General features: G+C 38.4%; 1 protein-coding gene across 1 annotated transcript; it reads right to left on the bottom strand.

Annotated features, from left to right (window-relative positions):
- Nucleotides 1–386: 386 nt before the first annotated feature.
- Nucleotides 387–170,138, bottom strand: MAN1A1 (mannosidase alpha class 1A member 1). Its single transcript, XM_020899685.2, has 13 exons — nt 170,050–170,138; nt 168,967–169,837; nt 127,927–128,023; nt 124,868–124,983; nt 109,023–109,103; nt 74,148–74,242; nt 27,827–27,950; nt 25,924–26,017; nt 18,072–18,187; nt 10,383–10,602; nt 9,167–9,339; nt 3,752–3,867; nt 387–3,071 (listed from the first exon to the last, which is right to left on the bottom strand). The coding sequence occupies exons 2-13, from the start codon at nt 169,588–169,590 to the stop codon at nt 2,945–2,947; spliced, it is 1,983 nt and encodes a 660-aa protein (XP_020755344.2). The 5' UTR covers nt 169,591–169,837; nt 170,050–170,138; the 3' UTR covers nt 387–2,944.
- Nucleotides 170,139–243,793: the final 73,655 nt, after the last annotated feature.

Raw genomic sequence — 243,793 nt, 5'->3', positions numbered from 1 at the left:
GAGTAGCTTTTGCTTGCTGCAGCTACAGAAAGTCCATGCGAGCAACGAACACCTAATGCAGCCAAAAATAAATTAAATATATAATAATCAAAAAAAAAAAAAAAAAGAAACACACTTCATGTTATTTCTGATGCCAACTCCCTGTCTCTACTCCATGGGTCTGGTGTTCAACATGTGTTAGATTCTTAACGAAAGTATCTGATTAACGAAAGGTGGTTATGCAACATTATTTGCAATCTAAAGTTTTTAATGGGAAAACTGTCCTTGTCACAATTCTCTGGGTACGGTATGGAATCACTGTTAGGATTTAATGTGTCCATTTGCCATGGTACACTGTCATCCCAAAACATCCAAAAACTTCCTTAAATGGAGAAAAACATAACAAATGAGGAGATATATCAAAAGACTTTATTTACAATAGAGAAATTTTACAAATATAGTTTTTAAAAATTATGTGTCAATCTATTATGTTTCCCATAACATTAGAGATTTATATAAAGTTGAAAATGACACAGTGGATTTAAGTACAAATCAAAAACAATGGGAATAACTACTAGTACATATGAAGGTGTCATGACAAACATCATTGAAGTTCTGTAAACTGCCATTTAACTTATATGTGTAATATTAATCATACAATGTATACCAAAACATGTGCAGAAACAAAATTAAGTGCTATTTTAATTATTCACCTTTTGGGATGTGAAAACATATGTAAACATAACTGCACAGTTTTTGCTGAAAATGAATGAAAGACAGCCTCTACCTAAGGACTTCAGTTGTTTAAAATAATTAACACAAAATATAACTTTAATTAAATTACATCACCATAATAGTAATCTCTTATTTTGCTTACATGATTGGTATTTTGGGTCCTAGGCTAAAAATATCCAAGTTCTAGAATTGAAATAACTTTGTTCTTGCTATTGGCTGAGCAAAATGTAGTACAATCTTCCTGCCTATTTATATCAGAAAGCAAAAGGTACATCATAGTACAGTCCTATGTGTTCATACAACCTGATTTTAATATCCTATCTGCTGCAGAAATACCTATCAGCTTGTGCTCTTTCAAATCATATTGAAAAGCAAAGAAAATAAATTATCTTAAATTGCTAGTTCAAAGACATTCATATGAAAGTTATAATCTAAATACATATGGCCTAATTTTGATGAGAATCTTCTATACTTTGCCTTTAAGTTTTGGAAATAGCAATCATGATGTCCTAAAGGATCTTTTCCACTTACTAATTTTACTGATTTATTTTTTGTCATATACCAATGAATAATATTGAAAAAAGGGGCAGATCATATGCCTTTCAGACAATAGAAATCTTTTGAAACAATTTCAAAAGTTGAAATAGCTAAACAACTAAGTCTGTTGAGATCTAAGAAAATAACTGTCTCAAAAATTATTAGGCTGAAGCATATAGAATTGCTGATATTGAGCAATTTTTAAACTACAAATGCCTTAATTTCATATGCTTCAACCTAATCCATGGGGTTGCACTGATCTATGTGACCGCTGTAGTTGAAAAGTACAGATGGTCAAAATCTCTGTACCTCAGTACATGCATCATCATATTAGCCCTTTCATAGGAATATATGTAAAATATGAACCAATATGATAACCAAATCTATTTCTGGGAAAATGATTCATATCTCAAAAAATGTTTTGAAAAATCACTTAATTATAATTATTTTGATCTGCTACAGGACTGTAGAGGATTGGGAGTGTCCATTCCTATGCATTACTTCTAAACAGAGATTGCTACGTTGAACTTAACCAGACAAAATATACTATATCCTAATTTGGTCTAAAAGTTTATTAGGTTTTTCCTCAATTGACCATGAATAGACACATTGCCAGAGATTCTTTGAGTTAAATCCTGCTTTCATAAACTGAAATGAATAACTAAGTTTGGGAAAAGACCCTTTTCAAACCTGAAAAACCTAAGCAAATGTAACAGTTTCTTTTTTTCAAGAAAAATACATTAAAGATGAAATGCAAACAAAAAAACCAGAGAGAAATACCCTCTCTCCAGAGAGTGAGCCCAGATTTCTTTACATATTCAGATAAAACCAAAAGCTAACACACTAAAAGTTATACAATTTCCCTTTAAAAAATATAATTCGGTAATAGCAGAGCTCTGCAAAACTGAAAAGCTCACTTTGTCGTGTGGTGGAGAATGGAAGAAATTAACCAGTACATGATCCAGAGATGACACAGGGCATTTAAAATAAAATCTGAAAACTATTTCCCAAATTAGGAAACACTAATATAATTAACCGACAAAAATATACTGTGGATCTGATGAAATGAGGTCGACAGGAGATGATCCTTTGGGGATGATATTCTAATTTGAATTACAATGTGAGTAAAGTATTCTAGAAGACATTCTATCAAATAATGATAGACCCGCATAAGGACACTGTCACAGTTATAAGATCTGTCTCTGGTGGATAGACAAACCCGATTAACATGAAATTGAAAAGGAAAAAAGCTTTTTTATTATTTAATTCATTATTATGGCTTTTTGCAACATGGCAAAACATTACAGCTTAAAGCAGACATCATCTCCTCATAGAGGAGGAAAAAGTTTTGCAGTCAAATCAAAATAGTAATTGAGAGCTCATAGGTATACCATTCTATTCAGTTTACTAAAAATGATACTACAGCTTCATAAACTCTAGAGATAACAGATGACTTAAAAGCAACAACAGAAAAAAACCTGTGATTCACTGGCTGAATAATAAAGGATACAGTAAGTAATTTAGGTTCATCTATATGTATGATAATAAACATATAAGACTGCAAAACAATTTTAAAACTTAGAATAATCACAGATCTATTAATAAAAATTCATCATGTGCCTGATCACCAGAAAAAGAATTATTAAGGTATGCAGTGAAAGGAGTGGAGGAGAGTAAAATATAAAATGTCGTTTTATTTCCCATCGTCTTCAACTTTCTTTAAATTCCTAGAGAGGACAGGGAGAAGATGTGCCTCGGTGTTGAAGATCCAATGTTCCAGAGGAAGTAGATCGTCATCAGAAAATATTAAGTACAAATATCTGGAGAGAGAAACATGGGTATGTGAGGCCTGAGGGACCCGGTTAGTCAGTGAAACCACAAAGACACAGGAAAAAAACTGTGCTTTGGTCCCGTGGACAAGAACCATACAAAGCGGTCCCAAGGGGCTTCTCTGGCGGCTCAGTAGTAAAGAATCTGCCTGCCAACGCAGGAGGCATGGTTTCAGTCCCTGATCCGGGAAGACCCCACACTTGGAACAGTAGAGCCCACGCACCACAACTGTTGCGCCTGGGAGCCGCAACTACCGAGCCCATGTGCCGCAAGGACTTAAGCCCAGGTGCCTGCGAGCTCGTGCTCTGCAACGAGAGAGGCCACCGCGATGAGAAGCCTGCTCACTGCAACCAGAGCGGAGCCCCCGCTCTCCACAACTAGAGAAAAGCCTGTGCAGCAACGAAGACCCAGCACAGCCAAAAATTAAAAAAAAATAAAAAATCAAAAAAGTAGAACATATAAAAATGTTAACTTAAAAAAAAAAGGCAGTACCAAGCCGCCGAACTTACATGATGATGAAAACACACCCACAGTTACTGCCATGCATGTAGAATGGATTTTGGAAGCAGTCATGCTTGATATTATTTGAATGTGCTCATGATAAAGACAACTGGAAAGAAGATCTGTGCAGGTATCTTGGTCACAGGCACTGAGAATAACTCTTACTTACTTTAGTGTCTCTGCCAGGAAGAAGCTCTGTTGCACATCATCGTAGCTCTCCTTGTTGAAGTAAACGTCCCTGAGGCCGGAATAGCCTCCTTTCACTCTGCAGTGTTTCTCCAGGGCCTAAACCACAAACAGGAGGGGAAAAGTGGCCACGTTTCAGGAAATTCGCTGTCACAAAGTTTTACTATTAGACTGTCACATTTAAATAAAATAAGGATTTAAACTGAATGACAGATGGCAACAGTTTCAGGTGAAAATTTAGAATATGAAAAGTTAAAGGACCTATGGACAGTATGTTTGTGCATGCTAAGTTGCTTCAGTTGTGCCCAACTGTGCAACCCTATAGACTGTAGCCCGCCAGGCTCCTCTGTCCATGGGATTCTCCAGGCAAGAATACTGGAGTGGGTTGCCATGCTCTCCTCCAGGGGACCTTCCTGACCCAGGGACAGAACCCCGGTCTCTTATGTCTATCTGCATTGGTAGGAGGTTTTTTCACCACTAGCACCACCTGGGAAGCCCATGGACAGTATATCTCACCTAACTGGAAACACTTTTACATGTAACTTTGGAATAATTTTTCAGTGTTTTTTTTTTTTTTCTTTAACCATTTCTTCTTATGGTCTAGAGCAAGATTCGTCAAACTACAGACCACAAGGTACATCCAGCCTGCTTTTTGTTTTTGTAAATACAGTATGATGGAACCACAGACACACTCATTTATGTATTGTGTATGGCTGTTTTTCACTACAGTGGCAGAGCTGAGTAAATGCTTATGGCCCCCAAGCCTAATTCTCTTTGGCTCTTAAGAAAGTTTGCTGACACCTGGTCTGGAAAGACTGCTAATGTAACTGGGATTCTAAACCACTGGTTCAGAGAGGGTGCTACTGTCATCAGAACATCTCATCTTTAAAAAATCAATAGCAGAGTACTAATGAGTGATATTGGTGACTGACAGATATAACAGGAGAAAATGAAAACCAGTGGAAAAAATCATGGCTGGCATCTATTTCTGAAATATACTTTTCTTTTAGACTGAGATGGAAGAAGATGGGATTAATCCACTGATACCTACCCAGAGAGAAACGATCCTACATTCCTACCGCTGCCTGACTACAAGTATTATAGGCAGAGATGGGAAAAGACAAGGGATGAGCAGTGTGGGAATGAAAATTTAGGTCACAAAATTTTAAAATAACTTGCCTTCCATTGTGTCAGTTACTGCTAACCTGACTGCTCTCTGTATTGGATATTTGGATATCACACTGGTTTGCCTTACTGGTTACCAGGTACAATCATCTCCAGGAAGTTTTTTTCTACTCACTACATTCTATTCATTTTAATAACTATATGGTCAAATAAAGATTCCTACTGTATACAAACTCTTATTGGAAATCTGGTTCTAATTCATAGAATGTGGACAAAAATAATAAAGTGTAAGACTAAGTCCCTTACAATGTTTAATGAGATAAAGGAAACATGAATAAGATAAAGGTATTCTTTAGGTTATTTTTCAGTTTTCTTCTACAGATCACAAACTTGTCCCTCTTAAAAAAAAATTTGTATAATTACATTGCATTTTCCTCCTATTCAGCTCAACTACCAAGAAGATATGGCATAGTTCTTGCCATATTAATTGAGAAAAATCTTCATGGGGGAGAAAAGGGTCTCGGAGGAAAGTATGGCTCTAAGAATGCAGAGCCTGGAAAAGGTGAGGTGGAGGGCAAAGGCAGGGAGCAGGAATGTGGTGGTGAGTGATCCACTTCCATCTGCAGACACTGATAATGAGGATATTGATTCCACACCCTAGGGCTGGAGGGCAGAAGGGAGACAGCATTGGTCGGGAGAAAAAGCTTTTAATTACCAGGTGAAAGAAAACCTAAGTGGCAGGCTACGTGAACACGTCTCCTAGTGTAGAACTTTTTAAAAGCCCTAAGGAACATAAGAACAATCAACTTAAAAAAAATCAGTTTCGATTATACTCTTAGTTTCAGACAAAGAACTAAATGGAGGGAAAGCCTGAAGAAAGGAACTTTCAGGCTCTATTATATTTTTCCTTCCTTCCTTTTTTGATAACTGTTCTGTTTGATAAAAAGTCAAATACCAGATACACGGAGTAGGCCAAAAATTATTTGTAAAAAAGGGCAAAAAAATAAAGATTCAGAAGAAATGTTGTTACTGAATGTAATGAAATCCTATGCCCAGACATTTCCTTAAAAGAAGATTTTATCCACAAAAATTTTTCTTCATTTGTCCCTTGAAGGTCTTTGGTAATGAGAGAAACTAAAGAGAGGGCCAGGCACGATAAACAGCTAACCTTCTTTCCTATAGAGACTTCTATGTGATAATGTGTTAGTTGCTCAGTTGTGTCCGACTCTTTGTGACCCCATGGACTATCGCCTCTCAGGCTCCTCTGTCCATAGGATTTTCCAGGCAAGAATACTGGAGTGGGTTGCCATTTCCTTCTCCAGGGGATCTTCCTGACCCAGGGACCAGAAATTTCTATAAGCTCCTTCTTTTGTTATAGAGAAAAAAGAGTTGTTTTGTGGGCAGGTGCTGCCCAAACATTTTTCATCATTCAGTTCACTTCCACTCATTCTTTTTTCTCTCCCATGCCACATGTGGTGAACCAGAGTAGTCAAGAACACAATCTGACATTTTAGAGGTAGGGGCTGATTCCCAGCTCTAGACTTCCTAACTGTGGCCTCAGTTTTCTGGATCCAGGGAGCATCCTTTTCCTCAACAGGAGGTTGTCCTGAGAACAGAACAAGATGATGACACATTATTATTAGCACCGTGCGGGCCTTTCAGAAGTTTAGAGAGGCCTGCCTGTGTGCTAGGTCGCTTTAGTCGTGTCCGACTCCTTGTGGCCCTATGACTGTATAGCCCATCAGGCTCCTCTGTCCATGGGGATTCTCCTGGCAAGAATACTGGAGTGGGTTGTCATGCCCTCCTCCAGGGGATCTTTCCAACCCGGGGAAACCACACCTCTTATGTCTCAGGCATTGGCAGGTGGGTTCTTCACCGCTAGGGCCACCGGGGAAGTTTAGAGGGGTCTTGCTACTTAAATTTTTTGAGGTTTTCGGTAAATTGAAAAGAAAAACAAGGCGGGGAGAAATGCCAAAGAGGTGTTTTTAACTTTCAAAAAGTAAAAAAGCCTTCATGTCAAGTCTAAATCTTAAGACTTCAGAGATGTGAAACTGGGGACGAACAGCTCTCCTGGGACCCCATGACAGTCACTGGCTTTACAGTTTCTCGACAGTGGAAGGGGCCACATACCCAGGACGCTTAGTCTGATCAGAGTATCATTTCACTACAGTCTTTGGGACTCAGCTTCTGGACATGGGTTCCTCCAAAAACAGAGCATGAGGCTTGGGTTGGATGCAGGGAGCTTTTTACAGTGGTGACATCAGGAAGCGATCGAGCTGGTGGGGAAAGTGAAGTAAGGAAGGGAGGAGGGCGGTGAAATACACATGGAGCAGGTCACAGCTGCGTGCCCAGCCGAGCCGGCTCCCGCCTGAAACCCTTTAAAGAGCCAAACAGAACGCCTCTCAGAATGACTCTTTGGAATAACTATTCTGGGATAGAGATGTATCAACTCCAAAACCTCAGTGGCTGAGGGCTGCACTTGGGGCTTCAGCCTCCCACACGTCCCAGGGCCCCGCCAGCTGCCTGGGAAGAGGCTCTGAGTCAGAACAGCTGAGAAGCGCATAACAGGACCAGCAGGCCAGCGTGTCGTCCACTGAAGCTGGAGCCAGGACACAGGGAGGGCTGGGGGGACGGGGCGCAGCAGAAAAGGAAAAAAGGGGCTGCCGTTCCTTCTAAGTCCATGATCCTCGCGCTTTTTCACAGAAGGCAAGAGGCCCCAGCACTCCTCCCCGCGCCGCCCCCCACTACATTTCAAGTTCTAACAGAAGTTACCATAGGCAAACACGGGGGAATTCCTGTGTTGCGACACAAGCAAACAATTTGACATCATATGCTACAGTAAAAGGAGTCAACAGATAAAAACCCTAACACATCAAACCAACCTTCACACCCTACAGACAACCCCGTCCCCAAGCAGCAAGCAAATCAAAGCTTTCTGCCCACAGGGCAAACTTCCGTCATACAATTTTTTTTCACACTTTTAACATCGCTAAAATTGGCATGTTATAATTTAATTGGTATTTCTTAATGGTATATAAAATAATGGTGTTTCTTATCAATTATAGTGTTTCATATTTGAGGAAATGTTATTACTGAAATTTTTAATTTAAACTGATCCTTGCAAGTGAGTGTTAACCTTAATTTCCTTGCTGGCCTATTGAAGACCAAAATAATTCCCAATTACCAAAGCTTAGCTGAACCTCAATTTTAATATACTTTTTATTCAGAGGAAAAAACATAAAGAAATTGGAATTACAACTGACTAACCATAATTAGAAAATTTTGCAAAAAAAAAAAAAAGAGGCCTAAAGAATTTCTATCACTTAAAATAACTGACAACTGGTGATAAGATACATACCAAATGAAAAGAGTAATAAGCAAGATTCATCAACAGCTTCCCAAGATATTATACACAAAGGCAATGCTCATTTTAGATTTCCTAAGAGAAGTTATTCCTAATGGTCTTAAAAGACAGCTAACTTTCTAACAAAGAGTGCTAGATAATAAGAGAGTGTATTGATAATTAAAGCATTTGCCTGTTCTTATCCCCTGAATTTCCTCCCACTCCTTTTGAAATAATAGCTCTTAAAATTAGACATTGTTTGATGCATATCCTAAAGTGCACCACCTCTGGCATTCAGCACACAAAGTGTTCAACAGATTAGTTTAGAAAGATGATATATCATATTTAGCAGGAAGAGATCCATGAAATGCCAAGATAATCCAAATAACACACTGGACAGATAGAAAGCTTATACATATTCCGAGGAGTCTGAGACTCATGTTGGAATATTCGTGTACAAAGTAGTTCTTCTATAGGTACTGTCTAAAAGTTAGATCTAAGTAGCTCATTTGCTCTAATTAAAAGCATATATTACCACTGTGATGCTCAAAGACTAAAAGAAACAATCATACAGTGGTTTCTTGAAACACACAATAGATAAGGGTGACTATTCCCAAGTTGCCAGATATCCTTTGTGGGATTAACTGATCAATGTTTTTATAAACATGAGAACTTAATTTTATAATAGGTCTTTCTAGATTCTCCTTCAATACCAGAGTAGGTATATTTATATACAAAAAAAGCAGAGCTGAAGGCAGGGATGTGAGATGACCTAACTGAAAACACTCATTCTTGAATGGAAAGATGGCTGGGCAAAGCTTTAAGCTTTAAGAATCATAGAAGAGTTAATATGCTAGATTGATGGGGATCACTGAACATTTTTTCCACACACACATTCCCGTAAGAAACACAAGCAAACTAAAACGTCACCTCCACAGCTTCCCAGGCCCATTTCCTGTACTTTGGATCATGAGTCAGTCGCCACATGTACATGTAAGTCTCAACAACTTCTGGCCGTAAGATGTAGTATTTCTCATTTTGCCTCGTAGCAATGGCTTCAACACCACCATCGAATCTGAAAGCTTCCGGTCCCAGTTTCACAACTAAAAGACATGCAGTGGGGGACAAGGGTTATTGTCTCTGACAATGCTTAGTGTCTATAACTTAAATGAAATTAAAAGATACTTTAAAACATTCAAGAGGGGTGCCAAAATGATCATTTTAAGGAATAGCCATAAACACTGTAAAATAAGCAATATTCAATATACATTTTTAATTTATCCACTGAAAGGAGTACACTTAAGAAAGTGGTAATAATCCTTTATTTTCTTTCATTTTACCACCATTTACTGAGTACTCACTGGGTTGGTGCAAAGCACCACCTTATTAGTGAACTAAAAAATTAGCGTTTGAGAATTCTAAGTCATTATGGCATGAATGTTATATAGTATTTGTGCATCAAACTTTTATAAGAAGGCAGCTAGACTCATCATATGGGGCTTCCCAGGTGGTGCCAGTGGAAAAGAACCTGCCTGCCAATGTGGGAGACTTAGGAGACATGAGTTTGATCCCTAAGTCGGGAAGATTCCCTGGAGGAGGGCATGGCAACCCCCTCCAGTATTCTTGCCTGGAGAATCTCATGGACAGGGGAGCCTGGTGGGTTACAGCCCATAGGGTCACAGAGTCAGATACAAATGAAGCAACTCAGCATGCATTGTATATTTCATGGAGATTCTGGGAAGATTAATAATGGTTTATAACATACCAAATTTCGTCTGTATTAGGACAGGGACTCTCACCCAATAGTATTTACATAAAGCAGGGTCAATAAGTTAGACTGGACCTTTTATGGCCTGGATTTTTGTTTATTGGTAAACTAAGGGTGGTGTGCTGCGATTCATGGGGTCGAAAAGAGTCGGACACGACTGAGCGACTGAACTGAACTGAAACTAAGGGTAAATATTTTTATGCAGAAATGCAATGCCTCTTAAAGTAAAAATGTAAATTCCTTTAAGATATTAATCATAATCATCAAATATTCATCAGGCACAGTGGATGTTCTTTTGATGGCAATAAATGGACAAAGCTACTTACTGAATGAAATAAAAAGCACAGAGATTACATATGAAGAGTAACAGGGACTCACAGGTGCGATTGTAAGATTCATGACAGGTCCGGGCAATTTCAGCCCCGAGCTGAAGGTAGTGTTGGGTCATTCCTTCAGGAGCGTCGTCTGCCCCGAGCGCAAACATGCCTCCAGCAAAGCAGGTCAGGTGGCCCATCTTGTGTTCCAGGAGGCCCCCTTTCCACTCTGCGATGTAAGTCAGGCCGTTACGGGACTTCCGGATCAAGTGAGTCTCGATAGCCTGAAAATAATACGCATTTTCAACATTTTGTAATCTTTTCTCAGATTTATACTAAAAACACATTGTGGCTCAGATGGTAAACAGTCCGTCTGCAATGCAGGAGACCAGGGTTCGATCCCTGGGTCGGGAATATCCCCTGGAGAAGGGAATGACAACCTACTCCAGTATTCTTGCCTGGAGAATCCCATGGACAGAGGAGCCTGGTGGGCTACAGTCCATGGGGTCGCCAACAGTTGGATAGGACTGAGCAACTAACACATTCACTTTCACCACCACATTATATGTGTGTGTGTGTGTGTATATATGAAAGAATAAAACCTCATTCACAATTTGAATTTGGTTCCATAAATACAATTCAACTTGAAATTTCATTTATTGCTCTTGTATATCTCCTCTAATCTATGCTTTGTTTGTTTGGTGAGTTAGAATTAATGCTGGTGGGCCAGCCCTGTAGGTTTGGCTTGGTTCCATGATCAAACACTTGTAGTCCTCAGACCAGAAAAGTTGTCTCCTTTTCAAAGACAGGCTACTGTTATAGGAGTGAGAGCTGCTTTAATGCATTTCCATTTGCAAAAATAACACAAATCACAGGCTCAGCTCTGAATAATGAACAGAGCATATTTGTGTATAAAACCCAGGCTAGTGCTATTACTCTTCCTTTTTCTCCCTCAGGCTTGAAAGGGTGGCAAAACAGAGCGGAGAAAACGGATCTGTTCTCCAGTCAGTCAGACTTTGTGTACGTATGCGCCTAGTTGCTCAGTTGTGTCTGACTCTGCGATGCCAGGGACTGTAGCACGCCAGGCTCTTCTATTCATGGAATTTTTCCAAGCAAGAATACTGGAGTGGGTTGTCATTTCCTTCTCCAGGGGATCTTCTCAGGTATCAAACCAGTGTCTCTTGCATCTCTTGTGCTGGCAGGTAGATCTTTACCACTGCTTAGTCTGGGAAGCCCCAATTGCTTGGCTTCAAATTCCAGCACTGACATTTACTATCTGTAAACTTTGTGGGTAATTTGCTTCCTGTATCTTTAAATCTCAGTATCCTTTTCCATGAAATAGGAATAGTAGTATCCATTGAGAAAACTGCAACATTATGTTTATAAAGCAGTCAGTACAGTGATCAGTTCAGTTCAGTCGCTCAGTCGTGTCCGACTCCTTGTGACCCCATGAATCGCAGCATGCCAGGCCTCCCTGTCCATCACAAACTCCCGGAGCTTACTCAAACTCACGTCCATAGAGTCGGTGATGCCATCCAGCCTTCTCATCCTCTGTCGTCCCCTTCTCCTCCTGCCCCCAATCCCTCCCAGCATCAGGGTCTTTTCCAATGAGGCAACTCTTCGCATCAGGTGGCCAAAGTATTGGAGTTTCAGCTTCAGCATCAGTCCTTCCAATGAACACCCAGGACTGATCTCCCTTAGGGTGGACTGGTTGGATCTCCTTGCAGTCCAAGGGACTCTGAAGAGTCTTCTCCAACACCACAGTTCAAAAGCATCAATTCTTCGGTGCTCAGCTTTCTTCACAGTCCAACTCTCATATCCATACATGACCACTGGAAAAACCATAGCCTTGACCAGACAGACCTTTGTTGGCAAAGTCATGTCTCTGCTTTTTAATATGCTATCTAGGTTGGTCATAACTTTTCTTCCAAGGAGTAAGCGTCTTTTAATTTCATGGCTGCAGTCACCATCTGCAGTGATTTTGGAGCCCCAAAAAATGAAGTCTGGCACTGTTTCCACTGTCTCCTCATCTATTTCCCATGAGGTGATGGGACCAGATGCCATGGTCTTAGTTTTCTGAATGTTGAGCTTTATGCCAACTTTTTCACTCTCCTCTTTCACTTTCATCAAGAGGCTTTTTAGTTCTTCTTCACTCTCTGCCATAAAGGTGGTGTCATCTGCATATCTGAGGTTATTGATATTTCTCCCAGCAATCTTGATTCCAGCTTGTGCTTCTTCCAGCTCAGCGTTTCTCATGATGTACTCTGCATATAAGTTAAATAAGCAGGGTGACAATATACAGCCTTGACGTACTCCTTTTCCTATTTGGAACCAGTCTGTTGTTCCATGTCCAGTTCTAACTCTTGCTTCCTGACCTGCATACAGGTTTCTCAAGAGGCAGGTCAGGTGGACTGATATTCCCATTTCTTTCAGAATTTTCCACAGTTTATTGTGATCCACACAGTTGAAGGCTTTGGCATAGTCAATAAAGCAGAAACATATGTTTTTCTGGAACTCTCTTGCTTTTTCATTGATCCAGTGGATATTGGCAATCTGATCTCTGGTTCCTCTGCCTTTTCTAAAACCAGCTTGAACATCTGGAAGTTCTCGGTTCACGTATTGCTGAAGCTTGGTTTGGAGAAGTTTGAGCATTACTTTACTAGTGTGTGAGATGAGTGCAATTATGCGGTAGTTTGAGCATTCTTTGGCATTGCCTTTCTTAGGGATTGGAATGAAAACTGACCTTTTCCAGTCCTGTGGACACTGCTGAGTTCTCCAAATTTGCTGGCATATTGAGTGCAGCACTTTCACAGCATCATCTTTCAGGATTTGAAATAGCTCAACTGGAATTCCATCACCTCCACTAGCTTTGTTCATAGTGATGCTTTCTAAGGCCCAGTTGACTTCACATTCCAGGATGTCTGGTTCTAGGTCAGTGATCACACCATTGTGATTATCTGGGTTGTGAAGATATTTCTTGTACAGTTCTTCTGTGTATTCTTGCCACCTCTTCTTAATATCTTCTGCTTCTGTTAGGTCCATACGATTTCGTTCCTTTATCGAACCCATCTTTGCCTGAAATGTTCCCTTGATATCTCTAATTTTCTTGAAGAGATCTCTAGTCTTTCCCATTCTGTTGTTTTCCTCTATTTGTTTGCATTGATCACTGAGGAAGGCTTTCTTATCTCTCCTGGCTATTCTTTGGAACTCTGCATTCAAATGGGTATATCTTTCATTTTCTCCTTTGCTTTTCGCTTCTCTTCTTTTCACAGCTATTTGTAAGGCCTCCTCAGACAACCATTATGCCTTTTTGCATTTCTTTTCCTTGGGGATGGTCTTGATCCCTGTCTCCTGTACAATGTCATGCCAAATTCAGACTTAAACTGAAGAAAATAGGGAAAACCACTAGACCATTCAGGTATGACCTAAATCAAATCCCTTATGACTATTCAGTGGAAGTGAGAAATAGATTTAAGGGACTAGATCTGATAGAGTACAGTGATTAGCACTTGATAAAATCCATGTATTATCATCACATCACCACTGTGGTAACACATGAATTAAATTCCTCCCTAATAATTCTATTAAAAAGGATATTAATATGTGATGAATATGTATTTTTTTTTTTTTAAAGAAAACAGGTCTTTAAATTTGGGAGAAATGATTTTACAAAAATGACTAAACATCTTTGGTTATTTCTGCCCCAGAACTGTTGATATTCTTCTGTGTATATAAAGAAAATAAGCCTTATTAGAAAAAAAACACAGTTGTAGTGTAAGGGCTTGGCATTGCTATTTTTATTACTTAAATAGGAAACATCCCCCCACACCCTCAATTATTAATACTTCTTGGAAGGAGAAGGGCTATGACTGTGCCTATAACTGTTATAGTATCATCAAAAAAGAGATTTTAGGAAGCACATTTGAGAATACAGGCATACCTTTTTTTATTGTGCTTTGCTTTATTACACTTTGCAGATACTCTATTTCCACAAACTGAAGTTTTGCTGTGACCCTGTGTTAAGAAAGTCTATCAGCATTGTTTTTCCAACAGCATTTGCTCTTTTCATGTCTCTGGGTCACATTCTGATAATTCGCAATACTTCAAACCTTTTCAATATTATTGTATTCATTATGGTGAATTGTATCTGTGATCTTTAATGTTACTATTATGACTCAGATGATGGTTAGTATTTTTAACCAGAGTGTATACATTGCTTGCTTTATACATACTGTTATCATACACTTAATAGCCTAAAGTGTAGTGTAAATATAACTTTATATGCATGGGACAACCAAAAATTTCATGTGAGTTGCTTTACTATGTTACTTGCTTTATTGCAGTGGTCTGGAACTGAACCCACAATATCTCTGAGGCATGCCTGTAGTAAATACAGACAAAATTGTGATAGAGAAGAATGAATGAAAATAAATGCATAGGTAGATAAAACCTCTTCTACCTTTATTGGAAATAAACAAATGAAACCAAGATGGTAGGAAATAAATGAACACACTACTGTGCTCATTAACTGCGGTTAAGCTAATTTTATTGATAGTCTAGTTATTACATTAATATTTCATTCTTATTTAATGCAACTGAACATCTTAGATATTTACACTTCTCATAGCACAAATTGCAATAAAGTCCTTCAAGCAGATACTTGTTCATCACCCAAGAAATTATTCTTTCTACATGGCAAGAGTAATAGCTTTGAGCATGCATTACAGAAACATTATTACCATGTTATGGATCCTGAATAAAGTACTATATTATTTTTGGCATGATTCTGACCAAGTCACTATCTCTCAAAACAAACTACAGTGAAGTTCCAAGACTTTTGAAACAATGTTTGTGTGGCAATGGGAAAATGTAAATAAATATAAAGGAGGAAAAATTAGTCTTCAGTTGTGTCAAGCCTATAGAGAATTGATTAGGGAAAAAAAAGTTGTATATTTTGTGATTTCATTCTCCTATATTTGAAAAAAATTAGTTCGATGTGCCTCTAGAATCCTAAATGCCTAATACATCATCTGTCCAGGTCAGTCCAATGGACCTTCTGGCAGCATGAGAATCTATCATCATGGATTTTTAGTATGGCTTCCAGATGAGGCCACATAGCAGCCGGCTAAAAACTCAGAAGTATCTGTTACTAACACAAACCAAAAAAACATGCCATTCTGGGATTACATGATTTTCAAAAGGCACTAGAAGCTTACACGTCCAGTAAATTAACTGTCCAGAACAACATTGCAAGGGATTCTCTACTTCATAACAATGATCTTTTAAAGTACAACCAGGTGGTGATAGTGCTAAAAAACTCGCTTGCCAATGTAGGAAATGTGAGACACAGGTTCGATCCCTGGATCGGGAAGATCTCCTGGAAGACGGCATGGCAACCCACTCCAGCATTCTTGCCTGGAGACTCCCATGGACAGAGGAGCCTGGTGGGCTTCAGTCCACAGGGCGGCAAAGAATCAGACATGACTGAAACGACTTAGCAAGCACGCAAGCAGCAAAATAAAACCAGCACAAAGAAACTTTACTATGTAAGACATGACTACTTCTTCAAATCAAAAGTGTAATTGTTCTAACTTTGCTTTCTAAGTTGAAAAACACAATATGGATTGAAAGTGTTTTTACTATTAAGAGAAAGAGGAAACACTTTGACTTCATTTGCTCTTAATGGATTTTCCTGTCAATGGTTTGTCTAAATACAATATGTTAAGAGCTGGGTGGGTATAGTTCTAGAAACCAAGGGAAAAGTATTTCAAAGAGTCTTTTAAAGTTGTATTTCCTAGAACATCAAGATCTTAGGGGGCCACTTTTAAGATTAGAATAATTAAAATGTCTGCCAGGACAGTAATTAAAAATGATATGATGGAAACCATACTGTATGGAGAACTCCCTGAGTTAAAACCTGAAACCTCATAGGAATAAAGAAAAAATAAATCTGCAAGAGGGCATATGGACCATATCCTAATCTGCTTTTAATGTTTATCAAGTGTCTTAAAGGCTGTGCGAAATGAAGGCCAGTGTTCTAACTAAGGTGTCTGGTTCCTATATTAAAGAGCTGCATCTGCTCTGTGTAGTAAAGTTCACTATTGACCTTGGAGGGAACCAGTGTAATATTAAATCTAGAGAGAGGGGATATATGTATGCATGTGGCTGATTCACTTCATCGTACAGCAGAAAGCGACACGACACAGTAAAATAATTACATTCCAATTAAAAAGTGGTGACGGGAAAACTGGACAGCTACATGCAAGAGACTCAAACTGGACTACTTTTTCACACCATATATAAACATAAATTCAAAATGGATTAAAGACTTAAGCGTAAGATCTGAAACTATAAAGCTCCTAGAAGAAAATGTTGGCAGTGCATTCTCTAATATTGGTCCTAGAACTGTATATTTATATTTATATGACTTCCTTGGTAGCTCAAATGGTAAAGAATCTGCCTGTGATGCAGGAGACCTGGGTTCAATCTGTGGGTTGGGAATATCCCCTGAGAAGCGAATGGCTATCCACTCCAGTATTCTTGCCTGGAGAATTCCATATATCATTTTTTGATCTGTCACCTTAGGGAAGGAAAATAAAATCAAACAAGGGAGACTACATCAAACTAAAGAGCTTTTGCACAGTGAAGGAAACGAACAACAACAACAAAAAAAATGAAAGGCCACCTACTAAATGGGAGAAGATATTTGAAAATATATCTGATAAAGGATTAAACAAAATCCACGAAGAACTCATACAAGTCAACAAACAACCCGATTAAAATGGACAGAAAACCTGAATAGACATTTTTCCAAAGAAGCGAGCTGACAGAGAGATGGCCAACAATCACATGAAAAGATGCTCAACATCACTCATTATCAGGGAAATGCAAGTTAAAACCACAATGAGCTATCACATCACACCTGTCAGAATGGCAATCATCAAAAAGACAACAGGTAACAAGTGTTGATGAGGATATGAAGAGAACATGGTTGATAATACTGTAATAACTTTGTATGGGGACAGATGGTTACCAGACTCACTGTGGGAGATAATTTCATAACATACACAAATGTCAAATCACTATATAGTACATTTGAGATTAATATACTATCATACATCAACTACATCTCACTTAAAAAAAAAAAACTAACACAACATTGTTAGTCAACTATACTCCAATGGAAAATAAAAACAAAAAAACTATTTAAGGAAACAAACATATTATATATTTACCTAATACACTACTTAAAACACAGTAAATCAACAAATATTTGTTCCCCCTCATTCCTCTTCTATCACAAGGACCTTTGAAAACTATTAATAATCGTCCCTTACAGATTAGTTTGGTTACTTCACATTTTTATTTCAAAGTACTGTCCATAATATGGAAGTAGCCATTAGGACTGTCTGTAATCTTGGGTAATTTTAACTTACTTAATTTTTAGAATATAAATTCAGGATTTTACAATAATTTTAACTGTGACTTTAACAGGGAACTCACACTTGTTGAAGAAAAATACCTCATTTTCAGATGTGTGAATCCATGAAAAAACTTTTAACTGCCCTATTAGAACTAAACCATATCATGTATGATTATTATTGTTGTAATTGTACTAGCACATATTGAATTCTACCTAACTGGAAATATTTTGCAACCTACTCATGTAGTATTTCATTTTTCCATTAAAGCTTGATTAATATGCAAGTTATAAGTTAGCTGAGTGCCAATAATGATTTAAATTTGTGTTTACCTTAATAGCATCAAAATACATTTTCTTAGCCTGGAGATCTGTCTTGTCAGACATTAACCATGCCTTTAGCAAATATTCATAAAAACTGTCTCCAAGTCCTCCAACTGATACATGATCTGCAAAGAGAAGAAAATGAATTTTAGAGTGATTCAGACTTTAATTCAGATAATACAGTAAAATCACATCAGTAAGTAGGATGCAAAAGCCTAAGTCAACAGCAAGTCAATGTTACATTTAAATTCCAACAAATCTCCTGTTTTCAGAAAGATATTCTGAAATGAGCAGATGTGCTGTTAATTAATGTGATATACTTTAAATAATAACCACTGTAGTTTTATAAACATGCAGATAAAAAATAACCCTAATTCTAAAATTCTCATTAGAAAAAAATACTAAATTAAAATGTTTCACTATAAATCAGAAATTTTAATTGCTTTATCTCTCAGTAAGATAATAAATCATGTCAAAGCTATGAGTATCATTATATCTTACAAAAAAAGAAAAAAAAAATCTGGCTTGAAATATAACCAGAAACTCCTCAGTTTCTTGTAATTATTATTATTTGATAGCTTTTGTAGTATTATCAATCGGAAGGGTCAAAATTCTTTAGGGGAGGCCAGTAAGAAAGAAGACAGGGCAGAAGTTTTTCTTCCTAATACAGTCACCCCTCTGCATCTGTGGGCTCCCTGTAAGTAGATCCAATCAACTGTGGATTGAATATATGGGAAAAAAATTCTAGGAAGTTCCAGAGAGCAAAACTGGAACTTGCCACACACAGCCAAATATGATTTTAATGGCATTTATACTGTATTTACATAGCATTTACACTGTATTAGGTATTAACGGTAGCGCAGTGGTAAAAAATCTGCCTGCTAGTGCAGGAGACATGGATTTGATCCCTGGGTTGGGAAGATCTCCTGCAGGAGGAACTGACAAACCACTCCAGTATTCTTGCTGGAAAACTCTTGTGGACAGAGAAGCCTGGCGGGCTAGAGTCCATGGGACCACAAAGAGGCAGACATGACTGAGCAACTAAGCATGCACATGCACACAGGTATTAAAGGTACTCTAGAGATGATTTAAAGTATCTGGAGGACATGCATAGGTTACTTGCAAATGCTATGCCATTTTATATAAGGGAATGAGCATCCATGAATTTTGGAACTGTGGAGTCCTGGAAGCTATACTCTACAGATAGGAAGGATGGATTGTACTCCATTCCTACAATACCCCTCCACCGTCATTTATTATGCTAGATCCACTACATATATTATAAACAATCTTGTAACTTGTAGGTAGGTAATCCTCTTTAAAAATGAGGTAAGAGGCTTAGAGGAGCTAAATGAGATTTTAACACTGGTAGGTGCCAAGTGACTCTCCAGCCCACACAGGGTCTCAAATTTGCAATCACGTGCTCTCCAATATATACACCAACTGTATGTATTCTTTTGCCTACTACTTGAATTAATACATTTTCCAAGCATATTTACCTATAAAAACAGAGACACACTCTCTTTGAAAGATCATTCCGAGAATTCACAGACAATTTGAGCATTAATAGGATGGTCTTATTGGGGAAATTTGCATTTGAAGTTTCAAACCTTAAAACTAATTTTATGTATCTATTAAAAAAGTATTTGTTGACTTAGTTACACAAAAGTAAACTGATTTTTATACCATTATTCAAACAATTTTCTCCTGAGTCCCACCCAACAATGAAACTTGGACATTGGGACCTAAAATTGAAGAGGTAATAAGAATGAATATATTATCTTTCCCTCCTCAACCTTATCTTAGCCTTGGTCCCTATCTCACTAAGTGGCACCATCATACTGCCAGGTCTACGTAAGTCAGACATCAGATTCTCATTCTTTACTTCTCTCCCTCACTCCCACATTCACTGAGTTACTGAACTCTACTAATTTTACCCCCAATGTATCTCTCGAGTCCATCCACTCCTTCCTGTCTTCACTAATACAATTTTGATCTGAGCTACCACTATGCCTGAGTCTGCAATGGCAAATAATCTTGTCTCCTGCATCGTGACAACATTTTGCTATTTAAACTAATTAAAAAGTCAGCTCCTCAGTCCTACTAGTGCTCAAGAGCTACATGAGGCCTTGGCTACGGCACGGGAGGGAAGATACAGCACATTTCCGGCATCACACAAGCTTCCAATGGCAGTGCCATTCCAATCTATCCTCCACGTTAATGCCAGAGCAACTCTTAACATGTCAATCAGATCATCCTTTTCTTGATGCCTTTAATGTTCAAGACTCAAATCCTGGGTCTTTGGAGACCAGGGAGGCCCTGCATGATCTCAACCTTCCCTATATCATCCATCCTGCTCTCTACCCTCTAGATATATGGCCCTTCTTTTGGTTTCTCAAAACAATCAGACTCCTTCCCACCTCAGGGTCTCTCAAGGTGCTGTTCTCTCTGCCTGGAGCGTGACTCCTCTCCCCTTCCTTCAGGAATCCTTACTCACATTTCATGTGTGCCCATTAGGCACTCTCATCATGCACTTTCTTACAGCACATGTTTGCCACATCTGCACTTTCATAAAATGGTGACTTTTGTGTGTGTGTGTCTTCTCCATGAGATTATGGTCCAGGAGGGTAGGCACTAGACCTGTTATGTTTTCCAGCCCACGTCAACCCCTAAGAAGTATCTTGCACATAGTAGGTACTCAGTAAATAACTGATGAACAAAGCCCCAAATTCTTTTAAGTTAATCTTATTAAGGACTACATCTATGAAACCTAGAAGGGATATATTTTTAAGTTAATGTGTGATTTTCTTTTGCAGAAAGCCCAGAATTACAGTTTAAGTTTTATTGTAAAATTAGTATTTTTATAATTGTAAGGCTGAATCTTAAAATAGCAGTTTGACATGACCTTTACAATTTCCTAAATAAACCACCATAGAAACCTCTGACATTTACAAACTAAACAGACTAAGTACTATCTCATCAATAAGAAGCCTTGTTGTTATAAACATGATCACAGGAGACAAATGCAAGTGATGCGTGGTAAAGCAAATCTCTGTCCAGTTACTGTCAAAATAACAGGGACTAAATGAAGTAATAGGAAATGATGGCCATGATTCAGACATGTCCTTTAGAGTTAAAGCAATAAGAGTTGAAAACTAACAGCCAGAAACAGCTTCATTTTCTTCCCCCTTGGGTTATGATTCTATAATGGAGGAAGACACAAGCTTGGGCATTTGGTGATTTTTTTTAAAAAAGGAAAAGGGTTTACATATTTGCTTTAATGCCAGTTAGTTTTCTATTTTTTTTCACCTATTAAATTTTTATATTTGGAAAGAATCAAAATAAAGGAACATAAAGGAACATAAAGGAATATGGAGGAGAAACAAGAAAAACTCTTCTTTATAATTTAGCATTTCACTCACTAAGCTCTCCCCCATGTCTGGATGACTATTTGTGTTGGCAACAAAGTCCTGTGTAAACATCTTAGTGGCTGTAAGAGAGAACATGCCTCATTTTATCAGCAGGAAAGGACTGTCTACTGGAAGGACCATATATGGTATTCTTATTCCCAAATGCTCTAAACATAATGTATATGAAAGTCACTCAAATATTATACTCTTCTATAAAAGGGGTAATTTATTCTTTTCAATAGGAATAGGTCCCAGAAAAGGATGTCTGCTACTTAAAAAGAGAAAAAAAGATCAAAAGAATCAAGACAAAAAAGGATTACTCAATATCTTAACCCTTTAATTTTATAGACTTCATCTGAATGTGAACTTCCCTTTTCAAAGCAATCTTCCAATGATGCTCGTTACACCATATTTTATACATATATATAATTACTGTGTTACTATATGTATATATAATATGGTGTTACTATACACACACACAATGTTGTCTTTATTAACTGAAGAAGGGTGACAGTTGTTCTGTTTACAGACATGGAACCCCATCTTTGGCCTTAACAGTCATGACATATTATTAGTGATCAGGACTAGATGCTGCCTCTCAACCACAATTGAGGAGCAGGAGACAAATGGTTCAGAGAGGAAAAACAGAACCATTACTAAAAGCAGAGGCAGGAGTCAGACTGGATACACACTGCATGAGTATTCACAAAATTCAAGTAAACTTCTACTAGCTGTAAGACATTACGTGATGGGTTAACAAATATGACGAAGTCACTGTCCTCAAAAGTTCTGGATGCCTAGGAAGATGGATACGTATATGAACCATTAGGAAAAGGATTGTGATAGGAAGGTACCCAAAGTGTTGGGATGGGGGAGGAAGATGGGGGCAAGCAGAAGAGGAGTGGGTGAACAATTGCCAAACAGTGTCTTGAAGAAGGCTATGTAGAAGAAAGGGTGATTGAGTTGGTTCTTGATAGGATTAGAAAAACAGGAAAATGGCTGAGGGAGAAGGCACAGAAGACAAGCCCCAGGTACGGTCAAGCAGAACTTGATTAATGAATTAAAAAAAGTGCATCTTCCTTGTGGCTGGAACACTGGATGGGGATGGGGGAAGAGAGGCAGGAGATGCATGAACCCTATTTGTTTTTCCATCAGGAAATTGGCCCATAAGCAATTCAATTACAAAGGGCCCTTTGTACCAGGAAACATGGACCAATACATAGTACACTGGTGACCCAAAAGGTGAAACTGAGATGTTCCAGAACAACTGACTCTTTCTGTCCTTCATAGTGACCTCTAAATTCTATAACACAGGAAGGAAACAGCAACTCACAGAGACTCTTCTTTAACTTTTGAAATCTTTCATGAGGAGAACTTAAAAAATACTTTTCCTTTCAGAGAATCGTATCTAGTTATCTTGAATTGAGAAAGTTACTCAAGTTCTATTTTTCCCAAATATTATGGTGGCCCTCACATTTTTGACCTCAGTATGCTTTAACACTCTTAAAAATGAATAAGCATGGTGAAGAATTCATTTATGTAATATCTATCAATATTTGGGTTTCCCAGGTGGTGCTAGTGGTAAAGAGCCCACCTGCCAATTAAGGAGACACAAGAGGCGTGGGTTCGATCCCTGGGTTGGGGTTGGGAAGATCCCCTGGAGGGCACCCCACTCCAGTGCTCTTGCCTGGAGAATCCCACGGACAGAAGAGCGTGGTGGGCTACAGTCCAAAGAGTCGAGTCGGACATGACTGGAGCACCTTAGCATGCATGCACATCAATATTTACCATATTGGAAATTTAAACAGAACTTAAAATATTTTTATTAAAGTAATAATATACCCATTATGTTAATATATAGGCTTTTCAGAAGAATATGCTATATTTTACCAAAAAAAAAAAAATAGTGGGAAGACAGACACCGTTTTACATTTTTGCAAATCTCTCTAATGTTTGCTATACTAGAAGACAATTGGATTTTCATATCTGCTCTACCTTCAATCTGCTGCTATATGTTGTACTGGCTGAAACATATGAAGAAAATGCAGCCTCACACATTTATATAGTTGGAAAGCAAAAAGTATTTTGATAGTCTTTTCAGATAATTGCAGATAATTTTTTTGGTACTAAAACAAAACTTGACAAGTGGTTAAAGTTTTTAACAGTTACAATGTGGAGTTAGAACTCACATCAATCAATTTTTGTACTATTACATTAAAATCCACTGGGCCATCTTGCACTTTAACTGCACTTTTTCTCACACATGATTTTGCAACATCATATATGGTCATTTGGGAAATACTGGTTCTCTGAATTATGCACATCTTCCAGATGATGATACATTTGACTATATAGCATCAAAAAAACCATATTTGTTATATCAACACCAATCTTAGCAGAAGAATCTTTTAGTGTTGGTGAAAGGCATTAAGCTTATGGCGCCATGTGCAAATTTTTCAAAACTCTAATTATAAGCTCAAGTTTTATCTTTGGTAGAGACATTCTTCATTTTCCTTGAAGCAATATGCTCATTTTTGTGACATTTACCAATTACCCAAGTCTGAATAATCAGTTTGTCTTCAGTACTTCTTTCAAGTAACAATGATGACTCATGAAACAACACGGCAGCTAGTTCAGCTTGCAACTCAAATCACAACACAAGTGCTTTTCTATGAGGTTTTTCATCATGCAGCAGAAGCGTTTTGTGTCTTCTTCATTTAATCATACAGAATATTACAAAGATGTGATCTACTCAGTGATTGAGATTTACTAGAATCAGTAAATGTTTTGCTTCATAAACAGCATTCATGAGTGAAAGTGGCATCTTTTATTTGTTGTGGTTATCTGTAGTGAAGGACATAACCACAGGCAAATCTCATGTTACTGCCCTTCATTTTATTGCCCTTTGCAGATACTGAGTTTGTTAGAAGTTGGAAGTTTGTGAAAACCCTGCATTCAGCAAGTCCGGTATCATGACTCCAAAACACTTGCTCACTTCCTGTCCCTGGATCATAGTTTGGTAATTTTCCAATATTTCTAAGTCTTTCACTACTATTATATTTTTTATGGTCAACTGTGATTAGTGATCTTTGATGCTACTATGACTTGTTAAAGACTCAAAATGGCTAGCACTTTTTAGCAATAAAGTATTTTTACGTTAAGATAAGTATATTGCTTTTTAGATACAATATTGTACAATATTGTACTGCATGCTTAATGGACTACAGTATAAACATGACTTTTATATGCACTGGGAAATCAAAAAAATTGTGTCACTTGCTTTATTGTGATATTTGATTTACTGCAGTGGCCTGAAACGGAACCTGCAATGTTTCTGAGGTTTGCCTATTAGTATCTGGTGTCTCTGGCATGATTCTCACCATGGCTTCAGCAGTTTTACTCACCACTGCTTTTGCAACATAACTCCAACTGTCAACATGGTGAGAAGTGTTATTATAAAGATAGCTTTGATTGTGGAGATCCCCTGAGAGGTCCAGAGAACATCTAAGGATCTAGCAGACCACGCTTAGGTTAAGTGGCAACCTTGATTGTGGAGTTATGATGTCAATGACAAGCCTTCCACAGACATGACTAATGCAGACATAGATTTCAGCACATTTTTTTCCTACTAAATTATTCTTTAAGAAAAATACTTGTAAAGTAACAGTGAGGCATACTCATCTAAGAATACCCTATTTAAATATAAAGAAAAAACTCTGGAGTAAAATCCCAAGGTGTCGCTAACATCCTTGGCAATGCTAGACATCTCACTTAGGACTCTTCATTTGCTCTCAGGTGCTGCTTAATCTGCCACTGTTTTCCCCAATCAGCCTGAGAACATGTCTTTCAGCTACTCTGAGTCTTTATATCCTTGGTCAAACTCCCTCAGGATATTAAGTGAGGGCTTCCAGCACAACACTTTCTCCTATGATAAAGGTAGCTCTCCTGGCAAGAAGCCTTTATCTGCCGCCTTAAAACTGACTAAAGAAAAGTACCCTGTTTACTCCTTCAATTTCTCAGCCCTTAAAGATTCAGGCTCCTCTTTCATCCTGGAGCCAAGCAGAAAGAGAAAATGTTACGAAACAGAATGCTGTAGCTACTCTGGGCAAACCCTGCTAGTCATCACCACCAAGAACAATTTTCTTATCTGCATAATCAGTTTGTTAGAGGCTATCATCCCCACACTACCCTAACCAGATCTTCCCTTTCTGATGAACACCTTTAAGTGTGCTTAATCAGGCTCACAGTTATGCATGAAAAATAAACAATCTAGTTCCCCTGGTAACATTTACAGTCTGCCTTACAACAGAAGCCTATTTATGAAGGGAACTTGCCCCTTTTCTAAGGATTCTCCAACAAGATTTGGGCTATTTTGGTGTTCCTTCTCTCTGTTAGTAGAACAGCGCTGGATACTATAAAAGAGTTAAAACAAGGCTTAACTCTTGACTTACACTGAGCCCACTGTCCACTATTGGGATTCAGATAGTTAGGGTAAAGTCCTTCTGGTTTCTCCAGGTTGTTCAGAACTGTTCGAATATTCATTACCTACAACAGAAAATGAAATGTTACTATGAAAAATCTAAAGAAAAAAACAAGTTTGGTGCCATTCTTCTCTTTCTTGATTACATTTTCCCCATGTTAGAATAACAGTTGATTTAAATGATGCAGTATTAGAACAAAGATAGTTGCCAACAGCTTACAAATAACAACAGTCAGTGAATATAGTCACACTGATTACCATATGCCAGACACCATATAAAGAAGTAGAATGTATCAGTGGATACACTGGATAAACAAAGTCATTACTGTTTTGGAGTTTGCATCCAGTGGAGTGAGACAGCTAAGAAACAAATAAATAGTCAAGTGGCAATAAAAGCTATAAAAAATACAAAGGGGTAATGGGACAGAGTGATGGGAGGTGGTGAGGCTGCATTCGGTTAGGGTGCTCTGGGGAGGTTACTGGGAGAGTGTTTAAGCACAAATAAGCCCTGAGAAGACAGTGGGTTTGGCAAGACCACAGAGACTGGAGGTGAGGAAGCAAAGGTAGACAGGACCCACACTGTGCAGGCCTCACAGATCATATCTTAATCTGAATAAGATGCAAAGCCATTGAAAACTTGTAATTTTACAGGATCAGTGTGACTGAGGGGTTAAGAGAGGGAGTGGTAGTCAGACAGCTGCTGCATACTCCAGGTGAGAGATGATGGGTCCCTGAACCAGGGTAATACACAGGGGATGGAGACAGAAGATTTCTTGATGGTTTGGACCTGAGGTTTATAAAAAGAGAAGAACCACGATGACTTCAAGAGTTTTGGTCTGAGCCCTTGGATAAACTGAGGCGTCTTTCCCCAGAGAGTCAAGACTAGAGTGGATGCAGGTCTGGGGGCTGAGTCTGAGGCATTTTAGGTGGGACTTGTCTGAGCGACCTCACAGTGAAGATGTTGAATAGGTACTTGGCTATAGAGCTTGGAGTTCAGGGGGCAGGTTGGGACTGGACTTACAGACGTGAAGGCAGTCAGCACACAGATAACACATAAAGTCATGAGTTGGGAGAATAATGCAGAGAGTGAAAGTAAAAAGAAGAACCCCCAGTTTGAGGGCTGGGGTTTTCCAGTGTTTAGAGGTTGGGGTGATAAGGAGGATCCAACAGAAGAGAGTGAGAAGGAAGCAACCCAGGGGAGGACTGTGTGTCTGCCTCCAGGGCCAGAGAAAGCCTCCTGGAGAAGGAAGTGATCCGGTGCATCAGCGCTGGGAGGGTGAGGAAGACGGAGAGATGAGAAGGGTCACCGGATGTGGCAACAGCGTGGCTGGGAGGAAAGCCCAGCGGGAAAGCGTTCCAGGAGGTGGAAGTCAGGCAGAGAAGACAACACACACAGACAACGCTTCCAAGGACTCTGCCGTGAAGGGGAGCTGGCAAAGCGCGGTGAAAGCTAAACAAGGGCGGGGTGGTGGGTGGTGGGTGTGTTTCCTGAAAATTAAAAATCAATTCAACTGTGACCTTGCATTTGTAAAACTGAGTTCAAAAAGTCTTTCACATATGTGGTTCACATAGTCCACAAAAACACTGTATGTTTTTTAGAAAAGGGAAAAAATTGAGAGAGGTGAAGTTACTTACTGGAGGTGAAGAGAACTGGACATGTAAGGCAGGCCCTCTTGCAATGAGTTAGAACAGTGCCATGAAATAGTGCTTTATAAGTTTGGTTACAAGCAATGCTGCATGTAACAAAACTTCATGAAGGGCTCCATTAGACTTGGCTGTTCTGTTCCATATTCCATATGCCTGAATCTCCGCAGAGAGGATATTTTTTCCTACAAGTACTCTTTTGTAATGCAGGGTCGACTGGAGAATCTCACCTTATCAGCAAAGATGGGGTTTCCTGATAAGTAGCTCAAGTGCATAAACTCCAAGTGCAGAGTTCCAAATTCTGCCAAAATACTGCTCCCTCCTGAGGCCCAGGGCCAGTTCCTTCCAATCCCACTACAGAAGAGAAGAGAGTGAAGAGTTATGGGTCAGACTAATTCCATCTTTTTGCAGCTCTAAGTAGTAGAAGCTAAAGAGACAGCTTTTGAATAACGGCATCTCAGCTAACAGATCACTTTGTATATTTTAAAATATTCACTGCTGTTTTCCTTGGCTACTGGTTTCAAGCTTTGACCCTTATCTCCAGATGGAAAATTACTTTTGACGTAAGTCAGAAAGAAGTTGTTATCTGCTTGCTGTTGATGAACAAGTATTTCAGAAGGTACAGGTGCCATATAGAGATACACATCCATTCCAACTAGAATATAAAACAAAGTCAGACCAAAATACCCCCACCATGTTCGAGATTCCACATAAAGCCTTTCAACATTTTATTTAATAAAAGTCCAGGGACTTTTACTGATTTTACATATAACATTTTCTACACAATTTTATATAAAACATTATTTTTGGATATAAGATCCAACACTCATTCCAACCCGCTTCAAACTTCCTCCCCATTTACTTGACATCCTTTCTTATGTTTCCCTTCACACAATATTACCTATTCTCTAAGGCACTCAGGTATTATTCCATGATCTAGTTAATTTATGCTAAAAAATTTCAACAAAATTATGTAATTCAAATCTGAAAGACGTCAATCAGATACACTTAAAAAATGATTGCCTTGTGGCTTATCTTAGTGAAATGCTTTTTAGAAAGAGTTAGTCCCAAACATATGCTGACACAAATACATACAAGTGACTCTTGAGACAAGGTCATACCCTTGGGTATGGTTTATTTTTGGAAGGCTATTTAAAATGTCCAACACAGGTGATAATTCAAATAAAGAATAAAGCTAATGACTCTCCTGACCAATAAATCTCCTTCCACAAGCTGAAAATCCACATTTTGGTTTTCATTCAGACTCACATTTATTGTATGCCTACTCTTTGCCAGGGACTACAGTAGGACATTGGGTTCCAAGGATTTTTATAATGAACGAATCACTCTTAACTGCCTTCTAGTATAATGGGAGAGAAAGACCTAAGCATAAATAATTCTAATCACATACGGTAAGAGCCAGGTTAAGTGTGTGAAGTGTTCTGAGTGCCTAGAGTCAGGACATGCAATCCAGCATGGTAGTGATCAAGATGGCTTCTTCAAGAAGAGTCTTGAGTTGATTCTTGAAGGGTAAGTAAGAAATAGTGAGGGAAGAATGAATAGAGAATCCAGGCAGTGAGAGACTCACAGCAGAAGGGCTAGCCTTAGGAACTGGAGGTAGCTCCAGAGATTGGTAAGTGGAGGGAGGGGAAGGCGGGAAGGAGAGAAGGCTACAAGGTTAAGTTAAAGCCAAATCTTGGAGGGTAAAGAGCCTCTTGATGAGGATGGAAGAGGACAGTGAAAAAGCTGGCTTAAAACTCAACAGTCAAAAAACTAAGATCATGGCATCTGGTCCCACCACCTCATGGCAAATAGATGGGGAAAAAGTGGAAGCAGTGACAGATTTTATTTTCTTGGGCTTCAAAACCACTGTGGACAGTGACTGCAACTATGAAATTAAAAGACAGTTTACTCCTTGGAAGGAAAGCTATGACAAGCATATTAAAAAGCAAAGACATCCCTTTCCTGACAAAGGTCCATCTAGTCAAAGCTGTGGTTTTTTCCAGTAATCATGTATGAATGTAAGAGCTGGACCATAAAGAAGGCTGGGTACTGAAGAATTGAGGCTTTCAAATTGTGGTGCTGGAGAAGACTCTTGAGAGTCTCTTGGACTGCAAGGAGATCAAACCAGTTAATCCTAAAGGAAATCAACCCTGAATACTCGTTGGAAGGACTGATACTGAAGCTGAAGCTCCAATACTTTGGCCACCTGATACAAAGAACAGACTCACTGGAAAAAACCCTGATGTTGGGAAAGATTGAGGGCAGGAGGAGAAGGGGGTGACAGAGGATGAGATGGTTGGATGGCATCACTGACTCAATGGACATGACTTTGAGCAAACTCTAGGAGATAATGAAGGACAGGGAAGCCTGGCAAGCTGCAGTCCACAGGGTCACAAAGAGTCGGACACAACTTAGCAACTGGTCAAAAACAACACCTGGACGCTTGTGGATTTCTCACTTTCCTCTCTTTCTAAGTTAGCTCCACTGACATACTGCTCTTGGTGTACCCTAGGTTTCCCACCTGCTTTGTTTTTCATCTTAGGTATTCACAACCCTGGGTAAACCCTTCTGTTCTGTCACTGCTTCTGCCGCAGGGCTTCTAAGGACACTCAGGAAAAGGAAAATAATGATGACAAATTGGTATCTGACATGGCATGCCTTCCTCTTTTTAGAAAAATCTAGGTTTTGTTTCCAAAACACAAATTTATAGTAAATGTAATAAACAGAAATAAAAGACAGAGATCTGAAAATATTTATTTTAGAAAATGCCTTACATTTACTAACTTCTGGGACTGAGAGTCAGTTTTTATTTTCATGGTTGGCTTAGGTAAAAGGAACAGCCAATCATCCAAATAGGATGAACGGCTACTTTCAAGTTTTATTAACATATGGCAAATGCATACAGTAATTGGTCATTAATTTGCTGTCATGACATATTATGTTTTTATTCTAACCGTTCCATCACTGACCAAAGTCAATAAGCCTATTCAGCAAAACTACAAATTTCCATGTTCCAGAGAATCTATAAAAAACAAAGCCACAAAACCAAGCAAGAGGGAACAACGACTTCATGCTAGAGAAGGAGGAGGATGGCACATTTCCAGATCTTCAGGGACTGATTCAAATTCAGGGTATCAGAGGGTGTGGGAGGGCACTCAGATGCAAAACAAGCAGTACAGGTACTAAATAAAATTCAAATTACTTTTGTATGCAGGTATTTGCTCTCTGCTATTAATGTGGTTAATCAAGAGAATATCAGAGACACTGAAAAATTTTCAATATGTTAAAAAATAAAGATTTTTAAAAGGGTTATACACACACACACACACAAATATGTATGTATATGTTTTCTCTTTCTCTTTGTACTCATTCGTATCAGAATGAAAACAGCACTGTATCATTAATTATATAGGAAGCAAAACATTAAAAGCACTAGCAAAGGATATGTCATATGAACAGAAAGGAAGCTGGGCTTCAAATGCATGTATTATGCTTATAAGAAAGTATAGTTTTGGTTGCCAGTCTTTCAACCTACAAAATTAATATATTTCAGTAAAATTATAAGATCAATGGTTACACTGGCTCTTAAATATAAGTCCTGAAAGGGTTTCAAGAAATCAGGTAAGGCATCATTACAAAATAAGGTCAAAATGAATTTCACTTGAGAGAGTAAGGGATTTTAAATATCTTTAACTTTAGTTCTGTTGTCACAGTATTTTAAAGGAAATGATGTTCTTTTTTAAATTTTACAAGCACTAATATTTTAGAAAAGTGCTTTAAATATAAAATAACAGTTTGTGCTCAGAAACTATAAATTCCATAAGGCAAGCATGAAAGGAAAGAATATTTAAATACTGCCAATCTTGTTATAGTGACTGCCTATTAAGCCAAAATGATGACTCAGCATATGGAAATACATACACAGAAAGGCAATTAACATGATGTGAAGAGCTGCCAAGTGTTTGGTTCAAAGAATCCTGGAGTAGAACTTCAAACTTTGGTATCATCCTAATTTCATTTATTTCTGTTTCCTTCAATCTTCAGTTCTTCCATTTTACACCGGAGTATTATTTAATACATGTATCTCAACTTTTAATTTAAAACATCATAATTCTACAAAGGTAATAATTCTTGGAAAATAAAATATCACATCAGAAAATAACTGATTTTGGCAACTGCAATTAGAAACATGTCTTTTAAAAAACTGAGTTGCTATGATTCTTTTCAAAATGTGGATTACTGTTTTGTTGCTTTAGAGACTGTAATTTGAATGTGGTTTATTAGCAGCTGTATTATACTTCCTCATTTGGCTGCACTCAAAAGCAAGAAGGCATAATTATTTACTGAACTTATAACTCTGATAAGCAATGGGCATTATGTGTTTCCTTCCCTCTCTTGGGAATAGTTAACAGCACCAAAGAAAGGAAGTGCAGTACTAATGATGCTATTCTACTCACATTTGAATCCTATGGGAGAGATGCTAACTCTTTTGCCAGAACTTATAATGAATCAAGTAGCTGGAGGATTATTCTGGATTGATGGTATATACCCCCTCAAATTAATCTTAAATCCAGGTACCTAAAGTTATATGTTATAGTTACTTTCCAGATACAATTTAGAACAAATACACCTGTTTTTCTTAATATCATCAAATGTAATAAAGAATTTATAGAACTGAACAATTCTAAAAAACTGCCAGATGAATATACAAGCAAAACATTAAATAGTTCTAAAGTCCTGCTGCAGACTTTAAATTTACTCTTCCTTGCTGCCTGCTCATCTTTAGAAAATGGAAAATGGGCCAATAAAGAAATTTCTTGAGGATTCTTGCCTGAATAATTTCTGATTAGCTGATCAGTAAACAAACTCAAGTTCACAGTCCAAAATACAGCTTATTCCTTGGGGCTATAGAGTTAACAAGTTTTGGAAGAAAAAAAATTTTCCCATGTTCTATATATCATGGTAAAATTTTACTTATGTTTGCAAATGAAGGGGCACACAGGGATATTTAATTCAAAACAGCAGATAACCCAATATTATTCCTTTTGGATTTTAGCACAAATTAGGAAAAAATAATTAGAAAGTTCACGATGATTGCTTCATTTAAACGTATTCCCAAAGCTAACTGATTTTGAGACTAAGCAATTTCAGCTTCACTTATTACAAATGCTTCCTTCCTGCAAAGGTTCACACAGTGCCAATCTTTTAAGTTTCTAGCCTAAGACACCTCATTAAGACTTGGACTACAATTCCAGGCACTAAGACTAGTCATGATCCCACAGAAATTCTGACTGAGGAGCACTGATCCCCCCGAGGGCTATCCTTCCAGGGAAAGCTGTCTTAATAAAGGGCAGTCACTAGACTGAATTAATTCATAATCCAATACTTAACTGTTTCTGAATAGTAGCATGTGGATTATATCTCTCAAGAATTTTCATACTTAAAATTTTTTAACCAAGGGCCCACACAACTTTTAAAAAATTATCCGTATCTTGTTCCATTTTTGGAGTGTTTAGTTAAGACAGAATTATAACTGAATAGTTATTATCTTAGTTTATTCTCATCCTCAATACTGCTGTCCTTGTATTTGACTATCTTGGATTGGAGGATAAGCTTAGGGCTACAAAGACTGAGATGACAAGTCCTCTCTAATTCCATAACTAATTTGCTCCTGAGATTCAGAGATGCTAAAACTGTTTTCCAGCTGCTCTTTGGGTAAGACCCCTCTGCTAACCAGACTGAAAAGAAGCTGAATGTAGTTTCTGCCCAGTTATGGGGCACACGGAATATCCTAGCATTAGGTCAGGGAACCCCACCAAAAGGCAGTACTAAAGAGAAAATATTCCAGTGACTTTAGGATGTGTGAGCATGCTCATATATTTACTTTATCACACTTAAAAAAATCATATTCTACTTGCTTGCTTTAAATATACATTACTTTTTTTTTTCACAGACATTTCCCATGTCAATCAATGTATATCACTGTCATTGTGGAGTACTGAGTGCATAGTATCTGACTGAATGGATATATTCTAATTTACTTAAATATAACCCTACTGACTCAATGGACATGAGTTTGAGCAAATTTCGGGAGATGGTGAAGGACAGGGAAGCCTGATGTACTGCAGTCTATGGGGTTGCAAAGAGTTGGACATGACGGAGCAACTGAACAACAACCACCCTTACTGATGGACACTGAAGCTAATTTATTTTTTATTTACGATTATACTGCTATAAATAATTTGCTGGTAAGCATAGACCTTTGATAAAGCTAACTTACTTTTACATAAAAAATGTTGACATCAATTCCAGCTGGAAGCTGTTAGCTTGTCTAAACTGATAATGAGGATGGGCTTGGAGGCATATATGTCCACTGTTTACAGAGATATTTCTCCTTACAAAGTGTTACATACCATCACATTTGGTAGCTTCTAGAACTCTTGGGGTAGTGCAAATCCATTTGTTATAAATCATCACATTAAGTCCTTTGAAACTGGAGTGGTGGAAGTTACAGACAAGGACTTCACATCCAGACACTTTTCTAATAAACCTCGGGGTGGAACAGAAGCATAGGATGTTGCATCTTCCAAATGGTAATTCACTAATAAAATTAATAGTTTGCCAGACATTCCCTTCCTTTGATTTTAGATATAATTATTCCACTACTGTAAGAGTTTAACATATAACATCATTCCAAGACATTACTTAAGATCTAAGACTACAGTCAGATTTGATTATGTTTGTTATAGAGTCGCCAAGTTGTGTCTGACTCTGAGACCCCTTGAACTGCAGCATGCCACGCTTCCCTATCTTTCACTATCTCATGGAGTTTGCTCAAACTTATGCCTATTAAGTTGGTGATGTCATCCAGCCGTCTCGTCCTCTGCCACCCACTCCCTCCCCCTGCCCTCAATCTTTCCCAGTATCCAGGGTCTTTTCTAATAAGACAGCTCTTCACAACAGGTGGCTGGAGCTTCAGCTCAAGCATGAGTCCTTCCAATGAATATTCAGGGTTGATATCCTTTAGGATTGACTGGTTTGATCTCCTTGCAGTCCTAGGGACTCTCAAGAGTCTTCTCCAGCACCACAGTTTGAAAGCATCAATTCTTTGGTGTTCATTCTTCTTTATGATCCAATTCTCACATCTGGTACATGACTACTGGAAAAATCATAGCTTTGACTAGACGGAACTTTGTCGGCAAAGTAATGTCTCTGCCTTTTAATATGCTGTCTAGGTTTGTCATAGCTTTTCTTCCAAGGAGCAAGTGTCTTTTAATTTCATGGCTGCAGTCATCATCTGCAGTGATTTTAGAGCCCAAGAAAATAAAGTCTGTCACTGTTTCCACTTTTTCCCCCATCTGTTTGCCATGAGGTGATGGGACCAGATGCCATGATCTTAATTTTCTTTTTTTAAAAAAAATTTTTTTCCATTTATTTTTATTAGTTGGAGGCTAATTACTTTACAACATTGCAGTGGTTTTTGTCATACACTGAAATGAATTAGCCATGGATTTACATGTATTCCCCATCCCGGTCCCCCCTCCCACCTCCCTCTCCACCCGATCCCTCTGGGTCTTCCCAGTGCACCAGGCCCGAGCTCTTGTCTCATGCATCCCACCTGGGCTGGTGATCTGTTTCACCCTAGATAATACACATGTTTCGATGCGTTCTCTTGAAACATCCCACCCTCACCTTCTCCCAGAGTCCACAAGTCTGTTCTATACATCTGAGTCTCTTTTTCTGTTTTGCATATAGGGTTATCGTTACCATCTTTCTAAATTCCATATATATGTGTCAGTATACTGTAATGGTCTTTATCTTTCTGGCTTACTTCGCTCTGTATAATGGGCTCTTAATTTTCTGAATGCTGAGTTTTAAGCCAGCTTTTCCACTTTCCTCTTTCACCTTCATCCAGAGGTTCTTTAGTTCTGCACTTTCTGCCATTAGAGTGGTATCATCTGCATATCTGAGGTTGTTGATAATTCACCCAGCAATCTTGATTCCAGCTTGTGAATCATCCAGCCTGGCATTTCACATGATGTACTCTGCATAGAACTTAAATAAGCAGGGTGACAATATACGACCTTCACATACTCCTTTTCCAATTTTGAACCAGTCTGTTGTTCCATGGCCAGTTCTAACTGTTGCGTCTTGTACTGTACCCAGGTTTCTCAGGAGACAGGTAAGCTGGTTTAGTATTCCCATCTCTTTAAGAATTTTCCACAGTTTGCTGTGATCTAGACAAAGGTTTTAGCGTAGTCAATGAAGCAGATGTTGTGTTATAATTCCCTTGCTTTTCTATGATCCAATGAATATTGGCAATTTGATCTCTGGTTCCCCTACCTTTTCTAAATCTAGCTTGTACCTCCAGAAGCTCCTGGTTCACATACTGTTGAAGCTGAGCTTGAAGGATTTTGAACATTACCTTGAGAGCATGTGAAATGAGTACAACTGTATGGTAGTTGGAACATTCTTTAGCACTGCCCTCTTTTTCTGCCTTGCACTGTATGGGTCTATGGCTCATCTGCAGATCAAGACAAATGCAATCAGTACAGACCCAAGTCCTTGATTCTCTGTATGCTATACAAAAGTCTCTTTCCATAACCAGAATGGCCAGGATTTCTCCCTTCTTGATTCTAAATCCTCAGAGAGACAGATTCTGCTTTATGCACCTGTGCAACCTCAAAGTCTAAGGCCTGCCAAGAAAGAGAGGTGCTCAATTCAAGCTTCATTTAATAAAACTGAAAAAAAAATTAGCAAAAGGATGTTTTTATTTCCTCCTCCCCCTAATTTATACCTAAATTATATAATCCTACATTAGTGTCACCATACACCTGCCCTCTTAGAGCCAACTTAAGAAAAAACATACTTGCTGGGTTAATCATATAGTTTTCTACCATAAACTTGAGGTAGTCTGAGGTTGTAATTTCTAAGAACTTAGAGGTGAAATGAGGAAAGTGTGGATAGAATGGTAAATTTTTATGAAGGCTAAATTTTATTCAATTTAATGACTTTTTAATTCTGAATCTATGTCTTTCCTATTTTTGTGATGTTAAGCTTATCTTTTTCTTCCTAAATGGAATAATGATAGGAGGCAGTTTTCCTTTTTGTTTTCTTGAGCATCTTTTTTTTTTTTTAATGAAAAAAAAAATGCTGGCAATGTAAGGCTGGTCTCTCAATAACTGGGGAAATTTTACTAGGTCCGTGAAAGCTAAAAATCTGGCACCACTAATTGTAAGATACAGTCAAAGCTACACAGCAATTACTGGAAAGCTCACTATCAGTTACACCAAAACTAATGTTAGTTTTTGGCAGAAATTCTGAGGTATAAAAGGAGCGTTAAGTGAGTTTGTCCAACAGGTTAAAAAATAAGCACTTTGGAGGTACATCCTGCTAAACTAAGAAGTCAGACTGAATTAGTCAGTCAACAGTCAGGATGCTGTGCAAAGCAAACATCAAACACTATAAAACCATATGCTAAGGTTTCTTAATAGTCAAGATAGCTTACTCTGACATTTGTGGTATCAACTGAAATTCACTGCAATTTTTGTTCAGGCACTTGAGTAGAGGTAAAACTGTTTCAGAGAATAGTTTCTGCTCTTACTAGAGGCATTCCCCAGAGGTCTTTAGTGAAAAAATCCAGTGAGTCTAATTAAATTTTTATAAAAGAAAATGAACTTTATGTCTGGTATATGAAGTACATTGGTATCTTATTTTCAAGTTCAGCAGATATTGAACATAGGTCTTATCTAGATACTAAACTGCTTGGGAGTAACTGGGAAAGAGTCATTCCCTAATGATTAACAAATTAGTTATCACTATACTTTAGGGTGGGTAATACATTGTTTTAAAGGCAGGAACAGTAAATAAGTTCTGTAGTGGAAATAAGGAACCTGTAGTGGGAAAATGTATCTAAATGCTACAGATACTATTCAAATTCCCAAAGATGAATCAGCAAGAAAGTTCCAGAAAATGGATGATATCAAGGTAATCAGGGCTAATAACTAGTGCATTCTTTTAAGTAACATTAGGTAAACTCAGATATTTTTCTTACCATCTAGTGGAAATCTAACCAGCCCAAAGAAACTAGATGGTTAGTTAAACTACTTTATCATTTGAAATGGTAGTTTTCTTAGTTTTGAATTTTTACAGAAGAAGTATCACACAAACAATGTGTGTATAGCTTGTGGGAAGAACAAACAGACTCTGGGATTACGTTGAACAGATGCTGGAGAGTAAAGCTACCAGCTATTGCATTCTCATTTTCCTGCCTTCTGCCTATACGTATGCTTCCGAGACTGTGGAAAACAGTGTTATGAAATAGTGTGGCAACTAGTAGGTTTGAAAACATAAAGATAAGGAAAAATTATGACAAAAGAATAAAGAGGACAATAGAAATAAAGAGGAAGCATAAATCATTGAGGAAGATCCAGCAATAAAGACAGGTGTCCTCAACGGAACATTACCTACTACAATGAAATCGACGTCTGTTCTAACTCTCACTGACATCCTTATATAAAATAGAATTGTGCTAAAGGATCATCTGTGTATAATTAGCTATATGCTGCCTGGTGACACCTTCTCTGTTATTTCTTTTTCCACATGCTGAAATTCATCTCTCTAACCAGAGAATAAGATCTACAGGGGGAGATAAAACTGTCTTTTTTTTTTTTTTAAACCAACACCACCACCCCTTCAAAGAGATACTAATAGTAGAGGCCATAATTTGATGTTTGATGCATTTATATATTAGGGCAACAAATCCACTTCTAATATTACTGTAATTCAAATTCTGAAATTATTCTAAGCAAGGTTCATTATAATTAAAATATTTTATATGTACTGACACTTTCAGTTTATGTTTACCTTTAATTTCCAAGTGTGGATATTTTCAGTAATTAAGATCCTTTATATTATAGGAAGAAATACTAAAAAAAGTAACTAATCTCCTAAAAACTTTCACAAAGTAAAAATAATCAAAATGGGTAAACTACATGGTCTGAACCTTTGTTAGTCTCCTACTGCTGATGTGAACATTCACAAAATGTTTTAAAATACTAAGCAAATAGTTGGTGGAACTTTGATAGTAAAACTGCCTGTTTCCCAGTAGAATATTCAAAATATGAGCACTGACACACATAACTAACTTTTAAAATCTATAATGTGTGTTAGTTCTGTAAAATGCCACGAAGAATACATAATATTTTGAGACCGTTCAGTCATATTTATTTTACCATTAAGGAAATAATCAGATAAATGAGTGCCATCACAAAAATGTAGCTTTTGATAACTTTAATGTTAGAAAACATTATAAAATGCTAAAATGAAAATATCAAAATAGCATTTTAAAATTATAAATAATAGCCACTCTCATTTTACCTATTTGTGTAGTTGCTAAGTCATGTCCAATTCTTTGCGATCCCATGAACTGTAGCCTGCCAGGCTCCCCTGTTCAAGGGATTCTCCAGGCAAGAATACTGGTTGCTGTGCCCTCTTCCAGGGGATCTTCCCAACCTAGGGATCAAACCCAGGTCTCCAACATTTCAGGCAGATTCTTTGCCATCTGAGCCACCAGGGAAGCCCAAGAATACTGGAGTGGGGAGCCTATCCCTTCTCCAGGGGATCTTCCTGACCCAGGAATGGTTAGGCTTTATATTTCATATAAGGTTCAGTGCAAACATGATGGCCCAGAGAATTTTACGTAATTAATAGGCCCCAAACACTGCTGTTTGGATCTTCCCCTGTAGCTCAGTCGGTAAAGAATCTGCCTGCAGTGCAGGAGACCCAGGTCGGGAAGATCCCCTGGAGAAGGAACTGGCAACCCACTCCAGTATTATTGCCTGGAGAATCCCATGGACAGAAGAGCCTGGCAGGCTATAGTCCATGGGGTCACAACAGTTGGACTTAGTGACTAAACCACAACCGAGCACTGCTGTTCTTAACCTACTGAGGATAGGGTTTGATGATATTATGAAAAGAATATATAAGAAACAGAAGAATCTGGAATGAAAGGGGAGAGGCAAGGCTTAGGACAATCTATATTAGACTAAGTTAAGACCAGACTTTCCAGGTAGATCTGGTCTAAAATGAGCTGTTGTGAAATAAAGCAATGAATTAGTAGGGGGATTCCAGGGTTTTATGGACTGGGGTTACTCTTGGTACAAAATAAGTCTTACAGCTTTGATGTGTCGTCTTGTTCCATGAATACCAATTTAAAAACAATCACAATGTTTATGGTCTCTTCCCTGCCTCTCTCATTCAAAATGAAAATGCTCTCCTAAGGTCCTTGGGGAAAATGTACTTTCTTGGAATTTAAGATGACCTACTTCAGTTAAGAGTAGGACTGCAATGTGGCAAATGGCACAACCATCATGTAATGTTAAGCACCAAGAAGAGAATAAAACAAGCTGATGTGACAGAGTCTGATGGGGAGCCTCTTTAGATGGGTTTTTTGGGAAGATCAGCTAAAGAGGGGATTTTCAAGTGCAGACGAGCAAGATAAAAATGAATCTGTCAGTGAGGACCTAGGAATGGTTCCTGCAAGTGCCCTAAACGGGGGACGTGACTCTGCAAAGTGTGAAAACAGAGGCTGGTTGTGTGGCTGTAGACAGGGACACTGAAGAGGTGGCAGAGGGCAGATCACCCAGGACTGGTGGGACAGAGCAGGCACTGACTTCTAAGTGCAGGTGGGAACTCATTCTAGGGTTTTAGATAGGAAGTTTGCATTGTTAAAGTTCACACTGGACACTGCGGGAAGAATGGACGATGTGAAAGCAAGACTGGAAGTAAGCGAGTGCAGGTATCCAGGCAAGATCAAGACGGTGGCCTGTTCTAGGTGCTGACAGTGGCCCTGGACAGACGCGGAGGGATTCAGGCTATGTCCGGAGGAGGAAATGGATTTGGGGATGAGAGAAGACCAGAATTAAGGCAGATTTTCTAATTGTTTGGCTTTAGCAGATGAGGGGGTATTGGTGCCACTTAAGAAGATGCAAAAGACTAATGTAGGAGCAGCCATGATAAAGTATGAGCTCTCTTTTTCAGACTCTGCTATAATAATCATTTATAATTAGAAGGACAAAGCCAAATTTGATCGGTTTAACTTTCCTTTTTTAGTTTTTTTTTATAAAGATCAATTTATGCAATTTAAGGAACTTTTACAATGCTTTTTCTCAACTTTAAAAATTATGAAAATAACATGAATATGGCAAAAAATTGAAAACATAGAAAAGAATATGTAATCAAAACAATATTTGCATCATATTCTAAGTCATAATTCTAATGGACAGAGGAGCCTGGCAGGCTGCAGTCCATGGGGTCACAGAGTCAGACACGACTGAGCAACTAACACCTTCATTTTCACTAAATCCTAAAATTATTTCTCAGAGAAAACACCATCAAGAATTTACTGAAACCTCTCCCCAAATTTCCTAATGCATGGTCACTAGACAAAATTTTTAAAAGTATAAGTGGAAGTATGCTATACATATTACTATACACTGTGTTTCATGAAAGGTTTAAGTATCTTGGTGTTCTACCATGTAACAGCTGCATAGCATTCCAGTGTGTGAGTCAACAGTGACTTATTCAATTGTTTGTCTTTGGTCTCAAGTTTTGCTATCATAAACAATGTTGCACATTCATGAGTAGGTCTAAAGAATAAAATCTTACAAATGGAATTTCCAGGTCATAAAGAATATGTCTAAAATTTAATGAACACTACCCAGTTACCATCTAACAAATTTGTCCCAATACATATTCCCTTTAAGTGTGCATGAGAACATTCTAGCTACTAATTCTGGGCTACTAACTCTATTAACTTTCAAGTTTTTGAAACTTGGTAAATTTGCTAGGTGAAAAATGACTTTAGTTATGCGTTTCTGATGTTCAATGGACAATTGCATCTTTCCCTGAGAAGCACATGTTTATGAAATAGTTTCATGTGTGGATTGGACAAAATGTTCTCCATTATCAGTTAAATGCAGCTTTTTTTCTCCTGTATTAAATGGGGAAATATTGATGAAACTACTAAATAGTTTAATAGTTTAGTTACTGCCTCTCCCATTTCTGCTTTTTATAAATTAAAAAATATACAAGTATTATATAAGAAACAATGTAAAAATGAATTGAGAAACAGTTAAATATTGAATCCCTGCGCTTAGTTGCTCAGTCCTGCCTGACTCTCTGCGGCCCCATGGACTGTAGCCCACCAGTCTCCTCTGTCCATGGGGATTCTCCAGGCAAGAATACTGGAGTGGGTTGCCATGCTCTCCTCCAGAGAATCGCCCCAACCCAGAGATTGAACCCAGGTCTCCCACACTGCAGGTGGGTTCTTTACCATCTGAGCCACCAGGCAAGCCCAAGAACACTGGAGTGGGGAGCCTAGCCCGTCTCCAGGGGATCTTCCTGATCCAGGAATCAAACCAGGATCTCCTGCACTAAAGGTAGATTCTTGACTAGCCAAGCTACCAGGAAGCCCACTGAATCCCTACCCCCTTGTAATGTTTCCCACCTGTCAATCCTGGTTAACTAGTATCTTCCAACCACATGCATACAAACATACAGATATATATATCTACATAGATATATGTCTCTCAAGGATTTGTTCTTTTCAGTAAAAAAGATTACTTTATATATACTACTTCGTGAGGTACCTGTCTTAATTAACAGCTTATCACAGACACTTTCTGGGATAATCATTTTTAACAGCTGCATAATAATACTGCATAAAACAGATAATCACATTTCATTAAGCCAGTCCTCTACTGATAAACAGGTAGAGCTCTTCAAAATTTTAAATACTGCAGTTATGCCATGTGAACCATCCATAGTCATATTCATGCTTGTAGGAATAGCTTTTCACACATTAAGAAAACTTGCTTTTTATCTAGCACGTGTTTTGCTAATTTTCCCCCAAAATTACTGTTTGTCATTTGATTTTGGCCATTTTTTTTTTTTGCTATATTATTTTTATTTGGTAAAAATTTCAATTTTTTCCCTATATATTTAATAAGTTCTCGCTTCTGTGCCCTATTTATAAAGTCTTCTCTCTTCAAAATTATGCTTTAAAAATCCTGAAAATTTGGGCAACTTTTCTTAGAAAGTTAGATTCAACAGTGAAAACCAAAGTATTATTGTATATAAGTAATACATTTTTAAGCTATAAGTACTTTTGTTTCTTAGGTCATGTAATACTTAAAACTGTATTAGGCTCACCTGTTCAATAGCTTAGCTAATTATACTGTTGAATATTTAAGTTTCTAAAGTTAAATTTTCCTCAGTATTTTTTAGACTGTACTGCAAATTTAGTGATTTATTTCTTCCCTACAGAGATTTAGTAGTTTTGTCAATATTTCCTCATTAATAAAGAGAAAAAAAGCGGCATTTAAATGATAATAGAGAATATTTTATCCAGAAAAACAACAGAGAGGCTATAGGTAAATCAGAGAATGGGCCATAAAATCTTTAAACCTATGTATTTAGAGAATTTGCTGGTGTAACCACCGCCAAGGCCCTTAAACTCTCTAAGGCAGCCATCTTTTGCTTTGTAAAACAAAGTAACACTGTGCAACCCGCCTCCTATGACTTCACTGGGATCACACAGGATAATACACATGAAAGTGCACAGAAAACATAGGGTTTAGCCCAGAAAAGTATTTTTATCTTTTGCATTAAGCAACTGACATTTAGCTAACCAAAAGAAATCTGTTTTGGGTTTTTTTCTCTTCAATTTTAGAGATATGTACTCAATAAAAATAAATTAACCAAATGTTCACTTGGAGATAGAAACTATAACACAAGTAATGAGGAAACAAAATAAGGCATTCCCAAAACTTAAAAATGTAACAAATTACAACCATTAACACCCAACTTCCTTAAAGCAATTTAATTGCTGTAAAGCTACCAAATAAGCAGCACTTTAAGAAAGCTCTTATATGTTGCAAGTCCCCTGCTGCTGCTGCTGTTAAGTCGCTTCAGTGGTGTCCGACTCTGTGCGACCCCATAGACGGCTGCCCACCAGGCTCCCCCGTCCCTGGGATTCTCCAGGCAGGAACATTGGAGTGGGTTGCCATTTCCTTCTCCAATGCATGAAAGTGAAAAGTGAAAGTGAAGTCGATCAGTCGTGTTCCACTCTTCGCGACCCCATGGACTGCAGCCCACCAGGCTCCTCCGTCCATGGGATTTTCCAGGCAAGAGTACTGGAGTGGGGTGCAAGTCCTCTAGAAAAAGGTAATTCCAAAAATATTTCCAGGAGTAAGAGACAACTGCACAGACCTATGACATATATATAAGAAAACATGAAAATCCTTGAGTGATTCCTCCACCCCCACTCCAGCCCCAGCCAAAGGTGAGAACTCTTCATTTGTTCTGGACAGGCACAGTATATCCCTTCTGCAAGTTGGATAAATAATCAATTATGAGTCTTTAAGGAATCATCATTTTAAAAATTCACATATTTATAAATATCCATATACATAGCAAATTATTAAGATTATTCTCATAAATTATCCCCTGCCAAAATAGAACTTGTACAACATCATTTTAGAATGATGTCCAAAAGGTTATCAGAAAAATCTTTCTTAGGCCCAAACTTGCTCATTATGCTAACTACTTTACTATAGTAATGTGTAATGTCTGTAAAGAGTATTATGATTTCCAGAGCTGTGGTCTAATCAACTGTGAATCAGTGGGTTAAACCCACTAGAAAGTTTAAAGCTTAATTTTAAAGGGTAAAGATTTGATAACTCAAAAGATTTTACTTGGCAAGTTTGAAGAGTCATTGGTATAAATAATTTTTTGAAGTTAACCTCAATTTTTAATTTAGTTAAACTTACTTTCATTAAACTTTAACTTTGCAAGCGAAATAGTTTAAATTTCATTCTTGTTAGAAATGTCTGTAAATAATGAAGCACTGCAATCAATGTCAAAAATAACAGTCTTTCACAGACTTTTATTTTGACATCAGTTACACTGCTTCACAGACAAATTGGTAATTCACACTTAAAAAAAAAACAAAAACAAATATATCAGGCTAGAGGTAAATTCAGAGAAGAGAGGATGGCAAAAGGAAGTGGTAATCAACTTCACCTGTGGAAAGCAGAAGAGACTCTGCTAATGCTACAATAAGTTAATTAAAATTTTATTCACAGAAAAATAAAATAATGAGGATCCTAACTCATATCCTAAAAAGCTAAATGAGGTGCTGGCTGTAAAAATTCCTTGAAAGCTTCATGTTACCAAATTGCAATTGTTCTGTTTATTCTAATTTTTAAAAAGTGGTCCTTACTTGTTTAAAAAAATAATATTACCTTACTGTTTACAGGAAACTGGTAAGATTAAGAGACTTCCCTAAGGCTTTCAGTTAAGTGGCAGGAATGGGTGGGTTTCTAAACCAGGTCTATTTCTACAGCGTGTGTTCTACTCATTTCACATAATACATCATGTCATTTTTCATGCTGCTAGAGATGGTAGGGCCATGAAAATAAGAAAATTACCTGAGTCTAGGACAGAAAAAGGAATTTATTAAGTGAAAATTGAGGAATGACCAATCAGTATTCATTTATTTAAACAAGACGATGTTTTAAAAAAGAAAATCATACAAGACTGACTCATAATATACTTTTTCTTTAAAATAAAACTCCCCAGTACAAATATGCTATAGAGATAAAGAGAAAAACCATGCTGATATCTTGTAACAAAATAAAACAAGTTCAGTTTTTTAATGACTCCAAAATAAACTCTAAATGTCCAGGTCAACAACAGTTACTAGATCTATAAGCCTAATGCTTTGCCAAAATTGAAAAAGTCCAATTCTTAACGGCAATTCAGGACATCATCTCTCTCGTTTAATGTATATTTTTGTTAGGTATAAAATGTTTCAAAATATTGAAAAGCATTAAAAATGAAAAGTTTGACTTTCAATTTGTGCCTCATCTTCTCTTTTCCTATTCTCTCTCCTCCACTGAGAATCACTCCTGTCTGTTGAATCACTTTTACAGAAATTTTTTGCATATGCTAACAAATATGAATAAATATTCATTCCTTTTAACAGAAGTAGGGCTTCCCCAGTAGCTCAGCTGGTAAACAATCTGCCTGCAATGCAGGAGACCCTGGTTTGATTCCTGGGTCAGGAAGATCCGCTGGAGAAGGGATAGGCTACCCACTCCAGTATTCTGGCCTGGGGGACACGACTGAGTGACTTTCACTTTTACTAAGACCATATTCTTGTTTCATATTTAGAATACTCACTGATCTACTTTTAAAACTTAAATTTTAACAAAAAATTTCGAATACATAGACAAGGTAAAGCAAAAGTTCAGTAAGCACCTAGATTCATCCGTATACCCACCACCTAGATTTACTACTATTAATATTCATATTGTTATATTTGCTTTACTTACCTACCTATATATAAGCATATTAGTAATCTTTTGGGGAATTATTTTAATGAAATTATAGATATCTAGCCATGAAACAGTTCAATATTCATCTCCAAAGAGTAGGGACATTTTTCTTCAAATCATGTAATGCCTAGTCATTATCCAATCTCATCAACAAACTGACCTCAACATGTAAAGAACCATTACTTTTTACAGTGCTCTTTCTGCCGGCAGTACTGCTGGCATAAGAGAAATATTACAGTCTTCATCTAATACCCAAAGTTTACAGTGTTTATTTTTCATTATGGTTGTTGTTGTCACTTTATTTTTATTAGCACTTTTCATCTCTATTAAAAAAGTACTGTCTAAACTTCACTTTGACATCGGCATAGCAAACTGTCCTCACCATATTTAGTCTTCTGCAGTTTGGCATGCACAAAATTGCCTTAAAAATGTTATTTATATAATCATAGCTCACATCCTGAGCAGCGATAGGAAGTGCAAAGGAGAAAGCCCAGTTGCTCTTGTGGCAGAATCTTCCTTCTCTCTGTTCCACAAATTCTCTGCTCATTGACCTTGCCGGGACTTTATCTTACATTCTCAATTTATTAATCAACAGGAAGAGTGATTAGTGGTGGTGAAAACCGCACAGCTCTGTGTATATATACTAAAAAACTTTGTATACTTTATATGGGTGAATTGTATGGTATGTAAATTGTATGGTATGTTCATTAAAGCAGTTTTAAAAACAGAGGGAATATATATAAAATTCATTCTAAAGTATGTTCTAAACAGAATTAATTCCTTAAAGTGAAATTTAGGATTTTTCTATGTATATTCTTAGTACTAAAAAAAGCCTAATAATTAAACTAAATGAATTAAAGTTCCTATTTATTCTACTATTTTGATTATGTAACCATATTAAAACTGTGATTCTTACAAATGTAGGCATAGTATGTGCAGACAGTTTATAAAAAAGTATTGTTGTTTAGCTGCTAAGTCGTGTCTGACCCTTTGGGACCCCATGGACTGTAGCCGGCCAGGATCCTCTGTCCATGGAACTTTCCAGGCAAGGATACTGGAGTGGGTTGCCATTTCCTTCTCCAGGGATCCTCCCCACCCAGGGACGTAACCTGAGTCTCCTGCATTGGCAGGCAGATTCTCTACTACTGAGCCACAAGGGAAGTCCATAAAAAAGTACAGTTAGAAACAATCTTTTGTCCTATAAATACCAATCAAATAATCCTTTAAGCAAACAAAAAACAAAACATAATAAATTTAAAGCTGTGTGACTTGAAGGGAAATAAGTAATCTTACTTTCACAGGTAACACTGACAATTGGTACAATCATTCTGCAGGGGTGTTTGTCAAAATATATAAAAAGAATTTATAATAGTCATACTCCCTAATAATTCCATTTCCAGAAACTTATCCTGAAGAAATAATTTTATTCAAGTATAAACACTTATACTCCCAAGTATAAATAAATGAATTGTATATTCAGGTACTATTTATACTAATGTAAGACTGAAATGAGCTTGGCTATCTAACAAGAAGAAGAAGTTTAAAAACTATAGAAGATCTTATACTATGCAGCCATGTTGTAAGAAAATGTTTAATAACATGGAGGACCTTTCTAACATTTTTTTTTTTTTTAAATGAAAGGGCTTCTGACTTCCAGTAATGATGAAGGGAGTTAGTTGGCAAATCCTCCAGTAAGTAACAATTATAAAATCATGTTACCTATCTATCTATTAAAGGCACCAGAAAGTCACCAAGCGCAGGCTTAATATAAAAGAAAAGCACTGACCACTTGAAAGACACCACTGCAATGAGCTAGGATTCAAGTTAGTGGCTTTCCCCCAGATCTCATGGGGCTTCCCAGGTGGCGCAGTGGCAAAGAATCCACCTGCCAATGCAGGAGATGTAAGAGACATGGGTTTGATTCCTGGGTCAGGAAGATCCTCTGGAGGAGGAAACGGCAACCCATTCCACTATTCTTGCCTGGAAAATTCCACGGACAGAGGAGCCTGGTGGGCTGAGTGAAAGGTTGGTAGAGCAGCTGAAAATTTGTGTGTGTGTGTGTGTGTCTGTGGGCGTGGGGGCACAGTCCATGGAAGCCATGGAAGATGTGGGACTCCTGCTGGACCACTAAATAAAATACCACTGGGTCACCAGGAAAACAGCTAACAGAAACCGGAGGAACATTTACCACTGAAAGGCAGAAATGCACTAGATGAGATCTGTGAGTTTGTGGCTTTGTCTGACTCAGGTTACTCCTGAATCTATGCCTAACTTGGGAGGCAGAAAGCTAAAGCCTTACTGATTTCAAGTGTCAGAGGACAGAGATTACTGATGGCCAACCACAGACTTTTGCCCCAAACCTTGACTGAATGCTAAATTGCACAGGTACAAGAAAGTTCCCCGGGAGGCCAGATGGAAAACAATAACATCTGGAAACCAAAAGAACTGAGCAGAAATCTCAGCTGTTGTACACTGCAGGGGAGACAGAGTTTACGGTCTGAATGCAAAGAAGCTAGCTGCTTACTAAACAACAAAATCATTCTCAGAAGGACATAAAATGTCAAAGGTCATATCCACAATATCTAGTTCTTAACCAAAATTCACTAGATATGCAAAGAAACAGGAAAATGTGATTCATACTCGAAAGAAGGATCTAGATGCTGGATTTAGCAATGACTCCAGAGCAACTATTTAAATATATTCAAAGAATTAAAGAGAAACTTGCCAAAGAAATTGTCAGAAGAAACAGAAAACTTGAAATTATTAATAAAAATGCATCTGTTGAACAGAAAGAAGACATCTACACATAAATTTCAGAGTCTGGAGGAGAACATTTAGAGGTCAAATAGAAGTGTAAAGGAGAGAAGAAAGAGTGGAAAAAATATCTGAAGAAATAATGGTTGAAAACTTCCCAACTTGTTTTGAAAAGCATGATTTGCTAATCTAAAAAATGCATTGAACACAAGCAGGATAAATACAAAGAAATCTACACCTAGCTAGGTACATTAGGGTCAAACTTATGATAGCCAAAGATAATGAGAAAAAATTAAAGGCAGTCAGAAAATAACCAGCAAATTACATAAAGGGAAACAGTGACAAGGTAATAGCTGACTTATTATCAGAATCAATGGGGGCCACAAGCTGAAGGAATGATATTCAAACTGTTAATAAGGTTTGAAAAATAAAAATTCTATATCTGATGAAGCCTTTCTCCAAAGGTAAAAGAGAAATAGGTATTATCAGATAAGAAACAGATTGTTTGTGGCCGGTAGCAAAAACAAACAAACAAAACCTAATACTAACACTCAGTGATTATGAAGGGCCATCTATACTATGCCATCTTATGTAAAGGACCTGAGCATTTCAGATTTTGGTGTCTGAGGAGGATGCCCTTGGATACCAAGAGCTGACTATGTACTGTTATAAACTTCCTATATTTCACCTGAAATAGAATATTAACTCTAGATTGTAATCCTTAGAGCAATATACATTATATCTAGATATATAGATTATATACCAATATATAAAAATATATGCTCACATATAATAATACAGGAGAGGAGAAAAAGAGGGACAGCGGACGACACGCACTTCAGAGGTACATCAGTTCCTCTGTCTTCACGCCCCACAGGGGTGACACACGGAAGCCTGAGTGGATGCTACATATGTGGTTGGCTTGTATTCCTGTCAAGGAACTTCAACCTAATAAGCATGCCTAATGTTTGCTCCAGAACAAGACATTATCTTTGCTATTCTGAGCAGCAAAAACCACAACAAAATCATACAAACAGAACTGCCCACTACCCTAGAAGACATGTTAGATACTTTATCTTATAAGGTTGTTTAAAACATCTTTGAAAACAGAGTCAGGAACAAAAACATGTATGATTCAATAATTCCATTCCAGGTATTTACCCTAAGAAAACTAAACAACGTGTCCATATAAGACTTGAACTTTCATAAAAAGCTTTACCCATGATAACCAAACACTGGAAATATCACAAATGTCCATAAACTACAGAACACACAAACCATAGTACATCCATAAGACACTATTCAGCAATCAAAAGGAACTATTATAAACAATAATATTAATGAACCTCAAATACTATGCTATATGAAAGAAACGAGACAGAAAAGAGCATTTATTGTATGATTCCTTTTGTATAAAATTCTAGAAAGGGCAAAAGTCATCTATGGTGACAACAACTTATCAGTGGTTGTTGATGGTCAGATGAAGGGGAGTGATGATTGTAAAGGTCTCAAGGAGAGTTTTATGAGTGATGAAACACTGTATACCTTGATTGTAGTAATTACAAAGTATACATAATTATTCAAATTCATTGAAATTTATACTTAAAATGGGTACATTTTTGCCTATATATTATATCTCAAAAAATAGCCAAAGCAATCTTGAGAATGAAGAATGGAACTGGAGGAATCAACCTGCCTGACTTCAGACTCTACTACAAAGCCACAGTCATCAAGACAGTATGGTACTGGCACAAAGACAGAAATATAGATCAATGGAACAGAATAGAAAGCCAAGAGATAAATCCACATACCTATGGACACCTTATCTTCAACAAAGGAGGCAAGGATATAGAATGGACAAAAGACAACCTCTTTAACAAGTGGTGCTGGGAAAACTGGTCAACCACTTGTGAAAGAATGAAACTAGAACACTTTCTAACACCATACACAAAAATAAACTCAAAATGGATTAAAGATCTAAATGTAAGACCAGAAACTATAAAACTCCTTGAGGAGAGCATAGGCAAAACACTCTCCGACATGAATCACAGCAGGATCCTCTATGACCCACATCCCAGAATATTGGAAATAAAAGCAAAAATAAACAAATGGGACCTAATGAAACTTAAAAGCTTTTGCACAACAAAGGAAACTATAAGCAAGGTGAAAAGACAGCCTTCAGAATGGGAGAAAATAATAGCAAACGAAGAAACAGACAAAGGATTAATTTAAAAAATATACAAGCAACTCCTGAAGCTCAATTCCAGAAAAATAAATGACCCAATCAAAAAATGGGCCAAAGAACTAAACAGACATTTCTCCAAAGAAGACATACAAATGGCTAACAAACACATGAAAAGATGCTCAACATCACTCATTATCAGAGAAATGCAAACCAAAACCACAATGAGGTACCATTACATGCCAGTCAGGATGGCTGCTATCCAAAAGTCTACAAGCAATAAAGGCTGGAAAGGGTGTGGAGAAAAGGGAACCCTCTTACACTGTTGGTGGGAATGCAAACTAGTACAGCCGCTATGGAAAACAGTGTGGAGATTTCTTAAAAAACTGGAATTAGAACTGCCATATGACCCAGCAATCCCACTTCTGGGCATACACACCGAGGAAACCAAATCTGAAAGAGACACATGCACCCCGATGTTCATCACAGCACTATTTATAATAGCCAGGACATGGAAGCAACCTAGATGCCCATCAGCAGACGAATGGATAAGGAAGCTGTGGTACACAGACGCCATGGAATATTACTCAGCCATTAAAAAGAATTCATTTGAATCAGCTCTAATGAGATGGATGAAACTGTATAAGCCCATTATACAGAGTGAAGTAAGCCAGAAAGATAAACACCAATACAGTATACTAACACATATATATGGACTTTAGAAAGATGGTAACGATAACCCTATATGCAAAACAGGAAAAGAGACACAGATGTACAGAACAGACTTTGGGACTCTGTGGAAGAAGGCGAGGATGGGATGATCTGAGAGAACAGCATTGAAACAATCGTACTATCAAGGGTGAAATATACCACCAGCCCAGGCTGGATGCATGAGACAAGTGCTCAGGGCTGGTGCACTGGGAAGACCCAGAGGGATGGGATGGGGAGAGGGAATAGGTATGGGGAACACGTGTGGATCCATGTCTGATTCATGTCAACGTATGGCAAAAACCACTACAATATTGTAAAGTGATTAGCCTCCAACTAATAAAAATAAATGAAAAAAAAAAAGTACATGAAAAGGAAAAAGAACAAGGGAAAAAAGTATATGATTTCAGTGTTGACTCCTTGAAAATGAGAGCTGGATGATTTTTTAAGTATTTATTTACACTGGATTGAAATTGTGAGTGATTATTTTCTTTATTTTTTCTATATTTTCTCCATTTAATATAGTTTTTTTATAATAAGAGAAAAAGAAAATATAGTTTATTAAAAACAGACTTACCAAAGATTATTTTACTAATTAAAAATTTTAAAAATATGTTATCTAGAGAGAAAGACACCTATAGTATTTCACTGCAGGTGGCACTAGTGGTAAAGAATCTGCCTGCCAATGCAGAAGACACGAGAGACACAGGTTTGATCCCTAAGTCAGGAAGATCCCCTGGAGAAGGAAATGGCACCCCATTCCAGGATTCTTGCCTGGAGAATCCCATGCACAGAGGAGCCTGGTGGCCTATAGCCAGTCCATGGGGTTGCAAAAAGTCAGACACCGCTGGGCGACTAAGCACATGATATGAAACTAATGCTTAGAAAAAAAATTTCTAAATATGCAAAAATCCTATTGGACTAAAAAAAGACAAGAAAAACAGCCTGATTTTCTCGCTCTTGGGTTAACATATTCAACTGAATGTTAAACAGTGTTGGAATGCTAAACTTGCTAGACTTGTATAAGTGACATGGTTCAGAGACACCCTTGTAATATAGCTCTGGGGTAATTACTTATTGATTGTTTGCCAGCATATTTATCCCTTGATAACTTAATTGAAGAATGTTTTATCTTTAGTTCAGAAGCAAAGAATCCTATTAACTTCCTTCTAACACTACTGGTATTTCATGTATTTACAATGAATCTAAAGCTTTGGTCAATAAAAAGGATTACACTTTGAGAATATCATGATATTGCAGTATTGACTTAGGATTTTCTTTAATATATATTGATAATTCCCAAACAATTTTTAATGATACTTAATATTTTTTTTTTCTGAGAAACTCAACCATCTTGACTGACCATTCAAAAATGAATCATGGAATAAATTATTAGCACACAAAAAGTAACCGTAATTCAGAAAAAGTGTTTCTGGAACAATATACCTTAAATTTTTCTTATAAAATAAGTCAGACTTCTTTGGGAAGCTCAGACTCTTAGAAAACTAATTGTTAAACTAATATCTTAGTCATAGGATTACTGGAAACTGAAAATAAATCTAAAGAGTTTTAAAAAACAAACATGGAGGCAATACTAAATTTTTTCTAAATAAAAATACAGCTGCCTTATCTACTTATAGATGAAAATGAAATATAGTTTGTATCAATCTTATACCTTTTAACCTCCAGTGTTCAAACCTCTCACTGAGGGCAACATACAAGCCTGTTCCTTTTTAATTAGAAAGCATCATAAATATAAGCAATAAGGCTAATTTTCTACAGTGGGTACTTTTTGGTATTAAGATTTCATATTACTAAACCCATGTTACTTTCATTAGTAGCTAATATAAATGAACAGTAATGACATTTCAATTCATTTCCAAATATATTCTGGGCACTAAGTTTATTATCCTAGAGTAATGATATAATTATCAAGATGACTATGTGAAGAACGTGTAACAACATTCATCTGAATCACTAATTTATGAAAGTGCATTCTGGAGACAGGAAATGTAGATCAGTAACAGCAATAGTTGTTCTGGATAAAAGAGGTTCCAAGTGAAAGAAGTCTGGGAAACAAAGTTATAAAAAAGCTCAAATCCTAGTTAATTTCTCTGAGAAGTTTACAGTGAGGAAGGCTGTGTAACATAGTGTTTATATTAACCTACAGAGCTGATTTCTCTTCATAGATCACCTATTAATATCTCATGGACATTTTATTCTGTGAAACACAGTTTGCTATTACTATCAATACAACTTATCAATCAATTCTGCTGTGCTGATATAAAAACATATTTCACAAATGCGGTTGAGTTGCAAGCATTTTTGATTGATAATCAACAGCACACACTTATGTTCTTTGAGGATAAGTGCTTTACCAATACCAGAAAAGAATGCTACATCTTTCATGAACCTTTTACTCATTTTTCTGCAGTCCTACTTCCTCTGTCACATTCTCAACTCATGTAATTCCCTCTTCTTTATCGATTTTAAACATATGTAAGATGAACTGATAAAGATATGCATATATACCTGCACCTTCTGAGTTTAGGCTTTTGGTAGCAGGACTCATCTTAAGCTATAGCAATTCTGAATCTGAACCCATTATGGTGGTCTCCTTCTACAAATTAAATGAACAGGTTCCTTTTTTCAGTTTTCATTTTTGACTAACTGAAACAAATAAACAGAACTGAAAAATGCTAATTCACTAGTGGTATCAAACACAGGCTTTTTCTCTCAAGTCAAGTCATTTTTGGTAGCAGTCCCTTGTAAACAATCTGATTTCACAGATTATTTCAACTGAATGGAAATCTTGGAGACTGCTGCCTGATGGCTAAACTAATGACAAAAGATCAAGTTTAAAATTGTACCCAGCATTTTGAGGACTGGCAACCTACTCCAGTATCCTTGCCTGGAGAATTCCATGGACAGAGGAGCCTGGCAGGCTACAGTTCACGGGGTTGCAAAGAGTCGGACATCACTGAGTGACTAACACACAACTGACTGTGAACTTCCACATGCAGGACTTCATAGGTTTGTGTTCTGGGGAAAAGTTAAATATGAAAGGAGAAAAATATAGAGATCCAAAACTATCAGCTCCTGAAAGTGGGTATGATTTGGTCCTATGTTTTATGGCTTTCAAGACAAGGATGAGCAGTAAATCTAACTCAGCTAAGTTCAAGCCCGATTACATAGATCATTCTGCTTAAAATCTTCAACGGCTTCCCACTGACATCAAGAGAAACATGAAACTCCCAAGAGAAGCCTGTTCTTGCTCCTTTCCAGATCCTGCTCTGGGTTCCAGGCAGCCTTGCCTTTGTTCTGCATCTCAGCCTTACCCTGCTCCTTTCTGCCACGGACATTCTCCATCATGGGCTCCACTGCCTGGATGATCCACTCTTTCCTCTTCACCTAGGTTTCATCTACACATCCCCTTGATCTCACCTTGAAAATCACTTCTGCAGGATAACTATCTCTGATCTCCCTGAAATTTGATTTTGTGATTAATTAATGCTTGTTGGTCTCAGAGACGATAAATTCTGTTCAGAGTCACCAGGAATGTGTTTGTGTTTACCAATTCATCACTGGCACCTAGCCCAGGATCTATAAGGAGGAGGACGGTCACTTGATGGTTGCTGAGTAAGTGAGCAGGTCCCTTTAACTCACTGCAATGGAAGCACAGGTCTAGTTCTAGACCACTTTCCTGGAGTAGCTTGTCTGTACCAGTGCTGCTCTGGTTGAATAGAACTATAGTGACTATGACAAATATACAACTGGACCTCAGATAACAAGCATAAGAATGTTTCTTGGACCACATGGTCCTTCTGCTGATTCTACAATTCTCTGCTTGCTCTGCACCAGCCTGCTTGCTTTCTTGTCTTGCCAAAGCATTACTGAACTTATTTTACCTGATCATTAACCCTCGAAACAGCCTATCAAAATGCTCATGAAAAGTAGTCTTACTGGATAAAGAAATAAGATGGTATTTTTGAGTCTTAATTTTTCATACGAAAGGAGTCTACCCAGAGTTTAAAAGGCAAAGGCAAGAGAAATGTTCTCCTGGACCACTGGGCACTGGGTCAGTGATTAACCGTGATTATCTGCCACATTGCACTGTGATATTCCACTTTGATCATTTCAGGTGCTCTGGGCCAAAGATTCATGCATACATATTCTTAATAGAACTTACTTTCTACCTCATCTTCTAATTAAAAATGCTTTCCCACTAAACAATTATGAAGAATGTTTTTGCAAGGTGGTCTCTCTACTTTTTCCCACAGATTTTATTATTTTCTTAGAAACTGGAATATAATTGCTTTTGCTTTACAATGTTGTATTACTTTCTGTTGTACAACATCATGAATCAGGCATATGTATACACATATCCCCTCTCTTTTGAGCTTTTAAAATCAGCCTAACTGAACCAAACATCTTCCATCCCATTCTTCTGATATCCTTGAAGTATGCAGATGTAATTTAAATCCTACCTATGAGTCTTGTTTTCTGATCATGCCAGAATAAAAGAATCTAAACATTATTTAGATAAATCACTGAACTTGGTATACCAGTTTTTAAGGTTTAGATAGTGGGGTAGCCTCAATCTCTTGTCTAGCTATGTAAAACAGGAAAAAAACCAAACAGTGAAATACCATTTTGTAAAAAGCTGCCTACACTATTTTTTTACTACATACTTAATTTCATATTTACACAATAGAGACTGACCAAAAAGACACTTCTGATAAGTATACCTCTATGCACCAATTTTTGTTTTAGGGGAGGAAAATGATCGTATTACTTCTTAGCTCACTCAGGAGCCTTTATCTCTATGCATTCAGCACCCAGGCAGAACTATTAGAAACCTCACAACTAAGTGGTATAGCTTGTATTTGTAGAAGGAAACAAAAAAGGAATGTGATTAAACTTGTCCAGGATGGGGAAGGGACAAGGTAGAAAGGAATTGGGGAAAAAAAAAAACATCTTCCACAGAACAAGAAACTTAACTGGCCCTTTAAAAACTGCAGACAGATGATCCATCAATCCCACTCTTGGGCAAATACCTAGGCAAAAGTATAATTCAAAAAGATACATGCACCTCTATGTTTATGACAGCACTGTTTACAATAGCCGAGACTTGGAAACAGCCTAAATGTCCATCAACAGATAACTGAGTAAAGAAGATGCAGTACACATATATAAAGGAGTATTATTACTCAGCCATAAAAAAGAATGAAATAATGCCGTTTGCAGCAACATGGATGGACCTAAGGGATTATTATACTAAGAGAAGTAAGTCAGAAAGAGGAACATAAATACTGTATGACAGCATTTATATGTGGAATATAAAATACAACACAAGTAAACGTATCTATGAAACAGAAACAGACTTACAGACATAGAGAATAGATGTGTCGTTGCCAAGGGGCAGGAAAAGTGGGAGGAAGGATGGATTGGGAACTTTGAGACTGGCAGATGCAAGCTAGTATATATAGAATGGATAAACAACAAGATCCTACTGTATAACACAAGGAACTATATTCAGTATCCTGTGATAGAAGTCACAACGGAAAAGAGTAAGAAAAATACACATATGTATAACTGAGTCACTTTGTTGTACAGCAGAAATTAACACAATATTGCTAATCAACAATATTTCAGTAAATTTTTTAAATGGCAGAGTTTTGCTGAGGGTAAGAGGGCCCTTTCAGGCAAAGGGGAAATATACATAAATGGGGGTTTGAAAGCACAATACTTATTTGAAGAAAAGCTCTAAAGCTCTTGAAATTAAAAGATGCTTGCTCCTTGGAAGAAAGTTATGACAAACCTAGACAGCATATTAAAAAGCAGAGACATTATTTTGCTGACAAAGGTCTGTATAGTCAAAGCTATGGTTTCTCCAGTGGTCATGTATGGATGTCAGAGTTGAACCATAAACAAAGCTGAGCACTAAAGAATTGATGCTTTTGAACTGTGGTGCTGGAGAAGGCTCTTGAGAGTCCCTTTGATAGCAAGACGATCCAACCAGTCAGTCCTAAAGGAAATCAGTCCTGAATATTCATTGGAAAGACTGATGCTGAAGCTGCAGCTCCAACACTTTGGCCACCTGATGAGATGAACTGACTCATTGGAAAAGACCCTGATGCTGGGAAAGACTGAAGGCAGGAGGAGAAGGGGATGACAGAGGATGAGAATGGTTGCATGGCATCGTTGACTTGATGGACATGAGTTTGAGCAAGCTCCGGGAGTTGGTGATGGACAGGGAAGCCTGGTGTGCTGCAGTGCATGGGGTCTCAATGAGGACTGAGTGACTGAACTGAACTGAACAGCTCTTGGGAAGCTGTTAAAGATTCTTAACTAAGGGGAGAAAGTGTGGAGAGCAGAAGGATAACAATTTGGGAAGATTACTCTAGCTATAATAGATACATGCATGCACTCTAATTGGAGGGAAGAGAAACTGGCAGCCAGGAGAGTATTTCCAAACCTATTGCTCCAGACCATAACTGAATTGACCGGTGGTTGGGTGGGTGGGGGGTGGGGGTGGGGGGCGGCGGGAATGAAATGAGAATGGGAAAGGAACCTGGCTGAGAGGAGTCAGAAATATTACAGGAATAGAGTACATAGGATCTGATGACAGACAAGCTATCAGAATAAGTATTTCAAGATGTCCTCGGGATGAACTGAGGTTACTGGTATAACAAAAGGTCAATCTGGAAGGGACGCTGGCTTAGGGAAATAAACTTAAATAACTTAATAAATAAATAAATAAATAAACTTAAATAACATTTAAGTTTAGGAGCTATCTGGCACTCAGCAGGATATAGAGATTACATTCTATAGGGAGGACTGGGCTAGAGATTTGGATGGCTACTGCCATAAAACTAGGACTTAACAATAGAATATCCAGATGTTTCTATCTAGAGAAGGCTCATAGGAAAGTATCATAACATCTCGACGGGGTGGGGAGGATAAGGTGTAAATAAGTAGGTGGTGTGAAAGATGAAGAGGAAAAGACTGATGCCTTGAAGAGTCAATATAAGAGAGGATGCAAAGACCTCCCTCACTGCACGGAGGGCCTGGACACCGTACTAAAAGAGGCAGGAAGAGACTGAGCCACAGAAAAATGCTTTCACCCTTTCTACACCCCTATGACTCTTAATGAATGCAGTTCCAAATTCTGATTATTTTGACATTATCACAAAGATGAGGAGGACATACAGAAGGAGAAGAGTAACTAAGATGGTAGAAGAGAAAAAAGCGTATTTGTAACAAAAAGGGTTTAAAAGAACTCAGGTTCAACATGAAACATTTACAAATATATTCCTGTGATTTATCAAAGTATGTATTTCAATTGATTCCACTTGCAAAATAATTTTTTTTGGGGGAAAAAAGAAAAAAAAGAATACAGATTCTTTACTCTAAAAGAGGATAAAGGGAAGATTTATATAATCCTAGCTCTTTCATCCAGATAAGAAAGATGCTATGCATATAATTTTCCATTGTAACTCTTTAGAAAGGAGATTATATTTGTTTACATTTATTTTTATCCTTAAATAGTGAAAGTGAGTTTAACAAAAGATATAGTTCTAACTGTAGGGTACTGGTGAAATTTCATTGTGGAGGTATGTGGAATTCTATCAGACCCTCATGAATACACTTTAATAGCCAGGAAGTGCTCAATGATCAATATAGCACAAATAGACAAACATGGTGATAGCCTATAATGGCAGTAAAATATCAGGACAGTTTTCTATGCCCTGTCTTTCTGAAAGCATAAAATTATTTCTTTTTTCCTAAAAAAATTATTTCTTTTTATTCCAATTGTTTCAAACTATTTAAAAAAGAAATCTGAATTACAGACTTGGATATTTATGTCTGTGCCAGACCAGATTAAATCGCATTAGTGAAAAATTTCAAACATATATCTATTTGGGACTCCTCTGTAGACTACAGAGAGTTGCAGAAGCATAAGGCATTAATATTATTTTACCTGGTGGCCTGTAGCTTGTACACTCATAATTCCTCTTGCTTCCCATCTACCCCCCATTACATCTTTTCTTTTAGGATCAACATAACAATAAATGAATTTTGTAGCACCTTTAGTTTGAAAAGAGACCCTAGGCTTTACTTACTGTCTTCGGAAAAACTTGAAAAAGCAAATGTACTTTTCTTAATCTATAAATTCCAATTTTTACAATTTCTTTTTAAAATATAAACATGAAATCATGTATCCTTATAATCCTCAGAAACTCACATGAGTGAATTCTATAATTTGAAGTCCTTTGACTCTTGTAAAAATTTTGGATATTAGCACTACATATGTTGTTCATTTAAATATACCATTCTTTCAGTATAGACTTACACCTTCAGCCATTTTGTTGCATAGCTAATCAATATTAAAGATTAATGTCCTTAAGCACTTTCTGACCTATTTCATCTTAAAACCAGTAACTCACCTAAGAAAAGCTTTTGATCTAATTAACAACTTTTTCAGGCACACTTCCATGGTTGGCCCACTTTAAAGTGGAGAAAATTAATACCACCAGATTATGTAGTCTTATAATATTTAGATCTAGTTAAAAGTAATTTAGAACTTCTCTTGAAGCCAATTTAAAAAATATTCTCAAGAGTAATCTAAACAGGATCAAAGTCCACTTAATATGTTAAGACAATATGCCCATTATAAACTGCCAAATGATAAGCCATTGGTCCAGGCTTGATAAAGGCAAATGACATTTAGATATTTATTGTTTATGGCAGTGGCCTTTGAAGCAGAATGCAAAACTCTTAATTAGTGCAGGAAGAAACTATCAAAGCTGCTGTTTCTAAATTTTTTATCTAAAAGAAAAAAGCTTTATTAAATTAAATATTCAGATATATACTGTTCCCCTCCCTTGGTGCTTATGTAAAAGGTTTCACATAAAAGATACTCAGAGGTTTCCGTAGAGATTCCACAATGAGGAGAGGTTGGCAGTTGGTCCCTCGCTTGTTCTACAGCTTTCAGGGACTGTGTATGTAGTGGGATTTATGAGCACAGAATGTCATTGATGCAGTTAATTTTAAAATTCAAGATCTTTACACAGTAGAAAAATTATAATATCATAACACTTTGTAAAAGGATGGAGAGCGACCACACAAATATTCTGCACTAAATAAGAGATTTTTTTGACTGTCTTGAGGCAAAGTATTTAATTAAGAGTCCACATTTCACAAAAGAAATGTGTCTCTATTTGCTGATGTTTTCTAGTATAAGTAGCTGTTAGTATTCGCTACCTACCACATAATTTAAAAACAGAATGAAAAATGGAAGAAAAGAAATAGAAAACATGCTTAACCCATCATTTGAAAAGTAACATTTGACATGAATAAAAAAAATCTGAATTTGAAAGAAAGTTTTTCTAAGAAAAGATCATTTTGAAATTGTATATTTATGAAAATATGTGTGACTGTGACTCACCTTTAAAATTCATCAAAAATTTATCAAATTTATACAAATTGATCAAAATTTGTGTCAAACTTGAGAATGGAATTTGCTATCCTGCTCTAGAATCTCCCAAAGGAAGAGTTCCAGAGGTTTTTCTTATTTTCTATTAGTTTGCAAGAAGAAATATCAAAAAAGACTGAAAATTTCCAGCAGTTACAAGAATATTCTTTGCATAATTAAAGAACAGGATTTAAAACAAGTATCATGTTTTAAGATCAGCCAATACCACACTTCTTTCTCTCAACAACACAACTTTTTTTTCCTGACAGTATTTATTTCTTATGTTTTATTTTCTTTTTTCTTTTTCACTTATTTTTATTAGTTGGAGACTAATTACTTTACAATATTGTAGTGGTTTTTGCCATACATTGACATGAATCAGCCATGGATTTACATGTGTTCCCATCCTTATTCCCCCTCCCACCTCCCTCCCCATCCCATCCCTCTGGGTCTTCCCAGTGCACCAGCCCACAACTTTAAATCTTTTCCATCTGGACAAAATTAAAACCAAGTTGAAATAAACACAGAACAAGATCTTTGAATCACTTACTGTATTACAAGTATTAAACTGAATTAAAAAAAAAATCATATGACTCACTAAAAATGAATAAAAATTTATTTCCTCATCTGTATCTTTTTACAATTTTATTTTTTGGAGTGTCTTAAAGTGATCATGACATATTAATACACTGGTATTTGCATATAAAACTTATAAGTAAAAATACATGCTCTGGGGTAAGTGCTCAAAAATATATTACTGATAAGAGAGCAGAAGCTTAAAAACCATGGACTTATGGTACTGACATAATTGTTCAGTACAAAATTACATGTAAATAAATGGCTAAAAGTGATATATTTATATAGCATTCACATTAATTTTTCTCATTAAGTTAAGGAACCATAAATTTTATACCTCATGATGAATGAAACTGCCACAATTTTAGCCCTTATTTTAGAGCATCCCATAACTTAAAAATAACCTTTCTTCAGCTGGGCAGTTCCACTGTGTACTTCTCTTTGTTGTCCCAGATGATGACAATTATTATGAAACCTAATAATATTTCCCTTGTTTGAAGAAAACTATGAGTTTTAAGGGGATTTCCAGGGGATGCTAGTGGTAAAGAATCTGCCTGCTAATGTAGGTGATATAAGAGACGTGGGTTAGATCTGTGAGTCAGGAAGATCCTCTGGAGGAGAACATGGCAACCCATTCCAGTATTCTTGCCTGGGAAATCCTATGGATAGAGGAGCCTGGAAGGCTACAGTCCATGGGGTTGCACAGAGTCGGACACGACTGAAGTGACTTAGCACACAGGCATGCATGAGTTCCGTGGGGAGAAGTCTCACCCATGGAGTGGATGCGCTGCCTGGGAACCTCTTCCCAATCAGAACCCCAGATGTGCTATGACACAGGACTTCCCAGAGCTGATTAAGTCTGGATGTTGGTCAAAACCCAATCTGGTGATGTACCCTCTAGCCTGTTTGATTCCTGGGTTGGGAAGATCCCCTGGAGAAGTGAAAGGCTGCCCACTCCAGTATTCCGGCCTGGAGAATTCCATGGACTGTATAATCCATGGGGTTGCAACGAGTCAGACATGACCTAGCAACCACACACACACAGATATACATATTATACACACACACATAAAGAGACATACACTCGTTTACTTGAAAATCCATTCTTCTCTCCTAACTTAAACACAGGTGATATGGACGGCTACCATAATGATGTCAGGGTTCTGAAATTCCATAATGGTCCCCTCTTTTGTATCTAAAAGACCTTCAACTTCTCAAATGTCTAAGGGCCTGTCATAAACATTATCCTTGTAAAATTGACACTATTCATTAATTGCACTTAAGAAATGAGAAAGCCAAGGCTGAGAGAAAGAAGAGATGTGATCCCATTATTTTTTAATAAAAGCTATACTCAGTAAACACAGCATCTTAAACACAGAGTTTGAAGTATTTCTGAGAAGTAAATCACACTATTAATGTAGCGGAGGTGGGACTTGTGCTCCTGTTCCTTCTGCTGCCATTTTCTTCCACACAGTCAGCCAAGCTATAGAAACTGGCAGTGTTAGATACTAAAAAATTATGGCACATATGTAATTCTTAATTCATTTATTTTCCAAAGTCCATTTGCAGAGTGCTGGCCAAAAAAATCACTACTCTGACAGCAGTCTGGGACAGAGAGAGTGGGACAGGACTCTCCAAGGAGAGTGGGTACCAACCCCAGGGTCTAGGCACAGAAAAGCAGAAGTGAGGGAACACAAGAATGTGTAATAGGTTTGTCCAAAGCATATAGAAGGTCATTTACAAAATCATATGCTTTAAGGGCAAGTAGATCAGCCCTTTGGCAAGTAGATTCACTGACCTTTGAAATAAATGCAATCATATTTTAAAAGAAAGAAACACAAAAAATCCAAGCTCTTTGTTCAGTGTACTCACACACAGCTATATGGATGATACCCACCTTAAAATAGCTTATGTAACTTTTATTGTACTTCCAGGGGACAGAATAGATTTATGCTTAAATTTCTGGAAAAACTGCTCACTGATAAAGCCATTATAGTAATTGTACTGGGTCTGTTTATTAATTTGTCACAATTAAGTCAATAAGAGCTTTACTAATGTCCTATTACTTGATTAGTTTTGAAAGTGATTATCTTAAGAACTAGACTTAATTGGAAGCCTCTCAATTTACAAGGTACATTAAACTCTCAGTAGCATCTTAAGATTATTCAACATATGCAGGTCAATTACCAGTAATCACTGTTTTGTACAAATGTTCCATAAAAACTATAGCATGACATGACAAAGAGGGAGAGTGAGATTTAATTAATAATGCCAGACTCCAATTGACATTTCCAGGATAAAAGGGCAACATGAGCATTCATATAAAGTCTTCCTGAAACTGGGCCTGTTACTAAAAATCAAATAATGGAAAGCTAGCAACTCTACACCTTACGGATGAAGATAATTTGTCATGATTGCTAAATCACCAAATTGCACTGCCTCTACTCATGCCCAGCTGCATATTAATTTCCAGATTAGTAAACTACAATTAATTCTTACTATTGCTCCATCACTTTTCCTTTTCCAGTTAATAAAAGAGAGTTCAATTAATTATTGTTCATCCCCGTTTTCAGAACAGATCAACTACAGCTATTACTGCATAAACAAGAAACCTGGAGTGGTTAATGTATCCACCGAGATTGTGAGGTCTTTAAAAATTATTGGCTGTAGCATAAATATTTTATAATGACCTTCCAATTTCGACTCAAAGATTTAATGTGGTTAGTTGAATATTTACAATGACTAACAATTATAAGGTCTAAGAAAGTACCTTGAGACCTAGGCTGATTTTCAAATACCTATTCAAACAATTTCATAACTTTAAAATTAAACTTTATTAGATATTTGAAAGGTCTGCCCCACACTAACAACATGAGCCTGGTCTTGAGATTTATCACAGGAAAATTGATTGCTGCTTCATTAAAAACCTGGGATTGTAACTCCTTGAGAAAACTATTCCACTGCTGACTTGTAAAGGCACCCTATGAATTATGTGTTCTGACTTGTTTCTAATCTAAGTTCTGTACACAGAATACATTTCAAATTGCCAAAGCTGATTTGCCACCAATTGTGTGAACACAGTGAACAAAGCTGAATCTGCAAAACACTAGTTCTGTGCATTTGAAAATCTTGAGATGAAAGGCGTTTTGAGTTTGTTGCATTCAAATAACTATAATTGCTCTTAAACAAAAATTTCCTGGTGCGTTAACCACTTAAATGGTGGGGATGCTATGGGGAAAGTCATGGTCATATTTAACCATCCAATTCCATGGATTTTGTACCAAGAATCTATCTGCCTGAAATAGAAGAGTGAGGAAAGTCTCTTAACAGACTTCCTACATATCACAAGTCATTTTTTTAAGGGTTTTAAGCAATCCTCTTAGGATAGATTGTCTCTAAATTGCCTACACATCGCCTCTGATACGTTTCTGGACTTTACGCATTTGCTGTAATTGAGCTTTAAAGGCAGGACAATATGAAAATATACAAAAAATATTTTTTCAATATCTAATCCATGTGTGCGTGCGTGCTAAATCACTTCTGCCACGCCCGACTCTTTGCGACACTAAGGACTCACAGCCTGCCAGCCTCCTCTGTCCATGGGATTCTCAGGCAAGAATATTGGAATGGGTTGCCATGTCCTTCTCCAGGGGATCTTCCCGACTGACCCAGGGGTTGAACCTGTGTCTCTTACCATGGTTGAATAAGATAGCCAGTTTATTCCATCACAGGTCATTCTTCTGTCCCTGTCCTACCAGAAGCACACAGAGGTGGTCGCAGGTGCAGATTCATGGAGAAAGAGGGTGGGTGACGTGCAAAAGTTACGAGGACTATTCAGAGACAGATTACATCTTCTTCTTCCTCCAGGGAACAAAAGACACTGAAAACCCCACTTACCTGGGCATTAACTTTAATTATGACCAGAGGAGTGGGATAAAAGGGAACAGTCTGCCTACCTTTAGGCTCTTCAAATTCCATCTGCCTCACAATGCATGACTAAGAAACAGCAAAGCATCTTTTGCTCAGGATTGCTCTTCCCTTAAGTCCCAATAAAAGAGACTATACACAAAGTACATTTAAATTAAGTGCTGCCACCCTGATTGTCTACTTGCAATAAATAAATGCCTTGAGCTTGGCCAAGCCACTGAGTATCTGGCATGGACTTAGTGATCTGAACTTGCTGAGAGGATTAAATGATTCAGAAGAAGCCCAGTTTCCCTCTTCCTCTGGTGGAAGGATAACCTTAGCCTCTCTTCATGGGTGTGGAATGTCCTCCGGTACAAGAACAGGTTGCCAGCTGCTGTTAATAAAGTTGGTTCTTTGCCTGAAGCAACAAGAATGGCTTTATGGAAATGGTTCTTCTTTTTACAGTTACCCTGAGATCCTTAATTAAAAATGCCTTTCTTTCCTCCTTCTATGCTAAAATGGCCCAAATCTTGCTTTCCAGTCTTACGGGATTAAAAAATATATATTCCAAGGGGACAAAGAAGATGCAAACTCTTTTTTGGTAACTAATGTCGGGAATTAGCTATTTTCCAGAAGAAGCAACAAACTGCTTGGGGAAAAGTGAAAACACTGGATAATTATCAACAAGAGTAAATTAATCATAGAACTACTCCCCCCACCCCCCGCCCAATCCCTCACTTTAACCGTATGGAAATTTGGAATTGGCTGCCCCTCTGAGCAGCTCTGAGATTTAAGAATTTAAACAGCTTGGATGGCTCAGTCAATTCTTCTATTAGAGTGGTCCTCAAAGTGTGGTCCTAGAACCAGAAGCATCAATTAGCCTCTGCATCAGCTGGGACCTGGTTTTGCTGTTGTTCAGTTGCCAAGTCGTGGCGACCCCGTGGACTGCAGCACGCCATGCTTCCCTGTCCCTCACCACCTCCTGGAGTCTCCCCAAGTTCATGTCCACTGCACCAGTGATGCCAATGGAAATGATCATACCTGACCGAAAGCCTGCCCAATCAGAAACTCTGTGGGTGAGGCCCAGCAACAAGAGTTTTAACAAGCCTTCTAAGCAATTCTTGAGGCTTCCCCGGTGGCTCAGTGGTAAAGAATCTGCCTGTGAATGCAGGAGACACAGGATATGTGGGTTTCTTTCCTGGGTCAGGAAAATCCCCTGGAGGAGGTAATGGCAACCCACTCCAGTTCTCCTGCCTGGAGAATCCCATGGACAGAGGAGCCTGGTGGGCTGCAGTCTATAGGACTGCCAAGAACTGGGTAAGACTGAGCATGTATGCATGCTAGGCAATTCATACATACTCTAAATGTTGAGAATTATTGCTCTATTAGAGCTAGGTGTTTTCAAATCAATTGGCTATTTATTTCAACAGTTAAATTGGCCACCAATGGGGAAGGAAAGGTCTCCAAAGGTAACTGAAAACAGAAATGAATCTATACTTAGGATAAAAATATTAGACTTCCAGCAGTGATTCTCAAACCTAGATTAATAATGGAAAGGCTGAAGAGGCTTAAAAAATGCCAGGATCTTACTCCAAGCCAACTGAAACAGAATGGAGGGCAGAAAGGTAGTGATGATATTTTAAAAATGCACAGGTTAGTCTAAAGCACAGGGAAGGCTGAGAATCACTGATAGAACATAACCACAGTAGTCAGACCCTTACTAGAAGTAGGACAGCCTAAGAACTAGAAAATAGGGCTATGTGGATGTTTCTAGAAAAAATATATATACATTTTCATAGACTCATGTCATGTTAAATAAGCACTAATTGGCATGTGGGACTTGGGAAAATAACATTACATTTTATTGGCTCACACTCTTCTTAAAGCTCATAGGTTGAACAGTTCCTCTTTCTAGAAGAGAAAATTCACCAATAAATATAATTTGAGAGAGGTATCTGGGTTTTGACCCTACAGACTGATTCTAAAATAATTTTCAAAATAATGTATGTTGGAGCATAAAGCTCTCACAATCCTACATGGACTATGGGGACACATTCTCTCCACACTTCTAGCTGGTTCTACTAATACCAGTTCCATTTCTGACCTAGAAAAATGGGACTCGAGTTTGAGAATGGATTAGAAGCACTGAATGACTTAAAAAAAGACTACCATATAAAGGCATTAAAACCAAGTCAGTTTTAGCTATGTATTATTTAATTGCTCTGTACACACACACACTATTTTATAACAAAAATTTAGAACAAGGCCATAAATTAATAATTTCAATTTATATTTATTTCACAGCACTCTGCAATGACTAATCTTCTTTTACATATTAATTCATTAGATTTTCACAAAAAATACCTTATGAGGTCATCAGGACAGATGCTATTATTGTGGCTATTTTAGTTTTACTTATGAGAAGAGAAACTCAATTAAGTGAATTATCCAAGGCCAACCTGATGCAAAGAACTGACTCATCTGAAAAGACCCTGATGCTGGGAAATATTGAAGGCAGGAGGAGAAGGGGACAACAGAGGATGAGATGATTGGATGGACATGAGTTTGAGTAAGCTCCGGGAGTTGGTGATAGACAGGGAAGCCTGGTGTGCTGCAGTCCATGGGGCTGCAGAGAGTCAGACACGACTGAGCGACTGAACTGAACTGAAGAGTTATACTGACAGTCTTAACAAGTAGCAACTTTAACTTTGATATTTTGATGTCTGATATTAGTAACTTCATGCATGTAAGTTTCAAACCTCAAAATATGGTTATTTTTATTTCCAGAAGAGTATAAATGGCCAAATAACAGATAAAAGAGGGAAACCCAATAAAATATCCAATCAGAAAAAATACAAACATAGTTTAGCATAAATACTTGGAAAGACTAACTTCTTTTTTACTTTTCTAGAGTTGGTAGGGCTTATTTTTGAATTGTTAACAGATCCATAAAACATATAAAAGATAAACTATAACATGTAGCTCTAATTTTATACTTAGGCTATATAACTGCTACAAAACATGTCTAGGATAACTAAGTACTATTTTGCTTCTTATAATATTAGCAAATCATTAAATAAGTTTGATCTCCTCAGGGCAGAAAATTTGTTTCTTGATTTTTTTTAATATTTTTATTATGATGTTAAACGATAGAATTGTATTCTGCTTCATTTTAAAACAATACACCTCTTTCAAATCTAAAACCAGATCCTTTAAAAAATGGTTAGCAAATTAAAAAAATGTAGATGTTTATATTTCAATATCAGGTAAAAATGCAGGGAGATATATGGAAAATACTTTTAAAATATTTAACCTGATTAGTCTGTCTTTCATAGTTTGTGTCTATTAAAACTATGATTTAATATTCAAGCATTTTATACCACCAAAGTATTAAGAAACCCCAAATGGGGGTTTGTTACAATACACAAACTACCTACTTCACAAAGGATAATGTTTCACTATTAGAAAACATTAGGCTATGTACTATTCTTAATTAAGTGCCCATTTCCGTTAAAGTAAAGCAATTTGCAATTTAATTATTATAATACAAGCTAAAATGTAAGTAATGACATAGTATGCATTTGCGCTGGATAGTTAGAGCAGTCAGTAAACGAAGCTTTACGAAGCAGGAAATGAAAGCAGGTGAGGGAGCTGCGGCTCCTTCATGCCTTGCTTGAGGTTCCCTGGTAGCTCAGACAGTGAAGAGTCTGCCTGCAATGCAGGAGACCCGGGTTCAATCCCCGGATCGGGAAGCGACCCTGGAGAAGGGAATGGCAATCCGCTCCAGTATTCTTGCCTGGCAAATTCCATGGACAGAGGAGCCTGGCAGGCTACAGTCCACGGGGTCACAAAGAGTTGGACACGACTGAGTGACTAACACATGTGGCCGTGCTTACTAATGAGAACTGGAGTAGAGATCAGTCACTTGCCAGCATGTTTCCTGATGTGCGCAATAAAAGCACATGCTGTAGACAGACCCGCTAACCTATTATAAGCACCTGGTAAGTGTCTGTGCTGGGAAATCCACAAAGAGAAACAACTGATGATTCAGTATCAGCTAAAACTAACTCAAAGGAAAGACAGAATAATCACTAGGAATGCCCAGCCTATATGCTCTGTGATATAAATGAGTAATGGGAATATTAACCATATTATTTTAAATTAAGAATACTCTCAGCCATTAAAAAGAATTCATTTGAATCAGTTCTAATGAGATGGATGAAACTGGAGCCCATTATACAGAGCGAAGTAAGCCAGAAAGATAAAGACCATTACAGTATACTAACACATATATATGGACTTTAGAAAGATGATAACGATAACCCTATATGCAAAACAGAAAAAGAGACTCAGATGTATAGAACAGACTTGTGGACTCTGGGAGAAGGCGAGGGTGGGATGTTTCAAAAGAACAGCACTGAAACATGTATATTATCTAGGGTGAAACAGATAACCTGCCCAGGTTGGGTACATGAGACAAGTGCTCGGGCCTGGTGCACTGGGAAGACCCAGAGGGATCGGGTGGAGAGGGAGGTGGGAGGGGGGACTGGGATGGGGAATACACGTAAATCCATGGCTAATTCATTTCAATGTATAACAAAAACTACTGTAATGATGTAAAGTAATTAGCCTCCAACTAATTAAAAAAAAAAAAAGAATACTCTTTAGAAAACTTCAAACTACTACATTTATTCTATTTAAGCTTAAATTATAACTAGAAATATGGGAATGGTGAAACATTTGATTTTACAAACCACAGAAGTGATTTTTCTTCTTCAGGTTGGAAAGAAAAAAAATGCATAGAGCCTCTTACTAGTAGTACTAACAAGATCAGACATCAAATTTTGACATTTTCACAGTAGCGAAATTGAGTTCTACCAAAATCTAATCTGTGAAAAAGGCAATGTTTTCCTTTTACCAGAGGTGTTACATAATGTAGGCATTTTCATTCTACTGTTGCCCTGGTGAAGTAAGCACGTTATTCTTATCAGGTACTATGTGTAACACCCAGGTGTTTATTTAATCAAATTACTACTTACTATCAATACATAATTTCAATTAACTTACAACTTCATATAGCAACTCTTGAATTAGGAATTTATTATAGATGTAGCAGAAAAGATAATTAAAAACCTTTCCCCCACCCCCGAGCAGATTTTGGGACAAACTTTCTAATGTAGGATATGCGTAAATTATTTAGATTCTCTGTTATTCTCAGTTTGCACAAATACTGAAATCTAATTTGGTTTATTGGTGTTTGGGCTCCAAATACACAAACCTCCCCAATTCAAAATACTGTTTGCTTTAAGTTCAAACTGCTAAAACCTGAATACTAGAGGAATATGAACACATAATACCAGTAAGTTCACATTTCTGTTAACCTATAGGTGCTGGGAAAGAGTAGCCTCCATAACTATTTTCAAAACTGAGATGGAAGAGCAGAATTATGTTACAGACAGCATACTGTGCCTCTCCCATCATAATTATTGCCAAGAGTTTCAAAGCCAGTCAACAGTGAATAAGGAGCTATTCTAAACAGCATTCTCAAACACTCTTTTTCCTCTTGAGCATCCTTCCATTGATACTCCCTAGTCTAAGAAAGTAATTAAGAAAATATAATTTTGCCAGATATATTTTTCGCCACCTCTTTTGAAACTTCATTAGTGACAGGCTTCAAAAAACTAGAAAATAAACTCCAAACCTGCTGTCCTTTGCCCTCTGGCCCATACTGCAAAAATACAGATTCGAGAAAACAGCAGATATGCACAGGGTGACATCAATAACACATCCTGAAATGTAATTATTGCAGATAAATATCAAATGCTGTTTTTGTTTCCTAGAGAGAAAATCCTTCAAGATGATAAATCAAACTGATTGGGCAAAGGGTAGGATGAATTTCAGTGGGTTGATATTACTATTAATTTTGTCATGACTTATTGTGTAAATTTGGGTAAGTCACTGCTATTTAGTAAATGAGATTGAGAGTGGATAAAAAAAACTCATACAGGTTGCCAAGAAGTTAAGAGTGTTCCTGTCAGCTGTAAAATGGTTACCTAATTTCCTCTAGTTCAACATGAAAACATCATAGAATATATAAATGATATGGCACATTATTTTTGACCCAAAATAATTTTCCTCTAATACTTAAAAATCAAACAAAAGTTATAAAGTACAATACTGTAAGATAATGTACAATACTGTAAATTTGAAAGAAGGTCTGATTAAAAAAAAAAGGTAAAGCCCCAGTTAATGAATTTTTAGTAGATATAAAGATAACAAAGGATTCAATACTGAATAGTTTTTAGAAATATTCCTTTATGTGTTGAAAAATATCTCCACTGTATACAAAGAACAGATTTAACTAAGGAAAAAATCCTCTTGGCTGTAAAAATAAATACTAAGCTAAATATGTTTTAAAACAATCTAATTTCTTATGAGTATTTCAAGAGAGGCTAGAATTAATTAAATGATATCAGCACTTTATAATAACCAACTTAACTTTTGCAAAGATGTAGGCCCATACCTCAATTAGTTTTAAGAGTCTTTATCTAATTCCATTTTCTTCCACAAAGCAATAAGAACTACCTCGATAGCATCCTGGGCTTCCTGACAACTCAATGGGCAAAGAATCTGCCTGTAATGCAGGAGACACAGGAGATGCGAGTTCGATCCCTGGGTCAGGAAGATCTTCTGGAGAAGGAAACGGCAACCTACTCCAGTATTCTTGCCTAAGAAATCCCACGGACAGAGGAGCCTGGTGGGATACAGTCCATGGGGTCGCAAAGAGTCAGACACAACTGGAGCGACTTACTATGCATGCACACACTTACAACCAGGTCTCTTGGTAAGCAATTAACTCAGTGGGTTATCATGCCCATATCATTCCTCTCAGAGGGTGGGGAAAATGTGTGTTAAATGTGCACACGGTTTTTGTACCTAGATATCATTTCAAGTCGCAGAGAAGTTTCTAGGTCTGCATATTATCTGTGTACTATCTGAATACAAAATCTGAGGATATGGAAAGTAATATAGGTGATCTACATGAGCCAAATAAAGAGCTCACAGATCTTGAACAGCAAGCTGCTCAAGCCAAGCATGTATACCCACTTCCACCTTAAGACACTGGAACATGTGCCATGATCTCCAAGCTAACAGAGAAAGCCGGAGGAACCCAAAGGGAAGAACGAATCCTGAGATACCACGTTATACAACAGAAAGCAACTTCAACTTAACATGGCCCAGGGGTGTGAACTCTGCCCGTTTCATCACCTCAACACCTTTGCCTCTGCCCCAAACACATGCACATACACATACGAGACAAACATACATACATCAAATTATAGATAGGTACAGGGTGATTCCAAGTGATAGGTATAACATACAGACAAAGCATGACATTTAGCTGATACATTAGCCAATTAATTTCATGATTTTCCATGATTAATTTCAGGAAGGAATGTCACTAAAATAAATAATTAAGGAAAAATGTTCATTAATCTTGCCAAGTCGCCCTGTGCATCCTCTTGGCTTTTTTAACATTAGAAAGCCATTTAACTTTTGCCTGTGAATCCATGCATCTGAGTACTTTGGCTCTACCATTTACACATGGCATGATGTTAGGCAAATAACTGTCTCTGTGACTCAAGTTCCTGATTAGTGAAGTGGAGGTAACAGCAGTACTGACCTTATTGGGTTGCTGTGAGGATTAAGTGTGGTCAAGTGTCTACACAAAACTTCCTATTTTATGACCAAACAGCTGTCATTATCATCATCATTGCAAAGAGATACATGCAATTAATTACTTATGGGGAAGAAGGAGTTAGAAAGAAGCTTAAGATAAAACTATTAACAAAATGCTCAGGCTATCATGAAAATTCAAACTATTAACACTTCCTGGGAGAATATGAGAAATTCTGTTTAGCCCAGGTTTTTCTTGGGGCCACATTCCTATGAACTTGGCATGCCAGGGTTCTCCACCCACATGGGATGAGAAGGATGGACAGATCGGGGTCAGTGGAGCAGTTTCCGTCCCTCCTTACAACTGTGGGTGAGCAGCCACAGACACACCCAGTCTCAGTTACACTTAGCTCTCTGCGTGGTTGTTCCACATGTTTAATCTGCTGATCTACATCTTGTTATATTGTGATTGATCTACATGTTCTATCTTGGCAATCTCTCTGACCAGCAGCTTAATTGATGGAAGTGATCTAGGAACTGGCTTCTTTTGAGAGTGAAATGTTCTGATGATAAAGGGATGCTCTTGGAATTTATAGACAGTATCATTGATGCAATGTCACCATGCAACAGTGAAAACCTTGAATCATGTCTCATGTGGATGACTCTCTTGAGGTCATTTGATCCCACAGTGGGAACCCGTAGAACACTGAAAACCAATAACTTCCAACACAAGGACATATGCCAAGACTCCCAATGGTGTCAGTCACCAATACCATTCAAGTAAATATCCAACTGGTGTCTGTGTGTTAGACCACAATCTTGACTATTTCAACTTAAAACATGTTGTTGAAAATGAAGAGTTTTACCTTTTTATATTCAGCAATGCCCAAGGTATTCCAGAGGGTGTTTGAAATGCAGGTAGCAATTTTACCCCAAGTTCCACTGCTTTCTTTCGAAATATCTGAAAAGTTAAACAGTTAAGTAAGCTACTGTTGTAAGAAAAACAAAATGTGTTATTCTACTACCCCACATTGAGTACGTTTCTGCTTAACATTTTTTTAAAAAAAGTTTCTGAAATTAATGGAATTACCCAGGAAAGTAAGAATGGTCCAGGGACTGCTGTGTGGTCCAATAAATACCAATAAATTGGTATTTATTACCAATGTTGGCTTCACATTAGACTCATGTGAGGTGACCTGAATACTACTGATGTCTTGGTAGCACTCCTGATATTCTAATTTCTATGGTTTGGGGGCTCCCAGATCAGAACTTTTTAAAGCACCACCTGTGACGTCAAGTGATTCCCATGTGCATGCCCAGGGGAGAACCACTGTTGCCAGTTAAGTCTCGGGCTGAAATCCAGAAGTTCTGGTCCTGGTTTCACTTATTTACTAGGGCACAGAGAAGGGAGAAGTTGTAAAAAGATATATTATCTTACAAATAATCTCTAAGTCCTCTTAGCCCTCTGCAGTTTTAACTTCCCCTTATGGTTAAGTGCAGGTGATACGGAAAATACAAAGTTAAAATAGATACAAATTCTGCCCAGAATTTAGTAAAGAAGGCAATGTATGAACACAGATATCTGACACACAGATAAAACGAGAGCCTGACATAAAGTCATCTGAGACTTCCGATGAGTTCAGCAAGGCCACATGGCATTTAGATGAGGATTGTATGCAGCATGTAACGGGGGGATCACAGTTCTAGAGACAGGCTGAGGAGAGGGAGCACTGTGAAGGCATCTGTGTTGAGCACTGATGCAGGCAAGTGGGGGCCTGCAGAAGAAATGGACCAGGTCCCTGTCATAGCAAGAGGGAATGCTGGTAAATGAGGTCTGATATGCACAGCACGGGCCCAAGTCACAAAGGGTCATAAATATCAGGCTAAGAATTTTATTCCATTAAAATGAAAAAAATATTGAAAGTTCTGAGCAGCCAGTTCACTTGATCAGAACTGTGCTTTAGGAAGATTAATTAAATGACATCCAGTCACAGTTTTAGGTCCAAAGAAAAGCACCGAGTTAATTTATTCACTGAAGGAAGGACCGCTACAGCATTCCCTGCTCGAGCTGTGGCAGCTAGCAGATGTCTTGTCCCTTCTCCTTGCCACGCTGTATGAGTGAGTGTGGTGGGCTGGGAACTTACTGTTTCCTCTGTCTCTTCCTCAAACAAGACAGATGTGAGAAAACCTGGGGGGACCCTGAGAAGCATGGAGCATGAGCAAAGTCCTCTTCCTGCCTGGGAAGGGGTTCATTAAAGCCATGGTCAAAGAAGCTTATGTGGCTTCTCCAGAGGCAAGGGTTCCAGTCCTTGGAACTCCTGCTGCAAGACCTAACTAAGCCCCCCACAGAGAAGTCTAGGCACTGGGGCTTACGGACTGAGAAGAATCCAGTGATATCAATATTGACGCTGCTTCTGAAACCCTACTCTTTTGGAAACTAACTCCTACTCTGTAATGAAAGTTGAGAAAATAATGAGTTTTAATGTAAGAATTTGGCTGGCAGTCAATTTAGATAAACTAGCATTCCTGGAATACAAATGAGGACAAGACATTTGTAGTATATAAGGCACTAAAAAAATAGAGATATCATTTTTCCCATAAAATATTATTATAACTCTTCGAAATGGACAATTTCCTGTTTCAACAGCTGACAGTGAATCGAAGAAGAAGAAAAAGAAAATAAGCCAAAGGTATATTCTTCCTTTCCAGTCTCTTAGTCTAAAGAATTCCAAGTTCTCTTCTGCTGTAAGGAATTATCCAATCACTGCTCAGCCATCTGCCGACTTTCTAGTTTCCACCCAACTTTTAAAACTGTTAATTAATTAACTCCTTTTAAGAAACTTACATAAGACTGGAAGTCAGACTTGTAATTAAAACACCATCATGGATATTATAGCCATATGGCTTGGGAGTTAAGGGCTCGGGCTTTGAAAACACAATGCCTGCATTGGAACCTCAGTCCTACTTATACAAATTGGCTAATCTTGGGCAAACTGCTTAATCTACCTATGCCTAAACTTCCTCATCTACAAAATGGGGCTAACCATGTCCGAGACCAACTTACCTAGCTCCATCACTGACACTACTGTTCAGCCAGTCCCTGGGGCATGAGAGAGCACACATTCTGACTTTCATCACCCTTCGGTTGTTAAACATCAACATAAAAGTTCCCAGAAACATCTCATTTACAGCTCATTCCCTTCCCGTGATGTGAACATAGTTCATATTTTCATCACCAGGCACAATGAAGGGGCATGGCGGCAAAGAAGGTCTTCCTACCTAGGCTGCCATTCTCCAGAATCCCCCTTCCTATCGCCATTAGCCTGTATTTAACATGTTTCTCTTTATACCATGTGATTTTCTTATTCAAGAAACCATCATGATTCCCTCTGCTGTGTAAAATGTCAAGTCAAAAACTAACGTACTGGCTAATCTACTGACCTCTATGAATCCGATCATCTATTATCTTCTGTTTTTACAAAGGCCATCCTGGCTCCAGCTTGAGTCTTCAGGGTCTCAAGTACTCATTCAAGTTCAGTCTACCTTAGTATCTTTAAAAAAAAAATTTTTTTTTCCTTCAGATCTAGTGAGATATAATTGACATACAACGTTGTGTAAGTTTAAGATGTAACACATAATTATTTGATACATGTAGATATTGTGAAACGATTACCACAATGAGGTCAGTTACCACTCTCATCCTCCTGTGGAACTATCTTCTGTATAAGCTTAATCTATTTATTTACACGGTTTTCTCATCCTAGTTGGCTAATCCAAACTCACCCATTCTCCAGGCTAAGATATTTACTAACACCTTCAGCGAACTTCTACTTGACAACTGGCATCACCCAGTGCAGCATTTGGAGAAGGCAATGGTGACCCACTCCAGTACTCTTGCCTGGAGAATCCCAGGGACGGGGGAGCCTGGTGGGCTGCCATCTAGGGGTCACACAGAGTCAGACACGCCTGAAGTGACTTAGCAGCAACAGTGCTGCATCTGATTACAGAAGGCAAGATCCAGATCTCTGTTTTCCTGTGTTACTCTCTTATATCCTCGAGTAACTTTCTTCTTCATAAGGAGAGAAAAAAAAAATCTGTTTTTCCTTCACTATTATACATATCCAACCCAAATTTGGTCACTTTGTATTAAATTTATTGATGTCACCACAGTATTCCTATGAGTAGTAGGTGGGAAGACATTTATAATCTTAGTTAACACGTAGGAAGGAAACAGCAACCTTCCCCATCCTGAGGTTTGTTGCCTTTGCTGTTTTCTCTGGCAGCAATGCCCATTTCCTAGCTCTTTGCATAGCTGTTTCATCCTTAACTTCAGGAATCTGCTTGAAAGTCCCCTTTTAAGAGAGGTCTTTCTTAGCAACCCCACATAAAGCTGGCCATTCTCATCATTTATCATACCACCTTATTTCCAACCCACTATCACACCCTAATCATCTTATTTTCTTGCTGGTTAGCTGACAGCCCCACTAGATGTAAACTTCACGAGGGTAGGACTTTTCCCTTGTTCCTCCTTGCTGGATGTACACACCTAGTATCCAGCAAAGTGGCTTGTCCTCAATAAATGTCCATTTAATAAATGAAAGAATCAATCACATATTAAACATATCTGGAGCACTCTAATGAGAAACCACTAATATCCTAGTGTCTGCAAAGTGTCTGTCCTATTCCATGAATTTCTATTGTCTTCAATGTCTGCAAGTAATTATATCAAGTACTCCGCAGTCTCTATGCTGGGCACAATTACAAAATAGTTTTCAGATGAAAACATTAATTAACCTATTGATACTTTAAGTGAAATCATATGTGAGCCTAAATTAATTCCAATTCTTAACGTTTGATTTGTTACCTCCTCTTGAGACATGAAGAGAGGTTAGTTACTTGGAGGAGGAATCCAGATTCTTAAAAGAGAACATCTTTCTACCCAAAATGGTGAGTAATAAAATTCCAATTTAGCTTACGAAGTTAATACTGTTAAAAGAATGAAGGAGCAATGTCACAGAGCATCCTAAAGGGCAGTTAAGTTTTAACTAGCACATCTTAGTTAACGGGCCCAAGAGTGAGAGACTGCAGAAAGCACACCAAATGGTACTTCGGTGCTCTTCCCACGGGGCAGGCATGGTGGGGGGCACACTGGACCCAGGCCAGCACCAGGTCCCAGGACGGTTTCACTGTGGTTCACGAGGAGGCCTGGGCCTGCCACTTAACCATTTTGCTCTCAGTTTCCCAAAATGGGAGAGTGGGGTTGGTAACTTCTAGTTCTACTTATTCCTGAAAAAACTAGCATCAGAAATCACAAAGCTAGTATTAAAATGAGACTGGTAAAAAAGCAAAACTATCATAATTTTTTTATAAAGATAGAAAATATTAATGTGCCACCCAATTCTTAGTCAATCTTGGTTTGTTGGTACTTACATTGGGTAGGGTGGATTTTATAAACTTAAGAGGAAAAGATGAAAAATGACAGGTAATAAAATGTAATCTGTGCTGATAATAGAAGACATACTCTTTTTTAAAAAAATGACCATTAAAACTAAATATGGCCTTGAGTAACTTGCAGCAATCAGCTTGAAACGGGCAGATATCTAATGACACAAAAGGTATCTTCAAAAAGATTCTGCATTATAGAGACTCTGATTACATTCACATCAAAAAAATCAAAACTAATAAAATTTACTAGAAGGGTGGTAAAATATTATGAAATAGCTTCTGAAATAATCTTTCAAGCATGTAACTAACAAATAGATTTAAATAAAAACATTTATGGTCTAAAGTTAAGAATTTCAAAATAACTACATCCAAATTGTATATTTTCATTATACTTAAATAACATCATCATAGTCTTATTGCAGTTTTTGATCAAAAGTTTAGAAAACTTCAGATTTTAGAATCTATCAAATAAAAACATTTATCTTTTTACTTTACTCTTACAGATAGGATTAGACAGGCTGTAAACAAGATGTATGGCTTTCTTTGCCTTTCCAGTTTGCAGATCCCTGAAGAACTGCACAAGAATATTTACACATCAGAGCAAAGAATAAGGAAAGAAGAAATGAATAACAACAGACGGCTCTAGAAAGAACCAGTTTCAGTTCAGACATGCTTCAGTTTGAAATGTACAATTAATATAAAAGCCTTTCTTTTTAAACGCTCCTGCTGAAAACTTCACTGTTTAAAGATCAAACACTAATTCCCCATTAGTACAAGCAGAGTTTACCTCTTACTCATTTTTGCTACATGAAGCTTTCAGGACAAGATGCTGTCGATCTCATAAATATCTTTGGCTTAAAATAACTGAAATAACCCACATACCATTAGCTGAGTTGATTAACGCATATAATATGGGCCAAATTTAATCACTTAACCAATAAGCTACTGTGTTGAGCTACTCTGGCTTTTCAATTTAGAGTGGAACATGGGAAGGTTTAACTATTTGAATAAAGATATAAAAATACTTAATCCAGGAGAAATTTAGAGCTAGAAGGGACATCAAAGGTCATCTAGTTACATAACCTTGGTTTACAGATGAGGAAACAGGTTCAGAGAGGCCCCATTCCCCTAATTAAATGCTTCAAAGTGGGATGGTTTGGTAAGAACTACAGCCAAGTGAATGCCACTTTTATGCCATCCCAGATACATGTAATTCATTTGATCAGGGGGGAATCACCCCTGTGAGTCCCTTACGTGTAAGTGTGTACACATCTTTCATTGCCTCCTTCTAATGTTTGCATTCTCTCTACAATTAAGCAAAACACTGAACTGAAGCTTTTCTAAATTAAACGAATTATTTGTTGTATTTGTCAAATTGCACTTTGAACTTCATTTTTAAAATTTATAAATTTAATGATTAAAATTGTTATCAACTGTTTTGTCCTTCTTCCCTGTGATTCAGTACAATTCAACTTTTAGACTCTAGGCCATTAGATGAAGAAAGTATTCTTCACTTCTTCACTTTTCTGAAAAATTAAAGCACTAACATCTTCCCAACTTGTTTACTGAAAATAACAAGGATATGCATACTAACCTACCACTATAACAGGTTATAATCACAGGTTAAAACAAAGAATAGCTCTATCTTAGACTTGAGTTTCTAATGTATGAAAGCACAAAGTCTGAGTGAAAAGAAAAATTTTCTGATAAATTAAAAAAAAAATCTAGCCATAGAATGCTCTTACTGAACAGGCATTTTAGACTTGAAAGTGAAAGTTGCTTAGTCATGTCCGACTCTCTGCGACTGTATAGTCTATGGAATTCTCCAGGCCAGAATACTGGAGTGGGTGGTTGTTGCCTTCTCCAGGGGATCTTCCCAACTCAGGGATAGAACGCAGGTCTCCCACATTGCAGGTGGATTCTTTACCAGCTGAGCCAGCTTTTAGAAGATCATTATTCTTATAAAATAATTAACAGCTAGTGAAACTTTTTAAAGTTTGCTTTTACACTATCCCCTTGTCAAAATGAAATACATGTGGATAAATCAATTAATAAAATTGCATCCTGATACTGATTTTTTCCTGAAGGTTCAATCTCATTCTCTAGCATGGAAGATTTTACAAAGTTGAGAGGGCAAGATGAAAAATGGGGAGAAATATTGAGAAGAACTTCAGGCTATTGTTCAAGGTAGACATCACTAGCATCCATGGTGGCAGAAACCAGCGCCACCTACTCATACAAGTGGTCCTGTATTTTTCTTGGGCATGAGCCACAGTCAAGGTGGTCTGGTAGCAGACATACTGAACAGGGCCGGAGTTCTAGCTCAGGGCCTACTACTTACCTATTCTGTCACAGTAAAGATGCGTTATTTCAGTTCTCTAGTTGGTTTTTTTTTTTTTTTTTCTTGTAAAATGTGGGCACTAGATAAGACACTTTCTAAGGTACTTTTCTGCTCCACAGGAAGCAGGTTTAAGACTTAAGAAGAACTTACTATATGCTTCTCAGTGTGGTAAGGGCGATAAGGGAGATACACTAGAAAAAATAAGATCCCTGATTCCAAGAAGCTTATATCCAGAAAGGCAAGTCAGTTATATAAAACTAGATAAACATAAAATATACACCAGAAAACAACCGTATGAACCAACACATAAGTAAAGAATAAACTCAGTGATATAGGGTATAACGAGGGGAATAAAAAAGAGAGACTGAGTTAGGTCATAGCGGAGAGTAAGACTGAAGATGGCGCGTCTGTGGGCGCATCTGTGTATTCATTTGGAGGTTGGTATGTACATGCTTGTGCACACTCTGGGTTAATGTCGTGGAGGATGGGAGATACAGCAGAAGGGGAGAAGAAGGCGCCTGACGAGAGACGAAGATTAACAGGGTCTAGAAAATGATAAGACAGACACAGATGAAAGAAGGCAGGCTAATGACCTTAACTGTCAGGGACAGAAGTTAAAGGGTTGGTTAAAAGAGCACATCAATTGGGTCAAGAAAGTCCCAATATTTCTGATCTTGGTTCCTCCCATTTACAAGTGGAAGGACTTCTCAGTCATCAGGGTTCTGAGAGACGGGGCAGGGAGAAAGGCGGTGGTTCTCATTGGGAACTTTTCTTAGTTGTAAGGGCAAAAATACATAAATGACAACATCAAGAAACAGTACATTGTCTGTCTGAAGGAAAGACCTTGAGAAGTAATTAGAGTCCTTTTAAAATAATGTTTTCTCAAGAAGAAAGTACATATGTGTTGTAGAGATAAATGTAGCAGGGATTGGAAAAGAGGAAATAGTGTGATAATCAAAAGGTATATGTTCTCTTCTAACACACACTCAGTATGAAAGTTAAAAATGCACAGTAAAGGAAAAGAAAATCAATGGCTAGATAGTTCTCACACTTAGAATTATTGTGACATGTACAACAGATTCTGTTATCTAGATGTTCTAACTCCTAAAGCACTGGCCCAGGAACTGTTATAAATAACAGTATAACAGTCTGAGCCATTACACAGGGCTTAAAGATAGATTTCTGAGCTGATCTTTCCAACTCAATTTAAGTTTTAAAAATGGGCACGTTGCCAACATAATGTTTTGAAAATATACAGTTTATTGTGTATTTAATATTAGGTAAGCACGTCGAATAGTTTCTAACTATTTTGCATCAAGAAAAAAAATTTTTTTAAAGAAAACATAAAGAGACAGGAAATTATGAAAACATGAACCCTATCTGGTTATTTCTAAAAGAATTTGTGTGAACCATCACACAAAGGTTGTTAACATGTGATATCATAGTGTTAAAATAGGAACTGTTTGGTTTACTATTATGTTTATAGGTAAACCTCACGAATCACTTGAAATACACAAAATCCAGGCTTAGAAACCTTTGTTCCAAAGAAAGATAAGAGAAAGAAAATGAGAGCCTCATTCAAGTAAATACATTGTGATTTTTTGGCATTTTTGAGTTATGAGGCATTCTCTGCTAGTGAATTTTTCCAGATACTGAATCTTACTTCTAAAGAGCATTGAAATATTTATAGTTTAACCTTTTTGTCTCAGTTTTATAAACATGTTTATCTGCTCTTTTGATTTAGTGCAATTACACAAATCCTGTCTTGATGACTCAGTTTCAGCATCACATGAGTTGGGGCTAGAAGATCTAACTCTTGGTCATCAGCTGACTAAGCTGTACGGTCTTGAGCAGCAGTCCCTAACCTTTTTGGCACCAGGGACTGGTTTCATGGAAGAAAATTTTTCCACAGACTGGGTGAGGGGAGAGGAGGAGGATGGTTTCAGGATAATTCAAGCCACATTATGTTTATCATGTACTTTATTTCTATGATTACATCAGCTCCACTTCAAATCATCAGGCATTAGATCCTAGAGGTTGGGACCCCTGATCTCAAGAACTCACTTAACCCCCTCTTTGCCTTAGTTTCTAAGTATGTGAATAAGGATCATTCTTGCAAATCACAAGATGATTAAATGTGATTAAATGCATAAGTGTTTTTTAAAGGGCATAATAGTTACCATTATCATGGTTCTTCGCTATAAGACACTGGTTCCTTCAGAAAAATGGAAGCATATTAGACTTTTTGTCCACACACTAAATGGTCCAAAAAACTGCTGAGCTTTTATGTCTGCTTTCTATAACCCTACTGTTTAGATATCCATTAATTACAATGAAGACTTCTCACTACAACAGACTACAACAGTAACTGTTGTAGGGTGTCTGCTTTCCCCTAAGTTGCAGACTAATTTTTGTAAACAGTTGTCTGTACCAGGGCTTACAGATAAGTCAAAGGTCTCTTTTTATGGTGCGGGGTGTAAATTTCAGGAAACATGCCCTCTTCTTTGTCAGATGACTACATTTGAACTACTAACTCTACAGGTATGAAAAAGCAATTAATTAGTATATTATTTAGGAGTAATAGTTTGCAAGTTTACAAAGTAAACTAAACACCCATATCTACATAGATTTTGTTTTGCTTTTGTTTAAAAAAAAAGTGCAAAATGGAAGCCACTCCTTTTCCATTTTATCTAAGCAAATGTAAACCTATCTGGTTGTGCATCTATTCCCATTAATCTGGTGTTTTTTGACTTCTGCATGACCTGCCTTTATTTATTATACATGGATACCTCCACAGTACCTATGGGCACAGAGTTCATAATTTCATGTCAGTGGATCGATGAACATTTTAAGTTATCAAAAGGTACAAAATTTGGAAGCAGTGCTATTTTTGTCTTATGCTTGTGTCCCCCAAAGCAAGGTGATTAATCTTTTAACCTCGGTTTCCTTGTCTACAAAATAGAGAAATATACAATTGCATTCTAGAACTCAAAAGAACTTCTTTTTCCTATTCTTTCTCCCATGCCAAAATTAAAAATTTTAATTTTCTTATCATGCAATAAAAATATTCTCATTATTGAAAAATTATAAAATTAGACAAACAAAAAATAGAGCACCAATAATCCTATCTGCAAAGAGTTGGACATGACTTAGTGACTGAACAACCACATTCCTATCCACCCAAACACAATTACCATTAACATCTTAACTATCTCTCTTCTAAATGCAATTGATTGCATTTCTTTTGAGAAATGGCATCTTTCCACATACACTATTTTGTAATGTTTTAAGTTCATCCCCAGCAACTTAATCAACATTAAATACATCATTCAACATCAGAGGTCAGCAAACATTTTCTGTAGAGGGTCAGACAGTAAGTATTTCAGGCTTTGCCAGGCACATCTCATGTCTTGATTTTTAAAAATAATCTTACAAAATGTAAAACCATTCTTAACTCTGGTAGTACAAAACAAATCTCATACTGAATTTGTGCTGTAGGTTGTTGACTTTTGTTTTATATCAATGGCTAGATTTCTGTATACAGGTGTATGGATATGTCAGAACCTAGATACAAGTCCCCTATCATTTGACACTTAGGTTTCCACTGTCTAGATATTGCAAACAGTAGTGAATAAACATCCCTGTACATACTTGTCTGTATGCATGATTATTTCCTCAGGCTAAATATTTGAACATGGAAATTCTGGTCAGAGGGCATTTGCGCCTTCATTTACTCATTAACTCTAGTTGTAGAGTCAAAGCAGCCATAGACAAAATGTAAATGAATGAGCATGTCTACAGTTTGCCAATCCCTGGATTATGCTAACTTGATTGAAAGCATCAAGCATTAAATATTTTTCATTTAAATGAAGAGATTTTAAAATATATTCATATATCCTACTTCAGGACAATACTACTGTGTTTTTAATAGATCAGTGTTATATTTTTACAATACAATAATTCAATGAAACATCTTGATTAACAATAATCAGACCAGAATACAAAATGTCACATAACTCAATACTTTTCTTATTAGAAGAGTCTTGAATATACCAATTGAAATAATTTGGGAGGCATTTCCTCTTTCAAATATGAGCATAAATAATAATACTACAAAACATAATTCATCTTGTCAATTGTGGTCACTTTTGTACTATGTGAATGTTTGTAAAAATGATTATACACACATAGACACACACACACACAGATATACACTTCAACAGAGTTTAAACTTTCTAAATTATGAGCATTCAAAAAGGAACCTGTACTATAATTTTGACCTTTTAGAGATGTCAAGTCATTTATTCAACAAACATTATTAAATGCCCATGAACTACATGTCAAGTTTCACAAGGTACTTGGAATACAAAACTAAACTAGAAAGCTGTGGCCAATGACTCAAACACCTGTTTTTGAAGAGTGACAGTTGAAAAATATTCAGAATAGTATTTTATGATATACAGGGAAGGCTAAAGTAATAACTTCTATTTCTTCTCCAAAAAGAAAATGAAGACGTATTTTTAAAGGTATTAATGGTAGAAGCTGTGCTTCAAGAATGTGAAGCAGAGTGGAAGGTGACGGTCCTGCCTCAGCAGGTCCTCCACATGTCTTTAGAAGAAAAACTTTAGCCGAAGAATAAGCTTTACCAGAGAATTATGAAAATGCAGAAAGAAAGGCCAAATAATAATAGTTTAGTCATTAAGCATAGTCAAGGACTTTTAGTATCTTCACAAAAGGCTAATAATATTCCGAGCCATATCCTGTGAGTTGTCTTGTGAAGAGACTGAAACCCCCAACAGGTGGAAGAAGTTAACTACATGATATCCAGACTGTGGCCGTGACAGAAGATGCCACCATTACGAGCACTGGCCTCAAAGATAAGGAACAAACTGACACTGGAACTGAAGATTAATTATACTTAAAACAATCAAGATGACACTGGTCAAACCAGCATCTGCATGACCAATTTTTCAAGATCACTGTTAGAGCTGACTGTACTGTTTCTACATGTAGCCCCGTCCGCCTCCATCTATAAGAGCTCTTGCCCATGACTTTTTGTTTTGTTGGTGGTGGGCTGAGGCAAGGCAGTTGGCTTTTGGGTAGGAGTCTGCCCTTCTCCCCAGTTGCTGGCATCCAAAATAAACTTTCCTTTCCAAATAAAAAAGAAAACGAAGACAAGTACAATACTGTTGTATTACTTCACAAAGTAATCAGACAAAGCCTTGCCATTAGTCTGACCATGCAAAACTGGCAGAGGTATCAGATATATGGAAAAACTACTGTACAAAACTGTAGAGAATGCTACCATTTAGTTGTTTTTGAAGATCTCAAATTCAGCTTTAGACCAAACTGAACACATACATTTGTGTGTGTGTGTGTGTGTGTGTGACTAGTCAACAACTTGAAGGTTATCATTTAGATGGGAATCACCTACAGAAGTTAAGAACTGACCTATTAGATCTGTAAAAAGAAGTAGCTTCAACAGAAAATACTGAAATAGTCTTTTATAGAGACTCATGGACAGGCAAAGACTATATATTATCTACATGTGGAATGTTACAAAGCTGAACTCATAGAAACAGAGGAAGGGGTCAGGTGGGATGATGGGAAAGTGGGAAAATGTTGATCAAAGGGCACATAAGATGAGTAAGTTCTGTAGGTCTAGTGTATGGTAAGGTGATTATGGTTAACAACACAATATTATTAATATATACTTGAAACTTGCTGAGAGAGATCGTAAAATATTCTCGCCACAAAAAAGAAATGATAATTATGGAATTAGGTGATGGAATGTAGGTGTTGGAATGTAGGTGTTAACTAACCCTACTGTAATAATCATTTTGCAATATATAAATGATATGTATATATATGATATATATATTATATATATATATATTATATATATGATATATATACATAAATGATAACTATGGAATGTAGGTGATGGAATGTAGGTGTTAACTAACCCTACTGTAGTAATCATTTTGCAATATAAAAATGATCAAATCAACACTTTGTACATCTTAAATTTACACCATGTTATATGTCAGTTATATGTCAAAGAAGCTGGAAAACCAGTGAGACTAAGTCCTGAGAAAGCACAGTGGAGAAAACACGGCAGTCAAAAGATAAGGCGGAATAAAGCAGTCCAGCTGAAGGGCCGTGCAGCAGACCCAGAGAATCGAGATGCAGAGGAAATGGAGTCAAGTTAGCCTAACATTAAACAAAAGCAGCACAAAAGAGTCAGACATGACTTAGTGACTAAACAACAACAAACAACATTGCAGTGGGTTGAAACTTGACGTGAGAATCGTAGTAGTTCAGTTGCTAAGTCGTGTCTGACTCCTCCAACCCCATGGACTGTAGCCCACCAGGCTCCTCTGTCCATGGGATTCTCCAGGCAAGAATACTGGAGTGGATTGCCATTTCCTTCTCCAGGGGATCTTCCTGACCCAGGGGTCGAATCCAGGTCTCCTGCGTCGTAGGCAGATTCTTTACCAACTGAGTTATGAGAGAAACCGGACATGAGAATGGATACATGTGTGTGTGGCCAAGTTCCTTCACTGCTCACCTGAAGTTATCACAACATGGACTACACCCCAACACAAAATAAAAAGTTCAAAAGAAAAACCAAACAAACAAAAAAACTTGACATCAGTGTCGAAAATTTCATCCGTAACAAAACAGAGGAAGAGTAGGACATTCTTAAGTCACTTACAAGGCAATACTGTTGAAGACAAAAGACAGAATCCTAGGAAAAAACAAATATCTCTTTTAAAGGGTTGGAAAACAGAAACTATTTTTTAGAGATAGACGGAAAAAAAAAAAAAAACCCACAAAAATTCTGGCCAGGTCCAACACAGATCTTGGACTTTGAGGAAATAAGATTTCAAAAGGCTCTCAAAAAATCTTCATTATAAATTAATGACAGAAATTAGTGTCACATATTCCATGGGGATTATGACAGGATTCTTCCGTTTGCTTTATTCAACTAGAGTTGCCCTTAATATAAATGAAAACCCAAACAGCTTATGCTTCCTTTGATAGGACATTCGTTAGATTTCAGGAAAAAAAAGCTTTGTTATAATTCCCAGGAAAGAAAATGTTTCTCTCAATTCTTTATCTAGCAAATTAGGACATGGCTTCCTTACCAATGGTAAAGGCCAATCTTGGATGTCTATTTTCTTAGTTGATTTTTTTAAAAAAGAGGAATCCTGTTAATTGCAAGGGGTCAAAGGTTCTCAAACCAGCAGCATTAGCATTACCTGGGAAAGGCACATTAGCAGCCCCGGACTGAGATCTACAGAATCAGAAACTCTGATAGTGGGGCCCACAAATCTGCCTTTTAATAAGGCTTCCTGGGAAATCTGATACACAGCACAGTTTAGGAAGCACTGAACTAGGTGAACTCAGGTAATTCAATAAGAATGGGAAATAAATTGATTGGAAAGAAAAATAAAAATATTTCTTGCCATGAGTATTATGCACACTGTTTCTGTAGTGAACTAAGCAGAAAAATCTTTAATAATCTTCAAGTTTAGCAAATAGAATAGGTATTAAGCCATGTGATGCTGAATCTGCAGTTTAACAGCCAACTCTCCATTTGCTGCTTGCCTGATATTTAAGAGCAAATGGGACAGCCAATTCCTAAATGAATAGCAGTCATTGCGGCATAATTTCAGTCTTATGTGCTTGCCACTGTGGTTTAGGAGCTTATTTTACTGTTAAGTCATGTCTCTAAGTCACTTAATAGCATTAGAATGGAAAGATATGGTCAAATTTATGAGGCCAAAAATGAACCTCCTGTGAGTACTTTACACCACATTGAGAATCTAATTATTGGTTAACAACACAGCATTTATTAGTTTTCTCTCTCTTCATACAGACTCTGAGGCAAATCAGCATTCAACAGTATTATTTTAAAGAGTCCTTTATATGTAAAATAGCTTTTGTATCTGTTTTTGGTAGTTCATAGGTTTAAAAAAAATACCTGTTTTAGGGTAAGACTGGTCATACAAGGTCAAACACATTAGAAAACAATAAAACAATTATTTTTCAACTGTGAGAGCTATGCCAATACCATAGATTTGAAATCACATAATTGAAAAATATTTGTAAAATGAGGCATAGTATATTAATAATGGGAAGATTTACGTTCAGCTTTCTTAAAATATATTTTGGGCTTTTTTTCATTAAAGTTCTTTTTTTTTTTTTTCCCATTTATTTTTATTAGTTGGAGGCTAATTACTTTACATCATTACAGTAGTTTTTGTCATACATTGAAATGAATTAGCCATGGATTTACATGTATTCCCCATCCCAGTCCCCCCTCCCACCTCCCTCTCCACCCGATCCCTCTGGGTCATTAAAGTTCTTAATAAGGAAATCAACAAGAAAGAAATGGAAACTAGAGGAACATATGTAAATATTTCTTGATGTCTGGATTCCTTAGAAAACTTGGAAAAATTAAATATATAAATATTTTAAAGTTTTCTAAGGCTTTTCCAAAGGCTAGGCTTTATTTATCAATGATTGGTTAGAATGTAGAATTGGGGTGAAGGGATCAAGCATATTCGTTTTGTGCTGGTTGAATAATTTCTTACATTTAAAAAATCACAATAAACATTTTTCACTAAAAAATACAAATACAGTTAAATAAAATAATCACACAGCTAATTATGATCATGGACCACATGCATCTCAGTGGACTGCAAGTCAAGTGTTTTAAGGCCACTTTTTATTCCCATGAGTTGTTTTATTTCCTCCCCTCTTTTTTTTTTTTGCCTTCTCCCTCCTTTCCTAAACATCTTCAGTTTTTATAGCTCTTGCAATAATATATACTTACACTGTGAATCGATAACATTTCACGATAAAAAGAACATAGATTTCACCCCAACCTACCTCTAACATGCTAACTGTAAGCAAATATGCAGACATAAACTATAAAATCTGAACAACATGCTTTGTTTATATTTCTGTCCTATAAGAAGTAGTTTAAATAGCATGAGAACATCTGAGAAAACACATTTAGTAAGAATTCTCAAGTTCAGGGATGCTAGGAATGAGAAAGTTTAGTAGGCTTTCAACCATATAATTTCCCAAAGACTGAACTGCATAAATGATTTTGGCCAAGTAATAAACAGCTGATGCTTATGTAGAATTCACCATATTCCAGGGACTCTTCTGAATGTCTGCACTTACTAAGTTGCTCTATCCTTCTACAAGGCTTCTGAGGTTGGAAAGGTTATCATCCCTGATTATGTTCACACAATGCCAGCAAGAAGCAGAGCAAGGATTGGAATGCCACAATCTGGTCCCAGAGTTTATGGTCTTGACCACTACTCCACACTGCTGAAACAAAGTGTTGTTAACAACTCTGAACAAAATGTAACATATGTTGTAAACTGAGAAATGAATTAATGAAAGAATTGTTCAGTGTTCTCTATATATGTTATATCATAGTGAAAGCCATCAGTCGTGTCTATTTGCGACCCCATGGACTCCATGGAACTCTCCAGGCCAGAATACCGGAGTGGGTAGCCTTTCCCTTTCCCAAGGGATCTTCCCAACCCAGAGATCAAACCCAGGTCTCCAGCATTGTAGGTGGATTCTTTACCAGCTGAGCCACAAGGGAAGCCCAAGAATACTGGAGTGGGTAACCTATCCCTTCTCCAACGAATCTTCCCAATCTAGGGATCAAACTGGGGTCTCCTGCATTGCAGGCGAATTCTTTACCAACTGAGCTATCAAGGAAGCCCTTATATCATAGTAGATCCTACTAAGCATATAGCATGTTTATGACTAGAAAATTTACTACCAAACCTAAAAGTGGTAAACGAAAAACTGTTTCAAGTTATTTGGACAATCTGTTTCATAAAGTAAAAAGATGAATGCTGTAAGACAAAGTATCCTTTCTACCAGCACTTTAAGACAAGTATTATAGAATATTTGTTGTTGTTATTTAGTAACCAAGTCATGTCTGACTCTTTGCAACCCCGTAGACTGTAGCCCACCAGGCTCCTCTGTCCATGGGATTCTCCAGGCAAGAATACTGGAGTCTGTTGCCATTTCTTTCTCCAGGGGGCTCTTCCCAACCCAGGGATTGAAGCCTTCTCCTGCATTGGCAGGAGGGTTCTTTAACACTGAGCCACCAGGGAAGCCCGTATAGAACATTTATATATACTTTACACTTAAATTATGCTTGTTTTATATGTGAAATATGATCTCTAATGTATACACATCGAGCTAATGCAAATACATTAAATATTCTTTCAAATAAAGAATATTCTTTCAAATTAGAAAGAGATCCAAAATAGATCCCAAGATCCAAAATTGATTCCATCAAGCTTTGACTGTTCTTCTGGGTAATCTCTTTTATTATTGATGTTAAAAAACATATTTAAATTCTAAAGACACACATCTTCCCACCCACAACACACATGCCTACAGAATGCATAACTAAAGACACACATCCTAATTACCATCTAGGTCAAGAAACAGGGCTCTGTCAGCCCCTCTAGAGGCCATCCATCTATCTGTGTGCCTTGTCCCAAATACTACTCCTTCCCTCTCTCCAAAAGTAACCACATCCTGGCAATTATTCTTAAAATTTCTTTATCAACCAACAGCACATCCTTAGACACTATACTCAGTCCTGCCCACTTTAAAAAAACAACTACTTAAAGGCCTCTTTTAAACCATAGGCTGCCCCCTCTCCCCTTTCTTTTAATTTATCTGGACAAATTTAAGTCTTTGCAAATCTAGGAGCCTCATTCTGCACATGTATAGTGCAGTTCAATACATTCTTCTCACAGTGTTTCTGACAAATTACAAGCTGGATCCAGAGACTTGGTTCCTTTGACAAGGTTCTAGGTGATACGTTCTTTTATCACGAGGTTTGTATGTGGTTTGCTTTCCTTTTGAGAAGTCAGCAGCTTTGATAATCATGGCCTGGATCCATTAACTCATCAGGAGTTGTAAAAATGGGTGTGCCTTCAACCTTTATCATTTCACTTTCATTTATTAACAGAAATAATTTTATTAAGACACTTGGCTTATCTACCACTTGGTTTCTTGTTATACAGTTCACATAGGAAAGGCAAGTCAATGGCTTGATTGTTTTACCAATTTTTATGGTAATAAATTGCTTTCCTTTCACTCTTTGAAGGTGACCAATTGTTTTTGATTTTTAACATCATTAAGAACTTACAAACTTAAACATATTTGGTGGGTGTTAATCTGTTACATTTCTTATTTATACTGAAACTCAAAATTTCCACCTTTTGCTGGGGGAAGTCTCTTTTAAGTTGGCCCCTGTGTCCTTTTGACATTACTCTTGTAGTCTCTGTCCATGTCTTTGTCACCTGGTTCGATGTTTCAGAATGATACTGTATATTTTTTATTTCAGCCATTTCTCAGAAGCCCTGGTTAGTAAGGAATCAGAATTCAACACCCAGTCTGGGCATACTTCACTGTTTCCAGGCCTCTTCAGGGGATACACACACATATTTATATATTTTAAGATATAGTATCTCATAAGTTCTTACTAATATTTTCAATTAAATTTCAGAGCTACAGTGTTTTTAACACTTTTATCATATAATTTACCCATTAAAGTATACATTTCAGTGGTTTTAGTATAGTCATACTAAATTGATTCCCACAACAAATTTTGGAACATTTTTTATCATCCACCCCAAAGAAACACCATGTTCATTAGCAGTCACTCCTCATTTCCTCCAACCACTTCAGTCCTATGCAACCTCTAATCTACTTTCTGTCTCTATAGATTTTCCTACTTTTGACCTTTCATAAAAATGGACTCATGATGCACGCTCTTTGGCTGTCTGAAGGTTGTTGCTTGGTATATTCATCAGTAAGGGCTCTTAGAAATAATACTCCCCAAGTTCCTGCAAGCAGATAATAGTTTGTCAGTGGGCTTTACACCTGAAAGTCAGTTTTGCTGGGTATAAATCCTTGTTTCTCATTCTTGCTACAGCTGCCAGAATTGCCTTTGAGTGTGTCATTAAAATGGTAGACCTGTGTATAATGAAAAGCAATCTGCATTTAAATTTTGCATAAGGAAGGAGTTAAGACTGTGGGTATTCATAAAGTAAAGAACCAGTGCATATTCCTCATTGCTTCTGTGTCTGTAGCAGTTTACTGTTTTCCTTGCAGAAATTCTCTAATTTTTAGCATCTCCCTTCCACCATCAACCAGCCAACTCACCTTCCATAGCACACAAGGTTTTTCCAGAACATAAAGAAGCCCAACTTTCCTATTTCTATTACACCCCCAGGTATTTACATGGACCACCTAGGGAGCACAAATCTGTATTTCACCAGAAGGAGCCACTGAATTTACACTCCAAAACAAGGTAACAAGTTGTGAGCTATGAGGAAGAAACTTCTCCCACACACCCACTCCTCCAATTTACAACATTCTGTGAACTTGAAAAATCAGTTTCATAGTTCCAGAAAACTGCATTTAGAGGATACTTAAAAGACATCTATTTCCCATTCCATAACTGCAAATTAATGGAAAAAAAAATCTGAAAGTGATAAAATGGCTTGTAATGCAGTGAGGCAACCACTCAACAGCATCTGAGAAGCCAGGATTCCAGATTCTAAGAGCAACGTTCCTTCTACTCCATATGAGCTACTTAAGCTCACTTGGTAGATGCCTCCAGAACAATGAATATTTCAAGTAGCCCCCTGTTTACAGATAGTTTACCTGTAGGCCCCAAATGTGGCAACTTTCCTAAAAATACAATTTTAACTAACGAGAACCTCAGATCATTACACAGAAGTCTACTCCTATTACAGGGCCACAGGGAGTAAGTAGCTAACCCTCATAAATGGAAGGAGAGGCAGAGTTTTAGGAAAGGCAGAGGAGAGTGTGACGTGAAAGAAGACACTTGACTTTTTCATCACATCTATAAATTCCTCCAAACATTTTTAAAAAGTAAAGTATTTCAAAATATAGAAACTGCCAGTATCTGTGTACCCATAAACAAGTTCTATTAATTCATATAGTCACATTTGCTTTGGATTTTAAAAAATGAAGGAAAATATTACAAATTTTAAATAGTTTCTAATGACTTTGGGTTTCCGTCATAAAGTGAGTCTAGCTTTTGATCTGAGAAGTCTCATGAGTGTCTGGTAGTCTACACATTCCCCTTTTTACAGTCACTTCCTTTATCTCACAGACAAGGTTTTCCTTTTTCCCTGGCTCATTACTGAATAGCTTTTCTCTTACTCTCTTCTTCAAGCATGCGTGCATGTTTCTGAGGTTTCTTAAGGATATTTACTGCTGTAACAAGAGGAAAAAGGCTCTCTGCTCTGTCTTCCCTAATACCTTCTTTCAATTAGATCCTGTAGAGAAAGACAAAGTCACAGATTGACCAAAGGCCTCAGTAGTTCCAGATTTCCTTCTATGTTAGTAATGAACACAAACTTTATTACTGAATCTATAATAATAATCACAAGTAATTCCACTCTTTTGGCTTTTAAATGATTGAGAGTGGAAAATGCAAAGAGATTTTCCATGAACGTATTTTTTTAAGAGTATGAAATACTGTACATACTATTTTGTATCACTTTAGATAGGCATGTGTAGCAAAAAATTCTTGTTACTATAATCAGCTTTTGTCTTTTTAAACTGCTCTTGAAAATATAAAGATTAAGGATTTATGACCAATCTGTTTACTTAAACTTTGTGTCACCTCCATTTCCATGTGAACTGAGGATGATACTAACATCTAATAGATGTTGCTGTAAATAAATCCACCATCTGAAATGGAAATCTATAAATTGACAATAAAGAAGGAAATTCAATTATCACTGAGTAAAGTCATTTTCTTTATGAAACAGATGTCAGAAAGGGAGAAAGGTGACTTTCAAGACTTCACAGGCTGGATTCTCACAAGAAAAGTTTAAAATATTCAAATTTTAAAAAAGGCTAGAACAACTGAATCCTGAGGAAGTCTAGGGGAAAAAGTTTGGTAAGGATTTTTTTCAAGCTTATTGTAATTTTCCTTTAATATTTTTCTGATCATAAGATTACTACTAGCTCACTCTGAAAAATCTGATAAGAAAAACAAAAGACATGGGAAAGATCATATAACAATTATAAGCAAATTTGTTTACATTTAAGAGTAATTCCCTATGTGGTTATTCCATCTTTTTGCAGCTGAAAACAAAGAAACAAACAAAAACACAGTTCACAGATATAGAAAACAGAATGGTAGTTGCCAGAAATGCATGAAGGGAATCAAAAACAATCATATACACATTAAATTTTATCTCTTGTTTTATTTATCAATATTTGTCTATGTCATCAAATGAATTAACAAGCATAAATTTTAATGGCTGCACAACATGACAATATGTGAGCATTCCATGAACTGCGCCACCATTCTTGCACTGTTGGATACTGGAGATGTCTCTTCCTATTTTACTGAGTATATAAAATATATTCATTAACTGCTTTGGCACAATACGATTACATTTTGGATTACTTCCTTTGGATAGATTCCCCAACGCTGAATAACTGGAACTAAATAAATACATTTATAGTAAGGATCTTCTATGCACAGTACTGAATTGCTTTTTGGAGCAACTAAATCTAGTTACATTTCCTTCAGCAATGTTGAGCAAATTTTTATCCTATCCTCACCAAATTGGGTATTAATGTTTTCAGTCTTTGCTAATTTGATAGAGAAGAAAAAAGGGGAGAAAGAAGTTGGAAGTGTTGCTACTTTATTGTGAGTATTTGCAAGGAGAGTCAGTGATTACTTGGCATCTGCCTGGATATGTGGGTGGGGAGAATGCATTGAACAGGTAAGCAAAACAAGAGGGAAGTGCCTGCCAGGCAGTGGTGACATGAGACTGGCAATCTCTGAAAGTGTGGCAACTACCTATTTATCTGAGTACTAGCCAGACCCCATTATTTGAAGTAGCATCTTGAAATTCCATAATAGAATGAACTCCTAGGAAAAACTGGAGAAATGTCAGGTCCCTGGATCTAATCTTAGTTTAACTCAAGGGCCCTGGTTTTGAGCCTTATCTTGTGACAACAGTTAACTTAATGGAAGGAAAGCCTACTAGAAAATGGTTCACTGCCTATCTTTAATGACTGTGAGAAATAGATATTTTAATCAATTTTTGCAGCTACTTTTATGATATATGACAATAAATATGAGCTTTCCTTCTTCTCTTTGTCTAATATAAAAAGCAAGTAGGCAACTGGATTCCAAATTTTTATTCATAGTCAGGAGAAATTTATTAAAGTCCTGTCAACCTATGGTAGATTTATGAGCTATTTCTAAGTTCTTTTTGGAATTCTCTAATTATATAAAAGCATTCCAACTGTACTGGTAAACTTTCACAATTTACGTGTTAATAAAGTCAAACTATTTTAATTTCATTTGAAATGACAAGGTACTACCTTTCCCCTTTATATTTCATTATCAAAAAATATGATTCAAAACTTGAAAGTAATTATTCTTTTTTCTAAATTGTATACGAGTACATCATTCAGTGCTCTCAATTACTATGGCTCTCAAAATATATTTTATTCTGAGGAAGAGGGTGAGAGAATGAAGGATAAAACCACAGAGAAGGAAATGAGAACACTTGCAACTCAAAGAACTATTTGGAAAAATTCCAGGAAAAGTTTGTTTTGGAAAAAGACATGAATATGATGAATACATAATTTCAAATATGATTGGAATAATAAAAATCTGTTATAAACTCTTAAGTGTTACTGTATCATAGCTAAGTTTTCATACATCAATTATTCCTTGTTGCTCAGAAAAGTGGAAGATTTCATGGGTTTCAGAAGATTGCAGCTGGCTCATTACAGTGTGAACTGATAAGCAAGTAAATAAGAAAGGAAGACTGTGGTAACTTTGGATTTGGGAATAATTTGTGGATAGGGTCACTGTGCAGACAGAGCAGGGTCTGCATAGTCACTTACTATATGACTCAGCAATCAGTCAGACCTTCAGTGTAGCTACAATATGGGGTTTATGAAATCTCTCCAGTATCAACACTGTATGCCTGGCATGCAATACCCTAAGATAATGGTCTTACTACCACCATTATCATCACTACCACTGTCTTCCTCCTCTTCTCTGTTCCAAAGAAAAGAGAGAAATCTACTATAAACTCTGAATTCTGAGGTTCTTCTGTTTAGAAAGTTATTTTCTCCCAATCTTCAATGGTGTCATTCCAATCTGAGCTCCATTTCCTGCTAAAGCAGTCCTTCTTGACCCATCCATCTCTGTCACTCTTTATCCCACGATTGAACTATATTTTCTTCATAGCACTTACTGTTACCTGACATTATACTGTTAACTTATTTAATATTTTATCTCACTAGAATGCACGTTTCACGAGATCAGGGACTTTGTCTAATTTGTGCATCACTGAATCTTCCAGATATAAGAACAGTTTGGCACATAATAGATGCTCAAAATTATCAGAGCTCACACATAGTATTTGCTGAATAAAGATGTGAATCATAAGCAACTAAACATGTTAATAACTGCAAGCCTGACAAGATGAAAGAGCTTTAAAGTTCACTATATCTAATTCTTCAGAGTTAAACTCCAGGTTAATATTATTCTAGGCTTCCCCAGTGGCTCAGATGGTAACAAAAAGTCCAGTCATATAGCATTATATGGTTATAAAGACTAGATAGCAGAAACTCAACACACTCACTATGGTTGTTATTTGAATTAATAGTTAAGTCTAAATTGAATAATATGTGTACTTTCTACCTGACCAGGGGAAGTTCATGAGACACTGGTTTAAAAAAAACAATATTTAATAATTTTAATACCAAGTTAGCTGTAAGAATTGAAACACAGAAGTTAGTAGCAATTTATACATTAGCATAATTGTGGTTATTATATCAAGAACTTAAATATGTTAAAATAATATTAAACAAATAAATACATTAACCAAACAGAACTTAGAAGACGAGGTGACAATCTCTTTGGCTTATCTATTCTAACCCTAACTGTCTACCTAATGGCATGAATGAAAAATAAAAGTGTTAATAACAAAGAGCTGTGAGAAAATCCCTGGGTTCTCTGCCCCTATCGCTAAATTGCTTAGATTTCCTTACTTTGCAGGACCCTGGAATTAGTCACCATTCGTACTGCTTTAGAAGAATTGGATAACTCAAATTAAAATAAAGATCAATTATTAAGTTAAAAACAAACACTACCCTCAAGGCTTAGGTTCTCTTTATTATCAATGGAAAAGAATTTTCAGCTAAATTATAATAAGATGAACTTCCAAATGCAAAATTAATGGTAGTATATCCAGATAAAGGCTTCTCAAGTGGCAATAGTGGTAAAGAACCCATCTGCCAAAGCAGGAGACACAAGAGATGTGGGTTTGATCCCTGGGTTGGGATATATGAGCAGATCTCTCTAGGGAAACACTTCATGATGTCGCAGAAATGGCTGCAGTTACTAGGATAGTTAACTCTAAAATTTGTCAATGAACTATCTTCTAAAGTGCTTTAAAGAAAAAATTTTAAAGAAACAGATAAAACTATACATCTGCATCATAAAGTGGTAACACAAGAAAGCTTTTTAAATGAAATCTTCAGAAGACTTACTTTAAAACGCACTTGCTATACACTGAATGTTTCCTCTCCTCCCAAAACTCATGCGTGCAATCCTAATCCCTAATGCTATGATAATTTGGAGACAGGTGGACGCTTTTGGAGGTGGTTTAGGTCTTGAGAGTAGAGCCCCCTTAGATGAGATTAGTGCCTTTATAAAAGATACCCTAAAGAGCTCTCTCAACCCTTCTGCCATGTGACGATGCATAGAGAAGATGGCATCTATGAAACAAGAAGCTGACCATCATGAGACACCAGAATCTTCTGGCACCTTGATCTTGGATTTCCCAGCCACCATAAATATGAGAATAAGTGTTTGTTGTTTATAAGCCACCTAGTTTATGATATTCTACCATACCATTATAGCAGTGTGAATGGACTAAAGGAAATTCAAAACAAATTCACATCACTACAATTAAATTTACTACAGTTATCCCAGGCAAAATTTCACCTAGTTATAGCTGAAAAGAAACAGCTTTGTACAGGTACATAGTTGCATTAAATCTAACTAACTGGTTAATATGCATTTGTTTACATTTCTACTGCCAACTCCAATCATCTGTACTAACTTAAGGCTCTATGGTCATGAATGTTTGCCCAACAATCATACATTTAAATTTCATACTGCATGAATATTCTTCTCCTTTTTGTTGAAGTAGTGACCTTTGTTCAGCACATACTTCCTTATGGATTTATAAGTATTATGTAAAGTGTGTATATCTTAGGAAATTTAAAAATAAGTTCACTGATGCTTGGAAGGTTTTTTTCTTTTTAAGACCAGTTATGTTTTTCAATTAAAATACATTGCACAGGAAGCCATGCAGATAGTTTCTTGCAAAATCTCCTTAGTCACTCATCCTTATGATGTCATCCTGGATTATGACATCACTCAAAACTGCCCTATTTTTTTATATCTCTTATTTATACATTCCACTATGCAGCCTTAACTTCCAGAATGTCTAGTTATTTGCTAAATTACTGCTACTACTGCTATCCTACTTCAACTAAACAGGCAATTTAACCAGTTGATTTTCTCTCTTGTCACCTGATTTTTTTCATACTGTCTTATACTTGTTCTTGGACTTCATGGTCTATAATTTAATACTTTTTTTGATAATACCATATAAAGTCCATACCTTTTTTGGTGTCTCTGTCTCATCCATCTAGCAAAACTCAAAACAAACCAGTTACCTTGTCCATGCTAGTATCTGCACTCCTGAGCACTGCTGGAGAAAGAAGTATCACATACCCGAGGACTGATGCCACCATGAATTCATGGTCTCCCGCCAAGATGCTGTCCAGAAACTCTACCATGCTTCTCTAGCCAGCCCTCTCTAGGATGACAATTTCAAAGTATACAGTCATCTGAAATGTCTATTCTCTCCTCATGAACCTCAGCAAACACCCTGTCTGATAATTCTTCGCACAGTTAACAGGGACCATTGGATAATAAACATCTCATATGTTTGCCACCAAATCTGCCAAGGCACTCACATGTACACCTATTTTCTCCTCTATTCTCTCATACTGCAATGGAGGAGGAAACACTATAAAGTTGTCTGTCCTCTGAATCCTCCCCTCCCCTACCTTCTTAAAGATCTCCTCTTCAATCAAAATCAAAAACTGGATTATATGCTATTACTCTACCACAAGTACTTTCAGTAGAGTTATCCATGACCTCGATATAGCTATGTCCAAAGATACTTTTCAGTCCTCAGACATCCTGCCCTAGCAGCAACCTTTGACACAACTGAATATTTCCTCATTTTTCAAAATACATTTTACCCTTTGCTTCTGTGATAATCACATTTTATCGATTTTCCTCTTACTTCTGGGATTACAACTTCAACTTCTTAGTGTCCTTTTCTAGCTCCTTTCTCTCACTAATGCCTACATGTTTAGGCTATCTCTTTTCAATCTATATATATTCTTAGCAGCCCCATTCCCTTCTATCCATTCAATTATCATTTAGCTGTTGATGACTCATAAGTCTGGGCTTCCCAGGTGGCGCAGTGATAAAGAACCCGCTTGCTGATGCAGGAGATGCAGGAGAAGTGGGTTCGTTCCCTGGGTCAGGAAGATCCCCTGGAATAGGAAATGGTAACCCACTCCAGTATTCTTGCCTGGAAAATTCCATCCATGGTCAGAGGAGCCTGGAGGGTTATAGCTCTAGGGTCGCAGAGTCAGACATGACTGAGCACTCATAAATTCAAGCCGAGAGCCCACTTCTAGCTCCTAAGTTTGAGAACCCTAATGTTTGGTCGCTACTTGGTATCCTAAAGCTACACTGTCCAACTCTGAAAGCCAGCTCTGCTATTTTGTATGCCCTTGGGTAAGTTACCTAACTCTCAGTGCTATGTTTCTTCCTATATAAAATGAGGATAGAAACAATATCCACTCTTCCTTTATAGGGCTGTTATAACATCTAGATTAATATTTGTCAACGGAGACTACTTCCCCTGTTCACTGTTTCTGCAGCACCAAGTGCAGTGCCTCAAAGCAGGTATTCAATAAGCATATGCTGATTCACTCAATACATGAACTTAACAGATGGTAAATTATCCCAGTTCTCAGAAATTTTCTACCCGTCCCATTAAATTTAAGATTCTTTGCTATAGCTACCTCATGATACCTTTCTAAAAGACATCACAGTAATATCAAAGAAAAAACATATACAGAAATATTCCTGGAAAAATATAGCATTTGTTTACATCACACACATATATACACATACAAATTTAGTATTAGAAATCCATGTCAATATAATTCAGGCAATAAAAATGATTTGAAGCATTGGTTTTAACAGGTATTGTAAATTATGAAATGATTCAACATAAGTCTAAATGTAAACATATTACCTCATCTTTTACATTAGGTTTTGCAAAACAAGAAGTGCCTGGCCTTATGAAACACTTTAACTGAAGAGAATAGTGGCTAGACAAAAAACACCAGGTCTACAAGGAGGGTTCAGCACAGCAGGGTGATGCCAAAAACAACAATCAGCTTGCCTTCCAGACAACTCAGGGCTGGTGGCAGGTGTCACTGTTCTATAAAGTAGTTTATCTCTGTTTCTCAACTTGGCTGTTTGAAATTTGGAAACTTAGAGGAGACGTCTAGAATGCAGATGTTTCTTGGAGAAACAGTTGCTGCTGCTAAGTCGCTTCAGTCGTGTCCGACTCTGTGCCACCCCATAGACGGCAGCCCACCAGGCTCCGCCATCCCTGGGATTCTCCAGGCAAGAACACTGGAGTGGGTTGCCATTTCCTTCTCCAATGCATGAAAGTGAAAAGTGAAAGTGAAGTCGCTCAGTTGTGTCCAACTCTTCATGATCCCATGGACTGCAGCCCACCAGGCTCCTCCGTCCATGGGATTTTCCAGGCAAGAGTACTGGAGTGGGGTGCCACTGCTTTCTCCGTGGAGAAACAGAGAAACAGAATTTTTGCAGACATGTGCTAGAAGAGTAGCCTTTTACTTGAAAAGTTAGTGAAGATATGTATTCCTATCCCACGATGATTCCCATTCCTGTCCCTATCTCTTCTTATTACTCTAGGGCCACAGGATGGAAGTCTTTTCCTTGTGGTGCAGGCTAATTCCAGTTTGGGAACTCATCAAAAAGGTCTCCTTCTCACAAATTCCTATCTTCTGCTTCTCTTGGCAGTTGAGAAGGCTACACAGTTTAACCCAAGTCACTGGCCCCTGGGGTGGTCACTATTTACTCCCAGGCATGTGGTGGAACACTGCATTCCCTCCCCCAACCCTTTAAGTTACAGTGACCAAGTGACTTGCTTCGGCCAATGAGAAGAGAGCTGAAGTAACAGGTGTTTTTCCAACCGCTGCATTAAAAGCCAGTGTGATTTTCTAGGTTTTCTTTTGCTACCTCCCCACCCTCCAACACCCTGACTCCTGTCTTGGCAAATGCAAATGACTCAGATGGCAGCTGGTCCATCTGTGTCTGAGCTCCGGAGGGAGGCTGACGAGAAGCAGAGTCGTGGGCAGATCATGTGGCAGGCACAGGACAGAAAGTGGGTATAGCATATTCTTTTAAACCACTAGGATTTTTGAGGCTGTTATTGTATCATGCTAGTTTCTTCTAACTGATGTGAATTTGCAGTCCTATTTCATAAAGAAGCAAGTTAATTTTCTCTTTCCCTCTCCTTTAGGTGCCAAGCCCTCTTGTTTGGTCTATCATTTTTATCAATCAGATGCAAATCTATACCAGCTTCGGGCATTTATATATTAGCCATGAATAAGTTTTGGAGCTGAAATTATCAGCACACTGTAGAACTGCTTTCATGAATTACTGAGATAAAGTTCTCATAGCTACTAAAACTTCTGTGCTTTCAAAAACAATCATAAATACAGGATAGAGCTTTGTACAGAGTGAGACATAGAGCAAACCTGAGTTAGGCAGTAGGGATGATTTCTGTAACTCAATGTAGGACAAAAAAAAAAAGTAGTATTTTCGCTTGACTAAAGTGTACATTATTTTAGAATCAATTCCACGTACTCCTAGATCCCTTTTAAAGTATAAAATAAACTTCCAATCTTAATAAAATATTCAACATGAAACAATTTAACTCATTAACCATGGAAAAAATGACACATTTAAGCAAAATTACTGTCATCTAGTATCATTTTGCTAAGTTGAACATTTTTAAAAGCAAATATTACTTACTCAGTTTATCACACTCTTTTATAAAAGTTTCAATAGTAAATTAATATCTAAAGTATATGGAAGGACCATCACTAAATAAACTCTACAAAATTGATGTCTAGCCCCTGTAAGCACCCCAAATGCCTGAATCCATTATGAGGGGGAAAAAAAAAGATTTTTCTACCACTATACTCACATTCTGAATCTTATTTCCCTCCTCCCCACTGCACAATCCTTCCCCCTTCCTTTAGGTTTACCCCCTTGATATTCTTAAAATTAGTGATATTAGCTACTTCTCTTTTTCAGGAAGTTCTTCAGCAATCTTTCCTACTGGTATGTCTGGAGCAGTGGGTTTCTTTGGTTAATTTGGGAAAACATTCTTTTGCTGCCTTCAAAATGAAGGCTATCTTGGCGGAGTAAAGTGATCTAATGTAAAAATCCAGTATACATCTTTCCCCAGTCTTGGAGCAGATGCCCTTGTTTCTTCTATTCACTGGAAGCACATTCAATCTTTTTAGCTTTGATGAGTTGACTTTTTGTTTTTCTACTTCACATACTTAAACCGTATTAACTGACTGTTTCCTCTGAGAACTAAATACCTAGTCAGTACTAAATGTTCTCTCTCAATTTACAGTTTTTCAAATTAGGAAAAGCTTTCCTAAGTATTTTATTAAATTATCAGTTTCCATAGAGCTTGTGTATTTCCTCTGATCCACCATAGTGAAATTATGTCCTTTTTTTTTTTTAAACTCCCAAACAGTTTTTCTTCATACCCTTCCAATAGAGCCTCAATTTCCTGTTTAGAAATTATCTATATTTGGTCTTCATGGGATACTGAATTCAAGCCACACGGAAGACTCCTATCATATCCTCTCTTTCATTTCCCAAGACCATCACAGGGCCAAATTAACTAAGACAACAACTGACCTTTCTGATAGGGCTTTGCATCTTGATAAGGGTAGAAAAAAATCAGTGCATATTTATTATTTCTAGGATATCCCAGAGTGACTGTTCAGCTATAAAGATCCTCTCTGGCACCTTGAGAGTGTTAGTTTCAATTTGTTCTTCAGACTTTTTCTACATGTCTGTGACATGACTGTATCCCATTAACTTAACTTTCTGCTCAACACAACCACTGATTTCTGTGGTAAAACAATAATATTTGATATAGTCATACATGCTATTTTCTACATGTATCATTGTCTCTTGAAATGGCTTGTTTTGCATTTGCCGATTTTCAATGTCACTTTTGCTTTGGTTACTCTTAATCAACATTTCCCAAAATTTGTTCTGGGAAACAATGTTTGTAACTCAGTGCTAGCAGATGTTACATTAAAAAAAAAAAAAAGAGTTTGTAGTTAAGTATGGCAAACACAAAGATAAATAAAATTAGTTTCTTCTGTGACTTGTGAATTTCTAAGAAAAAATATAGGATGTAGTTTTTCCTAATTTATTTTTAGAATGTATACAGATACAGATTTATCCTGCCATATCTAAGGAAACTGGTGATCTGCAGAACATAATTTGGGGAGTGATATTCTAGATGCTGCTATTTACTATCTCCAATAAAGACTTTAGTTTCCCTTGAACTTGTAATAATACAGAAATGCTACTGCTTTTATTTTTAATACTATTTAGTGTTTGGTATTCATCTTATTCTTATCCCATTGGTTTGTACTTTTTGTGGTTATCTGTATTTCTTATATGCACTCTGGAAATCCTGTGACTTGGTTTTAAAAAAAATACTACAACATATTTTAACTGAGCTAGGGCATTTTAAGTTTTGAAAATGTACTTCACGTGTCTATTGTTCTTTTGGTAGGTTTAGAAATTTACTGACATACTCCATTATTGCTCAGTGTTTCTAACTGTGATTTTCCTGAGGTATGTAACCCAAAGCAGTGGTTCCTCTTCTGTTTTTGCAGCATAAATTTAAGAATCTTAAGCTTTATCAATGTAGGCTTATATACTTCTGATGGTGATTTGTAAGATGTTCTCAGAATACGCCTGAACCCCAGCGATGAAATGAGAATGTTAAATTATGGTGATTTAGCAGTCCTTCTACGAGATAATTTAGGAAGACGAATTTTCCTAGACTATCTTAGTAATACCTTATCTACATAAAAGTGTGTAGCATAGAACTTTATCAACAATCAAAAACCAACCGATTCATAGTGTGGCCATGCTGATGTTTTCTATTAAATGAATGCCTAATTTTTCATTTTGATATGGAGACAAATAGATCAAGCTCAGGCTTAGGGTAAATAGTTTTTCCTTGATCCTATTCCTGACAGCCAATTCTCCTGACTGCATTGGTCAAATGACAGGTAACTTCAGTGATGAGGTAACTGGAAGGAAAAAACAGGAGATGATGGTAAAACAATCTAATACTAATTGTTTCTCATCTGGCAATCCCACTTTAAAGAATAAATATATTTAATGGTTGATTATAGCCACATTATTCAAACTATAGGAATACTGAAAACAACCCAACTATCCAACATTTAGGGAACAGTTAGTGAAAACTGTGGTGAGAAGATGAATCTTTAAGAACTAAAATTAAAAATATATTCTATATAAACATAGAAAAGTATATAAGAAAAGAAATTAAGTTAATTTTTACCATAAAATTAAAATACAGAAAATATAGATAAAATTAACACAATGTTTTGCACATGGATAAGGACAAAGCATATATACTAAAAGAATAATTATTTTCAATGGAAGTGTTCTTTATGGTCTTTTGCTTACTATAGCTAGCTAAACATAGAATTTTAAAATACTCTTACAAGGTCTTAGGCAAATGATTTTATCCAGGCAAACTGCATCTGTGGGTATTATATTTTTAGCAGCAAATAAATATATGTCTCTAATAAGAATGCACATATATAGAAACAAACCCAGGTATATAAACTTAAGACACTGTTATGAGTGAAAAAGTATCCCAATTTACATGATAAATATTTAGAAGAAAAACAACTGCTTCTCTTTGCATGCTCTATTACCCTATCTGAGTCCAGATACAATGAAGTAGTCCTATTTCCTCCAAATTGTCTCACCCCCATAGAAATGATGACGAGAGTTAAAACCAAGTATGTCACATCAAAAGTAATGAGAATATGCAGACACTGTGTACTCAAAGACACAAATGCTAAAAGCAGAAATTTGTTCAGTAAAAAACCAGTAGCTAATTTTAAGTTGGAGTTTTTAAAATTATGGATTCCCTTGCTTAGTGTTTAGAAAGTCCTAAACCAAAATGAACAACTGAAGTTATCTGGGACTGGACAAAGGGAAGAAGAGGGATAACGAAGAACAGGATTTAACACAAAGAGGACAGATTAAGAGGAATACAGAAGCCACCTATATACTTTGAAAACCTCTATGGTAGAATAAAATCTACAGTGAATGACAAGTTGTTTCCCTATTACTAGGAAAGTATCTGAGAGACAGAAACAAAGGCACGAAGCCTTTCTCATTAAACGTTTATTGCTTTGCTTAAGCTTGTTTGAAGGAGCACAGAAACACATGAACTAGTATACTAGGTAAGATCCACTCTTGTCCCAGCCAGACTGCTGAGACTGACACAAATCTGATTGATATTCAAATGAAGTATGTGACTGTTTTTCCTTGATGTCAGCTTCTAACACTGTTGACATTAAAAGTGACATCCACTAATGACTCTGAGTGGACATTTAGGTTGTTATTCATAAAGTTGCCCAAAGCCTTTTGAGGAAAAAGCATCTATGCCCTTCATGAGCATGATACAAAAATCTTTTCTTAATCTACTGATAAAAAGCAGCTAAAAATGAAAAATTTCTTCTTTGCTCTGAGCAGCAGATAATCAAAGAAGCCTAACCTAGGAACAGCTGCAAAACACTTTACAAGGACTTACTGGCCTACAGGACTTCTAACTGGGAAGGAGAATATCTCACTCATTTTCTGAAATACTAATTTTTATATCTCACTTGCCAAGCTTTCTTTATTTCAAATTTTTTTTTTATTAAGCTAACATTATACTAACATCTCTGATGACTCAGTAGGTGAAGAATCTGCCTGAAATGCAGGAGACATAGGAGACAGGGGTTCGATCCCCAGGCTGGGAAGATCCCCTGGAGGAGGAAATGGTGATCCACTCCAGCATTCTTGCCTGGAGGATCCCATGGACAGAGGAGCCTGGCAGGCTACAGTCCATGGGGTCACAAAGAGTCAGACATGACTCAGTGACAGGGATATATACTAACATTAAAATAATTTTTAAAGAAAGAAATCCACAAACTTGCTACTCTATTAAACCTCATGACTTTGTCCATAGGCATATATAATTTGTAGTTTTAATCACATGATACGTAACCTAATGGAGCCAGGCTTTTTAAAAGGCACTGTTTAACATTTTTTGACATGCATGTTCTGCTGAACTTTCCCAGTGTGCTCACTCAATTAGTACATTATAAAAGAAATTCAAGATTTTGGATCATTTTTATTATCATTATTCTAAATTCTTTTTCAGGTAGATTCCCTATTTCCTCCTCTTTTGTTTGACTTGGTGGGCTTTTTTCATGTTCCTTTAGCTGTTGGGTATTTCTCTGCCTTTTCATCATGTTTAGATTGCTGTGTCTGGAGTGGGCTTTCTGTATTCTTGTGGTTTGAGGTTCCTTTTTATTGTGGAGGTTTCACCCAGTGGGTGGGGTTGGACGATTGGTTTGTCAAGGTTTCCTGGTTAGGGAAGCTTGTGTCAGCGTTCTGGTGCGTGGAATTGGATTTCTTCTCTCTGGAGTGCAATGGAGTGTCCAGTAATGAGCTTTGCGATGGGTCTCTGTGTTAGGTGTAGTTTTTGTTATACATTGATATGAATTAGCCCTGGATTTACATGGATTCCCCATCCCAGTCCCCCCTCCCACCTCCCTCTCCACCCGATCCCTCTGGGTCTTCCCAGTGCACCAGGCCCGAGCACTTGTCTCATGTACCCAACCTGAGCTGGTTATCCGTTTCACCCTAGATAATATACATGTTTCAATGCTGTTCTCCTGAAACATCCCACCCTCTCCTTCTCCCAGAGTCCACAAGTCTGTTCCATACATCTGAGTCTCTTTTTCTGTTTTGCATATAGGGTTATCGTTACCATCTTTCTAAAGTCCATATATATGTGTTAGTATATTGTAATGGTCTTTATCTTTCTGGCTTACTTCGCTCTGTATAATGGGCTCCAGTTTCATCCATCTCATTAGAACTGATTCAAATGAATTCTTTTTAATGGCTGAGTAGTATTCCATGGTGTATATGTACCACAGCTTCCTCATCCATTCGTCTGCTGATGGGCATCTGGGTTGCTTCCATGTCCTGGCTATTATAAACAGTGCTGCGATGAACATTGGGGTGCACGTGTCTCTTTCAGATCTGGTTTCCTTGGTGTGTATGCCCAGAAGTGGGATTGCTGGGTCATATGGCAAAACTACTGTAATGATGTAAAGTAATTAGCCTCCAACTAATAAAAATTAAAAAATATATATATATATATAAAAAAAAAAAAAAAAAAAAAGAAATTCAGTATATGCTAGAGGCCAATCAAAATGTGAAAATTTAATGGATACCACAAAAGTCATACAGAAAATATGATTTTAAGACACTTCATAATTCCTATTTATAAGTCACTTTCCATCTTACCTCTGCTCCAGACAGATAGTAGGCTGAGATTAGTCCACCAACAAAGCGTATATTTACTTCAAAAACAGAAACTTCAGCATTCTGTGGGAAACAGAATAAAGGTCATGTATAAGTGGTGGGATACAACTGAGAAAAATATCACCATGAAAAGTGCATGAAATATTTAAATTTTGTTCAATCTTAGATGCTTCCTTAGAGAACTTTATACACAAGAGGAAAAAGCTTTGTCTTTTAACTGTGTCAAATATATGTAAATATTATAGATAATTTTGACTCTTAAAATAACAATTATGAAAATATTTATAAAATGAAGCTATTTCCTCCCTCTATTCAGTAGAGGTTAAGTTCAGTTCAGTCACTCAGTCGCGTCCAACTCTGCGATCCCATGGACTGCAGCACACCAGGCCTCCCTGTCCATCACCAACTCCCGGAGTTTACCCAAACTCATGTCCACTGAGTCGGTGATGCCATCCAACCATCTCATCCTCTGTCATCCCCTTCTCCTCCTGCCTTCCATCTTTCCCAGCATCAGGGTCTTTTCAAATGAGTCAGCTCTTTTCATCAGGTGGCCAAAGTATTGGAGTTTCAGCTTCAACATCAGTCCTTCCAATGAACACTCAGGACTGATTTCCTTTAGGAAGGACTGGTTGGATCTCCTTGCAGTCCAAGGGACTCTCAAGAGTCTTCTCCAACACCACAGTTCAAAAGCATTGATTTTTTCGGTGCTCAGCTTTCTTCACAGTCCAACTCTCACATCCATACATGACCACTGGAAAAACCATAGCCTTGACCAGACAGACCTTTGTTGGCAAAGTAATGTCTGCTTTTTCATACGCTGTCTAGGTTGGTCATAATTTTTCTTCCAAGGAGCAAGCGTCTTTTAATTTCATGGCTGCAGTCACCATCTGCAGTGATTTTGGAGCCCCTCAAATAGTCAGCCACTATTTCCACTGCTTCCCCACCTATTTGCCATGAAGTGATGGGACCGGATGTCATGATCTTAGTTTTCTGAATGTTGAGCTTTAGGCCAACTTTTTCACTCTCCTCTTTTACCTTCATTAAGAGGCTCTTTAGTAGAGGTTACAATACTCAATATTCTCTGTGCAGATGTGACAGGCTCAGGATATTCTATTATTCTGATCTGTGTTCTTTTATTTTACTCATTTGACTGTTTGGCCATAAGGACTTTATACATTGGCAGGTAGTTCAACATTACTCTATAACTCTTCCCGCATCATTTTAGAATATTAATAGCACAGCTAGAATGTAAATAGGATCTGAAGTTGGAGCAGCGTGGGTTCTAGTGCTGGATCTCAAATATCCTGCTTTTGGTCTGGGATGGTCATATTTCTTTGAGAATAAGTTTCATCTCTAAGTAAAGGATTATGTGTTGGACTTCACAGGTGACTCAGTGGTAAAGAAGCCTCCTGTCAGTGCAGGAGATGTGGGTTCTATCCCTGGATTGGGATGATGCCTTTGAGTAGGAAACGGCAACCCATTCCAATATTCTTGCATGAAAAGTCCCATGGACAGAGAAGCCTGGTGGGCTATACAGTTCATAAGATTGCAAAGAGTCAGACACAACTTAGTGACTGAGTGCTGAGCAATAATATATGTTGAACCTTGTTAAATTAGCTCTTATATACATCAATAATAGCTTGCTTTTATTATTATTTACAAAGTACTATATCATGCATTATAGAGTCATATAGTCTCTTTATATGACTAAGTCTTTTAATCCTCATACCAACTGTATGAAATAACTGCTATTCTTTTGTCCATTTTACAAATGGAAAAACAAAATTATAGTGGTTATTGTGACTATTTTAAGGTCAGGCAATTAATAAGTGGTTGAATCAGGATTTAAACTTGAGTACTCTGATTCATGGTCTAGGGCTCTATTATCCTCATTCCTGTGACACCTCACATGATAATGCATCAGGTATCTTTATTTATTAATGGTCATATAATTCTGGCATATAATTAGTAATTATTGCCAATAATTGTTTTATAATATTTGACTACTACATTGATCTGTCCAACATTCTATTATAGATAATTTAGCACAGCTAACCTACAATAGAAGTTAGACGTACTTTGTTATCGAACCAAACTTTGGGTCTGCTTGCCCACACAACATAGCCAATCTACTGACACTGGATTGCAGTGAAGGAAAGTACAGTGTTTACTGCACGATGCTAATGAGAACAAGGGCAGTTCAGGCTCAAAAGACCTAAACTCTTGATGGCTCTGAGGGAAGGGGTTTTAAAGGCAGTGTGAGGGACGGGACTGTAGGGTGCATGATCAGCTCATGCACCATTCTCAGGATTGGCTGGCATCAAGGTAAAATTTCAAGCATCATCAATATTCTGTTTTCAACTAGACTAGGGTCTGTGTGCTTACAGTCAGCAGCTTTCATCTGGGGTGGGTCTGTTTCCTGTAAAAATAACACAGGAATGTGTGCCAGGCCTTTATCTATATCTTTCAGGGAACTGGGAGTTCAGTGATTATGCTATGTGGCATATTTATAATCTAAATTGCTACCAGGTCCCAGGCCCAAAAGCTATTTTTTGTTTCTACATTTCCACATTTCCTAATCATTAACTCTTGAGCCAGCCTTTTGAGACTCAAGAGAGGCCTGGAAGACTAAAGTAAAAGTCTTTTCCTTCAAAGGATGGGGACACAGGGCTTGTATATTGTTTCAACGCCAAGCTTTTGTTAAGCTTCTTTTCATGGTCACTGGGCCTACACGATAATTGTTCACTTTTGCCTGACATCAAATCATTCACTGAAATCACAGAGGCTAATAGCAAACTAATATATGGAGTCAATATCCAGCAGATGAGCTTAGTCACAATTTTCAGAGAAATTATTTCCTTTAACAAACATTTATTAAGCAACTACTATGTGCCAGGCACTGTCCTGGGTTCCAGGGACACAGCAATGAACACTCAGGTCCTCAACTTATGGAGTCTACATTTTAGTGGAAGAAAATAATTTCAGGAAAAAAAGGATATGTATTTTCATTTAATTTCCACATGTTATCTCTCAAAAGGTGTAAGGATCTCACAAAATAAAGCTAAGTAATTGCTTAAGTTACAACTTTGTTTTTCAAAAAATTTCTTGCAAAAGGAAAATCATGAAAATTACTTATAAGAGACAATGCCTAGGTTAGAGTTAGGGAAAACCATCATAATATATGACTCTCTGGTGAGTTCGTTTAGTTGTATTCCCTAATTTGTAATATGTACCTAATACCTAATATAATTTGATTAGAGAACTTTACATAGTAATAATTTATCTGTGATGTGTATCACGCTGAATGAGTATCATATAAATATTGGTAGAAGCTTTAATATTCAACAAAATTACTGATAAGGAAAAAGGAAGGAAATTATTTATTTTTGCTCACACAGCCATTATTCTTATGTCTAAAACCCTCAAATCTTATCACTCTCAATTTGTACTTGTGGTTTTTAGTTTTTAAACCTAAGAACAGTCCTCCACATTTCTGCCTATTGAAGCATGTTGATTTTATATTCTTATTCTAGCTTTGGGTTCATTTGCTATACATTCTCTTTTCCTCCTATGAAAACTTTGGATAACTGGGACTTTCATATAAATATCTGATAAATATTATTGCAAAGTAGAGGACAGAGCCATGTCAAACACCATCATAAATATATCTTCAGCAAGACATCAGTCACTTACAGGGTACAGCTGTTCAACCACTTATTGATCCAGCAATGTGTTCTAGAACCTAAATTCTATTTATCTTTCTCTGTCCGAAGATATTGAGAGATGGTTTTGCAAAGTGCCCTGCTCAAGGTCAGTGCTTTGTCTTCTGAATTTATCAGATCTAATAGTTTGGTGAAGCCCGTCCAAGAAGCAAATCTGGCTTGTTAGTGAATCCACGCAGGTTCCTAGTTCCTTGTGTTCCTGTCTTTAAAGATCTCACTCAGGAATGTCAAATCACCATTAGTCACACACAACAGTCAGCATATTTACCTTCTTCTGAAAGCCAAAACTACATCTGAATTCCCAATATATAATTTTTTATTCCCCCCTCCCCACAAAGTTAAATCCAACTTATTTGAAACCTAAGTTTGAGAGCTTTTAACATTTGGGGTTATACTATGTTTTAGGTAAGAAGATTGAAATTTATATACTTTAGGTCACTCTTTACAGATCTGTAGATGAAAAGGACTAAGAAGATAAAAACATAACATCTTGCTTGGCTATAGTGGGGGCAGAAGACTATAAAAACACTGCTCTAGAGGCAGAAAGACCTGGTATTGAAGGTTGGTTCAGGAGACAGCTAAACGTGAGATCCCAGGCAAACCACATATTCTGAGTCTTGGTTTTCCCATTTGTAAAAAGGAACCATGCACTTTTTACAGGGCACTATGAGTCCGTGCATTGCACACAATGCCTGGTACAGGTAAAAGTACCCAGTAAAGAGTTGCTGACATTACACTGCACAAACCTCAGCTGAAGTAAACCAATAAGGCCTAGCTTCCTCAGGGGTGAATAGCAAACCAGAAATTGCAGAATCATAATCTTCTAAATACTAGAATGCAAACTGATCCTTTTGGGAGTCATGTGCCATACCCTTATAAGTGAGTTATGTTTCAAATCCTCTTTTTGAAATATAGTATCCTGACCAAACTTCCTTTTGTGCTTAAAGTACTTTGTACGATATCTGGATTTTCCAAAGTGAACTTCTACAATCTGTGGGTTTGAGGCCAATTTTATAAATGTCTGATTCTAATTTACATGAAAATAAACTTATTAAATTTGAATGAAGATACGCATCCTATTAATATTAATGCAGAATCTTTTCAGATGCTCTGAAACTTCTCCAGTGATTCACCCTAATGACAGAAGAGGGGTCCGGGCAGGGAGAGAACAGTATGTGAAGGATGGGAGCCCCAAACAGCCTGCAACACTAAAATTTTGTGTGATTTATCTTAACAGTGTAGATTTTGTAATCTCCTTCAATCCGTGTTGTTTTTTTTACATATATAATCTTTAAAAAATTAAAAAATGGGAGTATAAGTGCTTTAAATGTTGTGCTCATTTCTTCTGTACAACATCATGAATCAACTACATGTAACCATATATCCCCCTCCCTCTTGAGCCTTCCTCCCATCTCCCGACCCCATCCCACCTCTCCACATCATCCCAGAGCATCAAGCTGAGCTCCTGTGCTATACAGTAGCTTGAGTTTACTTTAAATGAGGTTAAATTCCTTAAATCTTTAAGTAAGGTCACATTTCAGGAACATGCCCTATGTATTCTATGGTGTCTAGTACACAGTGAGAGTTCACACATGAGTGCCAGTTTGAGAAGTAGATCCAGTCTTTGTTTAAACTGCATGCACAATGGATGAGAAAGGGGAAGGTGGACATTTTTGGCTTAAAGCCTACCCCCAAAACTATGTAGGCTGGAAAAACTGCTCTTTCACTTTGACTTTCCTCTACCAATAGCTTTTGAATCAAAGAACACACTTAACCAGAATCACACATAAATTTAATAAAATATAAAGTTCTCAACTAAAATCAAGAGGTGAAATCACGAAAAAACTAGGCGTCCTTACTAATGTCTCTTATTGCTCAGGGTGTCTTAGACTGGTAATTTCCACATTAAGTTAACCCTTTCCTTAGTATTGCTGTCCTCTGGCATATTAAGTGTGTGTATATGTGCTCATGATATACAAATATATATAAAGTGAAAGTCACTCAGTCGTGTCTGACTCTTTGCAACCCCATGGACTATATAGTCCATACAATTCTCCAGGCCAGAATACTGGAGTGGGTAGCCTTTCCCTTCTCCAGGGGGTCTTCCCAACCCAGGGATCGAACCCAGGTCTCCCGCATTGCAGGCGGATTCTTTACCAGCTGAGCTACAAGGGAAGCCCTGCAGCTTAAGAGAAAGAAAAAATGTCTGACATTTGCAGCCTATTTTCTCCGTTTGGGGGCCCCTAGCCTTCCTGCTGTTACCCTCTCATTCTCCCCTTTTCTTTTAGGAGAATTATGTTGCCAAAGGAGAGGAGTGTTGTTCTCCTTCTGTAACTGCTTCTGAGCTGATAAAGGGTGTCGTACCTAAATTGGTGAGGCAACATATTCTAACCCTCATATTGAGGGTCTCTAATACAAACATATATCAAACTTCTCCTACTAGAGAGGATGGTATTTTAAATAACTCAAATAAATTTATTAGGTTGCATTTTTTATAAGCAACTTATTCACTTATATAAGCAAATTATAAGATGATAAATTTTAAAGTGAAATAACAGGCTTGACCATTTGTATAACAAACTAAGGTTGTAGAACAGATTCAGCTATGGGTTTTGACTGAGGAATTATAGAGGCGCAAACTTTCCTTGATAGATACATTGCACCTTTGCACCTTCAGGCTTTAAGATAATTATCTAGAATCAAACCTGCATCAAGTTTAAGGAACTCTCCTTGATTCTTAACTTATGTTCCATACAGCAGGACAGATCAGATTGCTTTAAACTGAAAAAGACTTCTTAGAAAAGAATTTTTATTTCCAGAAATATCTTAATTTTAAATATCTTAATCCTATTTTCTATTCCAATTATTAGAGTTTTTTTTTTTTTAAGACTAATTCTCTGAGCCCTAAAATCAGAGAATACTTCTCTGCTAGCTATTCCTCTAAACTCCCTGTCAGTTTTCTACTCAATGAACTATAAGCAAGGAACAAGCAAGTATTAATAACAGCTGTCCCACTACAAACCAATGCCATAACTGTTTAATAAAAACTGCTCCACTACCAACAGGTGGAGGTGTCTAGGTGATAACCTAGACAGCATATTAAAAAGCAGAGACATCATTTTGCTGACACATTTCCATATAATCAAAACCATGGTTTTTCCAGTAGTCATGTATGGAGTCATGCATGTGAGAGCTGGACCACAAAGAAGGCTGAATGCTGAGGAATTGATGCTTTCGAACTGCGGTGTTACAGAAGACTCTTGAGAGTCCTCTGGACATCAAGGAGATTAAACCAGTCAATCCTAAAGGAAATCAACCCTGAATATTCATTGGAAGGACTGATGCTGAAGCTGAAGCTCCAGTACTTTGGCCACCTGATGCGAAGAGCTAACTCACTAGAAAAGTCACTGATGCTAAAAAATATTGAGGAGAGGAGGAAAAGGGGGCAACAGAGGATGAGATGGTTGGATGGCATCACTGACTCCAATGGGTATGAGTTTGAACAAACTCATGAAGATAGTGAAGGACAGAGATGCCTGGCATGCTGCAGTCCATGGGGTCGCAAAGAATCAGACTTGACTGAGCAACTGAACAACTATATGCTTTATCTTACTGAGAACCAGTGGAAACAGCATTAGACTTTTCAAGACAGGTAACTACCTATAAGTCTTGTCTATGTTTGGGCTTAGCATACACATTCACTTGTATGTGGAACTTCAAAGTGTGTATTGCAGTAACATCTTGAGGACTGCATCTCCTCTTAATAAATTAAATTATAATATTAAACAGTATAGCTTAGTATAATATGTGTTTGAGCAGCTCTTAACTTCATGTTTAAGTAACATGATAAACCTCTTAAGATGAACAAAGTTCTTTGGGCAACAAAGATAGGCAAATCACCTTCTTCTCTCTGTTAATAGGTTAGTTTTACCAAGCAGGTCCAGAAAGACCCTCAAGTAGCAGTCCAATCTATCGCTGATTACTGTCAGAGGGATCATAGCTCAATATCCTTATAGCCAAAACCCAAATCATTTCCTTTGGCAGACACTGATTAGCATTCAGAGAGAAAACACTGAATAGCTCCATTTGACAGGATAATTAACTTAGTTATCTACACCATCAGGATGTTAAGGCTGCTTGAAAACAGAGCTTTTATAAAAGCAATACTAAGGCAAAGGTCACTTCTCCTATACTCCATGGTATGGAGCTCTGGACCTAAGCCAAGAACTCATTCAGGCACTTGAAGAGATCCCAACTTGCATCTTAAGGTTATTTAACAACCTTCAAATAGAGAACCCTACAGCTTATTTTCTAAAAAGTAGGACGGCATTCCAATTGGGTAACAGAATAATCTGAATCTTTAAAAAATACAGTCACTGTTGCTACCAATACCTCTGCTATCTAAAACATATGGTGTTCATTACAATTAAAAAGCACAATTCAAGTGCTTGCCAAAGATCAGTCTCATTGTGTTGCTAGTTAGAGTCTGGAACAAGCTAATCATCTAGCCTTTGTCATTCTTAAAGCTCATCCTCTCATACAGAGATATCATTTTACCTCAATGCAGAAAAAGGCTTTTTAATATAATTTTAAAATAGTTTTGATTTTTACTGAGGGTTTATATAAGAAATTGTTATCTGGAGAAAATGTCTATGACATAAAACTCATTATGGAAGGCAGTTTTCAATATTCCTCATGGAAAGATCTAGGTGATCAATACTTCTTTAAAGGCATAGTAGAGAGAAGGAAGTTCAGAAGTGAATTTGCAAGGCCTAAATATGAAACTCCTGATTACTGTTCTTAGGTTAATGATCTTCCTGCATCAGGAGCTACCAAAAACTTGTTCTGGAAGTAGGTTAGGTAAAAACAAGCACATCAGCTGCACCTGAACTGCAGATCATTTCTAATTTAAAAATACGACATAGTGCAGCTACCCATGTTCCATGCCAGCTTCTCTACTAGCTGAGTCTAGCACAGTTTGTCAGGAAGTAGGACAAGATAACAACGTCTCATCATTTCATTAATCTTCAGTGAATACCTATGGAATGACGTATCCTAATGAGTACTGAGATATCAAGATTACATGCCTACTTTTGAGGGACTCAAATTCTTTGGCTGCCTATGTATTTCTCAACTCTTGGCATTTCCTCTCCACTAAAAACAGGGTCACTGAGTTAGGCAGATCTTATAAAAAAATCACAGCTCTTATCTGATGCATGATTTGGGGCAGATTAATTAGTTAACTTTTCATCTATAAAAATAGGGAAAACACCACTTACCTCCGGGTAATGTGTCACAAAGACTAAATCAGGTAATCTATGAAAAAAATCACCTAGTATTAATACTCTGTATGTCTCAGTACTCTTTAAATAGTAATTTCCTTTGTACTTTCTTCATTTCCTAAAAAACCTGGCCCGAGCTAGGTAATTTGACTATTATTCCTGCTAGACTATAAGCTTCATTAGGATAAGAACTTGACAATTAAAAGGCAATTACTATAGCTATATTTAAAAAGGGTAACTAAAAAGAACCTACTGTATAGCACATGGAACTCTGTTAAATGTTATGTAGCAGCCTGGATGGGAGGGAAGTTTCGGGAAGAATGTATACATGTGTATGTAAGGCTGAATGCCTTTCGGGGTTCACCTGAAAATATCACAACATTGTTAATGAGCTATTCTCCAATACAAACTAAAAAGTTAAAAGGTAATGAGTACATAATTAATATATGCATGAATTAATGAATGAGTAATGAGTAGCCAAGGATCTGCTTTAGATTCCTTGTCCCAGGACTACTTCAAATTAAAACCAGAAAACTCAGTCACCAGAGTCTACCCTTACAGTTTTCTGCCCAGACCTACGTGCCTTTAGAGACTTGGAATAAATACAAAGCTCTACCTGAAGCCCCTGCTCCTACAGATTATCTCAGTGATTTAAGTCAGTTGTTAAAAGTCATTTGAACTTTGTACTACCAAGTATGCAAACTCAATCAACTTGCTATGTCTTAATTAAAAGAAAATGAGTTTTGGTTAATGACAGTATAAACCAATAAAAAAACATGTACTTTATATCTCTAAGTGACACAAATCAAATATTTCACATATAAACAAATCTATTCTTGACTGTAAGATTTATTTATACTCAGGAGCACCACAAGATAAAACAACTCTCAATAACAGTGATTCTATTTCAGTTTCATTCTTATTTTTCCCTTGCAATAAATTTGGATGCATTAACTTTTTTCTTGCATTACCTTCATACTGTCAATTAAAATACCTTATCAGGAAAAAGCATTAATTTGAAAACAAGCAACAATTTATCCAGGCTGGAATGATACTACACGTTATCCATAAAAATAAGTTTTCTGTCTCTGTTTAAGCTTTTCCAATTTCTCCTTCCTTTACATAAATGCAACAATGTTTTCAGCAAGAAAAATATAATTGTTGACACAACTGCCAGAATCTCTGGGTAGAACGAGTGAGTACAGGACAGATTCTTTTATGGGACATAATAAAACCAACTAGAAGACTGTAAGCTGAAGCACTTTAAATCAATATAGTTGTCCTGAATTTATATGTTATTAATTTTAATATGGGAAATATTATCAGTTTGATGTTACTGATAAACTTTTGTATTTTTAAAGAAAAATATAGCAATACCCAAAGTTGTTGATGTTCAGTCGCTCAATTGTGTCCAACTCTTTGCAACCCCCTGGATTGAATACTCAAGACAGAACTGCAAAAAATACATTTCAAGACCTCTCACATTAGGACCAGTAAAATAAACTGAAATTTGAGACCCGTGACTATGGTTTTTGAAAGTCTGTTTTGAAGGGTACAGCCCAAGATTATCAATAACAGTTCTAAAATGATATTTTATATAAAAAGTCTGAGAAGTCACTGAATAAAATCTTACAGAAATACAAAAATACAATTTTAAAGAAACAAAGTGCAGTATCTGAGGCATCACTCAGCTGATCGTCTAATTCCTTTACCTGACAAGTAAGGAAGTCAAAGAATTTGCTCTTCAGAACTTCTAAATAGCCTGATACCCCCTATTAGATTCCCTCTGCCTCTTCACAGGCCCCTACGGTCCACGGAACACATTCATGTCACCTGGTCATGGTCTGAGGCCAGCCAACTGCCTTCTGTCACCCTGATGATTACTGTGCGAGGCTAGGCTTTTGTGCTTCATCCTTTTAAATAAATGATTCCAGGGTTTCTCAGACTACCACTGGACATGAAAAGCAAAGAACTGCTGCAGTGTTCAGGGAAGCTTTGGGGCAGCAACGGCATAAGAGCCGAACAAGGGACCTGGATACTCTTTAGGCCTGTGTCACTGAAGTCTACGCTCCTGTCTTCCATCATTAGACTCTGGAAGAATCTAGTTCTCATTCTCCTCCTCCTCCTTTTCTGGAAGAGAGGATGGGGAGGGAATACATTCTCCATTCTCTCCTCCATATATAGTTGAAGACGTTCCATAATTCTTTACCAGTAGGTAGCTGAGTTTACTCAGAAATAACATGGCAGGGCAAAAGTACTCTTAAGAAAGAGCTGCTGTTGTTGTTCAGTTGCTAGGTTGTATCCGACTCTTTGCAACCCCATGGACTGAAGCACAGTAGGCTTCCTTGTCCTTCACCATCTCCTTGAGTTTGCTCAAAGTCATGTCCATTGAGTCAGGTGATGCCATAGAACTATCTCATCCTCTGTCACCCCCTTCTCCTCCTGCCTTCAATCTTTTCCAGCATCAGGGTCTTTTCCAGTGAGTCAGCTCTTAGCATCAGGTGGCCAAAGTATTGGAGCTTTAGCATGTCCTTCCAATGATTATTCAGGGTTGATCTCTTTTAGGATTGATTGATTTGATCTCCTTGCTGTCCAAGGGACTCTCAAGAGTCTTCTCTAGCACCACAGTTTGAAAGCATCAATTCTTTCATGCTCAGCTTTCTTCATGGTCCAACTCTCACATTCATATAGGACTAATGGAAAAATCCTCAGAAAGAAACCTTTTTGTTCACTGCCTTAATTTTTCACACTCAGGTCTATTGGTTATATTTGAGCTACCACAGGTCATATCCAACCAAAAAGGCATAGAACCTTACAAAATCACTCAATCCTTGAGCCTGTTTTTTTTTACCATATTTAAAATAAAAAGGAAAAAAATAAAATAAAATAAAAAGGAAAAGAAGAAGTGAAACTCTCACTGTTTGCAGATGACATGATCCTCTACATAGAAAACCCTAAAGACTCTACCAGAAAATTACTAGAGCTAATCAATGAATATAGTAAAGTTGCAGGATATAAAATTAACACACAGAAATCTCTTGCATTCCTATACACTAACAATGAGAAAACAGAAAGAGAAATTAAGGAAACAATACCATTCACCATTGCAACAAAAAGAATAAAATACTTAGGAGTATATCTACTGAAGGAAACAAAAGACCTATACATAGAAAACTATAAAACACTGATGAAAGAAATCAAAGAGGACACAAACAGATGGAGAAATATACCGTGTTCATGGATTGGAAGAATCAATATTGTCAAAATGACTATACTACCCAAAGCAATCTATAGATTCAATGCAATCCCTATCAAGCTACCAACAGTATTCTTCACAGAACTAGAACAAATAATTTCACAATTTGTATGGAAATACAAAAAAAACCTCGAATAGCCAAAGCAATCTTGAGAAAGAAGAATGGAACTGGAGGAATCAAGCTGCCTGACTTCAGACTATACTGCAAAGCCAGTCATCAAGAGTGTATGGTACTGGCACAAAGACAGAAATATAGATCAATGGAACAAAATAGAAAGCCCAGAGATAAATCCACGTACCTATGGACACCTTATCTTTGACAAAGGAGGCAAGAATATACAATGGAAAAAAGACAGCATCTTTAACAAGTGGTGCTGGGAAAACTGGTCAACTACTTGTGAAAGAATGAAACTAGAACACTTTCTAACACCATACACAAAAATAAACTCAAAATGGATTAAAGATCTAAATGTAAGACCAAAAACTATAAAACTCCTCGAGGAGAACATAGGCAAAACACTCCCCGACATAAATCACAGCAGGATCCTCTGTGACCCACCTCCCAGAATATTGGAAATAAAAGCAAAAATAAACAAATGGGACCTAATGAAACTTAAAAGCTTTTGCACAACAAAGGAAATTATAAGTTCAAAACTGAACCAGGAAGAAACAGAAGATCTTAACAGACCTAAACAAGCAAGGAAATCGAAACTGCAATCAGAAATCTTCCAGCAAACAAAAGCCCAGGACCAGATGGCTTCACAGCTGAACTCTACCAAAAATTTAGAGAAGAGCTAACACCTATCTTACTCAAACTCTTCCAGAAAATTGCAGAAGGTAAACTTCCAAACTCATTCTATGAGGCCACCATCACCCTAATTCCAAAACCAGACAAAGATGCCACAAAAAAAGAAAACTACAGGCCAATATCACTGATGAACATAGATACAAAAATCCTTAACAAAATTCTAGCAAACGGAATCCAACAACATATTAAAAAAATCATACAGCATGACCAAGTGGGCTTTATCCCAGGAATGCAAAGATTCTTTAATATCTGCAAATCAATCAATGTAATACACCACGTTAACAAATTGAAAGATAAAAACCATATGATTATCTCAGTAGATGCAGAAAAAGCCTTTGACAAAATTCAACATCCATTTATGATTAAAACTCTCCAGAAAGCAGGAATAGAAGGAACATACCTCAACATAACAAAAGCTACACATGACAAACCCACAGCAAGCATTACCCTCAATGGTGAAAAATTGAAAGCATTTCCCTTAAAATCAGGAATAAGACAAGGGTGCCCACTCTCACCACTACTATTCAACATAGTTTTGGAAGTTTTGGCACCAGCAATCAGAGCAGAAAAAGAAATAAAAGGAATCCAGATAGGAAAAGAAGAATTGAAACTCTCTGTTTGCAGATGACATGATCCTTTACATAAAATAAAAAGACAGAACATGTCAATTTCCACAGGTCCCTTTATGTTGGAAAACTGTGTCTTTTATATTCTAAATTCAGCTATAGGCAGGCTAAACACAGGCTCATCTGATTCTTCTTTAACTCAGTGATTTCCAAAGTGGGGTATTTATGGCAATTAATTAGAGGAATAGGAATATGTTTTTAATTCAAAGAGGTAGGAACAGGACTCAGTGTTACGCCGCTGCCTTTAATACTCTGGATGGTGCTGGTGAGAAGAGCTCCACAATGCAGAGGGGTCAGCAGGGAGACGCCCTTTCTCTGTCCATTCTCAACATACAGCATGGTACTTGTGCCTGGTTATGGGGATTTACAAATATTAGCAAACGCTTAGCAGACAGAAAGAGGCTTACAAGAATTTCTGCAAAGTAATCTCAGATTAAAAATAATACAGTGAAGTAAGTCAAATACCACATGATATCATTTATAGGTGGAATCTAAAAAAATGATACAAATGAACTTATGAATCAGAAACAGACTCACAGACATAGAAGACAAACTTCTGGTTATCAAAGGTGAAAGGGGGAGGGATAAACTAGGAATTTGGGATTAAGAGACACATACTATTGTATATAAAATAAACAACAAGGACCTACTATATAAACTCAGGGAACTCTGTTTAGTATTTTGTAATAAACTATAATGAAAAAGAATCTGGAAAAAAGTATGTGTGTGGCTATGTGTATGTAACTCAACTTAAAAAAAAATACCGACGATACCAGGGCCAACTTTTCCTGTTCTAAAACCAAGTTCTTTGTTAATCTCATTACGAGGTAAAGCAATGACTGTGGAATTAGATTTGCTCTGACAGGATGTAGTCCTAAACTATCAAGAAATGTTCACTACCCATAATTATGAACCTGTTCCTTGATGTACAGTGGGTACTGAGGTTTGTTAAAAATGATAGCATGTGTACAAAGTTTTAAAAATATTTCATATAGAAATTGACAAAAGTTTATATTGGGAATTCCCTGGCCATCCAGTGACTAGGACCCCGTGCTTCCACTGCAGTGGGCACAGGTTCGATCCCTGGTCTGGGAACTAAGATCCTGCAAGCTGCGTGATACAGCCAAAAAAAATAGTTTATACTGATAAGGGTCTACAATCAATAAAGTTTAAAACCTTATTCATGGGAAAGTGGATGCAGCTGCTGCTGGATGCATGTGGCGTGGTCAGATAAGCTACTTTATGGTATTACTGACTCGGCATCCATTTTGTTTGGCCAAGTGGCTGGCAGGGACTTTAAATGAACACTAGTCCCTCAGGCAAGGTTGTGCCCTTGATAACAGCCCCAGGGTCACAAGCAAATGCCAGTTCCTGGTAGGACTCCCTCTTGTGATCATGTTTCCCCCACCCCCAGGGCCCACTCTCTGTGCACCCTTCAGAAAAGACCTTACTGGAACCTACTAAATTGGTTTGAATTGACCAATTTGGCCTTACCTTCGGAACCCTGAAGCACTCCACCCACCTACCGTCATAAAGGCATATGCCCCGGGGCCTGTCTGTCTGTACTCTGCCTCGACCTCCCTGTGTGGCCCCTGGAGGCGAGTCATGTACCTTTTCAGGACTTGTTAAGTAATAAGCCTCTCTATTTCAGTTTCTCTTGTGGTCTTTCACTGAACTGCAGCTTACCATATAACACCCTGGGTTCTAGCTAACAAAGGTTCACCTAACAAAGTTGTAATATTGCACCATGGAACAGTGCAGAAGCACAAGGCTTTTGTGAGGCTCAGAGCTCTGACATACAACTATCTGTAATGTCTAGATAAGCCCTGAGGCTCTGATTTCTAATCTGTAAAGGTGTGAAAATAATACTTATTTCCTGGGGCTGCTGTGGGACTTGAACAAGAATATTTGGCATGTGTAGGTCTTAATAAACATTAATTTCTTCATTCTTACTCTTAATTTGCCAAAAAAAAAAACAAAGACATGTATTTGTGTAGTAAGGTAGGGAAAGTTAAGAATATAGTATGATACTATTTAAAATTGCATTATTTGTTTCTGCTAGGCTACAATCTGCCCCACAGGGGAATTTATCCATGTTAACTGAGATTTAAGAGCAGCTTTTGTTTAACTTACCACATTAAAATTTAGATTTTCTTCAACCCATGCTTGAGCCTCTTCAAATTCATCTTTCATATTCATAATAAAAAGTGTATCCAGGGCATCTACTATTGTTGCTCCTTGGATATTACCTGAAAATATCAGAAAAATATTTATTCAATAAAAGACCTTTGACAGATCCATACATCCACACTGAGCATACCTTGGAGAGGAAGTGAGTAATAACTGAATTTATTAGTAAACAAGAATATTGAACACAGTCTAAAGTTCTTTCAGTGAAAGAAAATTTAAAAGTTGAATCAAACCAAACTAAAATTTATCACAGGCTATAGATTGGTACACTAATTTTTAAAGTCTTTTCTGAGTTGCAGAAAATAAATCTCTTAGAAATTTCATTTGTGATCACATTCTCTAGCAAGAAAAAAAAAAAGACCTGAAACCAAGGAGCAACACACATATTAATTTTAATGTAATTATATCAAAGTGCACCTGCACAAAACTGTTTTAATTATAATTAGATCTAAAATTGTTTAGTGATAGCTCTAAGAATCCATTACTCAAAAATGGAATTCTACCCCCTCTCTGCAGCTCTGACCGACCCTAACCTCTCCTCCCGTGTCCTAGCCAGGACTGACTCTCATTCATTTCCTTTCAACTCCCCCAACAGGAAGACTTTACATTGCTCTTTCACTCATGACTTTCTATCTCCCATCATAACTATATATATGCATCTCCTTTTAGCCTGTGAAGTTTCTCAAAATAGAGAAGTCATGTCTTATTCACCTCCACATTCCATGCTAAAAGACTTGGTATGTTTTTAAAGGCTTAAGAATAAATTTAAAAATCATCACTGTATTAACAGAGAACTAAGGAATCTCTTCAATAAAGATTATGGCAAATTTACAACTAAATGCTTTCTTAATGGTATGAACAACTTTCATAGAGATAAAAGCAAAACTGGAATTATTTTTTTTTTAAAGTTATAGTAAGCAATAAAAAAATTAAGAACTCTGAGTCTGCAAGAAGTGTCTGGGTTTCTCTCTTCATTTACCATCACGCATGTTAACTGGTCACCACGTCCTCAAAACATACTTTAGAATTATCTGAAGCCACGTGTACTGCTACCACTCCAGGTCTGACTCTCTTCACTTCTAAAGTGAGTCGCTGTGATGGACCAGCCAGCCCTCCCTAACTGTTCCTGCAATGTCCTTCTCCCTACCACAGAGTCTACTGTTTTTCAGAACTTCCAATGATTATCTACTGAATCCACCCAGTCCAGTTCAATTGCTCAGTCGTGTCTGAATCTTTGCAACCCCATGGACTGCAGCACACCAGGCCTCCCTGTCGTCCATCACTAACTCCCAGGCCTCCCTGTCATCCATCACTAACTCCTGGAGTTTTCTCAAACTTGTGTCCATTGAGTTGGTGATGCCATCCAACTGTCTCATCCTCTGTTGTCCCCTTCTCCTCCTGCCTTCAATCTTTCCCAGCATCAGGGCCTTTTCAAAATGAGTCAGTTCTTCGGCTCAGGTGGCCAAAGTATTGGAGTTTCAGCTTTAGCATCAGTCTTTCTGATGAATATTCAGGACTGATTTCCCTTAGGATGGTCTGGTTGGATCTCCTTGCAGTCCAAGGGACTCTCAAGCGTCTTCTCCATCACCACAGTTCAAAGAATCCACCCGGTCCTTCGGTAATTCACTATCTGTACATATGTCTTCTGCACTAGGTCATAAACTTTGCAAAGATTTGTGTTTATTAATCACAGAGCTGGGAAGGGAGCCAAACACATGGAAGGTCCTAAATAAATGGAAAAGTACAGTGGGGTGATGAGGAGCAGACTCTGACCTTAGCCAGTCACACGTGGGTTCAAGTACCAATTCAGCCAGTTAGTAGGTGGCTAGCACTGGGCAAGCTGTTCTCTCAGTTTCATATTTCTCATCTATAAAATGCACATAGTAACAGGGATTAAATGAGAAGATGCACAAATGGCATTGTGGCATATAGGGTCAGCTGATACTGTTACTTGTTACAGAATGTGATCTGTTTAACAGGGGGCTTCCCAGGTGGCGCTAGTGGTAAAGAACCTGCCTGCCAATGCAGGTGATGTGAGAGATTCAGGTCTAATCCCTGGGTCAGAAAGATCACTTGGAGGAGGGCATGGCAACCCACTCCAGTATCCTCGCCTGGAGACTCCCATGGACAGAGGAGCCTGGGGGGCTACAGTCCACAAGGTGGTAAAGAGTCGGACACAACCCAAATGACTTAGCACACACTATCTAACAGCTTCAGTTAAAAGACAGGACATCAGCTTTTCCATGGTGATTTCAGAAGCATCAGGCCAAGATTCACATCCTCCCCCCGCCCTTCATCCTGTTACTTATAGACGAAATTGTGAGAACTGAAGAGGAATGGACCTCAGGGAGAAGGGCACTGGGGAGCTCTGCGACCCAAGGAATCCATCTAACGCTTCTGTTACTTAGCTTCTGCACCTCCACAATGTCAATGTTATTAATACATGAAGAAGGTATTAATCACAGAAGCAGGCTGTGAGGACCCAAAGCAATAAAATGATGCCAAAGTGGATAAATGGAAGTTCATATAACAGTCGACTCCATCCTCACTTGCTCTCACAAACAAGAGAAATTCAGAGCCAAAGCTGGGAGTCACCGAGACACAGCGAAGGTCACCACGGCTGGCTGCCTTGGCCAGCTTATTGATAAAGACACAGCTTTTATCCGACAGGAAGCAGTTAATGCAGCCAACAAATACTCCTCTGCTATGTACCACATGGGAGCTAAAAATCAGGATACTGTGCCCATATCCATTAAATAAGGATCTTTGGAAGTGTGCCCCAGGCATCAGTATTTTTTCAAGGGACGCAGGTGGTTGCAAAGTGCAGTCAGTGCTATGTCTGAAGGACACACTACACACAACCTCTGCAGACAACTCATCAGGTGTGCAAGTCTCCTGGCAACACAAGCTGGAGGGGGACACAGACTTTCTCCACCACCCACAAGTTCAGCCGATTGGAGAGAAGTTACTGTCAGGAATGAGCCAAAGCACATTCTACTCACCAAACAAACTGCTTGAATGGCCTCCTTTTGACACAGGCTTCAGTTCGTTTTTACCCCAGGCATAACGTTTATAATTTTTCCAAGCATGTTTCATCATCTGAGAAAAGAAATAAAAATGGGATTATAATTTGAATTTGAGATGTTTTTGCTTCAAGACAGATCATACATCGATGATCTAAAGGTTAAAACACTAAAACTCACTGCTCAGTTAAAAGGATGATGATAATTAAAAGGGGGACAATGGTATGAATAAGCTGGAACACACACATAACATACAAATCCACATCATCCCTTTATGTCTACAAATGGAGACTTTTTTAATCCATTTAATCTTATTTTGTATATTAACACACAACATTTTCAAAAGTCAGTTCCCAGCAACAGAAACTTAACATAAAAGGATGAAATCATTCTTAATAGATAAGTCTAAGTAGATAAATCATTCATTTATCTATTTCATCCTCATAATGCATTAAATCTATAAGGACTGTATACTTAAGATTCCCCCTTTTTTGCATAAAGTTCTCTGTACTTCATATACAAATATCCAAAGTTATTACTTTAAACACTGATGTATCTTGACCAAGACTATATGGAGAAGTATTTTTGAATGAATATAGGAAATGAAAAAAACAAGCTAATTCTATATATTCCCAACCTAGATGTCTTGTACCAGGACTGTTTTTAAAGTCCAAAACTCTCTGTCATAAATTAGTTGTATACATTTTTCATTTTTAAATTTTATTAATTTTAACAAAATTAGTTTACTTACATATAATGAAAATCAATCAATTTCTTCTGGCTTAGAGACTAAGTTCTGACCTATTGTGCTAGATATTAACTCTAGCACAAAATGAATAATAATCAAGGAAAGAAATTATTCTCTAAGAGCCTATCAAAATAGTTGTGTAACTATTACATAATTACACAGATGTTTCTAATGACTCCAAGAATATACTTCACCTACTTATTTTTGTATACATTTTTTAAAAAGAGTTGAGGACTCCTCACCTGTCCAGAATTTATTCATGCCACTATCCCCAGTCCATTAGCAACAGTAACTAAAATAGGAACATAATGGGGAAATATTCTAATCTGGCTCCATATTTTAAAATATCTTAAAAAGCATCAGTAAAGTTATACATACTATATATAGGCTGTTTATCACTAAAAATCTTCAGTGAGATCAGTAAAATTTTATTAGTAAAAAAGTCTTCCTACGTCCCCCCAAATAACAATGCACATCTGTCTTCAATCACTCTGTTTCAGTATAGGATCTTCCTAACTCACCACTACTGTTAGTAATAACAGCTACCAAAAAATCTGTACTATCTGCTCGGTACTCCACTAAATGCTCTATCTTCAGTACTGTATTCAATTCTCATTACCACTCTATGAATAATGTTGTATTGTCACTGTTTGGTAGATGAAAAATTCGAGACTTTGAGAAGTTACAACACAAACATGTTTACTCAAAGTCATGACATTTCTCCACAGCTGTGGAGCCGGGGTTCATCCCTGTGTTGGCCTGACTTCAAAGCCATTGGCATTAATCATACACTGCATAAACTTCCTTTGATGAGTCAGCAACAGACCCTTCCTTTGATGAACCAGACTGTTGATCTTCTAACCAGCAACAGAATGCGTATACAGTAGTGTTTTAGAGATTTTCTCCTTATAAATTAATTTTGTTGAAAAGTGTTCTAGGTTTGAAGGTGAAATAACTTGATTTATAATGACCACCAATCAGTCACACAATCATGGATGAATCAGGCTTTCTTTATGTGAAAATCTGGCGTGATTTCTCACAGGTCGTGCATCACAGGATGCATGTAAGGATTACATGAGCACGACCTGTGTGGTGGTGCCCTGTGCAGACAGTGAATAATCACACACCTACTGAATTTAAGCCTATATTGAGACCAAACTAAACTCATGTCACACAAATAGAAACCAACGAGCCTCTGAAAAGACCGGGTACATGAACTCTAGGTACAAAAACACCTTGAGATTACATCTCAGTTTGATTTGGTTTTCCCATTAAATGTACTGTATTTGGTAAACTCTTTATTCCTGTTTCAAAGATACTTTATAAATCCAAAAGCTTTTGGAATACACCTAACACAAGAACAGAAAAAAAAAAAATTACGATGATTTGTTTCCATTCCAAGTCTGAATGGAAATCTGTGCCATGTACTACTAATGACTCCAAGACAGCATAAAGCTTTCCTATAGAAGACTGTTGTTTAGTCAAACATGATCATTTTACACAATGCACCACTGGTATAGAACTTCACTGAGTTACTACTGTAGTATACATTAACTTTCCTTATCTTTTATCCCCAAGGGAAAACTGGACACTAATTGCTTATCTGCCTGTATTTCAAAAGCTGCTGTGACCCGTTTCTCAAAATGGGTTCCTCACCCCACGGGATTTTCTATGTGTTACAGTTAGAAAAGAAAAAGAAAACAAATGTGGTCAAAGTGCCCTGTATGGAGCTCTAATATTGGTTTCTCCAGGAATCTGTGAAAGAAAGAGGAAGACCCGTCCTGTTAAAGGACTCCAGTGGTTGGTCACCTGGGGTGATGCCATGAGAGAGCTGGAAGGCAAGGAGAGAGAGACCGGGAAGCAGGCAGGGGTGGTCAGTTATCGGCATGGCGCCCAGGTGGAATCATGTCGGGTTTGTAGAGCTGCTACAGAACTGCAAAGGATGCTGCTGGGTGCTCAATGTTGATGAATTATCTTCCTCTCCTCCATGAGGCACGGCTCTTTTCCTGCTGAGACTGTTTACTTACTGCCCAGTGGTATGTCCTCATAGAAAAATCCTTTTGTTCATTGAGGAGGAATGTATAAGAGCAGGTCACAGGTACAAGCATCTTAAAAAATGGGTTCATATCCGAGATCTGCCATCACTGGTGTGACTCCAAGTGAGGCAATTAATCTGAGTCCACTTTCCACATCCATTAAATGCAAACAAATAAATGCACCAATTCAGTAGACAGCAAGGAGATCACACCAGTCAATCTTAAAGGAAGTCAACCCTGAGAACTCACTGGAAGGACTGAAGCTCCAGGATTTTGGTCACCTGATGGGAACAGCTGACTCATTGGAAAAGTCCCTGATGCTGGGAAAGATTGAGGGCAGAAGGAGAAAAGGGTGTCAGAAGATGAGATGGCTGGATGGCATCACTGATGCAATGGACATGAACTTGGGCAAACTCTGGGAGATGGTGAGGGACAGGGAGGCCTGACGTGCTACAGTCCGTGGGGTTGCAGAGTCGGACGCGACTGAATAACCAGTTCAGTGACACTAACATTCCAGCTGCTCCATAGGACAGGGAGGGCTCCATTTGCTTTGGTTGAGGACTAGAGGGGAAAGAGGGAGGGAGCTGAATCTATTGCCCTGATAAAGTGGAAACTGGTGGCCTTCACTCTTAAAATTATATTTACTATCGATGCTTTGAACAAACTGATTTTAAAAGCCTGTCAGTAATTTCCACCAAACTTTGACATTACTTGTCACATGAAAGTAACTTCTGAAACGTCCAGATAAAAATCTCAACTGAAAACATTTTTAGGATCACTCTATCAGGCTTCTTTACTTTAATCTCTGGTGGAACGGGGACATGGCAGAAGGGAAACAAGATAAAAAGTGAAACTTCAGGAAATCAAATCACAGCTTGGCCAAACTCTCCTCATCCACTGGAAAACAATGTCTGGATTCGTGACCATGAGACAACAATCTAGCTGCCCCTGCCTCTCACCTGGGGCAGCCCCGCTCCCTACATTTCCCTGTGGGAAGAAGGCTGAGAGGATGAGGAGCCCCGAGCCCCCAGGAGACCCTGTGCTGTGGATGCCATCACAGGGAGCAAGGCAGGCGGGCTTCAGCTGGGGGAGCTGGAAACCCGCTAAGATCGGATCTCTCAGACCCTCAGTTTCTCATCTTTAAAAACAACAACCGAAGGAAACAAACGTCCCACCGCAGTGCAGGATGTTAACTGTGCGGGAGGACCGGGTTGTGCTAGGGCAGGGATCTATGGGAATACGCCATACTTTCCACTCACTTTTGCCGTGAACCTAAAGCTGCTCTAAAAATTACCGTCTACATGAAAAAATAAATGAAGAGCACTATCTTCCTCACATCATGGTCAGGAGATCAGATCTGATAACATCCGGCTGCAGGCAGACATCTAAAGAGTGTCCCTGGCTTTCATTCCCACCTCCACCTCACTGCCCCACCTGGTGCAGGAGTTAAACACAGATAAGCAAGAACAGCGCAAAGGAAAGCGGACACGGAGCTACGCTCTCGGTGGACAGGGCAATTCAGCGGGAGGGAAATTCACAGGGGAGGGAAGAGGTCAATGTCAACGAGAGGTGACAGAACGCAGAGCTCGGTATGACTCGGCACTCATAGACACTGCAGGCCTGGAGTCTACCACAATTACTTGCATTTGTCACCCTGTTACCCTAAATGGAATCAGGATGCTGCCTAAGACAGTCTTGGGAAGATTCTCCACTTAAGACAGCATATGGGCAAGGTCCGAGTCCACCCACCTTCTATCTGTCCTTGCTCTGCACAGAGAAGAACTCTCCCAGTCATGAGAGCTTCCAACTTTACCGCGTATCAGACTAAAACACTCATTCAGCACCTTGCTCAATTTCTCTCTTTCCAAAACTGAAACACATCAGTTCTCTCTCCCTTTCCATCGGACAGTCAAGAATCCACCTGCAATGCAGGAGACCTGGGTTTAATCCCTGGGTCAGGAAGATCCCCTGGAGAAGGAAATGGCAACCCACTCCAGGATTCTTGCCTGGAGAATCCCCATGGACAGAGGAGCCTGGCAGGCTACAGTCCATGGGGTAGCAAAGAGCTGGACACGACTGAGCGACTAACACTTGCTTTCTGCCTTTCCACAAGGCTGTTTGTGTGCCTGTGCTCAGTTGGATCCATCTGACTCCTTGTGACTCTATGGACTGAAGCCCACTCCAAATTCAACAGAGTTCTGTGCTCTGGACCCCAGAGTCCAGCAGCCCCTGGACAGAGGGACAGAACACATTCAGTCATTGGTTCTGGGTCCAGGGCCAGCTCCCTGGCTTGTGCCCTGCTCCGCTTTGGGCTCAGAAGAGGAATTGAAAATTCAAGGGCCAGACAGAAATAGGAGAGGAATTGAAAATTCAAGGGCCAGACAGAAATAGAATGGCCAGGTTGAGGGCAACTGGAAATGATGGGGAATTTAGCCAAACAAGAGTGAAGGCCCTGGCTAACGCAATTTAAAGAAATACTCTTAAAAAAAAATACAAAGCTTGCTTTCAAGGTTTGAGCCAGGATTTCCAGGGGTCTGGAATAAAAACAGTATACTAGTGAAGGGGAAAAAATATCCGAGAGCCACAGATGGCCCACAGACCAGCGGTCTGCACTGCAAGCCCTGCTGTAAGAGCACATGTCTAGCCCTGACCGCTCTGTTCCCAGGCCTGTGGGCAGCACGCGTCCCTCCAGGCTGCGCCCCCAGCTCAGTGAGCGGTGCCTGGCCCACTTCCAGCCCAGGTTGCCTCAGTGCCTGCTCTTGACCGTTCAGGGCCCGTCAGGACATCAGTGTTGACTCTGCCTAGAGTTAGTGAGTTCTTGAGACCTGAGATGTATAAAGCATTATGCACATGCCTCTCAGCCATTCTCTTCCTGCTGAATGAGTGGTAAGCTCCCATTTCAGAAAGCATTTGTAATTCTAAATCCTACACCGTTCTACACATGCAAGTGTAGAAGCTGTAAAGAAGAAAGTGACTTAACTTTGCCCCACACCTACAAGGCACTGGGAGAGGAACCTGGTAACGCTCTGCCACACACTTAATCCTCCTTAATGCCTCTGGGGTACTATCAACCCCATTTTACAGAGTAGGAAGCAGAGACCCAGCACAGCACAGAGAAGAGCAAGGCTGTGAGCTCTCCCATTCTGATTCTTTCCTCTGCATCACTTAGGATGCCGTGACTTTTTGCTGCTTGCAAACTGTAAGACTGAGCTCCCCTGCTGCTCCAGGCACAGGGGGCAGCCCTACCTGGGGTCCAAAGGGACACGGCCGGGTCCGGCGGCAGAAGGGCGCACACCAAGCTGGACTCGTAAGCTGGCTCCAGGACGGGTCCTAGCAGCACGTTTTTCTCATCTGCATTGTATCCTTCAACCCTCAGGACCTTCGTTCCCTCTGCGTCAGCTCCTTCTGCAGCTCTGAATCCCAACTCTTCTCCTCCCGCTGTGTAGGCTACTTGGGCGGACAAGAAGGCTCTGCCCTCCTCCGACCCTGCCTGTCCCTGGATTTATGGAGAACCGTGGACTCTTCTTCAGCACACTGATCCGCCAACTGTGCTGACACCTGATCTCTTCAGCTGCAGTATTTCCTGAGCTTCATCACCACCTCCAGGGCTAACGGTGGACACTCTTCTCTCCTCTTCTCCACTAGCCTACTACTTGTCCTGGTGTGTGCAATTAGTCACCAGGCACCCCAGGCTGCCTTATAACCAAGGAGTGGACAGATGTGTGATCATATTTTCTTAAGATTCAGATGTCCTGAATTCTCCCACAGCCGATTTAATATACTTTTTTTTTAAAGACAGCAGGAGATACATAAAGGAGGAGTAATTAATGCTATTATTCTATGAACCCTAATGGGCTACTAAACATTAATTCCTTCAACTCAAAGAGCAGTTAGAGCGGCAATCTCTTCTGAAAAAGACTCAGAAAGCCTGATAAAGTCAGTTCTAAAAAATGAGAAGTCCAGTTAATCACCACTTATAGAGGACAGATTGTCCTGTTTCTAAGAAGCATCTCATACCCTAAGAAAAACCCAGTTTTCTATGTCTGGTCCAGAGAATTGGGTTATAAGCTATTTAATTGTTCTTTCTTTGTGACCAAATTCTGACACTCTTTTATAAAATGTCTGTGCTATTACCGAATGGGAGAGGGTAGAGGACACCCTCCTCAAGCCCCCCAAACTTGACTGCAATAAAAATATATAGCTCTAAAATATTCTATTTCACATCTGAAAAGTTAGCTGTTAGAAAAAGATTTGTTCATATACAACTAGTAAATTCCTTTTTTTGGAGAGAAGTATTCACTAGTGAGAGTGTTTTCTTTACACAGACAAGCTCTGGGTCTATGGCTCTGGGTCTATCAGCCGAGTTATTCCCTTCTCAAAAATATCTGTCTTGTGGTTAGAGACTGTGGTCTCTTCCCATAGAGTTCAAACATTCAGCATCAGACTTCTTGGTTTTTCTTTGGTTGATTTTAAATTGATCTAAATCTGCCTTCATTAGATTATCCTTGCTAAGTAAGACCTCTGTGGTCAATGGGAGGCTAGCAAGTGGCCCTTTGCAGGCCAGATGCCAACTGATCTGCCCTGCCCAGCTCCCAGGCAAAGACCTAGTAGTGCTTTTCCAAACCTGGGAATCATCAGTGACTACAGAGCTTTTAGCAGTCAAGAGAAAATGATACCCCCTGCTGGGATACCACGAACCTTCCTTTTATTCTAAGAAGGTCTCAAAAAAAGTATCTTCATAGGGAACAAATACTATTCTCAGTGAATCTCCTCTCTCAAAAGACTTTTTTTTTTTTTTTTTTTTAGTTTTAATATTTGTAATAAAATAAGCTTCTCCGGTGGCTCAGTAGTAAAGAACCCACCTGCCAATGCAGGAGATGTGGGTTCAATCCCTGGATCGGGAAAATCCCTTGCAGGAGGAAACGGCAACCAACTCTAGTACTCTTGCCTGGGAAATGCCATGGAGAGAGGAACCTGGAGGGCTGCAGTCCACGGTGTCGCAAAAGAGTCGGACTCGACTTAGCAAATGACTAAACAACAACAACAAAGCAAGTCCAACATTCTTTTAACTCATGCATGTCACTCTGTAGCTTCAAATTTTCACTCCATTTATCTTTCTGTAGTAGTGACACAATGTTTTAGAACAAATATGCTCTTTAAGGGATCTGTTTATAAGATTTGTCAAGTTCTTGAAGATTAATAAACTTTTTATTGGTTCTTTTAATATTCCTTTTTTAAAATTACAAATACTATGAAGCTAGAATATAATTAATGAGAAAGAATATATAAATAATGAAAAAAGAACAAGCAACATTTTTCTAAAAATGAGCAAAAGTTAGAGATATCTGCCTTTTAAAATTTACATTCTTTTCCTCTTATTTTCTTAAGCAAGCAGAGTAGTCTGAGAGAGTCCTGTTCTGCTTCAGTTATCAAGAGGAGAGTTGCAGGACACAGCATTTCTTGTTTTTCTTTTATATGTATGTGCTTTTAATAGACAATTTTTTTTCAGAGCAGTTTTCAGTTCACAGCAAAATTAAAAGGACAGTATAGATTTTCCATATACTCCCTACCCACACACTGTAGTAATACTAATAATATTGTTTCTGAATGATTCATTTGTTACATTAGTGAGCCTACACTGACACGTCACCATCACCAGAAGTTCACAGTTTACATTAAGGTTCACTTTGGTTATTGCACATTCTATGAGTTTTGGAAAATGTATAGTGACTTTGTATCCATCATTATATTATACAGAATAGTTTCATTGCCCCCCAAATCCTCTGGGCTCCATTATTTTTCCCTCTCCTCCACCCCATCCTACAACCACTGATATTTTTACTATCTCCATAATTTTGCACTATCCAGAATGTCATATAGCTGAAATCATATAGTATATAGTCTTTCAGACTGACTTCTTTCACTTGATAAATATATACTTAAGGTTCCTCTATGTCTGAATTTTTATGACTTAGTAACTCATTTCTTTCTTTTCCATTTAAATATACTTTAAAATTTTTACAATGTTGTGTTATTTCAGCCATACAACCACGCAAATCAGCCATAATTATACATACAGCCCTTCCCTCTCTAGCCTCCCTCCCCTCCCCCAACCCCAACCCTCCCAGTGAATAGCACTCCAGTGACTGCATGTGTTGGTTTATCTGTTCACCTTCTGGGGAGAAGGCAATGGCACCCCACTCCAGTCCTCTTGCGGAGAAGGCAATGGCACCCCACTCCAGTGTTCTTGCAGAGAAGGCAATGGCAACCCACTCCAGTGTTCTTGCCTGGAGAATCCCAGGGACAGGGGCGCCTGGTGGGCTGCCGTCTTTGGGGTCGCACAGAGTCGGACACGACTGAAGCGACTTAGCAGCAGCAGCAGCATTCACCTTCTGAAGGACATCTTGGTTGTTTCCAAGTTTTGACAATTATGAATAAAGCTGTTATCAGTAGGAGAATTGCAGGGCACAACTGTTCCCTTTTCAAATTAAAACTAGAAATCACTATCTTCTTAACTAAAGGATTATAAATTATTGATATAATTTTGTAAGTTATTACTTCTTGAAGGTAGAATTCACACTATATTACTTATAAAATGTCATATAGGGAAATATTTTTTAAAAACTTCTGAAATAATTACCCTTAAGATTGTCCATTGTTAATAAATAGTTGGGATACTCCTTGTCATTTGAGATTCTATAATATTATGAAAGTAATCCTTTGTATACTGCAGATAACCACTTTAAACATTAGTATCTAGTATACCAATAAAAATGTTCTAGAAAAGGTACTATTTTAAAAATTACCTATGAACTGTCAGCTATATATATTAAATATCAAAAATGCTGGTTCCTAAGTATAATCTTGAAGTAGCAGCTAGTGCTTCTGCAAGACGTAAAATTCATAATTGATGTGTCACAAAAAGGTATTTTCTTATCATCCTTAATAATAGAAAGGGCCAGCATTCATTGAACACTTAATGTCAGGAAATATGTGAAACATTTACATATTCTCTCAGTCCTTCACAACAATTCTACAAGGAAAGTAGTCTCTCTGCTGAGAGTCCCATCAACACAGATGAAGAAATCAAGAGGTTAAGTAATTTTTTCAAGGTCAGCCCTCCATCAGAGTGGAGGCTCTGAATTCAGACTGACTCTGAAGCCTGTACAGTGTCCTGATTTAAACATGTGACCCATGAAATCTGGGGAATATGCCTTACAAATAAGTTTCCAAACAAACTGTTAACGCGTGTGTTATTGATACATATAATGCATGCTTTCTATTATTTATTTAATTATCCTGGATAAATTCAACTTCCAGTAGTGAGACTTCAGAAACAGGCTCTGCAAAACCATCTTCCAATTTTTCCATTTTTAAAAACCTTGCTGACACAGGAGAGCAACATTAAATATATTGGTAGATTGAGAAACTAGAATAAAAATGAGAATATCTCCTGCTTTTGATGCCCTGTGGGAAAAGATATCTTACATACACTGAGAAAGACTTTGCCTTACATATATTTTAATATCTAAAATTTCCTTCCAGTGAAAGATATTAGTTTATTTCCTTCTGAGCAAACTATGGTGTTAGATCATGATCTTTATTCTTGGTTTCATAGTATACAACATTTCATCACCCAAAAAAACCCTAGTAATTTTGTTTATTGAGAATTGAAAAAACATATTTTGCTCAAAGTGAGTTTAAATGTCAATATCATTCTATAAATTTCCCATAAATTGGAAACATCAGGTTTTTCCCCAAACACCTACCAAAAAAGTATAGCAATACTGATTATTTTTCCAATGCTCTATTACAGGTTTATTTAGACTTCGACTATGTTTTTAATACTGAATATGGTAAACAATGATTTTGGACTATATGTGTTACCACTGTTAAGGCAAGCACTAACATATAATACAGTTGTATCCTTACCATCCAATAAGCCATATTTTCTATGGGTTGAAGATCATCTGTGATGTTCTGTAAGAGATGGCAGATATTTCCCTGGACTTGAAGATGCATTACTCTAACCATTCTGTTAGAACTCTAAATTCTGATAAGGCTAGATTTTTTTTTTTTTTTTTTTGGAAGAAGGAGATAATCATCATTCATTCTACAGTTGCTGGATGGCAAGTGCCCAGTATTAAATGTACACCAGATTCAGTGACCTGTTAAAGTAGATGGCATTACTTAGTATTAGCTTTGGGTACAAAGACTTCCAACTTTGTTCAGCTATTTCATGGTTTAAAAAATTGGGCAAAGACCTTCATAGATTTAAGAAGGAAAAAAAACCAGTGCCAAGTTTATCAGCAGAGGTCAACATACTTCACTATTCACAAAACCACAAAACACTAATAAAACAGGAAGATGATGAACATATATTCTTCCTGTTGCAGACTGAGTCACCCCACACCCCAATCTCCTTCTCCCTGCTTGTCCCTGGAACAGAAGCTACAGAAGCTGAATGTGTGTTTTCCTAATCTCTCTACAGCTAGAGAGGGCTATGTGACAAAGCTCAGGCCAATGAGATGCGTGTCAAGGCCGACCAGCCGCCCTGCTGTTCCCCTTCTTTCTGTCTTGAATGGAGGTGCGATGCAGGCAGACATGCTGTCACTGTGGCTATTCTGCCACCATAAATGAGTGTAAATCCGGTACTACAGGGCATCGTCCTGATGAGACGGCGATAGTCTGCCTCAGTATGTTTTATTCATTTTTAAAATAATCAATTTTATTTTTGGCTGTGCTGGGTCTTCATGGCTGAACGCAGGCTCTCTCTAGTTGTGGCAAGCAGGGGCTACTCTCTAGTTGGGCTGGGTGGGTTTCTCATCGTGGTGGGTTCTCTTGTGGAGCACAGGCTCAGAAGCTTCAGCTCGAGGGCTCCACAGTACAGGCTCAGAAGTTGTGCTACACGGGCTGAGCTGCCTTGTGGCATATGGAATCCTCCTGGACCAGGGATCGAACCTGTGTCCCGTGAATTGGCAGGTGGATTCTTCACCAGTGGACCACTAGGGAAGTCCCCCGTTATGTTTCAAATTCAAACTGAGGCTATTTTGTCACTTAACTCACTGATTACCAATCACTGATGAATTTAATGTGTGCGTAACTACCATTTTAAAAACCTGAGTGATCAGATCAAAATTGGACTTTTATGATACCCTCAATCTGGGGAAATAGGAAGTTTTTCTCTGCATTATTTCTTTTCATAATATTGTTTCATAGCTGAAACTATTCTGAAGGTTTGTTCAGAAAAGTTGTATAATAATAAATAGTATAATTTGTCAAAGAAATTATGGGACTTGAGTCCTTTGTTCAAGGCTTAAAGGACCAGTAGGGGGACATGCATAAATAATTTAAAAAAGAAAAATTATGTAGTCAGGATTCCTGGATTTACCCAGAAGACAATAACTTCAAGAGGCAATCTGAGTTGTTTTCATCCACCTTCCTTGAAAAAAAAAAAAATTTGTTCAAAATGGGGTAAACTCTTCAAGTAAATATTGTTATCAAAGAAGAAGATTATATTTTGGATGAAAATCCCAAATATTAGTTCAGGCATCTTCTATAAAAGAATTTATCCACAGTATGGTAAAGACTGAATTACCTTAATAGTTGCATCACATTCTTGTCTTGAAAAGGGCTCTGGTTAATACATAATATAGTATTTTCACTAAATATTGTGCTTCTGTGAGTAACAATACTAGTTGAAATGTTTAATTTTTATCTACTTTTATGGAGCATCATAGCTGAGTTACACTCTCTTTCTCTCAAATGTAAAATTTATCTTATTGCCCTCAAATATATGTGTGTGTATATGAAAGAATACAGCCTTTTCCTATGTATTATAACTACACCAAATCTTGTTTAAAATAGGTCAGTGTATTTGTGATCTTCAACTATCAATTTCCATATAAACCAACTGTTTTATACTGTGTATTTTCTTCTCATTGTTTGAACAATATTAGAATTCCATATCCTTCATTTCTGGAAACAAGACTGTTGTTCCAAATAGAGAAGTATGACCTTCTACTGTCGACAGAAAATACCTTCCTAGCACTGAATATAAAACATTGTCCTTGGCTCAGGACTCTCTACCATGATTTAGAATATCCTTGTTTAAAATGCGTCTCAGAACCAGGAGACTATTCTGCCTTCTCCCAGGATGCTCTGTCAGGACTTGTGAGGGATGTGTCCCTCCTGCCTGCTTCCTCAGCCCTGTCTTAGAAGGATGCCCTCCTAGGAACTAACTACTCACTTTAAAATTTTACTGGCAAAGATCTGAGGTCTTGAAATGAAGAGGTCAAACACATAACCGGTAAACATGTACCCTGGGCAATAGTGAGGGCGATGCAGTGGTCTTAGCCTCAGCAAGCTAGCCGCTAGCTGGCTCCTGTAGGACGTGCTCACACAGAAGGAAGCAAACCAAACCCCTATCAGCCAGGCAGAGGGCAAATTCCAGAAGAGATACGGTGGGGCAGCGGGGTGCAACCACTCCCATATAAGACTCTCTGGACGCCAAGTCCCAACTTCATTCCCACCTGTTTCCTTAGAGACAGGCTGAACTGTTCATTCCTTTCATGAGCATCTGTGTGCCTATAGCTACATGACCAGTGCTGCGCTCACTTCCTGTCCACAAGGGGCTAACCAGTACACAGCTGTCTGTCGTGTTGTAAGTCTTATCAGTGTTAGTAAGTGCTGGAATTCTGGTCCTGCTGTTTTCTCCTCTGACTTGGACTTCTGGGTCCCAAGCTCTGCTCAGCTTAGACCCAGATGACTAGGATATGTCTTGCTGCTGGCATTCTTTGAAACCCGGATTCACAGCTTAGCTCCACCCTTGGGACTACCTGTAACCAGTTCTTGAACTGCCTTTCTAGCACAATCTCTATCTTCAGTCCAGTCCCCTCAAGCCACTGGCCTGGTCCATCACAATAAGATGTCATTCTCCACACTACACAGGCAAGAGGCACAGTCCTTGTGACGTCTGCTGCTGAGCCAAGCCTGTTTACCAGTCCTTTCCGTAGAAGAACGGAAATGCTGATTCATTGTAATCCAAGGTCTCCCTCCCCCAGATCAACTAATTCTCCAGGGAGAAACTTAAGCATTTCCCTATTACCAGTTTCACTGGTAAAGCTGCTGAAGAGTTTTTCCAAAATGTCTTCATCACAAGGCTCTAAATTATAAAGTGGCAAAATTAAGATTCAGGTAACAGTCATCTCAAAACTGAAGGAAGGCCTTCATTCGTTTTCAACTGCTGTGTAGTTTGATCTTTTAAGATTCAAAGAAGCAGCTAAGTCCATAGTGAGGTGGCCACTGACAGATAAGCTTCTCCATTCTAACAGTCTGAGATCACAGAAATGATCCAAACTCTTGAAGAATGCCAGTTACTCCTAAAGCTAATCCCTCTTCAACACTAAGTCTGTGAAGAATTAGTTATCACAGTCCTACCACTTCTAAAGAGTGTCATAAAAACAAAGTTTTAAAGTTTAACAAAAGACCACATTAAAAAGTGTAATTCTGCTGTAAATGGCTTTTCCCAGTTTCTGGCCCTGAAGACAAAATATGGCTGACACGGTTGTGTATTCAAAAACGTTTTGTTTGTTCATTTTAAACAAAGTGTCTGGGTGTTTCTCTTTGAACCTCTACAGGTACATAATACATAATATGAAAATGTTAGTCACATAGTTGTGTCCAACTCTTTGGGACCCATGGACTGTATAGCCTGCATGGAATTCTCCAGCCAAGAATACTGGAGTGGGTAACCATTTCCTTCTCCGAGGGAATCTTCTCGACCCAGGGATTGAATTGAAGTCTCCTGCACTGCAGGCAGATTCTTTACTGTTTGAGCCTCCGGGGAAGCCTAATACATAATGACCCGAAAAGGACAGAGCGGACGTCATCCTCACTGCAAGGAACACTCCTTTTGCTGGTATTTATGAGCCAAGAATTTGTTAATTACAACAGGAAAAATCTATTTCTATTACTTACAATCACAAGTTTTACCAATACTTAGCACGTGCATCAGGCAGTCACGTATTTCTGAGCACCTACTAGGTGCCCAGCGTGACCATGATGATTCACAGCTACAGGCTGCTGTGTGTCTGTCCTGTGGGTCTCGGTTTCCTCAGGCAGACGACGGAGAGGAAGCTAAGGGAACGCACCCAGATTCTTTGCTCTCCCTCCTGGAGGTCAGCTCCCGTAGCTCTCTGGACCCTAGCTGCAGCGCAGGTGTTGAAGACTAACTGACCCAGTCATCAAAAGGACAAATTCTGTGAGAAGGGAGAATGGATAAATATAGTCTTGGATAGTGAGAAAGATGGCTTAAGTAGCTAAACTTGAGCGGGAGGTAACAAGGGTGAAGGGCAACGGAGGGAAAGGACTCGTTGAAGAATATTCTAAATCATCCGATACATGTGAGAGGGAGGTGGGGAGAGAAGACAGCACACAAGCTTTATACAACAGTCAGAAGTAAAAACGACACTGGCACAAATGTTTCTGGACTTTCTAGACCACATACTACAATGTAGGTAAATTCTAAATCGGTAACTATAATGGGTGTTTATCTTGTTTGTACTCTGTTTCAACATACATAGTAACAGCAAATATCCAAATTCAAGTCAAATTCAAGTAATTTCTTTCCTGTGATCTCCAGAAGAAAGCTCACTGGAAAATTTGTTAATTAGGAAAATTAGAAATTCTGTCAATTTCTTCACAAGAATAAAGTATGTCTAACACCTAATTGTGTATTCAGAGGTTAAGCACATTCTTGTAAACTTTGTGTTACATATAAAAATAGACAAGTAGATAAAGTAAGATCTTTTTTAAATACTAGAAAAATAATATTACTATTATTATTATTTTATTGTAGAATTCAGAGCTCCATGGCTGTCAAGGATGAATATATTCAGTGTTAAAAGTCACTAATGAAACATGACTATCTCATTTGCAAATGAGGGTGTTATTAAAACCACATAAGGTCACTGGTTTAAAACAGGGTTTCAGCCGCAGTTTTACTGACATTTTGGGTAGACAGAGCTCTATGTTGCAGGAGGCTTTTCTGGGCATTGCAGGATCTTTCTAGCAGGATCCCTGGCCTCTATCCACTAGATGCCTGGAGCACATAATCCCACTGTGACAGCCACTGTCTGGGGGAGAGGACAAAATGGGATATTTTGATTGAGAAGCAATGATTAAACCAAACTGTTTGATTAGGATAATAATCCTAATACTTACACAGCACAGGTACTAGGCACCACTCCATCTGACCATCAATGACAATTCTATAAAGAGGGCTTATTTTACAGATGAGGAAACCAAGAGGTTAAGTTAGTTTCCCAAGGTCACTGGACACATAACGGGCAAACAAGGAAGTCAAGCCCAAGGAGGCTGGTTCCAGAGTTTGTCCTCCTAACATGTATACTACACTTGCGATGACATATGGAGAACAGACACAAATTGGAAATATTTTTCACTCAGGATTCTAAAGTCTATAACATTGGGTACTGTACATATCTAAGTTCAGAATACTCATTTGTAAAATAAAAATGATAATGAAATTAAAATAAGGTACTTTATCAAAGGCTTCAAAAACAGCTCTAAGAATAAAGAGTAGAATATTTTTCTTATTTACCAGTCCTCTTTTGCATGTGGTTATAACTCTGGTTTCTTTTTCCTGTTTATCTGCATACAGCAATTAGAGCTGGGTATAACTGGTGGCTCAGCAGTCAAGACTCTGACTACAATGCAGGAGACATGGGCAGGAGATGTGGATTTGACCCCTGGGTCAGGAAGATCCCCTGGAGAAGGAAATGGCAACCCACTCCAGTAATCTTGCCTGGAGAATCCCATGGACAGAGGAGCCTGGCAGGCTTTACAGTCCATGCGGTTGCAAAGAGTGGAACATGACTTAGTGACGAAACAACAGCAACATACACAAATGAACTACTATAAAACCTGGTTTCTTTTGGTTTGCTTTCCCCTACCCATAACCTGAGGCACAAAATACCTCTGAGGTAACAGCATGGTTGATCACAAACCACAGCAACAGGCCACAACTCACCAGTGGCTGTGAGTAACTTCTGTATGTAAAGAGCTGCACTGCAGTTAGTACCATATACAGGATCACACATAATACCCACGGGTGGTTAGAAGAAATCCCCCAAAGAGGCCCATTCCCCTGACCTGTAGATATGTTGTTTCACAGGGCAAAAAGAAAGTCTGCAGATGTAATGATAGTTACTCAAGGATAACTAAGACAACTTTAAAATACAGAGATGAGCAACCTTAAAATACACAGTATTTGGCCACACCTAATCTAGTCACAGAAGCAGAAAACATTTTTGAGCTGGAGACTGAGGAGATACAGCAAAGGGCCAAGTCAGAGGTTCAAGTGAGAGGTTAACCACACTCAATGTGATATCGCCAGTTTGAAGATGGAGAGGTTATCTCAACGTGGTAGCTCAATGCCAGCCTCTAATAGCTGAGAGGCTCCTGGCTGAAAATGGGGAGCTCAGCTCTATAGTTACAAGGAACTGAATTTTGCAACAAATTTGAATGAAACTCAGAAAGGCTCCTCCTCCAAAGCCTGCAGATAAGACCCTGGTGCCTTGAATTTTGGCCTTATGAGACCCAGTGCAGAGAAACCCAAAAACAAGCCCACTCAGGCTCTGTGAGATATTGATTTGTATTGTTTTAAGTTGCTATGTTTGTGATAATTTGTTGCAGAGCTACAAGAAGCCTAACAGCATAGGATACGCCTCAGACAAGAAAGAACAGTAATTCACTCACTGCTATGCCACAAATTGCCAAGTGGTAGACAGGGGTTTCAGAAACCTGGTTCTTCAACCTCCAAACTATTTCCTTAAATAATCAATATCTACATCATAGTGGAGGCAAATAGTTTTTCATCCACTCATCACTGGCTCCTAACAGCCAAGGAAGGCAGGCATTATCCTCCATTTTACAGACGAGAAAGGCTCACAGAGTTGTGCACTTAGCAGAGGGTAAGGCTGTCCGTAAGTGACACAGCCATGAGCTCCTTCATCTCGCTCTCTTGCATGTGCTGGCTCTAACAGTGAAACTGTAATAAACATGGTAAAGAGGATTAAACAAAGCAGGCCACAGGAGCACAGGAACACAAGTGATTTTCTGCTGAAGGGGGATAGGAACAGGTTAGAATTTGTGGAACTGATAACATTTAAGTTGTATTTTGATGGGCAGGTAGGATTTCAAAAGAAGATGACTGTTAGGACTTTTTGTTGTTAGTGTAAACTTGGAATCAATGCAGCAATATGGTAGGCTATTAAATAATGAACATCTCAGGGAAGGTTTGGCTCATGAACCGGTATTCTTCAGGCCGGTTTATATCACAGTTACTGGAACAATATGAAGATACTAACACTTGTGTGTGTGCTCAGTTTCTAAGTCCTGTCTGACTCTTTGCGACCCTGTCAACTGTAGCCTGGCCAGGCTCCTCTGTCCATGGTATTTCTTGGGCAAGAATACTGGGAGTGGGTTGCCATTTGCTCCTCCAGGGGATCTTCCTGATTCAGGGATTGAACCCGTGTCACTTGCATCTCCAGCATTGCTGGTGGATTCTTTACTGCTGAACCACTGGGGAAGACCCCGGTGATACTAATACTGGTGAACTGCAATTTCATGATGATAGAACTTTCCGTGGTGAATATACAGCAGAAACCCAATCTGCCTCTAATAAGCAGTCCCACAATGGAGAAACTTCCAACAAGAAAAATGCAGCTGGGTGCAGCAGAGATGATGGAGACCTCCCTGTAGCCAGGCAACCCTCTTCTCCCCAACACTCAGGAGGTTCTGCACCCTGGCTGTGCTGGGGCTAAAAACAAATTCTCCACCCCTTGGCCACAGCTGATTATAGACATCTAAACTACAGCTAGATCAGATTCTCTGTTCTGGAAATTTGAAACTGAATCTCTGAGATGCTTTTTAGAACTTCTTATCAGTCCTTAAACCCACTGGTCATGTAAATTTGTTTGCAGAGGAAAAAATAAAGCAGGTATGTCTGCAAACGATCAAGCAGCCCAGGAGGAATAACAGACTTGGTTTCAAGTGTCCTGCAGATTCATAATTCCAGGCCCTCTGAGGTTCTGGTGCACCGCCTGACCTGGATCCATGAGATTAACTCCCCTTATCTTTATAATATATATCTCTCCTTATTTTCTCTAACCTAAGTTGAGTGAATTTATATCCTTACATACATATGAGTTTCTAACGGATTCTCCAAAACAGCACTTGAGACCATGTATCTTCTGTTTCAGACACTTAGGGAAACCCCAAGACTAGGTCAATCTATTTTGTCCACCTTCTCCAAATATGGCAGAGTGGCTGAATCCTGCTAAAGAAAAAAAAAAAAAAAATCAAACAGATGAGCAGATGGGGCCACAACAAATCCATGGCCACTGGCCCCACATGTGTGATCAGCAGGGCCCAGCAGACTATTTTGTTTCTCTCCTCAGTCTTCCCATTGCCCCTTGTCATCTCGCAGCTACCATCCCATCTCTCTAGTCCTGCTCACAGCAGCCTTCCTGTCTCTGTCCTTCTTTACCTCCATTACAACAAGGCTCCTACCCCAAATAGTCCACTGTGGATGCTCCAGCCTTCTACCTGCTTGTCATCAAACCCAAATTCTCAGCCCTCTTGCCTTTCAGCAACATTTGACACTGCTGAGATTCACCACTTAAAACAGAAAATATCCAAAAATGCTCCAGGGTGTCATACTCTAGTTTATGACTAAGGTTTTCTGTTGCCTCTTTCTCTCTGCATCCCTTAAATGTTGGTGTTCTTCAGACTTTAGGCCCTGAACTCTAACAGGACTCCATACCCTCAAAGGAACTTATTTACTTCCCTGGCTTGATGATCTTCAGATTGATAACTCTAGTTTACTCCTCTCTTTGCAGGGCTTACTGTGTGCTTCCAATCGCCTGTAAGAGACCTTCTCCACATGGGTATCTGTCACATTTGATGCAGAACACCCGAAATCAAATCCACCACACCTCCCCACTTCTCTGCTTCACTTGGGTCTCCACTGTCACCAAAACTCTTGTGCAAGCCAGGAACCTGAGAACCATTTTTGATTCCGTTCCCCACCCACCTCAATATAAATACACTGTTCTGTAAATGTTTTTTAAAAATATCTCAAGGATCTGTTCACTTTATCCTCACTACTTTTGTGCGTTTAGGTCATTATTACCTCACCGAGATTACTGTAGAGTCTTCTAACACTTGCCCCTGACTCCAGTCTAATCCAAAAATGCAAATTTGATATTATTTCCCTAACTTAAAACTTCCCATGGCTCCCAGTGATCTCAGGATGAAGTCTGAACACCCTGCAAGAGCCATTCTCTGTTTTACTTCTCTGGCCCACTTCTTAGCATTCTCTTCTCAACTGCCATGTCCCAGGTTCAGCTCCTTGGCCAGACCTAATAGTTATTTTCTACAAGGAAATGGCCCTTCAGAGGGCTAGATCCTACTCATGTTCAGGTTTCTCTAATCCTTTACTACTTTTAGAAAGTATTCCTGAACCCCCCCAAACCTGAGCTAACTGTCCCTATCAGATGCCCCCACCACACTCTGCCATTTCCCCACCAAAGCATTTATCCTTGCTCTTTATCCCTCTGGATTCCAGACACGCAGTGGTTCCATCTGTCCTGCTAACTGCTGTTTCTCTAATGCCTTGCACAGCATGGTACTCCTAAATAGTTCTATGAGGACATTGTTGGCTAACATTTCTTAGTTTATTAAAGGAAAATGATATTAAGGTTATTTTTTAAAAAAACATTCACATGTGTATGATTACTGCATTGCCCCACTTGCATATACTTTTAGAAAGAGTTCAGGATCTGGTGTATCATCACAGGACCAATTAAACAAGTCTTTGCGATCATTCCTATATAAAACCTGAGTGACAAGTTAGTAATGATGTGTTGTGTTACTCTGACTCACAGATCTGTTTTGGCAATAAACCTCATTATGAATTTAAAATTCACATCTCATTTCATATGGTCACACTTAATGGAAAGTCTCACTTGAAAAGTAAGTTATTGCAAGAATTATTCATTCTAAAATTTAAGATTTGTCTGGTGGTCCAGTGGTTAAGAATATGCCTTGCAATGCAGGGGACACAGGTTTGATCCCTGGTCTGGGAAGATTCCACATGCTGTGGTGCAACTAAACCTGTGTGCCGCAACTACTAAGCCTGAGCTCTAGAGCCCACGAGCCCCAACTGCCCCGCCCACAGAGCAACTAAGTCCGTGAGCCGCAACTACTAAGTCCAAGCACCACAACTACTGAAGCCCATGTGCCTACAGGTCATGCTCTGCAAAAAGAGAAGCCACTGCAATGAGATACCCTCCCACCCCAGCTAGAGAGTAGCCCCCACTCACTGCAACTAGAGAAAGCCTGCATGCTACAATGAAGATCCAGGGCAGCCATAATAAACATAAATAAAGAAACGACCATATCATCATCACATCCAAAAAAAACTTAAAAGAAATAAACTACAGGAGTCATAATTGCCCCAAGTTGAGGGTGAGGAAGGAAGCAAGTTCAGCTTTCTTTCAGGGACCACTTTTCCTCTCCGCTTTGATTTAAACAACTTTCCAGAACTCCCAATTCCTTTCATTAGTGTGTCAAGTATTATTTAGATAATTATATACATACACATACATAATCATGTATTTATATATATTATGCATATACATATTATTAACATCTATGCAGACATTAATACATACTAATAAACTTATGCTTAATGTTGGACATAATATTACTCTTAAGAAAAGCATTTCCAAATGAACTGATCATGGGTTTTACTTTGAGAATTAAGTATAAAAAACCCAAACAAAAAAAATCCCCCGAACCCCAGCATGCTTTTTGCCACAAGCTGAGATGGAAACAGTGTCAAGCTTCACACTCCTGCCTCCCCTTCCATCCTTCTCAGGCAGAGGAGTGACTCTGTCACAGGGGTTCCAGGGCTTCAGTCCCGGTGGGTAAGATCCTCAAGGGTCTCGAGGTATAGGGGCTGGGGTGGGGAGGCTGAGAGGCATTGACTGGGGCGAGCGCGGTGAGTGGGACGCGTGCCAGGATGGCCAGATGAGCCCATGTCCAATGCCAGGTAAGGACCCAGGAGCTCTGCAACCCTGGGCAACCTGCTTGATCTTGTCTCCCTCAACTTCCTGTATCTAAACCTGGGAAAATAATACTGAACGCACAGGGCTGTTCTGAGAATCAAATGAGTTTATGCATGTAAAGTGGTTAGCACTGTGCCTAACAAGAAGCAAATACTCCACAAATGGTATCATGTAATTTACTTTCATACATCTCACCACTCTAGAATTAAAATTGCAGATAAAGGAGAGACAATCTACACAAAGATGAAGACTGTAAAAATCTAGTTAGGGTTGTTTTAATTATATATAGATCAAGCTACACAGAAAATCACTTAAGGAGAGACTGTTCTCAGAACAAGGAAAGTTAACACATGCACTCTATTGGGAGAAAGAAGGGAGCATCTTTTGGAGTATAACTGAGAAGCTGTATTTTTTATTAAATATTTAGTCTTGACTGCCATTACAATTTTAACTCTAGAAAAAAAGTGAAAATTATCAGGTATGTTACAGTTGTTGTTGCTATTCATAAGGAAAACATACCTTTTCAAACTCTTTAGTTTTACACATCAGAGTCTTACTTAGAAAAGACCCTGATGCTGGGAAAGATTGAGGCAGGAGGAGAAGGGGATGACAGAGGATGAGATGGTTGGATGGCATCACCGACTCAATGGACATGAGTTTGAGCAAGCTCTGGGAGATGGTGAAGGACAGGGAAGCCTAGTGTGCCGAAGTCCATGGGGTCACAAAGAGTCGGACATGACGGAGTGACCGAACAGTAACAGCAACAAAAACATATCTGCAAACTAATAGTTAAGGTTTGAGTCAACTAAGCAATTAAAAAAAAATCTCATTTTAAACATTAAGGCAAAGTGTTAGCCACTCAGTCGTGTCTGACTCTTTGCGGCCCCATGGACTTTTTGTAGCTCTCCAGGCTCCTCTGTCCATGGAATTTTCCAGGCAAGAATACTGGAGTGGGTTGCCATTTCCTCCTCCAGGATTAAGGCAAAATTTGGTTTAATAAAGAAAGAGCTAACTTGGGGTCTTGTTATGTGAGGGCAGAAAACTAGAGTGCATTATATACAGACATTCTCTTTTAGAATCACTGATGTGTGCTGTGCCCCTGGGGTCTGTGAAGACAGGATACTCCAGGTGAGGTCCAGGTACTGTAATCTCACCTGGAAGTAGAGGAAGAATCTTCCCTCCATGCCAGTTTAGTTTACCACCTTCACATCAGCTCCTGAAAGTGCTGTCTGCAAAAATCCTCCAGTGTTTTGGAAAATTCGAGCAACACTATGATGATGCCTGAGATTTCAAATCAATCAAAGGCATTCCTTCCTGAGACAGCTTCCAAGCAATTCCATTGAGAGTCGAAGACCCACAAATATGCTAACCAATCATATAACTGGACAGCTTTCTCCCTCAGGAATTCTAAAACTTAGCAGCGAGCGCCGGCAGGTCAGGGAAAAGGTGATCTGTCTGTGTGCAGTGCTAATGTCTGGAATCCACTTCTTAAGGTTCCAGGAAGCCAGAGTGCTCCTTGGACCTGGCTGATAAGCACAGTCACTTCCGGATTGTTAAGGACACAAGTAATGTGACGTGTAATATGTATAATCCTATTTGTGCTACCCTCTGCTTCTGCGTCATCAGCACCACCTCGCCAAGAGAAAACAAAAAAGGATGGATGACAACAGCACAGGTAAAAAGAATGACAGAAAAACACAGCTATGTTAAGCTCAATTAAGACAGCTAAAACGAATACCTGAGTACTTGTGTATTTAGCCCTAAAATCCTAAAACTATTACCACATCAAGTCAAAGTAGGGATTGAGGTCAAAACCTTCACTTATCAAAACACATACGTGCAGAGAGTAGTTTTCCTGCTAAGGACTCTGCGACTAGTTAACTCATCCTGGTATTACAGTTTATCAAACATCTTCCTAGTCCCCACACAAGTCCCTTCTAAATGTCCAAATTCTAGTGCCTGTACCTTACAAAAAACTAGAGTGTAATTCTCCAGATCGCAGGTGGGTGGAGAACTACAACCACAGAAACACATACACAGAAACCCAGATCTACAGGCACATTCTAGTGAAACTGTATTAAAAAAGCATTAAGAAAGAAAGAGATGAATAGCGTTATCTCTTCCCTACCCCACTAAGGGCAGCTGTTCTTAAACTTCTGTATTTAAGCTTATCATACTATGTTATATCTTGGAATAGGACTCTTTCTTATTTATAAAATTAGGATTATCTATTGGTTTTCAATTTTAGAAGCATTTGACAAGGCATGGGCAATGCAAATACCTTTTGATTTTAACTTTTCCTATTTTCCTTTCTACCAATGGCAAACAGGTTTAAATTCTAAGATATGGAAAAACAGATGGGCTAGGGAGTGGGGGTGGCATGAAAAAAGGACAGCTAGAAAAAAAAAGTAAATAAATTCATGACAAACAAGCATACCTTTACTTCTTGGTTTTTATTAAACAAATTCTGCTTTGAAAATCTAACATTAAAAAACTTATAGATATCATAGATCAAAAGTTTTCTATTGTTTTAGGTTGAATCATTAGAACTTAGACATCACCGCTTATGTTAAAACTAAATTCAGCCAAAACACTTTTAAGAAAGCCTTTAATATAATGTTCCAATAAAAAAAAGTAAACTTTAAGAACACTAGCTGGTGTTCTGTTTCTAATCTAATCCTCCAGGCATAAACTACAAAGTTAATAAAGAGCAGATTAAAACTAACCAGGAACAAGTTATTAATTCCGTTTTCCATTTCACTCTGCAATTCTTGTTTTAAATGCTCTAGGAATCTCTGCTGCTGATGTAGTTAAAGCTGCAGCAGTTCTAATAATCAACGAATCTTATCACATAGGGTGTAGATACTTTCTAAATGAAAGCACCATATGCCTAATTATTGAGCTAAATTTATACCCATAGCTATCTCTGAATGAAACATTTTCAGCTTCTTCGGCTCACAAAACATTTCTTTCTATGCCCTTAAGGCATTTTAGATTTCATTCTTCTCCTCCACCTTTTTTCCTCCCTGCAAATCTGGGTGTTTGTGAGACACCAGACCAGGAAACCACAGGTAACTGGCCACTGATGAAGGGACGCCCTCTCTCTGGTTTTCCTAAGCATGAGTACCACTCTTCTGTGAGATAACAATTGAAAAGAGGAAAAGAATGCTTTCTTTCTCACCACAGGAAGCAAGGATTTTGGCAATAACATCCAAGAAGGGAGGTAACAACAGAAAATACAAGCTATGGGTTAACACGGCAATACTGCAGTTCAAGCTTCCTTTTCTTTCCTGGAAGTAACATCTCAAAACCAGTTCTCACTAACAACCTCTTTTCTCAACCTATTCCTTGAATCAATCACTGGTTGCCAGTAAATACTATTATTGACTAATGTTATGTACCAGGAATCATATAGAGATTCATCATCTACTTTAATTCTTAGAAGAAATCTGCAAAAGGGAACAACCGGCCATTTCCATTTCACAGGTGGAAAGGGAAGCTCAGAAGGGTTTCTACTTTGCCATCATGCCTCACCATCTGAGTAGATTGTAAAGAATTTTGGTGATAGACTTGTTTCTCATTTTGGTTATATTTAGGACACACTGTCTTCCACTGTTAAATTCTGGGCCATGAACCTATGCAATAAAAAAAGGTGTCTCCATACAGAGGAGGAGTTTAGACTCTAGCTGGAAGATAACCAAGCCCATGAAATTAGCAACACACAGGTCAATGACAGAAACAATCAAAGCCATGTGATTCTGGAGACAGCAGAGACCAGTAAAAGTTGGGAATGTGAGAGAGCTTCATGGTGGCATAGAATTTGAGAAAATGAAAAGACACTCCATTTGAGAAGAATAAAATAAGGTGTGGTTTGGAGACAGTAACTATGCAAGTTTTGCTTTTCAGCACACACAGAATCCTTCCTAATTTAAGTGATGTGACTCCAGCAAACGGAGCTAGATTTGTAGGAGATAATGAATGCCAGCTAGAACAATGTTTTTTAAACTTTAGTCAAGGGACCAGAAGTATCAGCATCACCCACAGGAATACGTTAAAAATGCAAATTCTGTGTGGCCCACCCAGATCTAGTGAATTAAAAATTTTGCAAGCACCAATTTGCAATCTGAGTGTGAATGCGCTTTCCAGGTGACTTTAAGCTGGCTAAAGTTTGAATCAGTGCTTCATAGGAAATGAACCCCACTAAAACCTCTAAGTTGGGCAACATGAGAGAAGGGGTATTTTTGGAAGATGAATCTAATATGCAGAATGAATTGGAAAAGCGACCATGTGCAAATTCATGAAATTCACAAAGCCTCTACCATGCAATTATTTACATGAGATAACACTTTTTAGGAGATATAACATTAACTGGGAAACAGAAGAGTAAGGTTTTCTCTAAATACTACAACTCTTACAAAGTTTTATTAAATTCTAACTTCTCTAGAGGAAATAATATCTAACCCATGACTTTTCATTTCAATGTGATACTGTAAGCACTATTTATAAAAACACCATTGTCTCTCAAAATTTTTTGCAGGGATAGGGAAAAAAAAAATCCACACCAAATTTAATTAGGGTGTACCAATGTATAAAATTGAAATGTAAGAAAAGACAGCTCTTATTAAATGTAGTCCACAACTTTAGATAATAAAGAACACAAATGAATAAGGATTACCTAATTTAAAAATCACAGACCTGAAAAATGCTGGGTTCTAAATATAAAGTAGATTTAACTTTTAAGCAAAAGAGAACTTTTTATATTCAAGTGTTGACCTTCAAAAGAATCTTATGAGTATCCACATTTATTTCAGTGATGTTACATCTGCTTAAAAGATTTTTTTATGAACCTCCTCACAGCCAGTTACAAGTCACATGAGAAAATGAATATAGCTTTTTACTTTATAAATCAATCTAGAAACAACTTTAAAACTAGAAAAGGTGTTTCCCATATTGATGAATCTCTTTATTTACTAGACCTGCTTCTGTATGACTTTTGACTGTTATTAAAAAATCACGTCTCCCCTCCAGACAATGGCCTGTAGCCCCTGAGAACAGGTAGCAAAGGTCCCAAAGATGCAAGGATACCACTTTTGGAATACATGGCTAAACGGGGTCGGGTGTCACACTTAACCTAAGTAACCCCTCTTGGTGGTTCTGGTTTAGTCACTAAGTCGTGTCCGACTCTCTGGGACCCTGTGGGCTCTAGCCCACCAGGCTCCTTTGTCCATGGGATTCCCCAGGCAAGAATACTGGAGTGAGTTGTCATTTCCTACTCCAGGGGATGCTCCTGACCCAGGGATCAAACCTGCATCTCCTTCGCTGGCAGATGGCTTCTTAACCAGGGAGCCACTAGGGAAGCAACTCCTCCTGGAACGCTTGTTTAAAAAGGTGTTATTCATTCAACACACATTTACTGGTTCTATTATGGGTGAGGCCCAGGGCTAGCTGCTCAGGTGGATGAATTCAGGGAAGCACTTTGTCCTGCTCTCAACATGACAGTCCTGCTGCAGATTCATGACAATCAAGAGCCAACATCACAAAGATTCTGCACTCTCAGACTAAGTGAAAACAGGAGTATTTCCAACCTCTGCGGTATCTTATTACTAATAGAACACTTAATAAATCATAATTTTTATTCACCCTAACTGCTAAGGCAGCTTTTCTACAGTAGTTAATAAATCATCTTCATTTCTTTATGCTCCTCCAATTGCACCCGTCCCACCCCACCTGCTTTTTTTTCTTCATCACACATTCTAAGTTAAGCGAGCCCTGTGTGTGTGCGTGCTCGGTTGCTCAGCCGTATCCAGCTCTTTGTGACCCCATGGACTGTAGCCTGCCAGGCTCCTCTGTCCATGGGAGTTTCCATGCAAGAATACTGGAGTAGGTTGCAATTTCCTACTCCAAAGGATCTTTCTGACCCAGGGATAGAACCTGTGTTTCCTGCATTGGCAGGCGGATTCTTTACCACTGTGCCACCTTGGAAGCCTAACTAAGCCATAGGAGAATTAAATAATGAAGAATAGCCAAACACTTAATATGAGTGAACATATACAACATATTAAATACATGTCAATTATAAACTACATTTTTTACTACATAAACTTACTAAGAATGCCTTACAGAATTGCTGACTCAGGCTAACTCTTGAAATCACAACATGGACTGCTCAAGCACTTCTAATCATGAGATGAAAACTTGTAGTTCTAATCATGAGATGAAAACCTGTAGTTCTAATCATGAGATGAAAACTTGGAGTTGACTAGATACATTATAACATTCCACACTGCTAGTTGACTACAAAAATAACACGTCTTAGAGAACAGCATCCTAAACAGTCTAAAATTACTATCATCTCAAATCACAATTTATAAAAATAATACAGTACGTTTATGTCCATCGTTATTCACCATGTTAACTCAAAGCGAAATTTAAACAGTTCTGGCATTTGGAAGACTTTTATGAACTAATCAAGGTTAGAATATAAATACATTTTGAGATGTGCAGCTCCTCACTATATCAAAAAAGCACGGCTAAAAACACATTTATTTGAAGAAATTGGCCAAAAAAAAGAAAGAAAGAAAGCCAAAGCCTACACTTCATAAACAAATCATGCTCTGCTTTTATTCTAAAATAAAATACCTTAGACAAAATGCAGATTTATCCTACTTAAGTCACCAAAGGCCTCTAATATATAAAAGATCAGCCTGCTCCTTCAAACATAAAAATCTATGTTGCTTTGAAATTTTATCAACAATTTTCCTTTGGTTAATTTTTCTTCTGTAAGAATTCAGCTTTGTAAGACTTGCCATCTTCTGGAACCACTTTGGGGGGGGGTGCGGGAAGTCACTTCTGAAATTCTATCTGGATTATTTTTGAGCTTCAATTATGATCTTAAAATATTAGGAAGCCATCCTAATGAATTCTAAAAAAGAGGATTCCCTCCCTCTTTCCCCAGCATCTTCCTCAAATATCTGATGCAAAAACCCAATGATAACAATGAAAATGAGCCAATGGGAGTTGGCTGGCTGGGTCTTGGCTGACCGAAAGTGGGCTGTTCTAGTGTGCTTGGCAGATACTCGTATCAGTAAAGAGAGTACTTATAATTCTAGGGATCCAGCCCAGGAAAGAAGCATATTTTGTTGTTGTTTTTCTAAATAAAATGCTGACTGTTGCCTTTCAGGACTGTGCCACCTTCAGGAGCCCATATGTCTCTAGCCAGCTGGTTAGATCCATCTTCTCTGATGTCCCACTTCTTAGGTCTCCAAGCTCTGTCTTCACTCCCAACTCTGCTCCTTTAAAAACTTCCTTGTCCTGTACATTGTGCAATGAGGAAATCCAACTAGTCAACCAACACAGGGAAAAGTGCTGCTCAAAGAAGGGTAAATTAAATACACGCGATACTGTTTCATCACCCATGAAAATCAGACAGAGTCAAGACTAGGTTCATTACATTACAAGTGGAAGTATAAGAAAAATCACCCCTCAAAATGTTCTACGATTCTTTGACCTATTCATGTCCCCTATTAGAAATTTAAGATTAGAAATCCTACTTATGGGGTGAGGGCAATGAAAAATCAGCCGGAATCTTAATGGACAAAGATGTTTATCTCAGCCTAAGATAAAAACAAAAAACTGGAAATAATCTAAATGTTTAGGTCCCAGGGGAGAGTTAAATAAACTATGATGCTTCTATTTCCTATATTATGCTATCATAAAATGATACTTTAAAAGAACAATTTTTAAAAATATGTATCCATAGTGTGGTTTTAATTGTGAGAAAAAATAACCAATATGTTGGGGTGGGAAGTGTTGACACTGCTTGTGACTGAGTAGTTGAACTATGAAGAATTTTTTTCCCCCCTTTTTTCTAGTCCTGTGTACTTTCAAAATGTTCTTTCCTAAGCTAGTATTACTCTACAACGAAATAACACAGTGGAAGATCCTTGCTTGTTTTACAAACCCATTCTCACCCTTGCTAAGATAAATCTCAAAGAAGAATAATTTCTGCTGGGCAAATTTAGTGATATCGTTTTAACAGGAGCCTTTAAGAAGTAATACATGATTGAAAGGGAGGCAATGATGGTGAAATTTCAGGCAGCTGGGAATGAGATTTTTGAGACCAGGTATACACCCTATGCTGCCTTCATCATTCCACAGGTCTAGCCGTTTGTGGCCCAACAGACAGACAGATAGTGAGGAAACGCAATCTTGCAGCGGTTGCAGCACATATTCTTGTGAAAGAGGAACTAGAGTTAATCTTGCCCCGAACATCAGCTCAGAGAAGGTGGACGTGGCCATCCCGAGTGTGGGCCACAAGTCCTGGCCTCCTATGTCTGAATCCTCTCATCCCTTAGAAGAAACAAGGGAAAAAAACTGGGGAAAAAAAAATTTTTTTTAAAAGAAACAAGTGCTCTTCATAGGACTTTACAAAGATCTTTCCATGAAGAAGGATTTGACAGGTACGAAGATCCCAGCTACAGCTCATGGTCTCTGGATGGCCCAACTTCATGTCTCAAACACAGTTACTCACCAGTCCATCATTATTACTGCTGCACCTTCTCTCATAAACTCCCGGCCTAGGCAAACAGGTATCCCCACTAGCATTGCAACAAAGGTTGTTTTAGGGTGTAGTGTGCTGTATTACTGAGCTTCCTTGGTGGCTCAGATGGTAAAGAATCTGCCTGCAATGCAGGAGATCAGGTTTGATACCTGGGTTGGGAAGATCCCCTGGAGAAGGGAATGGTGACCCACTCCAGTACTCTTGCCCGAAGAATTTCATGGACAGAGGATCCCTGCAGAGCTTGGCGCCCTTGACCACGTTTTTATCCCCTCCCTTTACAGGCCCCCTCTCATACTAAGCACCTTCATACTAGAGACTGGAGACCGGACAATTGAATGGGAGACAGACTAATAATTACATGAAAAATGCAAATAAAAGTTAATACAGTATGCCTGAGTATCACTGTATGGAAGGATGCAGAACAAGGGGAACCAGAGTGTATCAGAGCAAATGAGGGACCAGGTTGCTGCTAAGCTTAAGAGGGAGGGAGACTAAGAGACTAACAGTTTTTAAAAAGGAAGTGAGGGCAGCATTTTACTGATAGTTACAAAAGTCAAGCAAATTCAAAGGCTACATGGGCTTTTTAATTTCATTATCTCTAGTCTGGATTATCTGCAGGTCTGCTGGGCTCTAACGTGCCTAAAGCAACTGCCAGAGTATTCATGACAGAAATGAGGGCTGTGACTTCTAAATGCTCTTAAGCCTTAATCTCATTTGGTTTTCTTTCAAGTATCTAATGATCACAGAAGTCTTTATCAGGACTCAGTGGGGGTGGGGCAGCGCCTCTGCTTTCTGCAGACCAAAAGAACTAGCCAGGATTGCTTTCTCAGGCAATACCTCACCAAGCAAAGATCTTCCATCTCCTTCTAGGATACTCTCGGCGGGGTTTCTAGCTGCTGGCCTGCTATTCAGGGTTGAAGAGGAGGGAGGGCCGGGCCAGCCAGCCTCCAGAGCATATGTTCTCATTAGAGTCAAGATATCACAGGCAGAGCCGGCCTGAGAACTAAGAGGCAGCTCCCAGCTCTATAGTAAATGCACTTGGGGAAGGAATCTCAGGAGCTCAAGGCTCACAGAACCCTATTTTTCATATGTAAAGTGAGTATGGGCTTCAGGATCTCCGAAGTCCTTCTGGGCCAGATACCTTAGCTCTCAAAAAGGCCACGATCTGTGAGTTACAAACTAGAGCTGATTTAAGTAAATTTTGACTACCAGATAACACACTGAGTTTTGATTATAGAATTGATCATAATTACATACATTTGTGCTAAACCTAAAATAATTTTCTTTTCACTTCTTAAAAATATTCCTCCAAAGACAAAACAGGTTAAAATGCATTTTACTTAATCCCTCTTCTCTACCTTGGAGAACAATTTCAAGGCTTAAGGAGGCAACTCAAGAACTGTGCTCATTCTGAGAAGATGGTACTTCAGGAAGAAGCACATGAGACTGTGAGAAAGAGACAAATGAATTCTTTCACACATATTTTGAAGTACAGAAGCTGAAAAAGTATGCAATTTTTAAGGACACTGAAAGTTTTTTGGACTTGGCAGGAACGTGAGAAAATCAGAGTTGACAGCAGCACAGTAAAATCATAGCTGTCTGGAAAGATCATCCTGAACTGGAAATGTACCCTTTAAGCAAACCTACTTTGAACTGTTTTTGATAACTTTTTGAAACATCATTACCCACTTTCCTGATGCATTAAACAGTATCTGAAACAATGTAATATTGGCTTGATGGCTTCAGGTAGCAACTGCTAACAGTAATAACAGCAGGCACCACTGATTATACATGCTTTATAATAATGTGTGCTAAGTCACTTCAGTCATGTCTGATGCTTCGTAACCCCATGGACTCTCCAGGCTCTGCTGTTCATGGGGCTTCCCACTCAAGAATACTAGAGTGGGTTGCCATTTCCTACTCCAGGGGATCTTCCTGACCCAGGGATCGAACCCGAGTCTCTAATGTCTCCTGCACTGGCAGGTGAGTTCTTTACCACTGGTGCCACCTTGGCAAAACCCATGTATAATAATAATACCATTTTAAGTGCTTTGTGTGGATGCTCACATTTAAGCTTTCTGATCCAAGAAAGCACGTACTTAATTATTACTGCCATTTTACAAATAAGAAAACTGAAGCTCTGACAGATTAAGCAACTTGCTTAAGGTCACAACAACTAGTACACGATAAAAGCCAGATTCAGGCCCAACTTGTCTGACTCCAAAACTAGCCCTTCTCACCATACCATGTTGCTACAAATGAATGTAGCAGGGGCAGGTAAAAGCATCCAGAGACTCTCCAGGACCTTCTTGGGTGAAGAGAATTGTGTGCTCCTATAACAAAGAGACCCCAGATTGGTGCTTTTTAAATGTATGTCTACTTTTGTTTTTTTAAGGTAAGTATAGTTAATGTGCAAAATTATATAAGTTACAAGTGAACAATATAGTGATTCACAATTTTTAAAGGTTATACTCCATGTATTGTTATTATAAAATGTTGGTTATATACCTCATGTTGCACAATATCTCCTTGCAGCTTATTTCATACCTAATAGTTTGCATCTCTTAATTCCCTATCCCTAGATTTCCCCCTCCCCTTCCCTCTCATCACTGGTAACCACTAGTTTGTTCTCTCTACCTGCGAGCCTGCTTCATTTTTGTCATACTCATGAATTCCACAGATAAGTGCTACTATTAAATATATGTCTACTTTTAAAAGTATATACTCCTTCAGGGAATGGCATGATAAATTGAAAGCAATGAAAGGGAAGAACCTACAACCAAGAATACTCTACCCAGCAAGACTCTGATTCAGATCTGATGGAGAAATCAAAAGCTTTTACAGACAAGCGAAAGCCAAGAGAATCCAGCATCACCAAACCAGCTTCACAATGAATGCTAAAGGGACTTCTCTAGGCAGGAAACACAGAGAAGAAAAAGACCTACAGAAAATAAACCCCAAACAATTAATAAAATGCTAACAGGATCATACATATTGATAATTACCTTAAATGTAAATGGATTAAATGTACCAACCAAAAGACACAGACTGGCTGGGTGGATGAACCCCACAAATTGTATGAAATTATTTTATATTGTTAGGTTAATCACGTTTCCATTATGGCTTGCAACTGAAATTATCTTTTTTTTTTTTTTGGTCTGGTTATTGATTGTGAAAACTGATAAACATCTTTTACTACTGTGATGACGAAACTATTATTCGTTTAATACCACTGTATCATGACCGTGTGCTCAGCTGCTCCCTCACGGCCCACTTTTTGTGACTCTATGAACTGCAGCCTGCCAGCCTCCTCTGTCCATGGAATTTTCCAGGCAAGAACACTGGAGCAAGTTGCCATTTCCTCCTCCAGGAGGTCTTCCTGACTCAGGGATCGAACCCACATCTCTTGCATCTTCTGCACTGGCAGGCAGATTCCTTATCACCAGCAACACCCAGGAAGCCCATATCAACAGAAAACAGTAAAATTCTGTATCACCAAAATTACCACTGAAGAGAAAAACATGTAATTGCTTTTTAAATCCAGATGCACATTAGAATTATCTTGGAATATTTTGAAAAATACAAATGCACAGGTATTCTTTTTTCTTCAAAGCTCCAGACCTGATTCTAATGAGCAGTCATGTTTAAAACTACAGGACTATATGATTATCTTTTAGTTCTATCTAGTTTGTTTCATTTTTTTCTATTTCACATTCAGTGCTCCTATTTTATGTTTTCCAATTTCTCCAGCTCTTTTTTTTTGTTCTTTCTCAAGCCTTTATCAAGTGTAACAGAAAAGCTTTTGTATACATATATGTATATAAATAGCATGTACAATATATTTATTTTAGAAAACTATGAATTTTTGCCGTGCGAAAAAATTTACATTTTGATTCTACTTGTTTGACTATGAACAGACTGCTAGATTTCTAATTTATATTCTTTGATATAGTTCCATTTATTCTGGCAGCTAGTATTACTGCTAAAAGTCTAGAAAGCTTATTATCTTGGTGATTTAAAAAAAAAATTTTCTGAATAAGGCTTGAAAGTTCTAATCCAATTCTGAGACTATAAATACTATGTTGCAAAAAGAAAAAAACCAGGAAAGTAACATGTGATATAGTATTATCGTATCATATTGTATTATAAAGTGAAGATTTTGTTCAAATTTAAAAAATTTTATGTTAGCGTCCATTATTTATTTTCATACCTTATACAAGATTTCATATTGCATTTAGTTTCATTGAGCAGCTTCAGCTGCATACAACAAATTCTGATAACTTCTCTTTTCATTTTTATTCTGTCACAAATATTTTCTAATTTCCCTTGTTATGGTTTCTTTGATACACTTATTTAAAAATAGACATTTAATTTCCAAATACATGGGGTTTTAAAGTATTTCTTATATTAATTTCTCATTTAAATCCTTTTTCTCTGCCATTACCGTCTTCATTTTTTTCAATCTTATAACTTTGTTGAAGCTTTCAATGGCTAAGTAAAGATCACTTTTGGTAACTATCACATTGCACATGAAAATAGGTGGGTTATTTTCAAATATCTTTTGATATTGATTTCTAACATAATTCCACAGTGATAAGAGAACAGACTATATGATTTCAATATCTTTAGACCATGAAATTTTTGCATCTTGTTTTATGTCCCTGGATATGTCTCCAGGTTTATAGTCTATGGGAACTAGAATAGAATTTGTACCCTGTTGTGTGAAAATTATATAAATCTTAATTACATTGAATTGATTCATAGTGCTTTTTCAGGTCTACTATATCCCTCTAATTTTCTGTCTATCCATTCTATTAATTTTTGAGAGTTTGATACTGAAACTCCAACTAAAAATCTTAATTTATCTATTTTTAAAAATAATTATAATATAGTGGAACTATATATAATTGCTATTTTCCAAGTCTCCTGTAAATGTGTTATCATACTTTCACAATTTAGAAAAGAAAAAATATACTTCTTCAGGTTAACTTTCAATTCTTCTGTTATACATTGTGCAATGTCAAAAGAGCACCTACACTTACGGTTTGAAAGAACTCTCCCACGCTGGTAGACCCCTTTCCTCTTTTTTTAAAATTTCTCCCCCAGCTCTCTTTGTAAAGAATGCCCAATTGAGTAATTATTAATGCCTCTGTTCCCCTGCAGGTATCTTCATAAGGAGAAAAAGATGTCATCAAATTTCCCAAGGTGGCTTAAAAGGAAGAGGCCTTCTTAACCATGCCCCTAGTAAGATCTTTTTTTAAATTACAATAGTTTATGTAATTCATATGAGACTAAAGTTATAATACTGCAGGATTGTACATGTTTTGCAGTTACTTGACATTACTGTCTGCAAATAATGAATATGAGAGTCAATTTATACACCTCCTTGATATTTTACTTAGGAGGCAAGTCATGTCCGGATAATGAGCAACATTCACCCAGGATTGGACTTCCATGCTCAACTCTACCACTAACTAGCAAAATTATTTTCAGGGCAATCTTTGTATCTCGGCTGCCTTTATTGAAGCTATCTCTAAAGTCTCATTCAGATAGAATATTTTATGGCTTAGAGCACATGGGAAAGATTGAACGCAGGAGGAGAAGGGCATGACAGAAGATGGGATGGTTGGATGGCATCACTGACTCGATGGACATGAGTTTGAGCAAGTCTCCGGGAGTTGGTGATGGACAGGGAAGCCTGGCGTGCTGCAGTCCATGGGATTGCAAAGAGTCTGATACAACTGAATGACTGAATTGAACTGCATGTTTACTTTTAAAAATCAAGAGTTATTTTTATAGCATTTTTTGGTAATAGGAAAAAATTTGGCAGACTTGTTTAAAGATGTTTAAACATATTTAGTAGTAAAGGGTGGGGGACTAAAGGTTGCTCAATTATTTAATACTACACAAGACATTAGACAAAGAACATTGAGGGAAAAGTCAAGACTTAGTTTCCCCAAAGAATCTCCTTCTTAAAATACCAAACACTGGCTTGTCCTTTATCATTTCTGTCTCCTTAGGGTAAATGCAAGTCATGGTATCCATGGAGCCTAGCAAAGGGGCTACTCCTATTGTGACCAACCAAAACTCACCTTTGACAAACACATTTTTGTGGTTTTGTAGGTTATAAAGGACTTAAAAGGCCACAGGTTCTCTACTGGGTTATGAGATACAAGGCTCCTATGCAGTGCTGATCTACTCATGTATATATAACCCTCATCACTCACACTGACCTGTTGGGTTTCCTCCTGTCTGACCTTTAGACCCATGCTTTAAACTCACCCTGATAATGGATTTGTATTACCATAGCTTATTATATAATTTAATACAAATAAGTTAACTAAGTTGCTGAAGTCCAACAAATTCACTCATCCAAAGACACTTTTTACAAATGTGAATCATCAGCACAAATTTCTCAAAGTGGTTTATTAGCTCACCTAAGAAATAAAGATGCATTTACTTGAAAATGCATTTTTTAACCTCTTTTCCACAGAATTAACTAGGTTCTAGATCGTATATAGAGCTCCTTTATATGAATGTTAAGTTACCCAGTAAGAGAAAAATACTCCTCCCAAACAAATTATCAATAGCTTACAGAAAATTAAGCTGAGCATAACTGATTATCCATTAACAATCTTTTCCTGCTTTTGTACACATATTAATGTTCAACACTCAGCACCTATTCTAATACTTACACGGCTGAAATCTTAATTTATTCATTTACTTGTTAAAAGAAATTTTTACAAATGCTCCATGACCTACCTGCTCTGAGGAAGGTTCTAAGAGTGGGGAAATCTTGCATTTGTTCTTGTTTAATGTCTGGTGTGTTTCAGAACTTGGTGAGTTGAACAGGCAAGGTAACCCAAGGGCATCCAAGCTCCTTCAGAGTCAGGTCTTCAAATTGTGGCCTTTATTAACTTGCAAGTATTATTTTCCACACTACTACTCATACAAATAAGTTTCCAAATAAAAATGTCTTGTTTTAATATGTCAAGGTAGATTATTCCTATGTCTGAATTTTAATAAAAGTTAATTGTCAGTAGTTAACATAAATTATAGACTCATGAACAACCTAAGACTAGTTTGTCAGGCATAAAAATATATCTTCACCATTAGCTATCAATATGAAAATTTTCTTTCAACTTCTAATTATGTAACAGTTCTGGAATTAAAAACTAAGGCCTGTTTTGAGAAACCTAGAGAAGAAAACTGTGACCCAACAGTTAACTTGTCCTAAAACCATACTTGATAGACCCAAATCTGGCTGTCAGCCTCCCCACTCCCATCCCATTTAGACTGGTGGGGGTTCCAATCTAAGAAGCGAGGGATCACATTGATAGTTTGACCGTCTTCAGGCCCTATTACTCAGAGACCCTCCCCATAATTACACAAAACTGGGGGGGAAAAGTTCATACTCTAAATTAGGATTAAGGCTCTAATTCTAAAGGACAGTGTAGATGCTTTGGGTAGACTCTCCCTAAAAGCTTCCTGATTTTTTAAAAAATGTTGGGGTAGAAAAAGAAATTACTATTTTTCTAAAAATTCCATGGTGCTCTTTCATTTCTGTGCTTCATTTGCTTTTTAAAGTTAAGGGCAACTTGAGCACAATTTTAAAAAGATCAGCCTTGTGGGAATACATACTATGTGTGTATTATAAATTTCACAGAAGTCCCAAAGTTGATTTATTTATGAAGCTTTCATTGGGTGGGAGGCTGTCTTAATTTCAATTTTAAGTTTTATGACAAATATTTACTATCCATCCAGTCAGTATTCTAGAAAGCATGTAGCTAGCACCTTTTGTGAAGGGTGCTAGGCAATGAACATCCTATTTGAAATTAAAGACTGTTTCCTCTTAACACAAATTTTTAAAAAATTTACCACAATACCAGTAAAACAACTGTGTTGGCAATATAAGAAAAGACCACTGGCTGTTTTTAAACCAAATTTACAAAATGAAAGTTTGGCTCAGAAATTATAGTCCAAACTCCCAATATGTTAGAAGACTTGCTTATATCAATATTTTCTAAATTTTACCTATAACACTGTTAGTACCTCCAGGTGTGATAGAGAACCTAAGTAAATAAAAAGAACTAGAAAAAACAGGAACAATAAAAATCAAGATCAAGGCAAAGATCCATTGGTTCATGACAAGGCATACATGGTACCTGAAACTGAATCTGAACGTATCAAGCTGAAGTCCATTCATAATGGGCAACCACTCTTCCCTCTCTAAAACTGAACGTTTACAGCATGGTTTTATAATAGCATGAGTTAACTTTTTTTTTTGGTTTACAAAGGAACACATCTGCCTGAACTAATCTGATGAAAAACCATAATCCATTTCTTCCTATTAGACTAAACAATGAAGCTAATCATGCTGGCTTTCTACCCCCACCCCACACCCACCCGCCTTGGTTCTCACCACAACATGAAATTTTAAAGAATCCATTTAGTTCCACCACTTTATGCAAGACTGGGCAGTTTCAAAACATGTAGGTACAAAGATGTTAGTATCACACTGATACAGAAGGCTCTATAAATTTCCTTTACATGGTTAATTAAGACCTTTTGATCTACAACAAAGATAACGGTCGATCTAATAGCAGCAGATTCATGACAAACACATACTGTTAATATTCTGTCCTCAAGTGACTGCTACTGTCCCAGTGCTTCTGGTCTAAATGCACTTTTACTCAGTCCTAACCTGTACCAATAGCTTTTTCACATCCATGGATCTATAATATTTAAAATAATATCCTGGGACAATTGTGATCTGCACTAACTGTCAGTTCACAGGAATTCAGAGGCATGAAACATGAATTACACTGCTTCAAACTCAAGGAAAACATAAGCAGATACAGATTTGGGGCTAATCTATCAACGGGTTTTGGTGGGATATTTTCAAGGAGGCTGAGAGATGAAAAGGAGAGGGAGATGATTGGTGAAAGCAGAGCTTTTTTCCACCTTCCTGGAGAGTGGGAGAAGAGTTTCATGGAGAAGAAAAACTGCTAGACAGAAGTTGTCACAGGGAATACAATCCACTTCCCCAAGTCTGGGAAGGTTCTATGCCTGAGGCAGGGTCTCATAGTACAAAGGCTGATGGGCTACGGTGCAGGAGGGATGACTGAAGCCACTCTGCCTAGCGTAAACTGAAAGGACCCAAATCCACCTTAACTTGCTCAATTACAGCTTAACCAAATTCACCTGGTCATCATATTAAAATCACAAATTCTACAATGATCAAGCTACCTCCAATCTGCAGCCACTTAGCTAAGTACTCTTCAAAACCTCAAAACTCTTTTTATGCTCTGAAAATGGGGTGGGGGGGGGAATCAGGAAGCTTCCTTTCCTGAGTACCTGGTCCAATGTCAAAACACAGCATTTATTTTCAAACACTGTGAAACTTAAAAAAAAAAGAAAATTTATCGTGTATTTCAGAAATTCAAAATTTGGGATAACATGCTTTTAACATGGTTCCTACAGTTGTTGCATTGTGCAAAAATCCAGAATGGTAGTTTCACAGGGAAGAGTAGCTGAGAAAGGAGGCTTGTCCATAGACAGCCTGGTGACAAGAAGTCTGGGCTTCAAGTTCTGACTCAGTCACTAACTGATTCTGGGGCTCTGGGCCCTTCAACGTTCATTTTTAAAACGATAGTCTGAAATGATTTTGAAGATCCCCTTCAGCTTCAAGCTAAGCACAAACTGACCATATGTCTCAAGTTCCAACTGAAAATTACAGGAAAGAAATTATGAAAGACTTAACAAAGTCCATGTTTGCCCGAGATTAAGTCTGTCATCATTGAGCTGCTGTGGAGGAAAACCTGTTGCATCACATGGAATACTCTTTTTCTAGCTACACGAGAAATTAAAAAAGCAGTAGGCTGGCTTTTTGCATTTTTTTTTTCATTTTGTGAAAAGTAAACAACCGTGTGCTCCCTACGATGACAAGTTCTCAAGTTTCACCTTTATAGTCTGTAAGTACACACAGGATGCCACCTGGCGGAATGGGGCCACGTGACTGAACGCGGGCTGGGCTGGCTTGCTGTTGAAACATTTCTGTGATGCGTGATTGATGCTTTGCGTTTACATTCAAGCTTCATTCCAAACCCACCTCCAAGCTTTAGTAGAAGGCTGTTTGGGACCTTCACTGTTGCTGTTTTCAGGGACGATTAACCACGTACTGGCCAGTGGAAGAGGAAGACTGCACAGGATCTGCCCATGTATTTAATACCTACTTCGTGTGGCTTATGCTCACTGGAGCATGCAAGTTAAAAACAACGGGATTCAACCTCAGATCCTAATTGGTCACATCTACTTTGACAATAAAAGGGAAGTCAGAGAGCCTCTGACACTGCATCTGGTGTAAGTGGAAAACCTCCCTGTCTCCCCACACTAATGTCACAGACCTGCCCTCCCCCGCCCCCAACACTGTAATATCACACGGTTAAGAGTTTCAAAGGTCTGTCGTTTTTCCCAGAAAAACACCGCGGGTCTGGAGGGATTCTAGCTGGGTGCACTCACCTCTTTGATCTTTTCCCTTTTCTCGCGGATGGCGGCGTCGGCGGGTTCCCGGTCAATCGCCCCGATTGTATTCAGGGGTGCTAAGTACACGGGGGGCAGCCTTCTGAACCCCGCCCTGTTACTCAGCTGGTCCTGGGCCACCTTCTCCTTCTCCATCAGGATGTCTCTCTGGATCTCCTCGGGCAGCTTCTGCAGGGTCTCCTTGGCTTCCCTCAGAGCCCGCTCGTGGTTTTCGCGGATCCTAGCCAAGTTGTCCTCTAGGGAGGCCGCGGGGTCCCCCGGAGCGTTCTCCTCGCCGCGCCGGGCGCGCCCCTCCGCCGCGTCCTCGGCGCGCGCCCCGGGTCCGGGCTTGTGGTCGGCGGCCGGCTGCAGGGCGGGGCTGGAGTGGAACAGGACCCCGCTGAGCAGCTTGGAAGAGTCGGGCAGGAAGAAGATCGCCCCGAAGCAGAGCGTGATGAAGGCGCTGAACACCAACAGCAGCACGAACTTCTCCGTCAGGCGGAAGGCGGCGGGGCCCGACCCCTTCCTGCCGCTGCTGCCGCCGCCGCCGCCGCCTCCGAGCCCCCCGCCCAGGCCGCCGCCCGCCGGACTACTAAAGAGCGGCAACAGGCCCCCCACGGGCATCGCGCCCGCCGCCCCGGCCGCCGGGTCGCCCGCTGTCCAGTGGCCTCGCGCCGTGCCGCTCAGCAGCCAAACTTCGCCGCCGCCGGGCGTCAGCGGCCGCGGGGCTGCGTCCTGGGCATCCAGGCCGCCTAAACCCCCCGCTCGGGCTGCAGGTATCCCCCGGGGAGACAACTCCCCTCAGGGTCTTCTCCCCGAGGCGGCTCCTTTGGCAAACGACGCGCGCGCGACAGACCTCTCGCTGCAGCCCCTGCGGGGAGAGAAACAGTAAAAACACAGAAATTAACCAGGATGGTGATAAAGTTTCCACCGGTCTCCACCCTCCGACGACCGCGAGAGCCGCCAGGACAGCTCCCCCGGCACGGAGTCCGGAGTCCGGCTGCCGGCACCGCCCTCGGAACCCACGCTTTGGACTTAGGGGTGAAGTTGGCGGGTCTCGGGGGTGGGGTGTCCCGCGCGCACCTGGAGCGGGGCCGTGTGCGGTCACCTCCTTGCAGAGGGCAGCGCGGGAGAGGCGCCGCAGGGGTGGCGATGGGGGGTTCGTCAACTTCGCCCGCTCCTCATCCCGAAGCTGGGACCAGCTGTCTCTCCGCTTCCCAGGTGGCGTCTGAGCGTGCCTCCCCGCAGCCCCGAGCACCGCGCGACTGGGCTAGCGCGCCGACCCGCGGGCGAGCTGGAGCGAGCAGGGCAGCGCGACACCCTCCGCCGCGGCCCCGCGAGCACTACCACCACTGCCGGTCTCGGGGCGGTCGGAAACGAGGGCGGTGACGCGGCCGGAGAGTGACTGCGCGGCCGGGCCAATCGCGCGCCGCTCAGGGCCCCCCGGGGGCGGGACCGAGGCAGGGAGGGGGGCCGTGCCGGGAGGGGAGTTTACGGGAAGCGCAGCCTCGTGGGGGCCCGGCCGGGGGCAGGGAGGTAGCTGGGGCCCCTGAGGCACGAGGCGGGCGGGAGAGGCGGCGGGAAGCCTGGCTGTCTGACCCTCCGTGGAGGCCAGGGGCCGGAGGCGGCGGGCGGGACCCGGGGTCCGGGACTTTATCCTGGTCCGGCCTCGGGCCTGGGTCCCAGAGGGTGGCTGGTCTTGAGTTGCGGGGGAGGCGCCTGGGCTGATGCAGGACCTCGCTGCTACCCCCTCGGACCTGCGCCTGGCCGTGCGGGGCCCGCTCCAGGAGCGTCGAGAAGGACGGGGTCTTGCCGAGAATCGCCAGATCTCTATGAAGCGTGGTTACTCTTCTTTACCCAAAGCAGGGATTCCCCCTGTGCTCGGTAGCAGTTAACACAAAAGTCCCTTGAGGAGAGGCTGTGATTTGGAGAGCTCTTGAGCTCAGCTTTTGAGCTCTTTGGTCGAACATCCTTTCACCTAAGAGGCTCAATGGTTTTGTGGTTGCTCCGAAGTCTTCGACTGAATCCTCTCCCTCTTAAAAAAAAAAAAAAAAAAAAGTGGTGTAGCTCCCCCACCCACTCCCACTTTCAAAATTCACCTACCTCATACAAGTTGGTCATATTTTCCACTTAAAGAAGTTTTATGCTGCCATAACTTCAAGTAATAAATTTCAACATTGTTGAAATTGACTTGGATTTGACTACTTCCAGGGAAATAAGGACTTGGTCCAACAGAGATTGTCTTCTAGACAGCATTATTTTGCAAAATGTGTTTGTAATTCCCCTGTTGCTCTGCAAATAAAGGATTGTCAGAGAGGAGAAAGTTGACTGACTTCCCATTTCCCACTTCTGAAAGCTGGTTTATAGCGGGCTTACCTTCTATCCTGCATGCTTCTCTAGAAAGGTGATTTTAGATCTATTTCTGCTTGTTGTCTTTAGAAAAGAGGAAACAGCTGACACCTTTCAGAAAGGTGTCCACAGCATAGTTGTTCTCAGGATTTAGACTGTGTGAGAAAATCTAAAATTAAATTTAAAAACCCTTATTACAGGTTTTATTTTAGTATTCATTTTAACCATTACAGTATTTGTTTTGTGTAAAATGAATCATACACCCAAAGTTTTTGTTAATGGGAAATTATTGTTCGATAAAGCCAACTGTATGGCTTTTTTTTTTTTTTGATAACTGCTCTGAAATTCTATGCCCAGAAGAGTGCAGCATATCCAAACAGGGTAACAAAGTTTAGAAGGACTGAAACAGAAAACAATAATTTTTAATAATGGAAGGGTAATTTTTGTTTCAAACTACAACTTGTAGATAGGTTGGAAAGTTTAAATCATTGGGAATTAAGGTCTGTCTCTTTATCATCATCTTTTATGGAATGCTTTATTTCAACTATTGAATTATTTCTTGTAACCACAAACTATTTAGTAACATTACAATTAATGTTACTAAGTATTCCAGAGAAGCAATAAAATCTACTTTTAAGTGCATGTTGAAGTGATGAAGAAAGGAAGTTATAAATCTAATGCTATTTCTTTAATTTTGATATCAAACCAATTTGAGTTTAATTCATATCCTGTAATGGAAACATTTAAAATTTAGCATATGGACTTAAAGATGATTTTTTTCCCCTAAACACCTTAAATTTTATTTATCTATATTGTGTTTAGGGCTTCCCCAGTGGCCCAGTGGTAAAGAATTTGCCTGCAATGCAGGAGATGCAGAAGAGGTGGGTTCAATCCTTGGGTGGGGAAGATTCCCCTGGAGGAGAAAATGACAACCCACTCCAGTATTCTTGCCTGGAGAATCCCATGGACAGAGAAACTTGGTGGGTTACAGTCCATAGGGTCGCAAAAAGTCAGACTTGACTAAGCAGTATTGTGTTTAAATCTTTTACAGTGATTATTATATTTATTTGTGTTTACCTTTATGTAGCTTATTTTAAGACTGCTTTCTTACTATATGTTTTTCTTATGAAACAGATTTATTAAGAGTGAAGCCTGCTTTTAATGACTGGTTAAACCAAGAAATTAGCATGGGTGGTTGATTATGGGATATATATTAAAGGGTGCCAGTCTGCGTTAGGTAGGATGAAAAACATGTGGGAATGCTCACATTTGGGCTAAAGCAAGTTTAAAAAAAGGTCACAGAGAAGGTATTTGAAGAGACATACCAACTAAATCAACCACATTAAAACCCTGAAAACCAACAGTGTGTATTCATGGTAAGGAAGAAGGACAGAATGTTCAATAAGTAAAAATGTACATTTTGTAAAAGTGAAATATAAGACTTTGCCCTGATTTCAAAACCATACATACCCTACAGTTGGAATCACAATACTGTGTATCCTCACATATAGCAAAAATAAAGGAAACTGTTCTGGTCTCCAAATAATAAAACTTCCTGTAAATTCAGACTCCCTGCCTTGCCTACCTGAAGACATCTGATCTTTGTGAATGCAATGATTGTGACAAAGTTGCTGTTTTCTCATGAATAGTCTAATGTAAACTTAGCAACCTTAGTAATTTTGTGCAGTTTTTCTGTTCAGGTATTTGCCGTGTTTTCTTATGTGGCCAGCTAGTCCTGAAGTGACACCCTTGTACTTCTTGTGAGTTTGCTTGCAAACTTAATTCTTAATTTTTCCTTTTCTAGAGCTTATATCTGTATACCTTCGACAATTTGTAAAATATTTGTTTCAAGATAAAATCTTTAGCATCAAGTAATTTTTTAAACTTGATTTTGGTTAGAGACATCCCGCCAAATTACAAAAAATCTCCAATTTATTTGACTGCTTGAATTTCTCTGTTTCTAAAATAACATTTGTAGCAAAGGGTAGATTTAACTTTTACATACATGTGCTAAAATTAAATATAATGATAATTATAAACAGGATTACAAAGGAAAAGGGACAATATTTTTATGAAAACTGTGGTGAATAAGTATTTTTGTAAAGCTATAAGTTCTCAAAAATTAAATTGCAAAAAATTTTTCTGACTAGGAAGTTTCTGGAAGGTGCTTCTTGGTTTATGAAAAAATCTTTTTGACATTCTTTGTTCTTTAATTTAAAAATATAATGTAAACTAATGAAAGAATTTAACATATGTATAATAATTAATAATAAGATGTTTCAACAAGTTAAATTTTTAGTAAAAACAAATCTTCCTATAGCTGATTTTCTAATTGTCTTCAAATTCCAGTTCAGAATAAGTTTTTACTTTTATTTTTAAAAAACCAAAGCATAAATATGAAAAAAATTGTTCATTGTGAACATTAATCTTGAAATTTCAATAATTCAATGGGCAATGCTGAATTTTACATGAAATGCATTATGATGAGAATAAACCAAAGTCTAAAATAAGCTATCAATAATATTCTTAATTATTTGAGGAGTTGCAGTCATATATCTGGTCCTTTTTTTTCTCCTCCTCAGATTACTTTGGAACAGCTTCAGTAGTAGATTATTTTTACAGAACTTCAATCACTTTGTGTGTGTTTTGGGCCAAGGTTAGGTGAGGGGTGGGCAGGAGTAAGAGGCTGAATCAAGGAGCCCCCTCTGTCCCTGCGTGCTCCTGTTCAAAGATGTTATTGTTTTGAAAACTCATTTCATCAATATTAGCAGTTTCCAACTTAAAAACATTGTGTTCCACGAAGTATTTGGGCATAGCCCTTGGAAATTTTAGAGCATTTCTCTCCATAGAAATAAAGTTCTAAATGGTGCTTTGGTGCTAGTCTGCTCTATAAAGATCTGAAACCCTAGGGGACAATAAAACATTGGAAAAAATAATGTTGCAATGCTAGTAATCAAAGTAGGATTAAATTAGAAAGTGTTTTATTTATCATGATTGTTGGAGCCTCAGGACAAATTTATCTGGAAGAAGAAGCAATATAATGATTGTTTCAGGAAGATTCTAAACTAACTTGCAAGGTTGTAAGGTTTGTGGAAGTTCTTAGGTATAGTTTTCCTCCAAGTAGATTTCTTTCCATTTCAAGTGTATCACTAGTGCTACCTTTAGGGTGTTTTGTTTCTGTTTTCTTTTGATTTGATTAACAAAGGAACTGAAAGAGATAAACAAGTTCCTGGAGAGGTTTTCCTGAGGTAATTGAGCAAGAGTTTGAATGAGAGAGTGATTTATTATAGAAGACATGCATGTCCTTGGCTGTGTGACCATGGGTGATAAGTCACCCATCTTCTGTATCTCTCATTCTTCATCTATAACATTGTTGTGGCTCTTAGATTAAGTGATATAACTAATGTGTCTGGCACAACAGCGTTCAAGAAATTTAATTCAGTTTCTCACCTCTCCTAAAAAGGGAACTAATGAGTTTGGGTAAATTCCAGGAGTTGGTGATGGACAGGGAGGCCTGGCATGCTGAGGTTCATGGGGTCGCAAAGAGTCGGACACGACTGAGCGATTGAACTGACTGAATGTCACTAGTGGCAAAAGAACAGTGTCTATAGGATTCTCCTAAGCAAGAACCAGAAAAGGGTGGCGGAAGAAATTTTGGATTATGTGGTTCTTCACATGGTTGTCACTTTTAAACCTTTATTTTCTATTTAAATAATATCCACTGGACTTGTGGACATGATGGGAGAAGGACAGGGTGGGATGAATTGAGAGAGTATCATTGGCATATATACACTACCAAAGAAGAAAAGGAAAGATATACCCATTTGAATGCAGAGTTCCAAAGAATAGCAAGGAGAGCTAAGAAAGCCTTCCTCAGCGATCAATGCAAACAAATAGAGGGAAACAGTAGAATGGGAAAGTCTAGAGATCTCTTCAAGAAAACTAGATATACCAAGGGAACATTTCATGCAGGGATGGGCACAATAAAGGAAAGAAATGGTATGAACCTAACAGAAGCAAAAGATATTAAGAAAAGGTGGTAAGAATACACAGAAGTGCTATACAAAAAAGATCTTCACGACCCGATAATCATGATGCTGTGATCACTCACCAAGAGCCAGACATCCTGGAATACGAAGTCAAGTGGGCCTTCGGAAACTTCACTACAAGGTAGTAGAGGTGATGAAATTCCAGTTGCACTATTTGAAATCTTAAAAGATGATGCTGTACACTGTTTATAATAGCCAGGACATGGAAGCAACCTAGATGCCCATCAGCAGACGAATGGATAAGGAAGCTATGGTACATATACACAAAGGACTATTACTCAACCATTAAAAAGAATTCATTTGAATCAGTTCTAATGAGATGGATGAAACTGGAGCCCATTATACAGAGTGAAGTAAGCCAGAAAGATGAATACCAATACAGTATACTAACGCATGTATATGGAATTTAGAAAGATGGTAACGATAACCCTATATGTAAAACAGAAAAAGAGACACAGATGTACAGAACAGACTTTTGGACTCTGTGGGAGAAGGCAAGGGTGGGATGTTTTGAGAGAACAGATTCCAAACATGTATATTATCAAGGGTGAAACAGATCACCAGCCCAGGTTGGATGCATGAGACAAGTGCTCAGGGCTGGTGCACTGGGAAGACCCAGAGGGATGGGGTGGGGAGGGAGGCGGGAGGAGGGATCGGGATTGGAGATACATGTAAATCCATGGCTGATTCATGTCAATGTATGGCAAAAACCACTACACTATTGTAAAGTAATTAGCCTCCAACTAATAAAAATAAATGGGGGAAAAAAAAGATGATGCTGTGAAAGTGCTGCATTCAATATGCCAGCAAATTTGGAAAACTCAGCAGTGGCCATAGGACCGGAAAAGGTCAGTTTTCATCCCAATTCCAAAGAAAGGCAATCCCAAAGAATGCTCAAACTACTGCACAATTGCACTCATCTAACACGCTAGTAAAGTAATGCTCAAAATTCTCCAAGCCAGGCTTCAACAGTACGAGAACTGTGAACTTGCAGATGTTCAAACTGGATTTAGAAAAGGCAGAGGAACCAGAGATCAAATTGCCAACATCTGCTGGATCATCGAAAAAGCAAGAGAGTTCCAGAAAAACATCTATTTCTGCTTTATTGACTATGCCAAAGCCTTTGACTGTGTGGACCTCAACAAACTCTGGAAATTTCTTAAAGAGATGAGAATACCAGACCACCTGACCTGCCTCTTGAGAAATCTGTATGCAGCTTAGGAAGCAACAGTTACAACTGGATATGGAACAAGAGACTGGTTCCAAATAGGGAAAGAAATACGTCAAGACTATATATTGTCACCCTGCTTATTTAACTTATATGCAGAGTACATCATGAGAAACACTGGACTGGATGAAGCACAAGCTGGAATCAAGATTGCTGTGAGAAATATCAATAACCTCAGATATGCAGATGACACTACACTTATGGCAGAAAGTGAAGAACTAAAGAGCATCTTGGTGAAAGTCAAAGAGGAGAGTGAAAAAGTTGGCCTAAAACTCAACATTGAGAAAACTAAGATCATGGCATCTGGTCCCATCACTTCATGCTGAATAGATGGGGAAACAGTGGAAACAGTGACAGACTTTATTTTTGGGGGCTCCAAAATCACTGCAGTTGGTGACTGCAGCCATGAAATTAGAAGATGCTTGCTCCTTGGAAGGAAAGTTATGACCAACCTAGACAGCATATTAAAAAGCAGAGACATTACTTTGCCAACAAAGGTCCGTCTCATCAAGGCTATGGTTTTTTCAGCAGTCATGTATAGATGTGAGAGTTGGGCTATAAAGAAAGCTGAGCACTGAAGAATTGATGCTTTTGAACTGTGGTGTTGGAGAAGACTCTTGAGAGTCCCTTGGACTGCAAGGCAATCCAACTAGTCCATCCTAAAGGAAATCAGTCCTGAATATTCATTGGAAGGACTGTTGTTGAAGCTGAAACTCTAATACTGTGGCCACGTGATGCGAAAAACTAACTCTTCGGGAAAGACCCTGATGCTGGGGAAGATTGAAGGCAGGAGGAGAAGGGGACGACAGAGATGAGATGGTTGGATGGCATCATCGACTCAATGGACATGAGTTTGAGTAAACTCCGGAAGTTGGTGATGGACAGGGAAGCCTGGCATGCTGCAGTCCATGGGGTTTCAAAGAGTCACACATGACTTAGTGACTGAACTGAACTGAACTGACACTCAGTTCAGTTCAGTCACTCAGTTGTGTCCAACTCTTTGTGACCCCATGAATCGCAGCACGCCAGGCCTCCCTGTCTGTCACCAACTCCCAGAGTTTACTCAAACTTATGTCCATTGAGTCAGTGATGCCATCCAACCATCTCATCCTCTGTTGTCCCCTTCTCCTCCTGCCCCCAATCCCTCCCAGCATCAGGGTCTTTTCCAATGAGTCAACTCTTCGCATGAGGTGGCCAAAGTATTGGAGTTTCAGCTTCAGCATCAGTCCTTCCAATGAACACCCAGGACTGATCTTTAGGATGCACTGGTTGGATTGCCTTGCAGTCCAAGGGACTCTTGAGTCTTCTCCAACACCACAGTTCAAAAGCATCAATTTTTCGGCACTCAGCTTTCTTCACAGTCCAACTCTCACATCCATACATGACCACTAGAAAAACCATAGCCTTGACTAGACGGACCTTTGTTGGCAAAGTAATGTCTCTGCTTTTTAATATGCTGTCTAGGTTGGTCATAACTTTCCTTCCAAGGAGTATGCGTCTTTTAATTTCATGACTGCAATCACCATCTGCAGTGATTTTGGAGCTGCCAAAAATAAAGTCTGACACTGTTTCCCCTGTTTCCCCATCTATTTCCCATAAAGTGATGGGACCAGATGCCATGATCTTAGTTTTCTGAATGTTGAGCTTTAAGCCAATTTTTTCACTCTCCTCTTTCACTTTCATCAAGAGGCTTTTTAGTTCCTCTTCACTTTCTGCCCTAAGGGTGGTGTCATCTGCATATCTGAGGTTATAGATATTTCTCCCGGCAATCTTGATTCCACCTTGTGCAGCCCGGTGTTTCTCATGATGTACTCTGCATATAAGTTAAATAAGCAGGGTGACAATATATAGTCTTGGCGTACTCCCTTTCCTATTTGGAACCAGTCTGTTGTTCCATGTCCAGTTCCAACTGTTGCTTCCTGACCTACATATAGGTTTCTCAAGAGGCAGGTCAGGTGGTCTGGTATCCTCATCTCTTTAAGAATTTTCCACAGTTTATTGTGATCCACATAGTCAAAGGCTTTGGCATAGTCAGTAAAGCAGAAATAGATGTTTTTCTGGAACTTTCTTGCTTTTTCGATGATCCAGCGGATGTTGGCAATTTGATCTCTGGTTCCTCTGCCTTTTCTAAAACCAGCTTGAACATCTGGAAGTTCATGGTTCACGTATTGCTGGAGCCTGGCTTGGAGAATTTTGAGCATTACTTTATTAGCGTGGGAGATGAGTGCAATTGTGCAGTAGTTTGAGCATTCTTTGGGATTGCCTTTCTTAGGGATTGGAATGAAAACTGACCTTTTCCAGTCCTGTGGCCACTGCTGAGTTTTCCAAATTTGCTGGCATATTGAATGCAGCACTTTCACAGCATCATCTTTCAGGATTTAAACTAGCCCAACTGGAATACCATCACCTCCACTAGCTTTGTTTGTAGTGATGCTTTCTAAGGCCCACTTGACTTCACATTCCAGAATGTCTGACTCTAGGTGAATGATCACACCATTGTGATTATCTGGGTCGTGAAGATCTTTTTTGTACAGTTCTGTGTATTCTTGCCACCTCTTAATATCTTCTGCTTGTTAGGTCCCTACCATTTCCTTTCTTTATTGAGCCCATCTTTGTATGAAATATTCCCTTGGTATGTCTAATACAGCACCATGTGTAAAATGGAACACTAGTGGGAATCTTCTGTATAGCAGAGGGAGCTCACTCGGGTGCTCTGTGATGACCTGTACCGGTGGGATGGGGGTGTGGGGGTGGGAGGAAGGCTTCAGGGGGGAGGACTATATGTATACATATAGCTGATTCACATTGTTGTGCAGCAGAAACACAATGTTGTAAATCAGCTATATTCCAATTTAAAAAAATAAAATGGGTACCAATAATAATATCCACCAGAGGAAAAGTGGGGGAAAGAGCCCCAGGTTTTGTAGGGAGAGAGTCCTACAGTGTCTCCCCAATCTGTATAAACAGGACCAAAAGGTTTATGGAAGAATCAACTTTATATTTCTTAAACTTGAGAAAATATGAGTGATGGCAGAGTCTGAATGTAAGGAAAGTGTTATTACTGCTCAGTGCTTGAAGAATCAGGAAAAGAACAATTCAGGCAGAAAGCTTGGCTAGAGAAGGCCAACAATGACCTTTCAGATCTCTGGTATATATTTGTTTGAATTTTATGAGTTGAAGAGATAACTCTTTTTTTTAAATTTTTATTATTTTAGAAGAGTACTCTTGACTGAGTGAAACTGAAGGAAAAAAGTTTTTTTCCTATGACTAGAGAAAGAGTTTTTCTTAGTTTTAAATTCATTACATACATTAAAAAAAATAGCTTTTTATTTTTTTAAAAAAATAGTATTTTTTCTTTCCATTCTATATTCTGTAAAGATCACACGCTTCTCCAGAAAAATCAAACTCAGAAAATGAGAAAAATTATGATATGTTATTCTGTCCAAGTGAAAATTTTTTCATGAAATAAAGCAAAATGAAACCATATGTGCTTGTTCCTATTTTGGAGAAACTCTCTACGACTATGACATGATAGCACTTGCCTTCCCAATTTTATTGCAAAATAAATGTGCTCTTTGCACTACATATTTGGTCTTTCATATTGCCCTTCAGGGCAGAACTTTTCCTTAGCCCTCGGTCTCTATAAATGAATAGGAATTCACTTGTGGTTCTCTGTCCATAGAACAAAATTCACTTGAAGCACTCTCCTGCAGCATATAGTTTCATCTAGGGGCTAAAGTAAAAGCAGATTTGTTGCAGAGAGTACCTGAACAAATTATATCTATTGAGTGTGTGACTGGTAGTCTGATTGTTTGGTATAATTAATAGTGGTCTAGACTGTGGGAATGGGAGGGATGTATTGAAATTAACATAGGAGAAGAGAAGGCAAGAATTGCAAACCACTGACTCATGTATCAGTTAGACTCAATGGTCTGAAACTGACTGGGTCTCATATAGGGTTTCTACAAATTACTGGGCCTAAAATGTGTTGAGCTTGAGATATGCAATCTGGCTGTGAGATTATAAACAGATTTTGAACATCCACTGAGATTGTTTGATTCTCCAGTTTCTCCCAAATATTAAATGGGTATAATGCATTTGACTATTAAGATATATTATATCCTGAAGAGCAACCAACAAACAATGAAAATATCAAATTCCTAAACATGCCATTCCTTTAAAAAAATTCTTAGTATCAAAGCCCATCTCTCTGTCTATCTATATCTATATATACCAAGAAATTAATTTCAGTGTTTTTAAAAGTAAGAATTTAGTTTACTTAAGAAGTAGTTGATTGCCTTAGTCTGGGGTCCTGAGAGAATGAAAGGTCAATGCTGAAGGATATGTGGTTCCTTTTAGGGGTATGATTGCCGTGATAGTTGCATGACTCTTAGTATACTACCATTGTACACACTAAATGGGTGGCTTTTATGGTATGTGAACTATATTTGAATAAATTTATTATAAAAAAAGTTTTCCTTTCAGAACTCATTTATAAGAATCTTTCTTGAGAACAATGGAATACCTTAAGCAAAAAAAAAAAAAGTAAAAATAAAAGGATGAAGTTGACATTGTACAAAATAGTATTAAACATTTGAAAAGTAGTAAGTAGAGAGTATAAAAGTCAAAAAAGATTTTCAAGAACATAGAGGAAAATGCTATAAATTCTCAGCTTGAGAAGTATATGTTTTTACTGAGTAGTCAAACCAAAGTAATGTTTTAAAATTCTGAATGACTTCTACACTCTATACTCTTTCCTATTAAGTAAAACATGGACAAGTAATATCATTCATATTTTTTGTATACATGGAAAATTGCTATTAAATTAACTGTACTTCACAGCACTGTAGAGACTAAAATGTTTCCAGAAGCTAACTGCTTAGAGGAGCACTTTATACTAAGTAAAATGATGCAGGGGCAAGAGAGCTGGATTAGGAATCAGAAGACCTGTCTTTAAAACTAGCTCTGATTTCTGTGGATTTTTAAACACTCAGCTTCCATTTTTTTTCCTGTAAAATAATGGGGACTCCTAATTGAAAGAGTTGTTATGGTTAAATTAGATACTGTTTGTCTATCAGAGAATGTTCTACAATTATAAGGTATTATAACAGCTATTAATAATATTAATTATTAACACAGTGACATATATTAATATTAGATAATAATAATTATTATTAATCACTTGGAGAATCATCTAGCATCAGAATTCCAACACAATGTCATTAAGAAGACTAAAAGGGTAAAATTTGTATCTATAGTATCATTTCTTTCTTTCTTCCTTCCTTTCTTTCCCCATCATCTATCTTTAAGATCTTTAACTCAAAAAGCTGAAATATTTTGAAGAATTGACTACTATTATAATTTTTTTAAAAACTCACAAGTATTTAATAGGATGTATTATAAAATTTGTAGCAGAATCTGTCTCTGACTCTTCTATGTTTAGTTAATTCTACCAAAATAGAAAACAGTATTTTATATGCCTTCAAAAAAAAAATAAAACCCAGACATTCTGAGAAATTTTCTATTTTTCTGCTTTCATATACTATTCATACAACCTTATGTCTTCTACTCAAATTGTTTTTACCTTTTGCATTTTTATAGTTTTATAAGCTTATCACCAGTATAATGCATGTGTTATAGATAATTTAGGATATGTGGCCAACAAAAAAAAAAAATTAAAAATTTTACCACAATGACACCTTTGTACATATCTTATGTAGAGAAGGAAGACTTTTCCCTTTTCCTTTCTGGGTTCTTTGGCAGGTTTAATAATTAAATTGACATGAGATAGATTAAGAGGAGAAAAACAAATTTAATTTCATATTTATAGGAGCTCATAAAAATATGAGACTGAAAGAAATAACCAGTGCAAGCAACTTTTATACTTTTTAGATAAACTATTATTGGTGAAGATTTGACAAAATGAAGGGGTTTGGGCTTGGGGTAGCAATTTAATAAAGAAGTAATAAGCTTTTTTTATACATCCTTCTCAGCCTTGAATTTCCTATCTCTGGTGATAAAAATGCCTCCTACCTTCCTGGTATAGGGCAGAGACCGTCACATGGGACATTTATTTCTGGCATTCAAAGAGACAAAGAGAGTCAGAGTGTTCTTCTTATACTGGCTATTTCTTGAATAATTTTAATTAAAAATAATAACATGCCAAAGTGGCATATTTTGATGTACCCTATTTTGTTCACCTTCAATCCTGCCTTTGAAACTTTCCCAAGAAGTTTCACTCTCACAAGTTGTGTTGGTAGATAGTTCCATCTCATTGAACTAGTCTTCTATTCCTAACAATAGGTTGGTTCAGATAAATTCATTTCAGGAATTGGTGATGCAGCACATGTATGCATGCTCAGTAGTGTCTGACTCTTTGCGATCCCATGGACTGTAGCTCGCCAGGCTCCACCATCCATGGAATTTTCTAGGCAAGGATACTAGAGTGGGTTGCTATTTCCTACTCTGGGGAATTTTCCCAACCCAGAACTTGAACCTGCATCTCTTGCATCTCCTGCAATGGGAGCCCCAAATTAGACCTATATTGTGCTAGCTCTCAGGCATTTAATAGAAGGCATGTCTACGGAAACAAAAGAAAAACAATGATTAATGACTGAAGTAGATCATACATCTGGTTTCTAAGTTCTGCAGAAAACCAATAAAGAAGATTTCTAGATATCAAGCTCGAAGCATTTTCAGATAGATGAGGACAAGTAGTGGCAATTTGATAACTTTTCCTGGCATGTGGATTGAATATCTGTGATGATCTGAATGGTTCACAAATCAGTAGGTGCAAAGACTGTCCATATATGAGCTGTTGTGGTGATTTCTCTGAAGTTTTTATCAAGTTGTCCTACCTGAGCTTGCATGGCTTTAGGAAAAAGGGCAGTTTTAGTTTTCAAAGATTTCAAGTCAGAAAGGTGGGGGGAAAATTTGGAAGTAATAGTTTGGAGAGTTGTAGGCAGATATTGGAGAAAACTAAAATTCAGGATTCAGTCTAGTTTACAGGTAGAAAACAAAACCTCAAAGACAATTAATAGCACTGATCTTTGGTATCCACAAAGATGTAGTACTGAAACATAATTTTTCTCCCTATCATCACTCCATTTCTATCAAAGAGAACCACAATAAGACTAATTTGCTTGCAAATAATTCTAGTTTAATAAACATGACCTGCTTGTTTACATATGTGTAGCAAAAATGGTGAATGACCATATAGGCTCTTTGAAATATGCTGGAACTTTTCATAAAAAGACTCATGTTGAACTCTAAAAAGCCTCTTGAGGCTAAGGGCCAAACCAAGAACTTGCCACCAGACTTTGCCTGCAGTACCTATAGATATGGGTACATTCCTCTCTTCTTCAGTTCTGTTCAGTTCAGTTCAGTAGCTCAGTCGTGTCCACCTCTTTGCGACCCCACGAATCGCAGCACGCCAGGCCTCCCGGTCCATCACCAACTCCCGGAGTTCGCTCAAACTCATATTCATCGAGTCAGTGATGCCATCCAGCCATCTCATCCTCTGTCGGCCCCTTCTCCTCCTGCCGCCAATCCCTCCCAGCATTAGGGTCTTTTTCAATGAGTCAGCTCTTCGCATGAGGTGGCCAAAGTACCAGAGTTTCAGCTTCAGCCTCTCTTCTTAAGGTCCCCCAAATCCTGAGCTTCCTGAAACTGTCAGGAAGTGACCTTCCTTCCTTACCTGATAAGGCTCTAGGAACCCTGTAGGCAAGATATCAGGTTGTTTTTCCAAGTGACTTTATTGACTTCATTAATTCAGTCTAGTTTCTTAAAGCTGTCTGGTCAAACTTTAAGTATGCACATCTCTCTTAAACGTGACGTTCTGGTCAAAGCTTTGATAATATGACTAATGTTTTCAATTGTGTCCTGTTACAAAGAGAAGAGATTCTTAAGTGGGCTTATGTAAATAATTATATTGCCATGAAAATAAGAATGCTCATTGAGAGTTTTCAAATTCTAGAGTGATCAGGTAGAGAGAAAAAGTAATTGCTTTATCTTTGTTCACAGCTTTATCAAGCTGCTTTAAGTTAGGCATAGCTTGAGAGAAAACAGAGAAATGTTTTCTTAAATCTGGAAAAAAACAAAACAAAAACACCAAGGAACCAATAACTTTTCAAACAAAAATTCATGAAAATTATAATCATCCTAGTCACTTCATTCAGTCCCATATAATTATTTCTTGTCGATCTTGATCTTTTGTTAGCAGTTTTATGAAGCCATTAGTTTCTCCATCAGAGTTTTGTAAATTCTTACCCAATTCAGTGGTATGATCTATAAGTTATCAGTATTCTACACTACTTGTCAGAGTCCTTTCCATGAATCTCTCTGAAGATGAAACACTTTTGCAAAATCATCAGAGTAAAATAGTAAATGCAGAAGACTTTAAAATGCCCACGATTAAAGGTCTGATGAAAGTTCATTACTAGGTTCTTGTCAAGGAAATTTTAGTTATTTCTGTGACATACATTTTAAGATAGTAATTAGAGTTATAAGTGATAACATCATGCTAGGACATATTGGATTTGGAAGTATTTTGTACTATTTCTGGAACACTTACGACATATGCCTATACAAATACTACATAAAGAAAGCCTAGTACTATTCTCTCCTTTGACAAAATAAAAATTGTATGTCTGCATTATGCTTAATAATTCTGAAGACATGTCTATTTTAATGAAATCAACTTAAATTAGCTTCTCTTTACCAAAGATTATCCCAGATCATATAAACTTGAAACACATTTTTGTTATTTTCTCTATTTCTGAGTTTTAGGTACGTTTAGTTTATAAACACTTAATTTAAGCCAATGAAATAGAGTTCTTTTACAAATTAATTGGCAATATCATCTGGAAAATAGAGAAAAACACCATATCTGTAACGTACATGCATAAACATGTGGGCACAGAGATCTAAATGTTTATTCTAGGAACTCCCCAGTGGTCCAGTGGTTAAGAATCCATCTGCTAATGCAGGGGACAAGTGTTCAATCGCTGGCCTGGGAAGAGTCCACAGAACATGGGGCAACTAAGTCGGCATGCCACAGCTATTGAACCTATGCACTACAGCTCATCAGCCACAATTCTTGATCCCACCAGCCACAACTCCTGAGATCTCCTACACAATCCTGAGCCCTTGCGCCCAAGAGCCCAGGCTCTGCAACAAGAAAAGTCACTGGGATGAGAGGCCCACACACTGCAACTAGAGAGAAAGGCTGCTCCCAGCAATGAAGACCCAACACAGCCAAACAAATAAATAATAAATAAACTTTATAAAAAGAAAGAAAATGTTTTAAAAAATAACTTTTATTCTAAAATTTTAGCCATGAATCAAATATAACAATGTAAAACTTGCTAGTTTATAAATAACAGTTGAATTCAAGTTATATCTCTGCTGGACAGAATAAATTAAGGTTACCTCGCTGAGATGGCTAAAGCTTTTTATTAACATTCATGGAGAAGGTTTTTAAGATTTATATTTGCCCTTGACAAGTGATCTTATGGAGGCTGTGGACTAGATTTTGGGCAGGGGAGTTTCTAGAGCAGTCTGTATTTTAAAAAGCCTCCCCTCTTTGTTTCAGTCCCTGATAAGTGGGGGCTGTGTTTTATTTATTTCCTGAGGTGTTACTATTTCAAAGACTTGGTAAGATTTATAACTTCAGGGGATAGGGAAAGAATGTAAGCTCTTTCTTAGGAGTTTAGGAGTATATTTATCTATTATCAAAAGTCTAGGGCAATTGCTATTTACATTTTTTCTTTTTTTTTTTTTCTGTGCAGGACAATTGCACTGTCATTGTCTGGATTTTTTACACCTGCAAATGTCTGACGGCAAGTAGGAAGGGATATGAGTGCATTTTGAGTTGCTCCCAGAGTTGCACTTTTGTTTCTCTAAAGATTCAAGTTGCAAATCAAGAATTACTGACTTGGACTCTTCCTTTTTCTGTAATCTATCTTTAAAGAATTGGGGAGCTGCTTTTATCATAATGCTCAGAGGTTAGTTAATCTACCGAACCACACTATTTGAATTTGTCATTTTGTATCAGGGAGAAAATTTTCTACCAAGGTGGAAATGAGAGGATTTTTATGTTCTAGAGCTTGAGGGTTTAGTGCAATGTGGCTTTGAAAAGTTTGTACAAAGCATTCAACAAAGGTGTTTGTATGTGCTTCTGTTTGAGCGCACAGTTTAACCTCAAACCAACTTACCTTCGAGGAAAAAAACCTCTGCTTGTGTTTCTATTTGTCCCTGAATATCAGCTTCCAGTTAAGCCATTTCCTGATCATTTGCAGAAGGGCCTGGGAGAATTTTTGGCCATCTGTTTCCTCTGAGAGGAGGGTTTTTTTCCAGGGGGCCATCTGGCTTGTCTGATAACTACAGTATAATCATGGGTGGGGAGAACACCCCTTAGCAGCCAAACAAGGTTTTTGTGAGTAGGGTTGTAAATGGCCATTAATCTTTTCAATTCCTCTTTAAATTTGGTAGGGTCTTCTGAAAGTGGAGGTAAAAGGGTCTTATAATTCAAAAGACTTGTGGTTTAGGTAACATGAACTGTTTGGTGCTGGTGGTGGCGGTGGGTGTGTGGTCTAGGTCATATCTGCAAAGGACATTTGCTTAAGAAGACCTGAAGCTGGCAGAGCCTGGAAAGCAGGAGGAGTTTTTAAGGGGCAGCAAAGCAAGTTTTACTGTCTGTCTTGGGTGCTTCTGCTAAACTCATTTACTGGCTTTTAACATTTACCTGGGTAACATGTATACCCCGGGCTTCGAGACTGGAGGCACTCGGGTGACGAGTGCTCCGGGAGAAGGAAAGTTAAAATACGTATCTGGATGTTTAAGGAATTTTCTGTGGAAGCCAGAGGATTTGAGCAGTTAAGGGATTCGTTGAGGAAATGGGGGAGTTTACATCATATGTGGACTTTAATTTTGTTTTAATTTCTATTATTTCATCTTGTTAAAGGAATCCCTCAGGCTAGTGTTATATTCCTTTGTATTCACTTTTCAACTTGGTCTTTCTACAGGGATCTTTAAGACAATTGTTTAGGACAGAGAGCCCTAAAATTCTTTTTTTCTCCTTTAAGTATAATCAATTAAAAGAATCCATCATTTGGCCAGTGACAAAAGGATCTTCTGTTAATCTTAATGCTATGCTGTGCTTAGTTGCTAAGTTGTGTCGACCCCATGGACCATTGCCGGCCAGGTTCCTCTGTGCATGGGGATTCTCCAGGCCAGAATACTGGAGTGAGTAGCCGTTCCCTTCTCCAGGGGATCTTCCCATCCCAGGAATCAAACTCAGGTCTCCTGCATTGCAGGCAGATTCTTTACCATCTGAGCACGAGGGAAGCCCCAATCTCAATAGCAACTCAAACTAATAAGCCTATTAATAGCTTTACCAAGGATGCGAGAGGTGCCCCCCAAAGAGGGTGCAAAACACCCTTATAGCATCCAGAAAATTCACTCTTAGAGTTAGCCTAAGAAAGCAAAGACCTTTGCTGTCATAAGCAGTAGGACTTGTGTAGTGAAAACAGTGACTCTGGTCTGTCATGGGATGGGAAACACCTCTAGTTCCACACTGGCTAGTCTTTGACACTAGGCAGGTGCTAGTAGGATGAGACTTTCCCAATACTAACAAAGCCACAAAGGTTGAGATGACAAAGGCCTCTTATGGACATGGATCCCTTATGAGTAACTCCCCTGAGAGCTAGCACAATCAGACAAAGAGAATGCTGCTTGTGACTGAGTCTATTCAACCAGCCACCAGAGACACACTGGTACATGACCTTCTGAATGCTGGAGACCAGAGGAAATATTCTCACTGGTTACAGAGCTACACTCTCAGCACTTAGAACAAGATGAAAGGAAAACCTCCGCTGTTTTTTATATAGGGGACCCATAGCAAAGTCCACACTAGTCTGCTGAGAACCATGAACTCACAAGTCTTTGAGCCCTGCTCAAATAGGCTTATAGACCTATTGCCTTAGATGGCAATACTGGTACTCTTCAGCGGTGGTTTTTATGTTCTGGCCGGATCATTCCTTCTGTTTATGGTCTTTTGTGGTTCTAAGAGCTCGAGAGTGACTTCAGTTCTTATCTATTTTCCAATCCTGATTAGTCAAGAGAAGTAAGGATTGCTTCTGAGGACAAAGGTGCATTTAGGGGAGGTCCCCCAACAGGATCCAAATTTTTTGATACCACTTGCAACAATCAACTCTTACTTTCATGTGAGAACTGAATAGATGGACATTGAAAAGTAGCAACTCCCAAATAATTCATGTTGGGAATGGTGAAAGTCTGATTTTGGCTTAGGTTTCGCCAGAGATGAGAGATTCTGTTAGTCAGACTGGAATAGTCACTTCTGGAATAGTCACTGGAATTTCCTAGGTTTTAATTCATACTGTGACCAAAGCTTTAGGTATTTGTATTTAATCATCTTTCTTTAAGATTTCTAATGCTGTCAAAAGCACTATTTTGCACTCACAGTCACTGAATTTGATGAATAATTCACTGGTGCTGGCAGCATTGTCCCCCAGATCTGTACCCCTATTGGGTAATACTTGATGCACGTGACCAAAGATGATAGTTTATTACTTTTTGGTCACTGTATACCATAGATTTCTGGGTTATCTTCTTATAATATGATAAAGGTGTTCATGGGTTTTCTGTTTTCTACTTCCTGGTTCCAAATTCTTTTATTAGTTAAGATGCTTTTGATTGCAGATAACAGAAAGTAATACTGGTTTCCTTCAGCCAACAATAAATTAAAGTGAAGGGATTTATCAGAGGATGCAGAGGATTCATAAAATCAACAGGTGACTGTTTAGTCGCTAAGTCGTGTCTGACTCTCTGTGACCTCATGGACTGTAGCCCGCCTGGCTCCTCTGTCCATGGGATTTCCCAGGCAAGAATACTGGAGTGGGTTGCCATTTCCTTCTCCACTTCTCTAGGGGATCTTCTGGACCCAGGGATTGAACCTGGGATCAAACTCCTGCATTGCAGGCAGATTCTTTACCACTAAGCCACCAGGGAAACCACAATGTGTGACTACTAGGCCCTTAAATGAGGCAGTAATGCTGCTAGTGGGAGCTAGAATTATTTGCAGACTTGTATCCAGAGTTAAAACCCAGAAAGCCCCAGGGCACCAGTTATAAAAGTGAAATCTGGAAGGAGAAGGCTTAGACATCAAAAGATTGTGAGACTTGATCAATTTACTTCAGCAGTCATTTGCAAAACATATGGAAGAATAGAAATTTAAGGTATAGAACCGAAGATGGAGAACCATAATTTTAGACTGAATTTATTGATATGAGTTCACTTGTCAGAGATTCCTGATGGCATGTGAAGGTAAAGAACTGGACTGGTGAGCACTACCCTAGACTTACAAATGAACAGAGATGTCAGACATGTCTTAGAATAAGGTAAAGAAAATAATTCAAAGAATTGGGAGATTGGAATACTGGATTTGATTTATTATAGATGTCTTGTCCACTCATCCAATAAATATGTTCCTCCAGCAGGCCCTGAAGACATTCTATTCACTAGGACTTTGAGACATACATTGTGATTGAATCTCTGGCTTATTACAAAAGTGGTGTAGTAATTGTTCTCTGGTGTGTGTGGGAGAAGCTGAAATAGAAATGAATTTCCTGATTTCAGTAGGAACAGTGAGTCCTTAGGGTGGCAGAACCCATACAGGTCACTTACCACTGGAGGACTGGTGGGTCTGGTTACTGTAATGGCAGCAGGGAATGAAATGGGCTGACTGCAACGGGATTATTGCCAGTGGTCATGGAATCCTTGGGGCTGAAATAGAAAAACAATCCTTGAAGGTCACATTTTATTTCTCTAGCCCCAAACTGCAGGTCTGGTGGAGTTCTTTCCTCTATGCTTTATTCTAGAGTATAATATGTATGGCTTATTATAAAATAGTAGCCATTTCCTTACCCAGGGGATCTTCCCGACCCAGGGATCAAACTCAGGTCTCCTACATTGTAGGCAGATTCTTACCATCTGAGCTACCAGGGAAGCTCCATTATAAAATAATAGTGGTTAACTCTAAAATTTACTTTTGAGGTTAAGAAGATCAAACCAGTCAATCCTAAAGAAAATCAAGCCTGAATATTCATTGGAGGGACTGATGCTAAAGCTGAAGCTCCAATACTTTGGCTACCTGATGTGAAGAGTGAAAAAGACCCTGATGCTGGGAAAGATTGAAGGCAGGAGGAGAGGGGGATGACAGAGGATGAGATGGTTGGATGGCATCACTGGCTCAATGGACATGAGTTTGAGCAAATTTCTGGAGATTGTGATGGACAGGGAAGCCTGGTGTGCTGCCCAGGGTCTCAAAGAGTTGGACACAACTGAGTGGCTGAAAAACAGAATACATATCACAATGAAACTAGAGGAGGAAGGGACATTACCCAGAGTTTGTAGACTTGTGATTTTACAGAGTAACTGATGAGATTTCGGACAGTCTTCATTTGGAAAAGGAGTGTGTTTTTATGGTACAAGTAATAAATTGTATTAGGAAGAACAATTCTGGGGGAAGTGTGATTTTAGGAAGAAGGATATGGATAAATGTCTGCCAAAGGTGTGGACCGTACATTTTTCATTTTATTTCTGACTGTCTAGTATCTAACCATATTTCTATTTGGGGAATTCCTCAGTGAATATTCTCTTGGACAGTATAAGTGCTTCACCTCCCTCTACTGACATTAAAGATGTCAGCTCCTCTCTTTGTTTGCCCTTGGAAGACAGGCTTGATCATATAACTAGCCAATTAGACACTGATACCTCGTACTGTAAGTTTTAATATGGAACATATACATAAAGATAGGATGAGGTTTCAACTTTGGTAGTATAATGGAATAATTCTTGCAGTGTCAGGGTGTTCTGGTCAGATGATTCTTGTTAAAAGATACTTCTTATGACCCCTGATTCTTCCACTTCTGGACCTACTTTGATTCCTGCCTGGTTACAAGGGCTTGTGATTCAGAATTTTTTGATTTGGTGAGCTCTTGATAGCATTTATTCTCCATTTTCTTGCACTTAAATAGTCAGAATTCATTTGCATTACTTGTATATGATGCTGTGCTGTGCTCAATCACTTCAGTTGTGTCCAACTTATTGCACCAGGATCTTCAAACCATGGGATCGTGAAAGCAAGAATACTGGAGTGGGTTGCCACGCCCTCCTTCAGGGGATCTTCCTGACATGGGGATCAAACCCGAATCTCTTGTGTCTCCTGCATTGCAGGTAGATTCTTTACCACTGAGCCACCAGGAAGGCCCCACTTGTGTGTGTTATTTGCATTCTAGTAGACTCAGAATTTAAAGGGAAGGTTCTTTTCTCCATGATCCTGGATCTCTTCTATTATCTCTTCTCAATAAATGATACCATCATTTATCTAGTTGAACAAGCCAATAGCCAGCCTTGACAATCCTCATCTAATCCATCATTAAGTTTTATTGATTTTTCCTCCTAAATATCCATTGAGTCTATCCACCACTCCATAGCTCTATCCCCCATCAATATCAATACTCTAGTCTAAGCCACTGTCATATTTCACCTGGACTACAATAATCTCTTTGGTCTACTTGCTTTTTGTTCTCCTCTAATCCATTCTAAATGTAAAATCTGATCATGTTACACACTGTTTCTGGTGAGGGCCTGCTTCCTAGCTTTCAGACAGCTGACTTTTCATTGTGTTCTTACATGGCCTTTCCTGAGTGCATAGGCCTCAAGTTATATGAGGTCAAGGGATCTCTTCCTCTTCTTATAAAACCATTCATCAGATTAGGGCCCCACTCTTAGAACCTTGGTTAGCCCTAATTACCTCTTCACCTTATCCTCAAACACAGTCACTCTGACTGACATCAACAGATGAATTTGGGGGGATACAATTCAGTGCATACCATTCTGCCCCTGGTATCCCCAAATTAATGTCCTTATTGCATGCAACACACATTTATTTTATCCTAACAGCCGCCGAAGTCTTAACTGATTCCAGCATCAACTCTATAAAGCCTGAAGTTTCATCTAAAATCAGATATGAGTGAGACTAGCAGTATGATTCATCCTAAGGCAAAATTCCTCTCTAGCTGTGAGTGAACCTCTGAAATCAGACAAGCTAGGTGTTTCCAAAATACAATGATGGGACAGGCATAAGATAGACATTGCTACACCAAAAGGGAGAGATGGGAAAGGAAAAAGGGATGATGGATCCCAAGCAAGTTCAAAACCTCACAAGGCAAATACCATTAGAGCTGAAAGCTTGAGAACAATCCTCTTTGGTTTGATGCCCTGCCTTCTGGACCTACTAGGTGGTGGCCCTGTCTTGCGGGCCCTTAGGCGGGGTCACAACCTCAAGTTAGGCAGAGGCCATTAGGCCTGTTGAAACTGAGTTGGTAACCCTGATGATCTCTGAATGACCTTTGGGGTCATTCTTCCCTTTTCTTGAAGGGTAAAGCATGTGCACAGCCAAAAAATTCTATGATTCCATCCTGTAGAATCCAACCAAGGTGACAGCTTCCTTCATTCTGTCCCACTTTCTCAGCCCCTCCTTTGGTCCAAACTGGTAGTGTCACCACAGATATAATTGCATCTCTATTCCAAGCCTCTGCTGAGATGGTTGATTGCAATCCATGAGTCACATCCTTTACCAGAAATTGTTCAGCCATACCTCTAGTGTTGTCTTTAGGACAAGCCTCCCCCGCCGTCTCTCTCTCTTTTTTTTTTTTCTTTTTTGGCAGCATGGTTAGGCTTAGCATGTTCCAAATCATCAAGTTCCGGTTCCTTTATGCTTACCAATTGCTTTTTTAATTCAACTTTGCCCTCTCACTTTTTACTAAAGCAGTAAGGAGGACCCAAGCTGCCCCTTTAGTACTTTGCTTGAAAATCTCCTCTGCTAAGATCCAAATTCATTGCTTGAAAGTTCTACCTTCCACAAAACACTAGGGCACAATTCAGCAAGTTCTCTGTCACTTTATAAGAAGGACCTTTCTTTCAGTTTCTAAAACCCTCTTCCTCATTTTTGTCTGAGACCTCAGCAGTTTGGGTGGAGTAGGGTTTGAAAATTTACACTTTTACCTTTGAACATCATTTGTATAAGCTAGCAAAAGGCCTCTCAAACTTTAAAATACATACTAATTCCTAGTCATTTTGTTAAATGTGGATTCTGATTCTGTAGGTCTGGGGATTTCTGCAGTTCTAACAAGCTAATAGGTGAGTAGCAAACTGACCCGAGGTCAGTTGTACTTGTTAGAAATAGAAAATGTCAGTCTGATCCCCAGGGGTCCAAACTGGAATCTGCGATTAGCAATGCAATTTAACATGCTCTGTGTCAATCAGTATTGGAGAAACACTATTCCATGTACTTTGAATCATCAGAAAATTAGGAAGGAAACTTCCATGGAGGCTACAACAGACTCACAGAAAACTTGTGGATAGATGCTTTGCTCATGGTGGATGATATTTAGTTAGACAGTCCACTCACTTTGGATACTTTTACAGCTTATAACCACTTCAAAAATATAAAACTTTTTTTTTATCTTGACAGAAACAGTGTTGTATAGGTAGGGCAAGTATTTCTAGTTCCATTTTATAGTTGAGAAACTAAAAATTAGTGTAGATAAACCACTTATTTAAGGGCACACAACTAATGCATATCAGGTCTTTAGTTTGAACCAAGTACTCTGCCTCAAGTCAAATTTTTTTTTTTCACTAAACTATACTTCCAGATCCTTCTTTCTATTAAAAAATGACTGGTTTGGAAATAACTCTCAAGTAATAACTTGAGAGGGAACTGGTCTTTCCAATCAAATCATTTTCACAAGATGTGTTAGCCTGTCCCTTCAAATTCTCCAAACAAAAGACTTCATCCTGACTGTCATCATCCATGTTTTTCTAAGGTGTTCTTTTCTGTATAATTTACTTTTTCAATGTTTGGAACATGGCTGGAAGTCAGGAAATAAAGAGAGCTCTACACAACCAAGGTGGGAACAAGATCAAAAATGCTAAAGCTTATGTAGTTTGCTCGCAGGTCTCTTTTGTAGAAAAGCTCCCAGAGTCCTCCCCTAGAGTCGGAGTACTCTGGTTCAGGTCCTAGAAATATGGAAATTTCTGTCATTCTCCCTCCTGTCTCCAACCCAAATCTAAAGCATATAACAAGAAGCATTTGGAAGAAGAAGAGTTCCTGTCACAGGTAGATACAGTGACAGAGGGGAAAAAATATTGGATTTTTTTTTTTTTTACAGTAGAAAGGATACAGTTAGCATAAAAAATGAAGGAGAAAGCAAAGAAGAAGGAGGAGGGGAGGGGGAGGAAGATGAAAAGCGAAGAAGAGAACTCAGAAAGCTCAACCTTACAGTCTTGTGCACCACAGTAGGTCATGCATTCATCACTGCAATACACTAGAGTGGAATTTTATTTTAAAATAACAGTGATTGTACATCATCCAAGAAAAGGTTAAGTTATATTTAGAGTACCTTTTGAAGAAAGCAGTAAAATATGCAATGCAATTCAGAAAGATTTCTACAAAGAGATTTAAGTGAGCAAATCTCCAACATTTCAGAGTGACACATCCTCTAAGGATTCCTGATAGATGAGACTTTATTGTATTTTCTTTCTTTTGTCTCCCTTTCTATTATAGTGTTTTAGAGTTTGGAGAAGACTTATCACACTTGCATCTTACACCTGACTTTATATATATATATAAATGTATATATCCAGAACAAAAAAAAAGGAAAAAAGGAAAGAAAAGGAAGAAAAAAATCACGGTGGCATTTCCACCAGCCATTCCATCAGTGAGCGCATATTTTCCAGGGCTTGGGATGGAGGACAGGCCTTTGCTCTTATTTCAGTCTTGGTTATTCTTGGGGCTCTCATGACGCCTGCTTCTTCCTTGTGATTGTAGTGTCTGAAAGCATGTATTTTTGTGCTCTATTACCAGATATATGTTTTATCTGTTGAACAATTGAGAAAAAAGATTAAAATCTTCAAATGCTAACAAAATGTGATTTGTTGTTCAGTCGCTCAGTCGTGTCCCACTCTTTGCGCTTCCATGGACTGCAGCATGTCAGGCTTCCCTGTCCTGCACTATCTCCTGGAGCTTGCTCAAACTCGTGTCCATTGGACTGTACTTATTGAGAGATGCTGAGTTGGTTTCTAGTGTTCCATGTCAAATGAAAAACAAATCCAGACTTAGTAAGGAGAGACTTTATTTGAAAGGTTTAAGATGAGGGAAGGGCAAGCATCTCAAGAGTGAAGGAAAAGGAATTGATTTTATTTTATGGAGAGGAGTCATCAAGGCTAGAAGGAACCAGGTTGGGAGAAGTGAAACGAAATAATAGTATGATTGGAGAGTAGTTCAGAGGATGTTTTATTCTGAGACCTATCTGTTTAGGTGGGTTGTGTGTTGGCTCTGGCTGAGGGTGAGCCAAAGTTCAGGACCTTGGGGGAAAGAGAAAAGTTACTAAAGTTTGGTTAAGAAGCATTTTGTTCACATTGATCAGTGGGGATGAGCCTTTTCTCTAATCATTTATGAAAGCTGATTCACTTTGCTGTGCAGTAGAAACTAACCCAACATTGTAAAGCCACTAAACTCCAATAAAAAGAATCATTTATGAAAAGAATGGGAATTTGGAGGGTCTATGTTTGGTCTCATCATAGGTAACTAGGGGGTGTGAAAGGATTTCAGTCTAAAATGAAACTGAAGAGGGAATTTCCAGGTGGTCAAGGGGTTAGGACTCTGCTTTTACTGTCATTCTGGGTTCAGTGCTTTTACATTCTACTGATTTTACTGGATTCAATCCCTGGGGGGAACTAAGATCCTGCAAGCTGAATGCAAAGCCAAAAAAAAAACAAAAACAAAAACAAAAAAAAACCCCACAAACATTAAAAAGAAAAATAGATAAAGTAAAATGGAATTGGAGACTATGAAATGCAGAATCTCATGCATGTGTCCTTACAAGCATGGAACTTAAGAACTGAGAGGCCGATTTTCCCCAAAGGCCTGGTTTATAGAAGAAGGAGACCTATCTCCTGACCAATGACTATTTGCATAGAATTCCGCCCCATCCGCAAGCCAAAGAACTTACTGTTGGGACCCTGGCTGGACTTCCGCATCATTGTACTCCTTGCCTCCAAGCCCTCAAGACTTGCCTATAACTTTGCTACAGCATGTGTTTCCCAAGTTGCAATTCCTCTGCTATTCCTGAACAAGCTCAACTTCTGGTAATTTGAGCTTGTCTCAGTTTACTTCTTTATTTAGGTTGACAGAGGGTATCATTCTTATCTAAGGGTCATTTTTTATAATGATTTACAAAAATGTGTGCGTGTGTGTGTGGGAATTTCTTAAACTTTTTTCCAATAGCACAGGGTACAGTTAAAATTCAGCATTGACAATAGTATATAAATATTAGCACATATACTGAATTTGGGGGGGTAGTTTAATGAATTTCCAAAAGTAATTTTAACTACATACAATAATCAGGTGATAACTGCAGAATCTAACTCCTGCTTAAAATGACTTCATAACCACATATGAAAGTTTGAAATTTCATTTCCCAGGATTTCAAAATCTCTAATGAATGAGATCTTATATATATATCAATAAAATGAAAAGTAATCTCACTTCCTCAAAAAAGTCTTTCTTGACTAAAATCATCTTTAGTTTAGGGATTTGTTATTTGCTTGCATTTTTAATAGTCTTCATATTTGTAAGTCATGTATTTAATACTTCTCTTTCATGACAGTTTGTAAGCTCAATGGGAGCAGGGAGCCTTCTCTGTTTTTGCTGCTATCTTCCAGCACCTGACTCATAATGGAGGCCCAAATCACATTTGCTGGTTGAATAAGAGCTGTTTCTATCATTATCTCATTGTAAAAGAAGTTGAGAAAAATCATCAAATTATTGTTGTTTCTAAAAAAATATTACTTCACCCTATGTCCTCCAGCACATGTAGTTTTGGCTATAGATTTCTTGTAATTCAGGTTTGTGAAAACCAGGAGTGTCTTGAGAATCATTTTACAGTTTTTGGATAAGTCTATGTAAATGTAATACCATCACTTATCAGTCAATACAAACTAATATTTATTAATGTTTATTATATGTCAAATGCTTCATATAAATTACTTTTTAATCTTTGAAATAATCTTATGAGAAAAATGTGGACTGTGGGTTATATAGAAATGGTTTTAGACAATTTATATATATGTAAAAGACCAGGGTAGTCAAAATATCTAACTCTTATTGTAGTCATGGATTACTGGGACATAGAAAAGAATGGATCCTTGGTGAAGTGGTATTTTTATTTCTTGCATTTATTTTGCATAATACTCCTAAAATATATAAATTATGATAACATGGTATAATAAAAGGAGTTTGGGAGATAATTCTTACTTATGGAACCTCATCCAAAATTTACTACCATAACAGTTTATAATTATTTCTTCTCAGATTATAAGTATGGATATTTTTATGGATGAAAAACATAAAATATGCAATTATTTGCATTCAATGGAATTTATGTAGCATAAATTCACCTCCATAAGTCACAGGAAATGATGACTAAGTATGGTGTAAACCAAAATTAATTAGGGTATAAATTAGGGACCAATATTAATAATATAGTTCCAAGAGGTTCCCCTATGGCTCCATGGATAAAGAATTCACCTGAAATGCAGGAGACACAGAAGATGCAGGTTCAATCCCTGGGTCAGGAAGATCCCCTGGGGCAGGAAATGGCATCCCACTCCAGTATTCTTGCCTGAAAAGTCCAATGGACAAAGGAGTTGTGTGGGCTACAGTCCACAGGGTGGCAAAGAGTCGGACATGACTAAGCAACTAACCACACACGCAGTGTAATTCCAAGTGAGATCCTTTAGTCCTAGCAAGGTGCAGAAAAGATGAGCAGAGAACCCATGGACAGAGGAACTTGCTGCTGGGTTCCTTGGTTGCCTCCAACAGTACAGGCTTCTGACCATCACTCAATTTCTAGTCAATTGAGTGAATAAAATAATTGAACAAGCTACTCAAAGGTGGAACAGCTTCACAGATTTATCTGCTTCCAAAGTCTTGGACTCTAAAACCTGTTTGGACCTGTTAGGTTATGATGGTGGGAGGAGTGGTGGGCAGCTCCTTCCATCTCCCAAGGAGGTTTAGCACTTCATCCTCCTCTCCCTTTCCTCCTTCCTCATGCCTCTGTGTACTCAGTAAATGTGGGGGTTTAGGGAGGATGAAGGATAATTAAGAAGGAAAAAAGCTTCTCTTGTCCTTTGTTCTTTCTCTCTATTGCCCTGAGGCAGAATCCTAATTATAGCTTTGAAATTAAAAGCTAGCTAATTTAGATTAATAGAAAAGAAACTCCAAATTCAAGATTGCCAAACTTGTGGATTATTTTTGAATTCTTTCCAGAATCCAGCCTTCCTGCTTTTCAGTATTTGTTTCATACAGAATGATCGTGATTATCAAAATTAACTCAGGTAGTTATTGGAAAGCAATTTTCTTTCTAGGCCAGTTCTATATGCCTGATGCCACTGTCAAAGTGCTGGAGATACATGGGTGAATAAAACAAAGTACTTGCCATCATAAAGCTTAATTCTAATGATGGAGACAAGTGATAATCAACGAAAGCAATATGATTTCAAGTAACATTAAGAACTTTGAAAAGAAAGTAAGATAAAGCATATGAAATGAAGTGTATATGTGTCCTTTCTGAAGAGGTGATGTTGGAGGAAAGATTTTCATAAAATGAGGGGGACAAGTGATAATTTGGGCAAAGAGCTGTGTGAGGAAAGGGTAGAACAAGTACAAGAGCTTTAAGGGGAGCATGTGTTTGGTCGGACGCCAGTGTGGCTGGGGAAGAATTAAGATAAGAGTGGGAGGAGACATTAAATCAGAAAGGTAACTTAGGATCAGATCAGATAGAATGTAACAGATCATGGGTTAGGATTTTGGATTTTATATTAAGTGTGATTGGAATTCATTAGAGAGTTTTTGTGGAGGAGTGACATTATCAGATTTACATTTGTAAAAGAAGATCTTCTGGCAAAAGAAAAATTATAGCAGATGGAAATTTGAATCTATACAGAAAATTACAGAGCACTGGAAATGGTAACTATGTGCTACATATAAAATACTTTATTTTCCTTGCATTTAAATGTCTCAAAAAGACAATTGATTCTTTAAAAAAAAAGAGTTTATAATACATAGAGGCAAATTGTATGTCAACAATGGCACAAAGATAGGGAGAAGAAAAATAAAAGTATACAGTTATAGAATTATTATATTACATGTGAAATGCTAAAATATTAGTTGAAGGTAAAGTGACAATTAAAGATGTATAATATAAACTATAAAAATCACTAAAATAACAAAACAAAAAAGTATAGATAATAAGCCAGCAAAGGAGAAACAATGGAACCATAACACAATTAATTCAAAAGAGAGAGAAGGAAACAAACAACAGATGTGAAAAATAGAAAACAAATAGCAATATGGTAGATTTAAACCCACCCTCATCAATAATCATTAAATGTAAATGATCTAAATATCCAATTAAAAGCAGATGACCAGATTAAAAAGACCCAATTATATGTGGCTTACAAAACACTTTTTGCATTTGGCCATGCTGCATGGGTTTCAGGATCCCCAACCAGGGATTGAACCCCGGCTTTTGACAGTGAAAACATTGAGGCCTAATCAATGGACCACCAGGGAATTCCCACAAAACCCATTTTAAACATAAAGACAGAAATGGGTTGAATGGAGAAGGATGGAAAGATAAAACATGAAAATTACTACTCAAAAGAAATCTGAACTAGCTATATTATTTCAGATAAAGTAGATTCAGAGCAAGAAATATTATGAAGGATAAAGAAGATCATTTCCCAAAGATAAAGTGTCGATTTACCAAGAGGATACAAGAAACTCAAATGCTTGTGTATATGATTACAAAACCTTAAAATACATTAAAAAGAAAAAAATTGATAGTACTACAAAAAGTAGACAAATCTACAATTATAGACAGATATCTTAACTCCTCTTTCAATAATTGATAGAACAAAGTAGAGAATTAGAAAATATATAAAAGTCTAGAACAACACTTAATCAATCTGATCTACTTACTTACATAACACTTCAATCCACAACAGAACACATATTCTTTTTAAGTGCATATAGAATACTTACCAACACTGAGTTCTGAGTCATAAAACAACTCTCCATAAATTTAAAAGCGTTAGAGTCATACAAAGCTTGTTTTATGGCCACAATAGAGTTAAAAAAGAAATAGAAACAGAAAGATACTCAGGGAAATCTCTGAATATTTGGAAAGTAAATAACACCCTTCTATATCACCTTGGACCAAAGGAGAAACAAAAAAAAAGGAAACAGAAAGTATCTTGAACTGAATAAAATAATAATATCAAATAAAAAGTTGTGGGATACAGCTAATATATATGGAGAGAAATTTCTAGCACAAAATATTTATACTAGATAAAAAATAAGGTCTCAAATCAATGACCTCAGCTAAGAGTAAATGAAACACATATATAATGGGATAAAGAAAATAAAAAGATTAGAGATTAGAAACATTAGAAATCAATGAATTAGAAAATAGGTAAAAGAGAGAAAATCAATGGTATCATAAGTTAGACTGATCAAATTAAGAGTCATGTCCGACTCTTTGTGACCCCATGGACTGTAGCCTACCAGGCCCCTCCATCCATGGAATTTTCCAGGCAAGAGTACTGGAGTGGGGTGGCATTTCCTTCTCCAGGGGATCTTCCTGACCCAGGAATCAAGCCCGGGTCTCCCACATTGTAGACAGACGCTTTACCATCTGAGCCACCAGGAAAGTCCTTCAAAATTATTAAGAGAAGATATAAACTCTAGGGAAGTAAGAATTAATATTAGTATAGATTCCACAGGTAGAAGTTTGTGGCAATACAGTTGACCATCTAGATGAACTGTTCAAATTTCTTGAGAGATACAACTACCAAACTTCATTCAAGAGTAGAAAACCTGAAAAACTCCTAAATCCATTTTTAAAATGAATTTGTAGTTTAAAACTTTCCAAAACAAAAATTCTTGCCTGGCTCAGACATCTTCACAGATGCATTCCACCATACATTTAGAGAAGGAATAATACAAACCCCATTACAAATTCTTCCAGAAAACTGGAGGGGAATTCCCAGCTCATCCTGAGGATAATACTATTCTGAAACCCAAAGCAGGCAAATCTATAACAAGAGAAGAAAACTGTAATATTCATCATAAACACAGATGAAAATATTCTTAGCAAAATTTCAGCCAATTGAATCAAACAATATATAAAAATGATAACACATCATGCCCAACTGGTATTTATCCCAGGAGTGCAAGAGTTAAACCAACCTTAATTTTGAAAAATTAATGAACTTGTGACTTCCCTGGTCGTCCAGTGGTTAGGGCTCCACATTTCCAGTGCAGGGGGTGTGGGTTTGATCCCTGGTTGGGGAACTAATATCCCACATGTTGAATGGCATGACCAACAAAAACAAACAGATTTTTTTAAAAATCCAATTAAAAACATTTTTAAAAAATTAATGAAGTCAATTCAGCATGTTGCTGCTGCTGCCGCTGGCATGTTAATCGACTGTTATTAGTCAGCTTGTGTCGCCCTAACAGAGTAGCTTAGACTGGGTGGCTTAAATAACAGAATTTTATTTCTCACAGTTCTGGAGTCTGGGAATGCAGGATCAAGGTGCCAACTCATTAGGTTTCTGATGAGGGCCTTTTTCTTGGCTTGCAGACAATTTCCATTTCTATGTGTTCTGAGGTGGCAGAGACAGGTCTGGGTCCCTTTCTCTTCTTAGAAAAGCACTAACCCCATCAGATTAGGGCCTTATCCTTATGACCTCATTTTAAGCTTTCTTATCTCCCTAGAGGTTCTGTCTCCAAATACAGTCACATGGGGGTTTAGGGCCTCAACACATAAATTTTGGGGACACATTTAGTCCATAATACAGACTAAAAAGAAAAAACCCCACCTGAATAGCAGTTACAGGATATTTTCATGTACATGCATAAATGGAAAAATCCTAAAAACAATATTAGCAAACAAAATCAGCTATATATAAACACACATACATATATATATATGACTAAATATTATATATAGGTATATAATATATAGGTATATAATATTTAGCCATATATATATATATATATATATATATATATATATAGCTGATTTTGTTTGCTAATATTGTTTTTGGAAGGAAAGTTATGACCAACCTAGATAGCATATTAAAAAGCAGAGACATTACTTTGCCAACAAAGGTCCGTCTAGTTAAGGCTATGGTTTTTCCAGTGGTCATGTATGGATATGAGAGTTGGACTGTGAAGAAAGCTGAGTGCCGAAAAATTGATGTTTTTGAACTGTAGTGTTGAAGAAGACTCTTGAGAGTCCCTTGGACTGCAAGGAGATCCAACCAGTCCATCCTAAAGGAGATCAGTCCTGGGTGTTCATTGGAAGGACTGATGCTGAAGCTGAAACTCCAATACTTTGGCCACCTCATGCAAAGAGTTGACTCATTGGAAAAGACCCTGATGCTGGGAGGGATTGGGGGCAGGAGGAGAAAGGGACGACAGAGGATGAGATGGTTGGATGGCATCACCAACTCGATGGGCATGAGTTTGAGTAAACTCCGGGAGTTGGTGATAGACAGGGAGGCCTGGCATGCTGTGATTCATGGGGTCGCAAAGAGTCAGACATGACTGAGCGACTGAACTGAACCGAACTGATATATAAAAAGTAATATGTGTGTGTGTGTGTGTGTGTGTGTGTGTGTGTGTGGCAGGCTTCCCAGGTGGCACTAGTGATAGGCAGTTAGACCTAAGAGACACAGATTCAATCCCTGGGTTGGGAAGATCCCCTGGAGGAGGGCATGACAACCCACTCCAGTATTCTTGCCTGGAGAATAGGAGGAAACTGATAGGCTGCAGTCCATAGGGTTGCACAGTCGGAGACGACTGAAGTGACTTAGCACACACACATATAAATATGTATAAAAGAGGGAGTATGTTTTGACCCCTTTCTATTGGCTAGGTCAGGAGAGCTTCCCCTGTGTTGGAATAAGTCTGCAGTTCTCCAGTCTCTAAGGTTTTCATAAACACTGGTGAAGAAGGCAGTCCAGACCCCTCTACTTTGCTCTCTGCTCTCCTAAGCTCAGCCTCATCTCTCCACCTAGAGCTCATCAGAGTCAATTTTATTATGTCCAATCTCCCTCTCTATTCTTGTTTCACAAAAAACCCCCCATTCCCAGATCTACCTCATCTCCAACCCTCTTCCCCCATATATCTGAACATTCTCCTCTTCTTCCTAACACCTGAAAACTTTCCACTGGATCTTCTGGAATTGACATTCAATCTCTTGCAAAACTCCTTTTATTCTCATCGTTTTATCTGAAGACTTTTCTTCACTTTCTCACTTCAGTGGAAACCTGGCTTTCTCCGGAGGGCATTGCTCCCCATCCAGCCTTCTTAAGTGGTGGCTGTTTTTCCTTCCACACTTTTCCATACCCCCAGAAATGGACCTCGAGACTCACTTCTGTTCCAGGTCAATCTTCCTCTCTTTCTCCTAACTCTCTACCTAAGCTTTTCACTTCAAATTATCGGTCTGCATAATCCCTTCTTTTTGCAGTCATTTAATGAGACCTGGATCATTTACCTTCAGTCCCTAAAATTTTGGCTCCTGGCTTACACTCACTCTCTCCAACCTTATTGCTATCATAATGTTTGAAGATTTTAATGCTCACACAGGTAATCACTTTGAGACCTTGCCCTCTCAGTCCTTGACCTCCTCTTTTTTAATGATCATGTTCCTTACCTAACCTCAGTAACTTAATTAAGAAAGCATACCTCAGTCCTTTTCAGAATCTCTTGTTAATACTTACAGAATTCTCAGTTTCAAGCATCCCAGTTTCTTGTTGCTGTTTTGTCTTTTACAGTTTTCTCTCTATAGTACTCTTTTTTTTTTTTTCATTTATTTTTATTAGCTGGAGGCTAATTACTTCACTACATTGCAGTGGGTTTTGTCATACATTGACATGAATCAGCCATGGAGTTCTTGTATTCCCCATCCCAATCCCCCCTCCCACCTCCCTCTCCACCCGATTCCTCTGGGTCTTCCCAGTGCACCAGGCCCGAGCACTTGTCTCGTGCATCCCACCTGGGATCTGTTTCACTATAGATAATATACATGCTGTTCTCTTGAAACATCCCACCCTCGGCTTCTCCCACAGAGTCCCAAAGTCTGTTCTGTACATCTGTGTCTCTTTTTCTGTTTTGCATATAGGGTTATCATTACCATCTTTCTAAATTCCATATATATGTGTTACTATGCTGTAATGTTCTTTATCTTTCTGGCTTACTTCACTCTGTATAATGGGCTCCAGTTTCATCCATCTCATTAGAACTGATTCAAATGAATTCTTTTTAACGGCTGAGTAATAGTCCATGGTGTATATGTACCACAGCTTCCTTATCCATTCATCTGCTGATGGGCATCTAGGTTGCTTCCATGTCCTGGCTATTATAAACAGTGCTGCGATGAACATTGGGGTGCACGTGTCTCTTTCAGATCTGGTTTCCTCAGTGTGTATGCCCAGAAGTGGGATTGCTGGGTCATATGGCAGTTCTATTTCCAGTTTTTTAAGAAATCTCCACACTGTTCTCCATAGTGGCTGTACTAGTTTGCATTCCCACCAACAGTGTAAGAGGGTTCCCTTTTCTCCACACCCTCTCCAGCATTTATTGCTTGTAGACTTTTGGATAGCAGCCATCCTGACTGGCGTGTAATGGTACCTCATTGTGGTTTTGATTTGCATTTCTCTGATAATGAGTGATGTTGAGCATCTTTTCATGTGTTTGTTAGCCATCTGTATGTCTTCTTTGGAGAAATGTCTGTTTAATTCTTTGGCCCATTTTTTGATTGGGTCATTTATTTTTCTGGAATTGAGCTTCAGGAGTTGCTCGTGTATTTTGAGATTAATCCTTTGTCTGTTGCTTCATTTGCTATTATTTTCTCCCAATCTGAGGGCTGTCTTTTCACCTTACTTATAGTTTCCTTTGTTGTGCAAAAGCTTTTAAGTTTCATTAGGTCCCATTTGTTTATTTTGCTTTTATTTCCAGTATTCTGGGAGGTGGGTCATAGAGGATCCTGCTGTGATTCATGTCGGAGAGTGTATTGCCTATGTTCTCCTCTAGGAGTTTTATAGTTTCTGGTCTTACATTTAGATCTTTAATCCATTTTGAGTTTATGTGTATGGTGTTAAAAAGTGTTCTAGTTTCATTCTTTTACAAGTGGTTGACCAGTTTTCCCAGCACCACTTGTTAAAGAGGTTGTCTTTTTTCCATTGTATATCCTTGCCTCCTTTGTCGAAGATAAGGTGTCCATAGGTTCGTGGATTTATCTCTTGGCTTTCTATTCTGTTCCATTGATCTATATTTCTTTCTTTGTGCCAGTACCATACTCTCTTGATGACTGTGGCTTTGTAATAGAGTCTGAAGTCAGGCAGGTTGATTCCTCCAGTTCCATTCTTCTTTCTCAAGATTACTATGGCTATTCGAGGTTTTTTGTATTTCCATACAAATTGTGAAATTATTTGTTCTAGTTCTGTGGAAATACCGTTGGTAGCTTGATAGGGATTGCATTGAATCTATAGATTGCTTTGGGTAGTATAGCCATTTTGACAATATTGATTCTTCCAATCCATGAACACGGTATGTTTCTCCATCTGTTTCTGTCCTCTTTGATTTCTTTCATCAGTGTTTTATAGTTTTCTATGTATAGGTGTTTTGTTTCTTTAGGTAGATATACTCCTAAGTATTTTATTCTTTTTGTTGCAGTGGTGAATGGTATTGTTTCCTTAATTTCTCTTTCTGTTTTCTCATTGTTAGTGTATAGGAATGCAAGGGATTTCTGCATGTTAATTTTATATCCTGCAACTTTACTATATTCATTAATTAGCTCTAGTAATTTTCTGGTAGAGTCTCTAGGGTTTTCTATGTAGAGGATCATGTCATCTGTAAACAGCGAGAGTTTCACTTCTTCTTTTCCTATCTGGATTCCTTTTACTTCTTTTTCTGCTCTGATTGCTGTGGCCAAAACTATGTTGAATAGTAATGGTGAGAGTGGGCACTCTTGTCTTGTTCCTGATTTCAGGGGAAATGCTTTCAATTTTTCACCTTTGAGGGTAATGCTTGCTGTGGGTTTGTCATATGTAGCTTTTATTATGTTGAGGTATGTTCCTTCTATTCTGCTTTCTGGAGAGTTTTAATCATAAATGGGTGTTGAATTTTGTCAAAGGCTTTCTCTGCATCTATTGAGATAATCATATGGTTTTTATCTTTCAATTTGTTAATGTGGTGTATTACATTGATTGATTTGTGGATATTAAAGAATCCTTGCATTCCTGGGATAAAGCCCACTTGGTCATGATGTATGCTTTTTTTAATATGCTGTTGGATTCTGTTTGCTAGAATTTTGTTAAGGATTTTTACATCTATGTTCATCAGTGATACTGGCCTGTAGTTTTCTTTTTTTGTGGCATCTTTGTCTGGTTTTGGAATTAGGGTGATGGTGGCCTCATAGAATGAGTTTGGAAGTTTACCTTCTTTTGCAATTTTCTGGAAGAGTTTGAGTAAGATAGGTGTTAGCTCTTCTCTAAATTTTTGGTAGAATTCAGCTGTGAAGCCATCTGGTCTGGGCTTTTGTTTGCTGGAAGATTTCTGATTACAGTTTCGATTTCCTTGCTTGTGATGGCTCTGTTAAGATCTTCTATTTCTTCCTGGTTCAGTTTTGGAAAGTTATACTTTTCTAAGAATTTGTCCATTTCTTCCAAGTTGTCCATTCTATTGTCATAGAGCTGCTGGTAGTAGTCTCTTATGATCCTTTGTATTTCAGTGTTGTCTGTTGTGACCTCTCCATTTTCATTTCTAATTTTGTTAATTTGGTTCTTCTCTGTTTCTTAATGAGTCTTGCTAATGGTTTGTCAATTTTGTTTATTTTTTCAAAAAACCAGCTTTTAGCTTTGTTGATTTTTGCTATGGTCTCTTTAGTTTCTTTTGCATTTATTTCTGCCCTAATTTTTAAGATTTCTTTCCTTCTACTAACCCTGGGGTTCTTCATTTCTTCCTTCTCTAATTGCTCTAGGTGTAGAGTTAGGTTATTTATTTGACTCTTTTCTTGTTTCTTGAGGTAGGCCTGTAATGCTATGACCCTTCCCTTTAGCACTGCTTTTACAGTGTCCCATAGGTTTGGGGTTGTTGTGTTTTCATTTTTATTCATTTCTATGCATATTTTGATTTCTTCTATGATTTGTTGGTTATTCAGAAGCGTGTTATTTAGCCTCCATATGTTTTAATTTTTAACAATTTTTTTTCCTGTAATTGAGATCTAATCTTACTGCACTGTGGTCAGAAAAGATGACTGGAATGATTTCAATTTTTTTGAATTTTCCAAGACTAGATTTATGGCCCAGGATGTGATCTATTCTGGAGAAGGTTCTGTGTGCACTTGAGAAAAAGGTGAAGTTGATTGTTTTGGGGTGAAATGTCCTATAGATATCAATTAGGTCTAGCTGGTCCATTGTGTCATTTAAGCTTTGTGTTTCCTTGTTAATTTTCTGTTTAGTTGATCTATCCATAGTTGTGAGTGGGGTATTAAAGTCTCCTACTATTATTGTGTTACTATTAATTTCCTCTTTCATACTCATTGGCGTTTGCCGTACATATTGCAGTGCTCCTATGTTGGGTGCATATATATTTATAATTGTTATATCTTCTTCTTGGATTGATCCTTTGATCATTATGTAGTGTCCTTTGTCTCTTTTCACATCCTTTATTTGAAAGCCTATTTTATCTGATATGAGTATTGCGACTCCTGCTTTCTTTTGTCCTCCGTTTGCGTGAAATATTTTTTTCCAGCCCTTCACTTTTAGTCTGTACGTGTCTCTTGTTTTGAGGTGGGTGTCTTGTAGACAGCATATATAGGGGTCTTGTTTTTGTATCCATTCAGCCAATCTTTGTCTTTTGGTTGGGGCATTCAACCCATTTACATTTAAGGTAATTATTGATAGGTGTGGTCCCATTGCCATTTACTTTGTTGTTTTGGGTTCACATTTACACAACCTTTCTGCATTTCCTGTCTAGGGAAGATCCTTTAGCATTTGTTGAAGAGATGGTTTGGTGGTGCTGAATTCTCTCAGCTTTTGCTTGTCTGTAAAGCTTTTGAATTCTCCTTTATATCTGAATGAGATCCTTGCTGGGTACAGTAATCTAGGTTGTAGGTTATTCTCTTTCATTACTTTAAGTATGTCCTGCCATTCCCTTCTGGCCTGGAGGGTTTCTATTGATAGATCAGCTATTATGCTTATGGGAATCCCTTTGTGTGTTATTTGTTGTTTCTCCCTTGCTGCTTTTAATATTTGTTCTTTGTGTTTGATCTTTGTTAATTTGATTAATATGTTTCTTGGGGTGTTTCACTTTGGGTTTATCCTGTTTGGGACTCTCTGGGTTTCTTGGACTTGGGTGGCTATTTCCTTCCCCATTTTAGGGACGTTTTCAGCTATTATCTCCTCGAGTATCTTCTCATGGCCTTTCTTTTTGTCTTCTTCTTCTGGGACTCCTATGATTCGAATGTTGGGGCGTTTCACATTGTCCCAGAGGTTCTTGAGGTTGTCTTCATTTCTTTTGATTCTTCTTTCTTTTTTCCTCTCTGCTTCATTTATTTCCACCATTTTATCTTCTACCTCACTTGTCCTATCTTCTGTCTCTGTTATTCTACTCTTGGTTCCCTCCAGAGTGTTTTTGATCTCATTTATTGCATTATTCATTTTTAATTGACTCCTTTTTTATTTCTTCTAGGTCCTTATTAAACATTTCTTGCATCTTCTCAATCTTTGTCTCCAGGCTATTTATCTGTAACTCCATTTTGTTTTCAAGATTTTGGATCTTTTTTATTATCATTATTCTAAATTCTTTTTCAGGTAGATTCCCTATCTCCTCCTCTTTTGTTTGACTTGGTGGCATTTTTCATGTTCCTTTACCTGTTGGGTATTTCTCTGCCTTTTCATCTTGTTTAGATTGCTGTGTCTGGAGTGGGCTTTCTGTATTCTGGAGGTCTGTGGTTCCTTTTTATTGTGGAGGTTTTACCCAGTGGGTGGGGTTAGACGATTGGCTTGTCAAGGTTTCCTGTTTAGGGAAGCTTGTGTTGGTGTTCTGGTGCATGGAACTAGATTTCTTCTCTCTGGAGTGCAATGGAGTGCCCAGTAATGAGTTTTGAGATGGGTCTATGTGTTAGGTGTGACCTTGGGCAGCCTGTATGTTGACATTCAGGGCTATGTTCCTGCATTGCTGGAGAATTTGCGTGGTATGTTTTGCTCTGAAACTTACTGGCTTTGGGGTGGTGGTTGGTTTCAGTGTAGGTATGGAGCCTTTTGGATGGTCTCTTATTACTTAATGTTCTGTGTAGTCAGGAGTTTTCTGGTGTTCTCAGGTTTTGGGCTTAAGTCTCCTGCCTCTGGATTTCAGTTTTATTCTTCCAGTAGTCTCAAGACTTCTCCAACTATACAGCACTGATAATAAAACTAGGTTAATGGTGAAAAGATTCTCCCCTGTGAGGGACACCCAGAGAGGTTCACAGAGTTACATGAAGAAGAGGAGAGGGAGGAGGGAGATAGAGATGAGCAGGAGGAGAAAAAGGGGGACTCAAGAGGAGAGAGAGATCTACGCACTTGTCTGTTCCCAGAGTGTTCTCCGTAGCCCAGACACCCACAAAGATTCACAGAATTGGATTGGGAAGATAAGGGGAAAGGAGGAAATAGAGGTGTTCTGAGGTAGAAAATGGAGAGTCAAGATTGGGAGAGAGTAATCAACACACTCCTGAATGAAAATGGGAACTGAATATTGGATTCTTAAATGTCCACAATTTATATCACATGCTGAAAAACAAAGCTTAAAAATCTAGATAGAGGTTAGACTCTTAAAAATACAATATTAAAAGCAAAAACCAAAACACAAAAAAATTTTAGAAATATATATGAAGTTTGGTTTAAAAATAGGGCTTCTCTCTCTCTTTTTTTTTGCAAGGTTATAGTGTAGTGAAAATGAAAATTAAGGAGTAGTAGAGGAGTAATAGAGGACTTTGAAAGGAAATAAGAGAAAAAGAAAAATAGAAAAAAGAAGAGAAAAAGGACAAAAACAACAAAGAAATTTTTTTCCTAATTAAAAAAATGATAAAAATCTATGAAAATGAAAGTTAAGGAGTAATGGGGGAATAACAGGGAATTTTAAAAGAAAAGAGAAAAAATAAAAAAGAAAAAATATTTTTTTAATTAAAAAAATAGTAAAAATATATCTAGGAATTTCTCTGGAGCTGTTGCGGTCAGTGTGGGTTTGGTTCAGTTTCAGATAGCTCCTCGTTCCAGCTTACACTTCTCGATATCTACAGGCCCCTTCCGGTGTAGTTGGTGTTATCTACAGGGATTTTAATCTGTTGCACTGGTCCCTTCTGAAGTGGTTCCCTTTGTTTATTTGGCTTCTGTTTCCTGGTCTCTTCAGTGCCTAATTTCTGCCCTGACACAGGCGGGCGGAGGTGGACTCTTGTTCAGGTTGCTAGTTCCGTCACGCTGCGGGGAGGGACGGGCGCTGCTTTCCCCGTCTATGCTGCTCAGGCTCCCCGCTGCGCGCGGTTCCAGCCCTCAGGTGTTCCACAAAAGCGCGGAACAAAAGGCTGCGCCTGCATTTTGTGCCTTCCCCGTCCAAGCGGCTCAGGCAGCCAGGAGCTTGACGGGCGCACTCTCCACAGGTGCGGCACACCTTCTCCCCTCCACGTGCCCAGCCCCAGTCTCCGCCCGCGCCGGTCAGGTGCCTGCGCCCTGTGTCTCGCCGCGACCCTCCCAGCGGATGTCGACCATCCAGAATCTCAGGAGGTCTTTGATTAGAAACTGGAGGCCTGTTTGCAGTGCAGTAGGGGATGCGGTCCTTGGGGCCAAGCCTCCCCCCTTTCCCTCCCCGTGCTTCCTGCCTCTGGCGGGGCTGGGCCGGTCCGCAGCCTGCGAGCTCTTCTCTGGACTTGCTCGGTCCCTTTGTTCTGCGAATGGCCGGGGGTGTGTTTGGGCCGGTTAATTTTCTCTCTATCTTTTGCTGTCCCACAGTTTAAGTTGGTAACTCACAAAAGCTCCCTCCGATTGTCCTCAGGGCACTCAGGCCAGGTCCTTTCCCTAAGCAATGCCGCCCGCTCCTCTCCGTTCCGCCCCCACTTGCTGGTGGCGGATGCGGGCGTCTGGAGTACTTTTCTTCTGGGAGTTGCTTTTAGGCACGTAATCTGTGGGTTTTATTTATTCTTCCCCTCCCAGTCAGGTTGCCCTCCGAGATTCAAAAACTTCCCCCAGACCCACCAGTGCAAGGGTTTCCTGGTGTTTGGAAACTTCCTCTATTAAGACTCCCTTCCCAGGACGCATCTCTGTCCCTAGCTCTTTTGTCTCTCTTTTTATCTTTTATATTTTGCCCTACCTCCTTTTGAAGACAATGGGCTGCTTTTCTGGGCGCCTGATGACCTCAGCTAGTGATCAGAAGTTGTTTTGTGAAGTTTGCTCTGCGTTCAATTGTTCTTTCGATGAATTTGTAGTAGCGAAAGTGGTCTCCCGGTCCTATTCCTCTGCCATCTTCTGCATTCTTTTCTCTATAGTACTCTTATAAGGTTATTTATATAATGTCCAGAATAGCCCCTGGCAAATTGGGAGTAAAGTGTATACTTGAGGAATGAATGAATAATCAACTTGGATTTATCCCAGGAATGACAACTTTGTGTAAAAATAGAAAGTCAGTTAATGTAATTTAACTGACTCATAGATTAGAGGAGGGAACCATGTGATGACTTCAATAGGTACAGAACAGGATGTGATCAAATCAACTCTCATTCAAAGCTTAGATAAAATCAAAATCTTTTCTACCAGCAACAGAATGAACTTTCTTAACATGATAAGAGATATCTGTTTAAAAAAAGAAAACGAACTGCAGAAAATATTTTTTAATGTTTTTAATCTTAAAATATTTTTAATAGAATTTTAAAAGTTTTTCCTTTGAGATTGGAAATAAAGATGCCCCCTGTTTTTATTTCTACTCATTATGATTATGAAGAGCCTAACCAGTACAAAGGGAAAGGGAATGGCAAGCCATTCCAGTATTCTTGCCTAGAAAATCTCATGGACAGAGGAGTCTGGCTAACCACAATTTATGGAGTCACAAAGAGTCAGACACGACTGACTGACTAACAGGCAAACAGTACAAAAACTCAAGGAAAAAAAGGCATGCATATTACAAAGTGGAAAATAAGTTGTCATCATTTTCAGAAAATTAATTGTGAAGAAAATCACAAATAATGTACTAAAAATTTATTGGAGTTAATATACTCATTTAGCAAGATTTCTAGATCTAAATATCAATATAAAATGTTAGTTGAATTTTGGCACAACAAGGAAAAAGTTTATAAAATGAACTTTTACAAATGACACTGTCAATAACATCATTAAAACATACACTATAAAGGGATAAACATAATCATGTATGCGTATCACCTTCACAAAGAAAAATAAAAAGAAGAGATACACCATATTAATTATTTGGAAGACAATATTTTTAAAGGTGTCAGTTCTTCCCCTATTGATCTGTGACTTTAATGAAAGTTCAACACATTTCTGAGTAGGGTTTCTGTTTGGAGATGGGGGAGGTTGTTATAAATGTACCAAGTTGATTCTAAATTTTATGTAGGAATGCCAAAAGCTGAGAATGATTAACATACTTCATATAAGATCATCAAGGGTATTTGTTCTACTTAATATCCAGATTTCATTATAAAGCTATAGTTATTAATACAGTGAGATACAGGTTCAATGTCAAGTGGGTAAATGGTACAGAATAGGGGACCTAAAAACAGACCATGCAGATAAGGATGTTTGGTATATGATAGAGGTTTTATTAATGATAAGTGGGAAAAGTGATTTTTTTCAATAAATTATTTGGGATTAATTGGATGGCATCCCTAACTCAAAGGACATGAGTTTGGGTGAACTCTGGGAGTTGGTGATGGACAGGGAGGCCTGGTGTGCTGCGGTTCACGGGGTCACAAAGAGTCGGACACAACTGAACGACTGAACTGAACTAAACTGATGTCAATATGGAAAAAAATTGAGATCTTACTTTTTACTTAGCCCCAAATTCAATTTCAGTTGCAGTACAGATCTAAATGTGAAATGCAACATTTTCAACTTTTGGAAGAGTACTTTTGAGAATATCTTTATGAACCAGTGTTGGGGAGAATTTCTAAACAAAAAACAAAAACACAAAACAAATGGAAAACGCTGATAAATGTGTACATTAAAATTAAGCAGTTCTTTTTCATTTAAGAAAAATAGTGAAAGACAGGTAATAAAGGAGGAGAAGATTTTGCAATATATCTGACAAAGGACTAGTAATTAGAATATATAAGGAACTCCTTGTTAATAAGGAAAAGAAATGATCTAACTGAAAAAAAAATCAGGTAAACAAGCTCTTTCTAGAAAAGGAAAATAGCCAATTAGTATTAAAAGGTGAAACAAGCTATTGAAAAGGCTTTTAGGATGTCCTGATACATTATGACAAGGCAGAAAAGTTACTCTCTATGTCACAAGGATGATAGCAATACCTTCCTTCAAATCCCATAGCATAGCCTGCAGAGCTAATGGGGAACATGTCTGGGTCAGAAACCAACGTCAGAGCAAACGCTCTGCAGTCTCAGCTAAGGACCTGCTTGTTCTCATTGAGCTCAGAGCTTACCTGAGGTTTGAATGCTCTAAGTGCCTGCCTAGCTATTGCTCCTTTTGAGGATCATTATTATTATTTTTTTATTAATAGGTGTAATTTTATATATTTATTTTTTTCCATTTATTTTTATTAGTTGGAGGCTAATTATTTTACAATATTGTAGTGGTTTTTGCCATACATTGACATGAATCAGCCATGGATTTACATGTATTCCCCATCCTGAACCCCCCTCCCACCTCTCTCCCCATCCTTGCAGGTGATTCCTCATGCTTTGTCCAACAGTTACCTGGACAAAGGGTTGACCTGAAGGCGCCATCCATAGGCCAGTCCACGACCCTGTGTGGGCCTGGCATGAGAACTCTGTCTCATAGGAATGCACTTTCTGGATTGTGTCTGCCTAACCCCTGAAGTCTCTCTGTTTCTCAATAGTTTGAATGCAGAATGCCAGCGTAGGTACACACAGTTTGGAACACATGTGCAACCAGAAGAGAGGAAGTAGAAGCTATGAGGCACTAAAGGCTAATAAAAAAAGGAGAGTCACAGATCACAGAGAAAAAAGCTATAGAAGCAGAGACAGAGAGAGAAGCCGGTAGAGGAACTAAAATTCTGGACTCGAGGGAGCAGGGGTGCTCACTTTTGAGGGGGTTGGGTGCTCTCCATTCAGGAGGCCTGGTGCTGTGGCTTTTGAGACAGAAGCAACAAGAATGTGCATCCTTTCCCCTTGCAAATGGAAAGAATTGAATGCATATATTATTTAATTAATCCTAATGATCCCAAAAGGTGATTCCTATTTTATTGATGAGATAGAAGTTCAGAAAAATTACTTGGCTTGATCATAGTTTTATGAAAAACCCAAATACTTCCTTCTAATGAATGGTAGAAAGGTAGAAATTTTGAAACCTATATTTAAGTGGAATAACGTGAGATTTTTTTTTCTTTTCTTCCTATTGTAATTCCGTTTTCTGTCCACATTCTGATGGAACTCTGATGCTTTATTCTCTACTTTCTTCCATTTGCCACTCCCTCTCTTTTGGTCTCATTAATTTGAATCACCAATAGGATCTTTCAACTATGTATTATTTGATACCATGTTTTGAGGACTTGTCTTGATAAACCCAAGTTGGGATGTTTTATTTTGACACAATTTATAAAATGAAATAATCTGGAAATGCTCAACCTAGGCCAACTTGATTTAACTAACAGTGTAGCAGAGATTATGTGTAACTTGTGACTTGGGAAACAAATTCCCTAATTAGGAACTGAGGGCATGTTACAGTCTGTGGGGTCCATTTTGGTTTAATATGTTTACTTATAATTCTTCAGGGTTGTTTCCTTTTAACTCAGTGTATTAGAATATAAACTGTTTGAGAATTCATCGCAATATGTATAACTGAGAAGGTCTTATTTAATTACCATTTCCTCTTCAAGATAATGCAGATTTTTAAATCTATCTATACCTACCTACCAACCAAGCTGTCTTCCTCATCCTAGGACTGATGTCCAATTCTGAGTCCTGGCCAGAGTCCTCTTTGTTTTCCTCTGATCCTTATCTACTCTTCTACTGGCACAGAATTTCACTTTTTTCCTAAAGGTTTATCCTTAATGATTGGGTTCGTGTGATAATTTACCGCATTGCCTCAATAAATTCACTACTGCTGGTGTGACTACATTCTGTTCAGAGCTCTTGGACTCTGTGTTGCAATCCTTGTGCTAGATTTGGTTTCCCTCATGCTCATTTTGCGCTGAGCTGCATGACCTAAGTACACAAATTCTCCGTGGCCTCCTGACCTTTGTAAGCAAATCTGAGGTCTCCTCGGTTCGGTTGCCAGGCACTGTCATTTTTACTCCACTGTTACCTTTTCGTCCGGTGACTCACCTAGATTTTCCTCTTACCATGAAGGGAGGCGTCATTATCCTGTGCCTGGGTTTTGGGTGGGGAGGAAATGCCTCCAGGCAGGAAGGCCCTGGACAGAGTCCTGGAGGACAGTGGACATCCTGGCCCACAGCAGTTTTCTGGCTGATGGGATTTACAACCATGCTGGGGCTCATGGCCCAGCCTGTGTACAACTGAAGAAAAGCCTCCTGCCATACTGTTCTTTACATTCTCTGGGTCTCTTCACGCTTCTTAGTGATGTCACCAATAAGACAGAACTATAGACGAGCCATCAAAGAGAAAATGAAAACAAACAGATTTGGCCCCCGACTGGGCTATTGACATTTGGCTCTTTTTTGAATTTTCCAAAAACTGGATTTAGAAGGAATTGTTCGGTTCTAGAAGAAGGTCCTAAGACATCATTCTTCAAGGATTTCCGAGAAAGAGAAGTCATTTTTGGTTGGCCCTTCTGGGCTAATGCCTGATTTTCAGTGGAATGGGGTAGGTTCTTTCAGTCCCTAGGGTCTTTGGAGACATGTAGGGCTGTCTGGCTTCAACTCCACTTGGAACAGTGTTTATCAACTGCCCAGCAGGGCCAGCTTCATGTATGTGTGGGCTACAGAGTCACACAGGGGCCCACACTTAGAAGGGCCTGGCTTTTGGTTTAACGCTGCTGTTGTCATCTTGAAATTCCTGATTATTTTTGATCAAGGTGCACTGAGCTCCACAAATTATGTAGCTTGTCCTGCTTCCCAGACTGTTTGCCTCAGGATCACCTGGTGGATGCAGATAAATCAGATTCCTACTGTATCAGAACTTTCTCTCAGGCCCAATGTTCTGAATCAGCATTTTAATCAACATCCAATTAATTCTTTCGCAAAGTTTGCAAAGCCAGAGAACCACAGGGATAGAGAGTCAAGCTATTAGGTTCTCAAGCAGCTTTGCTGGTTGAAAGAGAATTCTTGGCTTTGATTTCAAGTATGGGTGGGGGAAACAAGCATCCATAATTAAAAATGTTTTATGTAAATTATATTAGGTGGTTTTATCTTATAGGCAAGATAAATATCTGGAAATAGGCCTAAATTCTCACATTCTCTGTTCAGTCCAGCCCTGTTTATTTATTTATGTGTATTTCTATTTCTCTCCCATTAGGTCAGGAAAATGCACTCCCATTTGTTAACTAATTAGATCTGTTAAAAGGGAGTAATATTGCCCTTGATAATTAGTCTCAAAAAAATCTCCTCCAATCCCCTTAAGAAAGTGAAAGTGAAATTCACTCAGTCGTATCCGACTCTTTGTGACTCCATGGAGTGTATAGTACATGGAATTCTCCAGGCCAGAATGCTGGAGTGGGTAGCCTTTCCCTTCTCCAGGGGATCTTCCCAACCCAGGCATTGAGCCCAGATCTCCTGCATTGCAGGTGGATTCTTTACCAGCTGAGCCACCAATCCCCTTAATACACTCACAAATCAGAAAATGAGCCCTCATGCAAGACTCATATATTTTTGAGGAGTGCTAGTTGACAGTCTTGCGGGCATATATATTTAATTTTTATTCCAAACTGATTTCAAGACAGGAAACATCAACTTCCTAGAGGACTTCAGTGACAGATGTTAACTTGACTCTGGGAGGCAAGGCCCTGGACTTAGGAGGACTGGGGACTCTTGTCTTTTTGTGGATCTTTTTTGGGACTGTAAACTCGAAATTAATCAGTATTAGTTGTGCTAAGATTGTAGCATTAAATATTTAATCTAGGTTAAATCACCATAGAGCCATTAGAAGGAAACAGCTTTTCATTACAGTGTACAGAGCACAGTTTAACCAGCCTGCTTGTGATGAGAAGGTCCACCTGACACCAGAAAGTGACTGATTCATCTCACTGCAACACTGTTTGATGTCTAGGCTTGACATTTCATTTTTTCTGACCACATCAAGCTCAATCTGTGAACATGAAGTATTTTTCTAAACCATGTTCTTAAATGTTGGGTCAATACACTGTTTTGACTGATTTTCCGTGCATTTTTAAAATAATATTTTATTAAAATTATGCTTTTTCTTCTCATGAAAAGGAAAGAATTTCATAGCAGAAAATTTGGAGGAAAATCTATATATTGTTGGACAAACATGTTGATGCCTTTTGAAGTTTCATTTTATTGAATCATTTTACTCAATAGAATTATTTATAATACATCATTATCATCTTTTGATTCAAATCTATGAATAAGAATTTTTAGAAGTTAACTAGCAATATGATTAATTTAGACCTTTTACCATTACTGATTTTATCTCATTGTATGTTTTAAAAACTAAAATCTTTTGGAATGATGTTCACTCTTTTTTTGAATAAACTCTTTTAACCTGGACTTTCTACTGTTCCTTTGATAAGTAAGTTCTTTAGAGAAGAATGAGAACATAAGTCACACTGCACAAGTCAGACCCCAAAGACAAATAGTATAAATGATTTCCTGAAAGCCTCTTCTCATCGTTCTGTGTTTCCCTTTGGATTCCTCTGCTTCCAGGTTCGAGGTGGCAGGCAGTCTCTCAGTCTTGCTGCTCATAATCAGTCCTTAATGCAAGCCCTATCTGAACCTCTCCCAGAATGGCATTCAGCCATCTGCTCTGCCAGGATGTAAGGCCAGAGAAGCAAATTGAACTGGACTAATTGCCTTAATTGCTAAAGTCAGTCAAACAACTGGGCGAGGGCCTTAACAGATACAAACAAACAAAACCTCACAAGAGAGTGAGATGTATTTAACCATTTTGATCTTATCACCCAATTAGACAGTGCAAATGGCTTGTGTGTGCAGTTATTCATCATTTTGATTGTAGTCTTTCTCTATAAAAGATCTGGTTATTAAAGAATTAATACAATGTTCTGTGTAAACAGGTTTTATGTAGTTTATAATTATTTGTTTGAAAAAAGATAAGCATTAGCAGGTTCTCAAATAAATATCTGCATACACAGGTTCATCGCTGTATTATTTACAAGCCAAGAGATGGAAGCAACCCCAATGTTCTTTGGGAGATGAATGGATAAATAAAATGTGGAATATTCATACAATCAAATATTATTCAGCCTTAAAAATAAGGAAGTCACATCACATGTTGCAACATGGATGAAACTTAAGGACATTTTTGTTGTTTGGGTGCCCAGTCATGTCCAACTCTTTGTGACCCCATGGCCTGCAGCACGCCAGGCCTCCCTTTCTCTCACAATCTCCCAGAGTGTGCCCAGGTGCATGCCCACTGTATCAGTGATGCCATCCATCCATCTCATCCTCTGACATCGTCTTCTCCTGCTCTCAATCTTTCCCAGCATCAGGGACTTTTCCAATGAGTCAGCTGTTTGCATCAGGTGATCAAATACTGGAGCGTCAGCTTCAGCATTTCCAGCTGAATATTCAGGGTTGATTTCCTTTAAGATTGATTGGTTTGATCTTCTTGCTGTCCAAGGGATTCTCAAGAACCTTCTCCAGCACCACAGTTCAAAGGCATCGATTCCCTGGTGCTCGTCCTTCCTTACGGTCCAGCTCTCACCACCATACATGACCACTTGGAAGACCGTAGCCTTGAGTATATGGACCTTTGTCAGCAGAATGATGTCTCTGCTTTTCAACACACTAAGTTTGTCATAGCTTTCCTGCCAAGAAGCAACCGTCTTCTGATTTCTTGGCTACAGTCACCATCTACAGTGGTTTTAGAGCCCAAGAAGAAGAAATTTCTCACTGCTTCCACCTTTTCCCCTTCTATTTGCATGAAATAATGGGGACAGATGCCTTGATCTTAATTTTGCTTTTCTTTTAATATTTAGTTTTAAGCAGGCTTTTCCACTCTCCGCCTTTACCCTCATCAGGAGGTTCTTTAGTTCCTTCCTCTTAGATTTCTGCCGTTAGAATGGTATCATCCAAAGACAAATACTGTATGATTCCACTTATACAAGATATCTAGTCAAACTCATAGAAAGAGAGAGTAGAATGGTGGTTTCCAGGAGCTGGGGGTGGGGTGGGGTAGGGGGATAGGGACTTATCATTCAGTGGGTACAGTTTGAGTTTTGCCGGATGGAAAAGTTCCAGAGATCTGTTGCACAGCAATGTGAATATACTTAACATTACTGAACTTAAGCTTAAAAATGGTTAAAATGGTAATTCTTATTTTTTTTTTTTTTACTACAATTAGTTGCTGCTGGGGCTGCTAAGTCACTTCAGTCCAACTCTGTGCCACCCCATAGATGGCAACCCACCAGGCTCTGTCGTCCCTGGGATTCTGCAGGCAAGAACACTGGAGTGGGTTGCCATTTCCTTCTCCAATGCATGAAAGTGAAAAGTGAAAGTGAAGTCGCTCAGTCGTGTCTGACTCTTCGCGACCCCATGGACTGCAGCCCACCAGGCTCCTCCGTCCGTGGGATTTTCCAGGCAAGAGTACTGGAGTGGGGTGCCATTGCCTTCTCCGACAGTTAGATATGAAAAATTTAAAAAACTGAACACTCTGTGATGATAGTTTAGCTCAATTAGCACAGGCAAAACAGTTTAACCCTAACCTTAAAATTAGCTTTAATCCAAAACTTAACAGTAATTTTCTTTGAACCAGTTAGCTTTCCCTCTGTGGTTATGTTCTGATATTACATCAGTTAGCTTGGCTAGCTATTTTCTGAATGTTAGCCCAGTGTTTCATGGCATTGCTCCTGGACTGCAAGTTTAAATGGTAGGCCTTTAGGACAGCTTATAAATATAAAGGAAAGCACATTTGCTAAGTAACTCACAATCAGCACTATAAAGATTCCAAAAGCATGCTATTTAGCCTTTTTGAGTTTAAAGGTGGAGAAAACACACACATTCCCACTTACTTTTCATTTTTGCTTTTAAATTTTTAAAATTACTTTTTTGACATTAAAAAACCCATCTTCCGTTTATAGATTTAAAAAGAATTTGAGTTGAAATTAACCATTTTGCTTACACTGTGAATTCAAATTTCATAGGATAGTTCGTCAACAGGCTGACCATTTTACAATTACAAATTCATTTTCTATTATCAGGTATTGCACTGTAATTCAGAGAAGGCAATGGCAACCCAGTCCAGTACTCTTGCCTGGAAAATCCCATGGACGGAGGGGCCTGGTGGGCTGCAGTCCATGGGGTCGCTAAGAGTCGGACACGATTGAGTGACTTCACTTTCACTTTTCAGTTTCATGCATTGGAGAAGGAAATGGCAACCCACTCCAGTGTTCTTGCCTGGAGAGTCCCAGGGACAGGGGAGCCTGGTGGGCTGCCGTCTATGGGGTCGCACAGAGTCAGACACGACTGAAGTGACTTAGCAGCAGCAGCAGCACTGTAATTAGGAGATTATATGTGTAGGCTTTCTGTTCGCCAATCTACAATTCTTGTACAATTCTTGTCAGCACTAGAAGAAGGCATTGGGTTAAATATTTAACAATTTTTATCAATGACTAATGGTTGACTTTGTATATGAAAGCAGTTTGAACTCAAGTTTGACACAGTATAGTTGCAGAAGTGCTTTAGAAGAGGAGCACCAAATTCAAGATGATATATCTAATAGAAAACTTGATATTATTTTATACCAGTACTACTTTAATTCACTGATCTTTTGTCATTCACAGTAGCCATTTGTCCTTTGTAGGAATGAAACAAATTTTTAAAAAAGTATTGAGCAAATTTATTACTTTGAGAAATATCTAGCTCAATCTTTGTAGGAGATATTAATTTACAGTTCATTGCATTTACATTCTCAATGAATTATTGGGAGACTTCCACCAGAAGTTTTTGCTCAGATTTAGATCATTACTTTTGGCTTAGGAATGTGACTCCATAGGAATTCAACTGTTAACCATATATGAAATATGGATTTTTTTTCCTTAAAATCTTACTCATGTAGTATATTTCATTTAACACAGTTATATATCATCAATCTGTAATCTGAGCTAAACTACTGCTGTGTCTAAATCATTGTGTCATTTATTTTATTTTACTCTTCCCTTTCAGAAAAGCAAAGTGCAATTAAAGTGGAATTAAAGTAAGATGACAGGGTAGGTGAAAAAATTACAAGTGAAAATATAATATAGCTCTTTATTAAAGATTTATATGCTGTGATTACATTATATTCCCTTCATGTAAAAGTAAATTTATACAGTTTTCCTATTAAAATAGTCTTAAGCCTATTCCCCACCACTAGTATTAATCCACCATCTTGGAAAATAATGGAATTTATGATAAATGTAAATCAACCCTGAATATTCATTGGAAGGATTGATGCTGAAGCTGAAGCTCCAATACTTTGGCCACCTGATGCGAAGAACTAACTCGTTGGAAAAGACCCTGAGGCTGGGAAAGATTGAAGGCAGGAGGAGAAGGGGACAACAGAGGACGAGATGGTTGGATGGCATCACCGAGTCAATGGATATGAGTTTGAGCAAGCTCCGGAAGACAGTGAAGGACAGGAAAGCCTGTCATGTTGCAGTCCATGGGGTCACAGAGAGTAGGACATGACTGAGTGACTGAACAACACCAACAAACAATAAATGTAAACATGAAGTAAATATGTAGGGCCAATGATTTTTTATGCTTATTAAATACTGTTACAATCTGCCTAACAGAAAGCATATTACCTACATGTAGAATATCCTTATAGTAACTGGTGCCACTATTGGCTGGGTACAAGGATACAAATGAAATTAAGAAACAAAAGTCAGGGAGTAAAAATATTCACAAATATAGTTTTTAATTCTTTTTGACAAATGCTTTCATTTGTGATATTATCACTTTTTTTCTCAATAAACTTAACCAGTAAGCAGACATTCACATCCGTAATTTATTAAGTTATTTCGGACCTTAAATATTCTTCCCTAGGCCAGATTCTACTGACTTTCCCACCTGTCTTAGCAGATGATTTTGTTATCTCCTTAATCACAGACAGCCTGTCAGGAGGCAACCTCCTCCTTATTTTCCTATTTTCTCCTCCACCCCCTTCTACTTAGATAGCTCTATCTAGGCCAGGACATAACTTACACTCTACAATTTAGAGGAATTATTTTTCCTGCTGTCAGAATTTAATCTCCATTATTCCATAGACTCCACTCCTCTTTTGTCCTTATTTGGTACCACTTGTATTTTTGTCCTATTAGGATTTTCTCCTCCTTGGTGTGTGAACACACTGAAGTCTCCATATCAAATAAAGGAAACAAACATGACCACAAATCTATACCCACCCCAAACCCTACGGCATGCTCTATCTACTAGCTTATTCTTCTCATTCATTTATAGCTGAAATTATCCAAAGAAAACAACACTGTCTTTACCTCTTCCTCTCTTCTTTCTTTTGTACTTGAGTTCACTGCAGTCTACTCCCATCAATTAACTAAAATTTCTCTGTTCAAATCATTAGGGTTCTCATTGTTAAATTTGATACTTGTCAGTTTTTTTCTTCCTATATCTCTTCTCAAAGTTCAGTGTTCTTGCTCATTTTGTCTATGAAAACTTTTCATTTTAATCTTTCACGGCTTTTAGGGTATATTTTTTGGCATCCTTACTCCTTTACTTTTCTTTTAAACATTGGTACTTACTAGTAGTTGCCTACATCCTCAGACCTCTTTTCTTCTTAATATACACACTTACTATGAAAGGCCTTCTCTATTTTACTGGCTTCAACTATGACCTGCATGATGGTGAATCTCAAATCCACATTACATGCAGATATCTCTCCTGGACTTTCGCCTTTGACTGTGTCAAGGCACCTGAAACCTAACTTGGAGTCTCTAATGAATGTGGTTTTCTTCTATGTAGTGTCCTGTTCAATGGACCAGCAGATATCCAGTCATCCAAGAGAAACTGGGACACAGTCTAGGTTTCAACTTTACTCTTCATATCACGTCTAACTAGTGTCAGAGTCTTGTCAATGTCACATCTTTAATATCATCCAAATTCATTTCCTTCTCCTGTCACTGGTTAAATTTTGAGCATTATCATCTATTGATGGAAACAATCACCTTATTACTTTTTCCAAATTCAGTCCTGATCTCATAAAATCCATTCTTCATCTTCAAAAATAGAAAATTTTCTAACATTCAAATCATATTATCATAATCCTATTTAACATCTTTAATAGTTATTTAATGCCTTAAAAAAAAATACCGTTCATTAGCATAGCAAAGAAGATCATTTGGCCCCTCTGCCTGGAAAAGGAAATGCCAACCCACTCCATTATTCTTGCCCTGAAAATTCCATGGATAAGGAGCCTGGTAGGCAACAGTCCATAGGGTAGCATAGAGTTGGACATGACTAAAGCGACTTAGTATGCATGCATGCATCCTTCAAAATAGCCTGGACATCAGCTCCTCAGAGAAACTTCCCACTGGTGTAGCTGTCTGTCTTGTGAACTCATTTTAAGTCCTATGCTTAGATCATAATTCCTTTTCATTTATATTGAAATTATTTTCCTCTTCAGACTCCCGGAGGTCAGGGAGCTTTATCTCCGATTTCTCAGTGACTGTGAACACAGTAACTGATAAGAGTCTGTGTACAATAAATGAAAAAAGAATGAATGAAGGTGGAAAGAAAATTAGGTATTTTGTTAGAGCCAAATAAAGAACTCTGAGATCCTGTTCTGGTTTATATTGAGATTTGAGAGAGAAATTCAATTTCATTAACTAGAAGATAGAATCAGTTGTGATGATGATTACCAGTTTTCCTTCTGAAAACTATTGACAATAGAATTTGCTAAGTATAGAACTTTAGGAATAGAATATACTTTAGACATTAAAGCTGTGTCTATTGTTGCTGAGTTGTGTCTGACTCTTTGTGACCCCATGCACTGCAGCATGCCAGGCTTCCTCATCCTCACTCTCTACCAGAATTTGCTCAAACTCAAGTCCATTGAGAAGGTGATGCTTTTTAACCATCTTATCCTCCGCCGCCCCTTCTCCTTTCACTTTCAGTCCATTAGCCACACATATTTTTATATTATAATGTCAAGTAAACATATGAATGTTATTAAAAGACAAGATGCAAAATTCTCTGATAATTAATTTCTCTTATAACAACCTTGCTGACTGTTTTCAGTGGTACTGTATTTAAAAGTTGATTCATTGTAATGCACCCTCTCCTAAGATATTTTTCTAGAGAAATTAGCATTTCCCTAGCTAAATTGTAACCTTTGCTGTTTTTCAAATGTTATTATTGTATACACTCTTAATTAACAAAGTGCAAAGTAAGAATCTTGGCAATTATAGTTTCAAAATCTGAGGGGAGAAATTACTCTTGTTTTCTGTCTTCTGAAATACTTTAATAAGTTTATCAACCACAACTAAACACATTTACATTGCCATTTTAATATTTTCTCTACCCTGTCAAATGTTAATGGTCAAAATGTAAACCAATTGAGTCACCAAAATGTTTTGTTCACTTAACCTAGGATGAGGGGTTTGGCTTTCCTCTAATACCTGGAGGCACAAATAAATCAGCCAGTAATTTTGGTATCCTGCAATTATGAGAGACTAAAAACACACTATTTGGTGCTGCAGTTGTATGTAGTCGTATTTGTTCTTTAGATATTATCAGCCTTCTAATTCAAAGTAAATTTGAAAACCAGTTGAATAAATTGATATGCTTAGTGATACTTTAAAAGTCAGAAATAAACAAGTAACAAAAATATTTAAAGACTACAGAAATCATTCTAAAATCTACCACCCAAGTATTTCTCTTGCTTTTGAGAATTTCCACCTGTAACCTTGTTCTACCTGCTTATGCAGGAGTGTAGCCTCTTATAAATTCCCTCTCCCCAGGAATTTCTGGAAGTCCTTGCACACACCCACTCACAAACATACACACGGACACAAGTTTCATGAATTATTGAATGGTCTCGTGTTCATTCTCCCATGCCTACTGACTCCTGTTGTTCCTCCTACCTCAGTTGTGCTTCTAAGATTTGTCTTCTCTAAGCTATGTTTTAGGAGAGATCTTCTTTTTATTTTGATGTAATTCTCTGTTAGAAAGTCGCCCAAGTACCACTGCCTTATGTCCCAGTGTATAATGAGATTTTAGGGCAAGGAGTTCTTAAGCCGTTGGAAATGGGGTTAGAAACAATTCCATCACACCCAGCATCCCTGTCATATGGGTTATCACCCCAAAATGCAAGCTTTTCCATGTATCAGTAAATTTTTGAACAGGGAACTCACATCTTCCTTTGGACTATATGGGCAGTGTTTAAGGCAAAATCAGAATTACTCTTGAAAATCCTTTAAATTATCCTTATGGGATAGCGTAAGTGGTTTTATACAGAAATTCTTTGAGAACCACTGATGCAGATGAAGGGAAGGAATGAAGGGAGAGAATATAGGTCGATCTGTCTAAAACTTGTTTCCTTCAAAGTAATTGTTACGTCTCTGGTGGTTAACTGGGTGGAAGATTCTGAATAATTCCAGCTTACCTGCTGACCAATCCACTCTGTTTCAATTTTGATTGAAATTTGCAATTTTGATTTGTGGGTGTGAGGATTAAATGAGATAATATACATGAAAGTACCCAGCTCAGACTTTGGCATCTAGTTAATGCTAAAAAAAAAAAAAAGTTTGCTGAATTTGAGGATAAATTTTGCCCAGTCAGATTAACATATACACTGTTCCTTGAAAATGAGCCGCCTGTTTCCTGTTTTTCCAAGTTGCCTTTCCTTTTTGAACAGATGTCATTTCATGAGCATCGGTTTCATGACCTCTAAGTGGAGTCAGAGCTTTCTCAAGCGCTACAATCCACTGTCAGCTGGGGCCTGTGAAGCATTCCCACTGGACTTGTAGCTCCTCCCACACTCTTCTGAACGTTTCTTTTCCGACTCAGCACTCTCCATTACTGTCACTTTCTCCATGTTCTAAAACTCCTATCTTGAGTGACAAACTCTTCAGTTATCTGTAGGCTTTTCTCTCTTTTCTTCAGTTCTTTTCCTGAGACCCACTTGGACACTCTTAACTAGGATTTTTAAAAATTTGATGTAGTGTTTTATCTGCTTCATGCCCCATCTTCCTACCCAGAAGTGGGGTCATTGTCCTCCTTGCTTCCCAGTGTTGCTCTCAGATCTTTATTCTTTATCATTTAAACCCTGCTCTTTGAGGCTAACCTTTTTGCTCTCATCTAACAATATTAAATCGTTAACATTTACGGCACACTTCTATTGAGCCAGGCCATGTGATGCACAGAATATTTCACTGAAAACTTACAATAACTTCATAAAGTAGAAAACTATCATTATCATATCATTATGAGCTTTACAGAGGTCACGCAACTTGTTCTTATCTGAATGATGAGGATAAAAGAGTGCCTAACTCATTCGGTTTACTGTGAGCAATAGTGTACATAAAGAGCTCAGTAAATACCATGTAAGTATTTGCTGTTATTTTCCTGCTGAAGGAGACTCTATGAGAAAATGGGGGAGCTGGCATTCAAACTCTGGCAGTCTGACTCTAGAACACGTATCCTTAATCCTTACGTCCCACCAGGCGGCATTTTAACAGCCCTTGAAGCCAGCGGCGCTTCAGGTCCCCAAGGCTTTTTCATAGTGTGTGATGTGGTCCATCCCCATCCTTGCTCTTTCTCCCTTGTCTCCTTTGCTACAACCCCTTCCACCTTCTTCACATTACCTCGCTGCCGCAATAACAGCCTGCATCCTTCATGACCTCTGAAATCTCTACCTCACATGTTTCACTGTCTCATCACAGCCTAGTGTTTGTTCTCCGGTACATGCTCACTGACATGCCCATTCCGTTAATGTCATCACAATTTCATTATTCATCCCTCCTCTTTTTGGCCCGGCTTAGATTTTTATGGCTCAAACAAAAATCATATCCTTGTAGAGACTCCCAACTTCCTTATCCACCTTTCTGCCCCTCACACTCACCTGATGTCAGCCCTACCTCCTTTGCACCTACATCTGAGCAATTGTGTATGCCTGGAGAAAAATCAATGACCAGGCAGACTGGAATTTTACATTAAACAAATCCATCATCATATTAAACCCCTTAAATAGGCACTTGGCACTGCGTGACATTATAGTGTTTCCCTAGTAAACTCAACCATTCTCAGGATAATTATTTTACATTTTCTCCCCTCATTTCACATCTCACGCCTTCTCTTTACACTCTCTCTCCCTGATGATTTCATTTGTTTTACTTCATTAAGAAAATAGAAATAATGAGATGAAAACTTCTTCAAGTTCCCATTTTCAGACCCACTTAAAACCACTCCTGCGTGAGTCCCTTCCCTTGACACAGAGGAAGTACCGTCTTTTTGTTAAAGACCAGCCTCCACATGTGCTCTGGATCTGATTCTCCCGTTTTTGCAAGGACTTTCTTCCTTCTCTTTTCTGCATGTCGAACTCTTCCTCCAGAAATGCTCCAGGATGGTTTGTCCTAAAAATCCTCCTGCAGCTGCACACACCCTTTGAACACCTAGAAAGCTTGGGTCTGAAGGGGGATCGCTGTCTTTGTCTCTGCTTTCTTGTCCGCATTCACTATGTCCCCATCTCATCAGCCCACTCCCATCTGCAGATGCCACTTGTCCACTGAAACTGCTTTTTCTAAGATCATCAGTGAGTTCTACACTGGCAAACCCAATGGTTGCTTTCTTGTCTTTAGCTGTTTCACTCCTTTTATTCATTGAGATCGCCTTTCTTTAGAGAGAACTTCTCTGATGACTGAAGCTGAAACAGTCCCTCCCTTCCCCCATAATGATGCCATTACATCACTCTGCTTTATTTTCTTCATGGTACTTATTATCTGAATTTATCTTGTTAATTTCTTTGTTCGTTTGTTGACTGGGTGTCTCAGGCCCCCACCTAGAACAGGGCCTGGCAGGTCACAGATGCCCAGTAAGGATTTGTCGGGTGACAGCACAATGCTTTATTTAGCATCTTCTCTCCCCTCCGACAACTAAGCTTTTGTTAACTGGATGAGGCTTGTCTGCCTGACTGTCTAATATTAGTATAGCTTTCTAGACCCTCAGTCACGGAGACCTCCTGGTGGGTGGCCCTCATTTGTGGACAGGTCCGAGTCCCCTAAAGGACCAGCTTCAGTTTGGTTCTGTGCTTCCCCTCTCTCTCCTCCTCTTCTTCTCCCCCCCTGTCTGTGTCATTCTGGAGATACTTTTCTAGTCTTTTCCTTCTTCAATATGATCCTTAGTTTTAAAACCTCCTTTTTTTCTAAATACTAATTATAGGTTGCTGAGTTTCTGGTGACTGGTGGACATCTCTGGTCCAGTTTGGGAATGTCACAGTCCTACACTTTTTCTTTAACTCTGTAAAACTTCCCTGGCTGGGGCCAGCTGGCTGAGTTCCAGATCTTGTCTCTAGTCTTCTGAAATCTTCAGTATCTGGGTCAATGTTATTTGCAGGCTTGACTTTTGTCACCTAGCCATTAAAATATTGTGGTCACCCAGTGAAGCATACTAATAGTGAAAATGAGAAGGAGTGTCCCTGTGAGAGGTCCAACCTATGTGTTTTTCTAGGGTGGATTTGGCCAAGCTGACAAGGCAAAGCAGCAACAGTGCCAAAAAGAATATCCAATTGAAAAAAAAAAAATCACCAACTGCTAGCCAAACAATGTTATTCTCTATTCTCCTATTGTTAAACAGATATGAAAACAAAACAAAAGCCCACAGGAAAACAAAAGTCCATAAGGGCATTACTGAAAAATATGAATTCTAATTTACTATGTTTTGAGTGCTCATAAATCCCTTTAGGGCTTCCCAGGTGGTGCTAGTGATTAAGAACCCACCTGCCAATGCAGGAATTGTAAGAGATGTGGGTTCTATCCCTGGGTGGGGAAGATCTCCTGGAGAAGGGCATGGCAACCCACTCCAGCATTCTCGCTTGGAGAATTCCATGGACAAAGGAGCCTGGTGGGCTATAGTCCACAGTGTTGCAAAGAGTTGGACACAATGGAAGTGACAAGATGCACGCAAATCCCTTTAATTCCTGATTTAATGATAATAAAAATACTGCCATATGCACACAGACAAAAAAATCTGCTTGAGACCTGGACTCAGTTTGGGCGTATGCTAGAAACTTAACACTAGAGTCGGCCTGGAGGAACAATCAAGTGCCACTAGTTATTCAATTTCAGCCGTTACTTTGACCACACCCAGGGAAAGTGCCATATCAAATGATCCTTCAATTTACCATCCAAACTGGGATGCTATTAAAAATTAGGCTGGAAAAACATGAGAACATCAGGACTGTCTTGAGGAAATGGGAAGGTGGAGTCGTTCCAGTCATAAGTTCCTATGAGGATATGGGCCAGTTCAGTCTCTTGCAAGTAGAACACAGGTTCCGGCTCCTTCAGCTGTGACTCACTGCTGCCCCTGGTCCACAGGCTTAAAGATATAACAAAGGCACTGTTAATCGTGACTTAGGGACTCATTTGTTACAAGTGCATTTTTGTACTCTCACAAGTTTGTGATAACACAGACCATATCCTTTCCAGCGCTTTCCAGCCCACCTCTTACAAAATAAAGCAGGTCCTCAATAAATGTCTTTGAGAAAGAAGGAAGTTTCTCTCTTTGCAAGGAAAAAAAAAAAAAAAGAGAGAGAGAGAAAGAGATTTTTTTTTCTCTTTCAGAGAGAGGCTTACATGAGCTAATATCCCTTCCCCGAGCCCAACCACTGTTTAATTCAACATGAGGCTTCAGTGGTAAGTAAAATCCAGTCCTTTTTAGAGAGCATCTGACTTGCAGTGCACTTGTCATTTCCAGCAGAATAAAACTGTTTATGTGTTCATGTGTGTGTTAGAGATAATGGGGTGGGTGGTAAAACAGAATAGAAAAGAACAAGTTAGTTAGAGCTAAATTTGCCTTTTCTCCCCTGCATATATGTGTGTGTGTATAACACAAGAACAAAAAAGTTTCTTAGAGGAATATTATTATACATATACTGAAAGCAAGCCAATAATTTGATAATGCTTATATGCTTATATTCCAATATTTTTAAAAGGCCAGGGCACAAGAATGCTCTCCCTGCTCCAGGATGGCTTCTGTGAGCTGATACTGGTTATTTTCTTTTAATTGAGGCCTTAAGGCTGGCCCCGGGGAAGGGCACCAACTCTGTTCTCTGTACTCGCTTCAAGCAGTCAACCGTGAGAAAAAAGTGAATACTGAGATTGTGAGGCATGTTTGGAAGCAAAGAGACTCCTTTCCTTGGTGACTCAGGAATGCTTCTCATTTCACATCCACCTTGTATGTGCATGAAATCCTTAGTTCTACAGGTGGGCTCCCCTTGGAAAGTTGTCAACTCCCACCTCCTCTTTATTGACCACCTCACGCTGGGTTGAGTCTTGATGTCTCCAGGGACAGCAAGCTTGTTATCTCCCACTGGAAAGTTCTGATGGTTGAAAGGTGTCTTCTTTAACTGAAGGGAAATCTGTCATCACGGATGACCCATGTTCTTATTTGCCCGGCAATGCCCTGGTTTTAATGGCAAGTTCTGGACCTTGGGATACGTGCCCCCCAGTCCTGGGCACCCCACGACAGACAGTCACTCTGACTTTACTGCTCATCCGTTGGCCCTAGTCTCCATCTTGGGCCATGCAAAGAAGTGTTATTATTTCTTCTAAATAGATACTTTTTGACACATTTAAGGTACATTTCTTTTGCTCCAAACATTCGCTGCTGACATAACTTTAGATTCTTTATTTCCCACTCGATCTGCTCATAATGTACTGTCCTTTGTTGGGGGAGACACTCTCCTTTTCTATCCACACAACTCCATGAGGAGGGGAATTTTATTTCCCTCTTCTTTAGGGAGAGATTGGTGTGGACACTTTTATTTTTTCTCTACCTGCTCTTTTTCTCATTCCACTGTAAGGAAGAGTTGCAGCTAATCTTATCGTTGAAAACAACTTTTGGCCCAAGGTTTTCATGATGGTTAGGATTTCTTTACCTCCAAGGTGATGAGCAGATACTCAGCATCACTAATTATCAGAGAAATGCAAATCAAAATTACAATGAGGTATTACCTCCGCAGGTTACAACGGCCATCGTCAAAAAATCTACAAACAATATATACTGGAGAGGGTATGGAGAAAAGGGAACCCTCATACACTGTTGGTGGGAATGTAAATTGATACAACCACTATGAAGAACAGCATGGAGGTTCATTAAAAAACTAAAAATAGAGCTATCATCTGATCCAGAAATGTCACTCCTAGGCCTATATCCAGAGAAAAACATGGTTCAAAAAGATAACTTTACCCCAGTGTTCATTGCAGTGCTATTTACAATAGCCAAGACATGGAAGCAACCTGAATGTCCACTGACAGAGGAATGCATAAAGAAGATGTGGTACATATATACAATGGAATATTACTAAGCCATAAGAAAGAATGAAATAATGCCATTTGTGGCAGCGTAAATGGACCTAGAGATTATCATACTAAGTAAATCAGACAAAGACAAATATCACTCATGTGTGGACTCTAATTTTAAAAAATGATACAAATGAACTTATTTACAAACTTAAACAAACTCACAGGTTTTGTAAACAAACTTATGGTTACCAAAAGGGAAACCTTGGGTGATAAGAGGGATAAATTATGAGTTCAGGGTTAATGTACACATACTACTATATATAAGATAGATGACCAGCAAGGACCTATTGTATAGCACAGGGAACTCTTCTCAATGTTCTGCAGTGATCTATATGGGTAAAGAATCTGAAAAAAGAAATGAATATGTGTATATGAGTAATCAAATCACTTTGCTGTGCGCCTGAAGCTAATACAACATTGTAAATCCACTGAACTCCAGTAAAAAATGTAGAATACAAAACTATGCTGCTGCTGCTAAGTCGCTTCAGTCGTGTCCGACTCTGTGCAACCCCATAGACGGAAGCCCACCAGGCTCCCCCGGCCTTGGGATTCTCCAGGCAAGAACACTGGAGTGGGTTGCCATTTCCTTCTCCAATGCATGAAAGTGAAGAGTGAAAGTGAAATCACTCAGTTGTGTCTGACTCTTTGTGACCCCATGGACTGCAGCCCACCAGGCTCCTCCATCCATAGGACTTTCCAGGCAAGAGTACTGGAGTGGGTTGCCAGTGCCTTCTCTGACAAAACTATGCATCACCAATATAATTCCAATTTTGATATATATTTTAAAAATCTATGTATATCTATGCATAGAAATGAAAGAATGTGATCAAGGGACATAAAATGTTTGCCTGAAAAAAAAGGTGATGAACAGGTTCTATCCTGTTCTTTTCACTGCCAGCCTCAGCCCCAAGGATCACATAACAGACTTGACTTTATTCTTTCCTGCTTCCAGTCTGTGAGCACGTTGGCAGCAAGATGGAGTCTGTCTTCTAGAGACAGCCAGGAAGTTCCATGATTTTGCTTTAATATCCAGTTTCTCTGATTCCTGGGTGAGTGAGTAGGTCAGGTCAGCTGTGACTGTTTTTAATTTGGAGTGGGTGAGAGGGAGGAGGCTCCACCACTTCCTCGCGTTTTTCTAGGGAACCCAACAGTTGTCATAATAATTAATGTCTAATTCTTTGGTCTTGCTTTTGGCTTAATACTTCAGATCTTTTCTTAATCTTTTGCAGTAGTGATGGAAAGGAGGAGTGAATCTTTGAACTTAAAGCCCATTAAGCTAGAATTTAAGATATAGTGCCCCAAATGAGTATAATACTTCATGTGTGACAACTTTTTTGTTGTTTCAGAGTCAGCATTTCTTTACTCTAGTTTATGATCACATTAGTTATTTTACTGTCTTCCTTCTAGGTTCCTAGTTTTCTTGTTGTTGTTTGCTTGCTTAGTCACGTCTGACTCTTTGCAACGCCATGGACTGCAGCACGCCAGGGTTCCCTGTTCCCCACCATCTCCTGAAGTTTGCTCAAACTCATGTCTATTGATTCAGTGATGCCATCCAACTATCTCATCCTCTGTTGCTCCCTTCTCCTCCTGCCTTCAATCTTTGCCAGCATCAGAGTCTTCTCTAATGAGTAAGCATGAGGTGGCCAAAGTGACTAAAATCCTTGATAAAGAACACATTTCTCCATGCGTTTCTGCATTGGTTGTTTCTACCAAAGTCCAAAGACTTGGCCGCCTCTGTACCTGTCATTCACTTCTTAACTCACTGCTATGAGCCTTCTGTCTCTTAGTGCTCCAGTGTAACTGCTACCTTTAAGGTTACTGATGATTTTCTTCTGGACAATGACCTTCGTCCCTGGCCCTCTACTTTATGACCTTTCACTTATGCTGGATGACCTCCTTCAAGCCAATGGCCCTTATCTCCCACTTATGTATTAAATGTTCTCAAATCTATACCCACAACCCAGTTCTCTCTCCTCAGCTCCACAGTCATGTGACCCAGTTTCCTGTAAGAGAGCTCTACTTGAATATCCTATCTGCCCTTCAAATTCAACATCAGTTCAGTTCAGTTCAGTTCAGTCGCTCAGTCATGTATAACTCTGCGACCCCATGAACCGCAGCACACCAGGCCTCCCTGTCCATCACCAACTCCCGGAGTTTTCTCAAAGTCATGCCCATCCAGTCGGTGATGCCATCCAGCCATCTCATCCTCTGTCGTCCCCTTCTCCTCCTGCCTTCAATCCCTCCCAGCATCAGGGTCTTTTCCAATGAGTCAACTCTTCGCATGAGGTGGCCAAAGTATTAGAGTTTCAGCTTCAGCATCAGTCCTTCCAATGAACACCCAGGACTGATCTCCTTTAGGATGGACTGGTTGGATCTCAAATTCAACATACTCCTAATCAAATTTATTATTTTGGTAGAAGATTCTAATTGTACTCCAGCAGTCACTATTTCAGAGGCTGGCACCACTACTCACATAACTTCCCAAGCCAGAAACCTGAGTACTATACTTCATTCTCCTATTTTTCTTCCTCTACTGTCAATTAGCCTATGAATCCTACTTCCTAAACATCTTCTATATCTCTATCTTGCTCTTGGGTCTCATTGTCACTACCTTACTGTGTCCTTTCTCGTCTGTACTGCTTCAACACTGTCCTCTCTGCCTCCAGTCCTGCCTGGCCTCACTCTCTACACTGCGGCTGGAGTAACCTCTCTAAACGATAAATCATATCACAGCATGTCCCTTTTTTTAAATCCTTGTATGAGCTCCCGTGTTCTTCAGGATGAAGCTCAGACATTTTGGTTTAGCAAAGACTGCCCTTCATGGCTTGTCTCCTCACTATGCGTTAGCCTGATTTCCTGCCACCCTCCCTGCCTACAGCACCCTCATTCCTACCATTCTTAGCTGCTTGCAAGTTCTCCATTACATTGTGTTGCTCTGCGCTGCAGTACTATTTTCCTGCACTGATCCTTCTACCTGGAATGCCATTCTTCCCCTCACCCCACCAAACTCCAGTCCATGTGCCCGCATGATCATCCCAGGGGTTACATTCTTTAGAAGCCTCTCCTGACCCCATCATCTTCCATCAACCAGTGTCATGTTTGATGTTCCTGTTGGAATCCAACTAAAGCTCATGACTGAATGAACAGTCATTTCAATTCTCCACTGAGATGACTCAAAAGAAAATCTTTGGGTGGGGGACAGAATTTTCTATAGAAAGCCCCTCTATATCTGCGCTGTTAACAAAAACAAAGGAATCATCATGTCCCAAAGCTCTGTACTATAGAACGTAGTGGGTATATTATATCCTGGAATATTTTCAAAGGAGGACTTGCCAGCTGCCTGTCACAACATAAAGAGTTCCCAGTAGTTTGCTCAAGAAACATCTGGTTTGGCAAAACTGAGCTACAGAGCTTCCCAGTGAAACTGCCAAGGTCCTAAGTAACCACATGAATGATTTGTTAGGTGGAATTATTGAATATAAACTAATTGAACCAGAGAATAGCTGCCAAAAATAATGATTTTTACCTTCAGAATGATTGGTCATAACTTATTCTTTCTAATAATCATTAGCTAGCTGAATCAATTAATTATCTATTGCTGCTATTAGACGAGGACAATAAAACTGTGTCAACAGTGTATGGGAAGGATATTTTTCTTCCTCTCTGTGAATGAAGAATGTGCTTTTAAGTCATCCTAAATAAGTTTTATTTCATTAAAATCCAAGTTTAAGAGAAGCTTAAATTATAATATGATCTTTTAGGGAAGCTTTCTACAGATCCCAAGTCTGATGGTGGTGATGAAGAGGAGGTTTTGTGTAAAAATTCTCAGCCTGGGGACATATAGCTTAAGCCATAATTGTCCCTGGTCTGTAGAGTTAAAAGCCAAGGATGGTCAACAATCTTTTATTCATACCAAAGTGACAGCTTGTATGACCAATGCTGTGTTGTACTTTTGTCTTGACAAACGTCTTCAGAAAATGATTAGAGTTTAACAGGTTCTACAGTGAGAAAGGGGATACTACAGATAACCATCTCTACTCATGTTCTTTTAGATTAAAAATTAGAAGTAAAGAGTCATAAAGGTTATATGGAGTGTCTGACAATAAATGTAATGTGATTCTATCCTCTAAAATCACAATTGTAAAACTTTTTTTTTTTTTTTTTTACAAATATGTGTGTAGTTGCTCAGTCGTGTCCAACTCTTTGTGACATCATGGACTATAGCCCTCCTCACTCCTCTCTGTCCATGAAATTCTCTGGGCAAGAATACTGGAGTGGATTGGCATTTTACAAAAGAGGTAAATAATGTTTCACACCCAGCCGGCTAGTATCATGCCTAGATTTAACAAATATACACATTCTCAAGAATTATAAACTATCAGTGAAACAAACAAATCCTTTTCTTAAATATGGGTTATAAAACAGAGAAAAGACTCCAGGTGCTTGGTGGAATTTGGACTTCCTCAGGCTTTATCAGATCCACACCAAACATGCATTAGTCACCAGTTACATCTAAATGTTTAATGTCTAATTAAATTAATACATGTCAAAAAAAGTTGTCAAGAATATTTAATCAAAAAATTCTTATTGAAGAATATTTAATGGCAAAATAACGTGTTTCAGTGAAAAAGCTTAAGAAAAGCGTATGCAATATGATCTTAACTTTTTAAAATTTATGATACATCTATAAAATGTTGTCGAAGCATTCAGAAAAATTTTTATTTATTTGCTTATTTTGAGGGGTTAAATTGGGGGGAAACTGCTAAAATCATTTGATCATGTTTCAAATCCATCCTAAGGAACATGGTAAAAAGGTGTGGGCAAATGATGCTGTAGGCCACTAGAGATGGGAATATGAACAAATATTTCCTCCATATTCTCTCATGTGCAATATCAGTTTTGATTTTGACTATCTTATTGACATTATATATATATATATATATATATATATATATATAAAAACTTTATTATTCATTTATTTTTGCTGCACCATGTGGCATATGGACATGTGGGATCTTAGTTTCCCAGCCAGGGATCAAACCCACACCCCCTGCATTGGAAGTGCAGAGTCTTAACCAATGGACTGCCAGAGAAGTCTCAGTTTTGACTGCTTTTAATGAAGAATTTTCTACATGAGTTGACACAGCTGACCCTAAAAGGATGGCAGGTGGGGAGAGAGCCCCCCTCTGCCATGCTGACCCTGGTGGAGCATGGTACTCTGTGGATAATTAGGCTCCACAAAGCAGTTTTCAACTGTGCTGTGATTGTTCATCTGTATTCTGCATTGTACAGTAGTACATTATTTCTAGATGGGCATATATCTGCAGAAAGACGGGGTTTCTGGCTCCTACATGGAAAACCCCAGACAGAACTCTCTGCCGTTGTCACTGAACAAAGGCCTTTGGAATCGGTTCGAGGAGGTGACGTCAAGTTTTCTCCCTTGTTGCTGTCTCCGTCATATAGTACGCGGGCACGTGGAGGGAAGGGTGGTCACCCCCGATGTCACTGCATGCTTGTGGATGCGCATGTGCATCTGTGTGTGTTTGTGTGGGTGGGTGCACTGGTTGTGTGAGAGGATGCAGATGGTTTGGTCTATAGGATCAAAGGGCTTGAACCATGTGAGTGGACATTGTCTGCCACCATCCCATTTAATAGGGATAGAAAAAGGCAGGCAGTTTTGTGTGTTTGTTTCTGATGGTGGAGGGAGGGGATGGGTTCATTTGAGGCTCTTTGTGCTTCCAGGAATCAGACAGCTCAGGAAGCTGGGTCCTGATAATCCTGAGTGAGCAAAGGAGTGGGGCGGGGTGTTCATGCATGCGTCTGTAAGTGTGTGCTTCCAGATTCTACTGTGGGAATCCCCTGCCAACAGGACTTAAATAGGCCTTAAATAGGACACCTATTAGAGATTTAGTCCAGTATCCCTTTCAGATATGAATGAGGAGAAAAAGCTGGGAAACCCACATCCATCTGGCAGAAAGGTCCTTTGCTGATTCAGACGGATTGAAAGCCGTCTCTACAGTACAGACCTTTCAGCTGCAGCTCGGAAGCCTTGCCTCATTTCAGCTGTTCATGGAGAAACTGATTTTTCTAAGAACAGAAATTGTATGCTTGAAGCCAAACTTTCCTTTTTCTCTTTAAGATTTCTTGAAAAGACTTAAGAAGGTTAAACAGTTACTACATGACCAAACAGTGAAAGGCATAAGACGGTTTAGAGTAAATAAGGGGTCTTATGAAAACACCAGGATGCATACACAGTGGTTTCTGCACGAACTAAATTGTATGTTTTCAAAACATAATTGATATTCTTAGCTGGGATGATGGTTGGATCCCATCAGCCAACTGAATGTACTAGTGCCAGCCTGAAAGGGATAATGATTAAATCAAAAGAAGTGACACCAACAGAGATGGACAAATGGTCCATATTAAAATACCAACATAAACTGGGGTTTAGGAATTATTTATAACCTTGAAATTCAACAGGAATTGCATGTATTAGTGCACATATAAGAATACACAGATGATTTATCTTGGCATCTAATGGAAACTACTTTGCACTGGTTTTAGGAAAATGGTAATTCTTAGGTGGAATTGTGTATCTCTGTTTAGGAAGATTATAATAATTTGCCTGGTCTTGGAAATAGTATGAATAAAAAGAGCACAATTCATAAATAGAGGTCCTTTTTTTCCCTTTCACTTTTTCTTAACATATATATTTTAAAAAATAACTATTTTAGAAAGTAAAATGGATACAATTTGCTGATAGAGTATGTTGTTAGAGAATCTATCTTTTTGAGTTAACAGTTCCTATGGGAAGAAATGCAAAATTGTTTCAGCTATTGAAAAGCACTGGAGTGTGATGGCAAAGCTTAAATAATGCCCTGGTTTTTTTTTTTTTTTTTTTGTCAGGGAGAGGGTTCTAGATGCCTCTTGTGTACCATGGTAAGAAAAAATATCTACAAATACTTACATGACATTGGTCTGTCTTTCTCTAAATGTTTTTGTTCTACTGTCAGTGATGTGAAGGAAAAAAATAAATCTGTAACTCATAAAAACCCCATTTCTCCATTTCAAGTATAAGTTTTGTTCTAGAGAGATATTCAAAGTGGGGAATAGGAGAAAATATGTTTTATGTTTCCATTCATCTTTAAAATAGCCTATAGACACTGTTAAGTTGAGACCGGACAATTACTTGGCACATAACCCATGCAGACAGCAACCTTGACAGAATTAGAGGAAATCCTTCTCCAAGGATGAAGTGTTCTTGAACAATTCATCAGAAGCATTAGGCACAAATGCACCCTTTTTCTACACCCAATGCATGCCAACCTTCTTGGTTGTTCATTTTCATGTATTATGAATGGTTTTGTTTGTTTCATGTTTTCTGTTTTATTTCCACAGTTATCCCTTCTTCCAAACTCAGATCCAGCAGATAGGGAGGTATTCCACACATGTGTAATTCCTACCTCCTCAGAGCATTTTTCTTGTCCTCCCATTCCCTGCTCCAGGATACTTACATGGCATTAACAGTTAACTACATAATTGTTCAAATGTCATAACTGTTTAGGAAAAAACCCAAACTCTTTATTTAGCTCACTTTTTCCCCTTTTGCTGAACAAAATACATGCTCTGAGCATGGATTTTAGATGTAAAAAACAGCATGCCAGCCCAGTGCTGGCCCATACCTTATGCTCAAGGGATAATGAATGGCTTTCCTTCTAGGGGAGACTGTTAGTTGCCATTGTGAATATTTCAGGGGCCAGGCAGACACACATGCACACACACACACACACACACACACACTATACACTTAATATAAGATATAATACAAGCTTAATATAAGATATAAGCTTATAAGAACCAGGGGTGTGATCTTAATAAGCATGACGCCCTTAGCTGCTCTGACCTAAGCTCCTGCCTAAGAAAACAAGGATTTTTGACTCCTTTCCACTTCAGCGCTGTGTCAGGGGATATTTTGGGGCTCAGTCTCCTGAGGTCACTCTCTTGGTGTTGCCTCTTTGAATTCTTCTAGATCTTGAGCTTCAGATTCCCTTTTCCTATCTGACCTTGGTCTTAATGCTTTAGAGTTTCCCTTGCTTTCCAGCATGTCCACATGTGAAATTTTGATTTATAGTAAGAAGTATATATTTGATCTTCATCCCTGCTCCTGACACAGAGCTCCTAAAACTCTGTACCTTTCTAAATGTTGAGCATGATCAAGGTGTTTTGTTGTGCTAATAATGTGAGTTTTGGAAAGTCCCTAAGTAACCTAAGGTGGAGGCTGGCAGTCTGGAATGAATCAAGAGATTAGAGGATTGGAATGTTCAGTCTTTTCAACCCTCCCCTGCCCCCTCCAGGCAGGGAAGTTGTTCAGTCACTAAGTTGTGTCTGACTCTTTGTGACTGCATGGACTATAGAAAGCCAGGCTTCCCTGTCCTTCACTGTATCTCAGAGTTTGCTCAAATTCAGGTCCATTGAGTCAGTGATATTATCTAACTATCTCATCCTCTGTGGCTCCCTTCTCCTCTTGCCCTCAGTCTTTCCCAGCATCAGGGTCTTTTCCAATGAGTTGGCTCTTTGTATTAGGTGGCCAAACTGTTGGAGCTTCAGCTTCAGCATCAGTCCCTCCAATGAATATTCAGGGTTGATTTCCTTTAGGATTGACTGGTTTGAGGAAAGAGACTGGAAATTGAATCCAGTCACCAGTGGCGTATGATTTAATTGTGCTTATGTAATGAGGCCTCCAGAAAAATCCAAATGAATGAGGTTCAGAAAGCTCCCGCATGACAACACATGGAGATGTAAGATGACTGGCGGGGGTCATGGAAGCTGATGCTCCTCCCCACCTACTTTGCCTTGCCTGTCTCTTCCATCTGACTGTTCCTAGGTTATAGTCTTTTATAATAAACCAGTAATCTAGTATGTAAGGTGTTACTCTGAGTTCTGTGAGACCTTCTAGCAAACTCATCAGACCCAGGAGGCGGTCATTGGAACCTCAGATCTGTAACGGGCCAGTCAGGAGCATGGGTGATGATCTGGGTTTGAGATTGCCCTTTGGCAGGGGGTGGTCTTGTCAGATTGAGTCCTCAACCTGTGGGACCTGATGCCATTTCCACGTAGATAATGTCAGAATTGAGTTGAATGGTAGGACAACCTGCTGGTGCTGTGGGAAAATCCCCCATACATGGGGATTGGTGTCAGAATTGTACCATATTGGATGATTTCTCCCCTTTGGGCGTGTATATGCTTCCATAGGTAACCTTAACCTTGGTAATTTTGCTATCAGAGTTCACCTCTTGTTCCACATCTAGCAGCCAGTTAATTGTGCATTCTATATCTAGGCATAATCCAGGGCCAGAAGTAAGGGAAGGAGTCAGTGGAGAAACACAAATGCTTTTTCTCTTTTCTCCTTTGTTCCAGTCGTGGCCACAAACACGTGTGAGCTGAGTGCAGCATCATTGCGTTTTGTGGGTACCGGGAGGGAAAGGAGTTTTCTTACTCATTCACCTAGGTGCCATTTTAGGTCCTCTTTCCTTTCACTCTATAAAGTAGAAAACCTCACAACAGAATCCACGCATTCATTTTCTTTTTGTCTCTGTGGCTTCCATGTCTCAGGGACAATTTGAGAAGAACTGGAGCAAGGCAGTGCTTTCCATCTCACCTTTTTTGGGTTTTCCTCACGCTCAGCTTTTCTCAGCAGCAAGGACACGGCCACCAGCGGACGCCGTATCAGGAGTCAGAACTCAGGAAAGCCCTTCCGTGGGGAGTGTGCTCTTGAGGGTTCGCCCTCTGCCATAGCTTCTGGTGGTTTACTAGTTAGTGCCTGCCACACTCCCCCGAGGGGGCGACGAAGGTGGAGGTCAGGATCAAGAAAACCAGCGTAGAAAGCCCTCAATGTTCTTACAAAAATGAGACCAAACATTCATAACATTTCAAAATTACAAAGAGCTAGATACTAGGATTCTATTGCCCCAAAGACTTCCGGATGAAAACATCTTGCTCTGCAATATTGTAAGGAGCAGAAATCTTTTGAATGAACTGGGCAGGCTTCAATGTAAGTAATGAGAGTGGGATCATTTTCCTGATGGAAAATTTAGCTTGAAATTGGGGAACTGTTATTTATTATACAGTTCAGATGAATATTGAGTCCACTCATTTTTGCAGCACAGAAAACAAAATGCCCTTTTAAAGACTCTCACTAGTCACAATTTTAACCAAGGTGAAAATACATTTAATAGTATCATCTAAGGTTTCAGATTAATTTTACTTAGGGAAAGACCTTTCAAAAGAGTAATTGTTTGTTTGAAATGTCTAGTTGATTCAAAATGTATTTTATTATGATTTCAAAGGGGCTGTCATCTTTTTTTTCTTTTTAACCTTATCTGTGGCACAGAAGACATTAGCATTCTCATGAAGACTTAGCAATGCTAGGTTTTTAGTGTGAGAAGCATACTCATGCATAATGCAGGTTCTCTCTCATTTCTATAGTAGAGATTGCTTAGTGGTACTGAAGCTGCAGGAAAATTCTAAATTGATGTAACTCTGACACAGGGTATGCCCTGGCCAAATGGGCTGACTCAGCTTTGCCGTGTAATTTCTGCTTTGGCCTTGTCTCTGAATCAATTCTCATCACTGAGTACCACACCCATGCTGGTCTATTAAAAAGAAAAAAAAAAAAAAACCCGAAACAAGAAGTAAGTTGAAAACACTGGTGTTTGATTGATTCACTATAACTTCTTAAGTGCTTACTATGTGCAAAAGACTGTGAGAGGCCCCAGGACTAGAGTAGTGAACAAACAGATGAGATCCTGCACCCATGAACAGCACAATTAGATGAGACAAAGCCAAAAGAAAAACAAACTACACTGGTTTGCTCCAGGTATTTTTCTACTTCCTTTTTTAAAATTTAATGAACTCTTGGCTCCACATCTGAATGTTGGCTCCGACAGTTGGGAAGCACACCATGTTTGGTCCTTTTGCACACTTCCCTCCAGGCATTTGGGATCTTTGTATATCTCATCAACCCACTTTTTCTGAAGTACAATTGACTTACAATATAGTCATTTCAGGTATACAACATCGCAATTCCACATTTTTATAGATTGCCTACCAAAAAAGTTATTATAATACT

The sequence above is a fragment of the Odocoileus virginianus genome, chromosome 19 (assembly GCF_023699985.2).
Source record: "Odocoileus virginianus isolate 20LAN1187 ecotype Illinois chromosome 19, Ovbor_1.2, whole genome shotgun sequence".
Lineage (NCBI taxonomy): Eukaryota > Metazoa > Chordata > Mammalia > Artiodactyla > Cervidae > Odocoileus > Odocoileus virginianus.
The sequence above is the reverse complement of the archived record's forward strand: the minus strand, read 5'-3'. Positions and strand labels throughout refer to the sequence as shown.

Excerpts from the sequence above, each read along its gene's own strand:
- MAN1A1 (XM_020899685.2), bottom strand. The coding sequence starts at position 169,590 with ATGCCCGTGGGGGGCCTGTTGCCGCTCTTTAGTAGTCCGGCGGGCGGC. Across the intron at positions 27,951-74,147 it reads GCATTGCTGAATATAAAAAG|TGGGATTGGAAGGAACTGGC; the intron begins GTAAAACTCTTC and ends TCTCTTCTGTAG. Across the intron at positions 18,188-25,923 it reads TAGTGGACAGTGGGCTCAGT|ATCATGTATCAGTTGGAGGA; the intron begins GTAAGTCAAGAG and ends TTCTCTTTGCAG.